Source organism: Stegostoma tigrinum, chromosome 15 (assembly GCF_030684315.1).
Source record: "Stegostoma tigrinum isolate sSteTig4 chromosome 15, sSteTig4.hap1, whole genome shotgun sequence".
Classification (NCBI taxonomy): Eukaryota; Metazoa; Chordata; class Chondrichthyes; order Orectolobiformes; family Stegostomatidae; genus Stegostoma; species Stegostoma tigrinum.
Window position 1 is genome coordinate 40,627,659 of NC_081368.1, and position 282,884 is coordinate 40,910,542.

The following is a 282,884-nucleotide window of genomic DNA, read 5'->3' on the forward strand; positions in this document are numbered from 1 at the left end:
TAATCTTCAAGTGATGAATAAAATTGCAGGTATTCCAGATGTGTTGCTGTTGAAGGCCAATACATTTGTAATCAACCTGTTCAGATGTATATTTCCAGACCTTCTGGCTCAGAGGAAGGGGCACTTCCATTGTGCCGCAATACCGCAAAATTCCAAGCCCCTTATAATAAAAGCCGACACATTGGAAGCAACAACTTCCGAAATGCTAGCACACAGACCAATAACACAAGTCCTTCTGAACATTAATGATGCTCACATCTGGTTAAAAACTATTTGGCATTTCTATTTTTGAAGCTAAAGTGAATGAGCTCACTTTTATACATTACACTAACTGTAACTGTACACCCCATGCACTTAACCTGTCCTATTCCCTTGATGGCCTGTGTCCTCCTCACAGGCTACATTTCATTTATATTAAGTAATTGATGTGGTTTCTAAATACAATGGGCGCAGCATTAATCCTTGAGGCACTTGTCAAGTCACAACCTGCCAACTATTTACTTGTTTTTAAAACTTTCCAAAGATATACTGGGACAGCCAGTGTAAGGGTTCTGATGGAGAGGAATTTGTTAAGTGTGTACAAGAAAATTTTCTGATTCATTGTGTGGATGTACCTACTGCAGAAGGAGCAAAACTTGACCTAGTCCTGGGAAATAAGGCAAGGCAGGTGACTGAGGTGTCAGTGGGGAAGCACTTTACAACCAGTGACCATAATTCTATTAGCTTCAAAATAGAGTTGGGAAAAGATTATCTGGATCTGAAAGTTCTAAGTTGGAGGAAGGCCAATTTTGACAGTATTGGGCAAAAAGTTTCAAAAGTTGACTGGGAGTGGATGGCTGGAAAGTTGAAAGCCTTCAAAATTGAGATAATGAGAGTCCAGAGATCATATGTTCCTGTTAGAGTGAAGGGCAAGGCTGGTAGGTGTAGGGAATGCCAGATGATTGGAGAATTTGAGGTTTCAATCAAGAATAAATAGAAAGCATATATCTGACAGAGACAGAGATCAAGTGAATCCCTAGGAAAGTATGAAGGCAATAGGCGTATAGACAAGGAAATCAAGAGGACAAAAAGGGGAACATGAGATAGCTTTGGCAAATAGGGTTAAGGAGAAACCAAAGGGATTCTATAAATCCATTAAGGACAAAAGGGCAACTAGGGAGTGAATAGGGCTCATTAAAGATCAACAAAGCCACCTAGGTGTGGAACCACAGGAAATGGGCAAGATACTGAATGGAATATTTTGCATCAGTGTTTACTGTGGGAAAGGATATGAAAGCTAGAGAATTTAGGGAAATAAACTGCAACATCTTGAAACAAATGTCCATATTACAGACGTGGTGGTGCTAAATGTCTTAAAATCCATAAAGGTGGATAAATCCCTGGGACCTGATCAGGTGTACCATAGAAATTTGAGAGAAGCTAGGGAGGCAATTGCTGAGATATTTATATCATCAATAGTCACAGGTGAAGTGCCGGATGTTTGGAGGTTGGTTAACATGGTGCTACTATCATAGAAAGGTTGTAAGGAAAAGCCAGGGAACTATAGACTAGTGAGCCTGACAATGGTGGGCAAGTTATTGGAAAGGACCACATGGAAAAGGATTTACATGTATTTGCAAAGACAAGGACTGATTAGGGAGAGTCAACATGGGTTTGTGCATTAACTTAGAGTTTTTTGATGCAGTAACAAAGAGGGTTGGAGGAGGCAGAGTGATGGACATGATCCAAATGGACTTTAGTAAGGCATCCTATGAAGTTTTGCATGGTAGATTGGTTATCAAGGTTTGATCACATGGAAGAGAGGGAGTATTCAGCCATTTGGATGGTGGGTGGCGGGAAGTCTGGGAGTCTGTGACCAGCAGTGTGCCATAAGAATCAATGTTGAGTCCACTGCTTTTTTGGGTGAGACAAGATCAGAAGTCAGACAACATCATGTCCTAGTCCAACAGGTTTATTTGATATCACAAGCTTTTGGAGGTTGGCCCTTTCTCAGGTGAAGTGAGAGAGAAGCATACAGACCCAGAATTTATAGGCAGAGATCAAAATATCATATGAACAGTGTGAGTTCAGTGTCAATGGGCTGAATAATAGTCTCTGCAGGTGATCAAGAATGTCAGACAGTGTGAGTGAAGTGTCAACAGCTGACTGACAAGTGAAGGGATGACCTACGATCCAATTAAAATGAGGTAGGGAGAAAATTACACAAAAAAGGTGGTACTGGAGACAAACCAAATGACTGAAATAACAATAGGTATAAGAGTCATAAGCCAAGGGTCTAACCAAAGTAATACATAATCAAAAAGTATACAAAATAATTAAGAAGGGTCATAATTTATCAAGGTGGTGTCAACACAGGGCAGTAGAGAGGATTTTACAGATGCAGAACAGCGTGATGGGGTCAGGTAGCACCACACAAAACACGATCACAGTTGAAGCCATCTTCATGGGTACAGAACATAGCTATCAGTTTTTGTTCAGTGATTCTGTGTGATTGTGTATCTCAAAGACCGATTTGAAGGATGGTTACCAGAAGATAAACTATGCCATTTACTTAACAGCCTTCAATGGGGTCATTGATGACAATGAGTATCTTGCCAACATAATCCCTATTCCTTCATTTCTTGCCTTCGACCACCAAAACTTTAACAGATCATTGTTTGCAGCCAACTACTGAGCCTTCAGGACTAAAAATTGACTACAACACCACATAACCATGACACAGCAACCTCTGCAAGACATGCCAAATCCCCAACATGGACACTAACATCACTGGGGGGGGGGGGGTGGGGGGGGAGACAACACACTACCTACTACGTAAGCTGACTTGGGCAATATTGTCTACCTCATACACTACAGGCAACGATGCCCCGAGGCATGGTATATTGGCAAGACCCTGCAGACGCTACAACAATGGATGAATGGACACCATTCAGCAATCGCCAGACAGGAATATTCCCTCCCAGTCGAGGACATTCAGCTTCTGATCTTTGGGTAAACATCCTGCAAGGAGGCTTTCAAGATACACAATGCAGAATCACCAAGCAAAATCTGATAGCCAAAAGTTCTGTACTCGTGAAGACAGCGTCAACTGTGATCTTGGGCTCATGTTATGCTATGACCCCCCCCATCACATTGTTCTATCTGTAAAACCTCTCACTGTACTGTTTTCAAACCATCGCCTTGATAAACTAAGATCTCTCTCTATCTTATATAGTTTGTACAATTTTAGATTACTTAGCTTAGACCCTTAGCTTACAACTCCTTAAACCTATTACATCATTCGTCATTTGGTTTATCTTCAGTACCATTTTTTTTGTAATTATCTCTCTGCCTCATTTAAACGGATTGTAAGTCATCCCTTTGCTCTATTCAGCTATCAACACTTTACTCACACTTCCCATTTTATCTATATTAAACTCCATCTGTCACTCCTTGATCCATTTGCCCAAGGTCCTGTTGTACTCTGAGATAATCTTCTTGGCTGTCCGTCATGCCACCAAACATCGGCAAACTTACTAACCATACCTCCTACGTTCACAGCCAAATCATGTGGACATGTAGCTGTTGGACTGGGGCGAACAAGGTCAGAACTCTGATGACACCTGGTTGTAGTCTAGCAAATTTGTTTGAAATCACAAGCTTTTGAAGCATTGCCCTTTCATCAGGTGGTGAGACAGAAGCACACGTGCAGAATTTATCAGCAGAGAGATTATATAGGTGTTCATATAAATGGTGAGACTGGCGTGTCAACATGCTGACTAACAGGTTTCTGTATGTGATCAAGAGTGTCAAGGGCAACATGGTGGCTTAGCGATTAGCACTGCTGATTCACAGCACTAGGGGTCCAGGTTTGCTTCCACCTTGGATGACTACATAGAGTTTGCACATTCTCATTCTGTCTGCATGGGGTTCCTTGTGCTGCTCCAGCTTCCTCCCATGGTCCAAAGATATGCAGCTCAGGTGGACTGGCCATGCTAAATTGCCCACAGTGTTCAGGCATGTGTAGGGTGGGTGGATTAGCCACGGGAAATGGAAGGTTCTAAGGTAGGGGTTGGGTGTGAGTGGAATACTCTTTGGAAGGTCAGTGTGGACTCAATGGGCCAAATGGCCTGCTTCTAAAAAGCACAGAGATTCTTTGAACTATATAACTATGTCTCAGTAACAACAATTAGATCCAAACTGTTTATCTCTGTGTGCGCCACTAGTTCATGCATCTTATTGCAGATTTTTCATGCATTCAGATAGTATCTTTAAATCTTATAATGCAAACTTTTGACTGACATTTCTCACTTCACCTGAATCTTCTCTATCCCATCTCAGTTTTACACAAGAGATTTGGGTTAGCTCAGTCGGCTGGGCAGCTGGTATGTGATGCGGAACGATGGCAAAACTGTGGGTTCAATTCCCACTGTCTTACGTTACTATGAGGGGCTCTGCTTCTCAATCTGTACCCCCATGCGAGGTGTGGCGACACTCAGACTAAACCACTACCAGCCGTCTCTCTCAATGGACAGAAGAACTATGGAGACTTAACCGCCACAATTCAGCAAGAAACTGATTCTTGTCCAGTTTAAGTGATGCATCTCAAAATAACAGCACCTTCTTTACTGAATACAGGTACCAATGGCCCATGAATCAAAAGCCCTGTTTTTCAAGCCATTTTTCAAGTAGCATGTCTCTAATTTGCTTGAGCTTATACTAATTGACAGATAACTCAGGTATAATCTCAATGATTATTGAAGTAACTCCAGAGAGGCTGGTGTTCTGTCACCAAGTCACCCATTTTTTAACACATTGAGTGTCCTTGGCACTGATCCAGCTTCCTCACAGCTAGCTCTCTAAACAGGTGGTCTGACACTCCTGTACTTATCTGTCAGCAAGGCCTCCTCAATCGGACCAGATGAACAGTGCTAATCAGGGCACTCATTCTACAACGTCCACCTGGCTGACCACGTTATAACCACGACAATCATTGTACTTTGAACCTGAACTCCTCAAAGACTCAGCAGCACACCAGTCCTTGTTCCATGCTGTTGGTTCCCAATTAGAGCACAAGTAGATTCACTATTTCCCATTCTCGGTTCATCTCCAGCAGCAAGATGTATTTAACTTGATATTGAGCTGGCAACACAAATCTGGAGCTCCAGGCCATGGCTACAAAGGCAGCAACCACATTCTTTTTTGGCTCCCACCAAGTGATTAGTATTCTGCACCATCCTCTGCTCATCCACTCTGCAGCGTTCCTCTCCATCCACACAGGTAGCAAACACCTCATTATTGTGTCATTCAAAGTAAAACTGAAAGAACTGCAGATGCTGTAAATCAGAAACAAATACAGAATTTGCTTTTTGAGTTCTATAAGTCACTTGTCCCAAAACATTAACTGATTTCTCTTCAAAGATGTTGCCAGGCCTGCTGAGATTTTCAGCAATTTCAGTTTTTAGGTCACATTCAAGGATCAAGGTTCCTTCATCACTACCTGGTGGATGCCCAAATTTTCAGACTCAACCTATTATCCTTGAGCAAGTGTACAGTTCTGCGTAGCCTAAATAGCGTGACTGCCTCCTGGATCAAAGTGTACAGCTTCACCCAATCTGATTGAAGCTCTCACTAGAGTGCTCCCCCCCTCCAACACCTTAAGAGTTCCACCTCTCAGAGGAAGCCACATACAATAACCAGCTCTGAAAACTCTGCCAGACAAACTCAGCAGGTCTGGCAGCATCTGTGAAGAGAAATCAGAGTTAATGTTTTGGGTCCAATGACCCTTCTTCAGAACAGTCACCAGACCAGAAATGTTAACTCTGACTTCTCTTCATAGATGTTGCCAGACTTGTGAGCTTCTCTAGCAACTTCTGTCTTTGTTTGATTTACAGCATCCACATTTCTTTGTTTCTGAAAACTCTGCCCATAGTTTGGCAGCTGGGATACAGTACAGCAGATGTCTCAGCAGCTGAGACAAATCTGTAACACTCAAATCAAACACAATATAAATGTTCCAAAATAAACCCTTTCCCCATCTTTCAAAGCAGATATTCTTCAATAAGATCCATATCTACATCATCTTCAGAGTAATTAGGATCTGAACAAAGGAAAAAACTGTCAAATTTTGTTGAAATCCATCCATTATTTTGATACGTATTCACAACAGAGTAACGGGCACAAACAAAGAAACTGTCAGTTGTGGTGGTGACTAATGTTGCTAGATCACCTCTGTAGTTGATATGATTTATTATCACACATACCTAGGAAGAGTAAAACGTTTCATTTTGTCTGCAGCATAAGAAGTCATGACATACATAGATCATAGCATGAGGAACAGAGCGAAGAATATGAAGTTTTGGCTGCAAAGAGGATGTACAAAAAGCAAGATCAACAATAGATTTGAAAGTTTGAGAGGTCCATTCATAAGTCTGCAGGGAAGAAGCTGTTGTTGAACCTGTTGGTATGTGTGTTTAAGCTTTGTATCTTCCGCTTGACTGAAGAAGTTGGAAGAGATTACAACTGGGGTCAGAGAGGTCTTTGATGATGTTGGCTGCCTTTTTGAGGCAGCAAGAAATGTAAATGGAGTCAATGGAAGGAAGGTTGGCTTGCATGACAGACTGGGCTGTGTTCATTATTCTGTAGTTTCTTACAGTCGTGGGTGCAGCAGCTGCCGTACCAAGTTGTGATGCATCCAGACAGAATGCTTTCTATGATCCACCTATACAAACTGGTGAGAGTCATTATGGACATACTGAATTTCCTTAGCCTCCTGAGGAAGAGGCGGCATTGCTGTGCCTTGACCGTACTGGAATGATATAAAAATATTAATTCTTATTCCCCAGTTAACATCCGTTAACAGGTACGCAAATGCGGGTACAAATGAAAATAAAAAATTTAATCTAATGAAGTTTCTACATGCTCATATTTATAAACTGAGAAACTATAAATTGGGGCGGCATGGTGGTTAGCACTGCTGCCTCACAGCAACAGAGACCCAGGGTCGATCCCAGCCTTGGGTGACTGTCTGTGTGGAGTCTGCACATTCTCCCCTTGTCTGCTTGCGTTTCCTCCCACAGTCCAAAGATGTGCAGGGTAGGTGGACTGGCCATGCAAAATTGCCTGGTGTTCAGGGAGGTGTAGATTAGGTGGGTTATAGGGGGATGGTTCTGGGTGGGATGCTGTGAGGTTCGGTATGGACATGGGCCTGTTTCCACACTGTAGGGATTCTATAAAAACTAACAGCACTGCCATCATGAGAAGCTGTAGAAAATGACAGACATATGAGCAAGATCACAGAACCCTATAGTACACAAGATGTGGCCCATCAAATCCATCCTTGCCAAAGAAATTTCATTTTTAGTGCTACATTTAATCACACATACGAAGAAAACTTTTGGTAAAAAGTGCACCTAATTTTAGCCCCATCCTCAAAAATCTGCTACTCTTGTACAAGTTACCCAGATTTCATATACATCATATAAAATTGAAAGGTCTTTCTTTAAATAAAAATTAATTCCATTAACATGGTGATAAATTTGAAAGTGATATTATATCACTCCCTAGGACATGCGCACTGCAGTTGCAGTGCACATTATAAATTTATGCAATAAACAAATAGATGTTCTTTTCAGATTAACCTAGAAGACTTAATTGGCATAAGTAGCTTTATTAACTAAACATTCAAAGTAACTGATCATATTAAATCAAACACTACTATACTGCCATATGATTATTTTTCTTCCATAAAATTAGAAACAGAAAGCAGTTGAAAATGAAGTTAAACATGGTTCTTTTCATTCATGAACTGGAAAGCTTTCAAACCTGAATGCTGAAACAGATACAAGAGACAGTGCACTTCTGACCAACGAAATTGCTAATATTGAAATAATCTGAGGTTAGTCATTTGTTTTTAAAATAAAACCCAAAAAAGTGCAGATTTCATATCAGGTAATTTTTCACATTTGCCATTTCATTCCTTCCTGTCGTTTTTTTCCAAAAGACATTTTGCCTTGAAATAACAATTTGCCCACCTGTTTAAAAAAAAATTCAAGGCACTGGAGTAACAGATCAAATCAAACCACAATTTATACTGACTACAGGGTTTAGAAACGTGCCACGCTACAATGAGGATCTTCTTTTACAAGGAAGATGCTAAGAAAAGAATAAGTTCACCAGCAAATCAGCTGGTGTAATTTGATGTGCACAGCATCTTAAAAAGAGGTTACCTGTGAGCCCCAATATACTGGGTAGAATAGTATGGGAGAACAAAGATTAAATAAATTCATGGAAAAGGCCCAATTTGTAGTCTGATAGATATCAGATGCAACAGAGGCCATTCAAAACAGCTCAACACAAACACAAGAACACAAGTAGAAGCATCCAGCTGCTTTATAATTGTACACAGAAATACAATAGATTCTCAATCACATATATTTACAACTTCATACTTAAACAGCCCAAAATCCAGACAATGCAAAAAATTGAAGGTCTCAATATCAATTTGAGAATGTTAAAATAGCTGTCATTAGAGGGAAAAAAAATAAATCTTGAGCAAGAGTCACTAATAAAATAATTAACCTCAGATATTGCAAGTTTACCATCATACCCAACAGAATGAAATTCTTTCAGAGCATGCTCACCTGCCTTTGTTGCCGTCTCTCTCAACTTCAGCATAAATCTCAGCACCATCCTTTATTTTATTTATTTTAAATAAAAGAAATCAATATTTTATTAACCCCAATGAACATCATGAGCCAGACATTTATCCCTGCCTCTACTAAAGGCATTAGAATTTTATCAGAAATCAGATCAAATGATCTGAAAATGAGAAAGTTGAACACGAGATTAAATCATCTGGTTTCGTTGTATATAAAACTGAATACATGTGCTTTGTTTACTGAAGTTTTAGGTAAGTGGGCAGGAAAGGGTCAGTTCAGTGTAAATATTTACAATCTACCCACTGGGTGTTCTCAGCAAAACAAATGGTAAGCTGAAGTGATGAGGGTTCAAATTTAAGTGATTCTTGATGCAGACCTGAGAATAATAACTCAAAGCAATTCTGTAATGGTTCTGAGCTAGTAGCTTGAATGACAAAAGTAAATCTTCCAAATATACCCACAAATTGTTTTGTTTTACATATGCCATTACTGGTGCAAGAGGGGTCACCACCACATATTATTGTGGCTAAAAACCACACACACTGATAATTCTACATAATAATAACAATAACTGATGAGATACTTACCTGTGGGCAAAAGAGAGAATCCTTAGCCCTTCACAAAATGATCCTACAAAAATCAAAATGAGTTCATTTAAGTGAGGAACAGCAACCATTCTTCAGACCGGTTTTAAATTTTCCAGAACTGATCTGCAATAGACCAGTCCCCAAAACGTAATTTCAGACCTCAGCGACAGTTGTAGCACTGCTATTCTCTACTATAATTACGTATAATCATGCATCAAAACACATATTACATCGTCACTCAAGCCTGTGTGTGGGCCATGCAAGGAAATACATTCCATTGCACTACTTGAGTTCATATCTGATGCATGTGAAACACATTCTCGAGCCAACGGAGGACAACTGGTATGTGCGTTCTGCTGCATCACTTGAAGAAATGGAGCAAATAAAGAGTACAGACATACCACTGGCCATTTGGCACATGTCCTTTTCAATGTAGGAAGCAGTTTTCAACAAAAGTACAATAACGTAACTAAAATGCCTGACAAGAAAGTGAGCCTCTTATACAGTTTACAGAAATAATTTGACAGGGACACATTAAAACTGAATGATAACTCTTTAAAGAGTTGTCTAAGGCCTGAAATGAACCCATCCAGCAATGTGGCCATCAAACATTCAAAAGGAAGCCAATGCCATGAGTAGTGAACAAATGGTAATATCAGATTTTTATCTTCTAATTATGAGTGTGAAGTTCAAGCTAAATGGCATTACAATATTTTCAGATCCACCCTCCTAAAATGAATAAAGGTACTCAATGTTGATCAAAGATTGCATTACTGCACATGGTGTACTTAATACAACCCATTTCAGTTTGGCTTAACTCCAGATTCAACAATCTTTCAGTAAAGGGATTTCAACTTTTGAACAGTCACTCTGGGCTAGTATGAAAATGCATTATTGCCAGCACCTAGCTGGTCTCAAAAAATTCCAAACCAAAAAAAAAAGTGTGTGATGGGTCATGGAGCCAAGGGTGCAGTTCAGGATACTCATGTCAAAGTCACAATAATCTAGCTATCAAGTAGATTTAAGCAGTTTCATTTGTCTCCATAGCTTTAAGTGGCTTAATCAAATGGTCTGGTTTGTTGCCTGCAGCATAATGATCCCACATCTGTGTGTAGAGGCGCTCCAGATCCATAGTATACTGTTTGGTGTTGAACAAGGGGCTGCTTACTCTCTGTTTCCACACCTTTCCTCGGATTTTCTTCAGACTATATAAGAGAACGATAACCACATTGTTAAAATGCTATCAAATTCAAACATGCAGGAACAGAGCTCTCTACACAACCAATTTCTAAGCACACTATTTTTAAAATCATACCATGCACTTGGTAACTAAATATTCAAAAAATTCATTGGTCTGCCATCCTGGTGCTAAGGCTCCATGTTAGGGCATTGAAAGCCTGCTTCCCAACAGTACTTGCAATTAAAAAAATTAATAAGAATAAAATGTGGCTCATTTCATTTGAAAGGAAGAAATAGCAGGCCTAGCAAATGTCCATGTCATGTCTTTTTCACAGTTTAAAAACAGGCTTTTAGTTACTAGATTAACGTTTTAGTTACTAGATTAGACTTTTGTTCATTTGAATATAAAAATAAGAATATTTGCCAACCATTGCAAAATACTGACATGTGCAATATTATCTAAATATTTCCTTCTCCTGTACACAATTCTAACTGAGCTGAAACATATGAACTGTACTCCTTCAATATTTTAAAAGGTATCAGATATTCTTCAGTTCTCTGCATTTAGATATGTATGGTCAACAAATAAGAGAAAGAAATAAAAAAGGTGCCCAGAAAGCTTTAAGTTCCAACTTCAAATCTTAACATAAACACATAACTGAAAAAAAATTGAAAATTAATCTAGCAGCAATGATTCATCTCCATTCTATCGCAATTAGCTATACACTGATGCAAGTATCTGTATGCACCACTGCATTTCAAAACAACTGACCCTGCCCTCAATTAACCAATCAAGTCAATACTGATCCAAGGGGGTCTTCTTGTGGCAGTGGTAGTATCCCTACCTCTGGATCAGGAGATCCAGGTTCAAGCCCAAACTGCTCCATGCGTGTGTAAAAACATCTCTGAACAAATGAATTTGGAATAATAGGTTAATTTAGAAAAAACTGATCCAAACAATAATACTAAGCTTCTTCTAGTAATAATGGGAGCACAAACAGAAGCACATTGAAGTTTCTGATAAACTAAGGCATGTAGACTCCGATGATGCTTCAACAGAAGTCCTGCTTCCCTCGTGAAATGGTAGTGAGATCATCCAAGTACAAAAAAAGTATCTGCAACATCAGTCCTTAATTACATCACTTTCAGTGCAGTTTACATCATATTCTTGTACTGTTCATCTTCCATACAGCACATAAAAGTCTACAGCATATAATACCAAGCCCAAATGTTTCACTCATTTGGCAATTTAACAATGGCGTCCACATTCAAATAACCAATTTCTGTTTCCCTGTTCCAACCGGTTTCTGTAGTTTTTGTTGTTGAACTCAGATTTTGTACACTTGATCAATATCAAAGAAAACTGAACAAAAATAAAATCAACATCAAAATGGTGCACTCATATGAGCTCGTTAAAAGTTAATGCTACGCAGACTGACAACTTAAAGTTAGTCAGCAAAATAAGCAGTGAAAGTAGAACTTTAGAACATACTATTCCATATCTGTTCCCAATAAAACAGCAATATCCTCATATTCTTGTCTGGTCTTTGCAATCAGTTCTGGACATCCCAAACACATCAGCTGTGAAGCAGCAACACGAGATGCAAGTGTTTCACCTACAACAAGGAACACAAAGCCTGTAATATATGAAAGTGAAAATGTAAACTAAGCATTGATCCATAAGTTACTCAAAATAAACTAACGGCTCCCAAAGTGTGCTTTGTGGCACTTAGTGGGGGCAGTAAGCTCTGTAGTAGTGGCCTTGAAGCTTCAACCGACAATTGTGAGGACCCCTTAAATGCTGGATTTTATTTTTCTGTTTATAGAGATAGATAGAGTGTGAGCGAGAGAAAGAAAGGGTGAGGGGGGGGAAAAAGTAAACAGGGAGGGGGGCATGAAGACAGAGGGATGGAGAGATTTGTCATTGTACACAATGGAGGTCTTTAATTTCCCCTTGTATAATCGATAAACCCAAATATCAGAAAAATCAGAAGTGCTGCTTGACACCCGTTGCACATAAATCCCCATATGCTCAAAACCACGGTGTGTCCAGCAATTAAAGCTATAAACCTAAACTCTTACCTCTATTTGAAGTTACTTGATTTCATCAGTAATTAACAGCTCAATCCAAGACATCACAACCATTCAAAGCTTTGGGGTAAAGCTTCTTTAATCCAGAATATCCAAATAATTTCATATTCCAGTTCCTCATCCTCAAACATAAATACATATTCCCAACATATGCCAATCTTTGTGAATGACACTCAGTGCACTGGTGGATTAATCCACAGCATATAACATACAAGGAAGTACCCATCATATGCAATGATAGCCATCAAATATTCAGACCACAAAAATCATGAGAATGCTTTCTTCTAAAATGAACTGTAGTGGAGTTCCAAATAGAGTGCAAAGAAATACGGGAAATTTTTGAGACATAAGCAGGGCATGTCATTTGGTAAGAAATTTCAAAAAGTGGAATAACTTTTCAGAGTCAGATTATCTCTTCAGCCACACGGCATATGACTGCCCAACTCAAATAATATTAATGGAGTCACTCCCTGGATTGACCTGCTCTGTTTCACTGATAAAACATCTCAGATTTTTTTTTAAATTAAAGTAAGTAGCTAACAGCCCACACCCCTCAGAGACTTTCATCACCTAACAATTAAGATGAGGATCATCAGGAAATTCATTATACAGTGTCTTATAAATAAAAATAAATATCACAGGTCTGTTCAAATGTTCTACAGTGCATAGTGTGATAGCTCTGCTGAATTCTTAGCTACACCTGAATGTGAAAACATCTGCTCGAGAAAGGAAGAAATATTTTTAGAATTGTTAACACGTACACTACCTTTTTCGAACAGTTTTATAAAAATGTTCCAAATCAGAATTGTTTGGCTAAACCACTGATAGGGTTATTAGAAGCTGAGAAAATTTAAGCTCAACTGCACGAAGGTCCCATGAAGAGGATATCAAATTCTCAAAACTGGGAGTCAGGGCCACAACTAAATTAAGTTCTATAAAGGGTAATAGGAGAAAGGAATTCTGTGTGATGAGAATGAAAGGGTGTTTTTAATGATTAATAAGATAACATTTTTAATCTATATTTAAATATGTAGCTTATTTGGTTTATTCTACTTTAGTTCGCTTCCTTTTACATGATAAACTTTCATATTCATTTCATCAAAATCAAGTCTGTATGCTCAGTGGGGCAGTAACATGCCCAAATAGGTTTGTCAGGGAAACCCTTTGTGGGTTTTCAAAACAAAGCAGGAATAGCCTGTATGGGATTCAGGAACAATACTGTATTAAAGACCTCCAGTGGAGATGAGGTCAGTGACAGTCCTGGCTTGAGGTTCAGTAGTGGGATCATGATTGAGGGAGAGACAGCAGTAAGTCTAAGTTGGCTTCCAAGGTGAAGATCAGTGTGCAAAGTAACAACAGCAACACACACTCAGCAGAAAGAGTTAAATCTCAGAGAACAAACTGTGGCAAATTCAAAGAAAGACATGCAAGAGTTTTAGGGGAGAAACTGAGGCAATGTCACGCTGACATTTAAGAATCCTGGCTAATCCTTCAACATCATTTTTGGTTTTGAGATGTGAACTGAAATCTAAGAGCTGAAAGTTACCATTACACTGTAAGCAAGAGCTTATTTTATTCAAAAAAAAGTACAAACAAACCAGTATTTGCTAATGATGTCAGGCCACAAGTTAATTGCAGGTTGATTTTTGTCGAGGGAACCCTCGAGACTTCTCAGTTCAAGGAGACGTATTATGCTCAAACAGATGACAGATGTTGAATATTAACCAAGGCCTCACAAGGAGACAACCGGTCTAATAAAGAGTAATCAATGTTTGAATGGATTTATGACATAATGATTGTACCTGCGAAAGCTACAGAATGGAGTTTTTAATTGCTCCCTCGTTATCCTCCCATTATTAAAAGTTCACAGAGAGTAAAATTTATAAGCATTAAGTGAATGTGTTCCTCAGAGCCTGAAACAAAACAGAAACCGCTGGAGAAACCAACAGCGCCTGCAGAGAACAAGCAAAGTTAACGCTGAGTCCAATGTCTTTTTTGAGAACAGATAGCGCCCGACCTACCAAGTTTCTCTAGCAATTTATGTACTTGTGCCAGATTTCCAGCATTTGCAGTTTTTCAAAAATTCCTTCTTACTGGAAACTAATTGTATGCGCTGTGTCTTCAGGAACTAAAACAATCCCATGTGTCCGTGATGTTATGGATCATGGAGTCCGCTAATGTGAACTGACCAGTCACAATTAATTTATTTTTTTCTTTTGATAGATCCCTTAACTGTGTCCATTTGTTGGTCTGCCTTCGAGGTAGTGGGTGCAAGATACAAAAAATAACTGGGCTTACATCATAGACATTAATGAGATTATCTTTTGGTTCAACTTTGCTCTGCTGATGTATTATTCATGAACTGTTAATTCTTTTAAGCTATAAACTTGGTTAACGGTAATCAATTATTCACAAAGTCTGCATTGGTTATTCAGAAAGTCTGGTTAGGAACCATTTGAGTGCTATTGAGTATTTTCACGTTACAATGTTGCAAAACAGAAATAGGAAGGTTGTTTTGATTGAACTGTTACCACACAGATTTAAGTGCAGGCAAGAGGGGAGAGGGAGAGATCTAGATGGAGGGACAGTATTGAGACAGCTAAAAGGATTCATGGAGTAGGGAAAAGAACTCCTTACCAGAAGTACCTAGCAGAAAGATAAAGGAAGAAGAATTCAATACCATGCTGCACCCAAACTTCATTAAGGCACGGTCTTAGATGCTGAATAAACTGAGCTCAGTTTAGCAGAAGGTTGGAGAATATAGTGAATAGACGACAAGAGGCAGGGTTAGGAAGGGAGATGGGGGTCAGAGGGAACAGCATGGGAGAAAGGTTCTGGAGTGCCGTCTGTCCCCAAGTTGTTGTAGCTACTGTTCCTTAACTAAGAGGAAGTGGCAGCATAGCAGTAACACAGTGATATTACGGAACCCCATGATAATGTTGTGGGAATAAGGGTTTAGGACCCACCATGGTAGCTGGTGAAATCTGAATTCAAAATAAAACACTAGCTTAATGGCAATCATGTAACCATCGTTAATTATGGGGTAAAACAGGCTTCACAAATTTCCTGTGATAATGGGAACTGCAGATGCTGGAGAATCCAAGATAATAAAATGTGAGGCTGGATGAACACAGCAGGCCCAGCAGCATCTCAGGAGCACAGTGCTCCTGAGCTGCTGCTGGGCCTGCTGTGTTCATCCAGCCTCACATTTTATTATCTTTCACAAATGTCCTTTAGGGAAGGAAATCTGCCACCCTTACCTGTGGCCTTTCTGTGCCTCCAGTTCTGCAGCAATGAGACTGACTGCCAAAATCAACCAGCAATAAAAGCCGGTATGGCCAGTAACAGGCAATCACCACAAATGATTACTAACCATACCTGAAGAGAGAAGAATGCTTCTTGCTAATGCGTCAGGCAAGAATTATATTGAACTAGGGTCTGGGACTGATAGGATGAATCAGTGCTGATGGACAAAGAAGTTGTGTACATGTTGACAGTGCAGGTTACTGAGCACGGATCTCAGGATACAACAAAGCAGGAACAAGAGTCCTTCAGTTGGCATCACAGTAAAGCAGTCTGGGAGGTGTGTCCTACAGTCAGTTTGCAACAAGCAGCATGTGAGGAAGGATATAAATTAGGGCACAAGTCAGCTAGACCAGTAAAGTAGTAGCTAGTGCTGGGTTCAACACAGAGTGAAACAATCAACGTGAAATCACAGGGATTTTAAAAAAAAAGAGACAAATCACATTGCATTTTTCTTTTTAAAAATTAGCTGCAGTAGTTGGATTCAACTGAAAAATTTAGTGCCACTTCAGTTTTGAAGATACAGTGAAGAAATTGCGATTGTTCTCCTTGGGAAGAAAAAGGCTAACAGGAGGTTTCAAAATCATGAGATGAAGAGAGTGCATAGGTTTAGAAATGATGTGCAAAAGAAGCAAAGTTGACGGGTAGAAAAAAATGTTTCACCAACCAGTAGTTAGGGTATGGACTGCACTGTCTGGAAATGTTGGGGAGGTATATTCAATTGAGTTGTTCAAGAAAGCATTGGATATTTATTTCCATTTAAATAATCAGTGTGCAAGGATATGGGGGGGAAAAGGAGATTAGCACAAGATAGTTTCTCATTTAAACAACTTGTGCAGGAACAACAGACCAAATGACCTCCCTCTGCACTGTAAAAATTCTTGAGATTCAATGTAAAGTTAATGAAAGTAACACAAGTGAAGTAAAGTTATGATTTAACGCAAGGTTTTCCATAGGAAGGTTGGGAATGAAGTAAGGTCTCTAGCATAATTAGTAGCCTTCAAAAGGAGTAACAAATAAGCTTAAATCTAAAAAGGGAAGTCATGGAGCAGCAAAGTTCATAGTGATTTGCTCCTCCTGTCCCATGTGTGAAGTCAAAGACATCTGCCTGGGAGTCTCATGTGCAGGTGTGTTCAGTTGCACCGACAGGCTAAATACATTTCAGAGCTGGAGCAGCAGGCAGCCTCACTGAATGGGACATCTGTGACAGAGATTGCTGTGGGCAGCACCTTCTGCAAGGTGGTTACACTGCAGGTAAAGACTAAGCAGATGGGTAACCAGAGTGGCAGAAGACAGTAGTGCGGGAATACCCTGTAGCTATCTTTCACAGGTATGCCATACTAGATAAATGGTTTTTTTTTGGCGCGGGGGGGGGGGGGGGGGGGGGGGGAGACGACAGTTTATTGACTCATTAGTACTGAAGAAAATGCTCTTCTACGCATCAAGATTGCCCTGACAAAGGCTACTTGAAAATTTACACTACCACTTACCAACACGTGGCCCAAACCATTTAGATCTTCAAACATTTCAAGTGCTCATTCCAGTACTTTTTTCTAACATAAAGAGGCTGACGCTTTTCCCATTCCCACCTTTACCTCCCTAGATATTTCAGATTCACAGTACTCCCTGGATGAAAACAAGTTTTCCTCCAATCCCCTCAACTTGTTGCCTTTTACGTCAAAATTATACACTGTTATTACTGGCCCTTCAATTAGAGAACCACTGTTTTCTAGCACCCTTCTCAGGGAATATCAGCAACTGCCAAGTCCATGGCACTTTGACAGACAAGAGGCTGAAGAAATTGCAGGATTATAGGGGAGTCAACAGTAAAAAGGGAACAAAATAGTATTTCAGCAGTCACAACAGAAACTCCTGGATTGAGTATGTTACCTACGTCAGGAACAAAGATGTATCAGAGTGGCTGAAAGGCATTCTGAATAATGAGGGTGAACGGACACTGGTCTTGGTACATATTTGTTGCAACTAAGTTAAATAGGGGGATCCTACAAATAAAATATAGGGAGTTTGGACCTCAAAAAAGAGCAATCCTGAGACTACTATCAGTGGCACATTTTGAGAGATAAAATAATAGGATGTTTTAGACAAATACATGGCTAGGAGAATGGGCTGAGGAATGGCAGATGGAGTTTGTAAATTAGATAAATACGAGGTGTTGCATTTTTGGAGGTCAAACCAGGGCAGGACCTAAACAGTCAATAGAAAGGCCCTGGAGTGCGTTATAGAACAAAGATATTTAGAGGTATAGGTTCATAGATCCTTGAAAGTGGAATCACAGGCAGACAGAGTGGTGAAGGCCGCTTTTAGCATGCTTGCTTTCATTGGTCAGCGCACCGAGATGTCATGTTGCAGTTGTATAAGACATTGATAAGGCCACATCTGGAGTGCTGCCTGTAGTTCTGGATGCTCCACTATGGAAAAGATATTGTTAAACTAGTAAGACTGCAGGAAGGATTTACTGGGATACTACCTGAACTGGAAGGTTGAGTTGTAAAGAAGAGGCTGGAACCCTTTTTTTACCCCCCACCCTGGACCAAACTCAACAAAATAGGCTATAGCACTCATTGATTAATTCCTCAGGGCAATGTCTTGACCAATCAGAATGAACTTGTCTGGCTGAAAAGCTGAAACTGTCACTCATCATCTAACTTGGATTTCATGGCAATGCTTTCCAACACTTACCAATCAGAATTCACTAGACCAATTAACAGTACTCTCTGAAATTATACGTGAATTTTCCCTTCACATCAGTATTTCTTGTAAGATAAAAAGCTTCATTAAAAGTCTTTCTACAGCAACAAAAAAATCAATAACATTCAACTCGATAAAATAATCACCTGATAAACTAAACTACTGTATTTTACTAATAGTAATAAAACAAGCACAGGTATCTTATTTAAGCTTGAAGCTCCTTTAGCAACATTTAATTACAAGTGCCAACTTTAAAGTCCTTTTACAAAGACGACAGAAGTTCTGACTCACTGTTGATCATACCTGGCATAGTCACCATTGGCGTCCCTGCCCAGAGTACATCCATTCCTGTAGTGTGTCCATTACAGAGTGGAGTGTCTAAACAGACATCAGCCATCTGTCCCCGCCTTACATGTTCTTCCTTTGGGGCAACAGGTGAAAATATAATGCGGTTGGCAGACAGTCCCATGCTCTGGGCATACTGTTGAATATTGGGCTCTCCCACAGCAGGGAATCGAAGTAGCCACAGCACACTATTAGGTACTCGTTTTAGAATCTGTAAGAAGAATACATTAAGCAGACTTAGTGAACAAACTAATGTCACCACTGGCATTGTGCTTCATGCTTTCCTTTGCCTCGATCACTCGTAAGATTTTCTAAGACTTGGACTTTTTAAAAAACATTACATTACATACAAAAGGCCAGCAATATACATTTCAACCATCTCCCATGGAATTGCTCATAGTTTGGATGATGCACAACTGTGCTGTAACAGTTAAACAATGTTTAAACTTGTTTGAAAAATTATGAACTCTGCTGGATTGAGCATAAAGTTACAGCTGAATTCATGTTCAGTGAAGGAAGTTGAGAGAATGGTTACCAATTTCTGGTTCAAAAATCAGAGAAAGTAGTAACATAATTTAAAAGTAAATATTGAAAATAGAATCTGGCACAAGCTCCGAGCAGAGTACTCAATGAATACTTTGTGTCTGTCTTTGCATTGGAAAATAAAAGGACGACAAGAGGGAAAGCTGAGCAAAACATTTTGGTGCTAGTCTGAAATTTACTGCCTGCAAGGGTGTTTGTGTTAGAAACTCAATACCTTTATGCAGAACTTTAAGCGTTTATTAATTTTCCAGGAACAAATCAAGAAGCTATGAACTTAACATTTGTAGATATTAGAAACTTAATAGAATCAATAATGATAAAAGGGCTTACTGGTGGTGCTGGGTGTGAATTCACAACAAAATAAAAATGTCAATTTCATTTTAAAAACATGGACAGAATAAGGAGATACCCTCTAAAATAATTCACTGAGAGATTATCAACAACACAGAAAGAATAATGATCTTCTAAACAGAAGAGTGGCACTTCATTTTGCTTACATAAAGTGTGAAACAAAAATATCTTAACTAAAACGGCTCAATACACTTGAGAATATACAGTCCCTTGCTGTTCTCCATTTCTTTCCAGAAATACCCCAACATTATTTATCTATCTGGGGTAACAATTTCATTCTCATCTCCTGTGGTGCTTAATCTAGAATTTTCAATCCTTTCCCTACCTTTTATCCCTTCAAATCATTTCCACTCACAAAATAATCAATTTGAATAAGAGCTACATAAAAATACACAATTCATATTTTTACTGAACTTTAGGGCTGATACTTACACTGGCCCACATTTGCAGAGTATTTGGATCAATCTTATACAGCTGGTTAAAGTTGCAATAAACAATAGAATCTTCTGGCAACCCATATTGTGACCGTGTGGTAACAATGATTGTGCGTGGTACCTCCTCACCAGTTGCCGCTTTGTTGTTGATCTGATGGCAGATTGAATGCGTATTGATTAATTTTCAGCTAAGTACGGAGATAGTTTGACCCAGAATATAGCCTGTAGACATAGGTAGCAATCCCAAAGTAAGCATCTCATCGCTCTACACTTTCAAGATCTGTAATTGTTCACAGTTGCCACCTCCTTACATCACCAAGGACAGCAATCCATTTCGGGCCATCAAAATCACCTGAGCTTTACTAAACCTTCTTTCCGACATGTAAACTATGTTTGTATGATCATACTCAAATTCTTTAGAACCATCGCTGTAGAATTTCTTCCAATTCCAGATTTTCTAATTTCCCACCGGCATCAAGCTCAACCATGCTCTTCACTTACTTGTGTTGTTGCCAGCCCATTGCTGACTGTGAAGTTGTTGATTGTGACCTGGATTTGCCCTTGGTTGATCATGTTGATAATTGCTTCAGCTGCAGCATTCATTGGGACAACTGGCATTGAAAGTGCAGAGTTGGTATCTGAGTTGTCTCCACCATCAGGACATTTCAGCTGCAAAGTGCACATAAAAAGCATGAAAATCTCAGGAAGAATGTCTAAAGAAGTACAATTTACCACTTCTAACTGATCAAAACGTCTCAAAAGCATTACAGCTATCCGTATGGAAAAAGTGTTCTGCACAGCTGTGGATGCCACACATGTCAATAGTCAAACTCCACATCAACAATTATAAAGCTGTGTTTCAAGTGAAATAATTTCTTTAGGCTGCAATTTGAACAACGTTTCAGCAAATTATGTAAGTAGCTGTTCCTTCTATTAATGTGACTGACAAGAACCAATAGTGTGACTTTAGTTTTCCAAAGACAGACAATGAAATTGTCCATTGATTTGCTGTGCCGTTGTTAGGCTGTATGTGCGCGGATACTGTGCATTTTCTACTTGCTGCAGATGCAAAAGCTAGGTCAATTCTCAAACCTGACATAACAAAGTGGTCGACAAGTCCTCAGTTTGACACCTAAGGAGTTATCCTTTTTAACAAGGAAGCAAATGTCTTAACCTCAAGAACACAAGTCAATGCTTATTAAAGCAAAAATATAGTGGCAATGACCTAAATTTATAATAAACCAAATAAGTTAACATTTTATTTTCATTTTGACAACAGAGTATAGTTTACACGGGGAGATTTAAAGCCAGGCAAGGTTATGGAACATGAAGATATGATTCTATGCATCTTAATCCAGGGCCCGCAACATATCACTTACAACACAAGCCCAAAGGCAAGGGATCCTTCCTTGTGAGCAACAGTAATCCAACTATAGATAGATCAGCAGGTTACAGCTGTGGAGTTTGCATACAAGCAGCAAATTAGCCTCCAGGAGATTTTCATTTCAGGGCTGAACTATGAAACCTCCAAGCAATAGTAATAATTGAAATGTGGACATATGCTGAAGAAAATGTTTTCTAAAACTAAGGATATGAAAGAAGGCCAGATAAGTAATTCAGAATCAAAGGAAGCTGCAGGACTATTTATATGGACAAATTGGTAAAAACAAAAAGTGAATGCTGGAATTGAGTGACAGGAGAAAGGGAGGTTCGTGAAAGTAGTTTTCCAGAAAAGGTCTGTGATGTGAATGACAGAATATAGCAGTTATGAGCATAAATGGCTATTTAAAAACTGCTTATCATATCTACAATCTAAATTTAACAATGCTCAATGATTTTGTAAACGAATACACAGTGGGAATATATGTACAATTGTGAATACTTTTTAGGTGCATATAAAAAGGAAAAATAAGACAAAAAAAGACAAAAGCAGATTCACCATCAGGCTGTCTAGTGTGAAACAGCTTAAATATGAAGATAGCTTTGAAAATTTGCAACAGTTTTCTTTAGATCAGTGGGCCTTATGGGATGATTAACGGAGGTCTTTAAAGACGGCACAAACAGATGGAAGCAAACAGTATTCACTGGCTTATGGCCTACAATGAGGGGCATGGATAAGAGATATTTAGGACACAGTGTCCTTTTAAAACTGTACTGTGGGTTTGTAAAGTATGGAATTGTTGTAATCAAATTACAGAGTTTGGCAATATTTATGAGTTGGAAAAGCATCAGAGTATTCTAGAATATTAGAACAAGGTTAGAAAGTGGAATTCAGATTACGTGTTGAGAATGTACACTACACAAGCTGGTAAGATGGAATTCCCCAATGCCATGTTACAAATGTTATTAACGGTGACATGTGGTATAAGATAGGAATACTCTGATCTTCAAATGCAACTGCATTTTTGTACCCAATGACGATCACTTGTGTACTAAGTGTTCTGTTCATGAAATTTAAAAGCACAGTTGCACTGTATTCTGTCTCGAGTACGCATTCAAATGTTAACATAGAACATTACAGCACAGTACAGGCCCTTCAGCCCTCGATGTTGTGCCAACCTGTCATACCAATCTGAAGCCCATCTAACCTACACTATTCCATGATGCCACGAAAAACAAAACCACAGAACACGATGCAAACTGCAGAATGCAACACCAACCACAGACACCTCACCCCAGAATGGAATGCTGTAGGGAGTTCTGGTCTGTGTGACTGGTAACCTTGCAGGAACACTCAGGCAGCCTAGATCACCCACCAGGTCCCTGGTTCAGACACTGCACTTAGGTTAGTGAAGGTAGAGTAATAAATCAGGAGGAAGGTGTTTCAGGGCAAAGAATCTCTGCATAGATAGAGTTGATAGCCAGAGACTATTTCCCAGGGCAGAAATGGCTAGCACGAGGGGTCATAGTTTTAAGCTGGTTGGTGGAAAGTATAGAGGGGATGTCAGAGGCAGGTTCTTTACGCAGAGAGTTGTGAGAGCATGGAATGCGTTGCCAGCAGCAGTTGTGGAAGCAAGGTCATTGGGGTCATTTAAGAGACTGCTGGACATGTATATGGTCACAGAAATTTGAGGGTGCATACATGAGGATCAATGGTCGGCACAACATTGTGGGCTGAAGGGCCTGTTCTGTGCTGTACTGTTCTATGTTCTATGTTCTATGTTCTATTTATTAAATACTAAGGTGTGTATCTCAATAAATAAAAAAGGCAGAAGTAATAAACAGGGAAATAATACTAAGGTGAATAAATTGCAAGGGATAAAAAAAGCAAAACAGGGAAACTGACCTACCAGTTATTATTAAGTGGCCAATTACTATTATAAACTAAACAGTAGTTTAAACACAGATGCTTTAATCAGTATTTCTGACCCGAGGGTATCCTGTACTGTCAACAACCCACCTTTCCCTCCCTGCTAGCTAGGTTGGATGTTTTGGGTCTCGAAGAAATAAGCTTAGCACTGAGGATAAATGCATTTTGAATTACAGCTGTCCATTCCTGCTTGTCGTAGCATTTTATTCCTTTCTGCTATTCTATATGCTCATGGTTCTGCAATCTAATTAAGAGCCTCTTGCTCTCAGCTCTTAAAACAAATTATAAATTGCAACACCAAGATACATCCACCAACTAGACAATCAGACAAGGCACGTTAACTGCTTATCATCTGCCTTTGACGGGATTACCCATCTTGCACTACAAAATAGTAGTGATTTGCCAGCAGATTTCTCTGAAAATGGCCAGAGATAACATCATACAAACCAAAGGTTGTTTTGAATCGAAACAAAGGAGCCATTTAACTAAATGTGCTGCAAGCCTTTCCTTAAGGAAACATCATTTTAACACAACAGTGTCGACACACTGAAAATAACAGCCAAACAACCCTTAACAGTGAATTCTAAGTTACCTGACCCATTACTTAAGTTATGAGCAAGCATCTTGTGCCATTTTAATGGCACAGGATTGTTAGAAAGTAATTGACAGCACTTCATTTACATTAATGATAAAGTGAAATAAAAATTAATAAATGTTAATATTTTACCAAATTCCTAATGGCAATAGTAGACTTAAAATTTATTCTGATAGAAGAAACTGTTTCATTTACAGTCTAGAAAGAGGCACAAGTTTTAAGCAGTATCTCTATATCATGAAAGGATACTGCCCAGCCAGTTATGATACCATAGCTGCCACAAATAGTGAACTTAGGACAATTACATGTAAAAAGCTAAGTAACAGTAGCATTGATACATGTTAGCTTTCCCTCATTACCTTCACTACTTTGACATCAGGTAGGCTGTCTAGGAATGCTTTCAGATCAATACCATTCAGAACAATTCTATTATCGTAAATGTGTCCATTTGACTTGAAGTCAATCACAGCCTTCTTCTAAAATAAAAGAAAAGCAATTTTAATTTACAAAGCATCAGACCTGCGAAGATCTCCACCTAATCCTTTACAGAAGTTCAAATGCTTCTCAAGAGGGAAGGTTATTTATTAAACATGCATCACTAACAACTGCCCAAACAGAACCTAATAACATACCCTTTCGCCTAATGCCAGATAATAGCTAAAGGTATTAATTGGTAGAATTTTAGAACAATCGGAAGAGTGCATGCGAAGGCGAGAAGAGACAGTGGAATTAACAGGATGCACTCTGAATGGCCGTGCTGCATGATCTTGTAGGTATTTGTTTCACGTTCCTGCCACTTACTTAAAAGCAAAGCAGCTACAGCGACAGATCCAAATGAGCTATTGCAATACAGCATCAAACGTTTTAGGTAATTAGTAAAATTTAATATACCACTGTGTTTTCTGAGCTTACCAACTTGTGCCAACAGTGGGCTATTAAAACTTGATTATGCAAGTATTTTCTGGTATTTCAGTTGCTTAACTGAAATGTTCAGGACTTAAAAATTTCTAAGACACCGTACATTATACATTTATTTGTAGTTCACGAAGACAATTAAGTCAAGCAACAGCAACATAGCAGAAGGGCTGTGAAATAACTCCAGAAGCCTGTATTTTGTCACCAAGTAATCTTCTGCACATGGGAAGTCCTTGACTATAGTCCTGCCTCATACAGAGTCAGGTACCAGAGTGTCAGTATCTCTGACATTCACACTTTCTGTGCGTCAGCCAGGGCCCTCTGATTGGGCCTGATTAACAGCCCTAAACAGGGGAACTCATTCTGTGGAGGTCCACCTGGTTGACCTTGTTACATTCGCAACAGTCTGAAGTGGCAAAGTCGCCATGACAAATGAAACACAAAGTAGAACTCCTACATTTCTTTCTTATTTATTTCCATTCCAGTAAATATCCAGGATCTGCACAAGATGGGTATTCCAGGAATAATTCTGAAACCAGATTCATGGAACCTGCATTCAAGTATCTCAGACTAAAGGCTTCCCATTGATTAATTTGTTGTCCATTTATGCAACTTTGTATAGTCTCTTTCTTTATTCCTGGTATTTTTAAATGCAGAGTAAAATGAGAAAAGAATGGCTTTAAAAATCAAAGATTGCTGCATATCTTTAAAAGTAACCTGGTAGCACTTAAAAGGTATTGTTTTTACAACTAGTTATTTGAGCAGTGATTGAAGCATGGTTGCAGACAATGGAAGCTGAATAGGTGCTCTGGTTGGCAGACAGCTAATTGATAACTGTTCACCAGTACAGCAATTGTATGACCAGTTGTGTCCAAGGGATATAGTCCCCACTCAGTTCATGAAGCACTTTTACACCTACAATGAGGAAAACACTGCAAGCTATCACATGCGCAACTACTCAGGCATGATGTTCCAAGGACACCTTTTAACGGCCAGGCACAGAAAAGCAAATTTAACACATTACCTTTAAATGTGGGAACATGTTGGCATGATCTCCAATAAAGAAAGTATTGGGCATGTAGGCCAATTTTTCAGAGTATTGCTCTGCTAGGTCAAGCGGTGAAGTTTCCTTGTCAGTTATAATATAATCCATGAATGGGGCTCCACTTGTTCCAGGATAACCTAACCACATTGCCTAGGGAAGTAAAGTTGTACATGAGCTCAACAATAAGAATTCCACACAAAGTCACAGATCAATACAATATGTTCAAAGTTTCAGAGTACCAAGTAGTAAATGAGCAGTTACAATAAACTGCTGTGCCACACAAACCATTATTAAACAGGTGCTAGACATAGCAATGCCTTCACCAAGATGATAAACATATTCATCAGAAGAGATGACAAAACAACTCCAATGCATTCTATCACCATGAACTTGTATTGATAGAGTTTTTAAACACATTAAAATGTTTCAGGGTTTAACAGAAAAGTAATTTGATAAGAGCTTTGCATAAAATATTAGGATACATGCCAAAAGATTTGGTCAGAGGGGTCACTTTCAATAAGCATCTTAAGAAAAAGAGCAAGAAGAGGGAGAGTTTAGGATTGAAAGATCCAGAGTTCTAGGCCCAGCCAATGATGGAGCAATGAAAATATGAAGATGAGAGAGAAACAATAACTAGGAGTGAAGCGAACTTGCACAATTGTGGGTACAGGTAGGTACCAGCAGATTTGGGCAGGGGGGGGGGGGGTGCAGAATTGGAAACAAATGTGAGAACATTAAAACTATGCATCAAGAGACAAGAAGCCAAATGAAGGCAAACAAGCAAAGCAAAAAAAGTGATGAAAGGAACTTGGGGAAAGCTGGAATTGGGCAGCAGAATTTATGATATCAAATTTGGGAGAAATGAACATAGTGGAGGTGAGGTATTGGACAGGAGGGCATTGAAACAATCACGTCCAGAGAGTAACAAAGGTGTCAACGAAGGGGAAATAGAATCAAGCAATGTTATGAAGGAATCATCACGTGATAGCACAGATATGTGGCCAGAAATCCAATTCAGAGTCAAATATAGCACCATGACGGCAAGTTTGATACTGCCTTAAATTGTTGCCAAGAGAAGGAACAGATCTACTGGTTTGGGAAGAATTTGTGATGAGATCAAAGATACAGGAACACAACGAGTAGGAAAAGCTGTGGCTTTTGGCCCATTGAGGCCAGTCCATCGACAAATAAGCTCGTGGAGGATTAGATTGTGGCCTCAACTCTACTCTCAGCCTTTAATATTTTCTATGAAGCAGCCTCTGCTGTTCTTCCCCAAAACACTCAATGAAGTAATCTTCAGTCATAACAAGAGGTACCCAATTCTAAAATGGCCTCTTCCAGTTGCAGACTGCCTCATAAGAGCAGACATCCTTTTTAACAGTTAACCAGTTACAAGCCCTCAAAATCTTATGTTTCACTAAAATCATCTCTCATTTTTCCAAACTCTCATGTGTACATGTCCAACCAGTTCAAATTTTCCTCATCAGTCAACCCTTATCCCAATAAACAATTTATCAAAATGTTCCCTGAACTGCCTTGATAAGTACATCACATTTTAAATAACAAGAGTACAAATACATGCAGTACCCACGGTATAATCTTACTAACACCATATACAGTTGAGGCAAGATGTGCCTACTTTAAAGCTTCATTTTGCTAGCAATAAAAACCAGCTCTGCATTTAAGAGCACAAGACATAGGAGCAGAAATTGGGCCATTCAGCTCATCAAGTCTGCTCCGCAATTCAATCATGGCTGATAAGTTCCTCAACGCCATTCTCCCGCTTTGTCCCCGTAACCCTTCATAATCAAGAACCTATCTATCTCAGTCTCAAACGTACTCAATAACCTAGCCTCCACAGCGTTCTGTGGCAGTGAATTCCTTAGATTCGCCACTCACTGGCTGAAGACATTTCTCCTTATCTCCATTCCCCTTACGTCCTCGACTCTCCCACCAAAGAAAGCATCTTCCCAACATCCACTCTGTCCAGGCCATTCAGTATTCTGTAAGGTTCAATTAGATCCCCAGTCATCCTTCTCAACTCCAATGAGTATAGTTCCAGAGTCCTTATTCCTGGGACTGTTTTCGTGAACCTCCTCTGAACCCGCTCCAGGGCCAGTATATCCTGAGATTTGGGGCCCCAAAACTGCACACAATACTCCAAACATGGCCTGACCAGAGCCTTATAAAGCCTCAGTGGTAAGCCTCCTTATTTACTAGCTTGTATCTCGAGGTTAAATTTTCGGCATGAAGACCAGTCATGACAGATCCCAGAGATAATGGGAACTGCAGATGCTGGAGAATCCAAGATAATAAAGTTTTCCCGCAACACATCCCTCACACCCCACCCCCGCCACAACCGTCCCAAGAGGATCCCCCTTGTTCTCACACACCACCCCACCAACCTCCGGATACAATGCATCATCCTCCGAAACTTCCACCATCTACAATCCGAACCCACCACCCAAGACATTTTTCCATCCCCACCCTTGTCTACCTTCCGGAGAGACCACTCTCTTCGTGACTCCCTTGTTCGCTCCACACTCTCCTCCAACCCCACCACACCCGACACCTACCCCTGCAACCGCAGGAAGTGCTACACTTGCCCCCACGCCTCCTCCCTCACCCCCATCCCAGGCCCACAAGATGACTTTTCATATTAAGCAGAGGTTCACCTGCACATCTGCCAATGTGGTATACTGTATCCATTGTACCCAGTGTGGCTTCCTCTACGTTGGGGAAACCAAGCGGAGGCTTGGGGACCATTCTGCAGAGCACCTCCGCTCGGTTCGCAATAAACAACTGCACCTCCTAGTCGCAAACCATTTCCACTCCCCCTCCCATTCTTTAGATGACATGTCCATCATGGGCCTCCTGCAGTGCCACAATGACGCCACCCGAAGGTTGCAGGAACAGCAACTCATATTCCGCTTGGGAACCCTGCAGCCCAATGGTATCAAGGTGGGCTTCACCAGCTTCAAAATCTCCCCTTCCCCCACCGCATCCCTAAACCAGCCCAGTTCGTCCCCTCCCCCCACTGCATCACACAACCAGCCCAGCTCATCCCCTCCCCCCACTGCATCCCAAAACCAGCACAGCCTGTCTCTGCCTCCCTAACCTGTTCTTCCTCTCACCTCAAGCCACACCTCTATTTCCTACCTACTAACCTCATCCCACCTCCTTGACCTGTCCACCTTCCCAGGACTGACCTATCTCCCCACCTATCTTCTTTTCTCTCCATCTTTGGTCCGCCTCCCCCTCTCTCCCTATTTATTCCAGAACCCTCTCCCCATCCCCCTCTCTGAAGAAGGGTCGAGGCCCGAAACTTCAGCTTTTGTGCTCCTGAGATGCTGCTTGGCCTGCTGTGTTCATCCAGCTTCACACTTTATTATGTCAGATTCCAACTCATTTTACTTCGGAAGAACAGTAATGTTGGACTCAAAACATTAACTGCTTTTCCCTTTACAGATGCTGGCAGACTTTGTGGAGTCACACAGCATGGAAACAGACCCTTCGTTCCAACCAGTCCATGCCAACATAATCCCAAGATTAAACCAGTCCCATCTGCCCGCACTTGGCGATATCCTCTCAAGTATTTCTTATTCATCCTTATCCAAACATCTTTTAAATGTTGTAACTATACCCATTTCCACACCTCCTCTGGAAGTTTAAAAAAAATTGTCCCTCATGTCTTTAAATTTTTCTCATCTTACCTTAAAAATATGCCCTCGTTTTTTAAATCCCCAGGCAAGGGAAAAGACACCAGTTACTTACCTTATCTACACCTCTCATGATCCTATAAGCTTCTATAAAGTTACCCCTCAACCTCCTATGGCCCAGTGTCAAAAGGCCCAGTCTATCCAGTCTCTCTTTACAACTCAAACCCTCCATTCCCAGCAACACCCTGGTAAATCTCTTCTGAACCCTCTCCAACCTCATAATATCCTTCCTATAACAGGTAGGCCAGAACTGAACACAATTCTCCAAGAGGTCTCACCAATGTCATGTACAACCTGAGCACAAGTTTCGCCAGCATTTTCGACTTTGATCCAGATCACTTTGTCCCATCTTTCTGCAGTCTCTCCATTTAGAAGACAAATTCTGTTTTTCTATCCTCGCTGCCAAAGTAGGCAAGCAAACTGCCAAATCTTTGCTCATTCTCAATCTATATCCAATCATCCACAAACTGTTAGTATCATGCTTAAAATTTACTGTCACTTGCAAGTTTTGAGAAGATTTGTAGCTCAGGTTGAGGTTCTGGATGTAAGTTTGACCGCTGAGCTGGAAGGTTCGTTTTCAGATGTTTCGTCACCATTCTCGGTCACATCAGTGAGTTCCAAGCGGAACTCCATCAACAAACACATTGATTTGGAGCCCATCTACCACCCTCTGAGGAAAAAGAACAGGAAATGACATCACCAGCCCAAGGAAACCTAAACACAAATAGAAAGCGGGACATAACACCAGCGCTTCACCGGAGGTTCACTGACAATGTTACCTAGAACGGTGACAAAACGTCAGAAAACGAGCCTTCTAGTTCAGTGAGCAAACCTACGACCATTTATTGTCACCTTGGTTGGCAATCAAATTTGGGCGCAATTCATGCTTGCAGGTCATTTTAGTAGACTGCAAACAGCTGAAGCCCCAGCAGTAATCCCTGTGGAAATTCATGAGGCAGGTGCCAACTTCAAAATGAACCATTTATCCAGAAGACAGGATCAGAAGTAGACAATCTGCCCATCATTTTACTCCACCAACGACACCATGGCTGACTTCATAATCCTCAACTTTACTTTCTTACCTTTATTTTCCTTAACCTTCGATTCCCTAACTGATTATAACAAATCTCAGTTTTGAAGAAATCTAATGTTTAACTCTCTACAGTCTTCTGCAAAAATATTTCAGAGATTCACTATCCTACAAGAGTAGAAATTCCACTTCATCCGAGTAAACAGGCAATGCCTTACACTCCAGGTCTGGATTCTTCCAACAGGGGAAGCCAATTCTCCACATGTACTTGTCAAGCCCGACTAAAATTTCTGCTTCAATGAAGTCACATCAAGTTTCTCAAACTACAATGACTACAGGCCCAACTTGTTCAATTTCTCCTCGCAAGACTAGCCCTTCATACCGAGGATCAACCGAGTGGAACTTCTCTGGGCTGACTCCAATGCCACTGCAGGAATATTTTTTAAAAAAACACAGCCAGCACCTATGGGACCACAGATGGGCTAGGTGATTAAATATTCCCATTAATCAAAGCTTTATACAATTAAAAAAAAACACATTAATTAATAGAAACATAATTTGGGTGTACACATCGCTGTTATACTTTACTTAAACATAAATCAGAATACAGTAACTTTGCCTTAATTAAAAATTTACCGCAGACAGCTTTCAGTCCAAAACTAGAGGGCACAGGTTTAAGCTAAGAAGGAAAGATTTAAAAAGGAATCTAAGGGGCAACTTTTTCCACAGAGAGGGCAGTGCACGTATGGTACAAGCTGCCTGGAGGTAGTGGAGGAGGCTGGTACAACTGCAAATTTAAAAAAAGCACCTGAATGGGTATATGAATGAGAAGGGTATAAGCTAAATGCTAGCAAATGGGACTAGATTATTGGGTATCTGGTCAGCATGGACCAACAGGTCTGTTTCCATGCTGTAATTCTGACTCTGCTTGCTGCAACCGCAGCCATGCCCTTCTGTAGCAGATCATGGACAGAATTTGAGTCACCAAGTCTGAAGGGTATGACTCCTGCCTGGTGTAAATTAACATCACGCCCTGACAGATGCAACACCTACAGCTCAGATTACTGCTTTAAGCCTTGAACTGAAATTTCTCAAGCTTCAAATATTTATATTCAGCTTAGTCTTCAGCAGCACCCACATTACAGTAGCAGCACATCACCTGTCCTACCACCTCTTTCACATTAATTATGCTAGAATCTGGGATCTTTAGACTTGGTAATTTTTTTTTGAAACCATGAGAATCAATTTAACAAGCTATTGAGAGAAAAACTAATGACCTGAACAAACCGAACAGGAAAAAAACTGTGTACTTCTACAAACCAATCAGCTGCTTTCCATATATTTGTATCATGTTGTGATTGCGACATCACTTGACTGCTGGTCTCATTGGTCTTTTGAGACATGACTTCTATCCCCTATCGCTCACATCAATTTGAAGACTAGTTCTTACAGTAAACTTGATTTACTAAATGTGGCCCCCACCATGCACTGACTTCCCACTTTAAAAATAAACTTCCAGATGCTGTCACCTACCCTTTGTATCATTCAGGGTAAGTCTTCATTCACACTGACTATACCGTTCAAAAATCCCTCACTTACATCAAAACTGATATGAGTCCTTTTTTAGCTTCACTTCTTGCTACAATAAATCAACGTCTCCTCTAGGCAAAGTATTTTAAGTGTTTGATTGATAATTTCCACCATCAGGCAGCTACCTTACTAACTTGGCTATTTTAAATTTACTTTAAAGGCGATTAGTTCTAAGTCTGAATCAAACTGCTACTCTTAAATTTGAACCTGGAAAGTACTGATGAGTTGAATTCCGTACTTGAGCCAAATTCCTATATATACGCTCTTTATCTTGTCCCACTAAGGCGAGGTTTTCACTCACACAGACTATCCAATTGTACTTCAATACATAAATCAACACCGCCAGTGAATATAACATTCACATCATGAGTTTTTAATCTTGTGTTTCCCATTTGCATGGTACATTACTGAATGCCTTTTGGGATTCCAAACACAATATCCCTTCCATGAAGTCATTTCATAAAATCTACCTGGTTCTATTCAGATTTGCTAAATGTCATTTTACTACTACTTTCACTAATCAATTCCAAGTGGCTCCATGAGAAGACAATGGCTTCAGAGGATGTGCAGTTAGGTGGACTGGTTGTGATAAATTGCCCATAGTGTCTTGGGTAGGAAGCTCTTCAGAGGGTGAGTGTGGACTCTTGGGCCAAGTGACCCACATACACACTGTAGGAATTCTTTGATTCTGTGAAGTAAATCAGTCAAATTAGGGACAGCAAAGGAGTTCAAATGTGGTGGTGAAGCTGTGACAAGCATTATCAATGACACTGATTTCTTTTTAAATGTTAAGGCATATTAAATATAGCAGAAATAGGGGTGAAAAGAAGGAATATCAGAGATGAAGAAGGCAGTGTAAGTCCAGCAGAGATGAACAAACACAGCAGCTTTGGGAGAGGGGTCTAAGGCACAGGACTAGGTTAAAGCAGATGTTTAGAAGAAAAGTAGTAAAAGAGTACTCTTTTACAAGAAAAAAAAAGAGTACAATTTGGAAACAGGGAAGCGAAGCAGCAGGAAAAGCTAAAGGGATGTGGAGATACAGCATATTTTGAAATCAACACAGTGGGAAAGAAGCTCTTCAGATTAAAATCTGGGTGAAGAGTTTCAGATGAATAAATTTGTGCATCTTAAGATTTCAGGACACAACATTCAGGAGACAAAATTTGGCAGATTGCAGCTGAGGTAGAGAGGGAAAAAGAAATAACTCGCTTAAGTAGGGACAGACAAAGTCAGTGATGATTCAGAGACTCAGCTCAAGAGATCAGTCAAGGCTAAAAGTACATCAGAGTAAATGACAGGGCAAGAAGAAAACATTCAAGGTCAAAGTATTGCAGTGACCAATATTCTGCAAAGTACAATGTAAACAAAGGAAAACAAACTTGTTACATCATAAACAGAAATTATTTTAATGGTTACTGACCTGTATAGGAGCTGGACGAAGAGCAAACAGTTCATTCCGTGCTCCTTTTGTGTATCCGTTCATATTAACAAGAATGTGAATTCCGTCCTGATGAATACGATCAGCAGCTTTGCCATTGCATGGGATCTGCACAAAAGATGCAACAAGAAAATGGATTACCCGGTTCTTAGGGGATTATAGAACACAACCTTTGTGCAACAGAAGGTCAAACATTTAAATTATATAAGTGGTAGTGACTCAATCCTATATTATTTAGGTTGAAGCTGCCTAACAATTTCAAAAGTCATCCAGTCAAGTTGAAGTTAAGAGGACAGGGAACGGCGACTCATCCAATTAACAAATCTGAACAGTTCAAAGAATAAATTAAGACCACCATGTACTAAACATATCTTACGGGACATCCAGGTACATTCACAGGAATAGGGATCTGGCTAAGTTTTAGCGAGGGAATTTGTATCAAGGTATCCTGCACTTTATTTTAATATAAGGAATTTCATCAACTCAATATCTACAGCCCTTTGTAGCGTCTGATGCAGCCTGACTATAGTAGTGCTTGCTGGATAAACATGCATGATACATCCACAGACAATCCTGATACTCTGAACAACATTTATCCTTTACAATCATGACAGGAGGCAGTGAATGAATGGTAACATCACTGGACTTGCAATCCAGAACGCCAGGGTCATGTTCTGGGGATATGGATTCAAATCCCACCACATAGTGAAATGTGAATTTAAGAAAGTCTGGGATAAAAGAGCTGATCTCACCGCAATCACTGTTGATTGTCCCATTAAAATAAAATCCAGTGTACTGTCATTTAGGACAGGAGATCTGCCATTACCTGGTCTGACCTACATGTGACTCCAGACCCACAGCAACATGGTTGACTCTCAACTTGCCTCTGAAATGGATGAGCAAGTCAGTCATTCACTTCAAAGGCAAGTAGGGACGGGCAATAAATGCTGGCTTTGCCAGCAATGCCTACATCATATGTATGAATTAAAACAAAACAAAATATGGAGCCTAAAAAAGTTCTAAGGACATATCGAGCATCCAATGTCATGAAGTTATAGAAAAACTATAGCTGCACATGATCTTCTATTTCTATGGATAACACTAGGAGTAGAGGAGAACAAATACTATTTAAACTCAAAATTTTTATCTCCTAAATGTTAGAGCTAAAGATTAAGATTCCTTTGAGAACACACACATAAATGTGCCTCACTACTGTTGCTCTTAGCAGTAACTGCAACTCCAATAATTTGAGTTTCTGTCAGAATGCAATCTAGCTTTCTGTTTAGTGTCTCAAAATTTTCCTTGATAAAATTATTTTATTCAGCATTGACTTTGACAGCAGTTTTCTCCAAGCCAAATCTTTCTATAACTATTTTGTCTCCAACTGGACATTTTCCTTGCCCATACCATTTTGAATAGCAAGGAGGAATCTACCTGATAGAAGCCTTCAATTTTATCTTCAGCAGTTTAAAAAGGTCAGTAGACAAAATTCTGAACATCTACTGTTTCAAACTGCAGGGTGAGCTTACAATACTTTAAATTACTGGAACAACCTTGGCCTTCATGACCATAGTTGAATAAAAGCTAAATCTAATCAGGACTAAAGGTATGTAGCTGATTATTTTTACATTTAGGTAGTACATTCTCTTGACTTCTAGAATGTTAACTATTCTTTAGGATGATAGGTTTTCTTTGCCATTATACCCAAATTACTCAAATAGTCTCTGAATGGCCTCAAAGTAATAAATGACTGATCAGAATTTAATCTGGATAATTAACTGAGCCATAACACGTTAGCATGAACAGCGGACTGTCATTAGCTAAGATGAAGGGTCTAGGCCCGAAACATCAGCCTTTGTGCTCCTGAGATGCTGCTGGGCCTGCTGTGTTCATCCAGCCTCACATTTTATTATCTTAGCTAAGATTTTGTTGAGATCAACAAAGCAAGGGAACTTTCCACCAGCCCAAGCAGGCCACAAATAGTGTGCGATTTGAGAGGCATGGTACCAACTCAAAAACGCATATTTTGGAATGCCACGGCAGTGAGATTAGCAACCAGATCAGAAAGCATTTACACTTGAAAGTTTAGACTTGTTTTTAAAAACTTAAGTTGATAAATAAACATGATTGATTGAATTAGGAGATAAACAAAACACAAAGATAAAACTTTAAATAAAGAAAAAGTCCACTTAATTAACATGAATAATTTGACAATCCATCAGAATTTAAAATTTGCTTTTATTTATTCTTATCCTTCAAAAAGCAGCACTGGTGTGTTTCTTTAGTCTAAGTTCAATTTAAAATCACTTTTATAATTATTTGGGGTTGGAAAAAGACATACATTTGCATCCAAGAAAGGAAGGGAAAAGGAAAAGAGACATTAAAAATAAAAAAAACAAACAAACAAACAATCAGCTCATCTTATGTACGTAAAGGAATGTTGTCACAGTTCTTTCAGCTAGTTGAACACAAGTTCCTTGCAAAGGAGTCCAATGCTCCAGATGAAGGTGAGGGAGTTGTAAGCTGGGAACTAGCTCACATTGCAAGTGAAACATTTCAGAAATCAGACTTTAGAGATATTATGAACACAGACAGACATTTTGTTGACTTATATATGCTTACTCTTTGGATGTCACAAACACACTGGCAAACAAAAAAGTCAAAAGTTTAATTAAGTGTGGTTGACACAAAAGTAGCAGATTCAATCATGCAGCTGGAGCTTTAGATGGTGACATTCACCATCAAAGCAGTTTTAATGCTTCTTTGTCAGATACCATTGGGTTTTTGTAGTTGATAACTACAAAGGTGTTTGTACCAAGTCAAACCATGACGGATTCTGATGCTCTCATTTGTTCAGCCTGGTTGAAGTAGTATACTATTTCTTTCAATGTTGGCTTGGCTAGAAGGTCATTCAATACTTTGAGTTCGCTATTGACCCAGCAATTGCTGGACATTGAGAGATGGTCAACTTGGTCAGTGCGTTCAATAGCAATCATTTTAAAATGCAGGAGGCATTTCTACGGATTGGAGGGTTGACAATGTAACACCAATATTCTACATAGGACAGAGTTAAAACAAGGAATATGGGAACAGGGATAGGCCTTTCAGTCCCATAAGCCTGTTCCTCCACTTAGCGAGATCATACATGTTCTATGGTCTACTCCACTTACGTAGCCCTCGGCGTATCCCTTACTACCTTTGCCTAACAAAAATTTTTTTATCAGTCTCAGGCTTAAACTAATAATTAATCTAACAACTGCCATTTTTGGAAGAGTGTTCCTAAGCCTCTACCACCCTTTGCATGTAGAGTGCTTCCTAGGATCTAGCCTGATAAGTCGGGGAAAAGATTGACAGACTATGTAGAAAACAGTGACAGAATCAGAGGCAACATGGATTTACCACAAAGGAAATCATGCCTGACAAATCCACTGTATATTTTCAAGGACACATCCTGGACAGCTGATAATGGGAAGCTAGTGAATGTGATTTACTAGGACTTAAAAAAAGGTTTTCAATAAAAAAAAGTCCCATACAAGATACATTAGCATGTAAAATTAAAGCATGTGATTAGGAATTATGTATGGACATCGATCAAAAATGATTGGCAGACAAGAAACTCCAAGAAAATAAAACGCTTTTTAAAGTGGCAGGCAGTGACTAGTGGGTCACTGCTGGTATGGTGAATAGCTGGGGTCCAAACACTGATATTAATTCATAAGTCACATAACTTCACCTGACAAAAGGAGCAGCATTCCGAAAACTTGTGATTTCAAATAAACCTGTTGGACTATAACCTATTGTCATGTGACTTCTGACTTTGTTCCCCCAGTCCAACACTGGAACCTCCATATCATGACTACATTTTAATGATTTAGATGAGGGAACTAATATGTAAAATCTCTAAGTTTGCAGATGAAACAAAAGCTGGGTGGGAAGCTGAACTGAGGGTGATAGACGTTTCAGCGTAAATTTGTACAAGTTGAATGAGTGGACAAATGCATTCCAGGTGAAGTAAAATGTGCACGTAAAGTCATCCACAAGACCTGGGTTTCCTAGTACACCCATCTTTGACAATAACTATGCGGGTGCAGCAGCTGCTAAAAAAAGACATATCATATGTTGGCCTACACAGTGAAAGGATTCAAGCATGGAGCAATAGATGTCTTGCTGCAACAGTACAGCACCTTAATACCAGACCTAAAGTATTATCACAGTTTTTGTCTTTCTCTGATGGAGGATATTTTAGCAATAGAAGGAGGTAAAAACAAAAGATTTGCCAGATTGATTCTGGGATGGTAGGAATGACTTTGAACAGAGGCTGGATCGATTAGGACTTTATTCACTGGAAATTAGAACAATGAGGGAGGATTTCATTAAAAATCTATATAAAGTATAACAAGTCTAGACAGCATAAATTAAGGAAGGATGCTCCTGGTAACCAGGAAGTCCAGAACCAGGAGTCACAATTTAAGGACGGGGGAATGCCATTTAGGACTGAGATGGGGAGAAATCTCTTTACCCATAGTGGTGAGCCTGTGGAATTCTTTTTTGAAACTTGAAACCTTTCAAGGAGATATAGTTTGAGTTAAAGTGATCAAAGGGTATGGGGAAAAAGTGGGAACTGGATTTGGAGTTGGATCACCAGTCGTGATAATATTAAATGGTGGATTAAGGACCACACACACAGTCTACAGTTGTTCCTATTTCCTATGGTAGAGAGCTCTTTCAAACTATTCACTCTGTCAGAGCAGAAGTGAGAGACAGTAGGAAAACAAGTTGATGATTGCCAAGTATTTCTTCTGGTGCCTGTTCAAGCCAGATCAATGACATTCGTCAGGGAAGAGTAACCAGGATACGGTTTCAGGAGACGATCACACCACTAACTTAATCACTTCAAATTTAGCCTGAACTCATCTGTCCTTGCGCTCAAAGATAAACACTGGATTACAATCGCAAATTAAAATCTATACAAGAAGCAAAACTAAGATAAGATTAATTGGTGTTTAAAATTTCTGATCAGCTTTCTGAGTGCGTGAACTCTACATTTCACTAGTTCTTACCTGGGATAGGTCCACAAAATGATTTGCTTCAGCGACCACTTTCACACGAAAATTAGTGCCATCATCAGAGCTCAATGCATAACAAAAAACCTATCAAGAGAAACAGAAAAATGAATTTACAGATACTGAAATTCCACAAGAGTCGAGAATGTATCTCATATTTAGTACTAATTCTACTGAAGTGTCAAAAGTTCAAACTAATTTTGGTGCAGATCTGATGAGATGCTAAAACTGCATATTCAGGAAGTTATTAAGATACATCAGGGTTGAAACTGGAACAAACAAAAACAGAATGCTGGAGACTTTCAGCAGGTCTGGCAGAGTTCTGAAAAACAGTTGCTGGGCTCCAAACATTAACTGCTCACCACAGATGCTGCCAGATCTGCTGAGTTTCTCCAGCAATTTGATTTTTTCTTGGTTTGTTTCAGGTCTCCAGGATTTGCTATTTCTATTTTAGGGCAGAAATTGGCATGCTTCCACTTGTCAGCTAAAACTGGCACAATATGGGAGGATCAAGAAATCATTGGGAGTTTTTAAAATTTCTTCTGTGAATCCTAGGAGGAGTGCTCCTACGGGTTCTGCAGGATGACTGAACTAATCCCAGCCAGCATCCTGTTCTCATTCACTTTCTTCCACTCTATCTTAGGAGTTACCCAAAAATATAGCAGGCTTAAAATTTAATCCCCAACAGGCCATCAGCTGCTCACCACTTGATAAACTTAATGGAGCCTGGGTCTCAGTCTGGCAGACCCAATATCATTGTTTTCATAGTGTCTTTAAAGGTCACATTTCATTCCTTCTGTCTACTAAATGCCTGTAAACAGAACATGTGGGCTTTCCAATCATATCCACCAGAGGAAAAACAAAATTGCTGTGCTAATTTACTAATTCACCTACGTTCTGTATAGGCCCAGTTTAAGACTGGAATGATGGGATAGAAAGCCACATATCCAAAATTGCTGATTACACAAAGTACTTTAAACAGTACAGATAGAACAGTAAAATACAAATAACTTTAGCCAAAAAAATCATCAAATAAATTTTTATATTCATTGAGGTGAATGAGAAGTAATGTACTCTGGACTCAAAAAAAAATGGATTAAAAACAGGATAAATGATAAAAAGCTAGAAAGGCAGGGTTTAGAGGAGAACATTGGTCATTAGAATCAGCTAACAGTTACTGAAAATGGTCAGAAAGATAAATTGAACGATTGCTCCTTATCTTGGAGGGACGGCTGTCATGTTACCTTTGTGCAAAACCATGGTTAGGCCAAATGGTTCTAGGCAACATACATTTAAGAATGTTATATGATCTTAGCAGGCACTCTCAGCTTAACAGAATAATCTCTACAATGGGTATTAACTTTATATAGAGTCCAAGGAGAAATCATACAAACTAAGTGAATTCTCCAGAACTGGACTCTCCCCTAACACTGGCTACCAGTCTAATTAAAGACCAGATTATCTGAACGTTATAGCTGGACGCTCACTGTAAGTAGAGAATTTCTACATAGGAAGGTGTCTAAATTCGTAACCCTCTTCTGCAAGCTGTGGTTGACAATTGTTCATTTTAATGTCAGGTAAAAATGTGTTTATGGGGAAAAAGTCAGGTAAGTCCACTTTCATTTTTAAAAAAAACCAAGCCCAAAAAGGTATATTCCTGTTCTTACATTCCAGGAGACAAATTTACATAGCATAGGCAATGCCTTCTGACATTTATCATATCAAGAAATGTCCATCCTCTGCTGTTTACTTTCCACAAAATTAGTGGGGAACAGAAATGTTCAGAAGATTTAAAAAAAAAAATCACAGACTGTCCTTCTCTCATACTTTTCTTCAACATGAATGGTTTCAGGTAACTGGTGTCTCATGCAGCACTGGTGGCACACAAAAAGATCACACACCCCTAAAACATAAAAGGGCAGTACAGCACACAAAATTTTCCTTTCATTCACTAATTTCCTCATAATCGTGAACTGTGTTACTATACTTTTAGATTGTATTTTGCAAACATGTCCAAACAATTCTTGATATTAAGCTACCTTGACGAACACAGCCATAGTAGGCAGTAAAGAAGGTTTTCCAAGTTTACAAAGGGCTCTTGATCAAATGGGTAAACAGGCTGAAAAATGGCAGACTAAGTTTGATCTGGATCAGTGAGAGGCATTGCATTTTGGTAAAAACAAACAAGGGTAAGGTTTATACAATTAATAGTTGGGCCTTGGGTAGATGTTGTAGAACTGAGGGATCTACAGATGCAGGTACATGATTCTTTGAAGTTTGCATTACATACAGACAGGGTGGTTAAAAAGGCATTTGGCACACCTGCCTTCAATGCTCAGTCCTTTGGAGTACAGGAGTTCTGAAGTCATGCTGAGGTTGTACAGGACATTAGTGAGGCCTCTTCTGGAATACCGTGTCCCATTCTGGACACCCAGTTATAAGAAGGATACTATTAAATTGGAGGGTGTTCAGATCAGATTTACCAGGATGCTGTCAAGTATGGAAGGTTTGAATTATAAGGAAAGGCTAGATCGGCTGAGGCTTTTTCCCACTGGAGCATAGGAGGTTGAGAAGTGACCTGATAGAAGTTTATAAAATAAGAAGTATTGATAAGAGTTAATGATAGTTGTCTTTTCCCTAGAATGGGGGATTTCAAGACTAAGGGGCACATTTTTACGGAGAGAGGAAAGAGATTTTAAAAAAAAGAGACAGTTTTTTTCCTTTTAAAAACACCAGAGGGTGGCTCATGTGTGGAGTGAATTTTGAGAAAGTGGATGCAGGTATAATTACAACATTTAAAAGACATTTGGATAGATACAGGAATATGAAAAATTGGGAGGGATACAGGGCAGAAGCAGGTAGGTGGACTAGTTTAGTTTGGAATTACATCCAGCTTGGACTGAAGGGTTTGTTTCCGTGCTCCATGCATCTATTTGCTCCCCTGATGGATGATTAATTAAATAATACATGACCCTGTTGCACTTGACAATTCAATCCCATACAAATTTGATTAACTATTCATGGCTGAACAGTTTCACAATTCACGACAAAAAAGTCTGTCACTCAGACTACACAGTACCTACGTGAAAAAGTTCCAATTTCACAATTTGAGAAAATCTTTACTACCTGGACATACCTCAAACTTTTCTGAGTTGTGCATCCCAGGGATTGATTGCATTAGATGAGAGGTGGGATGGTTCCCAAAATCTGAACTCACAAAACCAATCTTCAGACGTCCATTACTAGCTTTCAAGTCTTTTGGATGTTCATATGGTGGCTTGTGAAGCACATTAATCTGCAAATTAAAAACATGGCAGTTATCAGAAAGTTAACTTATTGCAATGGGTGCAGGAGTGGATGGTGAACATAATTAGCATCTCTCAAATCTTACCAGAGCATAATTCTAAATGCAACTCTTCCCAGAAGTCTGTCAATTACTGTTAATTTATCTACATAGGCCCATGCAAATTAGCAGCAGCCAGAGGCCATTTGACCCCTCAAGGTTGCTCCACTATTCAACAGGATTACAGGTAATTTGACGACTCCACATACACATCTATTTCCAATAAATGTTCACGTTCACGCTGAGGTGATCTATATATAAGAGTTAAAAAACATTCAAAGACTTTGATTTTACTGCTACGAGGGGGAGTTCCAAACATTCCCCAACTGAGAGAAAATCTCATGTCTTAAAACCAGAAATGTTTTGCAACAGCAACTCCTAGTGCTAGACTCTCTCAAAGACATTCTTTCCGTATGCGACATTTCAAGACCCCACAGGAACTTCAATGTTTCAATCAATCATCTCATTCATTTAAACTCCAGTGGATACAAAACAAAGTTGCCATACTGCTACTAGACCATAAGGCTGATTGTTGACTACAAATAAGCGACTGATGGTGGTTTAACCAGAGGGTAACCACACCTCAAGCAAGGGGAGAGGTTCAGAAGTATGCTACTTCAGTTGGGAATTGAATCCATGCTGTTGGCATCACACTGCATTGCAAACTGGACATCTAGTCAGTATGCTCTAGCCTAGTTAGCTATCAGTTCCTGTAGATAGCTTTTCATTCTAACCAACTAATCAAAAATACCCAAATTTGCTTTTACAAAATGATTGATGTGATGATAAAGAAATCATTTACAAGTTTTAATTTAAAAAATCTGTAATGAATACATGAGTGCAACCTTCACAAACTGTCTGTTTGATTTTGGCTAATCAGGTATTCTGGCAAATGGAAGAAAAATGTACCATGTTGGTACAGTATATATAGACAGGCACATGGAATGTTGGCACCTGTTATTAGCAGGCTGCAATCCAAGAGTAAGGAAGTCTTGAGCAATAGAATAGGGTATTTTCAAGATCATATCTAGAGTAAGATACATGCCATTTTAGTCACTATACTCAAATGGTGTACTTGTCCTGGGAGGGGGTACATTGAAGGATGTCATACTAAACTTAAAATCTGGAGTACTGTGTCCAGTTCTGGCCGCCTCATTACAGGAAAGATGTGAGAGTGTTGGAAAAGGTGAAGAGGAGATTTACCAGAATGCCTGGAATGGAGGGAAGGTCTTACAAAGGAAAGGTTGAGAGAGAGGAGACTTTTCTCTTTAGAATGACGAAGGATGACAGGTGATTTGATGGAGGTGTTCAAACTGTTCAGATGTATATATACAGTGGACAACCAGAAACTTTTTCCTAGGGTGGAGGTAGCTATTATGAGGGTTGCATAGTTTTAAAGATAGTAGAGGTAGATATAGGGGAGACGTCAGAGGTAGGTTCTTTACTCAGCGAGTGGTCGGGGCGTGGAATGCATTGCCAAAGAGGATAGTGGAGTCAGCTTCATTAGGGGCATTTAAGCAGCTATCATACTATCATCCATATGCCAGTCTAAGGTAGTGGTGGTGATGAGATAGACCTTAAGTTTAGGGTAAAAGTTTGGGACAATATCATGGGCCGAAGGGCCTGTACTGTGTTGTGCTGTTCTATGTTCTAAAACGCAAACCTTTTCTCCACAAATGCTGGTCAGGCCTGAGTTTTTCCACCAATGTGTGTTTGATTTCAGAACTCACGCACGCACAGTACTTTGCTTTTGTTCCTTAAACTGATTCTGTGATGTCGACCAATGAGCACACCAGGCAGAAAGGGAAGGATTGTAATATGATGTGTAAAAGAACGAGAGATAATGTTATGGAGGCAAGAAGTTTCTCAGCAGACTCAAAATGGATTCTAAGAAACTGCTTCTCTTGACTGGATAGTAAGGACAGCTATGGGATAAGGTGCAAGGCATTCCAGATTGAACTTATTTCAGCCAAAAGCTATGAATCTTTGAGTTCTCCACTCAAAATATTGCAGCAGATACTCATCTGTTTGGTGCTTTCAAGGCTGAGATCAATAGATTTTTGGATTTTCAGGGAATTGAGGGATAAAATGGAGTGGAGATTAAGGATCGGCCGTGATCTTATTAAAATGATTGAACAGACTCAAGGGGTTGGATGGCCTACTTCTGTTCCCAGCTTTTACTCTTTTGTAGAAAAAGTTAAAAAGTTTATGAAAACAATAAACCAATCCAGTCTCACATGAAAAGCATCACTGTTGACGCTGCAAATATACACATACACCAATCAGATCTTAATTTAAAATCTTCATATTGTTGTCAAAACTACATCCTTCTGCCTAGTGTTAAGAGCTTAACTTTCTTAGAAAGCTTCCACTTAAACAATAAATGCAACTTATGAACTGGAATGAATTTAGCACAGTAAAGCAATGTGGTTCAAGCTCTCTGGCCAATTTTAACTCGAGATGTAGGAGCAGCAGCAAGCCAAACAGCTCAATGAATCTGCTCCATTATTCAATGAAATTGTGGCTGATCTGATAGCCCTCAACTCCACTTTCCAACCCTTTCTCCGTAATCAATTCCCTTATCAGTTAAAAATCTGTCTATATCAGCCTTGATTATTCTGTACAGCCCTCGTGGTAAAGAATTCCACAGGATTACTACTCTGAGGAAATTCCTCAACTGGGTCTCGAGTATGTGACTTCTTATTCAAAGATTATGCTGTCTTGTGTGTTAGACTATCCCACAGGAGTGATCAACCTCTCCTCGCCTACTTTGTACAGTCCACGAAGAAGCCTGTACATTTCAACAAGGTCAGCTTTCTTCTGAACTCCAAGTAAAGGCACAATCTACTCAACTTCTCTTCATAAGGCAGTCCGTCCATAACTCTGATCAATGCAGTCAACCTACTTTGGACAACAATAATGCCAATTTATATTTCCTTAGATTCAGGCACAAAACTGTTGCAGCTATGGTCTGACTAGCGCCTTGTCTAGTTTTGCTATGACTTCCCTATTTTAACATTTCATTCCTTTTGAACTAAGGGCCAACATTCCATTTACCATTCTTATTACCTGCTGAACTTGGATGTTTGCATTTTGTGATTCATGTAAAAGGACTCTCAAATCCATTGGTGCTATAGATTTCTGCAATCTTTCTGTTTTTAAAATAATATTCAGTTATTCTCTCCTTCCTGGCAAAGTGCGTGACATCACATTTTTTCCACATTATATTCCATCTACTAAGTTGTTAACCCACATGCTTGTGGTTATCATCCTCCTCACTTGTTGTCCTGCCTCTTTGTCATTCGCAAACTTGGCTATTGTACATTCATTCTTTTCATCCAAGTCATTAACATTTGTTGTTAGTAACTATGGCCTCAGCAATGTCCCGGAACACTCCACTAGTTACAAAATGTTATCCTGAAATTGCTTCCCTTTGCCCAATTCTTCCATTAGTTGGCTAGTCGTCTCTCTAAACTAAAATACCATTTCTGACACTATGGGCTCTTATCTTAAATAGTGTAAGATGTTCTAAAGCCTTCTGAAAATCCAGATATAATACATACGCTGTTTCCCCTATCCTGTTTGTTAGTTTAAAAGCATTCTAATATGTTGATCAGGTCTGAAATCCTCTTTGAGAAGTCATGCCGACTTTGCTTGATCATATCGCATGTTTCTAAATGCTTGGTATTACATCCCTTATACCGCATTTCAACACATTCCAAAAGCAGATGTTAAGATAATTGGCCTTCACAAATTTTTCCTCCTTCCCTTTTTAAGTAAGGGAATTACATGGGCAGTTTTCCCATCCTCCATCACTTTCCCAGAATACGAGAATTCTTACAAGATTACTACCAGTGTATTTAAGATTGAGAGCAAATATTTTATCCTATTAGTTGAATTTTGAGCTACAAAAATCACCATCTAATTTAGTGATCCGAACTGCTTTAAGCATAGCTGTTATTTAAAAAAAGTACACAAAATTATATAGTAGACTGCATTAAGCAGGAGTTAACTCATCTCTCCCAGTTCTTAGCATGGCCTCCCACTGGAAGGACAAGCAAAGATCAAGTAAATTGTATTTCTGGACAAATAAGAAACATCTACAACATACGAGATAGGAAGTGAGTCATAACATACAATAGTATATAATTTTACTCTACCTTGTCAAGACACAGATTTCCATGACGTTCTGCAATGGCTTTGCGAAAGGTATGGGATAGTGGATACAGCATACTGTGATGTGGATGCACAGATGGCAGCCGATTTTTCTCCAGTTGGTCAGCTACTATACTGACCAATTTTTTCATTCGCTCATCATAATCTGTCCAGTCACACACAATCTAGAGGCAAAAAATGCTGAATTTAAACCAAATTTGTTCACATACAACTCTGCTTTTAAATTTCATTACATTCTATCATTTCACTTAGTAATTCTGAGAACGAATCCATACATACAAAGAAGTTTATTCTCACCACTTCTGCAATAAAGCTGTCTCGATTAATTTAGCAGTTACCAAAATGTTCCTTTGCCTTATTATCAGAAATAAAGTTTTATCCTGCACAAAATTATGACTGCAAGGCCATTTTATGTATGTGCCAAAGTAATAATGAAACTAATGTAACTCATGTGTTGATTCAAAAGGGAGTGAGTGAGAGGTTGGAAGAAAACCAGGTGTTTTTTCAACTCTGCATAACATCAGCCAGGATTGTTGTCATAAGACCTCCCTTCACAGAATTTATCATATTGATGTGGTAGGGAGAGGCAAAACTTAACAGCTTGTACAATAATGTCTTTTCCACAATTGCTAGTCCTTTGCTCAGTGACACAACATCTCAAGTCTATTTGCTGGCTTAGTTTAAATTTTGAAAAAGTAACTGGGATTATAGTTGACAACTCTTTTACAAATAGTTAATAAGAGCTCTCAATCTAATGAAGAGCCACAAAACGTCATGTGGGGTTTTGGAAAATGGCAAACAAACAAACTGCCACTGTTTTGGGGCTGAGTAGAAAAAAAATGTTGACTTAGGCTCAACAATGATAACACCTTAAAAACACAGATGGAGGGCAAGGGGCCAGTTAGGGCAAATGCAACATAGTGCGGAAATTATTGCAAGCTTAAAGGGATGAATAGGATTAGACAGAGTACGTTTAGTGTTAAAGATTATTGTAACTTCTTTCCAAATAAAAGTGGAACTGGTTTGCTTTGATGCCAGCTGTCTTCTTGTGATTTGGCTGCTTCTGTATATTGGGACACCTAGGCAAATACATTCCTAACATTCTAGTCAGAGTTGTCTAGAACTAGACAACAGGGGTCAAACGGAAAATATCACCACAGTATCCCTAGTGTTGAAACAGGCCCTTCGGTCCAACAAGTCCACACACCGACCCTCAGAACATCTCACCCAGACTTATCCCCAATAACCCCCTAATCTACACATCTCTGAACACCACAGGCAATTTTCCATGACCGATCCACCTAGCCTGCACATCTTTGGACCAGAGGTGGATCGGTCATGGAAAATTGCCTGTAGTGTTCAGAGATGTGTAGATTAGGGGGTTATTGGGGATAAGTCTGGGTGAGATGTTCTGAGGGTCGGTGTGTGGACTTGTTGGACCGAAGGGCCTGTTTCAACACTGTAGGGATACTGTGGGGATATTTTCCATTTGACCCCTGTTAGCCCAAATGGTCTGCCTCTGCGCTGTAAATGCTGTTATTATGCACAGTGAGAGATAACTGAAAGTACCATTCAGCCTTACAAGTTATAATTTGGAACGTTAAGTTAATTCCAAGGGCAAACATAAGTGAAAGACATGCTGTTCACTGTTAGCAATGTTTATACCATTCATGTGTGTGGAATTCTAAATATCCTTAAAATCAGTGCTGGGTGAAAGACCAAAGCTGTGTTCCAGTGGACTAAGTGCACCCAATTCATGAGGTATCTTGGTACCTGCAAACAGTGTGCCAGATTGCAGTAAGCATCTGGAAAGTCAGGCTTTAGCTTCAGGGCAGTTCTGTAGGAAGCAATGGCTTCTGGAATATTTCCCGAATCCTACAGAGAGAGAAATAAGACTTGTTTTAATGGTAGGAGAACATTACAACGTCCACCTTCAAATAATCAAACCAGCTATAGGCAACTATGTCTACTTAAATACTTGTCATTACCTGCACACTTAAAAATTCACAAGATTTGCTTCTAAATGGTACAAATTACTTCCTAATGTGCAGATTAGATCACTATAAATGACCAGACATTATGAAGTCTTACCTTATGGATCGATGCTAAGTTGCTGTGAGCATCAGCAAAAGCAGGATTGATCTGAATTGCTCTTGTATAGCACTGCAAGGCACCCTGCACATCTTGCATTTCTTTGAGTGTGTTTCCCATGTTTGAGTAGGCATCAGCAAAGGTTGGACTGATTCTGTCAAAATAAAAATAACATCTGTAAATCAATAAAATGTCAGTCATCATCCTACAAATCAGCCCAAAGCAACTATGGAAAATGACACTGGGAAACCCAAAATAAGACAAAATTAAAAGAAAGACAAAACTATAACTTCTGTGACATGTACTTTCAACATAAACTGGAAATGTGTCAAATACTTGACTTCCTGAGAAAGCTGCTTCTACACAGAAAAAAAATGATGGCAGTGTAATGGTATTAATCACTAGCCTGGTGATCCCAGATACTGCCTAGAACTGGGTTCAAATTGCACCACAGCAGATGGTGGAATTTCAATTCAGTAAAAATCTAGGAGTTAACAGCCTGACGAGGACCATCAAACTGTTGCTGGCTCAGTGATGCCCTTTAAAGGAAGGAACCTGTCATCCTTACCTGGACTCCAGGCCCAAAGCAACAGAGTTGCCATTTAACTTCCCTCCGGGCAATAAATGCTAGCCTAGCCAGCACCACCCACATTCCATGAATGAATAAAGGAAAGCATCTTGGTCATACTGGTGAATAAACCAGCGCAACAGTGTTAGCATTCATACTGCTGGAAGTTGGAGATGAAATACGTATTTTTCTGAAAAAAAAAGCTTTTTTTTAAAAAACCAAATTCATTTCCATAGTTAATTCCTGGCTGAAAGATATTTCACATTACCCAAAGCAAAACAGTGAGAAACCAAAATTCAGAGATGAAAAATTCTTCACTGAGTAATGAATTGCAGTCATCAGATTTATATTCAAGTTGCTGGCACAAACCGGAGTAAGATTCTCTTAAAAATAGGGAAGACACTATTGTTTTTAGGTCCCCACTCCAAACTCCAGTCACTAATAGTTTGATCACAACTTTGATGTATTTAATTCAGAAATGATCTTTCAAATGTTATTGATGCCTTCACAAGGATTCCAGCTCCCCAGCTCCCACCCACCCCCCAACCCCATGTCCCTAACATCGCCTCAAAGGGCCTCTGTCTCAGTTCACTTGCTGGTGAACCAACATGCTGTTCCTGTTCTCTCTATATTGGTGCTCCAGCGAACTCTTCACTGCTCTTCACACTCTACTTCCTAATCTTAAAAAGGTCACTCAAACTACAGTTGCCCATGTCTAACTTGCAGCAATTTCCATCCCTATCACCTTTGAGTTTACTACCTATAATGGCTGGCTGTGAAAATGTTCAAATGTTAAAAAATTCTCACGTGTTTTCAAATCCCTCCATGGTCTTGTTCCTCCTTCAGTCTAGCCTTTTCCAATTCCACTTAATATTTTTATTCCCTTCGAGAGCATTCCCATTATAACTGCTCATTCCATCAGTTGCCATGTCCCCAGGTTCTAGAATTCTTTCCTTAGACTTGTTCACCTGTAGTTCAATGGCTTCTTTTAAGGCCTACCTCTGTGGCCAAGCTTTTGGTCATCTAATTTAATAAGTCATGTTATGGCTTGTTGTCGTACTTCACTTAATTATGCCCCCGCAAGATATCCTGAAACATTTCATCATGATAAAAAAAAGATGTTAAATAAAAGCTATTTTCAGATTCAATTCTAAAAACAGACATCCTAATGACTTACACACTCAAAAAGTTAAGACAACTTCTGCCTGCTCAGGTAATTTATATTACAGAGAACTGTTCTGTGTATCACTGTACTGCTTCGCACCTCTATCCTTTTTCTTATATTACCATATACTACACATTTTGGATAAATGCTCTGCAATGCATTGTAACTCTCTGCAACACAAGATTACACCATTTATAAAAATGAAGAATCAATGACAAACCACAAAAGTCAAATTCTCAATATCTACCATATCACTTGAACAGGAACAGGAGAAATGTTGAATAAATTGCTACATATAGCATGCAAGTTGGCAGTTACCGAATAGCCTCCTTATAATGCATTAATGCGTCCTGCAATTTTCCCTGCTGCTGCAACACACTGGCCAAGTTTGAATGGGCAGCTGCAAATTCTGGAAACACCTACAACACCAAAAAAAGCCTCATGATTATTTCATTCTAATACTGGTCAACATTCTATGAATTACAAACACATGCAATTAGCAAGTGTCTAACTTCCATTCCAGTTTATAATCCATAAAGGAAAAACTGAGAGATCCCTTGAGAGATTCCATGGGAAAAGCATTTTCCTCAACCAATCAATAGATGGCATGTGGTCGGTCACATCACACAAGGAAAGTTCCAGGAGTGTAATCCAGTTTCTGTGGATTTCAATTCTCAAGCAGAACCCTACATGTATTGTCAAAATGGGTCCCACTTCTCCAACGCAAAGCAAGTTATTCCAGCTGAGAAGGGCTCATGAATGTATTTTAAATGATGGCAGTCAAGTTCAGTTATGATAATACTAGCTGTCAAATGCTCATTCACACACTGACTTCACAGATAAACATTTCCTACACTGATATACCATAACAAAGGTTCATCTCCATAATTACAAAATTACAGTCATTATCTAAACCTTTAGGTTACGTTAGCACAGCCTTTATTAGATTTCTTTAAACCTGTGTCATGCTGGCAACTTTTTGAGCAGTACACCATGTTCCCAGCTACCAATTTTCATGTTTTTTTGATAGGCAGTCAATTTTACGTTAACTTACAATAAGTAATCAAAATTCTGAAGTTAGTAGTAGTAATCTCTTACACCATTAGGGTTTCCAAATTTCATGGCAAGTGAATTAAAACTGAGTGGGAAAAGCAAAATCAGAAATACAGTTGTTATTCAGCTACTCATCCAGCAATTACCAAGGTTCTTCCCCCACCATCTCACCTCAAGAGCTTTCCGGTACAGTCGTACAGCCTCTTCAATGTTTCCTTGCTCCCTTTTGATATTAGCCAAGTTATTGAGAGAGTCGGCATGCGTGGGACAGAGTCGTAGTGCCGTATTGTAACATTCCTCCGCTTCAGCAACCTACCAGGGAAAGGATGCACCAATCAGCAACTAACTTCTACTAACACAAGACAACACTTTCCAGCATATGAAATAGAAACTGGTTTATGGACTGAAGCAATTATTTCCCAATGCTTCTCTATGTGGTCATTCATCCCTCGACCGTCATAAAATTTACTTTTCTAAACCAATATAACAGGCCTCTTTTCTCACTCTTCATTCTATTTTGTTTCTCCCCAGCCTCATTCACATCTTTCTACACAAAAGTGACAGGAGTCATTCTTGGCCAAAAAGGATACTGTCCACCTCTTAAATGACAGATGTAGAGTTGTTAAATTTGTTTGCATACAATACACAGCCCGCAACATTATCAGTTTCAAATTCTTACATTTCCTTTCTCCTTCAGTGCATTAGCCAGGTTGCAGTAGGCATCTGGGAAGTGTGGCTGCAGTTCAATGGCTCTTCTGTACGTGTCTATAGCCAGATCAATTAATCCTTGTTCGTAATAAACACAAGCCAGGTTTCCATGAACAACTGCATGATTAGGACTTAGACTTAATGCTCGCAGATATGCTGCCACAGCCCTTGGGAAATACAAACACATGACATAAGCAATAGAAAGAATATAAAGAGTCAATATGGCTCATAATGAAAATGTTCCAATAACATTGACCATAGGGGTGTGGAGGGTGCATACAGTTTCTCTGATAACAATTACATTCTATAAAAATAGTGAACAATCAATCATGCATTAAAAACTTAACCTTTTGTATATCTAAACCATTCGATACAAAGATCTTTCTTACTTCCATTTTACTCTTTTCTCTACAGAATTAACCCTCCAGCATGAGATGTGATATTAGAAAACTCAAGAATGGTTACAATATAAGAGGCTGCCACTTGGTCTTCAGGTGTCCATGCTGGTTCATGGCAAAAGCAATTTACCTGGTGCCACACACCTAACCTTCCCTCTAGTGGAGCACATTGTTCCTCTTGAGAGAAACATCCAATTGCTTCATCATGTAACCATAACTTCTTTCATAATTATCTTAAAACAAAAACTTCCATATCCTCCTCTCAATCCATTCACGAACAGGAATAGTTTCTCTCCGTGTACACTGCTCAATCCTCTTATGAAGATGATACTTCTGCCTATTCACCTTGCTACTATTTCTTTTCAATTTACAAAAGTAGACCGCTTGAATCCATGTAACTTATGTCCTTTATTCCTGGAACAATTCAAGAAACTTTTCTATAATCAACTCTAAAGTCTTCACAGCCTCGCTAATGTGTGGTGCCCAAAACAGGACCCAAAACTTCAGTTAAGGCCAAATCAGTGTTTTATACAAGATTATGGTAACTTTCTTGCATTTATATTCTGGATCAGTTGGATGAGAAGCAGACACTGGTTGAAAAGTAGTTATACATGGATATAGATTTATTTGGATACTGTTCACAAGTATCATCCGTTACAAGTTGGGAGTTGGCACCATTACTCTTCACAATCTTAACTAATGAATCAGATAAGATGTGAAGACATTTCAGTTTAAGACTGCAGGCAATGGTCAAATACTCCAAGTGGATCATTAAACTTTATGAGGCTGGCCAATCACGAGCTCAACTGTGGTTAACTCGAAAAGGAGCAATTGTGTGTGCGCATGCTCAAGATTTAACGGCCTAACAAAGAACCAAATGTTAATTAAACAGTAATACCAGAGGAGAAGGCTTAAAAGACTTCAGAACAAACCACAAAGCAGAAGGTGGTGACAGATGGTCAATGTTCATGGGCTAGTAATCCAGAAACCCAGGTTAATGCTTTGGGACATGGGTTTCAACCCCACCATATCAGATGGCAAAAAACTTAAAATTTCATAAATTTCATCTAGCCTAATGGTTGCCATGTCAGTTGCTACAAAACACCCATCTGGTTCAATAACCTTTAGGACAGGAAATCTGCCATCCTTGCCTTGTCAGGCCTACTTGTGAAGGGTGTCAGCTCAACTGATTGGATGGCCAGTTTGCAACGTAAAACGATGCTAATAGCATAGACTCAAATCTTGTGTCAGCTGAGGTCACCATGAAGGTCCTGACCTTGCCCCTTGGCTGAAGCATACTGAATCTCACATAAAGCAACAACCAATCACCTGTCTCTAAAGAGACAACAGCCCTTTGGCACCACGTCTGCTTCACTTTCACATTCTAGTCCTGTAATGCGATTGGCCCTTGAATGCCCACGAGTCAATTGGAAATGTGCAATATATATGGCACCCGTGATCAAGTTCAAATAAAAGGATTCAAACACACAATATTACTTCTATTGCAGCAATATCCTAATAAAACACTAAGCTCCAGTGAACATTCTCTACCATCTCTAACCTAATGCTTCTCTCTCAGGATGACACAGCTGCAATCTGTTTCCTTGTGGTGAATTCCCATGCACTCTCTGCAGCTGTTATCACTCCCCAAGACAACCAAAAAATAACACCAAATCAAACTATCACTACTACGGCACAACATCGTGGGATAAAGGGCCTGTTCTGTGCTGTACTGTTCCATGTTCTACCTGAGATCACATTCTTTGCAGCTGTAACTTGATTCCTAGCTCTGTTCAATCAGCCTACAATCTCTTGTCAGTTTGATCCACATGTACTGCATGTAAAACAAGGCTTTTCATTGTACTTTATTGTCTATTGTCTATCTTTAACTATTGTGACAATAATAAGATCAACTTTCAAAGTTGAGTGTTCCCACCCACCCACCACAAGGATACTACTTGTTACACAGACAACCAGCCAGTGGACGCGACATATGTGGATTTTCACAAGGTCTGAAACAGATTAGTATATAGAATCAGAACAAATGGGATTAGGAGGAATACCATATTGGGCACAAAACTGGTGAACAAACCAAAGCAAAGCAGAGAGCAGGAATAAACAGATCATGCTCAGGATGGAAGGGCTGTTACTAGTGACATATTGCAAGGATTATTGCTATGTCCACACAATCAATACCACTGATCTGAACATGGGACAAAGAATCAACGTTTCCAAATTTGCTGATGACACCAGAGTAGGTGCGAACATAAGCTGGGAGAAAGCAAGCTAGCTTCGAGACAGCCTGGATAAGGATTAGAGGATAGAAAATGATTAAATGACTGGGCAAAACTGTGGCAAATGGAATTTAATGTGAGATTATGCACTTTGGCAAGAATAGAAAATGCAAATATTATTTAAATGGAGAAAGTCTGCAAAAGCGATGGAACAAAAGGGATTTGGGAGCTCTCATCCACGAATATCAAAAAGCTGGCATCCAAGCTCAGCAGGTAATAGGGAAGGCAAATGAAATGGTGGCATCTACTTCCAAGAGAATTGTCTAAGCAAAAAAAAGTGTTGCTAAAACTCATCAAGACACTAGTCAGACCACAAACCGAATATTGGAAACACTTTTGGCCCTCTTATTGAAGGGAAGATATTCTAGCGTTCGAGGCAACTCAGAGAATGTTCACAAAGCTGCTTCCTAGTGAGGTCAAGGAGGTTGGGGTTGTCCACTCAGAATTTAGTAGAACAAGAAGTAACCTTATTGTGACACTCATTCTTAGAGAATTTCACAGGGTAGATGCACATAGGTTGTTTCTCCTGTAGGAAAGTCTAGGACTAGATGGCATGTATTCAAAGCAGAGACAGACTTTTAAATCAATAAGGAAATCAAATGTTATGAAGAAAACATAGCAAAGTAGAGCTGAGTATTGTCAGCCACAATCGCACTGAATGGCATACTCAATAGGTGAAGGGCTGCTTCTTCTACGGAGACCTAATCAGACACATTATACAGTTCTGGTATCCTTATGTAAGGAAGGATATATGCACCAAAGAGGGAATTCAGCAGATTAAACCCTGGGATAGTGGAACTGCAAGAGGAGGGCAAGTTAAGAAAACTTAATATGTACTCCCCAAGTTTTGAAGAATGAATGGATAGTCTTGTTGAAACTTACAAAATTGATACGGGTAAATGTATGACAGGTTAGGATGTTTCCCTTGGTCAATGACTCGAGAATCTAGGGGAATAACTGCAGGAAAAAGGCAGGCTGTTTAAGGCAGAGAAGGAAGAACTTAAAGCCTTAAGGTGGTGAATCTTTGCAATTTACTATTCCAAAGGGTTAGGGAAGCGCAATCAATCATTAGGGTTCTGAAGACTATAGATATCATGGGCTGGAAAATTACACTGGCAAGCCAAAGACAGAATAGCATGAGAGCCCAACAAGAACACGTCAGTCTTTCAGCCTATTTTCGTATATTGCTGTGCATCCAGCCCATTTGCACTAACTGCCCAACTTACTTCTGTACTTGTCTCTTGCTGTGGCCCCTTGCAATGTAACAATTTTTTCCTACCTTCTTAAATGTACTAAACAACAAATCGGTCTCCTCAATTTAGGAGGCTATAAAACCTCAAAACAAAATCCTGTTTCCACATGATTCTCGACCTCCCATTACTAAGCCCACGAAGACTCAAAGACAAAATGTGAACCACACCTCTCACATTTGAATTGAAAAGGTGGGCAATATAATTTTATATTCTATTGTTTGTAATAAATTCTTAAAAAATATCTAGGTCAAAAAACTGCATGCTTCAACTGTCTTAAACTTTGTTTTAAGCAACAGAAATGCAAGCTGAGAGACAAATCAACGTGCCTCGATTCAGCTTTTCTTCTGACTGAGCAGAATTTTTTTGTTTCTTTCAAATTAGTAGTTTAATCTGGCTACTGAATTCACATCTGAGGTGTACATTTCCTGTGATTTTCTACCAAACAGTATGACATTTTATTTTAAGAAACGTACGCGTAGGCCCTATGTATAAAAACTTGTGCGTTTCTCACATTCGGCCAAATTCTTCCTTCCTTTAGCCTGACGTTTTTTGCTTATTCATTCCACACCTTCAATCATTTCATAGAATGATATAATTCCTACAGTGTGGAAACAAGCCATTTGTCCCAGCAAGTCCACACCAACCCTCTAAAGAGTATCTCACCCAGACCCAGCATGTAACCCTGAATTTCCTATGGCTAAATCACCCATGAGACAATTTAGCATGGCCAATCTACCTAACCTACACATCTGTGGACTGTGGGAGTAAAACAGAGCACCTGGAGAAAACCCACAGAGGCACAGGGAGAATATGTAAACTTCACACAGTCACCCAAGGGTGAAATTGAACCCAGGTCCCTGGTGCTGCGAAGCAGCAGTGCTAGCCAGAGCCACCCTATTGCACTATTTGTAACTAAACCCCTTTGTCACAGCACTATCATTAGGCCTCAACTTAGATTTCACAACTTGTGTCTGTGGAATCTTTTCAGATTCTCCTTCACCCTATTTGGCAAAGCTGTCTCATGTCACCTTTTTACCTTCCTGATTTCTCTTGAACATGTTGCTACTGTCTTTTTACTCCGAGGAATTCACTCAATCCCAGCTGTCTTTACATGACATGTGCCTCCTGCCTCTGAATGTTCGCCACCTCATTTCTGAAGTCTGCCCATTTTCCAATTGTCCCTGTACATGCGAATAGTCTCTTCCAATTTCTGCAAGTTCTTACCTAATACCATCAAAATTGGTGTTGTTAATTTAGAACTTGAACTTTTTGATCAGTTCCACCCTTTCCCATAACTACTTTCAAACTAATAGAATTATGATCACTGGCCTCAAGGTGGCCCCCCCACTGACACCTCTCACTTTCCCCGCCTTATTTCCCCAAGAGTAGGTTAAGTTTTACACGTTCTCCAGTTGCACATACCAAATATGAAAGTTTTCTTGTACACTTAAAATTCTTCCCTGTTTGAGCCCTGTACACCACAGCAGTCCCAGTCCATGTTTGGAAAGTTAAAACTCCCTAGCATTGAACCCTGTTATTCTTAGATATCTGAGGTTTCCTCCCAAATTTGCTTCTCAGTTTCCTGCTAACCGCTTTTCTTTGGGGTGGTGGTGGTGGTGGGAGGCGGTGGCAGCAGAGGAGGAGAGACCTATAGTACAATCTCAATAAAAAGGTGATCATCCTTTACTTCTTAACTCCACCGAAATAATTTCACCGAAATGTACTCTCAGGAACATTCTGCCCAAGTACAGCCATAATGTTAGCCCTAACCAAAAACTACACTCTCCCCACCGACACCCCCCCCCCCAAAAACCCCAGCCAACTTGTCACCCCATCTATCCTTCCTCTTGCATCTATACGTTAAGCCGCCAGTCCAATCTTTCCTTGAGCCATGCCTGACAATAGCTAAGATAGCCCAGTCCCAACCATGCTGCAAGTTTATCTGCCTTATCTATCAGGCCTCTTGTATGAAATGAACGCAGTTTCGTTTAGCAGTCTTACCTCGTTCTTTGCCTTCTCCGGCCTACCTTGATTACTTGATTTGCTCCTTTCCTCAAATGTACCAGCCTCCGACTTATCTCTTTTGTCACAATTTAAAGCCTCCCCCCCACCCCGAGTAGTACGATCTAATTTACCCATCAGGATTTTGGTCCATTTCCAATTCAGGTGCAACCCATCTTCCTTATACAGGTTACCTCTAACCCAGACGAGGTTCCACTGATCCAAAAATGCAAATCCTCGATGGCATTCAATATTGAGGCAATGCTAATAATATACTCAAAATGGACAAAAAGATGGAAAACAGAAAACACAACTTTAACAATCAAAGCTCAATAATCACAAAGTAAACTTTGTAGGGACTCTGGTTAGCTCAGGTTGGCTGGCCAGTAGGATTGCAATGCTGAGTCATGCCAGTGCTGTTTCAATTCCTGCACACTGGCTGAGGTTACCAAAAAGGGTAACACCTTTCAAATCTCACCCAAGGCATGATGGTCCTCAGATTAAACTCACCAGTCAACTACACGAGGACCATGGTAACTTTTACGTTACTTTAAGAAATATGCACTAAACAATTTATATTGTTAGACTACCACACACAGAAGGTTAAAAGATTTAGATTCTTAACACTTCTTTGCTCACCTGTCAAAAATGCGAGCCTCCTTCAGCACATTTCCCAAGTTGATGTAAGCATCCAAGAAATTAGGATCCAAGGTAACAGCCTAAAATTCAATTATAAACCATCATAAAATTCAATCGATAAAGTTGATGCTCTCCAACTTATCTTAAAAAATATTTGAATATTTTATAAAGCCAAGACTAACTTATGAAAAACTGAAGAATTTAAATATACAGTGGATTAAGACAGGACATCAGAACCTTTACAAGACTGACAATACATTGTTCAATAATGGAATTTCAGCTTATGTAAAAAGTTTGTGTAAACAATCCCGCCTCGAGTTTAACCACAGGCTTTGATGCTCAAGTTTTACAACAGAAATTAAATCATGGCAATCTCAGTAATTTCACAATAATTAGTAAACTAAATCATCTGTGATATTTATTGGACATATCAGCAAAGCTACTTCAAACAACTCAAAGGCATGGTTCATGTAATTACCTTCCATTCAGACAAGACACACCAAACCCTACTTGGTTACCCGATATTATAGTCAACATCCTTTGCGATAGCGCTAATTGCGTCTGAGCTGGACTGCTGCAATGGCTGCCACTTTTAATAGCAATTATAATTCATTATGATCATAAGCATCACTTTAGAATTATGTTGAACCTCACATTCCCTGATCTATACCAGTTCTGAAGGAGGGTCTAGGCCCGAAACATCAGCTTTCCTGCTCCTCTGATGCTGCTTGAGCTACTGTGTTCATCCTGCTCTACACCTTGTTAGCTCAGATTCTCCAGCTTCTGCAGTTCCTACTATCTCTATACTGTGTTACTTTGTTTAGGTAAAAACATAGAATTTACAATCAATTTCAGTGGTAGTAACAATGGGGAAGGGAAGAGCAAAGGAAGTGTTCTAAAAAAAAATCTTTTTTAATATTAAAAAAGGTCATTCACAGGCATGAACAAACAACACAGACACTGATCTGGAAACAAGGAGATCAGAACAGTTAAAATACAAACTGAAGAGATTTTTGTTTGAAAAGGAGCCAGACACGAGGTACAAGAAATAATTACAAAAAAAAAAGCAGCGAGATGCCCGAAGTCTTTGCCACCATGTGCAACGCAGAAACCCACGAGTGGCCAGAAAGTTTTAGAGAAAGATAGAGATAAGGAACTAAGTCAAATAAGGATGTACCGAAAAGGATGCGAACCTTGACTTCAGGTTGAGTAGGCAACACATGGTAGCAATCAATGGTCCCATTTGCCATCTGCTGAATGCAGGACAACTGAAGCCTGAATAGCCAGCTATCAGATGACAAATTAACACCAATGCATTCACCATAGCCACAAATCAGGTAAGAAAACTAGCAGGCTAACTTAAAACTCCCCATCACGTGCTACCACTACATTCGCCTGGCCTTCTGTGTTCCTCCAGCTTCACACAGCGTTATTGCTGCTTATTCACACATTACCAGATGTACTGAACTTAATCATGGATTTAAGACGATGCGGTCATGGGGGCAATTGAACAGTGGATCTTGTAGTTGGTGCAAGATTGCTGATTACTGGTGGTGAAGGGAGTGGAAGTGGTGCTAATCAAACTGGTTCTTTAGGCCTGCATGCTGAAAAAAAACCCCACAAGCTTCATGTGCTATCAGAGCTGCAGTCATCTAGACAAGTGATCAATTGGGATGGTTGATTCATAGATCCCTAGTGTGTGGAAACAGGCCCTTTGGCCCAACAAGTCCACACCAACCCTCACAGCATCCCTCCCAGACCCAACCTCACTTAATCTATACACCCCTTACACAATGGGCAATTTAGCATAGCCAATCCACCTAGCCTGCACATCTTTGGATTGTGGGAGGAAACTGGAGCAACCAGAGGAAATCCACGTAGACACGGGTAGAACATGCAAACTTCACACAGACAGTTACCCAAGGGTGGAATCGAACCCAGGTCCTTGGCGCTGTGAGGCAGCAGTGCTAACACTGAGCCACCGCGCTGCCCCTAATGGGAAGTATTCCCTCGCACTCCTGAATTGTGCCTGCAGATGGTAACTAAGCATGGGGAGTCAGATAGTAAGTTACTCACTGCAGAATTCCTAGCTTCTTATCTGCTTTTCCAGGCACAATATCAGTCACAAGTTCAGTATCTTTTGGTCAATGGTATGCCCCAGGGGGCATTCAGTGATGGTAATCTCATTCAATGAGAAAGGTTAGATTCCCTTGTGGGGATGGTTGCTGCCTGATACTTATGTAGCATGAATTTTACTTGCCAATCCTCAGCCCAAGCTTTGATATTTGATATTTTGTCCAGCTCTTTCTGCATTTGGACATTGACAGCTTCTGAATCTGAATCAGGAATGGTACTGAACATTGATTTATAATCAACGAGCATCCCCAATTCTGACCACATGATGGAGCCAAGATCACTGACGATGGAGCTGAAGACAATGGGCCTAGGACCTGAGGAACTCACGCAGGGATGGAGCTGCAATAACTATCCTGTAACAATCTCATCCACCTTCCTTTGAGCTGGGTGCAACTCCAAGCGGAAGAGAACTTTCCACTCTATTCCTATTCAATCAAGTTTTGCAGGGGCAACTTGGTGCCATAGCAGATCAATGGGCAGTCATTCTCCTCAGTTACGCAGCTCAGGTCTTTTGTCGAAGTTTGAACAAAAAGTCTGTAATGAAGGTCAAGAACAGCAAGATCTTGGCAGAACCCAAACTAATAGTCGGTCAGGTTATTGTTAAGTCAGTCTTGCTTGGTAGAGTAATTGAAAGTCTGCTCCATTAATTTATCAATGATCAAGAGTAGACCGATGGATTGGTAACAGGAAGCGTTAGATTTGGGGGAAGAGAGATAATGGGAACTGCAGATGCTGGAGAATTCCAAGATAATAAAATGTGAGGCTGGATGAACACAGCAGGCCAAGCAGCATTTGTGCTCCTGAGATGCTGCTTGGCCTGCTGTGTTCATCCAGCCTCACATTTTATTATCTTAGCATTAGATTTGTCCTGCTTTTATAGTCTACTGGACAATTTAGTCTACTGGACAATTTAGTCTACTGGACAATTTAGTCTACTGGACAATTTAGTCTACTGGACAATTTAGTCTACTGGACAATTTAGTACATTGTTAGATAAATGGAAATATTACAGCCGTGCTGGAACAGCTTGGCTAGACATGCAGTCGGTTCTGGTGCACCAATCATCAATATTATTGATTGCTGAACTGCTTCAGCCTTCCCATTTGCACGGATATGTTGGGACTCCACATCATTGATTATGGGGATATCTGTGGAGCCTCCTCCGCCAATAAAGGTGTTAACTGCCTATCACAATTGACTACTAGGTGTGGCAGGTCTGTCGTACTTGGATCTAATCTGATGGATATCACTTATGCTCCATAATTTGCCGCTTATGCTGACAGGCACACAGGATGTTTGATTTTGCAGCTCTGCCAGGTCAACTTTAGGCATGCCTGGTGCTGCTCCAAGTACACTCTACTGCACCTTCGATGGTACTGGCAGTGAAGTGGACCTTGTGGTTGTAGACTGTGTTGAAGTAAAATTCTTCTACTGCCGATGGCCTCCAAGTAGATGCTGTGGGCTTGGAGTTGCTAAATTATGGATAAAATCTAGTCTACTTAACAACCAACCGAGAAATGCTATACAACACTCAATGCAGTATACCTTCAGTGTGAAGCTAAGTCTTTGTCACCACAAGGAATCAGTGGTGGTGCCTGCAACAACACTATTGTAGACAAACGCCTCTGTAGCTAACGGACCAAGTATGTTTTCCGGCTTGTTGGTTCCCTCACCACTTATCTCAGACCCGGTCTAGCATTGTGTGCTTCAGGATTCAACCACCTCAGTCAGTAATAGTGCTGCCAAGCCACTCTTAGCGATAAATACTGACATCCCACACCCAGAACATATTCTCATCTCTTCCACCCTCACTGTTTCCTCCAAGTGGCGTTCAACATGGAGGAGTACTGATTCATCAGCTGAGAACTGGGGGTGGTGATCACACGGTGTGAGCAACCCTCTCCCAACTCCGTATTGACCTGTGCTGGGCCCATTTGACTGATGGGATAGTACCTACCAAAAGGACAGTAACTGGGGTACCTGGGACACTAGTTTACTCATGGAATCATACTCTGCCAACATTGTCAGTCTATGACACAGCTCTCCAATCTTGGCCCCAGCTCTCAGACATTTAGCAAGCTGGATTATGCAGGGTCAACGAAGTTCAGTGCATATCAAAAGACACTTGGTAGCACTGTGGGATGTAATTAAGCTTGCAAGGCATTTGACTGCAAAGTTCCATTCTTTTACAAAATAGAAGACAGATTATAAAATAAACTTGAATATCACTTTCACCAACTGATATCCTGAGCTGTAACCACCGCAACTTTTATAATTCCTTACCGAAAGAAGTCATTTTTTCTTAAATTTTAGAATGCTTATGAATAGTTTTCAATATATCGAGATACCAAATGAAATTGAGGAGAACTGGCAACCGGTTCTAGCAGTATCAGATTTTACATCAGAAACTTTCAATGTTAAAATGTCAAACTTGCTACTCTGGAACAAGAAAGCAATTCTTTAAAAAACCTACTGACATTAGAGGATTGGTGCAAGAAAAACTGTCAATTTACTGTTGTTATAAAGATGGAAATCATATACCAGAAATTACACCACCATTGCACAGAAAAAGTTGTGCGTTTACTCATGTTTCCAAATTCTGAAACTCATGACCTGTAACCTCATTAAAAACAAAAAAATTCCTCCAAGATACAGGGCCAAATGAATAGCATGGTGTAATTCAAGAACCTCACCACAATAACTTGACGGCTGAACAGAGACCGGATAATTCCCCAATGAAAGTATCCGAGGGATGGTCAGCCTTACACAAGATATACAGTCACAGCAAACAGGTAGCCTATCTAAATGAATCGCAAATTAAAAAAGTGAAAGTGAATGTAGGTCAAAAATAATATTGGTCTGTTTTTCATTCTTAATTAAGAACTTAAAGCTTGACTCAAGGATGTATTTAGACAGGCAAAACATATCCAGGATGGTCTTCTGGAAATTCAGGAAATCTAAACACTCAAGACAGCTGGATATTGAGACAGAAAGCACAGATTTCCACAGAAAGCTAAATGGCAAAAATCAAATACTCAGGTGATCAGATCATGCTATTAAATAAACACTTATTGTGTTTATGCGATCAAAACTGAAGTTACAACATCTCATTTTTGTTGAGAGGGAATATGTAAGTGTGGTGTCGAAAGTGTTGATCACTTGCCTTTTCAAAGTGGTGAATAGCCAGCCAAATCTCTCCTTGGGCATTGAACACACATCCAAGGTTACTCCAGGCAACAGCGAAGTTTGGCTGAGTCTCAATCGCTTTCAGGTAACAAGCCTTAATTAGTTTAATTGAAACAAGAGAGGGAACCAGGAAGAAGGGATGGGAGATTTGTCACACAGATTGAAAGGAAGCAAAAGAAAACTTTATTAGTGCTCCTTCTCACACCAGGCAAAAGTGAACCTGCAGCAAAGGCTAGCGCTGAATTCGCTCGCTGGCCCCATGAGAGCATGCGCAAAAACCTTGACCCACATGCAGCTAGTCATTTTTCAGTTATGAATTCGTGCAATAATACAGATCTCTTTTTTCAACCTTCACCATAATCAGACTACTTAGAACATGATAACATTTCTGCATTGTTTGCTGCAGAACCTGTTAACTTATCCAAAGAGTTTCTGCAGCTGTTTTATCAGATATCATGTCCTCTTCTGCTACAGATTTTATTAGCAATATGACCAGCAATAATTGTACAGAAGGGTAACTGAGTTTACAAAGGGCATTGAATGGCTCAGATTACATATTATCAATTGCCTTCAGATGTTCTTATAACAATGGATGTTTCACTAGCTACGAAAATTTGTGAAAGAGCAAAGTGCACAACCTCAAATGACAGTGCTGGATGAAGATAAAGGTCCCTGTAACGCAAAGCGCTATTGCCAATGCGCCACACACGGCTCTGCAACATGTTGCAGCGGCGTCACCAGCAGTTCGCAGGCGCAGATTTGGGGGAAAAAAAATTTTTAAAAAGAAGGAAAAAAGAAATCGCAGCACAGCGCACGCATGCGCAGATGCAAAACTGCAAAGTAAATAGCCAGCTGAAAAAGTTACCACTGGTAGTCCGCAGCACTTTGTACCTCAGGCACAGCAAAGAAATCACTAGAGATACAGGTGATCAATTGTCCAGGCTGTGAATTGATTACACATTGCCAATTTCACTGTACCCAAGAATAAATATATCACTATTAAAGCCAAATATCAAAACTAAAAATCACTAGTTCAATCAAAAAGATTAAAGATAGTTAGAATTCACAGAAGAACTAGAAAATTAAAAGTGTTACGACAGAGCAGCTGTACAAGGCCATGCTGCAGATATTATTCTTTTGACGCCAGTCAGAATTAACAGGCACCAGTGACAACCTGGACACTTTACTCAGAACTATCTAAGGTAGATGCTCAGCCAGCTATCCACTGAATAACGCTAGCGCTCGCAGGCGCATCGCCGCGCAGCCTATGCGTTACTGCAGGCTCACAGCGCATTATCAGTAGAGCAGAATGCTGCAAACCAAACAAAGAGGAAAGAAATTAACAAAATCAGTAGTTAGAAGCTTTACTGGTACTTTGTAGAGCTATTGCCAATTTTAAAATTTATAAATAATTTTTTCTAAGACAGTGGCTACTTTAAAAACACGCATCAAGTTGAACAATTTTTCTTCCAAATTACAGTTATTTTTCCCATTTTTAAGAAGTAAATAAGAATACTTATTTATTTAGACACTTTTTTTGGAAGCCACGAGACAGAAGAACTCAGGCATGGAGGCAAATTGTTTGTGGCAGTGCTACAAACCCGTTACCATTATTTCATCTCATTTTCAGGGTAGTCGATGATGGGAAGAGCAGACGGTGTCACCCCTAGATCCTGGCCTCGACCTCCGGTCAGCGAGGCACCTACAGGGGAGAGCTTTCACCCGCCTGAAACCTTCTATGTATAATATCAATCATGAAAACGAAAAAGACAAATAAGAAAGACAAAATAGTTAGTAAAGAGTCCAACAACATATTCCTGGATTTGTTCTAAAATGCAATCTTCTGAAAGAAAAAAAATACAGACAATTTCACGCTTATTTTCCAAAGCAGTTAATGTGTTTAGCATCAATTCATGCATTCAAAGTGCTCAAATGTACAACTGCGCCTGACAATGGCATGTTTGGGGTACCAGCTTTAAGAAACAAACTAAAAAGGTGGTGGTCTGCTAAAAAAGCATTGTATCACCGAATAGGAAAAAAGATTCTGTAGACTTAAAACTTTTGTTTCACCTATCTATTTAGAGGGGTTTAAATTTTGCCTATCCAAATTGAAAACACACACAGGCACGAGTCTGGTGGCAAGGGGTGGGCAAGGGAGGTGCGGGAGAGGATGGGATGGAGTGAGGATTGTTATTCTCCAATCTCCTTAACATACCAGACAGCCTCAAATTCAAGGAAGAAAGGGCCTCCATATCTCAAGAAAGTTGTATTTACAAACTAGCCACACTAAATATCTGCTGGTTTTGTCTTTTAAACGTACCGATCAGAGCTTTAAATGAAATCTCATTTTATACTTCATCGAACGAAACATCTAACTATCGCCTTCCACCGCTGAAATAAAGAAGTCAGCATCGAGGAGCAAGCGCCGTCTCACTTTATACAGATTGAAGCCGCAGTGGAATGCACTGAAAGTTAGCTCTCCATTCAACGGCCTGTGGGCTGAGGCACTATTTACCCCATTGATCACTGTCACCACACCTCCCCACAGCCACCCATCCACCCTGCCCTCTCACTCTACCCCATAAGCACACATACACAAAGTCAAATGGACAGCTACGCTGCGCAGACACTCCACTTTGCAAGCGCGCGGGACTCAGAATGTCAGGTTGAGGGACTCTGGATGAGGTCCCCCTCTCCTCCCATTCATTGCCCCTCTGTGGCTTTGCATAAGGTGGCTTTTAACTCTCCAAAAGGGTGTATTTGTATGTGTACATATACACACACACACACACACACACACACACACATGTATACATGTACATACACACACACACACATATATATATGTATATATACACACACACATACACATATCTTAAAATGAGAATTTGAAGTACGGGTGATCAACATCACTTAAATTCCAAGACTAAACTACATCAAAAGAAATTCAGCCGCTAGAAGCCACCTTATTAACTGAGCAAATCTGGTACATCAGTTCGTTTCTCAAGACGAAACCAGCAAGGCAGAGACAAGCTTTGATAACTCAAAATTTGGGATGTTACATGGCAACCACAGCTATTACAAGCGCAACCTTTCTTCCCATTAATGTTGACAGTCTGTGTGAGGAGTGCATACGGTGAAAGTAGCTGACGTGTCTCTGTAACAGAAACAGGATTTAAAAGAGGGAGGACTGTACTATTTCGTACTATTTCAGCCAATCCTTTTCAAAAGGAATCTTTACTTAACCATGGGAGCCTGTATTTCTTACTACACCTGTTCAGTCAGATTCCTCCAGCCATCTCTGACAAGTGGTGTACAGTTTATCATTTTCCGTCCTTACTATCCACTCAATATTACTACTATTCAGGATGATGGGTTGCTAACATGATTGTCTGAGAGTTTCTCTGCACAATGTGATTTCATTAACAACAACATCACTTACCTTGGCTTCTTCTAAGCGACCCAGGGCTTTAAGGAGGTTCCCCAGGTCACTGCGAACACAATACAAATCCTGTCAAAAGAACAGTAATAGGTTAATGATTCATGAAATTCTATCTGAAGAGCTTTTTGATTTTAAAATTGAAAATACAAAATCATACTAAGATCTCAACTGAGATTCTTAATTACATCTCTAAATTCTCCAGTCAATTTGCTGCTGAAACGTGACCCAACTATCTCACTTCATGTGTATTGTTCCTAAGCTATGCACAGAAATCTCAAAGTGCAAATTAAGCTGTTCAGTTGTTCCAGTCTACATACATCACTTCAATAAAAAAAGCAAATCATTTTTCAGACTACAGACCAAGGGGGGGGAAATAAATAACTAGCTGTCACATAAGCCGGTTTACAACAAGACTGGAGCTGTCATTTCTGTACAGCTAAGTATTTTGAAACTGAACAAACCCAAAAGCTATATGAAAAACAGCAAAAGGAAATTTGGTTTACAGGTACAATTAATTGCAACATGAATCTCTTATGGTAATTACAAGCAGGTCTCAGGTGGTGTTGCTTATAACTGACTTTGTAACAGGAAAGATGTTGATACTATAAAGATAATAAATTTAAAGTAACTATTAAGATAACTTATTTTATTGGCACTCAAGATTTTAACTTCAATCAAATTTCAGGACTACTACGTCCAAACGGATAACTGGGAATATCCAGCTCGGGTTCATGAGGGGTAGGTGACGTTTAACTAATTTGGTGGAATTCTTTGAGGGCATTACTTGCATGCTGGATAATGGGGGACCTGTGGATGTGGTGGATCTGGATTTCCAGAAGGCATTTGACAAGGTGCCACACCAAAGGCTGCTACATAAGATAAAGTTGCACGGAATTACAGGTAATGTATTGGCATGGATAGAGGAGTGGTTGACCAGTAGAAAACAGAGTAGGGGTAAATGTGTGTTTTTCTGGTTGCCGGTCATGGCTAGTGGTGTGCCTCAGGCATCAGTGCTGGGACCGCAACTGTTTACAATTTATACAGATGAATTGGAGCTGGGGACTAAGTGTGGTGTGTCAAAATCTGCAGATGACACTAAAGTGAGTGGTAGAGCAAGTGTGCCGAAGACACAGTCTGCAGAGGGATATAGATAGCCTAAGTGAGTGGGAAAAGGTCTGGCAGATGGAGTACAACGTTGATAAGTGTGAGGTCATCCATTTTGGTTGGAATAACAGCAAAATGGACGATGTTTTAAATGGTAAAAAAAACTGCAGCACACTGCTGTGCAGAGAATCTTGGGTGTCCTTGGGCATGAATCGCCAGAAGCAGGATTGCAGATGCAGCAAATAATTAAAAAGGCAAATGGAATTTTGTCTGTCATTGCTAGAGTGATGGAGTTTAAAAACAGGGAGGCTATGCTGCAGCTGTGTAGGATCCTGGTGAGGCCAAACCTGGAGTACTGTGTGCAGTTTTGGTCTCCTTACCTGAGAAGAGAGACGCATTTTGGTCTTGGGTGATCAACAATAGAGGGCAAGACAGCACAAAGGGGCATAATCATGAGCAAATCCAGCCTTGCACATACCAGATCTAGATCAAGAGCTCCGATTTAAATCATCCACTGCTACAGGCTACCATGTGTTTCCATCTCTGCAGCTGCAAGCCTGATCTAGCTCTCTGTTGCTCAGCATTCAAAGAGCCTGAGAGGTGGAATGCTTCACAAATTTGCACATCATTCTTGCGCAGGGATCACATTAATCATCTTTGTATTGTTCAGATTTTACTACATACTGCCGAAGTTAGTATCTATCCTGGTGAGATTAGACATGTCAGCTAACTCTACGCCCAAGGGTCACATTTAGCATTATTTTTCCCCCCTTATCTTGTAGCCAAACCAGGTTATCAAGCACAAGTCTAAATCTTCATAAAATGGGCAGATAGATAGTTTTAAGAATCACTATTACTGTAGAGGTTCCATAATTTATAGCAGTAGAATCACCACTAAATATAGATTTCACATTTGTGTGTTTGGTTATGGGCTTAGTGATATTCAATTAACAGCACTCTGTACAGCTAACTATGCACGTCTTGAGGGTCCACGCTTCTCCTGCTCCTCCAGAGAAGCCTGGAACCTACATTTACCTATTTCCACATCCATGAACCAAGAGGAAAAACGATGTAAGTGGAATCTATTTAGTGCTGAGTGCAGGTTGACAAAACTTCAAAATGACCTAACTGCTGATGGAAGACAGGACCTTTGTAAATTTGCAAGGAGTTTTAACTATGTGCCTACACATAGCAAGTACCTCTTGAGCGTTGCTGTTGGCAATCCAAGATCAACAAATGGACTACTAAATAGGATTCTCCTCAATCAGTCCTGAAAGATCCATTCAGCAACTGGACTGCAGATAGTCCTAACTGGGTATGCTTTGGGAGGTTTATCAATTTTGTGTTCACCTCACCAATTGGAGTCATTTCAACTGCAAATGACATCAAAAAGACTGAAAAATAAAAAAGTATGCCCTACATGAAATTAAAAAAAGCAAACAAAATTTCAGTTAGAAAACAAAACAGAACTATTCAAAGTGGAACTGCAGCTTAAATTTATATGGTCAGGTCAAATGGTAGTGAATAACCAACAATCCTTATACCAGAAAATGAAGTTTAAAAAATCTGACCAAAATTGCTTCCTTACTTACAGGATTGTACTGTAGGGCAGATACATAGGCTTGCACTGCACCCTCCATGTCTCCTGCTGCAACGAGTGCTGCTGCCAAGTTGATGTATCCATCTATAAAGTCTGGTTTGAGCCGAAGAGCATGTCGATAATGTTCAATAGCCTCCTGAAGTTGTCCACGCTCTTTATAGACATTTCCCAAGTTTGAATAGGCCTCAGCCAACATGGGGTTCTGTTTGATAGCCAGAGTGCTGAAGTGAGCAGACCTAAAGACAAAATGTTACGAACTTCTTACAAATTTATTCCTGATTTTCACTTCCTCACATTAAATAGTAACATGCAGTCAGTCTTCGCAATCAGACTAATTATTTTGTAAGAAGGTCAGTGAAATATCCATGCTCCTTTTAAATATATTACATTGACCCAATTGACCATGTAAAAAAGGCAGTTTGCTAAAAATTTTTCAATGAAAAAATTTTCATTCACTTAAGAGTCAGAGATGTACAGCACAGAAACAGACCATTCGATCCAACTCATTTATGTTAACCAGATATCCTAAATTAAATTAGTCCCATTTGCCAGCATTAGGCCCATTTCTCTCTAAATCCTTCCTATTCATGTACATTCTAGATGCCTTCTAAATATTGTAATTGTACCAGCCTCCACCACTCTCTGGGTGAAAAAGTTACCCCTTAGATCCCTTTTAAGTCTTCCCCCTCTCAGCTTATACTCAAGCCCTCTAGTTCTGGACTCTGCTACTCTTGGGGGGAAAAAAAAAGACCTAAATATTCAACCTATCCATGCCCTTCATGATTAGGAGGTCACGTTGCAGCTTACAGACCATGAGTTAGGCTGCTTTTGGAATGCTGCAATCCATTCTGGTCTCCATGCTATAGGAAAGATGTTGTTAAACTTGAATGGGCTAGAAAAGATTTACAACAATGTTGCCTGGGTGTGAGAGGCTGAATAGGCTGGGGCTATTTTCCCTGGAACAGTAGATGTCAAGGGTTGGTCTTATATGAAATGGATTGGCTTTCTGCGCATTACCTGTCCAACCTGCGACACTGGAAATGTATGGAGGAGAGAAGCAGAAGAACACCAGTGTTATCAGGTTCTTGTCTCCAAAGTTGCATGCAGTGCCTCTCAGCTGCCTCAAAATCTCCTGCTTGATATTCACGATGTGCCAGTTCTGCTAACCCTAGAATGAAAGCATGCATGTCACTGTTCTTATTTTCACCAGAACCAGGAGATGAAAAAAAATTGCTTCAAATCACAGTTTTTTAAAAAAAAAGAAAAAAAACACCAGTGAAACAACGGCACACAGGTCAACCACTCAAACACTTTTCACGAATATAGCGACTGCTGCAATGTTCTGTAAAACTGGACAACCAAAGCAGGAATTTATTTAATACAGCAAAACATGTCAAGGTCTCCTCATAGGAGCAAACAAGGATCCTACTTTAAAATTGAAGTGCTGCCTGACTGGGATCCAACGAGCACAAGGGTGATGGTTGAAACAGAAAAAAAAGGAAGATGGCAGGAAAGCAACAAAGGCATGAATGAAGATTTCAACAGCAAATGAGTGAGGCAGAGATGGGATCTGGTGAACATAGCTAATCTTCACAATGGGGTGGATATTGAAAGAAGCACACACTAGATTTAAGATGCACAAACAATGTCTTGAAAATAACATTCTTCCTCCTAAGTTACCAGTTTTGTAAGGTAAAATACTTTTCACAATACTGTCAATAAGATAGGCTAGGAGCATTGCACAAGCTTTAAATTTCAGCAACTCTGCCGACCATTACTCAATACAGAATTAAAAATTCAACGACATTTCTGCTCATCAGTCAAGAAGTGGTGTATTTTGTCTATTATCATGGAATACCAATATCATTTTAGTCCTGGAAAAAAAAATGCTGCAGGGCTTCATGACTTCTACCCTCCAATGAGGCAGCAGGCCATATTTTACCAAGTCTCAATACAGCTTGAGCCAACCTTCAAGCAACCATAGGGAACGAGCATGATTGTTGTACTTTCATACACTGACAAACATTTGGGCAAGTGAAGTAACTAAACCCACGTTAAAAAAATCAGTGAAATTCATTACTAGATAATGCTGCAATTATGTAGGTTAACTAACTAAAGTCATTAAATCCATGTCCCTTTTGTAACATTCATTTATCCCAAGGAGCAAGAATCCTGTCCATTGGGCAAGAGTGGAATCCATTCATGTCAGTTTCAGCAGATAGCCCATTTTTGATGGTGCTGGCTCAAATCCGTGAAACCACTGAACCATGAAGGCCAATTAAACTGTCCACTCAGGAGACAAATGTCAGTTGGGTAGATTTGCTGAAAGCCAAATAATATTCTTCGCGAAAATAAAAGCATTTGATGAACTGTACTCAGCTTCCCACAAGACATTTGATAAGGTACAGAAAATAAAATTCCATGGTGTAAGATTAACATATTGGCATGACTTTAGCTAACAGAACACAGACGGACAAATTTCTATCCGCCTCCCCTTCCCCTCCCCCATTTCAGTAGAAGGGCCTCGACCCAAAACGTCAGCCTCCTGCCCCTATGATGCTGCTTGGGCTGATGTGTTCATCCAGCTCTACACCTTGTTATCTCAGATTCTCCTGCATCGACAGTTCCTCCTAGCTCTCCCACAGACATAAATTGGTTGGTTTCTATCTGAAAAGATATGAGTAGAAGAGTTTCAACTTTTTACAACTTCCTATAAAATGCCCTGGGTTAAAAGGCACGGCTGCCAAATTTGCAAACACGAAGACAGATAGGAAAGAAACCTGTGCAGAGAACATAAGGGGGCTTCAAACATACGTATAGGTTAAATGAGTTGATAAAGATTTGATTTGATGTGCATGAATCACAAGAGATTAGTATCCAGATAATTAGGAAAGCTAACAGAATGCTATTCTTTATTAAGAGCTGAACTAAAAAGAAACGTAGGCAGGCATTGCTTCAATTACACAGGGGATTAGTGAGATCAAATCTTGATTAGTGTGTACAGCATGTCTTATTTAAGGAAAAATTCTAACACATTGGAAGAAGTTCAGACAGGGTTTAGGTTGTTTTAGAATGGTTGGACAGGCTTCCTTGGAGTTAGCAGTAACAATGTGACAAAAACAGACAAAGATTCTGAGAGGTCTTAGCAAGATGCATAGTAAAGATGTTTCCTCTGCTATGAAAATCCAGAAATAGGGATCACTTTAAAAATAAGCGGTAACCAATTTAAGAAGATGATGAGAATTTTAAAAAAACTCTAAAGGGTCACAAGTCTTTGAAATGGTCTTCCTGAAAAGGCACTGCAAGTGGGAGAGTCTTTTTTTTAAAAAAATCATAAGGTAGAGAGATTATTGGTAAACGTGGGGTGAAAGATCATCAGGGTTAGGGAGATGCAGAATAATCAGATCAACTATCCCATTCTCTTAAGTCAACACACCTATTCCAGGTATTATTCTCATAAAGATATGAGTTATTGCAGTCTCTGAGCATCAGAGGGATACTCTTGCATTACAGAGGGACAACTAATGTTGTGTTTAACCGGAGGGTCACACATCTCAGATGAGGGGGTGAGGTTCAAAAGGCAGGACTTCCATGGTGACCTGTCAGCGCAGGAATTGAACCCCTGTGCTGTTGACAACATTCTGAATTGCATCTGTGTTCAGCCAACTGAGCTCACCAACCCCTTTATAAATCAAGTAAGCCTGCATTGAAGCATATCAATTCTTAAATTAAAAAAGATCAAAGCTGCATACATTATTCAAGATGTGGTCTCACCAACGTAACTGGAGCATAACATCCATACGTTTGTTCGACTTCTCTCATGAAGGATAGCACCCCATCTTGATTACACACTGAACATGCAGGTAACTTTTGCAATACAAAACAGAACACACAAATCCCTTTGTATATAAGAATTCGGTCAGTATTCTCTAATATCTGTATTGTTTATTTTCCGCCACTAAATTTAACAGCTTCACTTTTCCATGCATGATACCCATCTGCCAAATTTTTGCTACTTAACCCATCTCCATCTTCCTCAAAACATATTTTTCTGCCTATCTTGATGTCATCAGCAAATGTAGCTATCATTCCTTTGAAATTATACATACCGTAATCTTTTATTTCACATTATTTTTGATTGTGGAATGAATTGGGAAATAGGTAGAGGAAGGACTTGCTGTATTTGTAAAAGTGGGTTACTGATATCTATTGAGGGTCACTTTACACTGTTGCTTTGCAAGCAGTGGAAGAAGCAGTAAGAGGTGACAGCACAGTAACAGGGTTTATACAAAGTGAGATGTGATTGACAAGTATTCGATTGGATTGCGTAAATGGGACCAGTTACAGATACCAAATGTCATCAGTCTTTACAACAATTCTGATTGGTTCATGAGTTATTTAATAGCTGTGGGTGTGAATGATACAGTAAGAATGCTCAGACCTCCCAAAGGGAACTGGTATGCCCTCCCCCATCCTTTCCTCCCTCTCTGTAGTAAAATATCTGAAGCTAAAGAAAGCTAGTAGTTTTCTTCCACCATTTGCTGTAAAGTTGTTGCTTTTAATCAACGTCATAATTTGTGAAGTGCTGCTTTGTGCTTCCTGAAGGGAACTGAAACAGAAAACTGAAGGGCTGGAGAAACAAAAGGAAAATCCTAGTGAACCTGCACCTGCAGGACTTGCGCTACTGAAGTCAATCGCTGAATTTTTCTTCCCCCTTCCTCCCAACGTATGTTTTTTTTTGCTGTGTGATTTAAGGGCTTTAGAAGAGGGTTAAGATATTTATATTAATATTAATATTAATGAGATTCCATTTCTACAGGTCTGGAGCATTTAAGACACTGCAATCCATGTGGCATACATGCACCAGTGGTCTTCAGAAAGAGTTCCAGGATTTTGACCCAGTTACAGAGAGGAACAGCAAAGTAGTCCCCATTCTGGTAACCCTATTATAAGAAGGATGTTATTAAACTGGAAAGGGTACAAGGACGATTTACAGAAGGATGTTACCAAGGCTGGGAGTTTCGAATTATAAGGAGGCGCTGGTTAGGCTAGGACTTCTGGACTCCCGGTGCACAGGACCTTGAAGAGTGGCCTCATAGAGGTTTATAAAATTGTGAGCAGCACAGTCAAGGTGAATTGCTAAGGTTTCCCCCCGCCCCCCTGCTTAGGGAAACTACAGGGAGGGGAAAGACTTAAAAGGAATCTGATGAACAACTTTTTCAGAGAGTGGTGTGTACGTGAAGCTGGTAGAGGCAGGTACAATGACAACATTTAAAAAGATACCTGGGCAGGGAATCGAATGAGCAAGGGTTTGAGTGATATCGGCCAAGTGCAAGGCAAATGGGACTAGTGCAGTTAAGGAAACCTGGGCCAAAGGGCCGATATCCATGCTGAATGGCCATGACTCTACACAGATGAAGGGAGATCTTAGAAAGGGTTTGCAAGTGGGGGCAATCATTTGTTGTTTGTGTGTCTTATGTGGTATAGGTCATGGCTTTGGGAGGTTCAAAGGAAGGCCAGCTACTGCAATAAATCTTACATCTCGCCCACAATTCTATCACTGTTCGCCAGTGATGGCAAGTGAAAGTTGAAGGTGGTGCCAAACAAGCAGACAGCTTTATTCTGACTATTACACTCCCAGAATCATTTTAGATCCACACTTAACAATAAGCAGGGTTTTCAGTCGCAGTCCTAATTGTGTCTCAAATGATAAACAGCATTTGAGGGGGAAAACTAGTAGCATGTAACTGAGAATTCAAGCTCCTGACCTACTTTTGTAGTTAGTGTATTAAAATCTCAGTCAATAGTAACACGCAGGATGTCAATGGTGATGGGTTCAGTGATAGCAATGCATTGAATGTAATGGGTGGTAGCTAGAATCACTCGTTAGTGACAATCTTGGTCTGGCACAGTTGCCAATGTTACTTGTCATTTCAGCCTACCCCAAAATGTTATCCAGATCTTTCTGAATATGGGCACAGACAGATCAGAGAAATTAAGAATGATATTGAATATTGTACAAATCACCACGCATCCCAAAACTCCTTACACTGACAGGAAGATCACTGCGGAATCAACTAAAAACGACTAGGCCTGGAACACTACATTGGAAGGACTCCAGCATCAATGTCATCAAACAACCTAATCATCTTCACTGTACTCAGAAAGACTCCAACAAACAGCTTCCCTTGCAGCACATTGACATTTTGCAATCAGACGTCTATATATCCAAAGTCTGTTGCAACACTTTGATCAAACTTCACCACGACTTGAATCGCCAGTTAAATATGACTTGCCTTGAACAAATTCAGACTGGCTCTCCTCACTTGATGAATGCCTTTCCAACGAAATGCTCATTTCAGCTCCAATAATTATTACCTATAACGTCCCCGCTGCGTATAACAGACTAACAGACGTGTACTTTGATGTTTGATATGGAGTGGGGGGAGAAGACAATGTCATCTCACATTCACCAGGGCAGAATCACAAGAATATCAAATCTCAAAACGGGGCTATAATTTACATACATGAAGTAAGAATGCTGACGGCTGGCCAGTGGACTCATTGTTTTAGAGAATGCACCAGGGAAAAAAGTTAAGAATCAAAATATTGTTTAAATTCAAACCAGACAAGTTTACTGACTGGTCGGGACAATGCCAGGAGCAACGCATCAGGGAATGGCTTCGAATGAAAAGCAATGTGTAGACATGCTCTGTTTGCAAACATGGCACTACATGAAAATACAGTCAGATTAAGACCAATGCCTGCAACAGTTCTACTTTTGTTTGTTTCAGAATTCTTATGTGCATTAGATCTATATTTAGCTGACTGAAATTATTGTCATTATTGAGAAGTGATGAAGCAGGTCTTCTCCATCCAGTAACCTAACCCAAATTTTCACTTAGCCCCTTGTTGTTCAACCTTTGCCTCACTCACTCACTCCTGTTGTGAAGATTAAGTGAAAAGTACACATTTAACATTTCACAAGTCCTCCACCCCAGCAGAGATTTCCCTTCAGATCCTAAATACCAAACAAAAGTTGGATCTAAATCATTGACACAGTTGTCAGATGATTTCTACTAAGGTTTTCTTGTGACCTCCCATGTTAAACACAATTCCTCCAGCACATGCAGGATCCAAGAAGCTTGTGGCATTTGACAAATGGCATTCACCGCTTTGTGTTTTAGTTTATTTTTTATTTTCATTATTACCCAGAGAACATCAAGTTTGATTATTCTTTCCCTTCAGTGAAAACTACTTGCTTTTACTCGAGCACTTTATTCCCTGCATTGATCCTTTACAGCTCCACCCATACAATAGCTTTTGACCCCCAATTTAGCTGGCCTTTCATACTTCTCACTAAAATTCCCCATTTCCCAGTGGAGCACTTTTACTCCTGCAGGGCAGCTGAATGTTCCTCCTGCAGAACGTGGGAGGTAAGGGGCACCACTAGTGTCCTTGCTGACTACATCTGCGGGAAGTGCACCCAACTCTAGCTCCATGAAAACCGCGTTAGGGAACTGGAGCTGGATGAACTTCAGATCATTCGGGAGGCAGAAGGGGTTATTGAGAGGAGTTACAGGGAGGTAGTCACTTCTCAGGTACAAGAAAAAGGCAGATGGGTTACGGTCAGGGGACGGAAAGGGAACCGGCAGGCAGTACAGGGATCCCCTGTGGCCATTCCCCTCAACAATAAGTATACCGTTTTGGATACTGTTTGGGGGGGGGGGGGGGGTACTTACCAGGGGAAAGCAGTGGGGCACAGGTCTCTGGCACAGAGTCTGTCCCTGCTGCTCAGAAGGGAAGGGGGAAGAGGTGCAGAGCAGTAGTCATTGGGGACTCCATAGTTAAGGGGACAGATAGGAGGTTCTGTGGGGACGAGAGACACTCACGGTGGCGTGTTGCCTCCCAGGTGCCAGGGTGTGTGATGTCGCTGATCGTGTTTTTGGGATCCTTAAGGGGGAGGGGGAGCAGCCCCAAGTCGTGGTCCACATTGGCACCAACAACATAGGAAGAGAGATGGGGATTTAAGGCAGAAATTCAGGGAGCTAGGATGGAAGCGGAGAGCTAGGACGAACAGAGTTGTTGTCTCTGGTTTGTTGCCCATGCCACGTGCTAGTGAGGCGAGGAATAGAGTGAGAGAGTTGAACACGTGGCTACAGGGATGGTGCAGGAGGGTGGGTTTTGGATTCTTGGATAATTGGGGCTCTTTCTGGGGTAGTTGGGACCTCTACAAGCAAGATGGTGTTCACCTGAACCAGAGGGGTACCGATATCCTGGGGGGGGAATATGCTAAGGCTATTCGGGTGGGTTTAAAGTAATTCAGCAGGGGGATGGGCACCAAAATTGTAGTTTGACTATAGAAAAGGTTGAGAGTAGGGTGGTCCGAAATAAAGTTTCAGGGATGCAAGATGGCACCGGCAAGCAAGAATTTGGTTTGAAGTGTGTCTACTTCAATGCCAGGCGCGTCCGGAATAAGGTGGGTGAACTTGCAGCATGGGTTAGTACCTGGGACTTCGATGTTGTGGCCATTTCGGAGACATGGATAGAGCAGGGACAGGAATGGTTGTTGCAGGTTCCAGGATTTAGATGTTTCAGTAAGAACGGGGGGAGGTGTGGCATTGTTGGTCAAGGACAGTATTACAGTTGCAGAAAGGATGTTTGGGGACTCGTCAACTGAGGTAGTATGGGCTGAGGTTAGAAACAGGAAAGGAGAGGTCACCCTGTTGGGAGTTTTCTATAGGCCTCCGAATAGTTCCAGAGATGTAGAAGAAAGGATAGCAAAGATGATTCTCGATAGGAGTGAGAGAGACAGGGTAGTGGTCATGAAAGACTTCAACTTTCCAAATATTGACTGGGAACACTATAGTTCGAGTACTATAGATGGGTCAGTTTTTGTCCAGTGTGCGCAGGAGGGCTTCCTGACACAGTATGTAGATAGGCCAACAAGGGGCGAAGCCACATTAGATTTGGTACTGGGTAATGAGCCTGGCCAGGTGTTAGATTTGGAAGTAGGTGAGCACTTTGGTGATAGCGATCACAATTCTATTATGTTTACTTTAGTGATGGGAAGGGATAAGTGTATACCACTGGGCAAGAGTATTAGCTGGGGGAAAGGCAATTACAATGAGATTCGGCAAGATTTAGGGAGCATAGGATGGGGAAGGAAACTGCAGGGGATGGGCACAGTAGAAATGTGGAGCTTATTCAAGAAAAAGCTCCTGTGTGTCCTAGATAAGTATGTACCGGTCAGGCAGGGAGGAAGCTGTAGAGGGCGGGAGCCGTGGTTTACGAAGGAATTGGAATCTCTGGTCAAGAGGAAGAAGGCGGCTTATGTTAGGATGAGATGTGAAGGCTCAGTTAGGGCGCTGAGAGCTACAAAGTAGCCAGGAAAGGCCTAAAGAGAGAGCTCAGAGGAGCCAGGAGGAGACATGAGGAGTTGTTGGCGGATAGGATCAGGGTAAACCCTAAGGCTTTCTATAGGTATTTAAGGAATAAAAGAATGACGAAAGTAAGATTAGGGCCAATCAAGGATAGTAGTGGGAAGTTGTGTGTGGAGTCAGATGAGATAGGGGAAGCGCTAAATGAATATTTTTCAACAGTATTCACTCTAGAAAATGACAATGTTGTCAAGGAGAATACTGAGATACAGGCTACTAGACTAGGTGGGATGGAGGTTCACAAGGAAGAGGTATTAGAAATCCTACAAAGCGTGAAGATAGATAAGTCCCGTGGGCCGGATGGGATTTATCCTCGGATCCTCTGGGAAGCCAGGGAGGAGACTGCCGAGCCTTTGGCATTGATCTTTAACTCGTCATTGTCTACAGGAATAGTGCCAGACGACTGGAGGATAGCAAAAGTGGTTCCCCTGTTCAAGAAGGGGAGTAGAAACAACACTGATAATTATAAACCAGTGAGCCTTACCTCAGTTGTTGGTAAAGCGTTGGAAAAGGTTATAAGGGATAGGATTTATAATCATCTAGAAAAGAATAAATTAATTCGGGATAGTCAGCACGGTTTTGTGAAGGGAAGGTCGTGCCTCACAAACCTTATTGAGTTCTTTGAGAAGGTGACCAAACAGGTGGATGAGAGTAAACCAGTTGATGTGGTGTATATGGATTTCAGCAAGGCGTTCCTGAAGGTGCCGCACAGTAGGCTATCGTACAAAATGCGGAGGAATGGAATTGTGGGAGATATAGCAGTTTGGATCGGAAATTGGCTTGCTGAAAGAAGACAGAGGGTGGTGGTTGATGGGAAATGTTCATCCTGGAGACCAGTTACTAGTGGTGTACCGCAAGGATCGGTGTTGGGTCCATTGCTGTTTGTCATTTTTATAAATGACCTGGATGAGGGCGTAGAAGGATGGGTTAGTAAATTTGCAGACGACACTAAGGTCAGTGGAGTTGTGGATAGTGACGAAGGATGCTGTAGGTTACAGAGAGACATAGATATGCTGCAGAGCTGGGCCGAGAGGTGGCAAATGGAGTTTAATGCAGACAAGTGTGAGGTGATGCACTTTGGTAGGAGTAACCGGAATGCAAAGTACTGGGCTAATGGTAAGATTCTTAGTAGTGTAGATGAGCAGAGAGATCTCGGCGTCCACGTACACAGATCCTTGAAAGTTGCCACCCAGGTTGACAGGGCTGTTAAGAAGGCATACAGTGTTTTAGCTTTTATTAAGCGGGATCGAGTTCCGGAACCAAGAGGTTATGGTGAAGCTGTACAAAACTCTGGTGCGGCCGCACTTGGAGTATTGTGTACAGTTCTGGTCACCGCATTATAAGAAGGATGTGGAAGCTTTGGAAAGGGTGCACAGGAGATTTACTCGGATGTTGCCTGGTATGGAGGGAAGGTCTAATGAGGAAAGGCTGAGGGACTGGAGGCTGTTTTCATTAGAGAGAAGAAAGTTGAGAGGTGACTTAATTGAAACATTTAAAATAATCAGAGGGTTAGATAGGGTTGATAGGGAGAGCCTTTTTCCTAGGATGGTGACGGCAAGCACGAGGGGGCTTAGCTTTAAATTGAGGGGTGTAAGATATAGGACAGATGTCAGAGGTAGTTTCTTTACTCAGAGAATAGTAAGGGAATGGAACGCTTTGCCTGCAACGGTAGTAGATTCGCCAACTTTAGGTACATTTAAGTTGTCATTGGATAAGCATATGGAATAGTGTAGGTTAGATGGGCTGGAGATCAGTATGACAGGTCGGCACAACATCGAGGGCCGAAGGGCCTGTACTGTGCTGTAATGTTCTATGTTCTAAGTACTGTAAACCAAATAAAGCTGAGATTAATGCTACCTACACAAGCTAAAGCTGTATGTAACAGTCGTGCAGATCTAAAGTTCCTTCTTTCCTTGTTAGAACGGATACAAGAGAAATTTTCATAAACGCAAAAGAAATTCCACAACTTTCATAATTTTCACACTATTATCCAACATTAGAGTGGTTGAAGTCCCAGTTAAGTGTTTGTTTTTGCAACATAATTTTGAAGCTTGGTGATCTATTGTTCATCTCGTTCCATGTTGCTTGATTTAAAAAAACTTCAAAGTAACATCCCTCTACTTCTTCAAGCCAAACGGAATCAGTTTGAGAACAATCCTTGCAGCTTGTTTCCATTTGGATGTCATCATTCTCAAAGTCACTACTAGCTATTTTCTCCCGTTCCCTATCATTTTTGACTAGTGGGTAACCAGAATATTACGATCTCATTCCATCAGACCACAAGACATAGGAGCAGAAATTAGACCATTCAGCCTATCGAGTCCACTCTGCCATTCAATCATTGCTGGTGAGTTCCTCAACCCCATTCTCCTCTTTTCTCCCCATAACCCTTGATCCTCTTGATAACGAAGAACATATCTATCTCAGTCTTAAATGTACTCAATGACCTGGCCTCCACAGTCTTCTGTGGTAGTGAATTCCAGAGAATCATCACTCTGTGACTGAAGACGTTTCGGCTTATCTCCTCTCTAAAAGGGTCTTCCCTTCACTCCACGGCTGTGACCCTGGGTCCAAGACTCTCCTACCAATGGAAGCATCTGCCCAACATCTATTTTGTCCAGGCCATTCAGTATTCTGAAAAATTCAATTAAATCCCCCTCATCCTTCTCAACTCCAATGAGCATAGTTCCAGGGTCCTTATTCCAGAGATCATTTTCATGAACCTCCTCTGAACCTGCTCCAGGGCACAGCACATCCTTCTTGAGATATGGGGCCCAAAACGGCATACAATACTCCAAATATAGCCTGACCAGAGCTTTATAAAGCCTCTCGTAGTACATTCCTGCCTTTATATTCAAGTCCTCCCAAAATAAATGCCAACATTGCATTTGCCTTCCTGACTACTGACTCAATCTGCAAGTTTACCTTGACAGAATCCTGGACATGAACTCCCAAGACTCTTTGCACTTCAGACTTTCTGAATTTTCTCATTTCATCCAGCTCCACAGTGTGTTAGCTCTGACTCCAGCATCTGTAGTTCTCACTATCTCCGATTCCACAAACACATCCTTGTCAAAGGCAAATTCAGTAAAATAGATTGTCTCTCAGGCAATTCTCCAGTCCATGTGGAAAAACATAAAAAGGCAGAGTGCACATGAGACAGCATGTGACAGTAAAGCAGAGAGAGATATGTTGCAGCTTCCAAACTCAGTTTCAAGCTCCCAGCAACTGCTAATGAAAAAATAAAACTAAAATTCCTTGATCTGGGGGAGCCTGACCCCTCCCATTCAGGCTGCTTCTATTGTTCCAATATTTCAAAAAAAACCCAAGATCTCACAAGCTGGTTACTTCACTGGATTCAAATATACAGCTTGGTACATCTGTCTTAAAACTACACTTCAAAACAAAACAAGGTAAAACACACCTAAAAGCCACAATACCAAGATCTCCCAAACTTCACTTGATACTCTACACATATTGATGCATTTACAACTTAATATGCTGTCACTAGTTATTCGCAATTTGGGCCCTGCCATTTCAGGCATATTTTCTATTTGCTCATGGAATTTGGAAGTCTACATTGCACAACCCAAACTGCCCTCACAAGATGTTGGTTAATCGCCTTCTTGAAATGCTGCAGTCTACGGGTGTGCTAAGGGGACCCCTGGTGCTGTTAGGAAGAAGGCTCTAAAGATTTTGACCCAGTGTAGACGTGGCAATATTACTCCACATTAGATGATATGTAGTCTCAATGTGTTTCTGCAGGTAGTCTGCGCTTCTGCAGCAATCTTCAGCCAGAAGTACCCAGTTGGTGATCCATCTCAGCCTTCTCCAGAGGTTTCCAGTATTACAAATACCAGTCCTCAGCCAATATGATTCACTCCACGTGACATCAAGAAGCGGTTGCAGACACTGGATATTGCAAAGGCTATGGGCCCTGATAATGCTGCAGCAATAGCACTGACGACTTGTGCTCCAGAACTTGCTGTTCCCCTAGTAAGCTGTCCCAACATGGTTACAATTATAGTATCCACCTGACAAGGTGGAAAAAATTGTCCAGGTATGTCCAATACATAAAAAGCAGGACAAATCCAACCTAGCCAATGACCACGCCATCAGTCTACTCTCAATCATCAGTAAAGGGATGCAAGGGATCATCAGTGCTATCAAGCAGCATCTGCTAGGCAATAAGCTGCTCAAATGACGTCCAATTTGGATTCTGCCAGAGCCACTCAGCTCCTGACCTCATTACAGCTTTGGCCCAAATGTGGACAAAGAGCTGAACTCCAGAGGTGAAGTGAGAGTGACAGCCTTTAACTTCAAGGCCACATTAGACCAAATGTGGCATCAAGGAACTCAAGCAAAATTGGAGTTAATGGTTGGATTCATATGTGCTGCATAGGAAAACAGACATGGTTACTGGAGGTCATTCATCTCAACTCCAACACACCTCCAGGATAGTGCCCTAAACCCAACAATCTTCAGCTGCTTCAACGGTCTTCCTCCACCTTAAGGTCACAAGTGGGGATTTCACTAATGACAGCACACCGTTCAGCACCATTTGTAACTCCTCAGATACTGAACCAGTCCATCTTCAAATGCAACAAGATCTGGGCAATATCCAGGCTTGGGCTGACAAGTAACATTCACACCACACAAATAAGAGACAATCTAACCACTGTTATTTGGCATGAAATGGTGCTGCCATCACTGAATCCCCCACTATCAGCATCCTGGGGGATATCACTGACCAGAAACTCAAACAGATTCAACACAAACAGTGGCTACAAAGGCAGCTCAGAAGCAAGGAATACTGTGGCAAGTAACTTATGTTCTGACTCCTTCAAGTCTGTCTACCATTTATAAAACACAAGCCAAGAGCAAGATGGAATACACCCCACTTGCCTGGATGAGTGCAGCTGCAACAACACTCAAGAAGCTTGATGCCATCCAGGGCACAGCAGCCCACTTGCTTAGCGCTGTATCCAAAAAACAACCACTCCCTTCACTACCTATGCTCAGTAGCAGCCTATCTACAAGATGTCCTGCAGAAATTCAAAAATCCTCAAACAGCATCTTCCAAACCCATCACCACTTCCATCTAGAAGGGCAAGGGCAGCAGATATAAGGGCAAATCACCACCTTCAAGTTTCCCTCCAAACCACGCAGGAGCCTGATCTGGAAATATATTGGCACTCCTTCAATGTCGCTGGGTCAAAAATCCTGGAATTCCCTTCCTAATGGCATGGTGGGTAAACCCACAGCAGGCACACTGCAGTAGTTCAGATGGGACAGCTCACCACCACCTCCTCAAAGGCAACTAGGGACAGGCAATAAATACTGAACAGCCAAAGACACCCACATCTCAAATTAATTTTAAAAATGCACCAGCTGCCTTTGTTTTCTAGGTGTTACAGACCTTAATCTTGGAAGATACCGCTCAAGGAGCCTTAGTGAGTTGCTCTAATACAGCTTCTAGATGCTACATGCATTGCTGTAGCTATGTATCAATGGAAGAGCAAGGGAAAGTGCTGGATGAAAATTTTAAATACAGCCCACCCAACAGTTTCTCTTTATCTATAGCTGATTACTTCTTCAAAAGAACTCTCAAATATTTGTTTGACAATTGCTCTTTCAAACAAAAAAAAATCCATGAAGACTGCTGATATCCTGACCTTTCATAAGTGATATTGGGCAGGTAACAGCCATCAGAACTCTTACTGGGGAGATGACAGCCTAGTGGTATTATAACTGGACTGTTAATCAAGAGGCCTGGAATCAAAATTTCCCATGGGCAGATGGTGAAATTTGAATTAACAAGATGATGATTATGAGTCCCTTATCAATTGCTGGAAAAACCCATGTAGCTCATTAATGTCCTTTAATAAAGGAGACTACCATTCTTACCTGGACTGGCCTGTGAGAGACTCTAAACACACAGCAATGTGGGTGACTCTTAACTGCCCTCTGGGCAATAACATGCTACCTAGCCAGTGATGCCACCATCCTGTGAATGAATAAACATTTTGTTGCAGAAAACAGTATCATTCTTTCTGTTTATGCTACGTTCCCCATATTGTTATGGCAAATGTGTGGGAAGCCACTGCCAGTTTGCACACCCATTCAGTACTGAGATGAGGGGAAATTTCTTCAAAATTGAGAGCCTGGGGAATTCTCTGTTGCAGAAAGCAGTTGAGACTGGAACATTAAAAGTTTTCACTAGGGAGTTAGATACAGTTCTCAGAGATAATGAAATCAAAGAATGAGGAGAAAACGGAGTATAGTGGTGAAGTGGACGATCAATCATGGCCACATTGAATGAAGGCGATGTTTAAAGGGCCTACAACTGCTATTATTTTCTATTTCTGCAATACAACTATTGCACCTCAAGACACAGCTAGAAAGACTTTGTGGGCAATTTCAAGATAATTGTTAAAAAGATAGCAGGGTGAGGTACCCAAAGAATGATAATAGTAAATAATGCTCTATGAAAGACCCCTGGTGCTTTAAGATATCAATATATTCTGTCATACTGAATGTTCTTCTTCGATTCAGGCATACTTCTAGATAAAAACTGCCAAAGCTTTTCATCTTTAACTCACATGACAATCTGTCAAGATTACCAAAACAATATTTTTTCTGAGTGTGATGAATGATTAACAGAGGACTAATTCACCAATGGCACCATCCCCAATAATCAAAGTTCACTTCCAATTAATCAGTACTCTCCTCTCATTCAGCAAGTGATGTTCTGGGGGTTGTTGCAGTGAAATAGTGGTGTCCCCATGCCCAGGCCAGGAAATGGGTTCAAGTCCCACCTTCTCCAGATGTCTGTAATAACCCCTCTGTACAAGCTGATTTTCTTTTACTTTTGGTTAACCTTAAAATTGTCCTGGGTGCAAAATGAAAGCTTCATTAAATTTTTTTTTAAACAGCAAGACATTTAGACATGTCTTCAATCTGCACCCAATGACATGTAACTGATACTAGTTATCATGCATAATGACGATGTTGAACACCCTGGCTTTCCAAATGTAACAAGAGTACTACTGTTCTACTTCCCTTCAAAATACTGTACTCTGATACATAAAGGAAAAGCATAGTTGCAAGCACCCAGATAAAAATGGCATTTAGACTAATTATGTGATTGGGGCCAACAAGCAATCAGGTTAATAGAACAAGAAGAAGTTTGGCATTGAAGCACTTTAATTAAGTGCCAAATGTTATCCCTGGTCCCTGTCCAATTTAGAAACCCCTCAAGTAAGGAAAGGAAAATTGATGAGAGCTGGAACCTCAAACACTAATCAATTTGCACTAGAAGTACCAGTATATGGGTGCCAGGAAAGGTTCAGCAAATTCAAGTACAATGCACTCATATCTAAATACGTAGACAGCCATTTTTCATCCATGTGTTCTGAATTTAGCTATCAGAAAAATAGCAGCATAAGGCATTAACCACTAAACCATGCTTTGGCAAACAGCAAAAACATTCCGGGGAGATAAAGACCTGATTGCAAGTTTAGACGCAAGTACATTCTGCAATCCTAATCCTAAAATTTAAGAATGCTGAATGGCCTGGATAGAGTGGACGTTGGGAACATGCTTTCATTGGTAGGGGTGACTAGGATCCAAGGGCACAGCCTTGGAGTAAACGGAAAACCTTTTAGAACAGAGATAAGGAGAAACTTCTTCAGCCAGAGAGTGGTGAACCTCTGGAATTCACTGCCACGGAAGGCTGTGGAGGCCAAATCACTGAGTACATTTAAGGCTGCAATAGGCAGGTTCTTGATTATCAAGAGGATCAAGGGTTACAGGGAGAAAACAGGAGATTGGGGTGAGGAATTTATCCGCCATGGTTGAATGGCAGAGCAGACTCGATAGGCTGAACGGCCTAAATTCTCTTCCTCTGTCTTATGGTTTTAATCTCTGGAGCGGAAAATCCTAAACATGACATTTTTGTATCTACATGACTACCTTGCTGTCTAAAAATACACTGTCAGGAAATGTTGCCTCTACATTAAGAGTGATAGAATATCCACAATGTGGAAAGTGGCCATTCAGTCCAATAAGTCTGCATCAACCCTCTGAACAGCACCCCACCCTGTGCTCATAATCCCACATTTACCACACCTGAGCCACCTAGCCTGCATATCTGTGGACTGTGGGGCCTGACAGAAACCCATGCAGACATGGGAGAACATGCAAATTCAACATTCAGTCATCCAAGGCTGAAATCAAACCCAGGTTTCTGGTACAGTGAGGTAAAGTGTTTACCCACTGAGCCCCATGATGCTGAATTACATTTACCAATAGATACTAATCCCATTTAACCCTGTGTACAGCTGAATAATGCTGACGGTAGCAAACTCTCCCTTTTCCACCCCATTTGTGCACTCACACCACGATCATTTATTTATCTGACCATATGCTCAGCTATTAGTGAAGTTAGATAATGTGGGATTCAGGGTGAGCTTGCCAATTGGATACAAAATTCGTTTAACATCAGACAGAGGGACATTTCACGGATGGGAGACCTATGACCAGCCCTTTTCCGTAGGGATTGATGCTTGGTCCACTTCTGTTTGTTAATGATTAAATGAGAATATAGGAAGCAGCCTACTACATTAGCAGATGACACCCAGATTGGTATTGTAGTGGTCACTTGCTATCTAAGTCACGAAGAGCTCTTAGTCACTTAGGACAATGGGATGAAGAATGACAGCTGGAGTTTAAGCGGGATAAATGTGAGACTTTGCATCTTGCTAAAACAAACAAGGGCAGTGCTTATACAATTCAAAGTAGGGCCAAGTAGCAGCATTGCAGAACAGAGACACCTAGGGGTTCAGGTACATAATTCTTTGAAGTTTGCATCACATAAATAAAGTGATTGGGAAGATATATAGCATGGTTGCTTTCATCACTCAGACCTTTCACATATAGGTATTGGGATGTCATGTTGAGATTGTACAGGATGTTGGTGAGGCCTCTTCTGGAGTACTGTGCCAGTTCTGGTCTCCCCATTCTCGGAAGGATATTATTAAGCTGGAGTTGGTTCAGAAGAGATTTACCAGTGCATTCCCAGGAACAGAGGTTTAAGTTATTGGAGAGGCTGAATAAGCTATGATTTTTTACCTTTTTACCATTTTACCACAGGTGGTGAGGGGGGGGGGGAACCATACAGAAGTTTATAAAATCATGAGGGCACAGAGGAAGTGAATTGCAACTTGTCTTTTCCCTAAGCCAGGGGATTTCAAGACTGGGGGGGGTCACATTTTTAAGACGAGAGGAGAAAGGTTAAAAATAAAAGACATGAAGGGCTATTTCTCCCCCTTCCCCTCCCCCAGATTGGTTCATGCATGAATGACCTTTTAGAAGAAGTAGATGGATGCAGATACAGTTAGTGTTTAAAAGCCACCTGGGTCAGTACATGAATACGAAATGTTTGGAAGAATACGGACCAAGCACACACAGTGACTAAGATAACAAAGCATGACGCTGGATGAACACCGCAGGCCAAGCAGCATCTCAGGAGCACAAAAGCTGACGTTTCGGGCCTAAACCCTTCATCCGGATGATGTGTGATTTTACAGACTCTATGCTTATTGATAAAGTAAGTCAAATTTTAATTAAAATCATTTATGCTTAAAAGTTAGCAAATAACAAGAGACTGTTCAAAAGTGCCAAAGTATATTGAAACTTGATTGGCCGCTTCAAAAATCCTTAGGCCAATAGGCCAACATACCCAGTTGTACTGATCCATGTTACGATTTCTGCGCTGGATTAATTACGCTTTCATGACACTGATCTCACCGAAACTCACCAGCCAGGTTTTTTTCCTTCCTCCATTGACTTGGTTTCTTTACGCATGAATACCTTTGTGTATGCATCATTGTGATAAACAATATCCAAAGGAACACTAATCTGACCGGTTCTCATACACAATAATAGCAGTACTCTCAACTAAGTAATCTGGGTCGTAACATCCCACACAGGACAGCGGGGGGAAAAATGCAAGTCGGCCTCATGCTTTTCCTACGCGTTTCCTTCTCTTCCGGGGATTCAACCGGATTTGTACTGACGGAACTGCTCCACTCTACTTCAAATCTCGGGTTTCATTTCATAACAATCAAATGGTACCAGCCGAATCTGCATCGATACTCCCCTTCTATGTTTCTCACCTGTGCTGTCTGTTACACCCCCAACCGACGCCGCCATGCTCTCGTTCGGGGTGCAGCTCAATCCAAGCCGCTTCCTCTTTCGGGGCAGGTTTTAACTGGGTTTCGCTTGTGTCACTGTCCCAGTCAATCGATGGCTGAGTGCCGAGGCCTGAATATTCTAACGCAGTCGATCGCGGCAACCTCACGTCAATTTGCCTTCGTCACCACAGTTTGTGTGAAATTTCACAAAAAGAAATATTTACTGCTGCTAATGAACATCGCGCGTTTGTCGGCCGTCAACTCAGTTTCTCTTCTCTCTGGTGTGCAGATGGCGCCCGGAATGAGAATTCTAATCGGGACTACTTTCGCGTCAAAGAGTCTCTCTACTCATAAAAACCCGATCACAATTCCAGAAACGACATAATTCGCAAGTCTTATCGGAAGAGCTTTGTAACTTTATTGAGTTGTCATTACGCATATTCCTTTAGATATTTCAAATTCGGACAGCTTTCCAAATTCATAGGACTCTCGCGGAAGGACCAGACATTAAAACGTGTACTGCACTCATCAATGAATCACAATAGGGTATCACTGCGCATCAGCATTGCGGCGGCTGTGGGGATGGAAGCGCATGCGCTTAAAAACCATTCTGTGGAAAAGTCGAGAATGTTCACGTGAGTTCCTGGAACGATGATCGTGACTATCTTAAGAATTAGTGATAGTTAACTAAGAGCCACGTGGCCTTAAAGGGTGTGATGAAACATAAAAGTGTTTTATTTTAAAATTAAGCAGTTATAGTATGTCGCTCGTCGCTCTTGTTCAGCGTATGAGTATAAATGCAACGTCAAGGCCTGAAGCGATGCGAAGCATGTTATAAAAAAGATTGTTATTTGAGTGGATGTGACAAATTATTTTGCCCACTAATTCCTATATTTATATTGCCTTATAATGTTAAAAGCAGGGTCTTAACATAAGTGATTTTGGTACGAAATTTCTTGTGATCGCTGATAATTTATAATGAAATAATAAGTTTTCTTAAATCATGTTGGTATTATTTTATCTTACACGTGACTAAATGTGGTGGGGGCGTGGGTGGGGTGGGGGTGGGGGTGTGGGTCCAGCCAACTGGTGGTGATAGATGGGCAGTAGTAGTAGGTGTGACCTAGTTTGTTAATGGGAGGGTTCAAAGCAGTTAGTGGTTGGAAGAGAGGTGGCAGGAGATGGGTGGGAGGGTTACTTGAAATTAGAGAACCGTGTTCAGTCCTCTAGGTTGTAGGTGCCCTGGCAGAAGATAAAATGGTGTTCCTCAGATTTGCTTTCTGAATTGTGACACCAAAGGAGGTAGAGAAAGCACGTCAGAGTAGGACAGGAGTGGGCAGTTGAAGTGGATGGTGACTGGCTGGTTAGGTTGACCGTTATAGGCTAGGTCAAGATGCTCGGTGAAACAGTCACCTAGGCTACATTTAGTCTTATCGATTTAAAGAAGACGACATTGGGAGCACCGGATGCAGTAGACTAGGTTGGAAGAGACTGTTTAGGGCTCTGGCTGGAGGTGAAGGAGGTGGTGTTTACAGGTGTTGCATCTTTTACAGTCATAGGTGAAGGTACTGGGGCAGGGTTTGGGGTGGTTAGTGAGCAGTGTGGTGTGAACTAAGGAGCGGCAAAGGGAATGGTCCTTGCGGAAGGCAGAGAGGGGTGAGGAATGTAAGATTTTTTGGATGGTGGGATCTAATTGGAGTTGACGGAAGTGTTTCAGCATGATATGTTGGATGCAGAGGCTCTTGGGGTGGAAAGTGAGGACATGGGAAACCCTATTTTTATGATGTTTTGGGAGGTGGTGGTTTAAAGCTGTGGAGCGGCGAATGGAGGCAACAAGGTGGAGGGCTATCTGGATGAGAGTGGGGAAAAGAACATTACTTGAAAAAAGACAACATCCTGGATGCTTGGGAATGGAACATCTCATCAAAGCACATAAAATGGAGACAGAGGAATTGGGCAAACGGGATGGAGTTTTTGCAGGATACAGATAGGAGATGGTGCAGTCGAGGTAGCTGTGAGAGTCTGTGGATTTATAGTCAATGTCAGTCCGTAAACATGCCAGAAATGGAAACTGAGAGGTTGAGAAATGGGAGGGAGGTATCTGAGATGGACCAAGTGAATTTAAGGGCTGGGTGGAAGTTGTTTGCGAAGTCAATGAACTGCTCCAGTTCACCAAGTGCAGGACGTAGCACCGATGCAGTCATTGATGTAGCAGTGGAAGAATTGGGGAACAGTACCGGTGTATGTACTGAAGAGGGACTGTTCAACATAACCGACAAAGAGGCAGCAGCAGCTGAGGCCTATGCAACACTCCTGTGGATTTGGAGAAAGTGTGAAGAATTGAAGGAAAAGTTATTTAGGTTAAGAACTAGTTCGGCTAGGCAGAGGAGGGGTCTGGATGGGTCTGTTTGAGAGGAAAAAAACTGAGGCCTTGTAGGCTGTCATTATGGGATACAGACATATGTAGGAATTGCATGTTACACGCTGTGATAACAGGTTATCATTCTCATACACTGACTCTCTCTCCCTACTACTCCCAAATCTGCCAAGTATTCAGAGAATGCTGTCATTTGACCCATCAATTAAGTACAAAGCAAATCAGTGATTTATTTTCACTCTATCTTCAATTCTTTGAACCTGAATCAACCTTCTTGCATTCAATTTGCTAAGTCCAAACCAGGCTCACGACATTTAACTATGTACTTGGACTTTGTGAAATCCATGACAAATAATGACATTTTCTGAGGGAACATATTTTGATGCATCTGCAAGGGCAGCACAAATTGAGTATGGTCAACAAGTAAAATATGTTGAATTTTAAATTAAACACTGACTGATCAGCTCTGTATGTAATCGAGTAGCTGCAGGTGGAGTCTGGACAGTGTTTACTAGCATTTACCCTCTCTTTAACTTATCCCTACTGCTGTGCTTGCTTATGGTCCCTCACTCTTTCCTGCTGGTACAGACAAAACAACAGTGAACGGCAGCGAAGAGTTTAGTGTAGGAGTAACAGAGATAGCAAGAACCGCAGATGATGGAGTCAGAGATAACACAGTGTGGAGTTGAGGGAACACAGCAGGCCAGGCAGCAGAGGAGCAGGAAAGTTGATGTTTTCTTCAGAAATGGGGAGGGGGAAGGGAGCTGGGAAATAGATAGAGAGGACGATTGGGCTGGGGAAGGTAGGTGGGATGGTGATAGGTGAGTGTAGGTAGGGAGTGGTGGCTAGGTGGGAGAGAAGGTGGACAGGTTGTGTCAGGTCAAGGCAGCAGGGATGAGAGGGAGGGTCAGACATGGCTTGAAGCCTGGGGTGGGGAGATTTTAAAACTGGTGAATTCTGTGTTTAGGCCATTGGGCTGTAAGGCTCCCAAGGTGAAATGAGGTGTTGCTCCTCCAGTTTGTGGATAGTGTCATTGTGACACTGGAGGTGGTTCAGGATGGACATTTCAGTGGGAAGGGGAGTTAAAATGGTTGGTGACTGGAAGGTGTTGTCATTTGTCACGTACAGCGTGCAGATGCTCTACGAAATGGTCTGTGACGTACAGAAGGCCACAGCGGGAGCCATGGATACATTAGACCAAGTTGACAGAAGTACAGGTGAACCTCTGTCTGATATGAAAGGTTTGTTTTGGGCCTTGAATGGAGGTTTAGGGCAGGTGCAGGAGTTCCTGCAGTTGCAGGGAAAGGTGCCAGGTGTGTGGGGTTAGTGGGTAATGTGGAGTAGACGAGTGAGCTGCAGTGAGCGATCCTCACAAAAAGCAGATGGGGTGGGGAGGGAAATATCTCTTTGGTTGTGGAGTCAGATTGTAGGTGGCAGAAGTGGTGGAACGTGATACACTGGATGTGGAGGTTGGTGGGCTGATAGGTGAGGAGAAGGGGGAATTCTGTATTTTTGTTGGGAGAGGGGGGAGGGGTTTTGAGGGCAGAAGTCCAGGAAATGTGAGAGATGCAGTTGATGGCATTTTTGATCACGGGGGGTGGGGGGGCCTGGGGTGGAGATGTTGCGGGCCTTGAAATTGGAAGACATCTGGGATGTTTGGGAGTGGAACACTCCATCTTGGGAGTAGATGCAGAGGAATTGGGAGTAGGGTTTGCACTCTTGCAGGAGGGTGGGTGAGAGGTGGTGTAGTCTAGATAGCCATGGGATTCATTGGGCTTGAAATACATGTCAATTTCGAGGCAGAAATGGAGACAGAGGGGTCCAGGATGGAGAGGGAAGATGGACCAGGTAAATTTGAGGTTCAGGTGAAAGGTGTGAATAAATTTTCTGAACTACTTGTGGGAGCATGAGGCAGCACAATACAGTCACCTATGTAGCAGAGGAAGGGGGTGGGATAGTGCCAATGTAACAGTGGAAAAGGGACTGTTCCATGTATCCTATGAAAAAGCAGGCATAGCTTGGGCCCATGAGGGGGACTAGTTGGGCCTGCGGGAGATGAAGAAGCAGAGGACTTTTAGGTCATCTGTGTGGGGGATAAAAGTGTATAGGGACTGGATGACCACACCGAAGATGAGGTGTTTTTTTTGGGGGGGGGGGGGGTCGGGAGGACAGATTCAAGGTAAGCAGAGATGAATTCAGCATAGCAGTAATTCTTCTTTGCACCACTCCTACGGTGTATTATTAGTTGCAGGCTGAAGCAAAATTGTATATTAGATTTCTGAGTGAAACCTCAGCATCAGTGCCAAATGTTTGTGCTGAAATTTTGAAGGGATGCACTAATCCCAATATAAGCATTTTCCAAATGTCATATGGACAAAAAAACCTGTCATTTATGTTAACAATGAAACGCAACAAACTTTCATTGTTTGCAGGGTTAAGGACACAGACAACAGATATCACAGATACAACTTTATTTAACTGTCCTGTATACCAAGATGGCCAGACAGGGTGAATCAGAGAGAAAAAAGAGAAACAAAAACAGAAAGGAGGGTCACTGGGCTTAAAACGTTCACTCTGCTTTCTCTCCTAAGATGCTGCCAGACCTGCTGAATTTCTCCAACAAATTCTGTAATTGTTTTTGATCTTCAGCATTTGCAGTTCTTTGTTTTATTTAAGATGATGATGGGGTTTGGGACCAACTTCATGTGTACACAGATTTGAGAGTAGCATATAACTAAGGATGAGTGTAATCATTATTTCTCTAAACTGTTCAGCCACACTGCTGTCACTGGTGCTACCCAGGTATACAAGTATGAAGATAAACAAAAAGGTAATAAAGTATATGGAAAGCCCACAACCTCCAAGTTATCCTTCAAGTCACTCCATCATCCTGAATTGGAGATACATCACTATTTCTTCAGTGCTGCTTTAAAAAAATCCTGCCTGTCCCTCCCTAACAGTGTTATTGAATATTATTTCAAGAGAGCAACTCACCACCACCTTTTCAAGGGCAATTAGAGATGGACAATAAATGCTGTCCAGTGATGCCAACATTCCATGAATGTGTTTTAAGATCAAACACACTAGACCCTAGAATCTACAGTGGAGTGACAATATAAAATATCCAAGAAGAACAGGAATTGAAATAAATAATATTGTGATGTAACTTAAAGAGGTTATATCCAGATAAAAGCTGCATTCCGAGTCCATACTTTCTTTACATTTGTTGTCAATGAACAATTTAGAGACATTTTAGCCAATACCAGAAATCTGAAAAATGCATTTCTAGAAATACAGGCCAATTACGATCTGACAGAAAAATGGTTTAATGTTTCAGACAAGATCTTGTCAATCAGCAGTCTTAAAAAAGGTCAACTTTGATGATCAGCATGGAATCAAAATTTTACAGTGCAAGAGGTAAACATTCAAGGTGGTATACAGTACCTTGACATCATGGATGATAGTCTTTGGATTGCTCTCTGCACACTACAGACTGGAAGGTTAGAAGAGAAGATTAGAAAAAATACGTGGCTGTAGTGCGAATGATGTAGAAGGATCCACCTGAAGAAGAAGCAGCGCTTTGAAAGCTTGTGATTTCAAATAAACCTATTGGACTATAACCTGGTATTGTGTGACTTCTGACTATGTAGAGGATTGAGTGCTTGCACTATTGAACCAAACTGTGAAGCAAATGAAAGTTGTACACAGGGAACAGTCATCACTTGAACTAAAACTCCATCAAAGTCCTGAAACAACAGCCAAAAGGAGCATCTAATACAGTAGGATCTGGGGTAACCTGATTTAGAACTAAAGAGGATGATTGATTATTAAAGCTTTTGAAATGAAAGGCATGACTTAATTAAATGTAAATGGGGTCAGAGTAGAAAGAGAAGCAATCAATTGTACTGATATATAAAACTTAACACAGCAGAAAAATACACAAGGCTGAAGATTCCAGTAATTCAAGAGCCAAAACTGAATTATACACATGTGAATGCAAAACACAGTAAGTCAGAAATTACAGTATCTATGGAGAGACATGATATAGTATCCATAACAGGGATGTGACTTAAGGTTGAACCAATTTATAACCTTAATACTGTATTGCTTAAAACATTCTTAGGAGAGCTGGAAATGAAGCAAGTGAGGTAAGATGGCAGTTTAATAAAACATTCTGGAACAGCACTGAAATACACAGTTGTTCTAAGACAGAGTTCAGAAAATATGTAGGGAAATTGTACATTGTTAATGATCCAAACACATACCATAGAATAAAGTTTGGAAGATTTAGTTATGCTCAAGCAATAAAGATAACGTAGATTGTAATGAGGAAAATATTTTAGAATGAATATATGACTGTTGCTTGATCAGTATGTATTTATTTCAATTCAGTTTTGGAGAATTTCAGGGGAAAAACTAATTGACATGACAGTAGGAGAACTGTGGTTTAATAATCATAACGTAGTTCCATTCAAAAGGATAATACACACTCAAAGATTACAGCATATTTGAAGAAAGGCAAAGTTTAATATGATAGGAAGGGGTCTTTTCAAATTAATGGGCAGAAAAATTAGCGATGGCCCAGTGGTTCAGAGTAGAAATCTTTCAAGTGGATCATGGAGAGCACAAATTAATATCAAAAGGGTAAAAGTAAAAATCAAAATTGAATTAATTGCATAAATAGGTTGATTAAAATTAAACAATCCTAACAGGCATGCAACAAGTTAAGGATAACATGGAAGATATTAAACATCTAAAAATTCACATAGCTAGTTTTCTTAACAACACAATGATAAAAGCATTAAATAATGAGGATACATTCTAAACTGAGTCTTATATTCTAGAATGAAAGTGATGATCTGCTTGGTGATTACTAGTTGATAAAATACTTATTCAGGTGGAGGATGTCCAAGGGGTATAGTCTTAAAATGAGTGATAGGCTGTTGAGAAATTATGTCCAAAAGCACTGTCACGGGATGGAAAACTGGAATACTCCTTGTAAACGATTCCCTCCAGTCTTTTCAAATGCATCTATGAACTACATGATTCCTGATGAAGGAGGAGGTGATGTACATAAATACAAATAATTGACAAAGAAGCAAATGCCTGAAGAAGAGCAGCATAAGGAAAATGCAACATACTGAATCTGTACTTATAAATTTGGAATTCCTATCAACTTGTAACAATGAGCACACAGCTTGTTTGCGGTAATCAAAGTTCAACTGAACTTACTCAGATCTTACTTCCAAGCCTGTAACATGAAGAATGTGGTATGACTGCTATTTTTAAAGGAACTGAAAAATAAAAAAGCTGCAAGATGTTGCTTTAGATACGAATAAATATTGATAAGGTTAAAGTTATTGATGAATTAGTAACAAAAGTGCCTCATGGGCTGGTGCCTCGAAACCAAATAGTTGGCAGAGATGAGATTATTGTCTTGTTAATCTTGCGAGGGATGGACAAGACAGAAATGACCCCAAATTTCCAGCTCTTTGTCAGTTTAACACAGCACAGTGTTCCCATACTAACATTTTGGTCTCAGCCTGTTGCAGTGCTCTAGAGAAGCTCAATGCAAGCTACAGGAACACACCTTATTCTGCTGAGGTACCTTAAGCCCTAAGGACTCAATGTCAAGTTTAATAATTTCAGAGTGAGAATACCTTCGTCCATGTTCATTATCCACCCTTTACACCCCCTAGTGCTGTTCTGTCTTGGTTGCACCCAGAACAGCCACCATTTTCAGCCATTCATATTTGCCATTGGCACCCATTCAGTATTTCTGTATTTTCCAACATCAGTAATTCTTTTGACTCCCTTTATTTCCCTCTCTCTACTATCTGGTTGACTCACTCTCAGTTCTCCCTTTGCCTCCTCCCCCCACACACCAAATCGGCACAAATACCATCACTGAAGGTGGGGAGAGCACTGGGGTGGGTCTCGGCCCGAAATGTCAGCTTTCCTGCTCCTCTGATGCTGCTTGACCTGCTGAGTTCATCCAGCTCTACACCTTGTTATCTCAGATTCTCCAGCATCTGCAGTTCCTACTATCTCTGAAACTCTCTTCTCTCCTGAGATACTGCCAGACTTGGAGTTTTTCCAGCACTGTTTTTGCTACAGATATCCAGCATCTGCAATTCTTTTATTATATACCTAGCTCTGTCAGATGATGATGATGATTATGTAAAACCTTGATTCACCTACCACGAGAACTGAGTTTTGAGATGAAACTTTGGACTCTTATCCCATCCCCTCTCTGTCTTGTTTACTATTTGTGTTATTCATTACATATCTAATTACTTTATATCTTGTGATCTAAATACATTCTAATTGTTGACATGCCCTTGCGTGTTCCAGAACAAAAACAGGCCATTCTCCTCCTCAACCTTATTCTTTCCATCAATGAAAACACAGTTGATTGAAATCTTAATTCTATCCATCCAAATAAATGAACCTGTATAAAAATGCTAAATAACAATTTATCAGTTATCTAATTTTCTATTGGCTTTTCCTTGCCAGAACTTTGGGGGTATAATTTTCTAAATGAACACATTTAGTAAGGATGGGATAAGAGTCCAAAGTTGAAACTTAAGCTTATCATTTGGGTAGCAAGCATTGAGCAGGGTGTAAGAAATTTTGCCCTCAACCTGATAACTCAGGCCAAAGTAGGTTTATTAACTCTTGAGAATGGAAGGAGAAAACTGATCATTCCTTCTATTCAGAGTCTTAGACAAGCCCAGGCAACCTTATACATGAGGGAGTGTGAATAAGTCCAGAGTGTAAGTTTCTTTTTGAGTACTGAATAAACATGTTGTACACAAACACTACTTTGGGAGTCTCAAGTTATTGATACCCAGAGCAAGCCTCTGAAACCAAATGAGGTTAATATCTTAACAAAATAAAAACTGAAAGGACTGCAGATGCTATAAATCAGGGACAAAAACAGGAATTGCTGGAAATGTTTAGCAGGTCTGGCAGCATCTGTGAAGGAAAATCAGAGCTAACTTTTCGGGTCCTATGACCTCTTCTCCATTCTGAGGGAGGGGTCACCAGACCCAAAATGTTAACACTGATTTTTCTTCACAGATGCTGCTAGACCTGCTTAGCTTTTCCAGCATCTCCTGTTTTTATTAACAACTTACTCAATGTGTTCATTTAGTAAATTATACCCCCAAAGTTCTGGCAAGGAAAAGCCAATAGAAAATTAGATAACTGATAAATTGTTATTTAGCATTTTTATACAGGTTCATTTATATGGATGGATAGAATTAAGATTTCAATCAACTGTGTTTTCATTGATGGAAAGAATAAGGTTGAGGAGGAAAATGGCTTGTTTTTGTTCTGGAACACGCAAGGGCATGTCAACAATTAGAATATAATTAGATCACAAGATATAAAATAATTAAATATGTAATGAATAACACAGAAATAGTAAACAAGACAGAGGGGATGGGATAAGAGTCCAAAGTTGAAATCTAGAAATCACCAGAACAATGAAGTTAGTGTATAAATACGGTAAAGTCACACTGCAGCTTTAACAGATGTCCTGGTTCTAAAACAGCTCTGTTGTGGAAATGAATCCAGGAGCAGATTTAGGGCCATCCTCCAAGGGATGCATTGCTGGATGAAAGGAGGCAGTATGGATAGTTGACAATGAGTTAATACATATATTGCACGAGAAGTAAGGAAAGATGAGAGATGTATTCAAAATAGTGATGCCCACCAGCAAATCCAATGTACCCATTACAGACTGAATAAAAACAGCAAACATTTGGAGGCTGTGATGTAGAATCCAGAGCTGGATGGAATCCAGAAATAGATCAGAGTCTGGTCAGTGTAATAGAAAATTCCCAAAGATGGGCAGAAAGCTAAGGTCATCAGAAAATAACAGGTTGAGAATAGCCCAGCAAGGAATATTGCCTTTGCAGAATACAGCAGTGACTGTTAAGGCCCCCCAAAAACTTAAATCTCTGGAAAATTTGACTTTCTTTACTAAAGTAATCGAATACGTCATTGCATCAAATCAATATCCATTTTCACAACTTTGTCTTTTAATCCTTCTAATCAGATTTCTTCCCTGCTGTAACACTGAAGTGCTGTTAAATGAAGTTAAGAGTTTTCAAACGTCTTTGTCTGTGGTACAGTTTCCCTGCAGTGTTTGACACAGTTCATCAAATTATTTCTTCCAATACCTTTCCCCTGTTATGTACCCTTGCTTGGTTCCAAATCTCAATATATCATAGCTGATTCTTCAGTTCAGACAAAGAATTTTTAAAACTTTTATTCTATCCTGAACTATGTCCCAACTCCTGTCCTTGGTGAAGTATATCACCATAAATTTAAAACTCTCAATTCTTCTACCTCTGGCTGCTTACAAAACCGGCCCAAAGTTCTTCTTGTAGGTACTCTTTTAATCACCTTTGAACTCTATTCCTCCATTACCCATTTGTATCAACCTACTTGAAAGGTTTGCATGCTGAAGAACTGTGATTTCTCCAAAGGTTGCACTAATAGTCTCTCTCTCTCTCTCTCTCTCTCACTCAGCAGCCATAAGCCTTGTCTTCACTAAACCACACAGGCTCTTGATCTCATGAATTTCTTGAACGAAATCTTAAAATCTATTGTGTCATACCATTTTGTCTCTGCTTTCTTTTCTAACATTTCCTCTTCTTTAATCTTCTGTGTAAAGTTTTGTTCTTTAATAAAAAAATTTCATTCACTAACTGAAGAAGCCAAAAATCAGCACAAAACAATGCTCGAGGAACAGCTTTGAAACCAGAAAGATCAACTCCCAAAAAATATTTGTACAAACATTGCGGACATTTAGTATGTGTCATTTGCTTCTAAAAGCCAAATAAAAACTAAGCCACAAACACTACATCGATATTACCTTTACCTGAGATTTGCAACAATTTTCACAACAGATAAATGCATTAACAATTTTACAGCAATTTAAATTTTGGGTTTCCAAAATTCTGACATTCTGAACTGTTTTAATTGATCATTTACAACTGGCATAAGATGTTATAAATTTGCAACACACATCACAATATGTAACAAAAATCAAATTCTATTCCTTATCCATAATCATCAAAACACTAATCATGATTTTGTTTTGCCAAAATTCCCCTCCATCAAAAGTTTATCAACTAGTAGAGTTTTATGGGCATCCTATATTCCATTCCTCAACGAAATGGTAATTTGCTAATGCAAGTAGACTGTAGACTTGCTAGGAATATATCTGACTGTACACTATCATTTTCAAGCCAGTCCTCAACTAGTCATTGCACACTTGGTCCCCATTGGTTTTCACTGGTGATTAGGATTGGGAATTCCTATCTCGTGATATTGAAATCAGCTATATATAAATTGGAAAAGATGGGCCCACCTAGTAGGTAGCAGGAACACGAAACAAGATAGTGCCCTTGCTCACCAAACCATTGGGGTGCTGTCATGATACAGAAACAAATCAAGTTAAGGTCACACTTTAAAAAAACAATCAACACATTTTCAGAAGACAAATAACAAAAGTCAAAGTTCAATAGAGAGCTGTCTATCCAAAACCAGTGCAAATAGAAATCACCAGTCAAGATGTTTCATTGTTTATGGTGATAGATTACCAAAGTGTACAGTAATTTCTTTAAATTACTTCTGGTCTAAGGTTTTTATTTCTTGCATCTTCCACGATGTGAATCTGGGAGCAGGAGATTTTCTCTAGTTGTTTTTTCAGTTTTCATGCTGAACATATCACCAATTTCACATAAAATTGGGTAAATAAATATTTATCATTCCCATCTGATGGGAATGATAATTCATCTACTGGTTCAGCAATATTCAGGCTGAAATTTGGCAAAGGTCTGTACTGTTGTCACAGTGTTAAGCAGGACTTTATGACAATTTATTTTTAAAAGCCAGATCATCTGAATTGCTACAGCACTTTGAAAAAAGCTGTGATCATGTGGAAACCTCGAGGCATTAAAGTTAAAAAGAATATCAGGACCTCTATTTGACATCTCTGCCTCTTCAAAAATATGTTTTCTTTCCCTGGACAAGTAACAATTAATATTTGTTTTGAATCTGTTCACGGCAGTTTTTACAACAGTGACATTAAAGTTTATGATGCACCAACACTGGTAGTGAATGTGCTTTACAAACAGAAAAAAAAATCAAACTCCCACTTACACACATTCCTTGTCGGCCTTCCAGGAACAGGATTATACAGAGCATCAATACAGGATGTATTTTGGTATGAAGCACAATTTTTTCCTGGGCTTTGCAGTGACTCTATTTCTGTACAAGCATATTAACCATCTATGTAATTCAAGTGTATTGAGGCAAAAGAGCAAAAAATATATGTTTTGCTTAGATAATCCAATGTGATGTCACAATGGTACATTGGTCAATGAAATCTACCTTCATCGTGGCGATTATCTACACCGAAGTCATTCATCTCACTCTTTCCAACCATAAAAGATTGTTATGGTCATCTGCACATCCCATTCTGTACTGTACCACAATGTGTTCAGGTTTCTATGTCTGAGTCTATATCAGTGTCCCCCTCAATGGAGTGGAATTCCTCACTGTCTTCCTCATCCTCACTCAGGTGTACCTCATTAAGAACACATGGTCCATGCCTTTGTTCCTCATCATCTTCTTCCTCAGACAGCTCATAGTCACATCCTCCACTGCTAAAGGTGGTATCACGAGTATTTGATTTGAGCTCAGTTTCTTCATAGCTCTCATAGCTTGGTGGTGGATGGGACGGAGAAAGAGAGAGAGAAAAATATTGCGTTACTGTTTGATGAGATATGATTTAGCTGAATCATGAAAGATCCAGACTGACACCAGTCTCAAATAAACCACAGAATATTTGCACTTTATGTTTCATCTTGATAGGAGCTTTATGAGTAATTTATAAAATAAATTTGCTTTCAAGTTCAATAATCTGCTTCACATTCCAGTTAAGCAATAGTCATTAGTCCAGTGCCTTAATGATTACCTTTGATATACCCCAAAATTCCTATCCTTGGAACTTTCCTATTCAATACCAATGATCAGTATTTATTAAAAATTATATCTGCAGTTCCAAGACCAAGATGGTGACTTTCAAGAACTCTTACAACGGACGATCTGATAGAACCATTAACTCCCTGGTCTGCCCTGCAGAAAAAGTCTAGCTGATCATGAAATTGGCTGCACCCAGTTTGCATTTTGCTGCTTTGAGTTTGTTCCAGTCATGGGCTGGGCAGCAAGGTCAGGGAGCCAGAGACAAATGGCAAGGAACTGAGAGGAGGAGGTAGGCAAAAAAACTTCCATTCTCACTTGCTGACTATAGGCAAATTTCAGAGCCTTCAAAATGGTATTTAATTCACCTTAGCCTCCCCATTCTCACTGTGTGGTCACATCAATTTAACTTGCATTAAAATGGGTTGGACAGCAGAAAATGATTCAGAGCAGTGGTGTATTCGCTACTCCTTAACAAGTTAGTCAGTTTCAATCAGACTACGATGACACATCACCACCAGTGGACTTTATTCGATGTTGTCTTAGTTCACTGCATCCCTAACAACAAATTACGTTGAAAACTGACATTTATCAGAAAAGCACACAGTCCGGTGAAAGAAATGAGAGTTTGCCAAATGAACCAGCATTAACTGCTTCAAATTTCACTACATACTTAAAGGCAGCCCTTGACGCTCGTGACCTGAGAAGATGATGGGTCAGGAGCAAAGAAGTGAGTGGAATACTTTTCTAAACAACCAAATTGAAACCGAAAGATTCACTCTAGTGGTAGATAAATTCTGATGATTGGTATTGGTACTTTTGAAGTATATATTCAAAGTCATGGGGCAACACTGGTATACATTGATTAGGGCCTTTTAACCATTGTGGAAAATTTCAAAAATAAGAAAGCTAGACTATTTCAATGGAGCTTACTATTATAGCTCTTTCAATGAAAAAGAATTCTAGACTGCAGGAGGAAAAAAAACATAATTGCTGTAGCTTTATCTAAAATTTAACTTTGCTTTGAATTATGAGTACCAAAGATGATAGTGGGCATAACTGTGTGCTTATATTTAAGAGTGAATGCGAGTTAAGTGCAAAAGATTTTTTTTTAACATTGAAAATTGTGCAATCTCATTTCTCCAAGGGTAGAATGATACGAAGATGCTTTTTTGAGGCATCATGTCTAAAGCATTGTGGGCAATGGTTCATTTCACAGTGAAGAAGAAATACATGGACTTTTTACAAAAGCACTATTGATAAGGACAACAAATTGTGAGGCTGGATGAACACAGCAGGCCAAGCAGCATCTCAGGGGCACAAAAGTTGACGTTTCGGGCCTAGATCCTTCATCAGAGGATTGATAAGGACACTGTGCTTCTTAAAAAGAAAGTTATTTATTGCAAGTAACTTTGCTTAAGCAAACTGCTTGAATTTGTTTGCTAGAAATCATAACCATAGATTCGTGGCTACATCATTATTTTTGTTATTTCTTAAAGAAATAACAGGCATTTCTTTGAGCATTTAATGTATCCTTGACGATGATAAAGTCAAGTAGTATTTGGGGCCATATGACTGCTCTCTAATTCAAAAGAGGTGACTGGTCGTAGTTAAACCAGTGGATTGCCATGCTTCAGGCAAGGGGTGGTTGAGAGGAGAATCCTTCATGATAATATCAACCAGAACAATGGTAAACTCATTTGAAAGGGCTTGGATCAGTTTCAGTTAGTTGTTTTAAAGTTTTAAGTCCTATTGTAAGTGCAATTGGGATTCACAGATGTGCAGAGACAGACCAGGAGTACAGGAGGTGCGCTATCAGTAATATAAATCTAGCCTTGGGTGAAATACAAACAATACCTGTGAAAATTAGAAATAACAACAGAAAATATAATATCACTCAGACAGCAAGAACTGCAGATGCTGGAGTCAGAGATAACAAAGTGTGGAGCTGGAGGAACACAGCAGGCCAGGCAGCATCTGAGGAGCAGGAAAGTTGATGTTTCTGTTGGGACGCTTCTTCAGGAAATATAGTATGTATTTTGTAATGACGTATATAAAGCTTGGAGATTTTAACTCAAGAGTTGGTTCTACATTTTGTGGTGCATTGCACATGCATGAAATAAAGGATTGTTAACCTGATTTCCTTAAATGAAATGTAAGTGAAAAAAGAGGTACTGGAACATGTTGAGAGTTGTTTACACAACCCTGCCTTATTCAAGCCAAGGGGTGAAGGGTAGGCACATTAACACAGGGCAGTTGTTCAGGGCAGTTTTGGCCAGAGACAAGTTTTCTGATTGCTTTTACAATCAAGAAAGGCGAAAGAATGTTAAGCATAGTAACAACTTATAGAGTACAACACAGAACAGACCCTTCGGTCCAACCAGTCCATGTCAACCACAATCCCAATCTAAACTAATCCCACCTGCCTGCACTTGGCTCATATCCCTCCAAACATTTCTTATTCATGGCTTTTAAAACTCAATTATTTATATCCACCACTTTCCCTGCAAGTCCATCCCACACATGAATCATTCTCTGCAAACAAAAAACTGCCCTTGTCTTTTTCAAATATTTCTCCTATCATCCTAAAAATGTGCCCCATTGTCTTGAAATCTCCTAGCCTGGGGAAAAAACACCTGCAATTTACTTTAGAGATAATGGGAACTGCAGATGCTGGAGAGTCCAAGATAACAAAATGTGTAGCTGGATGAACACAGCAGGCCAAGCAGCATCTCAGAAGCACAAAAGCTGACGTTTTGGGCCTAGACCCTTCATCAGAGAGGGGGATGGGGAGAGGGTTCTGAAATAGATAGGGAGAGAGGGGGAGGCGGACCGAAGATGGATAGAGGAGAAGATAGGTGGAGAGGAGAGTATAGGTGGGGCGCAGATAGGTCAGTCAGGGGAGGACAGACAGGTCAAGGAGGCGGGATGAGGCTGGTAGGTGGGAACTGGAGGTGCGACGAGGTGGGAGGAGGGAATAGGTGAGAGGAAGAACAGGTTAGGGAGGCGGGGACGAGCTGAGCTGGTTTAGTGATGCAATACCCACTGTACCCAGTGTGGCTTCCTCTACATTGCGGAAACCAAGTGGAGGCTTGGGGACTGCTTTTCAGAACACCTCCGCTCGGTTCGCAATAAACAACTGCACCTCCCAGTTGCGAACCATTTTAACTCCCCCTCCCATTCTTTAGACGACATGTCCATCATGGGCCTCCTGCAGTGCCACAGTGATACCACCCGAAGGTTGTAGCAACAGCAACTCATATTCCGCTTGGGAACCCTGCAGCCCAATGGTATCAATGTGGACTTCACAAGCTTCAAAATCTCCCCCTCCCCCACTGCATCCCAAAACCAGCCCAGCTCGTCCCCTCTCCCCACTGCGTCATTAAACCAGCCCAGCTCGTCCCCGCTTCCCTAACCTGTTCTTCCTCTCACCTATCCCCTCCTCCCACCTCAAGCCGCACCTCCATTTCCCACCTACCAGCCTCATCCCACCTCCTTGACCTGTCCGTCCTCCCCCGACTGACCTATCCCAGCCTTACCCACCTATACTCTCCTCTCCACCTATCTTCTCCTCTATTCATCTTCGGTCCGCCTCCCCCTCTCTCCCTATTTATTTCAGAACCCTCTCCCCATCCCTCTCTCTAATGAAGGGTCTAGGCCCAAAACGTCAGCTTTTGTGCTCCTGAGATGCTGCTTGGCCTGCTGTGTTCATCCAGCTACACACATTGTTATCTTGCAATTTACCTTTATCTACCTTTATAAACTTCTTTAAGGTCACCCCTCCACCTCCCACATTCCACTGGAGAAAAGTTTTAGTCTCTCCTTATAAGTCAAACCCTCTATTCCTGGAAACATCCTGGTAAATCTCTTCTAACACACTTCCCTTAATGATAGCCTTCCTACAATAGAGACTAGAACTGCACATAGTACTCAAAAAAAGCAACGAAGGCAACCGTGTTAAATACCTTCTTAACCACCCTATTTAGGTGCAATGCAAATTTCAAAGAATTTTGTACCTGAACCCCTCGGCCTCTCTCATCTACAACACCACCCAAGGCCCTACTTTTAACTGCAGAAGTCATCCTGTTGTTTGCTTTACCAAAATGCAGTGCATTTATTCAGATTAAACTCTGTCTGCCATCTTCAGCCTATTGGCCCAACTGATCAAGAGCTCTTTGTAATGTTAGATCACATTGTTCACTGTTCACTATACCACTAATTTTCGTGTCATCTGTAAATTTACTACTACTATTTACTGTTAACAGGATCAGGGAGATGACTGCCACTGTTCAGCCTCCTGTTATACACTCAGGATATGAAGAAATTCTAGAGATCAAAAACTGCAGGGAGACAGACTTGGGAAAGGGGGGGAAAATCAAGGAAGAAGCAGTTTACAAGGTGGGGAATAAAGGACAGAATCTGATGGGAGATGTGTGAATGGGCGAAACAGACTTCTTTATTATATCATAACCATGTGATTTCAGTTTTAGTTTAGACAGTAGAGGAGAAGCCTCTTGCCTACAAACAGAAACAGAAAGCATCCACATCACTTTTCATCCTGTATGGAGAAAAAACAGAAAATCTGGTAGCTGTTCTTCTCACCATTTTCCTGTAAACTGCTCTATCTGCAAAATTCGTTGAAGATGAAAGACACCGTCAGAGGCAGTGAAAGGCAAATCCTCAACCAGTAAAGGAAAGACTGAGAATCAGCATATCAACAAATTTACATCATCAGCAAAGAATTGGAAGGAGTCAAAAGGAAGCTAAAAGAAAACAACTTATGGAAAACTACGATCAAGACTTAAGCCAGAACTGTGCTTCCCTGACACTTTGCCCCTTCCATAATATTTGTTCTTGCCTATTTATGTTGTTGCCTCTTTGTGTGTTGTTGTGCACATGTATGGAATTTCAGGAAAGGGGTAGGAGTTTAAGTTACAGTTATACATTAGCAATTCAGCTTGTCCATTTTCTGCCATTGGTTAGAAGCGGTTTGATTACAATAAATAATTATTTTCTTGTTATGGCTTTCCTATTCTGCTAACCTGAATAAACTGCAGAATTGGGCTGAAAGCAGGCAAATGGAGTTCAATGCGGATAAGTGTGAGGTGATTCACTTCGGGAAGAATAATAGGAAGGCAGAATACTGGGCCAATGGCAAGATTCCTGGTAGTGTGAATGTGCAGAGGGATCTTGGTGTCCATGTACATAGATCCCTGAAAGTTGCCACCCAGGTTGATAGTGCTGTTAAGAAGGCTTACGGTGTGTTAGGTTTTATTGGTAGAGGGACTGAGTTCCGGGGCCGTGATGTCATGCTACAACTGTACAAAATGCTAGTGCGACCTCATTTGGAATATTGCGTGCAGTTCTGGTCACCCCATTACAGGAAGGACATGGAAACATTAGAAAAGGTGCAGAGGAAATTTACCAGGATGTTGCCTGGTCTGGAGCAAAGGCCCTATGAAGAAAGGCTGAGGGACTTGGGTCTGTTCTCATTGGAGAGAAGGAGGCTAAGAGGGGTTTAGTAGAGACATACAAGATGATCAGAGGATTAGATAGGGTGGACAGTGAGAGTCTTTTTCCAAGGATGATGACGTCAGCTTGTACGAGGGGGCATAGCTACAAATTGAGGGTGATAGATTTAAGACAGATGTCAGAGGCAGGTTCTTTACTCAGAGTGAAAGTTGAAATACAGCACATCCACTGGGTCTCATTGTCAACTCTACTTGAAAAATTCCACTAGATTTGTCAAGCATGGTTTCTCTTTTGCAAATCCATTTTGACTCTATCGAATCCTGTCACTTTCAAGTGTTTTGGTATTACATCTGTTATAATGAACACTAGCACTTTTTCCACTACCGATGTCAGACTAACCAGTTGATAATTCTGTTTTCTCTCTCCCTCCTCACATTAGCAAACCTACAATCTATAGGAAGTGTTCCAGAGTCTACAGTTTACGGACAGGTAGACTGACAGAGTCATACAGCATGGAAACAGACCCATCGGTCCAATTTGTCTGTGCCGACCAGACATCCTAATCTGACCCTGTCCCATATCCCTCTAAATTCTTCCTATTCATATACCCATCCAGATGCCTTTTAAATGTTGTAATTGTACCCTCCTCCACCACTTCCAGTTACCCACTAATGTATGAGTCATTTATAGGGCCAGTTCCTTTCATACTCTATTATGGTGATCTTTCCCTAAAAGGTATCATACTGCTAGAATGCAATTACGTCTTTTTCAGTACAAACAATATCCATTCTCAAACAGCATGCTTTCTCATTGTTTCTTAAAGGATTGTTCCAGAGTATCATCTCATACAAAATACAGCAATCTGTCCTCTCTGGTACTGTTCCTGATTTGATTTGCTCAAACTGTATGCAGATTAATGTGAATGACAGAATAAGATACTGGCAATAAAAGAACAAAAGGAAAGAAACATATCAGCATGATGAAATTGAACAGAAAGTAAAGGCAGTAAGGTAAAGAGAAATAGTATAATGAGATGGGAGTGCTGAAACATTGGAGCTGGGTGATAAAAATAATCACAAGAAGGGAACTGTGCACCAGAAGAACAAATCATTGACAAATCAAAAGGGACAACAACAGAAAGGATGCATAAAAGACAAAGGTGGTAAACCATTGTTAGAAAGGGATGCAGTAGCGAAATGATGGACACATCATATGTGGAGTCTATGATAATTAAAATCAAGAGAATCCTCAAGGTATAGAGGCAAACAATGGTTGAAACACAGGTAAATAATGCTTTCAAGTTGATGAGTACAGGAAAATGTCTAAAAATCAGAACAAAAAAAATCAAATGAACAATTGGTAAAAATCTCAAAATGACCCTGGAGTAGAAACCAAGGAGAGAATATTTAACCTAAGAATATTTGTCAATAAATATCCAGAAGTAAACAATAACATTTTTAAGAGTCGTGAGATCTTGTTGCAGCTCTATAAAACTTTGGTTAGACCGCACTTGGAATACTGCGTCCAGTTCTGGGCGCCCTATTATAGGAAAGATGTGGATGCTTTGGAGAGGGTTCAGAGGAGGTTTACCAGGATGCTGCCTGGACTGGAGGGCTTATCTTATGAAGAGAGGTTGACTGAGCTCGGTCTCTTTTCATTGGAGAAAAGGAGGAGGAGAGGTGACCTAATTGAGGTATACAAGATAATGAGAGGCATGGATAGAGTTGATAGCCAGAGACTATTTCCCAGGGCAGAAATGGCTAGCACGAGGGGTCATAGTTTTAAGCTGGTTGGTGGAAAGTATAGAGGGGATGTCAGAGGCAGGTTCTTTACGCAGAGAGTTGTGAGAGCATGGAATGCGTTGCCAGCAGCAGTTGTGGAAGCAAGGTCATTGGGGTCATTTAAGAGACTGCTGGACATGCATATGGTCACAGAAATTTGAGGGTGCATACATGAGGATCAATGGTCGGCACAACATTGTGGGCTGAAGGGCCTGTTCTGTGCTGTACTGTTCTATGTTCTATGTTCTATTTACACAGGTTTCACAGAATATTAAAAGTGTCCAATCGTGTTTATCCTGAAAGGTTAATAGACATATTGCTCACATGTTAACACGGGCAGTAAAGATGAGAGATTTATTTAATGCCTATACTGGAACTAGTGAGCATCAGGTTTGAAGAAGCAAAGTCAGATTTGTTTCAAGTGCAGAGATGGTAGGGCAGGGATAAAATATTCAGTCTAGACTCAGAACAAATGTTCAAAGAAAGGCCACGTAACTATTGAGAAAATAAGTCATCCAAATATTCAAGGTCACTGGCAATAACTAAAATAGGTAAATCGTCATATAAACAAAGAGAATGGAACTACTTGTGTGTAACAGCATCAAAGCAAGAGTAACAAATTGTTTTAACAGCACTATCAAGTGTCTGCATTCCTTTGTACATCTGTTAACACTTCTTTCTGCTTTGAAAACTTGGTCCCTGCTGGTTCGAAGGAACATGCTTTTTAAATAAGTGATAAACCCGTCCTGCTCAATTAATTTTACCTTACATTACTGTCCTCCATCATCTGAGAGGTCTCACCACCATCTCCTTCATAGGACATCATGCTCTCCTCATTCTCCATTCCCATGCGTGTATTCTCACGTATTAGATGAGGTCTTTTTGGTCGAATGGCAGGCATTTCAACATCAGAGTCACTCCCGCTCTCACTGAGCTGAATGGCTATTTGAAACAATGAAAGTACTCAAATTAACTGGCAAAGTTACCATTGTCACTCACTAAGAACCTCAAAACAGTGTTTGTTTCATACTCAAGTTAGGAAACAATTGCTCTTTATGTATCAAAATGGTATATGCAGCAACTCTCATTCTCAGAGATAGTAAGAACTGCAGATGCTGGAGTCAGAGATAACACAGTATGGAGCTGGAAAAATACAGCAGGCCAGGCAGCATCAGAGGAGCAGGAAGATTGATGTTTTGGGTGGGGACCCTTCTTCTGAAATGAAGGATCTTTCCAAATATTTAAAGCAGCAAAACAAAGTCAAGTGCACCTTAAAGTACAATCCTTATTCATCTTCAAATAATAAGACATTGTTCAGTGTCAACACTTAACCATGTACAATGGATTTTAATATGTACTTAAATCTCTATTCTCTCATTTACAGGAAAAACATCCATCGAAATCCTTTTAGTTTCTTACAATATGAGTGAATTTCCAATCTCCATTTGCAGAAAAGGAGATTCTGCTACGGAAATATGAGGAACTAAGCTAAATTGAAAAGCATAACCTCAAAAGATAATAATCTCCCAACTACTACCTATACATATTGGTGTAGTTCAAATATGATTAAGGAGTTAAAAGATTGGTGTAGAAGAAATGGGTTTAGATTCATGGCACGCTGGAACTAATATTAGGCAAAGTTAGAGCTGGGATGGTGTTCACCAGAATTGCAATGGAAACAGTAGTTTGACAAGTTGTATTCTTGGGTATGTACAGAAGGCTTGAAAGTGAATACAGCAGACAATTGATTCGGTAACACTAATGAAAACGGTGCTTCAAGTATGGCAGGAAGGGACAAAATATACACTCTAAGAAGGTATGAGCAGATAAGGCCAGAGGTTACAAAAACAGTAAAAAGACTAAACTGCAGATGGTGTCTGAATACATATAGCATTTACAGGATCACGAGTAGGCCATTCAGCTCCTGAAGGCTTTCCATCACAAAACAGATGAGCTGACAGCACAAACAGAAATAAATATGCATGCTCTGGTCGTCATTACAGAGACAGAGATGACTTTATTTCCAGACAGTCAGTTTGGGTAGAGATGAGATACAGAAAAGCTAAGGAGCTATTCCATAACAGTAACCAGACTGTACAATGGGTATATAGGAAGAAATAATGAGGGCTTGTGAGCCAGGTGCAGCAATAATCCAAACAAAATAAACAAATTTAAATAAAATAAGGGCAATTATGAGGACATGACTCAGCTCTTAACCAAGCTGGCTAAAATGACCTGAGAAATAAAATTTCAAGATAGGTCAGTAGAAAAGCAATGGCAGACATTTAAAGAAATACTTCAGAATACTCAAAAAAGGTACATACCAATGAGGAAGAGAGACTCCAAGAGAAGGATGCACCATATTGGTTAACTAGGAAGTTAAGACAATATCAAATTTAAAGAAAAAGCTTAAAATGAAGCAAAAACGAGTGGCAAGCCAGAAGATTGGACAGAATATTGTTACTCTCCTGGAGCAAAGTTTTGAATTGGTTATGGTCCAGTCAGAGACCTGTAATCTTTTGCTTAATGTTGAAGGAGGAATCCCAAGTATTTAACAAATGTATAATGCCACAAAGATCCACAAAGTTTGAACAACCAAGCATTCACTTTAACTGACCAGTAAGGTAAAATTGCTTAAAAATGTCAATCTTACACTTTACAATCAGATGCTCTTTTGGCATAGTGCTAATAAACCTACCTCTGAACCAGAAGGCCCAGATTTAAGTCTCACCTGTTCCAAAGGTGTAATGTTACACATCTGAACAGGTTGATTAAAACTATCTATACACTAACATAAATAATCAACCTAAGGAATACCTAAATTAGCCAGAAAAGTACAGTGAAACACAATATGCTGCAGATTCAATTTCTTTGTAATGGCACATTCTGTGTCCTGGATTGTTTTTGGCATTTAGTGGTGCACTTCTGACCAGATGATCATATCCTTTAAATATTTAAAAATGACTGCTGGTTTGAGCTACAAGGCCTCCACACATGAACTGGGACTCCCAGCTTACTGGGGGTTGGAGTTCTCAGTCTCCACACAGTATTATAAAAAGAGCCTCAGACACCGAAGCAACCTTGCAATTATGTCACAGACTTACACATCAGTGAGCATAAAGAGTAATGTGCGAAGAGCTAGAACTCACAACACTATACCACACTAGACGAGAACTTCAGAGTCTTGAGAGAACACAGACAGCAACAAACAAAGGGTTAAGGATAAATTCGTATATAATATAATTGAAGAATCAGAGCATGGTATATCTCAGATTACCATGTACAGCAGCATTTAATACTGAAGTACAATAAACAGTGTTATTGTGAAGTGTAACCTTGAAAACAGTTCCCGGCTTGCCTTTTCCTTGACAAATCTTTTTGGAGCACAGTCTCAGCATGGCAACAAACCGCATGACAAAATATTCAGAAACAAGATCAAGTCAGTTTCATAACAAAACAAAGAATAGCAAAGAATGACTGAAAGCTTAATCAGAGACAAAGTACAAGAGAAAGCCAGCTAGAAATATAAAAACAAACAATAAGAATTTCTACACATTTTAAAAAGGACAAGGGCAAGTAAATGAATGTTAATCCTGTGGAGACCAAATCTGGGAAATTAGTGATGGAAAATAAGGTAATAGTGAATAAACCAAACAGATAGGTTTGTCACTAATCTACGGGATAAAAATAATAATCCTCGATATAAATGTCAAATCAGGAAATTAAACACAAGGAGGAACTTAAAACGAGTGCATTCAACGGGAAAAGCCAGAAACAACTGGCCCGTCAGCTTACTGTTGGTCACTGAGAAAATTCTGAAATACTCTGGGCAGTTAGAAAATCTCAATGCAATCAAGCACAGTCAGCAAGGTTTTGTAAAAGGATGCTTATTTCCTCAAAGAGCTCCAATGTGGATTGAGGGAAACCAGTCACTGTGTTACAATATTTTCAGAAGGCATCTGACAAAGGGCCAGATCAAAGATGCAAACTATGCAAGATAAGAGCTCATGGCATGGATGGCGTTTTGGTAAAGTGATAGTTTGGATGGAGAATTATTTCACTAAGACACAATACACAAAGGGCATAGATGGCAATATGTAACAAGTCATGTACTACTGGACACTGCTGAAACCTCAACTGTTTATAATATGTTCCTTAATTTAAGTTATTAATAAATTTTCTGATAACACAAGGATATGCACAAAAACAAATTGGAGACGAAATTATGAGTCTGCAAAAGGATATAGATAGGTTAAATGAGCGGACAAAAATTTAGCAGATGGAGCATTATGTAAGAAAATTTGAACTTGTCCACTTTGATGTGGAAAATTAAGAAAAAGCAGCAAATTATTCAAAGAGAGGGAACAAAATTCTGAGGTGCAGAGTGATGAGTGTCCTGGTACATGAATCTCAAAGTTTAAATGCAGGTGTAGCAAGTAATTAGAAATGGATGAGGAAGACAAATGGAATATGGTTATGGGTGGCACCGTATTCAGTGGTTAGCACTGCTGCCTCACAGCACCAGGGACCCGGGTTCAATTCCACTTTGGGTGACACTGTTTGGCGTTTGCACATTCTCCTTGTGTCTGTGTGGACTTGCTCTGGAAGCTCCAGTTTCCTCCCACAGTCCAAAGATGTGCAAGTTAGGTGAACTGGCTATGCTAAGTTGCCCATTAGTGTCCAGAGATGTGCAGGATAAGTGCGTTAGCCAAGGGAAATGCAGAGTTACAGGGGTGTATCAGGGTGGGATGCTCTATGGAGTGTTGGGACTTGAGTGCTGAATGGTTTGATTCCTACATTGTAGGGATTCTATGATTCCTTTTGCAAAGGAATTGCAATATAAAAGACGGGTGCTTCACTACAGCTTGTCACATTAATATAACATGAATAATTTATTTTTTTAAACAATTTTGTCCGATTTTATACCTGAGACTTAGATGGAGCAAAATGGTTTATAAAGGAACCAAAAACATTGAACATAGCAATTGCTTGACAGGACAAATGATCAGTTTTCATGAAATTAATGTGATTTAGACAAAAACAACCTGAAATGAGATTAACATTTCACCCAAAAGGAAATAAAACCAGTTGACCACCTACTACAACCCCTCCCTCTCTACCCCACCATGCCACACCAAGAGACATGATAAGGTTGTTATACTGTACCTAATTTGTAATATGACAAGAATTTTTCACGTTAGCAATGGAGCATCACCCGAAGTCAGGAAATTCACAAACAAGCTGGTATTTCAAGGATGTGATAATGGGAACTGCAGATGCTGGAGAATCCAAGATACCAAAGTGTTGAGCCTCTCTGATGAAGGGTCTAGGCCCGAAACATCAGCTTTTGTGCTCCTGAGATGCTGCTTGGCCTGCTGTGTTCATCCAGCTCCACACTTTGTTATCTTGGTATTTCAAAGAGCTGCTTTTGGCAGAGAAAAATGACATTGATTTTTTTGTCACAGAAGTGAAACAAGCTAGAAATACCACCCTCCCTCGCTGCCTTTCAAGAAAAGCCATTCGGCACTGACTGAAAAGAAACTCCAGAAAACTGAGAATTTAAGGCTTTGGCGACCTTCACAACTGCTGACGGTTCCAGAAACCGACTAACCAACCAAGAACTCAGGTGTAATGATGTCTTAACACAATCATACAATTCAATACCGCAGAAGACTAGGCCCTTTGGCCCACCGGCCCACCAAGCCTGCACCGATTCCTATTCCTCACTTAGATACAGCACTTATTGCACATGCATGGTTTTTATATCTCTGTTCACCTCCTGTTCATGTTTCTATCAAGATATGCCTTAAATGTTACTAGCGTGCCTGCTTCCACCGCCTCCACTGGCAGTGCTTTCCAGGCACCCACCGCCTGTGTGTGAAAATGTTTCCCTGCACTTCTCCCCTGAACTTTCCCCCTCCTTAAATCTGTGTCCTCTTGTACTTGACCTTTCTATCCTGGGAAAAAGACTCTGACTGTCCAATCTATCTGTGCCTCTCACAATTTTGTAAACCTCTATCAGGTCATTCCTCAGCCTCTGTCTTTCTTGTGAAAACAGTCTGATTTTATCCAACTTATCTCAAAACAAAAATCATCCAGACCATTCTGGTAAACCTTTTCAGCACCCTCTCCAAAGCATCCACACAGTAGTGTGGTGACCAGAACTGTATGCAATATTCCAGATGTGACCTAAAGAAAGTTTTGTACAGCTGTAACATAACTTGCCAACTTTTACATTCACTGCTTTGGCCAATGAAGGCAAGCATGCTGTTTTGTGTATTTTGGACCACCTTATCCACCTGTATTGCGACTTTCAGAGGTCTAAGGACCTGCACGCATCTAGCTTCCTCTGTATGCCAGTGCTCCTAAGGAATCTACCATTTATTGTACAATTTACACCCGAATTTTATCTTCCAAAATGCATCATCTCGCATTTGTCCGAATTAAACTCCATCTGCCGTTTCTCTGCCCAAACCTACAATCTGTTCATAGCTCATTCTATTGTTTGACAGTCCTCATTACAATCTGCAACTCTGCCAATTTTGGTGTCATCCACAAACTTCGACCACAAAGCAGACCACCTACATTTTCCTCCAGATCATTTATATACATAATACAACCAACAAACATCCCAGCACAGATCCCTGTGGAACACCGCTAGTTACTGATCTTCAGTCCAAAAAGCACCCTTCCACCAGTACTCCGTCTTTTACACCCAAACCAGATTTATATCCATCTAGCCAACCCACCCCAGATCCCATGAGACTGTGCCTTCTGTACCAACCTGCCATGAGTTACCTTATCAAAAGCCTTACTGAAGTCCATGTAAACAACATACACTGCCCTTCCCTCATCAATTATTCTTGTCACTTCCTCCAGAAACTCAAAATTCATGAGAGATGACCTTCCTTGCACAAACTCATGCTGCCTATAACTAAGAAGTACATTAGTTTCCAAATGTGAATAAATCCTGTCACTCATCATCTTTTCCAACAGCTTCCCCAATGCGGATGTCAGGCTCAGCAGCCTGAAATTATCTGGAGTATCTCTGTATCCGTTCTTAAACAAAGGAACAACATTGGCAATTCTCCAGTCCTCTGGAACTTTGCATGAGGCCAAACAGGACACAAAGTTATGTGTTAAGGCCCCATCTATTTCCTCCATTACCTCCTGTAGTGTCCTAGGATAGATCCCATCTGACCCTGGGGCTTGACCACTTTAACGTATTTCAAGACACCCAACACTTCCTCCTTCATGTTGACCTGACCGACAGAATTCACACATCTTTCCCTAATGTCAGCATCCCTCATGTCCTTCTCTTTGGTGAATACTAATGTAAAGTACTCATTAAGGATCTCCCCTTTTCCTCTGACTCCACATAAAACCTTCCTTCTATATCCTTGAGTAGGACCACTCTTCCCTTAGGTACCCATTATTCCTAATACAGGCATAAAATGTCTTGGGATTCTCCTTAATCCTGCTGGCCAAGGACATGTCATAGCTGCTTTTAGCACCAACTCTCCATTTGTACTCCTTCCTAATTTTTCTATATCCTTCAAGGACTTAGTACGTTTTTAGTTGCCTAAACCTAAGCTTTGTTTACCATTTTTTGACTAAGCTAATAATTTCCCCTGTCATCCAAGGTTCCCGAATCCTGCCATTCCTGTCCTTCATTTTCACAGGAATATGTCTGGTCTGCAATCTAATCAACTTGTCCTTAAAAGACTCCCACATGTCAGAAATGGATTTACCCACAAACAGCTGTTCCCAATGCACATTGTCCACTTGTCGCTTAATTCGGTTACAGCTGGCCTTTCCCCAATTTAACACCTTCATTCAAGGTCCACTCTTGTCCTTATCCGTAAGTGTTTGAAAAATTACAGAATTATGGTCACTATTCCCAAAATGCTCCCCCACTGAAACTTTCATCACCTGGCTACGTTCAATTCCCAACACCAGTTCCAGTACAGACCCATCTCTTGTTGGACTATTCACATACTGTTGCAAAAAAAACACTCTCCTAGACACACCTAACAAATTGCTCCTCACCCAAATTCTCAGCAGTAAGGGAATTCCAACTCTCTCTGTCTGTGTGTGTGTGTGTGTGTGTGTGTGTGTGTGTGTGTGTGTGTGTGGGAGAGAGAGAGAGAGAGAGAGAGAGCGCGAGCGAGAGAGCGCGAGACAGAGAGAGAGCGAGCGAGAGATTGGGTCTGTGTGCATGTGTCTGTCTGTAAATGTCTGTGTGCATGTTGGTGTCTGTGTGCGCGCATGCACGTGGATCCTTGTGTGTGACTGTGTGCATGGTATCTGTGCATCTCTGCAGGTGTCTTTCTTTTTGGAGAAGGTGGACAAACATCACTTTCCCACTAAGAATTGATGTCTCTCCTTCCATTGGGGTTCGGGATGTGGAGTCATTTATTATCAGCCAGGAGGGCTCTGCAGAGATATGCACCTCTCACTCTGTGCAGTAATGGTAGCCACAATGTGAAGGTGCTGGTGTTGGGACTGGGGTGGACAAAGTCAGAACTCACACAACACCAGACTATAGTCTAACAGATTTATCTGAGATCACAAACTTTTAGAGCTCTGCTTCGAAGTTTTCACCTGACAAAGGAACAATGCTCCAAACGTTTGTAATTTTGAATGGACCTGTTGGACTATACCCTGGTGTTGTGTGACTTCTGACTCTGTGGAATGAACGAGAGAGATTACTGAAGCTAGATCTTTCTCCCTGGGGAAAAAAGCTGCGGGATGACCCATAGAGATTTTTAAAATCTCAAAAGGCTTTCCCAGATTGGATACAGATATTGTTTCTTTTTGTTGGAAATAACATTACTGGAGACCAAAAATGTAAGATAGTCATCACTAATCCAATAGGGTAATTAAGAACGACGATCTTACCCAAGGAATGCTAAGAATGTGGAACTCAGTAGTGCATGGAGTGGCTGAAAAAATAAATACAAATGCATTTCAGAGTAAGTTAGGCAAGCATAGAAAAGGGAAGAGACTAGCAGGTAACAATAATTGGTTTAGGAGAGGAAAAACTGGAGAAGAATCAAGAGGAGAATAAATGCATTGTATGGACCGTTTGGCCACCTAGGCTATTTCAAACCCATATATCCCATTCAATCCTATGAACAGCAAACCCTGCAAACATATTTCAGTTTTAAGCAGCACTAACCACATCACTGTTATTTTTTACCTACGCTTGTTCCAAGATAAAATATTTTTGTAATTCTGCCTCAAAGGCTTATTGGAACATTGTGGTATTGAGACATACAGAGTAGAGATGATAGTTTCGAAACTGAGTTTGTACTGAGCTAACTGGTCTCAGCTTGGGCTTGATAATTAAGTTCAAAAGAGAGGTACAAAGAAGAATTATCAGCTAGGTTTTATGTTACCAATCATTTTTATTGAGTTCTGCTACAAAGAGTGTATATATGAATATCAGGTGAGCATAGGGCCATTACTTTTGGGGAAGCCACCTCAGACTGTGCAACTCACCGGCAATTGGGCTATGTAGATGAGAACTGGAAACAACTATACTCCAAATCAGGATAAAGCTGTTGAAGGGGCAAGTTGTAAGAAGTATTTCTTGCATTGTATTCAACAGTCATTGCTTGATGCCCTATCTCACTAACTGACCTTGTGGTGGAATCGGGCTCAAATTCCATTTTGAGGGACAGTCAATTGTTATTTTAAACATCAACACTCAATCTACTTAATGACAGCAGCCTCAATATTTTCTTTTATAACAGGAATGTAGACAGTCTTGAATCATTATGTTTTCAGCGCTACCTTCACAGCTCATATGCCCTGTCATTTTCAAAAGTTTCCTCCTTCTGGATTTTCAATGTGATCACCTCCTGTAATTTCATTCCTGTTTCCGTCTCAATGTTCTCCAATCCCTTATAAAGCATATGGACTAGATTTTATACACAAAATATAACATTTAAGTACACAATGTTGCAAGAATTTCACCTACAGGACTTGGTTGATTCTACTTATCTTTTATCTGTTATTGAATATTACTTGGAAGAAGTCAAACTCACAATGCAATCTAGAATAGCAGCAAACATGCTACTCACAAGAAAATGGATTGTCTCCTTCTTCCTCTTCGCTATGATCTTCATCCTCTCCATCTGACATCAGCAAGTCTTCATACAACACACTTGCCTGACGCTGTGGTACATTTATCTCATCCTCATCTTCCATTTCACACTCTCCCTCAGTTGTTTCCTGGTAAAGATAACACAGCAAAGTATTTAATGATGTGTTTCATAAATTAAAACAGAAATACATGAACAGGTTAATGAAACATTCAAAGGCTCCAATAAGTTATTACATGCAGAGCATGGTAAAAGTCAGTTGCTGGGGCGGGTGTCTTCGGTTTACCATCATCATCTTCCTCAAAACCCTCCACGTCCACATCAGATTCCTCCTCACCTGTCCTTATGCGTCCCTCACGGCAATGACCCTGAGAAACAAATATACTCAATGAGATTTGCAAAGTAAAACAATCATTAAAGAGGAACATGCTTTCTTTCGAAGGAATTTCAAAGCCAGTTAAGTTCTAGGGTCAATTCTTGCTCCATGTTGAGTAAGCTAAACTCAACTCAGCTGTAGTGATAATGGCAATGCTACGTTTAACTTCAGTCTGTGAAAAATTATCTTCTGATTTCTATTCAGACTATTGCCAGACAGCATGCGTGTTCAAATATGTGGTAATGATAGGAGTGTGCGTATGATAAAATTGCTTACGTACGCTCCATAAATGTACTTAGAACTGAGGTACACCAAAATGCACAATAATCTGGGAACAATTTTAGTATCTAACAGGTGAATTATATTGTTGGTATTTTATACAGCTACATTCATACCTTTGTGATCTGTGAAAATGTGCTTCAGAACAAGTCAGTAGGTTCAGAAAAAGCAGAAAGTCAGTCATACCAGGATCTAGTGCAGACGTTCAGTTTAAGAGGGCTGTCTATCACTACCTCCATTGCCACATAAAGGAGATGTACACAGATATAACATAAGACAGCCTCAACAAATTATACATCAGGATGTTCCATGAATAAAGAGAGTCCCTCCCAATGCCAAGGAAGAACACTACTGAGCCATTTTTTTACTGCCTTTCATAGAATTGTAGAATCCCTACAGTGTGGAAACTGACCCTTTGGCCCAACAAGTCTACACCGACCCCTGGAGCATCCCAACCAAACCCATCTTCCTATAACCCACCTAATCTACACATCCCCGAATACTACCAGCAATTTAGCATCACCAATCCACCTAGCCTGCACATCTTTGGACTGTGGGAGGAAACCCACACAGGCGCGGGGAGAATTTGCAAACTCCACACAGACAGTCGTCCGAGGGTGGATTCAAATCCAGGTCTCTGGCACTGTGAGGCCGCTAACCAGTGAGCCACAGTGCCGCCCACCTGAACCAACCTGAGGTGCATTTTCTCTGATGTTGTTGTTGACGTGGCACTGTCAGACATTCTACCTTCCCCTTGAAACAAAGAATGGTCTCAAGAGGAAAGAAGTGGCATGTTTCCATTTTCAAATTCTTGTGGCTGAAACATCCGTCAAAGTAAGAGAGGCAACTTTTTTTGCATAACTTCTTAAAGCATTCAATTTTCCTTTTTCAGGGCTATGTGAATTGTAAAAAGAGATATATTGCCATATACATATCACCAGAGTAAACTAGTTAATATTCTCCAGTGATCTGATCAGCACATCAAGCATACAAACCCTCAGTGTACTTTAATACATATGCCAGAAAAACAGAGGCTGTGTTCAATACAGAAGAGGACTATCAAGTGACAGTGTGATCTGCGGACAAAATATGAAGACCTCCAGATAAAGCACAAGTAACTTTTCCTCAGTTATTAATTTTCCACATTCAATGAAGACTTGTGCAATGACAGAACAATTTTCCCAAGCAACCAAGTTGGAATCAATGAAAACATTTTCTAACTTCCTTCAGAACAGAATGTGGCAGGAAAATTATTATTGATGAATTATTATGCAGATCCTGGGGTGACAGGACTGAAGTCTGAAGTAGAGATAACAAGGTGTAGAGCTGGATGAACACAGCAGGCCAAGCAGCAGAGGAGCAGGAAGGCTAAGATTTCGGGCCTAGGCCCTTCTCAGATTCTCCAGCATCTGCAGTTCCTGCTAGCTCTGAAGTATGAACAGGTCTGGATTGGTCAGGAGTTATTCAATGGAGTTTAGACAACCGAGGTAGGATCTCATAGAAACCTATAAAATTCTAACAGAACATGACAGGGTACACACAAGCAAGATGTTGCCAATGAGTAGGGAATCCAGAACCAGGAGTCACATTCTAAGGATATGGAATAGACCATTTAAGACCGAGATAAGTGAAATTTATTTATCCAAAGAGTATTAAGCCTCTGGAATTCCCTGCCACAGAAAGCGGTTGAGGCCAAAACATTGAGATAGGTTTCGTTCTTAGAGCTTAAGGAATCAAAGGGTATGGGGTGAAAGGAAGAACAGGGTACTGAATTGGTTGATCAGCTGTGATCATACAGATTGGCAAAGTGGGTTTGAAGGGCCAAATGACCTGCTACTTTTCTGTGTTTGAAACATTAACCATTACCTGTGCATAATGGTTTTAGTTTGAAAGTTCCAGAACTTAAATGTTTGGTTAGAAACCCAAGTACAAACCTAGTTCTCTACGAAGCTAACACAATTTAAGCCCTGTTGTGTACAAAATCGAGAAAGAGTCTATCGAATTCTCAAGGCCACAGATTCAAAGAAACAATTAAGTGATACCTATATGTGTGATTGAGAAGGCAACTCACTCTATGGTATTTGAGTACTATAAAACAATGGGGTTGTGATAGATAGGATTTCATTCTGCCATGAACTTCAAAATCTTCCAAATTCTTTTCTGTATAAATAGTTTGATTTGTTCTACTTTATCTTTCTTTCGTATGCAATAAACTTGTTTTATTGTTAAAACCAAATTTGCAGCATTGAATCAGTAAAGGCCAGCACAGTAAACTGAGAGAATTGATCTACAAGCAAGCTTTCTGTCTGGGGTATCTCACTCGGCCAGAGTAACATCAGCTGGAGCTATCATTGCAATAAATACCCAATTATCTAACAAGACATTTAAATTATCAGTTCTTAGAGACTGTACTAATTTTTTAAAAATTTATACTTACAATTCGTCCAGTTTCATACATCAGAAAGGACTGTTGAACATATTAGGTGATTCTCACCACTTTAAACATACTATGATATAGCAGTTTAAATAATACTTTTAACAGTACTTATTATGTTTAAGTCTGCCCAAGATAGTGGCAGATATGCTGCAAATAAAATAAAAACATTTTAACTATGTTGTCACTTAAATACAGCTGTTTTACTGGCACAATGAGTGGTCGTTATTCCTGAAAACAGCTCGTCAGGACATCAAAATCCAGACAATACAGAATAGTGCATTTCAACAATTTACAACATCTACTTCAGAATCCAGTTCAGTTCTGATGAAAAGGCACTGATCTGAAGTGTCAGCTCTATATTTTTCTGCACAAATGTTGTCTGATCCAGAATGGCCAGTCTTTTCCTTTTAATATCAGTTCAATCCTATTGAATGTTCTCCTTTAAAAATCCCAAACAAGGGTCAAAACTGATGCAGGGTTTATATTTTCATGCCTTAGACTTTGACCAAAGTAAAAGAATTACAAAAAGAGAGCAAGTGACAACTGTAAGACCAGCTTGGAATATGAAAACACTACAACGTTCACTAATTTAACTGTACACATAAATATTGTCGAAGTATAAAGGCAGAGTTGAGAGAGATGTCTTATATTCTGACAACAGAAAGAATAGAAACTATGTAATGAAACAAGTATTAGAATAACCAAATTGCTTTAGCACCTACCTGAGGAGAATGAGGCCCTGGGGTCAGGGGATCAATACTGTCAAACTCTGCAGCATCAAGAGCAGCCTCCTTGGCAGATGCAATATCTTTTTCAAGTTGAGTCAAATGTTCATCGTACTTATTTTTTAAGAAAAGAGAAAATCACATTTACTTAATCAAAATAATTGTAAAGATTATAAGCTGCATCAAATATTTCCACATAGGGCTTCCACTTTAGGGTACAAAATATTTTTTCTTTTTTTGAGAGGTCCTTTTGAAATGTTCTTGAGGTCACTTTATGATGGCTACATTTTTATTCTTGTCAACTCACTTGTTAGATGATGCTGTCACATAACAAGACTACTTTCTGAATGTGTGTTGAAATGCGAGGTATTTGGAGTTTCATAAGCCAAATTAGAATAATTCATCAATAATAATTATGACCAGCTCTTAGAACATAGAACAATACAGCGCAGAACAGGCCCTTCGGCCCTTGATGTTGCGCCGACCTATGAACTAATCTAAGCCCCTCCCCCTACACTATCCCATCATTATCCATATGCTTATCCAAGGACTGTTTAAATGCCCCTAATGTGGCTGAGTTAACTACATTGGCAGCAGGGCGTTCCACGCCCTTACCACTCTGAGTAAAGAACCTGCCTCTGACATCTGTCTTAAACCTATCACCCCTCAATTTGTAGCTATGCCCCCTTGTACAAGCTGACATCATCATCCTCAGAAAAAGACTCTCACTGTCCACCCTACCTAATCCTCTGATCATCTTGTATGTCTCCATTAAATCTCCTCTTAGCCTCCTTCTCTCCAATGAGAACAGACTCAAGTCCCTCAGCCTTTCTTCATAGGGCCTGCGCTCCAGACCAGGCAACATCCTGGTAAATCTCCTCTGCACTTTTTCCAATGCTTCCACATCCTTCCTGTAATGGGACGACCAGAGCTGCACGCAATATTCCAAATGAGGCCGCACTAGCATTTTGTACAGTTGCAGCATGACATCACGGCTCCGGAACTCAATCCCTCTACCAATAAAACACACCATAAGCCTGAACAGCACTATAAACCTGGGTGGCAACTTTCAGGGATCTACGTACATGGACACCAAGATTCCTCTGTCCATCCACACTAACAAGAATCTTTCCATTGACTCGGTATTCTGCCTTCTGATTATTCCTCCTAAAGTGAATCACCTCACATTTATCCGTATTAAACTCCATCTGTCACCTTTCCACCCAATTCTGCAATTTATCCAAGTCTCCCTGCAACATTCTTCCACACTGTTCAGCACTCCACCGACTTCAGTGTCATCTGCAAACTTACTAACCCATCCACCTATGCCTGCGTCCAAGTTTTATAAAAATGACAAACAGCAGTGATCCCAAAACAGATCCTTGAGGCACACCTCTAGTGACCTGACTCCAGGCTGAATATTTTCCATCAATCACCACTCGTTGCCTTCTTACTGAAAGCCAGTTTCTAATCCAAAATGATAAATCTCCCTCAATCCCATGCCTCTGTATTTTCTCCAATAGCCTACCATGAGGAACCTTATCAAAGGCTTCACTGAAGTCCATGTACACCACGTCAACTGCCCTTCCCTCATCCACATGCTTAGTCACCTTCTCAAAAAACTCTGAGGTTTGTGAGACACGACCTGCCCTTGATGAATCCGTGCTGACTATCTCCAATCAAATTGTTGCTTGCTAGATGATTATATATCTCTTATAATCTTTTCCTACAACAGACGTAAGGCTCACTGGTCTATAATTACCTGGGTCATCTCTACTGCCCTCTTGAACAAGGGCACAACATTGGCAATCCTCCAGTCCTCTGGTACTAAACCTGTAGACAACGAGGACTCAAAGATCAAGGCCAAAGGCGTCCCTAGCGTCCCAGACAATCCTCGGAAAACACCCATCTGGCCCAGGGGATTTATCTACCTTCACACCTTCTAGAATTGATAACACCTCTTCCTTACTAACCTCAATCCTTTCAATTCTAGTAGCCCGTAACTCAGTCATCTCCTCTACAATATTCTCCTGTTCCTCAGTGAAAACAGATGAGAAATAATCATTTAGCACCTCTCCAATCTCCACAGGGTCCAGACACAACTTCCCACTTCTGTCTTTGACTGGCCCTATCCCTACCCTAGTTATCCTCTTATTCCTCGCAGACCTATAGAAAGCTCTAGGGGTCTCCCTTATTCTACCTGCCAATGTCTGCTGATATCCCCTCCTTGCTCTTCTTAACTCTCTCTTTAAATCTTTCCTAGCTAATCTGTAACTCTCCATCACCTCATCTGAACCATCTCGTCTCATCGTCACGTAAGCCTCCCTCTTCCGCTTAACAAGAGATACAATTTCTTTAGTAAACCATGGTTCCTTTACCTTTTCGCTTCCTCCCTGCCTGACAGGGACACGCAATATCTGCTCCTTAAACCACCTCCACATTTCAATTGTCCCCATCTCTGCATTTTGCTAACCCATTCTATGCCTCCTAAGTCTTGCCTAATCGCATTATAATTGCCCTTCCCCCATCTATAATTCTTGCCCTGTGGCATGCTCCTATCCCTTTCCATTGCTAAAGTAAACATAACCAAAGTATGGTCACTCTCTCCAAAGTGCTCACCTACCACTAAATCAAACACCCGGCCTGGTTCATTACCAAGTACCAGATCCAGTGTGGCCTCCCCTCTTGTCCACCCTCTGACATAATGAGTCAAGAAACCCTCCTGCGCACATTGGACAAAAACTGATCTATCCGACGTACTGGAGTTATAGCATTTCCAGTCAATGTTAGGGAAGTTAAAGTCTCCCATAATGACCACCCTGTTCCTTTCACTCCTGCCCAGAATAGTTTTGCCGATCCTCTCCTCCACATCTCTGGAACTTTGCGGAGGCCTATAAAAAACTCCCAGCAGTATTACCTCTCCTTCCTGTTTCTGACCTCTGCCCATACCATCTCAGTAGACAAGTCCTCATCAAAAGTTCTTTTAGCCACCGTTATACTGTCCTTGGCTAACAAAGCCACACCTCCCCCTCTTTTACCACGTTCCCTGACCTTAATGAAAGATCTAAACCCGGGAACCTGCAAGGTCTTAATAACAATAACCCATAATAATGGCCAACTCTCCATTAAACCTTAGCAGAACACAGAAATAAAGCATTCATTTCCGAGACACTACTTGCTTAAATTGGTACATGATAAAAGACATAAATTAACAAAAGTTATTTTTCAAAATAACTGTTAAATACCTCTATAGGAACTATGAAAAGTCATCATTATAAACACACCTTCCCTAGACTTGAGGTGATGACAGCTAGTGTTTTCATAATACATGTATAAAGCTGAAACATTTTAACCAGGAAGTTACAAGGTATTTACTGCATATCAGAAATAAATTCAATAATTAAGAGCATTCATTACGACAGGAGTCACTATGTTTCCCCCAAAAATTTAGTGGCTCCTCAACTTGACATTCCACATTCAGTTGCAAGGAATTCATTATCTCAGTGCCGTGAGGTTCTTAGTATTGCTGTTCTGAATTCCACATTAAATTATACTTTCATAATCAGGTCACGAGCTTGCAACCTACAAGCAGAAAATTTTGGGCGGCATGGTGGCTCCGTGGTTAGCACTGCAGCCTCACAGCGCCAGGGACCCGGGTTCGATTCCAGCCTCAGGTAACTGACTGTGTGGCGTTTGCACATCCTCCCCGTGTCTGCGTGGGTTTCCTCCGGATTCTCCAGTTTCCTCCCACAGTCCAAAAATGTGTGGACTAGGTGGATTGGCCATGTTAAATTGCCCGTAGTGTTCAGGGGCGTGTAAGGGTGATGGGCCTGGGTCGGATGCTGCAAGGGGCGGTGTGGACTTGTTGGGCCGAAGGGCCTGTTTCCACACTGTAGAGGATCGGATCGGATCTGATCTGATCTGATCGGATCGGATCAGATTGGATCGGATCTGGTCACTTCTCTCTCTGGGACAAATGAAAAGATGATCAGGCTCAGGGAAAATCTGGTTACCAATCATTCCCATATTCATTAAAACAAAAAAAAATTGAGTTAATTTGTCAGCTTTCCCCCCCACCCCAACACCTTTCAGTTCCTTATCATTTCCTTCTATTCTATTTAGCGGTCGGGTTTCTTCTCTGGTTGGTTTCTCGAGTGAATTTTGCTCGGTCACTGGGGATTTACAGGGTGAATCCATCCACCATCCTGTGTATTCCAAGTATTGTTACACTTACTACCCACAAACACTCCACTTAGTCATACAGACTTCGTTCATAGATGAATTACACCAAAAGCGCAAACCAAAAATGCTATTGAATAATAAGGTGTTAAGTGAACCATGGGCAGGTTTTTTCAAAGCTAGGATAAATATATTGTCGCTTGAATAAAATTCACATATATTTATTTCATATTCATCATATCAAACCATGAGTTTTAACCATTATGACTTTTGAAATTATATAACCCATGAAACTGAATTAAGGCTGAATGTTTCTGGAATACACAATTAAAATAAAAAGTTAAATATCAACAGACTAAGATTAAGAGATCGCATATCAAGTCATCGACTTCATGTCTGAAATAAAACCATCTCAAATCTCTATTCCACCTTTACTAAAAGATCAGGGAGATTGTTTCAAATACAAAGATTAACCATAAAATCACTGCTAAATAACGAGCATTCCACAATCATGGAGAATATATTTAACAAACAATACTCTTGTAAATTCCTCAGCGCCCAGTGCAGTGGCGAGCAATACAGACTGGGAAAATGGATCTGTATGGATACTGGATCAGAACAAACTAGTCTCAGTTGAATTACTTGCTGACATTATCTCAACATAAATATCAGGAATGCCATTTGGGAGAAGTACAAAAGACAAGTGCCCACATGACTTTGCCTTAGCTGATGCCAGTTCGATATAGAAAACTGAAGTAAATAAAACTCCAGGTCACCATCAAATACTCAATTATACGAAAAATGCAACTTGCACAGCAAAATAGAAAACAAGGAGACATGAATTTCTCATACATGCCAGAAAATAACCACAAATCTGCAATACTTTGCAGCAACATGTCTATTTTAAAACTGAGTCAGTAAATGTTCTCACATTTATCACACTCATTTAAAAGTTGTGAATACAAGTACGAATTTAATACAAAGCCGACAAAATATATTTCTACCTCAGCCAGAGTTTGATGACAGACATTCACAATTTCCTGAGCAGTTTTCGTGTATAAACTATCTGTACCTGCAAGTAAAATAAATAGTTAAGTCAAATACAGATACAGCACATTCCGTTAACTCACACAGAAGCATTTCCTACTATAGAATGGTTTTCCTTATTGTATTAATTCTGTTAAACTCAAACAAACAGTTTGTATTGATTAAATGATGGACACCATTAGGTCAGTGTCCCACTAGAGATATCATGCCTAAATATTTTTCATGCTTTAGGTGTAATTTTAGTATTGTTGTTCTGAATTCCACACTGAATTATGCTTTCATAATCAGATCACAGAGCTTGCAACTACAAGCAGAATAATAACCTTTCTCTGTGAATAATGAGCAAAGTGATCACACTCAGGGAAGATCTGGTTTCCAAGAAATTTTTTAATTGATTGTTCCCATTTTCAGTAAAACAAGAATTTTAAGTGAGCTTGTATGCACAATCATCTACTTCTTTTTATTTCTATATTCAAGATAGAGTGACAAAATCTACATTTTATTCATTCTTGGAACGTGACATTTTTGGCAAATCCAAACTTATTGACCATCTGTAATTGCCCTTAAAATATAACTTAGTAGCTTTCCAGGGCATTTCTGAAACCAATTCAGGTCACTACATGGCTGACAGCTTTGAATCACAAAGTCTAAACCAAGTAAAAATATTAGTTTTACTTCACTAAAGGACACTGATGACTAAGATGGACTTTGCGACAATCCTCAAGTCTCATCACGATCATTAATACTAGCTGTTTCCTTTCCAGATTTTATTCAATTATTGAAAATGCATTCCCCAACTGCAATGGCGGAATTTGAACTCGTCCCTTGATCATTAGCACAGGCCTCTAATTCAGTGATTTAAACACTGTGCTACCAAACATAATAATCACTAGATCATAAGAATTTATCCACTTTAGGATAATAGAGTAATTTTGGTCGAATATGCATTGTGCGTTCACCCTTCCTTAGTGCCTCTGTTCTACTTAAATGAACGTGAGACAAAAATCCTCCTTGACTTTCAAGCACAATTCTGAGCATCCTCTTAGGCTGACTTTATGTTGATTTCAGTAGTACAGCAGAACTTCTAGCTATTAGAGGTATTTTAAACTCAACATGTTTGAATCTCTAGACAGAATTTGAGAAAAAACGTGCTAAGTTGATGAATGCAACATGACACTAGGCTTTAGATTTCTGTAGCCAACCTGATTATCAGGGCAAAACCATATCCCTTTAAAACCGAACTCATAAATAAACAGAATGAGATGACAGAGCTCCACAGAGCTATTGAGTTTAGAAATAAAAGGTACCACCCATGAAGGTCAAGCAGAAGACAGAATAGGTTGAATTCACATTGTTTCTCTAATTTCCTGTCAACAAGATCAGATTGCTATCAATCGCAAAACAAGACAAGATTCTGAGTTTGGGTAGCAGGCTGGTTAGGCGTAGACTTTACAATCGAGTTAAGAGTTCAGCTTATATGGAGATCAGACCTGTGATTCTGAGACCTTTCTCCAACTCTCATGAAATATTTCACTGATATATATCTTCAACTGGTTGTCTTTAGGCTTCTGATTCTGAGACAGAAATAGAGACACATTTTTCCTTTTACCGCATTATTCCACCTGCTTGTTCCAAATGCTCACAGCCTCCTAGTCTGTGTCAAAAACAATAGCCAAAACTTCAGAGCTGTTGCAAGGCAACCTTGAGCACTAAGACCCAAAACTACGGTCAGAAAGCAATCTGTTACTCCTCTCTTGAAAACTTTTCACCCAAGGTCACAACTTTTTTTGTAAACAGTGGACCATTTTTGGAGCATACAGTAGTCATGGCCAAGAGGTTAAAGCGATAGATTTCAACTGGGCAGGTTTGAACCCCACTAACCTACATTTCTGGGTGACACGGTTACTCAGTGGTTAGCACTGCTGCCTCAGAGCGCCAGAGACCTGTGTTTGATTCTACCTTGGATGACTGTCTTTGTGGAGTTTGCACATTCTCCCCATGTTTGCATGGGTTGCGTCCAGGTGCTCCAGTTTCCTCCCAATGTACAAAGATGTGCAGTTTAGGTGGATTGTCCATGCTAAATTGCCCATATTGTCCAGCAATGTGCTGACTAGGTAGCTTAGCCATGGGAAATAGAGTTTAAGGGAAGGGGGTGGGGGGATGCTCCCTGGGCCTTCAGTGTGAACTCAATGGACTGAATGGCCTACTTCCACACTGGAGGGATTCTACGATTATGCTCCAAAAGGCAAATCCTTTACAACCCAGGAAATGTTCAAATTCTCATTTTATAATTCTCATAATCCATAAAAATATATACGTTCTCAACAATTGTAATCTAACCAAAATGCTGTCACCATTGATATTCTTTGTGCTTAAGGAACCTATTTTGATTCGTGCCTATCACCCTGATCTCAATGGCAATAATCCTGCCTGAGAAACTGAAGGTTGTGGGGTCAGATATAGAAACCCAGAAGTAGCAGTAAAGCACGTGGCCTTCAAGCCTGCACCCCTATTTAATATGATTATAGCTGCTCATCCAACTCTGTATCCTAGTTCTCTGATCCCTTTAGTTCTAAGAACGTCTTCCTTGAAAGTCTTCAATGTTTTGGCCTCAACAGTTTCTGCTGCCAGAGCATTTCACAGGCTCTGTTTATAAGAAGGAATTCCTCTTCATTGCTGTCCTAAAAGGTCTACCCCTGTATTTTTAGACTGTGGCCCCAGATTCTTAACACCCCATTCATCAAGAACACGTTTCCTGCATCTACCCTATCTGATTCTGAGAGAATTTTATAGGTTTATATGATCCCCACTGCCCCTATTCTTCTAAACTACTATAAAAAAAGTCCTAACTGATTCAACCTCTCCTCATATATCAGTCCTGCTATCCTCGGAATCAGTATGATAAAGCTTTTTTTTGCACTCCCTCCTTCGTCAGAATATCCTTCCTCAGATAACGAGACCAAAACTGTACATGATAGTCCAGGTATGGTCTTACAAATGCATCAAATTAGTTGCAGTAAGGCATCCCTTCCTCTCGCAAGGAAGGCCAAGGTACAATTTGCATGCAGCACCTGCACGCTTACTTTTAGTGACTAGTGTGGAAGGACACCCAAGATCTCTTTGCATCTTGCTACTTCCCAATCTATTACAATTCAGATAAAAGTTTTTTGTTGATTTGTTATCAATTTGGCTAACCTCATATTTATCCACATTATACTGAATCTGCTATGCATTTTCCAACTCATTCAACTTGTCCAAATTGCACTGAAGCTTCTTCGCATCCTCCTCACATCCTAGCCAGCTTTGTGTCACCTACAAATGTGCAGCATAACAGTTTCCTCATCAAAATCATTCATAAAAGTTATGAATGGTGAGGGACCAAGCACTGACCCTGGGATGCTATCTGTGCAAGACCTCTTGGGGAACAGCGACCATAACATAATACAACTTTTTCATCAAGATGGGGAGTGAGGTTGTTGATTTCGAGACTAGGGTGCTGAACCTTAATGAAGGAAACTACGAGAATATGAGGCATAAGTTGGCCTTGATATATTGAGGAGAGTTACTTAAAGGGATGACATGGATAGGCAATGATAAACATTCAAGGAACGCATGGGGAACTGCAACAACTGTTTATTCCTGTCTGTCACAAAAGCAAAATGGATGAAGGTCAACCCATGGCTTACAAAGGAAATAAGAGATCATATCCAACCCAAGGAAGAAGCATACAGATTGACCAAGAAAAATAATAAATCTGAGGATTGGGAATAGTTTAGAATTCAAAAAAGGACCAAGGGATTGATTAACGAGGGGAAAATAGAATACGAAACTAAGCTTGCAGGGAACATAAAGAATAAGCTAAGGTACGTGAAGAGAAAAAGGTTGGTAAAGACAAACGTGGGTCCCCTATAGACAGAAACAGGGGAATCTATAACAAGGGACAAAGAAGTGGCTGAGGAACTGAACACATTTTGATTCGGTCTTCACAAAAAAGGACACAAATCAGATACCAGAATTGTTGGAGGATGCAAGAATTTGTGAGAGAAGAACTGAGTGAGATCAATATTAGTAGAGAAATGGTGCTGCGAAGATTGTTGGGATTGAAGACCGAAAAATCCCCAGAGCCTGATAATCTGCATCCTAGAGTATTTAAGGAAGTAGCTCTAGAAATAGTGGATGCATTGATGGTCATCTTTCAGGACTCTGTAGACTCTGGATCAGTCCCTGCAGATTGGAGGGTGCCTAATGTCAGTCAGTATTCAAGAAGGGAGGTGGAGAGAAAACAAGAAATTATAGACTGGTAAGCCTAACATTGGTAGTGGGGAAAATGCTTGAATCCATTGTGAAGGATTTTACAGCAGAGCATTTAGAAAGCAGTGGCAGGATCAGACAGAGTCAACATGGATTTATGAAGGGAAAATTATGCTTGACAAATCTGTTGTAATTCTACGAAGATGTTACTAGTAGCGATGACGAGGGGGAACCAGTCGTTGTAGTATATTTGGACTTTCATAAAGCATTTGACAAAGTCCCACAGAAGAGATTAACGTGCAAGATTAAAGAACATGGGATTGGGGGACATGTATTGAGACGGACAGGAAAATGGTTGGCATAGAGGAAAGAAAGAGAAGGAATTAATGGGTCCTTTTCAAATTGGCAAGCAGCAACTAGTGAGGTGGCATTGGGATTGGTGCTGGGACCCCAGATATTCATAATATATATTAACAATTTGGATGAGAGAACAAAATATAACATCTCCAAGTTTGCAGATGATACCAAGTTGGGTGGGAGGGTGAACCATGACAACAATGCAGAGATCCTTCAGCATGATCTCAACAGGTTGGGTGAGTGGGCAAATCAATGGCAGATGCAGTATAATTTGGATAGACGCGAGGTTATTCACTTTGGACGCAAAAACAAGAAGGCAGATTACTACCTGAATGGTCGTAAATTGGGAGAGGGGAGTGTGCTGCGGGACCTGGGCGTTCTTGTGCATCAGTTGCTGAAGGTAAGCATGCAAACAGTAAAGAAGGCAAATGGTATGTTGGCCTTCATCGCCACAGATTTTGAGTACAAGAGCAGGGATATGTTGTTGCAGTTGTACAGGACATTGGTAAGACCACACCTGGAATATTTGGTGCAGCTTTGCTATCGTTTTCTGAGGAAGGATGCTCTTGCTGTTGAAGAAGTGCAGCTAAGGTTTACCGGGCTGATTCTGGAAATGGTGGGTCTGACGTATGAGGAGAGATTGACTAGGCTGGAATTGTTTTCACTAGAGTCCAAACGAATGAGGAGGGATCTCACAGAAACTTATAAAATTCTAACAGGACTGGACAGGGTAGATGCAGGGGAGAATATTCCCAATGGTGGATGTGTCCAGAACCAGCAGTCACAGCATGAGGTTTCGGGATAGACAATTTAGGATAGAGAGGGGGATATTTCTTCACCCAAAGAGCGGTGAGACACTGGAATTCATTACCACAAGAAGAAGTAGTTGATGCCAAAACAGTGAATGTATTCAAGGTGCGACTAAATATCGCACTTGGGGCAAATAGGATCAAAAGTTATGGGGAGACAGCAGGATTAGGCTATTGAGTTGGATGATCAGCCATGCTCATCAAGAATGGTGGAGCAGGTCAAAGGGCCTCCTTCTGCTCCTATCTTCTATGTTTCTATGATAGTCACTATCTGCCACTCAGAGGGAAAAAAAAACATTTATTCCTATGCGATAACATTGTGTAAAGCTGGATGAACGCAGCAGGCCAAGCAGCATCAGAGGAGCAGGAGAGCTGACGTTTTGGGTCTGCACCCTTCTTCTGAAACGGAACTTCTTCACTCAGAGGGTGGTGAATGTTTGGAGTTTTCTGCCCTTGAAACAAGATTAGAAATTTCTGGAAAAACTCAGCACGTCACGTAGCATCCGTGGAGAGAAAGCAGAGTTAACGTTTTGGCTCCAGTGACCCTTCTCCAGAACTGAATCACTGCCTAACCTACCTAGTTTTTCCAGCAATTTCTGAATTTGTTTCTGATTTCCAGCATCCCAGTTCTTTGATTATTTTTTGTTAGCAATGTGGAAACTCACTGTGCATGTTCATGAAAAAAAAACAGATTTCTAGAGGCCAATAATATCAAGGGATAAGGAGAAAGTCAGGCTAAATGGTATTAAGGTAGATAATTAACTATGATCTAACTGAATGGTACTGCAGGTTCAACATCCTACTCCTATTCCTCTGCTCAGTCAACAGCAAGTTTAGTAACATTACCAGTAAAATCCATTTCTAGACAAATTATGACTAGATTAAACTAATGGGGACATACTATAAATTAACATGAAGAACAAATCAAATATAACTTCTCTCAATCTGTGACACCACTTTAGTTCTTTCAATATTTTATTTTAAAAGACTGTAATTGTTCTAGACAAACATGAGGCTTCTCAATTAATTGTGATCATTTATGAGTCTGTATAAATTTTTGTGTGTATGAATTGTTAATAAGCCAAAAGAAGAGTTCTCCCTTTGCAAAGCAAGCTAGTTTGAAAATACCAAATTTTCTTTCCAAAGTGGTGTTTAATTTTAAATCATTTGTGGGTCCCATTCATTATGGGAGAGAACTATGAGGAACATTTGACAGAAATTATCAAGAAAGTTTGAGAAACATTCCATTGTTTCTCCTTTCTACGTCCACATTTCTGTTCTTATTCACATTTCCTACATATCAATAACATTTTTTTCCCCCTGGCTGGTATCCTTCAAATTTCCTGGTAAGCAGAAAATAATAAAGATCATACTTGAACACTATTTTCTACTGACATTCTTTATAACTGACGTTTACATTTCTCTTTCTTCTCACTGCCTCCTCTCAGTCTAAAACATTTTCAATCATTCCAGGGCCCAACTACCTGTAGTCTGATTTATACACGGGAGTGTAAGGGCTGCATTCAACTGCATTCATTAAATTAAAAGAAAACACTGATCACTTATTACAAATGCTGTGATGGAATTGTGGTAAGAAGGCAAGTTATGGGTTTACCATTGTACTTGATGCTGTTCGAGAGAATAAGTTCCACATCCTGTAGGAAGACTTCACGATTATGGTATTTGTGTTTGGAAATATTCTGCAATACCAGAGAAATGTGCAATTTTAGTGATCTATGATAGAATTGACAAGTAAATACAGAAACTCCACATACCTACTTGTTGGGTCTTTAGGTTCATTTTCATACCTTCCTCACAGTTTCAAGATCCATGGGGTTTGTGATTACTTTGTAATAATCAGGAACAAACTTCTTATTCACTGGGTGATGGAAAGGCCAAGACTGACAGAAAGAAGGAAGGGAGAGTGTTAAGAAGAGGCATCCAAACATATTCCTCAATTTAGTTTGCATTAGAAATTTACAGAAGACAGACAGATCGAATCCAACTTACATCTTGCACAGCCATCATCTTTTGAGTGACTATATTATCAAGTATAAATGAGAAGGCAACTTGATCGTCATCATCCAGAAGAGGATTAATGGCTTTCTCCAAGCGGACCAATTTGTCTTCTTTCTAATAAAAGCAAATAAAATCTTGAAACTTATTATAGTTAAAATGAACCCTACACTACAAAATCAATCATTTATAAATCCATGAAATAAAATCTTAAACCATAAGATTGATGGTTTTTCCTTCATTGACTGAAGCCACAATGCAAGTTGAAATGAGGGCCATGAAACAGACTCACCCAATGTTAATTAATGACAGGTGCTGGTCTCAGAATCCAGCATAAAACATAGACTGACAATGGGAAAATAACTAGTAGACGTACCATCATTTAAATGCAAAGTTAAACAAGCTTGCCCTCACAAGTTGGCAATGCACGAAAAGTTTCTCCAGTGTCCAGGTCAATATTTATTCCCAACCAATACCTGAACAAGAGATTATCTGAGTGTAACTGATTGCATTTATGGGATCTTGCTGTGCACAACTTAGCAACAGGTGTTTGGTAGAGTGTGCAAAAGAGGACTGTTTAATTTTCTCAGTATCTGAGTATATTTTGACCAGTTCAACTCATCCATTGTAAAGGGCAGATTTTACAATGGCTTCCATATGCTCACAAACTTCTCATGGCACATCAAAACATCTTCAAGTGATAATGACTATGCAATAAACAAAAACAAACCTGCACAAAACAGATCAACAAACAGTTTTTATTTTACAAATATTTAGTTAAGATTTTACTGTATCTTACTATATGATTCTGTTGTTTTAAACACAAATATGAGAAAGTAGAGATAATAGACTGCAACGGGAAGCAGACAGCCAGTTGATACAGAATGAGTTCTTATTCACCTCTCTGAACTTTTGGTCACAGAGTTCCACCATACTTTGAGCAATTTGAGTCAGAGGATGCTTCGTACCTGGAAAGAGGCAAACAGGTACTCAATACAGTCACCTACATATTACATCAGTGACATTACGTCTACCTGCTTCCAACATGTGACTATGCTTTTATTATTCTCTCACACAATCACCAGTTCACAATTTCCGGCTTCCAAATTATTCCAAACTCCTTTTGTTCAACCAGATGGAGCTCAGAGATCAAACTGCTACAGCACAGAAACTGGCCATTTTTTGCTCCACACAAGTAATGTAGCCTCAACACATTCTGCTTCTTGTGACTCGTGTCATTTAAGTTTCCTTCCTTTCGAATAACTATTTGAACATCCGTTTAAAAATCATGGACTACATTTTAGTACTTGTGCAATAAAAACACTCTGCTACAAAAGACATGCACCCTCACATTACTAAAATATTATTTTCTTGAAATAAATCATCCTGATTTGCATTTCAGAACCAGATCAGAAAGAGGAAAAGGAAAACCAATTATTTTTAACTTTAGAATCTTCATAATCTTTAAGATTTAACTTTATTCTAATAAAGAATGCCCAAATTGCATGAAACTATAAATTTCTCTAACTAATTTTTTGCCCATACAACGCCCTTGGAAATCTAAGCTGCAGCCTTTCTATAGCTTTTGTAACTTTCTGAAATCAAGTGTTCAAAAATAAGGCAATTAATTCCAATAACACCTAATGAAAGACCACATTTTTATTTCCATGCTTCTGGACACAAAGTCAAGACCTCAATTTGTCAGTTTATCTTACCTTCTCATGTTGTTACTTATACTAACTTGTTTATCTTTCAGCAAAGTATGAGCACACAATGCTGCAGGTTTGAATTTAACACTAAAACAGAAGTTTAAAATGCAAAATTCATGAAGATAAATAAATCAAACTATTTACATACAGCAAACTTTTTATATAAACACATGGTAAAAATATCTCATTTGCAGCAGCAACAATAAAAATTCTCAGCTTCTATGTTTTATTAGCCAGAGTCGTTTTCCCAGGGCAAGGATGGCTATTACGAGAGATCATAATTTTAAGGTGATTGGAAGAAGGTATAGGGGAGATGTCAGAGGTAGATTCCTTATACAGAGTGTGGTGGGTACGTGGAATGCTCTGCCAGTGGTGGTAGTGGAGTCAGATACATGAGGGACATTAAAGCGATTCTTGGATAAGCACTTGGATGATAATAAAATGTAGGGTATGCTGGGTAATTTGATCTTGGAGTAGGATAATAGATCAGCACAACATCATGGGCCAAAGGGCCTGTATTGAGCTGTACCGTTCTATGTTTAACAACATTCCATTATAGTACTGAAACAGAGAGGATACCCTTCTCTATCCCACACAGGGTTTGACTTTGTTGTGACTTCAATTCTCCACCATGATGTCCTCATAGCCTCTTTCTTGCTTTATCATATAACCAAAGATTAAACATTCTCAGCTTCAAATAACTCTTTCAGGGTATTAACCAAATTTTTCACGACTGAAACTTTTACAAAACCCATTGTTGAGTTAACTTATTTTTAACAATTCTAAACTATTTCTTCTTTCCTCAAGAAAAAATGCTTTAGACATCCAACTACAGCCACAACTTCTGCAGAACTGTCTTAATTGAAACTTACAAAATACCACCTTATTTCCGCAGAATGGGTGTATCGACCAAGTTCTGAAGAATTCTAGAATCTTCCACCTCAAAGGTTAATGCACTGTGCAATTTACTTTTTTCACTCAAGCTATCCTAAAGTAAACATATTCCCATTAGCCTTCAAAACAACTTTTCTTACTTATAAGACAGCACTTTGGCTACAGAAATACTTGCAAATTCATAACTCACTAGTTCAAAATTCAAAAACATAAACTAAAGAACAAATCAAATTAAAATATATATAAATCACACCTTAAGTCACAAAATAAATATCAACGATCACAAAGAAATAACTTGCAGCACATTACCATTGTAGGTGGCACAGTTTTTAACAATAAGTTCAACTTGCTCTCGGAATTCTTCTCGCGAATGGCACATCCGTTTCCGGACATTCTCTCTTAAAGTCTGCAAATCCATTGGTTTAGTAATAATTTTATAATAATCCTTCACAACTTTCCCATTTACTGGAGTGTGGAATGGATAGGTCTAGAGAGAAAAGAGAAGTTAAAATGGAAGGTCAATTCTTCACATAGTAAACGAGGTAGTAGAAAAATGGAACTGAATTATAGGAAATAACAGGAATAAGAATAATAAAAATGCATGTATTTCCATCACACTTACCAATGAACATAATCCCTACAGAATCAAAAGGTTCTACTTAAAAGTGAATGTGCATTATTCAAATTGAATGACTATTTGGTGCTATGAGCACACATTAATAAACAACTAGATAGCGATTTCCCCTTTTTTGAAAATCACACCAAAAAAGCGACAAAAGAGTTTAATCCACTTATTTCAACATGGGTTCAAGAGGAAATAAATGAACATGCTAACCTGCCGGCTCACTCAGTCTCACACTTCACTTTTCCAATTGTTGCTACTAACTTCTCCAAGGCCTTACTATCAAATGAAATCTATGAACTCTTACATTTACAAGGTCTCGCATGTCATTAATGATTCCTTCCAATATGGATGACAAGGTAACCATCGGGTCTGTCCGTCGCCTATGAATGGATTTGTGAGGTTTCTATTCGGAGAGAAAGAAAACTGAAGTGAACAATTTTTAATATCAAGAGTTCTGACCACCAAAATAACCTTACCACTTTTTCTACACAACCATTTGATCTTAACTGAATTACTGCCTCCATCTATAAAAACACCTTCCAAAAAGCTGATAGTGGATGAGTGTAATGAACTTCAGCATTTATTACACTACCACACTGTTCTTCAAACTGATATTAGTATCATTTTGATTTTATGCTTTTTGCAAAAACCTTTATCCTACCACCAAAATCACCTCTTTCCATCTGAGCAAAATTGCCTGACTTGATCTAAATCTCACCGCCATATTTTTACCAGCTTTGAGTTCAAATTCTCAAACTATGATCAGTGGTCTTTCATGTAAGAAGTCTCTTAACTTATTATGCTTCAATACAGTTTCAAAGATCTCTTGTTCCTTTGACATCAACTATTTTAAAGGCTTTACCTGTTCTTGTTTTAGAAAAAAACAAGCTAACCCTTTGTGACACTGGAGGCACACTGCAGGCCAGGGAGCATCAGAAGAACAGGAAAGTTGACGTTTTGGCTCAGGACCCTTCTTCAGAAATGGATCCCAGCTCAAAACATCAACTTTCCTACTCCTCTGAGGCTGCCTGGCCTGATGTGTTCCTCCAGCTCCCCACTGTGTTATCACTGACTCCAGCATCTGCAGTTCTTGCTATCTCTGATGCTAACCATTTGCTAGGTATATTCATATTTAATAACGTCATTTCCTGCACTTTTATTTAAAGAGTTCAACATATAAATTGTGAAGAACAATAGGATATTGATGAAATATTATTCAATTTCTGAACTGGAATTTGAAATCATACCAGTAATTGTTCTCAGCCTGCTGCAAGTGTTAATAATTCAGTCTGCTGTTTCTGATTTAGTTGAGCTAGCAATAGGCAGTACTTCAGGAAATTGTATAATTAACATATTTCATATTTCTACCCTCCTTTATTCAAGTCAAAACACTAACTTTGTTTCTCTTTCCAGAAATGCTGTCAGAACTGCTGAGTACTTCTGGCATTTTATATATTTTTAAAAAATTAAAACAAAAAGCTTACATTTAGGTAATCACAATGGACTGTGGTTCCAACTCGTCTTCGACGTTTTGGAGGAAGCTGCTGTTTAGGAAATTTGAGGACCAAAGATTTCCTGCGTACTTCATCTGCACTAAAATACCAAAAATCATAACATTTAGTGTAAAAAAAAATTAAAAATCACAGAAAAGTTACAGGCAGAGTATACATTAGCAATTCAATCCATAAATTGCTATGGCATATTTGAGATACCAGAAGTGATTTTCGTAATGCACAGTGAAAAGGGGAGTCTGAAATGAATGGTCCTGTAAGGCGTCATCTCCTTCGTTACTTTTCCTGTGTTACTTTAGTTTTATACAAGCAGTTAAGGAGGTGACTCTATGAAGAGAGATCATCAAAAGGCAAGAGAACAATTGTATAAAATTGACTTTTTTTTGTAATTAAGGAATGGGTATAGAATGGTTGATTCTCAAATTAGCAAGGTCAGTGCATTGCAATCAGGGACTTGATTGTTTGAAGTGAAAAGTGCCAGTTAAAAGAAAGTTAAGTCAGAATCTGTAAAATAATGCAGTGCAACTTTTGAAAGCTTGAATCATGTTACATTTTATATTTCTGAATTGATGTTGTCATTCATTGCTTGCTAATTGAATAATGTTTATAGTTTATGTATTCTAATCCCTCATGTCTAAGCATGTTCCTAGAGCTTTGCTGCAGCCCATGACCATTCCCAACCAATTTTCCAGCAAAATGCAAGATTCCTTCATTCAGTACAGAACGGGGAGTGTACGTTCATACCATTCCTCTTGAATGTTTTGTGTTTTTAAATTGGTGTCTATTATAAGAAATGTAGAGATAATTTGCAAAAAATTAGCACAATTGCTCGGTTTCCTGGAGGGTCTGAGAATTAGCAATAAAACCAACGATATTCTGAGTTTCTGGTACCAATAAAAGACAATATCCTGTTGGGTCAGCTGGTTACAGTAGTGAAAAGTTGTGTTGAACACTCCCAGCCCTTGGTAAATGAGATGGTATTAGTGACAGCACTGTATTCCAGTTAGGTAAAGGAAAATTGAGAGGTTAAGTAGTGTTAAACAAATCTAAAACCTGTACTGACTTGTGCGATGCAGCTTTTAAAAAGGTACATCAACCAAACACATTTTAACATTTGTGCTGCAATATAATGAATTGTCTAAAAGTGTTTCAGTTATTTAAAGTGTATTTGGTCATTCTGCAGTTACCAATCAAATGATAACTTTATTGAGTTATAAACTTGTCTTAGGTGGCAGAGATATCGAATAGCCACCTTTTTCACACTGAGTTTCTTCACCACTGAGCCCAATAAGTGTATAATGGATAACCATTTGTCATCCCTCATTTTGCAGCATTGGGCAAGACAAATTTGCAGCCTATAGTTTTCAAAAAGAAACATGCAACAAAAAAATTAGAAGTATTTGTTATCTTTGCCATGTGTTTATTTTAAACTGTAATTGTCGTCCCTGGAATACATACAACATAGAACAGTACAGCACAGTACACGCCCTTTGGCCCACGATGTGTGCCAACCTATTATCCTACTCTAAGATCAAAACTAACCTGCATACCCTTCATTTTACTGTCAACCATGTGCCTATCCAAGAGTCGCTTAAATGTCCCTCATGTATCTGACTCTACTACCACCACCAGCAGTGCATTCCATGCACCCACCATTCTCTGTGTAAAGAAACTACCTCTGGGCATTGGATGAACTCTCTAGACTTAAAACTCAACTCTCCAAATGAAGGAGAGAAGTCAGTTGGAAAATTTCAGAATCACTATTCACAACTTTCCCATCCTTCTTAGACTGGTGGTATCTGAAAAGTGGAAATTTGCAAATATTTTTCCTCTGTTCAAAGAAAACAGCTCAGGTCAGGATTATCTGTACGTTCAAAAACAGAAAAGACCTAAAACTGAAGGCCTTTTCAAAAGCAGAACAAAACGGACCCGTGGAGGTGCGGAGTTCTGGTAAATCATGTATAACTAATACATGGGGTTAATAAGAGGAATGCTGTTGGTGTGGTATACAGTGACATCCAAAAGCCACATAACAGAATTGCGAGAAAAGTTCGAATTTGTGGAATAAAAGAGACACTGGCAATACTGATACAATATTGACAGTCATTGGGGACTCAATAGTTAGAGGGACTGGCAGAAGGTTTGCCGGGAATGAAAGAGATTCACGATTGGTGTGGTGCCTCCCAGGTGCCAGGGTCCATGATGTCTCGGATCGTGTCTTTGGGGTCCTGAGGGGAGAGGGTGGCCAGCCCCAAGTCGTGGTCCACGTAGGCACCAACGACATAGGTAGAAAGAGGGATAAGGATGTCAGCAGGATTTCAGGGAGCTAGGGTGGAAGTTGAGGGCTAGAACAAACAGAGTGGTCATCTCTGGGTTGTTACCCGTGCCTTGTGATAGCGAGGCAAAGAACAGGGAGAGATTTCAGCTGAACACGTGGCTGCAGGGATGGTGCAGGAGGGAGGGCTTCAGGTACATGGACAATTGGGGCTCATTCTGGGGAAGGTGGGACCTCTACTAACAGGACGGTCTCCACTTGAACCAGAGGGGCACTAATATCCTGGGTGGGAAATTTGCTAGTGCTATTCGGGTGGATTTAAACAAGCTCAGAAGGGGGATGGGAAACTGACGTGTAGTCCTAGAACACAGGAGGAGGAGCGTAGGGAGGACATGGTCAGGGCCTCACTGTCACAGGAGTGTGCTGGCAGACAGCAAGCTGGATTGAAGCGTGTCTACTTTAATGCCGGGAGTATCCGGAATAAGGTAGGTAAGCTTGCAGCTTGGATAGGTACCTGGGACTTCGATGTTGTGGCCATTTCGGAGACATGGATAGAGCAGGGTCAGGAATGGATGTTGCAGGTTCCAGGGTTTAGATCTTTCATTAAGGTCAGGGAAGGTGGTAAAAGAGGGGGAGGTGTGGCTTTGTTGGTCAAGGACAGCATAATGGCAGCTGAAAGAACCTTTGATGAGGACTCGTCTACTGAGGTGGTATGGGCCGAGGTTGCCGAGGAAGGCTTGTCAACCGAGTCAGTATGGGTGGAAGTTAGGAACAGCAAGGGAGCAGTCACCTCACTGGGGGTTTTCTACAGACCCCCAAATAGCAGGAGGGAGATCGAAGAACTCATTGGCAGATTGTTGAAAAGTGCAAACGTAGCAGGGTTGTTGTTATGGGTGACTTCAACTTTCCCAATATAGATTGGAACCTCCTTAGTGCAGATGGTTTGGATGGAGCCGTTTTTGTCAGGTGTGTTCAGGAGGGTTTCCTTACTCAGTATGTGGACAGGCCAACGAGGGGGGAGGCCATTTTGGATTTGGTGCTCGGCAATGAGCCAGGACAGGTGTCAGATCTCGTGGTGGGAGAACACTTTGGCGACAGTGACCACAACAGCCTCACATTTACCATAGCCATGGAAAGGGAAAGGAGCAGTTACCAGGGGAAGACATTTAACTGGCGTAAAGGAAACTGTAACGCTATCAGACAGGAGTTGGCAAGTACAGATTGGGAGCAATTGTTCCACAGAAAGGGCACAACAGACATGTGGAGGCTGATTAAGGAGCAGTTGTTGCGAGTGATGTATAAATTTGTTCCTCTGAGACAGGTAAGAAGGGGTAAGATTAAGGAGCCTTGGATGACGGCTACAAGAGGTGCTTCTTGTCAAAAAGAAAAAGGCAGCTTACGTAAGGTGGAGGAAGCAAGGGTCTAGCACAGCTTTAGAGCATTAAAGGCTTGCTCGGAAGGAGCTCAAGAGTGGACTGAGGAAGGCCAGGATGGGGCATGAAAAAGGCTTGGCAGGAAGGATTAGGGAGAACCCGAAGGCATTTTACTCATACGTGAGGTATAAGAGAATGATCAGGGAGAAGGTAGGGCCAATCAGGGATAGCATAGGGAACTTGTGCGTAGAGTCTGAGCAGATAGGGGAAGCCCTAAATGAGTTTTTTGCTTCGGTTTTCACTAAGGTAAGGGACCTTGTTGAGAATGAGAACTTTGAGGAGCAGGAAAACAGGATTGAACGGATCAAGATTGAGGAAGTTGATGAGCTGGAAATTTTGACAAACATTAAGATTGATAAGTCCCCAGGGACAGACCAGATTTATCCTAGGTTGCTCCGGGAAGTGAGAAAGGAGGTTGCTAATCCGCTGGCGAAGATCTTTGCTTCCTCACTCTCCACGGGAGTTGTACCGGAAGATTGGAGGGAGGCAAATGTTGTTCCTCTTTTCAAGAAAGCGAATAGGGAAATCCCTGGAAATTACAGACCAGTCAGTCTTACGTCGGTGTGTCAGCAAGGTTTTGGAAAGAATTCTGAGGGATAGGATTTATGACTATTTGGAAAAGCACAGCATGATTAAAGGGAGTCAGCATGGCTTTGAGAGGGGCAGGTCATGCCTTACAAATATTATTGAGTTCTTTGAGGAAGTCACGAGACAGGTTGACGAGGGTCCAGCAGCGGATGTGGTGTACATGGACTTCAGCAAGGCATTTGATAATGTTCCCCACAGCAGGCTCATTCATAAAGTGAGGAGGTATGGGATACAGGGTGATTTGGCTGTCTGGATTCAGAATTGGTTGGCTGACAGGAGGCAGAGAGTGGTTGTAGATGGTAAGTATTCTGCCTGGAGGTCAGTGCCGAGTGGTGTCCCGCAGGGCTCTGTTCTTGGGCCTCTGCTCTTTGAAGTTTTTATAAATGACTTGGATGAGGAGGTTGAGGGGTGGGTTAGTATGTTTGCTGATGACACAAAGGTTGGAGGTGCCGTTGATAGTATCGAGGGCTATTGCAGGCTTCAGCGAGACATTGACAGAATGCAGTGCTGGGCTAAGAAATGGCACATGGAGTTCAACCTGGATAAATGAGAGGTGGTGCATTTTGGAAGGTCGAATTTACATGCTGAATATAGGATTAAAGGCAGGATTCTCGGGAGTGGGGAGGAACAGTGGGATCTTGGTGTTCAAGTGCATAGCTCCCTCAAAGTTGCCACCCAGGTGGATAAGGTTGTTAAGAGAGTATATGGTGTTTTGGCTTTCATTAACAGGGGGATCGAGTTTAAGAGCCGCGAGGTTATGCTGCAGCTCTACAAAACCCTGGTGAGGCCACACTTGGAATATTGTGTCCAGTTCTGGTCGCCCTATTATAGGAAAGATGTGGAGGCTATGGAGAGGGTGCAAAGGAGGTTTACCAGGATGCTCCCTGGACTGGAGGGCTTGTCTTACGAGGAGAGGTTGACTGACCTCGGACTTTTCTCTCTGGAGAGAAGGAGGAAGAGAGGTGACCTGGTCGAGGTGTGCAAGGTAATGAGAGGCATGGATAGAGTCGATAGCCAGAGACTTTTCCCCAGGGCAGGATTGACTGCCACGAGGGGTCATAGTTTTAAGGTGTTAGGAAGAAGATATAAAGGAGACGTCAGAGGGAGGTTCTTCACCCAGAGAGTTGTGAGCGCATGGAATAGTTTACCAGTGGTAGCCGTGGAAGCGGAGTCATTAGTAGCATTTAAGCGACTGCTGGACATGCACATGGACAGCAGTGAATTGAGGGGAATGTAGGTTAGGTTATTTAATTTTTGGATTAGGATTATTCCATGGCACAGCATCGTGGGCTGAAGGGCCTGTACTGTGCTGTACTTTTCTAATGTTCTATGTTTTAAAATTGGCTGATTGATAGGAAATTTAGAAGTGACTCACTGTGGTTTTTCAGACTGGAGGGAAGACTTATGGTGGAGTCCCGCAGGAATCTGCATTAGGGCTCCTACTCTTCCAGGTACACATCAATTCTAGATCATGGTATGCAAAGCACAATGTCAAGGTTTGCATAATGGGCAGGCAAATGGATAAATTTTAATGTAGAAAAATGTGAAATAATTGGCTCTGTAGAAAAAAAGCAGAGGCAATATTAAGTAAAGGTTACAATTCTAAAAGGGGGGGTGATTGCAGGATCAGTGGGTTTTGAATGTCATTGAAGATGTATAACTTGGGAAAGCAGTTAATAAAGAATATGATAACTTGGCCTTTAGTAATAGGGTATGGAACAAAAGCAAGGAAATTAAGTTAAACTGTGTTTAAAGCATCCGGCTGGCATATTAGATTTGGTTCTGGTGTGGGCACCACAGTTTAGGAAGGATGTGAACGCATAAGAGGTAATTCAGAAAAGTATTACAAGAATGGTTCAAGAAATGAGAAACATCAGTCAACAATAGCAGAGTTCAGATATAGTTTAGCTTGCTGGCTCAGCGGAAAGCCATGAAGTGCTACAGTTTAGGAAAATAAGGTGGGGGAAAAAAAGTTGATCCAGAAACAGGAGCAACAAAGGTGATAGCAGAGACTGGAAGGCAACAAGGACAGCCAAGTTCAACACGAGGAGAGGGATGAACAAGCCAAAGTAGGAGATAGCAAAGTGGAGACCAAGGAACACAGCTGGAGGCTAGACAGAGACTCTTTCTCTTTTTCTCCTCTACAAGTTAGAAGAGTACAACTATCTTTAATGACATTGCAGCGAAGTGTCATTGGGGCATTACCACAACTATTTAAACATCACAATCACTGAAATATTTCCATAAGATATTTGAATGGAATCACAATATTTTGAAAATGTGTGTAGCTAATCTCTAAACTGAATAGCAAATAAACTTGAAACAAACAAATCTAATATACATTTTACAAATGGATCTTGAAGTTCCAAAAGGATACAGATGCACGTTGGTATCAATAGACTACTGTATTTTTATCAATATGTTCTGTCCTCAAAAGTAATGCAGAGTCCAATGTATTAGGGCAACAGCACGTTGCATTTGCTTATGATAAAAATGCTACATCTGTTTCACATTTTTTATTCAAGAACTCTCAGCCCTACTATAAAAATATGATCAAAGATTCACTTGGAGCATACATAAAAAAGCTCCAAGTAAGGAAATGAACAGTCTTTTAATTGGCATTAAACAACCACAATTAAAGTAGTACAAATAAAGCAAAGAAACTAATCTACAGCTGCAATTGCAATTAAACTCTTGAACGAAAGACATCTGGTCATTGATTGCTCTTGCTATATATTTTGTGCCTGCGTGGTTCACTCTCACTTCATCTGACCAAGGGGCAATACTCCAAAAGCTTGTGATTTCAAATAAACTTGTTGGATTATAATCGGGTTTCACTTGACTTCTGACACTGTCCTCCCCAGTCCACAGCGTTACCTCCACATCATAACTAGAAGGGTGGTTGGCATATATTCAGAGGATTTAGCAATGCCAAACACATAGTTTAGGGAGTACAGCAGTGAGGAGATTGATTCTGGGAGTATCTCAGAGGTCAAGAAATAACGGTAATGGAACTATGGTCCTGCGATTTTTTTTTGAGGAATGAGAGTGCATTGCAGAAGTCCAGGAATGCAAATGAATTGGGTTTTATTCAATACATAGAACAGGTCAAACGTTAGCAAAGATCTGACAGAATTAAAAAAGGTACTCATGTTTACACACCTCAAATGTCCAAAACTATTTGAAGATAGTGGAGGAGGGAATAAAGATGCCAGATTGCATCTAGTACCATTTGAGAAGAAACAGGCTGAGACCCAAATGTACTGAGAGGAATGAAGCCAGGAAATCCTGGGGAAATTCCTTTAAATCTCTTTTCCTGGTCATTGATCCATCAAATGGAAATAGGTTCCACCTATAACTGTATCTCAGCCTCATAATTTTACACATCTACACAGAACATAGAACATTACAGCACAGTACAGGCCCTTCGGCCCTCAATGTTGTGACAATGTGTCATATTGATCTCATGCCCATCTAACCTACACTATTCCATGTATGTCCATATGCTTATCCAATGATGACTTAAACGTACCTAAAGTTGGCGAATCTACTACCGTTGCAGGCAAAGCGTTCCATTCCCTTACTCAGAGAGTAGTAAAGAAACTACCTCTGACATCTGTCCTATATCTTACACCCCTCAATTTAAAGCTATTACTCCTCGTGCTCGCCGTCACCATCCTAGGAAAAAGGCTCTCCCTATCCACCCTATCTAACCCTCTGATTATTTTATATGTCTCAATTAAGTCACCTCTCAACCTTCTTCTCTCTAACGAAAACAGCCTCAAGTGCCTCAGCCTTTCCTCGTAAGGCCTTCCCTCCATACTAGGCAACATCCTAGTAAATTTCCTCTGCACCCTTTCCAAAGCTTCCACATCCTTCTTATAATGCAGTGACCAGAACTGTACACAATACTCCAAGTGTGGCCACACCAGAGTTTTGTACAGCTGCAGCATAATCTCGTGGTTCTGAAACTCGATCCCTCTATTAATAAAAGCTAAAACACCGTATGCCCTCTTAACAACCCTGTCAACCTGGGTGGCAACTTTCAAGGATCTGTGTACCAAGATCTCTCTGCTCATCTACACTACCAAGAATCTTACCATTAGCCCAGTACTTTGCATTCCGGTTACTCCTACCAAAGTGCATCACCTCACACTTGTCCGCATTAAACTTCATTTGCCACCTCTCAGCCCAGCTCTGCAGCTTATCTGTGTCTCTCTGTAACTTACAGCATCCTTCGTCACTATCCACAACTCCACTGACCTTAGTGTCGTCTGCAAATTTACTAACCCATCCTTCTACGCCCTCATCCAGGTCATTTATAAAAATGACAAACAGCAGTGGACCCAACACTGACCCCTGCGGTACACCACTAGTAACTGGTCTCGATGAACATTTCCCATCAACCACCACCCTCTGTCTTCTTTCAGCAAGCCAATTTCTGATCCAAACTGCTATATCTCCCACAATTCCATTCCTCTGCATTTTGTACAATAGCCTATTGTGGGGAACCTTATCGAACGCCTTGCTGAAATCCATATACACCACATCAACTGGTTTACTCTCATCCACCTGTTTGGTCACCTTCTCAAAGAACTCAATAAGGTTTGTGAGGCACAACCTTCCCTTCACAAAACCGTGCTGGCTATCCCGAATCAATTTATTCTTTTCTAGATGATTATAAATCCTATCCCTTATAACCTTTTCCAACACTTTACTAACAACTGAAGTAAGGCTCACTGGTCTATAATTACCAGGGTTGTCTCTACTCCCCTTCTTGAACAGGGGAACCACATTTACTATCCTCCAGTCGTCTGGCATTATTCCTGTAGACAATGACGAGTTAAAGATCAATGCCAAAGGCTCGGCAATCTCCTCCCTGGCTTCACAGAGGATCCGAGGATAAATCTCATCCGGCCCAGGGGACTTATCTATCTTCATACTTTGTAGGACTTCTAATACCTCTTCCTTGTGAACCTCAATCCCACCTAGTCTAGTAGCCTGTATCTCAGTATTCTCATCGACAACATTGTCGTTTTCTAGAGTGAACACTGTCGAAAAATATTCATTTAGCGTTTCCTCTGACTCCACACACAACTTCCCACTACTATCCTTGATTGGCCCTAATCCTACTCTCGTCATTCTTTTATTCCTTAAATACCTATAGAAAGCCTAGGGGTTTACCCTGATCCTATCCGCCAACAACTTCTCATGTCTCCTCCTGGCTCTTCTGAGCTCTCTCTTTAGGTCTTTCCTGGCTACCTCGTAACCCTCAAGCGCCCTAACTGAGCCTTCACATCTCATCCTAACATAAGCCTTCTTCTTCCTCTTGACCAGAGATTCCAATTCCTTCGTAAACCACGGCTCCCGTGCTCTACAGCTTCCTCCATGCCTGGCAGGTACATACTTATCTCGGACACATAGGAGCTTTTCCTTGAATAAGCTCTACATTTCTAGTGTGCCCATCCCCTGCAGTCTCCCCTTTTTTTAATTTGAACAATGGCTAATCAATCTTTAAAGAAAGAGTTATACAGTAGAGATGGAGGCCATTTAGCCCACAGTCTATCCTGTGTCATTACAGAGCAGTCCTACAAGAATCATTCCTCCATGCTCTCTCCACAGCCTTCTAAGTTTATCACCCTGAAGTAACCATCCAATTTTCTTTTGAAATCATTCACCATCTTCCATTCAACCAACCTTGCCAGCAAAAATCCACTCACTGCACAAATTATTCTTCACAATTCCCCTGAACCTCATCAAAAACCATAAATCTGTATGCTCTACTCCTTGCATCAACTAATGAGAATACCTTGTGATCTTATAATCATAAGATTATGACTTAGTATATAAGGAGAACAACCTGAGCATCAAGCACAAGTTTAACAAGTGGGAAAGGACATGATGGCATGGATGGCAGACAATTTATAACATAGGAATCATATTTGTCAGTAACTCAAAATTCTCTCATAGCTCCGTTCTTGGCACAATGTCCTGTATTTCAAGCATTACCCCAGTTACTTGTAAATTGAAGGCTTTTTGAAACAAGCAATTCCAGTATTTCAGGAACACTGAACTTTAAAGAAATTTCCCAGAATCCCTTTCATTAAAAGTTTTGAATTGATGGCTCGTCATAAACCCTATTCAAACAAGAAAACAAACCTTTGACAAAATATGCTTTCTTTTCGGCAATATCGAGTAAGAAGAAACATAGGTTATGAGAGATTTAAAAACAAGAATTCTTCAGTGGAAACTGTAACAGTTGGGGAAGAGGTGGGATTGTAGAAGGAAGAGATTTAGTTATTGTTTAGGAGCCCACAAAGCCCACTGTTTATAACACTGCAGGAGCCAATCTTGAAGGTGGTCAATAAGGCCATATCCATAATTTGAAATGAGGATTTAAAACTGTCTCACAACTGCTCACTCATGCAGAGTTCAATGACAGTCATTAGTGCCTCAGGCCTTGGAAACCCACAGGTTAGTCTCATGGCCATCACTTTGGAACACCCTAAATTAAAGAGGTTCTGTTTCATCGCAACCCGTGAAGAGTTCTCTCTTTTCCCAAACCCCCACCCTCTCCAACACTAACTCTAAACTGATTCCAATTAATTTCAATTTTGCTGACATTCCTTGAGACTGCGTTTGGTCAGATAGCCTCTTCACTTTGAACCAAAATTCTAATAAAGTCAGAGTTAACTGGCCCTGCTGAAACCCAAAATGAACATTAGTGAGCAAGATATTGCTATGAAAGTACAAATATATAGCATGTCATCAATATCTTACATTACTTTTCTCATAATCAAGAAAACACTGACATAGCAGAAACTGGCTGGATTGAATTTGCCCTGCCTTCGTAGACAGTACATCCTCTGCAATTTTTTTCATTGTTCGGTAGATGTCAATGTTTTAGCTGTGGTGGAACATGTTAACTAGAGACATGTCTAGTTCTGGAACATAAATCTTCAACATTACTATCAGGACACTGTCAGAGCCTGGACACCTTTGCTGTATCCAGTGCTTTCAGCTACTTCCTGATATCATGTGGTGAATCAAATTTGTTGAAATCATCTGTGATGTTGAGGGCCTCAGGAGGAGGAGGTAAAATGGACTGTCCACTCAATACTTCCAGATTATCATTCATCGAGTATGGACTATGTAGAGAACTTGCTTCTCTAATCATTTGCTGAATTAACAACTATCTTGAAGTTAACAACAATTAACAACAATCACCATTAACAACTGGATATGGCAGAACTGCCAAATTTTGATCTGATCTTTTTGGTTGTGGGATCATTTACTTCTGTCAATAATAGAATGCTGCTTTCATATTCTCGCATAATTATAGTCTTATGTTCAACATCACCCTTGTCTGAAATATTATAACAGAGGTGTTTTTATAAGGAAATCTAAACCTATAGGTTCTACAGTTTCAGTTTCCATCTTGGAAACTGCTTCTTCACAAAAGCAACTTTTATCTGTATTGTCTCCTGTATCATCAAGTCCTACAATATCAACAGCTTTAATTTACATCATACTTTCAAAAGAAAAAAAAGCAAATGACCCAAGGGATGTGGTGCCATTTATACTTGCCCAACAAAGTAATCCAGACTGATAGCATCTGTTCAAATTTATAGCATGCACTACAATGTTGCCACCACATCATATTTCATTAAGATCACCCTGGTTAACAGGCTATCATAGAGTGTAATGTAAAACCTTTCAATACAGGTTTGGACTGGCCAAAGCATTAACACTGAATTTAAACAAAAACACACCATAGATGTAGATAATTAGTATCAAGGTGCTTATAAAATACGTGAAAGAATCCATTTCCCTTCCAATCTTTACAATGCAGTTGTTCGCTGTTTTCTTCAATATTTGCTTGCACAGATTAACTGAGCCAAATTCTTTTTTTCCACTGATTTCTAGCTACAATTTCCTACTTACCTTTCAATCAGCTGCTTGCCCAATACAATTTTTGTTCCTTCCACTTTGATAAGTTCTTCATTGTCGTTAGGTATAACAGTCTTTTCAAGCTCCTCTTCTTGCTCCTCTGTCATTGCAACTGGGTTACTTGGTGGTGCATTCGTTTGGTAATACAGAGGACAAAATTTATTGGTCCTCATGTGGCCAATGGCACCACAGGCACCACATTTTAGCTGCAAATACAGAAAAGAAACTGTCCCAAAACATTCAGTTACAAGACTTTTTTAAAACTACATTGTCTAGCTAAGGATAAACCACTTACTACAGATTGACAATAAAACAAAAAATCCTGGATAAACAGGAGCACATCCTGATAGCTATTTCATTCTCTCTGCTAGCAACTGAAAAATAGAATACTCTTTTAAAAAAAAGTCTGGGAAGTGGTCAAGAAAGGCAATTAGGATGACACTGAGCCTCAATAAAATAGAATTGCAAATAATTTCAATATGGAGGGCTTTTCAAGTCATCTCAGTGCCCTTACTCCTGCAATCTTTGGAAATTATATCAAATTACAAGATTGGCTCAGGGTATTTTTACAAGTCCTTCCACTTTGATGTGAAGGCAATTTTTCTTCAAAGTAAACAAATCTAACAGTTCATCTGAACCTAGCCTTCATCTGAAGTCAATCTGATGAATGAGGTCATCTAATTAAGTAGCTACCTCTTATCAGTGAGAATAAAGTTACGTACAAAACAACAAGAATGAAATGAATCATAATTCATTAGGTTTAAAAGCGACTAATAAACTGGTTTCAGCCCTAGAGATAACAAGGTGTAGAGCTGGATGAACACAGCAGGCAAAGCAGCAGAGCAGCAGGAAGGCTGATGTTTCAGGCCTAGACCCTTCCTCAGAAAATGAACTTTCTGCCCTCTCAAAATGAATGCCTGTTCAGGTTGATTACCTTTAGGTCGGGCCTTTCTTTGACCTTTTTGGGTTTTTTCTCTGGTGGTCCTTTCAATTTTTCCTTCTCCTGATTCCGTTTGAGTCGCCGAAGTTGTTCCTGAATTCTGCGTCGTTCTCTTCTCATTTCCTCACGATGTTGCTCATCAAATAGAGCAAATTTGCGGCTAAGGAACATAAAAGAATGAGTCATAAGAATTAAAACTTTTTTCATACAGACTTCTGCTTTTCGTGATCTTTACTCAATACCTGTTCAATTGTAATTTGATACATTTTTGATTATTCCATCTAAGTAAAGGTAAGGTCATTATAGTCTTACCAGACCATTTGGCTGCTCTCTCATTAGAAAGAGACAACTGGCAATTGTGGGCTAACTACGTCTCAGGCAAGGGGAGAGGTTGAGGAGGAGAATCCTTCAAGGAGTCTCTATGTAATAATGAATACAGTTATACATCCTTTGAAGATTGCCCCAGTAGAAAGCTGTCTACTACGGCCCACATTCACCTGAACCGAATTTTGTCACAAACCCCTTTGCACACTCATTACATGCTTCATTATTTGGAAACAGTGACATTTTATCAATTGCTTCCACAAAAGGAACCTTTGGTTTATCGGCTCAAACATTTCACTCATAACACCTTCAGTCTTGAAGTGTTCACTTAATACTATAATTGGACATCAGGCTGAATTACGTGCTTAAAGACTTGCGATGTTTTTAAAAGCTTTCGTCTCAAAAATGACAGCGCTATGCTGAGTCCTGGCTGATGGAGAGGTTGAGGGATCATTTCATTTCAAAGGACTCCTTTGGCTGTGATGTGCTGCTTACAACAAACACATCCAATGAATTAAGTATTTTCACAAAACCAACATATTGCAAGCCAGGTATAATTCACATTTCAATGTAAATTCTAGCATTTTAGTAAAAATAACAAAAGTTGGCAGTGCAACTAAAAGACAGCAAACCTTCCACTCACATGAAATCTTCATCTTTTGTTGTGCGTATTCTAACATATGCATCAATAACCGCAGCCTTCCTGACAGTTTCACATCTTACATACTCCTTTCCATCTTCATCTCGGAACGTACGATAAATCTTAAGGCGTCGTCCTGTTGCTGAGGAGTTAAGACTGGTGACGGAGGCAGTGTCATCATCTTTGTGAAACACTCCAGGTGTAGGAGTGCTGCAAGCTGGAAGATTTTTTTTTAAATGTCAGATTGTTTCATCTCAAATCTTACAGCCATATAGTGTTTAAAGTAAAGATGGAGGAAACAGATTAAAGTGCACAAGCAGCCTAGTCATTTTGTTTCAAATGAGATCTGAGTGCCAATCCAACTCAGACTAATATGATAAAAGTCTATTCTTCTCCTGGCTGTCAGGGTCCTACGTAAGTATGGGCACAGCACTAAAATTGTACCTACTTTAATTGTAGGCCACGTCTCAGTAAAGAAGGCCGATAGATGGCTGGTGAGAGTATTCAAGATGACAATGTTAGAAACATGTTGAGGCAGTTTTATTCTGTAACTGTCAATATTACAAATGTCTGAAAACTCCATGTCAACATTGTGGGCCTGAAATAGGAAAGATTCATTCTTTGGCTCTCATGGACACAAGAGTTTAAAAAAAACCTCCCTTGAAATAACTATTTTGTGAGTGAGAAGCAGCACAAGCAAGGTATGGTGGTGGTTTAGAATCTAATGTAGTTTGGAGAATCCAGCTACTGTTCACTCTCATCTATGCTGCAGAAGATAGGGGTACAATTCCATGCTACTGGCTGGCCTTGTGCCCAATTTTTTAATCTAAAATTAGGCATAGCATGCCAGCTACTTAACTATTTTATTGCTGTTAAGCCCATTCTTGTCCTCATCTCAACTTTACTGACATAGCTCCAGCAGAAGTCACTCATCTAGATTTCTGCAATCGTACCGACAAATAAATTGTGTTTTAATGCAATCTACCTTGACCAAGCAATTCAAGGTTTGAACACATTTAATTTTCAAGTGTTTTTAATGAAGAAGTACTCTCAAAATTGCTCAATTTTGCTTGTAGTAGTCAATCATTTAATATATTCATTTCCATTGCAAGTAAAATAACATCAAACGCAAACTGCTTTGAAACAAAGCTCCCCAATGCTCTAGTTTGTAAAGATAGAGAATAGCTGTGTAACAGAGATGAAAATGTCTCAGACGTGATCAAAAATTCTACTGAATTAGATTAGTTCATCCAGAATGGAAACAAAATTTTGATGTTACGCTTGAGGTTGGATCTTGTTTTGACTCTAGGATACTAGAGACTCCCGATCCTCATCACAACCTTATGACCTCAGCTATATGGATGCCAATTACAGGTAAGAGTGATCCTGGATTTGATGCATTCCAACACTCAACGTCCACTCCAAGGCATGAAGATAACAAGAATCATAGGTTCATTGAGGCCCATGAAATTGTATCTGTACAAGAGGGAAAGCTGATGGGTGAATCAACGGAACATCATTGATTAAAACTTCAAAAGAGACTTCATTGTCTGCTGTCTTTTCTATTTCTGTGATGCATCTTCAATCTCATTACAGTCAACAATATAGTCATTCCAGTTTAACCAATTCCAAAGTACAACACATAGCATTTGCACAACAGCAAGCACTTCTATTATACCAAACTTTACTGCAGTAAATGGTTAAAACAAAATTGAGCAATTTTAAAATGTGTATTCTACAGCAAATTAAATCCTAGTTGTAGTAACTTCACAATTGGTTCTCAGTTCTGCTCAGCTGTGTCTAATGTTTAACAATTTCAGTGCATATCAGGTAATCATTTTGATTATCACAGTTATACATTATTGTAGGTTTCCTGGCTGCAAACAGACTCAAATCAATATTTATAATTTGACGCCTTTGAATGTTAATTTGCCATTATCAGTTTAATCGCTTAAGCTACAACTGACATTCTGTAACACCCATCTTCATTCCTATTTCCTGCAGCACAGAGTTTCAGATGCTTTTCCTGGAGCACCTGCCCACATAAAGCTGCAGCTAAATCTTACTTAACAGCCACTAAAATGAAGCCTCTCCTGCAGCAATAATGAGCCAGTTTCACTTACATGAACCTTTCCTGTCTTTCTTCTCCTTTTTGTCACGGTCCTTATCATTCCCAATTTCCTCTCCCATCAACATCCTCTGCAGTTCCTTACGCTCCTGCTCCTCACGTTCACGCGAAAGTTGCGAGCTTGTTTTCTTATTCTGTAACATGTTTTCAATATTTTTTCCCATTTCTTCAAAATCACTGTCTTCTGCTGAACTGCTGTCTGTGTCTGTAGAAAGAACCTCTGTTGAAGACAGGACCCTGAAAGTGAACAAAGGAATTTGGTACTTTCTGTAATTACGATTATCATTTTTTTGAAAAATAATCTTGTCAGCTGCAAATGAAATATTAAATAATGCTTTCACCAACGTCTTGAAATTCAGCTCAGTGATGATACCGACATGCAAGTTCAGCCCATATTCCTCCTTTGGTTTCAGGAAGAATGTACATCATAACACATTTCAGATAATGAACTGACTAATCAGTTCTGCCAGTTTAAAAAAAATGTTGGTGAGATTTTTTAAGGGGTATATGCTGATGTCAAACTGCACCATCCCACAGGGCACAAGTCTACTTCCATTTTACATTAAATATTCAGACATGCAATGGAGCAGCAGTTCATAAAATGGACAAACAACATAATTCTTCACACCTGGAGTTTAGTAAACTTAGTAGCCAATGAAGAAAATTCACAATTAACTCAGATAAAAAATGCATGCAGAAGGGCCTGATAGAAATATGCATTTTATGGTCAAATGTTTCTTTCAATGCACGTTGATAAACATCTATCACATCATTGTGTCTGAGGGACCATGCAAAAAGACAGAATGAATTCACACACAGTAAAGTCTCCTTATCTCTGTTTGGAAACAAGATATATTTAGACTTTGTTACTCTACATAACAAATAGCTCAGGTTACTGACAAAACAATGTAGCATTTTCTTAAAACTAAAACATAAAGCTATATTTACATTCATAAAGTGGAAGCAAAGTTCTAGTTCAACTTCTAGGCCAATTGCCCTTGAGACAAGTGGTAAGCTGTCTTCTTGAACCACTGCAATCCACCTTTGTAACTGTACTCCCACAGAAACTGGGACCGAGTTACAGGATAACAGACCAGTGGTAATGAGAGATCGGCAATGTAACCAGGATGGGGTGTGACTTGGAGGCAAACTTGCAGCAGTGACGCTCCTATGTCCCAGCTGCCCTCATCCTTCTAAGTGATAGTGCTGTCTGAAGAGGCTTGTTGAACTCCCACAGTGCTTTCATACAGACACACAACATTCCACTCCATTACACGGTTATCTAAAGGCACAGGAAAGTGTGGAGCAAAAATCTCCAGCACTACTGTGAAGATGTTGTTAGGATTCATAGCCTTTGCTATATTCACTGCTTTTAACTGTTTCTTGATAAAAAGGCAGAGTAATTAATTGAATGAGCTGGAGATAAGCTTCCATGATTGGCATCTTAAGAGGCCTCCAGGACAGATCATACATTTGGCAATTCTGATTATTAAAAGGCAAGGCATTGAGGACAATGATGAAGAGGAACCCCTTCACTTACAGGATAGTGAATCTTTGGAATTCTCTAACCTGAGGATTTGTGGAAGCTCAATCATTAAAAAAGATCCATGTAGAGATTCATTGATTTCTGGTTACTATGGATACCAAGGGAGGAGAATAATGCGGGAATATGGCTTTGAGTAGATAATCAACGATAATCTAGAACAATCGAGCAAGCTTGAGGGTTTTTTTTCTTTTTTACTCATTCATGTGACATGACTGGCCAGAATTAAAAGCCTGTCCCTTGTTGCCCTTGAGAAGGTTTTAGGGTGCTGCCTTCTTGAAACTCCGCAGTCCATGTGCTGTGGATTGACCCACAATGCTGGGTGGGTGGGTGGGTGGGGGTGGGGGGTAGTAGGTAGTAGGTGGGTGGATTCCAGGATTCTGACCCAGCGACCGTGAGGATCTGCAATATATTTCCAAGTCAGGACAGTGAGTGGCTTGGAGGTGCGGTGTTCCCATGTATCTGCTGCTCTTGTCGTTCTAAATGGAAATGGTCGAGGGTTAGAAAGGTGCTTTGGTGAATTTCTGCACTGCATCTTGTCGATAATGCACACTGCTGCACGAAGCACTGGAGGTGGAAGAAGCGAATGATTGTAGAAGTGGAACCATTCAAGCAGATTGCTCCGTTCAAGCTTCTCGAGTGTTGTCAGAGCTGCACCTATCCAGTCAAGGGGAACAGCATTCCATCACATCCTGACTTATGCCTTATTGAAGATGGATAGACTCAAGGGAGTTAGGTGGTGAGTTACTCACCACAGTAATCCTAGCCTCTGATCTGCTCTTTTTACCACTGTGTTTATGTGGTGAGTCCAGCTGAGTTTCCAATCAATGGTAAACCCAAGGATGTTGCTAGTGGGGGATTCAGTGACGGTAACACCATTGAACATCAAGGGACAGAGGTCTGACTATCTCTGATTGCAGATGGTCGTTGCCTGGTATTTGTGTGGCACAAATGTTACTTGACAGTCCAAGCCTTGATATTTTCCAGATCTTGTTGCAAATCAACATGGTCTCCTTCAATATCTGAAGAGACACGAATGACTGTATACCATACAATTCTCAGTATACATCTCAACTTCTGATCTTACGATGGAAGGAAGAAGAATAATGAAGCAGCTGAAAATGGTTAGGCATAGATCTGAGGAAATTGTGCAGAGGTGTCCTGGAATTGAGATGACTGATTTCCGGCAACCACAACAATCTTCTACCCTGCCAGGTATGACTCCAACCAGTGAAGAGCTTGCCCTGATACTCACTGATTACAGTTTAGCTAGGGTTCCTTCATGCCACACACAGTCAAATGCGACCTTGATGTCGAGGGCTATTACGCTCACCCCGCCTCTGGAATTCAGCTCTTTTGTCCATGTTTGAACCAAGTTTGTAAGAAGTCAAGAGCTGAGTGGCTCATGCAGAACCCAAATTGGGCCTCACTGAGTGGGTTATGCTGAGCAAGTGCTGCTTTATAGCAATATTGATGACACTTTCCATTGCTTTACTGGTGATCAAGAGTAGACATATTGGGGGCGGGGGGGGGAGAGAAGAGAAGGGGTAGTAATTGGCTGGGTTGCATTTGTCCTTTTTATTTGTATGCAAGACATACATGGGCAATTTTCCACATTGCTACTGTTCAGGGCGATGTTTGGCTAGGAGTGTGGCAAGTTCTGGAGCAAAAGTCTTCAGTCCTATTGCCAGAATGTTGTCAGGGCCCATAACTTTTGCATTATCCAACATCTCCAGCCATTCTTGATATCATGTGGATTGAACCGAATTGGCGGAGACAAAATCTGTTCCTTCATCAATCTAAGCTGTTCACCCACCTAGGAAATAATGAGTCGATTGTTATCAAGCTGATGACCTCTGACGTTGACAACTGGACACAACTGCATAATCAACAATCTGTTGCTGGACAGATCTCTCACTGTGCACACCCCAGTACCATGGTATCTTATCTCTCCTCCCCTCCTTTGGCAAAGCACCAATGGAAACACGACTCACAATGAGCTCCAGTAACTTGCTTTTAAAAGTGCAGCAATTCCTTCTACAGCCGTTAGTTTTAGAAGTGTTTTTCCAAATTTAGTCCACAATCAAAAAAAAATAAAGAAGTTCGGTCTATACACAATGCCATTTCAAAGCAGTGGCTTTGGTTGACTATGAAATAAAACAATGTGTTGAGAAATTCAGCAGGTCTAGCAGCATCTGAACAAACAGAACCACAGTTAATGCTTCAAGTCCAATGCGATTCAATTTTTGGAACAAAGATCTCTTTGGACTCAATTAAAGGACTATAGTGAAATGTTAACTTTAGTTTTCTCCACAGATGTTGCTAAAGGAACATTTCAAGTCCAGTTTGGCTCTTCAGAAGAGTCCAAAGATGTTTTCATTTTGATAAGTCATATTGGACTTGAGACTGGCTACTTTGTTTCTCTCCCCAGAGGTGTTGCTAGACCAGCTGAGATTTTTCAGCACTTTCTGTTCTTATTCCAGTTTTTGATCATCCATAGCACTTTGCTTTTATTCTGGTAGACAGTGATACCAGTGACCCCATGTTTGATGCAAATTCACAGTGAAGTTGTAATCATTGGAAAATCTTACTTGTTCTGAAGATCAAAGATTCGCTGACACTCTTCTTTGTACCTTTCCTGATGTTCAGCAACTGAAAAACGGGAACCACGAGCAAATTTACTCATGGGAGTATCTCCAGACCGGGCCTGTTCTGTTGACATCGTACGTACAACATCAATAACTTCCCATCGAGATAGCTTTTTAATCTGTTATCAATAGAATTTTAAAAATCAAACAGAATATGCCAACTTCAATATCTAAATCTGAACAGGATTTTACAATACCGCAAGAACTTATAAATGAAACAAACAGACATTAACAAATAAATCTTAATGATTTGTTTGTATTAAAAATCAAAGTCAAGCCTACCTTCTGCTCCAGAATAGATAAGTAAAAGGATTTATTGCATTTATTGGGAAACTGAATAACTTGCCTCTTCCTCTGGCACTCCAAACTTGCGAAGGAGTTGTTTGGCATTTTTCAGAGATAGACGTCGCAGATCAGCATCTGTTCCTGTCACTGTCTTCTTAACAGGTTGGGGTTGGTTGTCATCCTGCAAAGTGAGTCGAGAATTGGTTCACTAGTTTTTTTTTATTTAAAGAGACAACCTACTTCAACTTACAAGGGCAGAGACAAGTGTATGGTCACCACTTAGTTTCCACGGGCAGCTTATAAAATTCCAAGGGAAATTTTTTGAAACTTGAGAAAACATTTTTGCTGTTTACAGTTTCAAATATAAAAACAGAGTTCTTGAATCCTCGAAAACTACCACAGAACCCTTCAGCATTTAAAATCTTTAGCAAAATTAACCCTTTTTGTCAGATCAATCATTAGACTTTATTGCTACTCTTGTGTCCACAGTGATAAACTGCACAGAGATTCTAACATCAATGTTTAATTTGGCATTCCTTTTGCTTGCTTGTTCATTCACGTACTAAAGCATAGAGATGTGTGCTTCGAAATCTTTACTTGATGCCCTGCATCTGAGACTGCCTTAATGCCAAGCAGATGCTAGCTGAAAAAACATCTCATCTTCCAAGCAGTCAAACTGTCTCCTGTCAAAATATAGAAAGTGCTCCATACAATCTCATCATCAAGATGACTTCTTGGGAGTCACTTAACTTCAAGTTGGGTGAACTGGTGTAAAATGGGGGACTATCACGAGAGGCTGGATGAACACAGCAGGCCAAGCAGCATCTCAGGAGCACAAAAGCTGACGTTTCGGGCCTAGACCCTTCATCAGAGAGGGGGATGGGGGGAGGGAACTGGAATAAATAGGGAGATTCCCTGAGGTTGGTCCGGAGGGAGGAGGGTAACTTCTTCAGGTTAGGCATCCCTGGAAGAGGCTTCGCAGTGACGTTAAAATAGTATCAGAGATAATGGGAACTGCAGATGCTGGAGATTCCAAGATAACAAAATGTGAGGCTGGATGAACACAGCAGGCCAAGCAGCATCTCAGGAGCACAAAAGCTGACGTTTCGGGCCTAGACCTCCAGCATCTGCAGTTCCCATTATCTCTGATACTATTTTAACCTCACTGCGAAGCCTCTTCCAGGGATGCCTAACCTGAAGAAGTTACCCTCCTCCCTCCGGACCAACCTCAGGGAATCTCCCTATTTATTCCAGTTCCCTCCCCCCATCCCCCTCTCTGATGAAGGGTCTAGACCCGAAACGTCAGCTTTTGTGCTCCTGAGATGCTGCTTGGCCTGCTGTGTTCATCCAGCCTCACATTTTGTTATCTTGGAATCTCCAGCATCTGCAGTTCCCATTATCTCTGATACTATTTTAACCTCACTGAGAAGCCTCTTCCAGGGATGCCTAACCTGAAGAAGTTACCCTCCTCCCTCCGGACCAACCTCAGGGAATCTCCCTATTTATTCCAGTTCCCTCCCCCCATCCCCCTCTCTGATGAAGGGTCTAGGCCCGAAACGTCAGCTTTTGTGCTCCCGAGATGCTGCTTGGCCTGCTGTGTTCATCCAGCCTCACATTTTGTTATCTTGGAATCTCCAGCATCTGCAGTTCCCATTATCTCTGATACTATTTTAACCTCACTGCGAAGCCTCTTCCAGGGATGCCTAACCTGAAGAAGTTACCCTCCTCCCTCCGGACCAACCTCAGGGAATCTCCCTATTTATTCCAGTTCCCTCCCCCCATCCCCCTCTCTGATGAAGGGTCTAGGCCCGAAACGTCAGCTTTTGTGCTCCTGAGATGCTGCTTGGCCTGCTGTGTTCATCCAGCCTCACAGTTTGTTATCTTGGAATCTCCAGCATCTGCAGTTCCCATTATCTCTGATACTATCACGAGAGTCTTTGTTGTTGCAATGGTTCCAGGAGTAGTAAGCTACTAATCACACGTGTTTTGAAACTATGAATAGTTGACCTCCAAACTGTGGACCAGTAGATCTTTCCATTTTCTTTCTAGTCCACAAGTTCTATGTCTTTAGTGCACATTCACTATGGTGTTTATAATTTAGTGAGTAAAGTTTGAAAGTAAGGAGAGAAGCATTAAATTCATAAGGTAAATTGATTTATGCTGGCTGCCAGCTTGAAGATTTGAATTAAATAGGTAACAGTAGATTTAGTTTCCAATGTTATAGCAAGATATCAAAAGTACGAGGTAATCATTCAAATTCTTAAAGGGTACCTTTTGCTGCTGTGGTTTGTTGGGAACCTTGACGTAGGAAAACCCTTCGCCACAGCCAGTAGGATCAGCAACCCCAGTTACCTCTAGGAGACATTTGCCTTTCATTGCGGCAATGAACGCTCGGGTGGTATTCCAGGGTGCTGTTCTGACCTATAAAAAAAGAGATTAAGGCAAATTAATGAACCATGAACTTGGTCATGTGCGAGCACTGATAACAATTCCAGAGCTAACAGCCATAAAACTCTTCTAACATAAGCAACCACCCGTGAAAATTCTAGTTTGACCAAGAATCCACTGATAACCAGATTAAATCTAACTGTGGCTTTAAAGCTTTCAAATTCAAATGTTAGATAATGGAAAACCATACTTGCGGGTCTAGTGAAATTAAACTGTTTCAAAAACATCACTTCAGATTAAGAGATAGTAGGAACTGCCGTTGCTGGAGAATCTGGTAGAGCTGGATGAATACAGCAGGCCAAGCAGCATCAGAGGAGCAGGAAACCTGACGTTTGGGTCTGGACTCTTCTTCAGAAATGGGGGAAGGGAAGGGGATTCTGAAATAAAAAGGAGCAGATAGATGGAGAGGAGACGACTTCAGGATGTGGTTGAGCAGTTTCAGGACCGAAGAGATTACCAGAGGGCTGCAGTGGGAGAGATCCACTGAGGTCTTTCTGGACAGAGGAGGGTAACTTCTTCAAAGTTGGCATTTTCACTCATGTTTCCCGCAACTCATCCCTCACACCACCTCCCTGCAATAACAACAAAAACAGAATGCCCCTCGTCCTCACGTCCCACCCCACCAACCTCCAGATCCAACACATCATCTGGCGACACAGCAACCTGACCCCACTACCAAGGACATTTTTCCCTCCCCACCTTTATGTGCCTTCCAGAGGGACTGCTCTCTCCGTGACTTTCTTGTCCACTCCACACTCCCTACCAGCCCCACCACCCCCGGCACTTTTCCCTGCAGGAAGTGCTTGCCCCTACACAGCCCCCCTCACCCCCATCCCAGGACCCAAGTACACCTTCTGCATTGAACAGATGTTCACCTGCACATCTGTCAATGTGGTATACTGTACCCACTGTTCCCCATGTGGCCTCCTCTATATCGGGGAAACCAAGCGGATGCTTGGAGACTGCTTCGTGGAACTACTATGCTTTGTTCGCGACAAACAACTGTACCTCCCATACGAACCACTTCAACTCCCCCTCCCACTCCTTGGACGACATGTCCATCCTGGGTCTCCTCCAGTGCCACAACAATGCCACCCGAACAGTAAAGGAACAGCACCTCATATTGCGCTTAGGAACCCTGCAGCCCTACGGTATCACTGTGGGCTTCCCAAGCTTTAAAACCTCCCTGACCTCGCCCCAAAACCACCCAGCTCGTCCCTGCCTCCTTGACCTGTCCACCTTTTCTCCCAACTGTTCGCTCCTCTCACTCAAACCCCATCCCCACCTCCTAATGACCAGCCTCATCCCTGCGCCCTCAACCTGTCCGTCTTCCCTTGACTGACCAACCCCCATCCTAACTCCCTATCTATACTCAACTTTACTGGCTCCATCCCTGCCTCCTTGACCTGTCCATCTCCTCTCCACCTATCTACTCCTTCATCCACCTTCCATCTGCCTCCCCCCTCCTTATTTATTTCAGAATCCCCATTCCCTCCCCCATTTCTGAAGAAGGGTCCAGACCCGAAACGTCAGCTTTCCTGCTCCTTTGATGCTGCTTGGCCTATGTTCATCCAGCTCCACACCTTGTTACTTCAGAATAGGAGACTCCATTTAGATGGACATGAGGAGAATTTTGTCTCTCAGAGCTGTGAATGTTTGAGATTCTTTACCACAGCGTGTTGTGGAAACTGAGCCAAATATATTCAAGGCTGAGGGACACAAATACTTGAACTTTAGGCGAGTGAAAGATTATAGTAGATCAACCAAGATGCTATTGAATGGCAAATCAAGGTCAAGGCACAATTTAGCCTCCTGTTTTGAAGATCCTTCATTTGTAATATTTTATTTGAGAACATAGGTTTTAAAGGATTGCAAACAAAGGTAATTTTCCCCCAAGTTTTGTAGAAATACCAGATGTGGCTTTTTGGGTAATTGAAAAAGGTAAAATTGATATCGGTGGTTTTTAAACAAGGGTTTCTAGAATTCACTTGCCTGGTGATAACTGCTTATTCTATTGTAGTTCCCTGTTGGACTGTTTGGACAGTAACTGGATAGACAGTACTTTGATATCTGACCAGTTGATGGACAAGACGCCTATAAAGGAATGGATGCCCAGCTGACATCTCCTTTTCTGCAAAACCCTTTTGTTCAGTTCAGTGTGAGGCATATTTCTTCTTCTGCAAGTGTGACTGAAACAACTTCTCAACATTGTATTTCCTTAGCAAGCTGCGGCTTTCAAGACTCCTGAGACAAACTACAAATGCATTGAGACTTCACCTCTCAGATAAGACAATCACAGCACTAAACTTTGAAAAACTGCACTTGTTATCCTTTACACCTTGAAGCAAACTCTAAATGCCACAAAACCTTTTCTTCTTTTGTTTATAAAGGGGATTATTTGAAGACAGGAATCCATCTGGGGAGAGTGCGGGTAAGTGGAGTTGAAATGGAGGCAGGAAGGTTCTTTACTCAGAGTGGTAAGGGCGTGGAACACCCCGCTTGCCAATGTAGTTAACTCAGCCACATGAAGGGCATTTAAACAGACCTTGGAGAAGCATATGGATAATGATGGGATAGTGTAGGGGGAGGGGCTTAGATTAGTTCACAGGTCGGCACAACATCAAGGGCCAAAGAGCCTGTTCTGCGCTGTATTGTTCTATGTTCTATGAAATGCCCATCAGCCATGATTAAATGGTGGAGTGGACTCCATGGGCCAAATGGCCTTACTTCCACTCCTGTGTCTTATGGTCTTATTTTAATTTTCTTTTCCTCAAGTGTGTTTGCACATTGTTTTTTTGTCATTATGCAATATTTATAGGAAAAACATTGCAATAGGACTAACAATGTATGCTTACCAACTCTTGTATCTTCATTGGGTAAGTTCTGTTTGATAATAAAACATGCATTTTGTGCTCATAAAGAAAAATGATTGCCAGATCCTTTCACTTCAAAACTTGCTACAGGTAAGGTATTTCATTGATCATCTCAGAAACAGGAAAATATTTTATGATGTCACCTGTGGAGTAGAGAGACAAAAAAAAACAGTACACTCCCTTCTGGAGGAGGGTCATTGGACCTGAAACAGTAACTCTGCTTTCTCTCCAAAGACACTGCCAGAGCTGCTGAGTTTTTCCAGCAATTTCTATTGTTTCTGATTTCCATCATCCACAGTTTTTTTCTGTTTCTTTTTGTTTAGTGCACTCCCCCAGCCTTTGTCACAGCACTATTCATGCTCCTATCTCTTTTGCTCTTGTACACACTGACAATGAGAAGAATAATAAGTTTTCACTCAGGACAAAAGAGAAAATTTCCATCTTATTACCTCATCATCGATCTTCATCTGAAATTCTTCTTCATTCTCCTCCTCTGGTGCAAAGAATGATTTTTCACCATACCCAGCATCCTGCAAGTAGTGAAAATAAGTCATTTTGCACTGAAGCATCAACTCCTAATGATATCTATTTTGATAGCTACAATCTAATGGCTACTTCCAAACAGAAATCTGTGTTAAAACTAACATCAAGAACCGTTTCATCGAAGTAAAGTGTTATGTCTGGGTGATCTGGCCTATACATGTCAAAATTTATGTTACAGCTAACTGAAATTCAGTTATTAAGGAAATGTAAGCATTCCTGAAAAAACAAAACCCATCTCACCCAAATCAGCATACATCCCACATAGCCGTACCAACATGGCTAGAAGCAGTTTGTGTAAGTAGCAAAAATCTTCAGTTCATTTGAATCACAGCAAATTGTGCAGACCCATCACTGTGTCTAGTAGGTGTAGAGTAAAATATAATTGTACCAGATTTAAAATTTTCTAAATGTAAACAAATTGCAAACAACCTGAATGCGTTTGTAGAATAAATTAGTGCTGACTTCAACCAGTCGCAAGTCTTTTTACTATCTTACTCATATCGTGAAATAAATATCTCCAATAAGACCATCCATCCATCTTTGACAATTAATGACATTATTATCACTGAACTGAATCATACGATCAACATCCTCGTGGTTACCAGAAACAGAAATGAGCTGGCTGTATGGATACTGTGGCTGCAAGAACAAGCTAGAAGGTGAGAATTTAGGTGAGTTACATACTTGCCAATTTCTAAAACGTGTCCACCACGTAAAAGGCACAAGTCAGGAGTGTGATAGAGTATTTGCCATTTCTTGGGTGAGTACAGCTCTAATGAAAATCAAGAAGCTTAACACCATCGAAAGCCACCTTGCGATTGCCATACACCATCCAAAACCCTAAATGCTCACTCCCTCCACCACTGACATTGGCAAGATGCATGGCTGCTAATCACTAAGGCTTCTTTGAAGGCAGCTTCCAAATGCCAACCCATACCATTTAGAAGGACAAGGCCAGCAAACGCATGGGAACACCAATATCAGCAAAATCCCTTTCAATCAAGCATCATCCTTACTTGGAACTATACTGTAGTGCCAACAGCACCATTCAAATTCCTTTCTAACACCACTCTAAGTATGGCTACACATCATGGACCACAGAGGTTCAAGAAGTTGGCTTACCACCACCTTCTCAAGGGCAATTAGGGATAGATGAAAAATGCTGACCTTGCTAGCAATGCACACATACCATGAAAGAAGATATTTCTGAAAAGAAAAGAAAACTTTCCTGCTGTACTGCCTTTGGAGATGAACTGATACAAAAGCTGGGTCTAGGGCCAGAAAATGAAATAACAAAGACTAAACTCCAGCTAAATGAATCAAACTACTTCAGTAACACTAAATTTTGCAATGACAAATCCACAGCTGAATCATAGATTTCTGTGCTGTTGCAACGACAAGCACTCATTAAGCTTGAGCACAAACCAGGACTGGAATATTCAGCTTGGCAAAAATCCTCGACACATCACTTTGACACACACAGTTTACAGCATTGTTCAATTAAAATGGTGATTTGGACACCAACCGAGGCATCAAACCGTAGGACCAGTTTTCAATAAATTCAGAAACCCAACGCATATATCCAATCTCAATTTCAAAAATCAATTTTTTCAAAATGCAGCCCTCATAGCAGTTGGTCCTCCAAATAGAATGAATGTTTTTTGAAGTGTTAGCAACAGAGTTTGTTCTGATTCAACACAGCAACTAGAAGTACACAAAAAGCAGGAACTTAATAAACATAAACGTACAACAGCATGACTCAATATTTTCCTTATATTCATTTTGGTGTAATGTTAAATGAACGAAGCCAGTGCAAACTTTCATCACTGCACAAATGGAATCTTAACACAAGTTAACGCAAGTAATGTAAAAGGTATCATTTAATTTGCCTTAGGATATTTTTGAATTTTATTCAACAAATAATGCACAAAACCTTGCGAACACTATAATCTGGCAATGCTTAACTTTCAAAGGCATCCACACCTGGACTTTGCTAAGAATATAATATTTACCTTTAAACGCTGTTCTGCCGCTAACATACTATAATATGCACAGCACTGCTCTGGAGAAACCATGGCTCGAATTTCTTCCTCTGTGGGCAATCTGAAGTCTGGTTTAAGCACCCACCAGTTTGAGTCCATTCCTTTAGAGGCAGGTTAAACATATAAAATTAGCACGCACAAGCAAAGGTGTATGTTGTATGTTCCTGTGTTGATATAACAAAGCCTTATACATCTTACATGAAGTTACAGGACACTGCAGTAATATTCACAAGATAACGCATGGCTTAGAAAGGGTGGACGCTGGGAAGTTGTTTCTGTTAGGCAATGACTAGGACCCATGGGCACAGCCTTAGAATCAGAGGGGGTCAATTTAGAATGGAAATGAGGAGACATTTTTTCAGCCAGAGAGTGGTGGGCCTGTGGAATTCATTGCCACGGAGTGCAGTGGAGGCCGGGATGTCAAATGTCTTCAGGGCGGAGATTGACAAATTCCTGATCTCACAAGGAATTAAGGGCTACAGGGAGAGTGCAGGTAAGTGGAGTTGAAATGTCCATCAGCCATGATTAAATGGCGGGTAAACTCGATGGGCCAAATGGCCTTACTTCCACCCCTATGTCTTATGGTCTTATGGACAGAAAGACTCACATTTCTGAAAAATATGACAAATTTGCATTGTTTTACTGCAATAATACAACACTGAAGTCGTACAAAATGCAGTGTTCATCACCATCCTGTAAGTATGTGCATATTAAAGAGTGTACCTGTTCGCTTGAAATCTGCACACAGTTTCAATCGCTTTCTAATGCTGCTCTCAGAGTGGGAAGGAAATGCCTTCTTTATGTCCTCCATACGAATTCTGCGTGGACGATCCTTACTTTTCCAGAAAAGGCGGTAAATAAACACCTTCAGAAAAATAAACAGTGTCATGCATATTGTATATAGAATGAGCAAGTATGAGTTGAGTATGTGAGAAGATTTTTAACTGTCAATGTCTTTCTAACATTGTAGTCTGCAGTTCATATTTAACTGGAATTTACTGCGAAAATAAAGTATAGTTAATAAATCTAATAAAATAAAGTCAATAAATTTCCTCCCAGGATTAAACAGGGATAAACAAACTCTGTTGGTAAAACTGCTGATAAATTCCTCAGCTGACCAATCTAATTTAGCTTCTGCAGCTTTGACTTCCAAGAGACTAGCTGAAGCTACCATTTGGAAGTCTGATTACAAACAAGGTGAAAAAATATGATTTGGTGAGTGGGAAGTTTCGTGACGTGGAGAAAAGAAGATTTTCTTTTTCACCCTCCAGTATTTGGTTCTTCCTTTGGTGCAGCAACAGGAGTTGGTTAGCGAGGGGAACTGAACGATTGAACATATGGTAACAGAACTGAGGTAGGATGGAAGGTAGCAGATTTTTGAGGCATTGAAAGCATTGTTCAAGTAGATGGGACCAACAAGATGAACAAACTGCATCTTAAAAGCACAGGAACTAATGTCCCCTCAGAAAGATTTGCTATTTCCTCTAGCTAAGGTTTAAACTAGATTGGATTGGGGATGGGAGGCTGACAGGAATCTCAGAGATAAAACCGGTAATAGAAAATAAAAAAAAGGTAATTGAAATCAAAAGACATATTAAACAAAGACAAGCAAGACACAGGAAAAGAATGTAGAATCGTATTTAAAAGGCAGAATTAAAGGCATTCCATCTGAATACAGGCAGCTTTTGCACAGCAATTTGAAGGCACAAGTTGAGGTACCTGGGTGTCTGCCATTACAGAAACATGGCTACAGCATTATCAAGATTCAGAACTGAATATTCAAGGATATTCAAGCAAAAATGGCTGAACAAGTAAAGAGGTGGGACATTGTTCTTAATAAGGGATCAGATCAATACATTAATGGGCAAGGACTTTGAATTGAAGGATAAGGTCACAGAAGTAGTTTGAGTGGAACTATGAAATGAGGGGCAGAAAACATTGGTGGGAGTTGTTTGCAAGCCACCAAACTTTAGTGGCGATTTTGGGTACAGTAAAACCTGGAAATTAAAGATGAACGTGTCATACAATAATAACAGACTTCAATTTATATTTAGACTGGGTAAACCTAATCAGTAGTAATGCTATGAAAGATAAACTCATGAAATGTTCACAAGATGAGTTTCTGCAGCAGCACATTGAAAACCAACCAAACACTGTGCTATTTTAGATTTTGTTTTAAATATACAATGAGAAAGAGTGTTGGCATAGTGGTAATACCTACTAATACAGAACCCTAGGCTAAAACTGTGAAGACATGAGCTTCAACCTCACAATATGAACCAAAAGAACTGTGGATGCTGTACCTCAGGAACAAAAACAGAAGTTGCTGGAAAAGCTCAGCAGGTCTGGCAGCACCTGTGAAGAAAAGACCAGAATTAAGTTTTCGGGTCTGGTGACCCTTCCTCAGAACTGTTCTACCCGAAATGTTAACTCTGATTTTTTTTCTTCACAAATGCTGCCAGGCCTGCTGAGCTTTCCCGCAACTTCTGTTTTTGCTTCAATCTCATCATGAGAGGTGGTGAGATGTGAGTTTAGTATAAATCTGCGATAAGGAGTTAGCCTAATGACAATCATGTAACCACTGTTGATGGCTGTTGAAAATCAGTCTGGTTCACTAATGCCCTTTTCAGAATCTACCATCTCTACTTAGTCAGGCCTACATTTGACTCCAGATTCTCAGCAATATAAAAACAAAGTACCACAGATGCTGGAGATGTGAAACAGAAGCAAACTGGAGAACTCAGTGGGTCTAGCGGCATCTATGGTGAGGATAACATATATGACTTTTCTGTGAAACTCTTTAGTTCTATGCAGTAACAATTCTGCGGTGTGGTGTTGCTAGATTTACAGCAGGTATGTGGTAAGGTTCCACACAGGAGGTTAGTAAACAAAAATTACAGCACACAAGATTTGTTGTTCTCTACTATTGCGGTTTGTGAATTGGTTGACAACTGAAAGCAAATTAGGAATAAACCACTCATTCTTAGAATGGAAGGCTGTTACTTGTGAGGTACCACAGGGATCAATGCTAGGGCACAGCTGCTTAGAATGCATACATATATATGATTCGGATGTGGAGGCCAATTGTGATATTTCTAAATTTGTTGATGACACCAAACTAAGTGGGAATGCAAACTGAGAGAAAGATGCAAGGAGGCTTCAAACAGATTTTAACAGGCTAAGTGAATGGGCAAGAACATGCAAATGGAATACCTTACAGACTTTGAAACAAAATACTTTTATACTTTGATAGAAAAAACTGAAAGCCAGATTATTTATTTAAAAGGTCCAAAGAGACCTGGTACTTGGTCATGAGCACTAAAAGCTTGTATGTAGGTTCAGCATGCAATTAAGAAGGCAAATGGTTATTGGCCTTCATTGCAAGGGGTGTTCAGCATAGAACTAAAGATGCCTTGTTAGAGTTATATAAAGCCTTAAAAGGCAAAACAACACCTGGACTGCTGTGTACAGTTTGGGTGTCCTTATCTATGGAAGGATATACTTGCCATTGATGATGTGCAACAAAGGCTCACCAGAATAATCCTTGCGATAGCAGGGCTGTTTCATGAATGAAGAGTAAGTAAACTGGATCTTTATGGTCCAGAATTCTGAAGAATGAGAGATAACGTTATTGAAACCTACAAAATTTTCAAAGGGCATGACAGGATAGATGTGAATAGGACGATTCCCACGGCTGGGGAGTCAAGAACCACAGGATATCATCTCAGAGTAAGGTACAGGTCATTTAAGGCCAAGGTGAAGAGAAATTCTTTCACTCAGAGGGTGGTGAATCTTTGGAATATTCTATCCCACACAGATGTGGAAGCTCGATAATTAAGCAGGTTCAAGACAGATATCAATAGATTTCTGGAGACATGGAACATCAAGGAATATGGAGATTGTGCGATAAAGTGGCATTAAAGTAGATAATCAGCCATTATTTAATTAAATGGTAGAGACTACTCCTGTTTCTACAGTTCTAACAAGGACATAGGTAACAAACTGAATAAAGTGTGTTAACTTAAAATTAACCTAGCCATTAACAGTACACATACCTGAAGAAAGTCTCGTACATGTGTGTTAGCACGCTTTGAGTTTGGACCAGGCACTTCATAGAGTGGACATTGCTGGCCTACGACAAAAATATCAACCAATTCTCTGACATGGTATGCTTGACGAGTTCGGATTATCAGAAAATCTGTTTCTGGCATCTTATGGAGGTATATTGGACAGCGAAAGAGGTTGTTTTCAAATGCCTGTTAAAAAAGGAAACACTTCAACAAAAGCTCAAATTCTTTCTTCTATTTAGATTTCAGAGATTCTTCCTTCTTAAGACTTGTTTAATTTGAAGCCAAAATAAAAAGCTTCAAAATACAGGATGTCTTCAAGGTTAAATGAATAAAACAGACAGAGATAAGTCAGGTAGTCGAGGTACCAGATTTAAGATTTTAAAAATATTTCACAGCAGGAAAACTTGCATTAACAATGGATTGCAATTGTTCAAGGAAACAACTCATTATCATTTTCACTGCATTATCATTATCATGGCAACTGCGGCAGTCAATAAATGTTGACCTAAGGCAATAACATCCACAAGGAAGAAACAAGTGTTAAAGAGTTCACAACATTACTCGAAAGTGCAGGGATGTCATTCGGAACTAGGACTTACATAAAACTAAAGCCTGGTTATGCACAACATCACAGAAAGCAAAGTTTAGAGGGGCACTGTCTCACAATGCCTTCACTTTGGTGACATCATATTCATCTTATAATAGGATGAACAAGTGAGAAAAACATAGATATTAAAAGCGAAGGAAACAACAAACTAAAGCCAACATCTTTTGTCCCTTCAGAGCGATTATTTTATTTCAAACATTAACATTTACTGCATCATTGAAAACAATTCTGCCTTCCTGATCATTGACTCTTACTGTTTTAAATGTAGTTTTCATCTATTCACTGCTCTTCACAGTTTTCACACTTTTTTCCTAAAACCTTTTTTTTAAAACTTAATATAGAAAAACCGTTGATTTGACCAATTTGCATTGAATTTGGGCAGATATATTAACCAAAAGGAATTAACTAACTTCTTCCTAATACACAAAACTGCAGCACAGGCAATTTTTCCCAAATCCTCAAAAAGTGGCTTCCAAATTTAGTGTACACCCTGCCAATGAAAACAGACTAATAAGAAAGATTATCAGCACTGACCTGTCTATATAAATGGAGGCAAACCTATGAGCTAAAAACTGAAGATAAAGGAAAAACTTTCTAAAAACAAAACTATCAGTATGCTTCCACATTGTCAGGTCTTCTTTTACGTGCCTGCCTATTTCCATAACATGGATCCTACCTGCAACAACTGTCCTGGATGCAAGGATCCAAGGAATGGAGATGTGTGGCAATAAACAGTCTCACCATATTTACAGTCCGGTGCGCCGGGATCCTTGCCTGGTTTCTGTAATAGAATATTTGAAGACCAAATGAATGAACTTGCCCCTAGACGCATGATTTCAAACTCTCAAATATTTCAATTTATATTTAAGTATAAGCTGTCACATTTAATCAAGGATCAGCTTGCTGTACACTGGTTTGTATCAAGGTTATTTGTCATTTGTACAATCGATCAGCTTAATACTTAATTGTAATCCAAAAAATCTTTACTGTAAAATATTTGTTTAAAATAAGTTTAACTCACCCTCTTGTAATAGTTTTTGATTTTGGTTGCCATGCCAACTTGCATCATGAGTGGTGGATATTCTTCACTGTACTCAGCAAGAATAAGGTCACCATCTTTACCTGTCAGATCCTGAGGAGTTCGCATAAAGAACATCTCTCCACCACCAGAAGCTTGACGTTCCTGTTCACGCATCTAAGAATAAAAATGCATGTAGGTCATCACCTAAACAACTCTGTACAACAAGCAGAGTACTGGACAAATACTCAAAATATACAAGAGCACAGTACTGTGTAGAATGTTAAAAAAAACTTTAGACATTTCTACTAATGAATTAATACTAAAAGCTCCCTTCACCATCTACTGTCTACATCCCTCTCTGAAGAAGGGTCTCGGCCCAAAACGTCAGCTTTTGTGCTCCTGAGATGCTGCTTGGCCTGCTGTGTTCATCCAGCTTCACACTTTGTTATCTTGGATTCTCCAGCATCTGCAGTTCCCATTATCTCTGTTCACCATCTACTGCTGGCTCCAATACCTCTTCCAACAAAAAGTCAGACTAATTCCATCTTTTGCATGATGTATGTGTTTATTCCTCAACATATCTAACAATAAATATCCATCCAAACATGAGAAATCTTGTGGGTTAAGGAGGCATTCCATGAGGTAATTGTGACATTTACTACATTCATCAACTCAAATTTCATCCCTATACAATTCTCAGCACTACAATTTATGAAGATTCAGAAAGGATTTACAAAAGGCTAAGGGATGATGGACTTTGGTTACTTGGATAGGTTACAAAAGCTATGTTTTTATGCCTCAGAGGAAGTCGAAAAGAGATCTTATGTAGGTATTCAAACGATGAGATGTCTGGACAGTGTAGAAAAAGAGAAATTACTCTGATTGGCAGAAAAACTGACAACCAGATTAACAAAAAAAATGAAGGATAAACATACCAAAGAAGGAATGAGAAAAAAAATTAGGCTGTGAATGGTTAAATTTTGTAATGCATAGAGTGCGGTATCAGCAGATTGGATCTGTTTTCAAAACAGACTAGATAATTCACTGAAACAAAACTAAACTGCAGCATGCTGGTGAAAGTGAGAGGGACTGGGGACTTCCTGAATTGCTCCTGCAGAGAAATCCACTGACTCAACTGGAAACAAAATGACCCTGTTTTACATTGTAGCCATTCCACGATTCTACAGAAAGACAGTCAAGGGTGGTCAGCTGGAACAAGATTAATAAAAGTTAAATACAACTAGATCGGACACTAGTGGCAGAGTTTTGCTAATGTTAAAATTTGTGTATGATCAATCTTTGCAAAATTTTGGTTGGAGAGATCGAGTTTTCAGGCAGTAAATGCATAGATGAATAATTCAGGAGCAGAGGCACACAAGTAAGAATATTGATCGGTGACAGTAGAACATAGATAGGATACATATTTCTCGTTCGGCTAAATTTCAAACAACACACCAATGTTCCTCCATCACTGGAACGAGCTTGAATAAAAAGCTAAGGATTGATCTAGAATTGAAGGCAGCCCCATTTTACTTCCAATGAAGAACAGAGTGGCTACAGTTTTACCAGCATTAAACTGGAACAAAGTTCTTGCTTGTCCACTGTTTGATATCAGATAAGCATTTAAAGGATGTCAAAATCAAAACTGAGAAATGAAAGATAAAATTAGCCATAATGTACAAGATTACAGATGGGTGTCATGAAGGCAAGGAATAAAGAGCATGCCAGAGGTAACCATGACAGAGAACAGAGAGTGAGGTAATTTCAGGCCGTGTTCTGGCTACGTTAGGACTAGTATGAGTAGAGCTTGCAAATTGCAATCTCTAAACAGTGGATCACAGAGGAACACAGATGCTGAACAGCTATCTGTACTCACAGAAATGATGGCATCATAAGTCCAGCCAAGGCCAGACTTGGATCGAAACAGACAAGCAGAGGAGGCCTGAAGCACTTTTAGATTTCTCCTAACTCTTCAATATGAACCTGGAGTAGATCTGGCTGCTGAGAAAGGAGATGCTATTTTAGTTGACTAGGTGAACTAGTCAAACCCGACTGTGGCATGTGCTTAAACCTGCAATTTCTGAGTAAGCATGCAGAGGTGGGAAATGCACAAGGCAGTTGGTATGGATTACAAAATTAAAAGATGAACTCAAGAAAGCTACTGAGCTAGAATTAAAAAGTCAAAAATATCTCTGGAACGAAAACAAAGATGCTGGAAAAGGTCAGCAGGTTTGGCAGCATCTGTGAAATGAAAAACAGAATTAACATTTTGGATCCAGTGACCCTTCCTCAGGATATCTCGAGTTGAGAAGTAACTGGGAAAAAGTTAAAGGTTAGAAAGTTGCAAGCGCAGTAGCTACATTCAAGCAAGACAAGGGCAAGTACCTGTACCTGTCGCAGATGATGTCTTTTGACTATTGATAATCTAATAAATAGTCAAAACCTCAGGTTTGGAAACATGCGATAGTCACTGCACTATGACAATGAGTGGGAACTAGATATTACAAGTTGAAATAACAAAACATGAATTCACTTTGCAAAGCTGCCAAAGCAATAGAAAAGAAGATTTTCCGAAGAATCCATTCATTTCTTGCTGACACCCCAAGCTGAGGTATCTGCTGGGTGAGCCTATGACTTTCTTCTGCTCCAAATTAGGTATTTGCTGCCATGTCAGTTTTAGTACTCATGGTTTTATTGAAGCAGCAGTAAGCAACTGCTTAATCCCAAGTACTAACATGAATTCCAAACCATCCATGCTCCAGCTGCTGTTCACTTCAGACCTTTGCCCCTCCAAGAGCAAATCAGTTCAGATTGCCCTGTCAACGTTATCGGCCAGAAACGTCAGTTTTCCTGCTCCTCTGATGCTGCTGGGCCTGCTGTGCTCATCCAGCTTTCCACCATGTTATCTCAGATTCTCCAGCATTGGAAGTTTCTACTATCTCATAAAAATAGAACTCTATTGTTTACTACCCTTTGAGTCTCAAGTGAAAATTTAGAAGGACAGAATGTGGTAGTGCAAGACAGAGAGACTCAAATGAAGGAAGCAAGGAGAAATACTAGAATTGGCAGAGATAGAAACAAAGCTGAGAATTACATCATTGTCCTGGCAGTTTGGACAAAGAATATGAAGAAACCAGAAGGTGAACATAACAGGTCCAATGGAAGGAAAACAGTCAACATCACTTGAACAGATTTCAATCAGGCAGAGTTATCATCAGATTCTCTGAAAAGTGAATGATAGAGAAGTTCTTGATTACAAGGCAAAGACATTTGGTTGGCAGGGCAATCTGAACTGATTTGCTGTTGGACAGGCAAAGGTCTGAAGTGAACAGCAGCTGGAGCATGGATGGTTTGAAATTCATGTTAGTATTTGGGATTAAGCAGTTGCTATTGCTGCTCCAATAAAACCACGAGTACTAAAACTGACATGGCAGCAAATACCTAATTTGGAGCAGAAGAAAGTCGTAGGCTCACCCAGCAGATACCTCAGCTTGGGGTGTCAGCAAGAAATGAATGGATTCAAAGACTGAGTGAAATATTGCACAAAGTGTTATTACTAGCGATGATGTGGTAAGAAAGAAGGGAATTGAAAGAAGTCCCTGAAACCACAGAGAAAGGATAGATGGGAGACAAAGTCAAGGAGAACAACCCAACAGAACTGCTGGGAAAAACACAGAGAATGCCGAGAAATCACCTCTGGAGAATTTTCAAACCAGACTCCAAATTTTAAATTTTTCTTTCATCACAAATGCTACCAGACCTGCTGAGTTTCTCCAGCATTGTCTGCATTTGTTTCAGATTTCCAGCTTAGGATTACAAGAAATAGGTACAGGAGTAGGTTGATTAGCCCCTCAAGCCGGCTCTGCCATCAACAGGATCATAGCTAATCTGACATTTCTCATGTCCACATTCCTACATTTTTCCCATAACCCTTGATTTCTCTATCGAGCAGGCATCTCTCGATTGCAGCCTTCAATATATCCAAGGATTCTGCTCCTACACATCTCTGCAGCAGGGAGTTCCAAAGCGCCTCAACTCTCACAGAAGAAATTCCGCCTCATCTCAGTCTTAAAGTAATGGCTATTTATCCTGGGACTATGCCCTCCGCTCTTAGACTCCTAGGAGGGGCAACGTCCTCTTAGGACTTGCCCTGTGAAGTCACTTAAGAATTCTATATGTTTTAATGTGATCGCCTCTTACTCTTCTGAACTCTAATGTGTTGAGTACCAACCTGTTTAGGCTTTATTCCTGAGATAACCACTCCATACCAGGGATCATCCAAGTGAACCTCCACTGAACTGCCTTCAATGAAATGATATCTTTCCTTAAATAAGGGGACCAAAACTGTTCACAGTATTCAAATGCGGTTTCATTTTGTACAGTTGCAGTACGAGTTGCCTACACTTGTACATCAAACCCCTTGAAATAAGGGCCATAATTCCATGAGCCTTCCCAATTACCAGTGTGCTAGATTTTCTGTGTTCCATGTATAAGTACTCTGACATCCTTTTCAAGTTTGTGTATTTAAATACGTTGTTCTTCTGTTCTACCTCCAAAATGAATATCTTCACATTTTCCTACATTATACTTCATTTGCCAACTTATTGCCCATTTACTTAACCAATCAATATCTCTCTGTGAAGTATTTGTATTCCTCCTGTATTGTGCCTTTCCACCTACCTGCACCTGCAGTATTTTGCCTTTGTAAGACACGTAGGGGTACCTGTATCCAGAACTGCAATGAATATGCGTGTAAATAGATAGAGAACCAATCTTAACATATGTTCTCAACAGGAGACCATGAGGAGGTTTTTAAGGACATTGGTTACATTTTCAAATTGCTCATAATATGATTTAATGTTGATTTTCTTATCACTTTATATCTAATGATGACTGGGGATACAGATTATCTTTCTTGAACAACTGAAGGATTTAGCAGAGTTAGGTCAAAGGTTCACTCTCATTTTGGTATATGTTTGGAGGCATTTGTTCAGAGACAGCCAGCTGCCATAGTGAATGAAAGATGGCGCATTGCTGGTCCAGCCACTGCTCAGTTTTTCAGCACTTCATAATACTGAGATGCAGATTTCCTGAAGTAGTGAATGTTGCTCTCGCAAACAGCTTGTTTATTTCTAATGACTATTTTTGCAAAACATTGTTTTGTTTTGAAATGCTAGTTCAATGATCAATGAAGAATTTGCTAGTCAGTTCCTATAATGCAGTAATGGGATGCCTGGAACTAAATACAGTTGCACAGGTGAATTGAATTCAGGCAGTCATTCTGAGAGACAGCAGAAGGGTGCCCTTGTGGTGCAGTGATATTGTTCCCTACCTGTGGGCCGAGACATTCCGGTTCAAGACCCACCTGCTTCAGAGTTGTCTAATACATCGCTGCATAGATAAATAGGTGACAGTAGACGGGCTTTTGGAGCTCAGTGGTAGTGTCCCCACCTCAGTGAGAAGATCTGTGGTCAAGACCCACCTACTGCACAGCTGTGTAATTACATCTCTGCAAAGGTTGATTAGAAAGCAGACATGAGTGTGGAATCCATTTGCTACCTAGCGTTGCAGTTGAAGTAAAAATCTGCTTCACCTGAAATAAGGACACTACATTTATGGACACCAGGAACACTGATTTATGATTGTATGAGCAGCAAATATGCCTCGACTGGCCAACCCTGCTTTCGCATCATCCAGTTAATGTACAACAAAATTCAAGTTGAACAACTCAACTGGTTTGGTGTTTCAGCAAGATTTCAAAGGCAAAAAGCAGGACTCCACTTTAAAACTGAGACACTGCAAATAATGGATATTTAATTACTTGTCTAATTAGTAAAGATGATTTGATAATCATGTGAAAGCCACTGACAACTTTACCATCACATATTACTTATTCACATAACTTCCCTATTTATCACAGCAGCAATGGTACTTATAAATTTACAAATAACAAAAGAATTCATTTGAAAATAGTTGCTTGCTTTCCACGTCTTCAGTGAATAAATGCAATAATTCAGAATCCTGCAAAACACATCAAAAACATTTGTTTCTAATAGATGTTCAAGACAAATTCATGAAACCATAAAGATCCTGAATACATTTAAATACTGGTAATAGATCAATTCATCCTACTCAAAGTATCTGCCAAAGTTAGCAAGCCTTAGCATAAATCATAAAATATTTGGAAATAAACTCTCTTAAAAGAACTATCCCTGAGTGGAGAACCCCAGAAGCAACAAGACTGACAACAAGAATTCCAAGAACTAAATATACACTATGCATGACTAAAGGAGATCTTTACCTTGGCTTTTTTCTTGATATGTTTCAGCAGTGGGTACACAGAATGAGGTCCTGGCTGTGACAATGCTCCGAAAGAATATTTCTTCAGTGTTGGCCGGTGGAATTGCCTGAGTTTCATTGGTCCCATATGAGTTGGAAAAAATGGTTGTCGAAGTTCCACAGCAGGAATAGAATGCTGCAACAGAAATACTGTTCAATGTGGCTAAAAATAAACACAGTTCAAAGTTACACTCAACACACAGCACTCAGCAATAACAGACTGACATAGAAATAAAACAGAACTTAAAAATACCAATCATCAATGTCTATCTATTCTTCCTAAAAGGTAAAGGCTCCTAAATAGGCAGGTCTTAGGTACTTACCTCCCATCTCAAGCAGCTACTACATATCTCTCCCCAAGATCCTTGCTTCATCTTTTATTTCCTCTATCACTGGGATACTTATGGAAATAAAGAATGAAATGAAGACAGTGCCTCTCAATTCCTGCGTTAAGCAACCTTTCATGTTCAGTGTTTTAATCTTCACTCAGTTTCCCTTGATGTCTGCTGTATTCATCATTCATCTGCATTCCCCCAAACCTCTCCCTCCACAAGAACTCCTGCACTTGTGCACAGCCACCTCCCAACCTCACCATTCTGAAATTTTGCAGAGAAAGCCAGTTCTGATGACACAAATTTAACAATTCGTTTCCAACACCATCACCTGTTTGTTTTGATGATGATTCATGCAAGACTTGAAATATCAACTTTGTTTCTCTCCCCACAGGTGTTGTCTGTGGAGAAACTGTTTCTCTCAGCAGTTATATTTCAGATTTCCATAAATCACAATATTTTGCTTTTTCCTGCCAGCTTCTTCAGAAACCCTGGGAAGATTTTCCCTAATTCACTTAAAACTGACATTTTCAATATTTCATCTGCTCGACTTTTAGCATATCATTGGCTGCAGAAATTCTGGAAGCACTGATCTGCAGATCCCTTCTCTTAATCTCCACCAAAATGAACTTGTCTGAAGCAAACTTTCCTCTCAGCATGAGTTTCACACTTGCTCCCTCAAGTCCAAGGAGATTAAATTTGAATGTGTTTGATATAAATCTGGTTTGACCATCCATCATTAGAGCTAACTGGGACCCATAAACTATATTTCACTCTTTTCACTGAAACACTCCACTACTCCAGAGTCATTGGAAGTAAAAATAATATCCAGCACTTCTTGTGGCTCGACAGTTCTCACCTCCGTTCTTCCATATCTCCTTCACCCTAACCACCAGCATTCATGGATATCGTCGTCACCAGACTCCGACCATTCAGTTGGCTGTCTTTGCCACATTCTTCTCTGATTCACTCTGTCTTTGCAAATTGACGCCTCATCTCTGATGTCTCTTTCTTCCTCAAACAGCCTTGAGAAATGTCCCACATCTGCAGACATCATTCCCACAACTCATTAACTAAATCTCTGCAATCAGATTTCCATCTGTCACAACATCATTACTTACAAACAGTCCTCAAGGATCCAGCCACCCCTTTCTCAACTACATTTGTCATTAGGCAATCCTGAGACATGGGGCCAGCTTCCAACTCTACATATATGATTCCCACATTAATCATTTCTCTCAACTTGTGTTTAAATTCCTCCTTATTGCTGTAATCTTTTCAATCCCAAAAAACACCAATGACTACCCAGTGTCCCACCATGGAATGCTAATAATTTGTGATAAATGCTGTAATTTGCTGAGGTCTCCTGTTCTAGGATTCTCTTCAAAAGCCCTCAGCACTCCTTAAAACTAACTTCTTTGACAAAACATTAGTCCCCATTCATTGTACCTTCTTCTCTTATTCAACATTTCTTTCTTTTTGATCATGCACATCTTGGGACATCTTTCTATGTTAAAGGTGCTAAATATATGCACATTCTTATTCTTGTTGGATGTAAACTGACCTGTCCCAGTGCCTTAAGGGCTTCCTCCCTCTCTTCAAATGTTTTAGTTTTCCACATAGTCCCATACTATTACCCAGATATCTTGTTTGTTGGATAAACAATAATCCCACATTCTTCTTTTGTGACGAGTGATGAACTCATTTGAAGATTCTCCTTTAGCTGATCTTCTACAAACTCTTGGTGTGGAGAAAATAGAAATCATAGAAGTTACAGCACAAAAGGAGACCATTCAGTCCATTAAACCCATGTCAATGCTAGTTCTTCAACCAGAACTATCTACTCTAATCTCATTTTGCTATTCTTCTCCCATATCACATTGTTCCTTTTTAAATACTTAGAAAATTTGCTTTTTTAAACTTGCATGCTTCACAAGTCCATTATTGTTCAAAGTCTGAAGAAAGACAAAACTGTTTTATATTTAGGGATCTCTCTTCCCCACAAAAATAAATATTCCTGCCTCTTTGCCTCATTGTGAACTGCTGAAGCCATGTGCAATGTGTAACAATGGCAAATTTTATCTTCCCTTAATTTTCTGTCTTATGTTCCTCTCAAAGCATCACACGTTCTGCAATTCATCCTTCTCAATTCCCCGCTTACAGTCCTTTGTGTTTACCATTGCTGAGATTTCTTCTCATCCCTCTTCCCATGGTCTCTGGATTATGACTCTTCATCCTTGTCGATTTTGACTTGTGTAAAATGCCTTGTCTCCTCAGATTTTCTATCACCTGAATGTTCCAAGTCACATTCTCTCCATTCATCTTACTACCTTACACAACCTCTATATCTCAGAGATCTTAATCATTGATGAAGTTCTCTCACCACTTCTTCATTTCTATTCCCACTTTCATTCCCCTGCATCTCTCCAGTCCAATTAGCATTGCTCTCTATTCTTGGGAAAATGTCTCTTCTAGCTCTCTCACAAGTTTACTCAAACTCTCAATTTTCTCTTATCTGAACCTTCATATATCAGGGCACTTCTGCTCCTGTTCCCTAGGATCTGTTTTAAATGTCTCTAACCTCGGCAAATCACTCACCATTTTCCATTCCTGCCACTTTCTCTAGTAGAGTAACTGGTTGACTACCTAGATTGAAAGGCTATAAATTCAAAGACAAAGGCACATGACTAATTTTTGGTATTCATTACTCAAATTAACTTGAATAACTCTTCTCAGGTTAGGGTTAAGTGATGACCTGCGGGCTTTTTGCTGGACAATAATTCAGAGACCCAAGTAACGTTCTAGGGTTCAAATCCCACCATGGCAGATGATGGAATTTGCTTTTTAATTCAACAGAATTTAGGAATTAACATTTTAATAATGACTTTGAAGCCACTGTCATAAACACTGATCTAGTTTATAAATTTCCTTTAAGAAAGGAAAGTGCCACGGTTATCTGGTATAGCCTACATGTGACTCCAAACACTCAGCAATGTGGGTAATTCTTAGCCACCCTGTAAAATGGTCTAGCAAATCATTCCTAACCCTAATCCTTTCACAGCTTGTAGCTACTCCAGTAGGTTTTCACAAGGCTATGGTACAATTTTGTAAAGCATGACAAACATGCCATTCCATGGGAAAGCTGCAACATTCGACAGAACCAGCACGCCTAGTTCCTATACAAATTTTGAGGAACCCTTTTGTAAAATGTTAGTGGATTGCGAAGGATCTTTACTGTAAAGAAAAGAGGGGTACCAGCAATATCCTTTCTATCACAGCTGTGGCTCCTTGGTTCGTAGAGGAATCCTTACCTTTAAGAATAAACACGGTTAAGGTAATGGTAGAAGAACCCAGTTCTTCACTCAATATGCACTGGAGGTGGTTCACAGCAAGTTTACCAGACATGGGGTAAATTGTTTTATAAGATAAGGTTGGACCGTCTAGGCTTGTATCTGATGGGAGTTTGACTGAGTAAGAGAAGACTTTGTTGGAACATACAAGATCCGTGGATCTTGACAGGGTAAGTTTGGAGAGATGCTTCCTCTTATGGGAGAATCTAGAAAGAGGTATAAATCTTTAATTGGATCATTCATTTGGTATAGAGGAGGCAAAATTTTATTTCACAGAGTCTGGAGCCTTTGGAACTCTCTTCCTCAAAAGGAGTTAGAAGTAAAGTCTTTGAATATAGTTGAAGGAAAGAAATTAAGCAAGTGGATGAAAAGGTTACCGGGACTGGTGGGAATGTGGATTTGTGATTACAGTCAGATCAACCATGATCTTATATAAAGACAGAACAGGCTTGAGGGACTGAAAGGCCTACACCAGCTCATTATTCATTTATGCTTGCAATATCTCATCTATATTAAGTTTTAAACAAATATATCAAGGGTAAACAGGCTAAGATAGATTGAAAAATTGGATTAAATGACATAACAACACATGAGCAACAGCAAACGTATAAATATATATTTCACAATACTTAAAAAGTCTAAAATCCACTGAGAAATTAAAAAACTTGAAGGGAAAATGTGCGCACAACTCAAGAGCTGAAGAATAGCATATTAAAGCATATTTATTTTGTTGCCAAAAACAATAGGATCTTGACAAGCTGGAGGATTTTAGATAACAACAAAAGGCGACCAAATAAAAAACTGGTCAGGAAAGGTAAAACTATGATGTGACTGAGGCTGGAGAAATGCATCGCTGATCCAATGCCACAATTCTATAGTTTTCAACATAAAATAAAAATAATTTTTCCAGTTAAAGTGACCAAATGAATACCTGACCACACAATGAGGGATGTTCAGGAGATCCATTTAGAATAAACAAAACTGTCAGCAATTAATTTATCATTTCATCCAAGGACATAAGTTCAGCAACTGAGTAAACATGAAGAAATTCACATATCCTATTTTAACGTACATTTTATGACTGTTTCACATTGGACACAAAAGATTGTTTGTGGAATATCCAACTTGGACAGAAAATGGGGCAAGACTCAGAGAGCCACAGAATGAATGCTATTTCAACAGGTGCTTTTTGAGCATCAGGATTAAAAAAAATTGTAAGCAAGAACTAGAAGACTTCTTCTCTCCCTCCCATAGTTCTTTCACCAACCCAAAAGCAGCATCCAGTGAAAAACAAATTGCGAAAATTGTTAACGAGGAATTTAAAAACACACTTTGCCACTTTTAAGGATATGGGTCACCAATTAAACATCTCAGAGAAGAACGCTTAGGCCTCTTAAATGCATAGCCAATTTGGCTTTTTATCTGCACCAGGCACACTCCATTTTTTGTTTTATTCATTCTTGGGATGAGGGCATCACTGGCTAGCATTTACTGCCTATCCCTAAGTGCCCAGAGAACTGTTAAGAGTTAACCACACTGCTGTGGATCTGGAGTCACATGTAGGCCAAACCAGGTAGGGATGGCAGTTTCTTTCTTAAAAGGACCTTAGTGAATCAGCTGGGTTTTTCAACATTCAACAATGGATTCATGATCATCATTAGACTCTTAATTCCAGACTTTTTTTTAAGTGAATTCAAATTCCATCATCTGCCATTGCGGGACTCAAACCCGGGTCCCCAGAACATCACCAGGATCGCTGGATGAACAGAGCAATAATACTACTAGGTCATCGCCTCCTTCAGCCTTATTAGCTGCGTTGACATTGCATTTTATATTTTTCTGAGGGCTAGTAGATAGTAAAAATCCCTTTTTGCATTCACGACAACCTTGTAATTGACTCCTTTATCTTGTTTGAGTTAAGTGCATCTTAAATTGATATGTGAAATAGTTGCATGCAGAAGAAAACTATTTGCTGAGAAGAGGTTAGAAAGTTGGAAGCCAATTCAACCTAACTCACTTAGCCTTAAGAGTTCAGAGCAATTGACCACATCCCATTGATCGCACCCTGTCTGTCCCATAACCATCTCTGTGCCATCAAACTGCTTACCGCTAGCATTATACCAGGTTTATAAAATCATGAGGAGTATAGATAGGGCTAACGGTAGGTGTTTGTTTCCAAGGATAGAGGATGTTTAGACTAGGGAGCATAATTTTAAGATGAGAGGAAGAGATTTTAAAAAAGTATGTGTGACAAAAATTATATAGTGTGGTTCGTGTGTGAAATGCAATTCCTAAAGTAGTGGTGGATAGGGACACGGTGACAATTACAAGACACTCAGACAATTACATGAATAGGAAAGATTTTCAGGGTTATGGGCCAGGAGCAGACAAGTGGGACTTAGTTCAGTTTGGGATTATGTTCTGCATGGACTGACTGGACTGAAGGGTCTGTTTCTGTATTGTATGACTCCATGGCTCTATTTAAATCATGAACATTCAAAATCTTCTACAGGTGAAGAAACAAAGTTATCTTTTTCAGTTTCCCATCTAAACTTTACTTTCTTGCATTGACAAAAAGGCAACTTTCCTGCAAAGCAAAATTTCCCAGTTTAATTCACCCATGGTTCTATCTTCTTGTCTGATTTAACCTCACATACTATCCACCACCAAAATGATTCACTTTGATACTCGCAACATTCACTACCTACACTCATATCAATGAAGCTTCCACAATAACCCACTCTAACTTTTGTCCCCTTGACTTGGATTTCTTCAGAGATTTCCTAATTGATTTGTGAATGAAATCTAATACTCTACACTCACGAACAAAAGTAGAAATTGCTGGAAAAGCTGAGCAGGTCTAGCAGCATCTGTGAAGAAAAACCAGAGTCAATGTTTTGGGTCAAGTGAACCTTCCTCAGAACTGTATCTACACTATTGCCCTGTTAAGACATGGCAGCATAGTCATTCCGGATTAACTGTCCAAAAGTGGAAAAAACAAAATATTGCAGGTGGTGCAAATGCTCAACGGGCTTTGCAGCATCTGTCAAGGAAAAAAAGACTAACATTTCACATCTGTGATTTCACCTCAGAACTAATGGAAGGTTACAGTAGCCATCGATTTCTGATGAAATATCATAGTCCTGAAACATTTATTTCTGCCAGAGATGCTGTCAAGACCAAGCGGCATTTCCAACATTTTCTGCTTATGTTTCAAATTTCCAGCATCAAGGATATTTTGCTTCAATAAATATAAAGCACATAACTAACTTGCGAAGAAATCATTAGTACTAGTTTTCCATGTATTTCCAGCAATTTCTGTTTTTCCTCTCACTTGGTCCTTCCTTCTAATTAAGGCAGCAGATGAATCAGACTGGTCCATATACAAAAATTCAGTGGCCAATCTAAAGAAGTATGCCATCACCATCATGGACTTCATTAGCAAATGTGTAGAGGACTACAAGCCAAAAATGTGAACCCGTATGTTCCCTAACCAAACACCATGGATGAACCAGCAAATCCATTGCCTATTGAAAACTAGGTGCATGGCATTCAAGTCAGATGACCCTGACCTTTACAGGAAATCTACCTGTCAGGTAATGAAAGACCAAGATGCTATACTGCACTAAGTTACAGACCCATACCAACTACACAGACACCGGCCATCTATGGCAAGGACTACGTGACATAATGAGCTACAAAATGAAGCAGAACAGAGCCACAAACAAAAATACATTGTTCCTTGATGCGCTCAATGAATTTTATGCTCAGTTCAAACTGAAGGTCAGTGAAAACGGTGTCACTTGCTTTTACAGCCTTGGGTGCACCTGCTTCCTCAGTCACTGCTGCAGACATCACAACGGCCTTCTTCAGAATAAACCCACGGAAAGCAACTGGCACAGATGGAGTTCTCAGCTGTGCCCTCAGATCCTGTATGGACAGCTAGCAGGAGTATTTGTTGAAATTTTTAACCTCTCCTTGTTATAACCTGAAGTCCCCACCTGTTTCAAGGAGGCCACCATCATCCCAGTACCAAAGAAAACACATGCAATGTGCCTCAAAGACTGTGCCTAGTGGCTCTAATCTCCATTAACTATGAGGTTAGTCATGCCTCATATCAATCCTCACCAGCCAGCCTCACTTGATCCCTTACACAAACACCTCTATTTTGCTGAACTCAAATTCCACTATGTGCCTGAACATTAGCTGAGTTTCTGGATTAATAGTCTAGTGATAATACCACTAGGCCATCGCCTCCCCACTTCTCACCACTTATAAACCAAAGCTGTTGTCCAGTTATTATTGCATGTGACCTCAAACTGTTTCAGTATCTGTGGAATACAAATGATTTGCTATCTACTGTATTGTACAGACATAATTCAATGACTGCACAACTCTGGAGGTGTTACTAAATAAAACCCAAACGTATGGAGAAGTGCAAGTCACCAGGTCTACTCACTTGGATAATGTTCCCTCCAAATGTCCCTCGCAGTCCTTGCTGTTTGGGATAGTAAAACTCATCATTCGAGAGGTTCCAAGGGTCCTTTACTTCTGGCTGTGACATATTCTGTCAAAAACAAGACAGGAGATTGAGTCCAATGGTCCAGATGATAACCAATTCTGACAGGAAAGGATAAATGCAGTATTGGAATGTTTAACCTGAATTGCTATTTGATCAAACTGCTAAAGCTATGAGCATGTACTACAAACAAGATCAGAACATGTCTAAAATGTACATGCAATTCACTGCTATTGGCACACAAATAGGTCGCTGTATTTGCATATTACCAGATCAGAGACTCTTGTAAGAAAACCAGGGAATGGAGTACCAAAATAGACAAATCTTGCTAAAGCTATACAAGACTCAAGTTACATCACACCGGAGAATATTATGAACAGTTTTTGTCCCCTTATCTAATGAAAGATATTCTGGTACTTGAGGCAGCGCTGAGATGTTCACTAGGTTGACCCTAGTTATGGAGGGACTTTCTTATGACAATAGATCAAGTAGGTTAGATTTATACTCATTGGAGTTTAGAAAAGGCAACCTTATTTAAACATGCAAGATTCTTCAATGAATTAGCAGGATACATGCTGAGAGGTTGTTTCCTTTTGTGGGAGAATTTATATCAGTCGGCGTAATCTTAAGACACAGGCAAGGGGGAATTTCTTCCCTCAGAGGATAGTGAATCTGTGGAATTCTTTATCTCAAGGCTGTAGAAGTTCAATCATTAAATATGTTTGAGGTTGAGATATGTTTCCTTAATCGGGAAGGGATATGGGGATATGGAGAGAAAGGGGAGATGAGATTATCAGATTTAACTATGATCTCAATGAATAGTGGAGCAGACACAACAGGCCAAAGGCCCTACAGCTGCTCTTACATGTTACAGTTTTATAACACCCATGCACAAAGTAAGTCTGGGGAGGGGGGAAATCCAGTCTACGAGGCAACCACTAATTTTATAGAATTATAGAGGCCAACAGCACAGGAAAAAAGCCCTTTGCCCCATTGATTCTATGCTTGTCAAAAACACCCACCTAACAATTTTAATCCCATTTTCCAGCATTTGGTCGATTGCCTTGTATGTCCTGCCATCACAAACGTACATCTAAATACTACTTAAATGTGTTGAGGGTTTCTTATGGATGATAGTATAAGGCAGGGGTGGAGGTTAGATAGACCTTAGGATTAGGGTAAAAGTTCAGCACAACATCATGGGCCAAAGGGCCTGTACTGTGCTATACTGTTCTATGTTCTTTGCCTTCACCAGGCTTACGGTTAGAGAGTTCCAGATTCCCATCACTCTTTATGAGTAGAAAATGTATTTCTTCATATCCTTGACACCACCTGCCTCCAATCATTGATGCCTCCACAAAGGGGAATAAGTTTCTGCCTGCCAACCCTGTAAATATGCCCCTCAATTTATACATTTCAATCATATCTCCTCCTCAGTCACCTCTGCTCCAAGGAAAATCACCCTAACCTATCCAATCTCTTCATAAGCAGAATTCTCTGGGCCAGGCAACATTCTGACAAATATCCTTTGTACCCTCTCCACATCCCTCCTAGAATGTGGATTCCACAGCTGCACACAATACTCTAGCTGTGGCCTAACCAAGTTTTTATAAAGCTCTTCTATACTTTTTGAATTTTGTATAGTTTTTATATTTCACAACTATTTACATTTCAAAATAATTCCACCAAGGCCAGCTCGAAGTCTCCTCCACGGGTGACAAACCAATTGGTGTTTTTTTTTAAAAGTGATCTCCTCAATCAGACCCAGTACCTCGTCAACTTTCCTGGTGATCAAGCCGAGTGTTATTCTCTTCCACTTCTGCCCGTTTGCCAAAAAGGCAAAAAAAAGTTTTATTAGCTTTGCCATTTACCAGTTTTAACAGTCACGTTCCTTAATTAAACAACCAACTTATTTTTTCAGAATAGTTTCTTTTCTGAAAGTCATATTTGTGATCATGGAAAATCTTATCCACGTGAAATTTATTTAGCAGCCCACAAGTGACAGAAAAATTGATATGTAGCTGCTCCAGCACCTCTAACCCTTGTGCAGAGAGGATGGATAATCCTGGGTTAATCACCAAAAATCAGGAGTGGATGTAACTGTAATGCATAGCTTTGATTTGATGAGTTGCTTGCTGTGTTGCCTAGCTCTGTCATTTGCACACAGTCTATGCATCTTTGTAGAATGAAAATCCCAATACACAACATCAAAAAGGCATGTGATAAGGGGCCACAAGAGTGCATTGGCATAAAATTAGTGTTCATGGGAATGGGAGTAATATATCTGCATGGTCTAATGTTTGGCTAAAGGAAAGAAATTTGGTAGGGTGTAATATTGAAGATATATTACTTCCATTCCCATGAACACTAATTTTATGCCAAGGCACTCTTGTGGCCCCTTATCACATGCCTTTTTGATGTTGTGTATTGGGATTTTCATTCTACAAAGATGCATAGACTGTGTGCAAATGACAGAGCTAGGCAACAGATGCTTAGACATCTGCAATCTGCAACCAATACTCAGGTTGGGATGAGGAGACTGAGTACAACCCATCTAAGTTTGTAGAAATATTTTTAAAAGGGAAATAAAGCTGTGAGGAAGTCACAATAAGGCTGCAAAAGAATTTAGACAGATCGTCTTTTTGACTCATGGAACGTGGGCATTGTTGATTGAGCTAGCATTTATCACAGTTTCCCTTGAGAAGCTGGTAGTGCTGGAAAATACATAGTAGATTGAATCTATCTGGTAATATGTGACATTGTCCACATTTACAAGACAAAAAGAAAGAACACTTTTCATATCATGAAAAAAATCAGATGTATTTGTATTACCTAAGTATCTTTGCATATATATCACTTTAGACAAAAACGTCTTACTGCAATTCCATAGAACCTTGGTGAGATCACATATGGAGGCTGGTGTACAGATTTGGAGGATGGAGATTGCTTTCTGTGTAAACATTCATTGCCCATTGTTAGTTGTATTCGAGAAGATGGTCGTGAGCTGCATTCTTGAACCACAGTAGTCCAAGTGGTGTACGTAGACCCACAACGTGTTAGGGAGGGAGTTCCAGGATTCTGTCCTAATAACACGAAGCAATAGCAATATATTTACAAGTCAAGATCAGGAGTTGCTTGGAGGGGAGCTTGCAGGTGGTGATTTACTGTTGTATCTGCTGCTTGTGTCCTCTTAGGTGGTAGTGGTCGAGGGTTGAGAGAGTGCTGTCTAAGAACTCCGGTGAATTTGTGCAGGGCATCTTGCAGAGGGTACATGAACTGCTGCTAATGTTATAATTAACATATAATACTATAGATAAAACAGTGGTGGGAGGACTGAGTGTTTGTGGATGTGGTGCCTAAAAAGCAGGTTTGTCCGTCAAGTTTGAGTGTTGCAGTAGCTGCATCCATGCAGGCAAGTGAGAACAATTCCATCACACTCCTGACTTGTAATTTGTTAATGGCAGACAGGGACTGTAGGCTCCAACAAGAGCTACTTAATTTAAGGATTTCCAAACTCAAATCAGCTCTTGTTGCCATAATATTTGTAAGGCGAGTTAGGTTCAGTTTCTGATCAACAGTAACCACAGGATGTTGACAGTGTGAGATTCCGCAATAGTAATATTATTGAAAGTCATGGGGTTAGATAACTTCCTGTTGGAAATGTTTGTTGTCTGGGACATCTGTGGTGAGAAAGTTACTCGTCACTGGTCAGCATAAGCTTGAACATTGTCCAGGTTTTGCTGTATTTGGATATGCACTGCTTCAGTACCTGAGCATCGTGAATGCTGCTGAACATTGTGTAATCATCAGTACTGACCTTATGATGGAGGGAAGTCATTGATGAAGCAACTGAAGGTATTTGGGCCCAGGACACTGCTCTGAGGAACTCCTGCAGAGACTTCTTGAAGCTGAAATGACTGATCTCCAACAACCACAACAAACTTGTTTCGCACAAGATATGACTCCAACCAGGTTGAGGTTATTTCCATGATCCCACTGACTCAAATTTTGCTACAGCTTCTGATGCTACACCATGCCAAATGTGGCATTAATGTTAAGGATCTTGAGAAAAAGTTTATAAAATTATGCGGGGTAAAGATAGGGTTAATGGAAGCTGTTATTTTTCCCTAAAATGGGAGATTTCAAAACTCACAGGCATACTTTTGAAGTGAGAGCAGAGAGGTGTCAAAAAAGACATGAGAGTAGTTCACATGTAGAATGAACTTCCTGAGGAAGTGGTGGATGTGGGCACAATTACAAGATTTAAAAAGATATTTGGATAAGTATTCGGTAGGGAAGCTTTGGAGGGATATGGGCCAAGAGCTGGCAGATGGAACTAGTATAGTTTGGGATTATTTTTGCATGGATTGGATCGACCAAAAGGTCTGATTTTGTGCTGTATTACTCTGTGAGTTCGAGTTTAGCTCTTTGGTACAGATTTGAACTGAGGATGTAATGAGGTCAGGAGGTAAGTGGCCTTGGCAAAACCCAAACTGAGCATCAGAGAAGAGGAATGCTTGGTAGCACATTTGATTAAACGTCCATCATCACATTGATGATCGACAGTAGATTTATGGAGCAGGGGCTGCGTAGTTTGGATCTGTCCTGCTTTTTGTGTAGAGAATAACTGAACCTCTTCCCATATTGCTAGTTGTAGCTCTACTGGAATAGATTAAATAGTGATGAAGCAAGTTCTGGAGCACGAGTTTTCAGACTATTGCCAAAAAAGTTGTCAGGGCCTTTGTAGTATCAGTGCCTTCAGTGTTTTTTGACATCACATGAAGCGAGTCAAATTAACCAAAGACTGGCATCTGGAGACCTCAGAGAAGAATGCGAATCATGAATCAATTACATTGCTGTGGGCCTAGAGTGACATGTAGGTCAGATTTCCTTTTTGATATGGCATTAGCAAACCAGGTGAGTTTTTATGTCAATCAACAATAGTTTTCATGGTCATCATTACATTTGCAATCCCACACTTTTCACTGAATTCAAATTCCACCATCTGCCATCGTAGGATTCAATCCTTATCCCTACAGCATTACATGGCTGCTGGATTAATACTGCCAGTATGCTATCATCTCCCCTTAAATAGTGCTATGAGATCTTTTATGTCCAACTTAGGGGCTGACAGCAGGTCAGTTTAATGCTTCACCCAAAAGGCCTCCAACAGTACAACACTCCATCAGTGCTGAAATGGAACAAGAACCCACAAACTGAGTCAGGGAAAAAGTGCTACTAAATGAGCCTTAGGTGAGAAGTCCCAGACATTTTGGCCACTTCAACCAGAGAGAGCGATATCTATCAATCACCAGTCCATTGAAAAGTCATTGCATTTTTAGATAATAAAGGAATCGAGGGGGATGTACTCTAAGTGGAATTGTGTAACTAAGATATAAATCAACCACAATCTTCACAGATATCACAGAAAGGTCAAATGGACTTATTGCCTCTTCTGCTCCCATTTGTTGTACCCTTATTGGGATGGAAAGGTGGAGAGAAGAAAAGGAAAAGAAATATATTTGATCTAGTATAAGACGACGTAGCTCAAGCACTGGTTGAACTAGCCTCCTTTCGAGGTATCCACTGGATGGGTGCCAGCTTGCAGACCAAAAAGCATCTGAGTGAAATTAGAAGTTAGAATGATGTGCAGTCACTGTATAACCCTGAACTAATGTCTAGGTAGCACAATTGCAAAAGGCTGCTGCCTCACCTGATAAAAGGAAATTAGAAGGCATTTTAGAATTTGCTTGACATTATCTTGCAAATAAGTTGTGTTACATAAAAGACTTTGAAAAGCAGCAGCAACAGAAATAATTACTTCATGACATAATCCCTTGTCTCTCGTCACCTTTATCTATTCTATTCAAACCCCTCTACCCTACTGACCTGCTGTGGCTCATCCTTAATGACACCAGTCTTTCCTAAAAGGATGCGACTCTTGCGAGCTGATGATTCTTTTTTATTCTCTTTGGAAGGAGAGTTCGACGTCATCTCTTCTTTCTCATCAGGAATTTCTAGAATTAAGCATAGGATGCATGTTTACTTTTCTGCATTTCAATTAATTTTTTTGAGTAAATAATACAAAATAATACCACTTAACAAAACGGAATGCTTTATGTTGTTCACTGCCAATCCCGGGTTTTGTACAAGAGAGAAAGTCAGGACTATCATTATTCCAAACATGTTTTCAGTTCTTAAATCAACCATTAAGTTGAACTATTAAATAAACCTGTGCTTTTGTATGCTATTCTTGTAACTCAGAAATAATTATTTTGCACTTATATTTGCCTCAAGATGCCACAAAACTTCACAACTGATGAAATATGTTTGAAGTGCAGTCATTGCTCCAATATAGGTAAATAAAGAAATCAGTGTGCACATCAAAGTTCCACAAACAGCTCAGAGATAAATTATGAATTAAGCATTGAAGTATTGCTCATTAAGAGACGACTACTACTACTGAGACACTGGAAAAACTCAGTTACTATTGCTTTAGTAGTGCAATGTGATGTTTTTACATTCACCTGAGACTTACTCAAACATATTAAATCAGTGGTTAGCAATTGTTGGTGTGTTAAGAATCAAGGCAATCCCTCGAGTTGTCCTAGAGTAATGTTCAACCAATTGCCAAATTTCTTTGAACTTCTTGTACCTGCAAGTCTTCCAAAAGCGCTTTCCTCCCAAATCAAATCAATCTACATTCTCTAAATAGGATTTTATGGAGCTCTTTGGGTCAGTACTGTCAAACCTACCAGCATCAGAGCAGCAGGTAACAGCTAGTAGCTTATATTATCCAAGTTCACAGGCCTGAATGAATATTTTCCCTCTAGTTTTCACCTTTGCTAATGTTTTCAGTGTTTCCTGCAGCTGCTTTTACATGCCAATATCCAATTCCTTGTGCACTAATTTAAATAGTAAATGCTAAAAATTTCAACAAGAATTACAGATATTCTGCATCCATAGGAATTTGCTGTTTTCTTACACTCAATGATGGGTTCAATGGTTGTGGAAGGGGTAAAGGGTGACTGACGAACCACCATTGCTCACAACTTCATGTGCTAAGACTCAAGAGCTCACTAAGTAATCCCTCAGTCCACAATCCCTCAGATCTTAGAATTACCAACAGTCTGTCTGTCACTCTGAACTAGAGCACTTGGGCTCTACATTCATAGTCAATTTAAATTTTCTTTGAAATTGCACTTTTTAGAATAAATAATGTAGGAAGTGTTGTGCATTTCTTGATACGATTTCATTTTCTCCAATTATTCTGTTCCCCTGTATCACTCCATCTCCAAATGAGAACACACAGGCATTCCAACCTTCTTCCAATGTGATCTTAAAGCAGCAACTGCTAAGTGTGTAATGATGGCTGATGTCAGTGCATCTTGAAAAATACCTCAACTCATTACAGCTTTCCAGAATGTTGCAGCTTGGACAAGGGGATCATTTTTTAATTTTGAACCAGTCACAAATGAAGGAGCAGTAATACAGTTTTAAGTTAGGGAAACTTAGCAGGGGCACTTACAGGAAGCGGTCTTCCATTATATTCACTGGTCTTGTCCTCGATGTTAGAGGTTGCAGGGTTGGAATGTGGCGTCAGAGAAACCTTGGTAAATTAGCTGCATCTTTGGGTGACACACACTGCTGCCACTGTACATCAGTGATGAAAGGAGTTTATGTGGAAGGTGACAGATCATGTGCAATCATGCAGGCTGCTGTGTCCTGGATGGTGTCAAACATCTTGAGTGTTATTGGAGCTAGACCCATCCAGCCAAGTGGCAGGTAAATCATTACACTCCTGAGTTATGTCTTATCAATTGGGGTCAGGCTTTGTGAAGTCAGGAGATGGGCTACCCACCACAGAAATTCTGAACTTTAATATTCTCTTATAGCCACAGTACATACATGACTGGTCCAGTTCAGTTTCTGGTCAATGGTAATCCCCACAATGTTTAGAGAGGGGAATTCAGCGATAGTAATGCTAGTGAACGTCAAGACACACTGGTTAGATTCTCTCTTAACTTGGACGGCCATTGCTTGGCATTTGTGTAACAAATGTAACTTGCCACTTGTCAGCCCAAATGAGGACTGTCCAGGTCTTGCCACATATGAATACAAGAGTTCTGGAAGTTGCTACCATGCACGGACAGAGGACCATACAGTTAGAAAGAAAATTCCAGGAAACGCTGGCCTGGAGTAACGAAGACTGCTGAGCAGTGTGCAATCGTTATTAAACATTTCCACATGGAACAACGGGTGTTGTAAGATAGAATAATAATAATAATCCATCACACTTTTAATATCTCAACTGTCACTTCAAAATCTATCAAAGTTTCACTCTCTCTACTCCAAAAGGCTACTTTGTAACATAATTGTATGTAGTTCAGTTCTGAATTGCCGTACCTTTTCAACTACATGAAACCTGCATCATTGCTAACCATAGAGACAACAAGGTGCAGAGCTGGATGAACACAGCAGGCCAAGCAGTCTGAGGAGCAGGAAGGCTGACGTTTCGGACCCAGACCTTACTTTTTCTGAAGAAAGGTCTAGGCCCAAAATGTGAGCCTTCCTGCTCCTCTGCTGCTGCTTGGCCTGCTCTGTTCATCCAGCTCTACAACATGTTATCTCAGATTCTCCAGTATCTGCAGTTCCTACTATCATTGCTAACCATGACTGGTTAAACTAATAGAGGGATTGAGTTCAAGAGCTGTGAAGTTATGCTCCAGTTATACAAAAGCCTGGTCGGCCACATCTGGAGTATTGTGTCCAGTTCTGGTCGCCTCATTACAGGAAAGACGTGGAAGCATTGGAAAGGTGCAGAGGAGATTCACCAGGATGGTGCCTGGAATGGAGGGAGGGTCTTATGAGGAAAGGTTGAGAAAGTCAGGGCTTTTCTCCTTACAATGGGAAAGGATGAGAGGTGACTTGGTAGAGGTGTACAAAATGATCAAAGGTATAGATCGAGTGGACAGCCAGAGACTTTTTCCTAGGTTGGAGGTAGCTATTACAAGGGGGCATAGTTTTAAAGTCAGCGGAGGTAGATATAGAGAAGAAATCAGAGGTAGGTTCTTTACTCAGAGTGTGGTCAGGGCATGGAATGCATTGCTGGAGCGGGTCGTGGAGTTGGCCTCATTAAGTGGTTATTAGATAGGCATATGGATGATAGTATATGGTAGGAGTAGAGGTTAGATAGTCCTTAGGATTCAGGTAAAAGTTTGGCGCAACATTGTGGGCCGAAGGGCCTGTACTGTGCTGTACTGTTCTATGTTCTATGACTGACTACTACCTCCAATAGAAACTGGAAACAATCATCCACCACCTGGCTTCCCAACATTTCACAGCTGCACCGAGTTTACATTTCAGGTTCTATCTGTACTAACTGAAGTCATCATGAATCTCTAAATTTGAACAATATTCAGTGTTAGACTTTCTTGTTCAGTGGTAAAGCGCCTGTAGTAAAACATACCAAGAATTATGTTTTCATCATTCGGGTCAAGCGTCAACACAGGTGGTTCCAGAATTTTATCCATGGCTTGATCATCCCAGATGATGTTATCTTCCCATCTTCCATACACCAATTCCTCATTATCAATAGGGAAGATGGAATACCAAGTTTTATCATCCTCTTGCGAAACTAGTAAAGGAAAGCAACAGAACACAAGGAATTTTACCAAACTGACTGAGCTTTTGTGCTCCTAAGATGCTACTTGGCCTGCTGTGTTCATCCAGCTCCACACTTTGTTATCTCGGATTCTCCAGCATCTGCAGTTCCTATTATTTCTGACTTTGAGGTCCCATTTATTAATAACAATAGTTTATTATGACCTATCTTAATTCTACTAAAGTGGACCAAAGGGCTTCAGAGAAGCTTTATGAAACAGAATTTGACAAGGAGTCACATATGATGATACAGGACAGTTTGTCAAAGACTTGGTCAAAGAGTCAGGTTTTAAGCAGCATCTCAAATGAGGATTGAGAGTTGAAAAGTTGAACTCTCCATACAATTGTTAGTTTGTGGAATGCAAAATCTAAGAGACCTTCCAGGACAGCACTGGATTAATTTATTCTCAAATGAACAAAGGTTTGGACGATGAGCATAGCTGATGGGTTGAAAGATAGAGATGGTGATCATGATGGAGTTGGAGCAAGAGAACAGAATTTGTGAAGAGGACTGAAGACAATGGTTTTAATCCACAATGGGAGCATATATCTGCTACCAGAATTCTACCAGCAGTTCAGGCTAAGGATACACTGGTATGAAACTGCAACTGAATACCAACAATGCACTTAGCAATCACATTAACAGTGTTTAAAGACTTTAACAGAATATTCATATAGCACACAACCTTTTTAATGCATGTTTTTGCTAATCTCAATGAAAGAATCTATATTTGTTTCATTTTAACCTACACAGAGATACCTTGTTGCACAATTTTGCCCAGTGAATTTTGTTTTTCCTCACTTTGGTGATGGAAGCATTGCTGACAAGATCAACATTTGTTACCCAATTCTACCTACCACAACAGGATTGTGATGAACCAATTTTATGGCCACTGCAATCTTTGTAATCAAAGTGCTCTCACACTGATGCTTGGTAGGGTTTACACAATTTTCATTCAGCAACAATCAAGGAATAATTATATACATCCACACAACTGTCCTGGATTTAGCCACATATCAGTGCTTTCGCAACTGGGTCTCATCCAAGAAAGTTAAAAATATTCCACTCTTGTGCCTAAAGTTTTGGGACTCAAAAAGAGGGCCACTTATCACAAAATATACAGCCAGTTATCAGACATTGCATTTATGAGACTGGTTCAATTGAATTTATTGATGGTGATGTTACTTAGTAATGGTAATGCCAAGTGGAAAACAGATGGCATTTCTCATCAGAGTGATCATTGCCAGGCACTTGTGTCCGGCAACTATTACCTGTCATTTACCAGATCACTTTTCAAGTGTTATTCTATTGCCTAACCTCCTTAGTAAGTCTAAATGGAGTTAAGCACAGACTGGACATCATCATTAGCCCACTTCTGACCTTATAAGGGACAGGCACTGATAAAGTAGCTTAAGATAGCTGAACTAAGCAAAACTACACTGGAATTTCTGCAATTTCATTAAAAGTAGATTATTTTTGTAACCTAAAAAAATGAAAATCTTCATAGCACACCCATTCCCAGTCTTTCATTCCTTCATTAATACAAATAAAACATGTGCTATTTGATGTGGCGTCATACCGTGCTGCTCTGGTGCATGTTTATCCTTCCCTTTTGCTGGGATTGGAGGACCAGGCATTGTGGTTTTCTGAACAGGTGTGGGAGGCAAAGGATTCGACAACCAAGAGGTGCCACGGTTTAGCCCTTTACAGAAAAGAGATGAACATGCATAAAATGATTTTGGAAAGAAAACTGTTATCAGAGATGGGGATAGCAACAACAAGATGATTAACAATTAACCAAGAATAGTTAGCACATGCAAATTGCAAGCTTTTCTGTTGCGTGTTAGTAACTGACTGGTGAATATTTACTTTTGGGCTTCTGTCCATTTTAAATGCAGAATGTGACAGCTATGAGAAGGGAACAGAAGCACTTCTTTTGGTCAATCCAACCTGTAAAACTGTGTCTTTCTCCTTATAAAGAGCTCTTATCCAGAAGAAAAAGCAGAATACAGCAAACAATTTATACCTTGTTGTGCATTGTAAGCTGTGGCATTTCGAGTCATGCTAGAAGGCAACCACCCTGCTAGGCTAGCTCGCTGGGATTTTGTAGTCTTATGTTTGACATCCTCTCCATTCCAAATAATGTCTTCTTCCCAGGGCAGCTGAGTGACCATGAGGAAATGCTCATCTAGAAGAGCCTCCATTTCACTCTGCAATTCCTTTTCATCAGCTGACTTCTCAATTTCCTCAGAAGGCTCCTAAAATTATGCGCACAGGTATTGACAATTAATGATACCTTTAATAAAGATAAAGATATCGAACTGGCGCTTTACTTCAAGAGCACTGCTACAACAAAATGGAGCAAAAAAGAACAAACTAGTTTCACACAACGTTATTATAGTGTTCAGATCATCCTAATGAATTACTTTAACACAGCAAAGTATCACTAACAAAGAAGACATAAATGGCCAGTCAACCTGTATTTGCATTAGCTGAGCAATGCACATCTGCTGGCCAACCTGAACATCCCTGATCTTCCCTGAACATAGGCAGTTTTCTTCAATGTTCAAAATATAGCACCTCCCAGTGCTGCTCCGGTACTCTAAACTGCATGTCCAAATCTGGAATATGGCTAAAATTTATAATTGAAATGTTACCACTGAATAAAGGTGACATTATCCAAAATTTTTTTTTAAAAATATCTTCTTTAATGTATACAAACATACAAATCAGCAGAACAGGTACTCAGCCACTCGAGTCTGCTCTGCCATTACATAAGATCATGGCTGATCTGGGCAATTTACAATTCAACCTATTCCATAATAGATTCTGGATGAGAAGTGAAACAATCTGTCACTATCACAAAAATTTTTAAATGATTATATACAAATTAGCAACTGAGTGTATATTTACTGCAAACTTCATCATCTCTGGATTGAGTGGATAGCCAAAGTCTTTTTGTAAGGTGGGAAAAGTTTAAAAAAAAACTAGAGGGCAGAGGTTGAAGGTGAGAGGGGACAAGATTTAAAAAGGATCAGAAGGGAACTTTTTCACCGAAAGGGTGATGCTTGTATAGAACAAACTGCCAGAGAAAGCGGCGTAGGCGGGCATAAGTACAAGATTTAAAAAGCATATGGATGGGTCTATGAATAGGAAGGGTTTAGAGATAGTAGGTCAGATTGGGAAGTCTGGTCAGTGTGGACAAGTTGAGCCAAAGGGTCTGTATCCATGCTTATAACTAAGATTCTGGCATTGAGATTGTTCATTCCAATGGCAGGTTACAAACCTTTCTGTGTAGTATTACTGCTACTGCAGTTTTTAAAACGTTGAATATTACTGAAAAGAGAGGTATATTGTGACAACTGTTAATCTTGCACTCATCAGGACAAATCCATTGTGCCAAATTTCAAACAATCACAAAATTGATACTACAGGATAAAAAGGCTGCTGACTGGTCATTAAGTTGTCCATAAATGATCAAGGCACTGCCATGATAAAAACAATGGGGACATTTAAGTCTCCAGGTAACAGAAAATAGGCAGTGTGATATAAGATGTATGATTCATAATATATATAGTCATTTATTTTGGAGTTTCAATTTTGAACATATGGCAGGAATTGTGGTCTGAATGTATGCAAGGTTTACTTAAACTGCCTGGGGCCATGATTCATTTTTAAAAGTATGGGAGGGTGAGTTTCTGGGATAATAATGGAACCACTGGAAGAGTTTTATGAGCACACAGACTAAACATTGAGAAGTATTAGTTCACTTTCAGTTCATAAGGATCAGAAATTATTTCTTCCTTGTTCAGGAGAAAAATCTATAGCCTGGAAAGCTTTCATTTTCTGTTTGCAACAGTCCTGGTAGAAGTTAAATAGATGAAACAATTTCACCTGAAGAAAGGAGATAGTTTAAAACAGTTAGGAAATAGGTTAGAAACTGAAAAAACTGCAGATACTGTAAATCAAAAGCAAAAAGAGAAGTTGCTGGAAAAGCTCAGCAGGTCTGGCAGCATCTGTGAAGTAAAAATCAGAATTAATGTTTCAGATCCGGTAGTTCAAAGGAAGGCTTAACTAGGAAATAGGTTACCTCAATGCAGACCTCCTAGTGTGAAAATTCCAAACAGAGAAGTGATTATAAATTCAAGCTGCATTCAAATTTCCCATTGAAATGAAGAAATCAAATGAGCTCCCCTTCGCCAATTTATGAGGTGGGAAGTTGGATAATGGGTGCATAATTATTATTCACCCAATGTCAATGCTTACCAGTCAATATGCATTTTGGGATTCCTAAAATTCCACATGAGAGATCAATCTTTTGGCAACATCGCGAATTGGGCTTAGCCACCTGTCCACCCTGTATGCTTTATGCTGAAATAGGGTATATCAAATCTACCTTCTGTGATACTGGATACCGTGATCAAACCACCACTTCTTATATCTTACAAAAACTCACGAAAGGACACATGTTCACCACCTGAAGGCCATTAAGCGGTGCCCAGTCTACCTCTAAAAGTGGCCTCATGAATGTCCATTACAGTGCACATGACATCCCAACACCTATACTCAAATGTTCTCACCAAGGAAGACAAGCATGCCAAACGCCTTCTTCACCACCCTGTCTACCTGCAATTCCAATTTAAAAGAACTATGCACCTGCACCCGTGGATCTCTGTTCGGCAGCACTTCCCACAGCTCATACCTTTTTCAAGAAAGGGGTAATGGAGAGAGCCAAACTTTACTGCATTTCTATGACAACACACTGACGATCAGAATCTATCTGCTAAGTCTGAAAATTAAGATTGATGATTAACCGTCCTTGATTCATCTCAATGTCAATTATGGCCTAATCAATCAGGGTGTGCAAAATAAAAAGCTTCAACTTATCTTCTTTTAGAGAGGAAAGTATGCTTCTTGAATTTACTGGAATTCTCGGCATATATAAGCATGAATATGGATAAAGGTGACCCAGCCAATGCAGTGAACTTGGATTTCCACAGGCCATTCAATAAGAAGCACATGAAAGATTACTGCACAAGATAACAGCTCATGATGTTGGGGATAAAATATCATCACAGATGAAGGATTAGCTGACACAAAATACAGTGGTGATAGCTGGGTCATTTTTAGGTTGTCAAACTGAAACTAATATAGCATCACAGGGATCAATGCTGAGTCCTGAACTATTTATAATCTATATTAATAACTTGAAATTAAAGGGCTGTGTGTCTTGTCATTGTATTTACTGATAATACAACTCAAGTGGGAAGACAAGCTTTGAATAGGATTGCAACGGAAGCAGAGAAGTAGGAGGGAATAAAAACAGGCGAATGAAGGATAATATGGGGAACTTGCTCACTTCAGCAAGAAGAATAAAACAGCAAAATATTACTTAAAAGCAGAGAAACAATACAATACCATGGTAGGGTGATTTTGGTGTGCTCATCCAGGAAGTGCAAAATCAAAGCAAACTGGTACAACACGCAATTAGAAAAGCAAATGGAATGCTAGCCTTTACAGCAAGGAGAATAGTTTGTATATCAGGTCCAGTTCAATGTGTTTGCTGATGGAGTTCCAGTTGCAATGCCAAGCCTCCAGGAATTCCCTGGTATTTCTCTGTTTGGCTTGTGCTATCATGGATCTGTTGTCCCAATCAAATTCATATCCTTCTTTGTCTGTGTATTGAGACGAGTGAGAATTGGTAGTGTCTCTTGGTGGCTAGCTGTTGTTCATATATCTTTATTGTCAGTTTTCTTCCAGTTTGGCCTATGTAATGTTTCTTACAATCCTTGCATGGTATTTTGTATCTTACATTAGTTTTATTGGTTGCAGATATGGGACCCTTTATGTTCATCAGTAGCTGTCACAGAGTGGTTGATGGTTTGTGGACTACCCTGATACCTAGGAGTCCGAGTGGTCTTGTGGTCATCTCTGATATGTCTCTGAAGTACGATAGGGTGACTAGTGCATCTGGTTATGTTGTGTCTTGCTGTTGTGGTCTATCATGAATGTAATGGTGGATTGTGCTTTTTGATTATCCATTCCTTTTAAAAACTCCGTGTAAGTGCTCATGTTCTGCTTTGCACAATTCCGGGTTGCTGCAGTGTGTTGCAATACATTTGAATCCTGATGCAGCTCCAACTGTGTGTGTTGGGGTGGTTGCTAATATATTTAAGTAGCTGTCTGTATGTGTGGTCTTTATGTCTACGCTAGTCTGGAGTTCCCCATTGTTCCTGCGTTCCACTATTATGTCTAGGAAGGGTATTCGGTTATTGTTCTCTTCTTCCTCTGTGAATTTTATTCCAGTGAAGATGTTGTTTGTATTGGTGGGTTTCTTCTAGTCTTGTATGTTTGATAATCATGAAGGTGTCATCTACTTAGATTGACCAGAACAAAGAAAAACTAACCAAACTCACACACAATGACACAAACAACACAGAAACATGGATCAAGAACATCTCAAAAGAGACACAAGACACTGCTGCAACGCTGAATTGTGCAAAAAAGAACAGATGCACTTATATCGAGTTATAAAAGGAACGGATACCCAAAAAGCACAATCCATCGTTACCTCCACAACAGACCACAACAGGAAGAAACAACACGACCAGACACGCTCGTCATCCTATCATACTTCAGAGACATATCAGAGATGACCACGAGACTACTCAGACCGCTAGGTATCAGGGTAGCTCACAAACAATCAACAACCCAGCAGACAGCTACTGATAAATGTAAAGGATCCCATACGAATAACTAATAAAACTAATTTATGTAATAGTGTAATATACGCAAGGACTGTGAGAAATCATTCAAAATAATTACACAGAAAACCTACATTTAGTTTAAAGGAAAGTGCAAACAAGGGCAACCAACACATTATAACTAATCCACAGAAATTTTTCAAATAATTTAGCTTTACTCACCTGGATCTCCACCAGGCAAGTTACTTCTTCCTCTAGCATCTGCTCTTCCTCCCTCGATGCTTTGAGTTTGAAACCATAATCAAATCCCTCGCCATCCTCTGGCACTCCCAGCATATCATACCAAAGCTGTGCAGGCCCATAGCGCCATTCTGCAACTTTTGGTCTCATATCCGTTATATTATCAGCATCACCCGTGGATTGAGAGAACTTGGACTCCACAGGAGCCATCATTGTAATCTGATGGTAGTAAGGACAGATAATGGCAAAATAGCTTATTTTGTACGTAAATAATACATTTCTACCTAAGTATTCCTTAATTCTGTTGGGGGGGGGGGGGTGCAGTGGCGTCCCACACTCAGGACCTCAATTTATGGTCAAGTAATGCACCTTGATCCGTTTTCCTGCATATTTTATCAGTGGTTGTTTGACCTTGACACCTGTCCTCAGGACTTGGGTAACAAGGCAGGTATCAAGTCCATTTCATCTGATAACACTCAAATTAGATGAGAAAATTCAGATAATCAGTATTAGATTCTTCAAGCATGCAACTCATCTTTTTCCTTTTAAATCCTCAAGTCTACAGTTGCACGAGGCTGCTCACTAACGTATCCAATAGACCTTAAGATAGGCAAATTAAGCAATTTGCGTCTCCTCCACCATTCAATCATGGCTAATATGATTCTCAATCCCATTTCTCTGCCTTCTCCCTGTACCCCTTGATCTCCAAATGCAAGAAGAACCTATCTATGTTTGTCTTAAAAATACTCAGTGGTTTAACCTCCACAGCCCTCTGCAGCATTCAATCCCATAGCGTCACTATCCTCTGACTGAAGAAATTCCTCCTCATTTCAGTTCCTTAAATCCTGATGCTGTGCTCTTGGGTACTGGTCTCTCCTAATAGTCGAAACAACTTCTCCACATCCACTCCATCCAGGCCTCTCAGTATTTTAAAAGTTTCAATCAGACTCCTAGCGCATCCCCCACCCCATCCTCTAAATATCATCAAGTACAGACCTAGAGTCCTCAACCACTCCTCATATGATAAAAGCCCTTGATCCCCAGCACCATTCTTGTAAACATCATCTGGACCACTTCCAATGCTAGCACAGCTTTTTTTTGGTATGGGACACAAACTTGCTCACAATATTCCAAATGCAGTCTGGCTAGAGCCTTAAACAGGACTTAGCACTACTCTTGTATTCTAGCCCTGAAATGAATACCAACATTTCATGTGCCTTTCTAACCGCCAAACGAACGTTCTTGTTAACCTTAAGGGAATCCTGAACTAGGACTCACAAGACCCTTTGTGCTTCAGATTTCCAAAGCCTTTCCCAATTCAGAAAAAGTCCACACTTCTATTCTTCCTATCAAAATATATAACATACTTTGCCACATTGTATTCCCTCTGCTACTTCTTTGCCCAGTATCCTAGCAAGTCCTTCTGCAACCTTCCCGCTTCCTCAACGTTACCTGGCTCTGCACCTATCTTTGTGTCATCTGCAAACTGAGCAACAATGTTCTCAGTTCCTTAGATCTCCAGATCGCTAATGTATAACATGAATAGTTGTGGCCCCAACACTGACACTACATAACCCCAGTAGCCAGTAGCTACCATCCTGAAAAAGACCCGATTATACCTACTGTCTACATTCTGCCACTCAGTCAATGCCTTGCCCCTAACACCATCGACTCTTACTTTATTTAGCAGACTCCTGTGCAGCACCTTGTTAAAGGCATTCCAGATCACACCACTGGCTCTCCTTTGTCTAACTTACTTGTTACCTCCTCAAAGAATTCTAACAGATTTCTCAGGTATGACCTCCTCTTTATGAAGCCGTACTGACTCTACTTTACTCTACCATGCACTTGTAAGTACTCCGCAATCCCATCCTTACTAACACACTCTAAAATTTCTTTCCACAGTCTTGTGAATTTAATCTCCATCCATTGCCCCTTTCAACCTGTTTGCTGCTGAAACCGAAACTTGGACTTTGTAAACTCAATATTTTTAATAGTCTTTGGATTAAACTACTATCCTCTGTAACTTGGAGGCCACAGAAAATTCTAGTACCTGACCTTGCACCAAGGCCCACTTAAAAAGTCACCCCAGCCAAGAAATCATCTCATTCTCACCGTTACAATGATATGACTCCCTGATGCCTCTTTTGTAATGTATGTTACTTTATATTTAAATTATCTGAAACATGTATTTAAGTATTTCAAGTTAGTTAGAAAGTGCAAGAATAATGCAATTGTCATTAGTGGAACTGAAAACAAAACCTTGCACTGCGCTTTATGATTCATAATATGGTGGTTTTTCCTTTGTGTAGGAAAAACATTGCACCCAAGGACTCATAAATTTGTGTTCTTACATTCCTGAGTCACTGGAAACTACAATTTCATTCTTTTCTGTTTTCATTGGACTCTGGGACATTTAGTGGTCTCTCTCACAGAACAGAGAGAAAAAGAAAATAAGTCACTGACTGCACAGCTATTGCAGACTAAGTGTTCGTTGCCATTTTAACCAGCTTGTTGGTTTAAGTGTAGTAGGCTCAACACTATGAAGAAATGGATTCAGACCCTACAGTGGGGAAAATAGCTGGAGCTGATGCATCAATGCAGTGCAGAGTGAATGCCACATCAAAGAATCATAGAATCCCTACAGTGTAGAAACAGGCCATTCGACACAACAAGGCTACACCGACTCTCCGAACAGCATCTCACCCAGACCCATCCCCTTACCCTATCCCTGTAATCCTGCATTTCCCATAGCTAACCCGCCTAGCCTGTACATCCCTGAGCACTATGAGCAATTTAGCATGGCAAATCCACCTAACTTGCACGTTTGGACCGTGGGAAGAAACCAGAGCACCTGGCGGAAACCCACACATACATGGGGAGAATGTACAAGCCCCAAACAGACAGCTGCCTGAGGGTGAAACTGAACCCGGGTACCTGGTTCTGTGGGCCAGCAGTGCTAATCACTTAACCACAATGCTGCCCAATCAAAATAGTATTTGCCCATTCAGACGGCTGCAAGTGCTACTAGGGTATTAGTCAAAGAGGAGCAAGTGAGCTCTCCTGGTAACCTAGCCAACATTGTTATCTCAGCCAAGGACACTGAAGCATGTCACATGGTACATTATCTCCCTGTATTTCTAGCATGCTGGTGACATTTTCCTAAATTACAACACTTCAAAGGTATAAGTTTATAAATTTCCGTTTCTTCATATGTTGTTTAGATTCCAACTGGAGAAGTTGCCAGATCAACAATGCTGTGATAGCCACATAAAACTGAGGCATATCATAGGGAGAGATGTGCTGCATAACATGTTTCTCTGTGCTTCCACCATGGTGTTGCGTGAGATGCTCTGCAAATGAACATCAGCTTAGTTTAGGTTTATACTTGGGAGATTGATTATATAATACTACTGTCAGTCCCTGGATTGTGAATACGTTCTATCCTTGTGTCTGTTGATAAGTCGATTTGTATGCAAGTTAGGACACAATGCAGGACAACATAAAATAGCAGTTAAGTACAGGAAGCATTCACGTGATGGATCTTTAAAATTACAATCAAATTTGTAAGTGTGAGCTTTTGAAAATCAGAGACCTTTGTACATGGGTATAGTCCTTCACACATTTTTCTCCTCCTATACTTGACCCAATACATACCTCATCATCAGAGAGGCATTGTTCAGGTGGTGGTGGCGCAGCATAATGATAGTCCCAGCCAGATTTTTGTTCTTTCATTTCTTCTCCCTCTCCTTCTTGAGCAGAAGCCTCAGGTTGTGGATCCCGATGTTTCTTTTTTCTTTTCCTTCTTGCACTTCGCCAAACCGATGGAATGTTCTTTCCAGGTCCGAAGAGACGCAAAAAACGCAGTACCTGCAAGATAAGGGAATTAAATTAATTAATTGTCTGTTGAGACTTGACTCAACCATCACAACCAGGACTCCAAAGAATGGGAGATCAGATGATACTCCCCAAATATTTGGTAACATGGCAAAGAAACTGCACATATTAAAGCTATACAACATAATCCAAAGCACATGATAATGCATAGTATTCACAATCAACAAACTAAGGATTTTCAGAAAACTATGAGCTAAAATACTTGACCTATGTCATCCAACAATAGGCCTTAGTTGTGACTTAAGGCAGAAAAAAGTGAAAAACAAACAGAAGCTGCAAAGCCACTAGTCACAGTGATCTGTAAGCTATGATTTACAACACAGCATTTTGCTTAATAATAATAGCAGATTAAAAATGTAATTGTATTTGAGAAGTGCCACTTCTCTATTTAATAGATTATAGCTATTATGTCAATGGATTAAAACTCCAAAAAAATTAAAAGACATTTTAACTTTTAAGTCTATAATGTGTTCTTTTTAAAAAGGACAGCTACAGACACCTGTGAATATAAATTCAATGGCCGCCAAAGTCCTGTGCGAAATCGAACTTCAATCAGCCCTCAAAAACATGAATCTCAAAAAGCTGTTCAACTGCCAACATCAATACTAATGATACAACTTAATATTGCCCAAATCATCATCTTATCTGGTTTTCATAAATAATTTAGCAATTGATTACCTAAGATTTTAACTTAAATACTTTTCTCTTTTGGGACTCATCTCTTATTTCTAATCTGTGTGTGTTTTTATGTGCTATCAATTCTTCTCACACTAAATAATTAAATATCATATGTTTTGTTAATTCAAGAAAGTCATTTGAATTGGCTCCTTTTAAAATATCAGTTAACTTCGGTCTGGGAGAACAGTATCCACAAGGATAGATCCTTTTCAAATTAATAGTGTGGCAACCAACTGAGGGAATGGGTGAGTAAATAAGGAAAGCCTGTGCATCCCTTCACACCCCAGATTCAGCATTTTGGGTATCCTGCCTGGAACCTCGCATAGAATATGTTGGTAACATAGCAAAAAACAGATCTCTCATGGCATTAAGCTATATGTTGTTTGATAAGTAACAAAAAAAAAGCATCACTGATGGAGATCAAGCAAAACTTCATTTTTATTGACAAGTAGCTTTGGTCAGTTGTCGGTTCAAATTATGATTATGCTCATTATTTTCAAAAATTGTATTTCTGCAACGATAACGTTTACAGCTTTCTATTACCATTATTTTTGGTCTGTTGATCAAAATTAGAACAATACTAATTTCAACCGGGAGACTTTTAAGAAAATGGCTGAAGTTTTAAAAATGGAGTTCATTGAAGCTGTTCACACCTTGAAAGGAAATAAGGCTTAACAGGAGCATCAGAAACTATGTCATCGCAGGTTCAAAGAACAATACAGCACTGGAACAGGCCCTTCTGGTCTCCAAGCTTGGGCCGACATATCATGCTCTTCTAAACCTGAACTGTCTTACAGGATCCATACTCCTCCATTCCCTTCCTATTCATGTATTTGTCCAGGTAAATCTTGAATGTTGCTATTGTGTCTGCTTCCACCACCATCTCTGGCAGCGTGTTCCAGGCACTCACCATCCAATGTGAAAAACTTACTCAAACATCTCTTTTAAACTCTTCCACACTTTGAACCTGTGCCCTCTTGTAATTTACTCCTCCAGCCTGGGAAAAAGCCTCACACTTTCCACTACATCCATGCCATTCACAGTTTTATAACTTTCTATCAGGTCGCCCTTCAACTTCGCAGTGAAACAAAGTCAGTCTATCCACCTTTCCTTCTTCACAGCTAAATCTCAAAATGTGGGCAACTGCATGGTAAATCTTTTCTGTACCTTTTCCAAAGCATCCACATTCTTCTGGTAGTGTGGTGATCAAAACTATATGCAATATTCCAAGTGTGGCCTAACTAAAGTTCTATAAAGCTGCAGTATAACTTGCCTATCTTTACAGTCAATGCCCCTTCCAATGAAGGCAAGCATACTATAGGCATTTTTTTACTCCCCTATCTATCTGCACTGCCACCTTCAGTAATCTGGGACCTGCACAGCCAGATCCCTCTGCACAACATTATTCCTAAGGGTCCTGCCTTTAACTATATAATTTCCACCTGCACTTAACCATCCAAAATTCATCACCTCACATTTGTCCGGGCTAAACTCTGTCTGCCAGATTACTGCCCATACCTCCAACTGACCAACATCCGTCTGTATCCCGACAATCCTTCTCACTATCCACAAATCTTTGTATTGTCCACAAACTAACTAATTAGACCTGCCATATCTTCCTCCAAATCATTTACGCAGACCATGAACAGCAGAGGTTCCTGCACGGATCCCTGGGGAACACTGCTAGTCACAATCCTCCATTCCGAAAATTACCCTTCAACTGCTACCCTCTGTCTCCTATGACTACGGCAGTCTTGCATCCACCTTGCCAGTTCACCCTGAAACGATGTGACTTTTGTACCAGTCTGCCATGAGAGACCTTCCCAGATGCTTTAGTGAAGCCCACGTAGACCAACATCAATTGCTTTTCCCTCAATCATCTTCGTCACCTCAAAAACCTGGATCAAGTTAGTGAGGCACATCCTCCTCTGCAGAAAACCGTGCTACCTATTGCTAATTAGTCCGTTTGCTTCTAAACTCTTACAGATCTTGCCCTGAGAATCTTTTCCAATAATTTCGCTACCATCAATGTGAGGCTCACAGGCCTGTAACTTCCAGGATTTATTCCAACTACCCTTCTAAACAATGGAACAACACTGGCCATTTTCCAGTCCTCTGGGACCTCACCTGATAAAGAAATAATGCTTCAGCAATTTGTTTTGTTTCCTCCCTCAATATTCTGGGAAAGATCCCATCAGGACCGAGGGACTTATCTAGTTTCATAAAAACCTGGGCAATTTCCCCAAGTGGCAATGGGTTGGTGAGCTTTTCCATTGGCAAGTTAGTGTGGGTGCAAGAAAGCTCCACTTTATCAGCATTTGAATCAACCTCCAACCATGTGATGGGATTTTGTGTATGAGCAGTGCAGGTGAAGGAACCTAACCTCTGAAGAGAAAGCATCAAAATATAGCTCTTGCGCTCTCCCCGCTATATATGACATGTACTAGCAAAGCCAGCTCCTGCTACCTGTTCCCCCTCATTGTTCCTAATAATTGCTGTCTTCACATTCCCCTGCTGAAGAAAGGAGGGAAGAAAAGCCTTCAAGGGTATTGAAATATTCAATTCTTCCCCTGTGACCAGAAGTTTGAACACTGATGCAAACAAACTTGCATCGTCAGCAAAGAAATGAAAAGGGATCAAAGAAAATCAGAAGGCAATAAAACAAATCAACTCATCCAATTGCTGTGCTCCAAATTGGCACCACTAAACTTCATTATACTTATCAGAAACAAAAACAAAAATTTCTGGAAAAACCCTGCTGGTCTGGCAGCATCTGTGGAGAGAAACCAGAGTTAATGTTAACTTTGACTTCTAACCACAGATTTTTGCTATTTAGAAGGATCACTGGACTCAAAACATGAACTCTGATTTCTCTGCACAGATGCTGCCAGGCCTGATGAGTTTTTTCTAGCAATTTCTGGTTTTGTTTCTGATTAAACATCTGAAGTTCTTTTAGTTTTGCACTATCATGTGTTTTTCCCACCTTCAAATTCTCATCCTTGTCAGTGTCTGTTCATGTATATGTGTGGTCAGTTACAAAGGAGAGTTTAAGTTAGTAATTTACATTTCTTTGCTACCCTTAGTTAAAAATATTGGTTTTGTAATCAACACTTTTTTCTGGCTAAGTGAAAAGGTAAAAGTGAAGTCCCAGAGGGCCATGGGCCTGATCCCTCATTAGAGGGAGACAATGGCGGTGAGTATAATCTAAGGCTCACCATGCCTCATCAGACAAGGGACAAGATTGAGAAGGTGGGATGTTCTTGGTGACGTCAGCCAGCGTGGGAACTGAACCCACTCTGCTGACGTCTCTATCAGAAACCAGACATATGAGCCTACAAAAATCTACTGCATGATTACTTTCAATCTGAGATTCAGGTAGAATTGGGGCATTTATCATAATCAAACATTTTCACATTTGTGATGACTCTGGGAAAGCAGACCTTGATTTTCAGCACACACCACTGGGTTGTAACCATGATTTTCAACCATTACATACTTGTTAGCTACATACTTAATTTTATGCTTCAGCTGACTCGATGTCTTTTTCAGGGTTCAACTGACCTTCATGCAGCAAATACAGATGCTCTCAATCCTCAAAATAGAGCTAAAATAATAATTAATGCACTTATATATACAGCTAAATATGCCACAACAATCTCAGTGTTAAAATCCCTCTCTTTTCAGCTCCCCCAACAAACTGACAGCTCCTTAGTGATCTCAGACAACATTTTTAGTGACATTCCCCAATTTGGCTCACTACACTGAATCCAAATGAACCCAGTTTCTCACCTGTCCTGGTCGAAATTCCGGGAAGAGTTCTGTAACATTCGGTAGTTGCTTAGTTGAATCTCGTTGCATAATACCTGCCAGTGGCAATGTGAGTTTGTCTTCCTTCTGAGATTCATTCTGCCTTGATCGTGGAATGTGCCGGTCTGTCTCAGATTCTGAATCAGAGGAACTGCTAAATTCAACCTTCTCCGAGGAGGATGAAGGTGCTATTATGGAAGGTAAAATGATTCCGTCATTCTCATTAGAGACAGAACAAGGGAAAAGGCCATCAGCAGCACGCGATCCTCCAGTAGTACTCAGCACTGCTGTATTTACTCCATTTACTGAGGGAAGAATAAGTGAATAATAATATATTACTTGCTTTACATCACACAATTGTGTAGTTAAAAATACACATTGTAATATCACACTAAAATTTGCTCTTGTTCATGAAAAAAATTTCTACCATGCACAGTGCTCTTGCGGCATGACTACTGTTCAGACCTCTGTTATTTTAGTTTTTGGGTGGAACAGAGGGTTGTGAGTTGAAGCTGACTTTTGGACTCGGGCCAATAGCTTGTATTTTTTAAAGAAAGCAAAGAACAAGCTTATATTTGTTCAAGGGACATGACCTGCAAAGTTAATTGATTGTTCAAAAAGGACTGTAGACATTTCGATACTGAAGGTACATAACAGTCAAAGGCTGGCAAATGTTTTGATGTTAGAAGGAGCCATCCCTGGGAGAATGGTGGCAGTCTACCAAAGAGAATGTTGGCAGAAAACAGAAAGAGAAGTTTAAAAAAGAGTTTGTATTGCACTTTTAGACAGAAAGACCGTGGCTATGAAAGCTACTGGAAGGAGTTCTTGGTTGCTCTCCAGTTATCCTCCAATTATCAACTCATTCAAAGTTGGAGAATAGAATCCCAGTTATGAGAAATGTGTGAATATTTCTCAGAGCCTACCTGAAGCTGTTTGCATTGTCTGATGTCTTCAGAAATCAAGAATGATACAATCCCATGTGATATTACACATCATTTAAACTGAAGTGAACTGGCCCTGGTTATATCTCTTTTGCTTTTCTTCTAATTTATCCCATAAATGTGTCTGCATGCACGTGAGCAGGGACAATGCTGAAAGAAGATTAGGTTTAAATTATACAGACATTAATTAGATTACCTTGTATTTAGTTTTGTTCTGCCAAAGTTACAGTATTAGTAATAAATTGTTGATTCTTGTTTGAGCTATAAACCTGGTGTCTGATATCTATTATTCTTAAGATCAGTTTAGGAACCACTAGGGCAATTTTAAAGTCAATGAATGTTTTCATTTTACTGTGTTGTGAACACAGGCATAGAAAACCTGATTTGACAATGCTTGCTTTTTGCATGTCGGACAACTATTTTAAATTTATGCCTGTATTGATGAAGGAAGATTTTTCCCGTAATGGGAATTAATAAAAATTGATTGTCTTAACCTGATGATAAACTTGCTTACACAGCTTACAATTCATAATTTGGGCTCTTGTAGTGCAGCTGTAGTGTCCCTATCTCTGATCTTGGAAGCTAAGTTCAAGTTCCATCTGATCAAGATGCATAAAATCATCTCTGAACAGGTCAGTTACAAAATAACTTCAATTCATTATTACCCAAGAAATACAAAACAGAATCAGGCCATTTGGCTCAACCAGTGCATACAAATACTCACCTTCTATTCGGGGCTAGTCCTGTATTGCCTCATTTGTCAGCCTTGTTTTCTGTTGCCTTCTCCCTCAAATTCATAACTAGCTTCTTCTTAAATGTATCAATACTACTCCCTGTTATACTCAGTTCCCCATTCTCATGATTTTTGTGGTAAGTAAGTGTTTTTTCTGTGTTGCCTGTTGGATTCGTTGCTGATGAGCTCTTGAACAAAGAAGAACAAAGAACAACACAGCACAGGAACAGGCCCTTCGGCCCTCCAAGCCTGCACCGCCACATTTTGACCTTTCATAGTAAAACTGTCTTTACTTACAGGATCTATATTCTTCTACTGCCTTTCTATTCATGTATTTGTCCAGGTGGTTCTTGAATGCTGCTACTGTGTCTGCTTCAACCACCTCCTCTGGCAACACACTCACCTCCCTACTTTTCATCTCTATAAGTGATCACGTTCATTCTATATCCACCATATCAAAACATTTTCTTATTAATAAGATTCCTATTAGCTCACTCATAAGCCTACTTTTTATCCCTCAAAGACAGACTTTCTTTCCTTCTAAACCCTCTCTTTAATCTCTGCAGTGCCTCTATATTTTTTTATAACAATATGCAGTATTCCAACAGTGGTCTAATCAAGGTACAGAAGAGGCTTCGTAAAACTGCCTTTCTCTATTTTCCAAGCCTGCTTTAGAGAACTCTACTTCATATTTCTATTTTGGTCCTTATTTAAGTTGAAAACACCAGTCTGAGATGGAGCTGTTATCCCTGAAAATAAAGTTGAAATTCTGCCATATTGTGATCACTACTTCTACAGAATCTTTAACCGAAACATCTCTTATTAATCCTATGTTATTACGTGACTAGATCCAAAATAGTATATTCCTGGGTAGATTCTGCAATGTGCTGATCTAAGAAACAATTCAAGGAATATTCTATGAATCTGTCTTCCATACTGCCCTTGCCCATCTGATCTGTTCAGTTAACAGGCTGACTAAAATCACCCGTGACAACTTTGTGCTCTTCTTACATGAAGAATTGCAATTAGATGCCTTTTACTGATTATAAAATTTAAAATAGCGTAATGATCACTGTACTGAAGCACCTTGGGCTCTGTGCGTTGCAGGTAAGATTGCACTGAGGCAAGATTATAGTGACCAAGTATGATAAATTGGTCACAGGATAATACATTCCCACTTACAACTCTGTATCACTCTTGGTGATGGACACTGAAAACCCCAGCTAGAGTACATGTGGTTCTCCTGCCATCCTCAGTGCTTCCTCAGTGGAGTTCAACATGAAGGAGCACATAGAACATTACAGCACAGTACAGGCCCTTTGGCCCTCGATGTTGTGCCAACCTGTCATACCAATCTGAAGCTCATCTAACCTACACTATTCCATGTACGTCCATTTTGGGAAAGGTGGCGGGGGGGGGCGGGCGGCAGGGAGAATGATTCAGTGTGAGGTCTCCTTGCCTATGTTTGACCTGATAACTTGAGATTTCATCGGGTACAGAGTTAGTTTTGGAGACTCCCAGGCCAACTCCCTCCAAAACTGTGTACCATTTTCCTGCCACCTCTTCTAGATCTGGCCTGCTGGTGCAAAATAACATTTACAGAGACGTTAGAGATAATGGGAACTGCAGATGCTGGAGATTCCAAGATAATAAAATGTGAGGCTGGATGAACACAGCAGGCCAAGCAGCATCTCAGGAGCACAAAAGCTGACGTTTCGGACAGAGACGTTGATGGTGTTGACTGTGATATAGTCTGTAAAGTACAATTCCATGAGTATGTCAGGCTGTTGTTTGACTAGTCTGTATGACAGCCCTTCCACATTTGGCACCAGCTCCTAGATCTTGTGAGGAGGACTTTGTAGGGTGACAGGGCTGAGTTTACCATTTGCATTTCTGGTGTCTAGATCGATGTTAGTTGGTCCATCCACTTTCACTCTCTTTTTTGAAAATTTTTAGCAATAACTGAGTGGCTTGCCAGGCCATCTCAGCTGACAGTAGTGAGTCGACTGCATTGCTGTGGGCTTGGAGTCACATATAGGTCAGACAAGGAAACGATGGCAGTTTACCTTCACTCAAGGACATCAGCAAACCAGATGTCTTTGTACAACAATCAACAGTGGTTTCATGTTCATCATTTGACATTTAATTCCAGATTTTTCCTTTTCAAATGAAATCCCACCATATGCTAGGGTGAGATTTGAACCCAAGTCTCTGAATTACCAGCAACATTGCCCCCATGCCACCACCTCCTCTCAGTCCCAGCTGCCAGATGTGAGATCTCCAACACACATTAGTGTCATAAAGCCTCTGCTTTCTCTTGCCTAAGTTATTTTCAGAATCCATTGTTGTAATTCATCTGCCCCAGAGATTTTATCTTGAGTTTGACTTGTTTATTTCACATGTTTAATTTTAAATATCGACTATTCTTGATAATATAAAAGATTTAATCAGAACTTCAGTTCCTGAACATGGAATTCATTTATAATTATTTGATCCTGACACATGAACTAACATGGTGTGAAAAATTCCCCCGTGCAGGAAAGGCCCAGACATGAAGCTCTCCTCCAGCCACAAGGGCAGTAAGTACTTCAAGATTCTCATTTTTAGCGCAAACTTTAGCTATCTCTTACCCCCACCACCGCCACGCGGCTAATATTCTGTTCAGGATGCCTTGGTCAGAAGTGTTTCAAGTTCCTGTCAACTGAATGAAATTATGGTGCCTAACTGAATTGTTATATCAGTACAGCCCAGCACTACTACAATTACTGGCCCATAATCTGATTCCATTTGAATAAGTCAAAAATCAACATAAGAGTATTCAACAAGCTGTTCTTTCTCACTTTAATTAACAGACAATTATTTTGAACTCACCAATTATTTCCTGTGAATTTGACTCCTCCTTATTCAGTGGAGGCGGTGGAGGAGGGGGAGGCATGAGCTTTGAGTCCACGTCTTCACTGTCTGCATCATAGTCATCATCATCATCGCTTTCTGAAGTCAGCATGACAGGTTAAAAGGTTATTACAACTTCTAAATTAAACCAACTGGCAATTTCCAATTAATATCAGCATTTTAAACAATTTTAGAAATGTAATTTCTGTAACAACATTGGCAATTCTCCTAAAATACCAAAGCCCAAGTGTGGAATCTATTTCCAAGAGCATGGCAATAACTAGGGAAAATCAGAATGAAGCTGAAAAATCAAAATGTTTGAAATATTACATATCATATACACCTGTATTCCTACATAAACTCTCTAGGTACTTTTTTCTTACCCCAGCCCTTTCTCTCATACCTGCAGCCTTAACACAAACAACTGATCCTAGCTTTTGCACATTAAATCTATTACTTATCACAGATATGTTGTAACAGAGGCATGTTTTCAGTCTTTACCTTTACTTCACTGCCAAACAATAAAAAGACAGGTTTCACTACTCAGTGTATTAGTTAGTAGAGTTAGCTAGTTAATGTATTTAGAATAATTTGTTTACCCAGTTTTCTTAGTGGCTGAAGATTCCCCATCACCTGACGATACCTGCGTGTCTCATCCTCTGCTACCTCGTTGATATCAGAGTAATCAATGGCATCATCTTTACTTTGAATCCAACCTACGTGCATAAGAACAATCATTAAACATATCAGCTAAATGCGCTGCTTTGGGCCAAGGAATAACATACAGTAGCTCTGGACTTGCTTGCAGATTTTCAGGAGAATGGCGTTTAGTCTTGCATTTGCATGCTCCCTAAGTATTTCACAGAAAAGTTTCACATCTGTCATACGGAAAATGTTAGAAGCTATTAAAAACGTTATTACAGAGGACTTGAACTAGGTCTTGCTAATCAGGTAAAGCAAACATGCTTTTGTGAAAAGGACATCATGTTTGACTAATTTATCGGAGTTCTTTGAAGATCTAACTTGTGCTATAAATAATAGGAAACCAAAGGATGTATCGTACACAGATTTCCAGAAGTCATTTGACAAAGTGTTATTTGATAAAAGGTAATTGTGGAAAATATATCCTTATGGTTTTGGGGATAACATAGTGGCATGGGTAGAAGATTGGCTGGCTAAGAGAAAGGATAGTAGGAATAAATGGGTCTTTTTCAGACTGGCAGATGTCAGTAGCGTACCACAGGGTTTGTTGGTGGGGCCTCAACTATTTACAATTTATATAAATGATGTAGGCGAAGGGATGCACTAAATTTGCTGACGATACAAACTTAGGTTGGAAACTGATTTGTGAAGAGAACATAAGAAGCCTAAAAGGGATATAGATAGATCTTTGTTCATTCATTTAACCTAACAGAAGGAGCACAATATAGCAAAGTGTGGAACTGTCCATTTTGGCAGGAAGAAGAGAAAAACACTATCTAAAAGGTGAGAGGTTACAGAGCTCTGAGATGCAGTGAAATCTGGGTGCCCCAAAGAATGAATCACAGACAGTTAGTTTACAGGTATGCTAAGTAATCAGAAAAACTAAAAGAATGTTGTGTTTTATTGTGAAGGGAATTGATGTGCAAGCGTAGAGAGGTTACACTTCAGTTATAGAGCACTGGTGAGACCACATCTGGAGTACTGTTTGCAGTATTCGTCAACATAATGACAGAAGGATGATAATGCATTGAAAGCAGCTCAGGGAAGGTTTACCGGACTAAAATCTCAAGAGAAAAGGCTTGACAGGGTAGGTCTGTAACCCCTGCAGCTCAGAAACATCGGGGTGACTTAAAAGAAATACAAGATTCTCAGGGGACTTGATCAGGTGGATCCTGAAAGGATGTCTCCCCTTTTGGGAGAAACTAAAACTAGGGGACACCGGTTAAAAATAAAATGGTAGCCCATTAAAGACAGAGATGTGGAAACATTTTTTCTCTCCGATTAAACATATTAAACATTTCTCTCAAATTTATGAGATTCTTTGGAATTCTCTTCCTCAAACGGGAGCAGATGCAGAATCTTTAAATATTTTTTAGACGGATATAGACAGAATCTTGATTACCAAAGGGATGTAATATTAGTAGGGGTATAGAGGAATGTAGAGTTAAGGTTAAAGTCAGATCAGCCTTAATTTTAATGAATGGTGAAGCAGGCTTGAACAGCCAAATTATTTATTCTTGATCCTTGTTCATATACTTGTAAGAAAAATGGATGCCAAATCAAAGGAAGAGAGATTAGGAGGGAAGGCCACAAGAGGTAATTTTAAGAACAATATTAAAAACAGGAGAGAGAATTAGATGCACAAATATTACCAACTTGAAAGAAATCTGCAGGGAATGGATCAGGCCAGAATCAAAAGAAACAGCAATCAGCTAGGACAGTATTACAATTGAATCTGCAGATTTCAAAGGGGTACCTTCAACTTCAACAGCAAATGGGCTGATGGAGAGTAACTGGACTAAGTAAGGGTGAGATTATAGCTGAAGGAGGAAAGGTCATTAAATATTTATAATTATTAAATGATTTACAGGAATTTAACTCCAAGTAAATGAATAGTCGCTGAATATATGTCTGGTAGATAATAAAAAAGGTGACAAGACTGGCAGATTTAATAAGGAGATCCACAATGCAAAGGTATGATATCTAAAGATCAGTCCATCTGTGGTACAGCCCTAGAGCTGAAAGTATGAAGAGAACAAATTAGAATGGAAGGCTGAAAATTCTTTCAACAGAAGAGAAACGCAAATTCCTAGTGAAAATGAGGATTAAGGTTTCAAGTTGACACAAGCTGACAGGCTATGAATTGCAGAATTCTGAAATTTATGTAGGGCACACCAAAAGGCCCACAAGGAGTGCAACATTCAAAATATATTCCAATAATCTCCATGGTGTTTGGCACATGCAGGGAATGAGGAATAAGGGTTACACGGATCTTAGAATCCCTACAGTGCAGAAAAAGGCCATTCAGGTCCATCTAGTCTGCACTGACCCCTACACTATACCTGTAATTCCACATTTAGCATGGCATATCCAGCTAAACTACACATCTTTGACTGACAGTTATAGGAGAAATACCTGTGATGGCTGACAGAACATGGATCATTGCTGCCAGAAGATGAACATGAGTTTTAAAAACAAGCAGTCAGGAACAGTCATGAATACACTCTGAGATTTTGATCAAAAGGAGAGAGTGAGGGAGAAAGAGAAACATGACCGAATAATTAGTTCCTGGCGTGAGAAAACTTGCTTCGGTCCCGATAAATCAATCGCTGTGCCTTGGTAAAGTTTCAGGAGGTGATAATGCTGATTTTCCCTTTTGAATCCCAGACTGTTATACTATGGAAAAACATTTGTGTGAAATCTGAACAACTTTCTGATCGCCAGTTCCATCAGAATTCCTGATGTTTGGGTACTGGATAAATATGACTTTACTGTATACCTTTTGAAATCATTTTATGGAAAGTCATTGCTTACCCTCCGCATTGCTGCTCCTTTCATCAGACTCCACTGCATCATCGTCATTGGCTGTGATTTCTTTGATGAGAGTCCCAAGACCCAGTGTCCCCAAACCATCCAAATGCTTTTTTGACTCCTGTGTAAAGACAGTGAACACATTATAACTCACGAAAAGTGGCATGGATTAGTCAGAAATGAACAAGTCACAGCAATGAAATGACAATTTTTCTGATCAAATAGATGAGTCAGTGAAAATAACGTCACATGGAGAGGAGTGATTACACTGAAACTGCAAATAAATTTGGAAAACATTTTATCTTGCTCTCTCCCTCTCAATTATATATTCATTTCTTTATTGTAAAGTGAAGTGTGCTTTCAATATTGGTCCCAATAAACACGGAAAAATAGTATGGTGTTCAAGGCCAGTCAAGGATGTGTTTCTGCTTGGAGATAGGGTTGATCTGCTTTGGCTTTTCATTGTCAAAATAGTGTTCCATTACCACAGAGTTCTATCCAGTAATCCAGTTGCTTATTCTTCTACAGAGCTTTTCAGGTAGAGAAAGGCTCTAAATGAAGAATGAAGTGGGAGCTCACAACTGACCAGAATGTGGGATGGCCATATAAATATGATGACTACAAGAATGTGTCAGAGGTTAGGAATTCTGTGGTAATCAACTCATCTCCAGAGCCTCCAAATCAATTCCACAAACTACAAGTCAGCTGTGTGGCAGAATACCGTCCACTTGCTATGATGATTGTTACTGCAGCTACACTCAAGAAGCACTACACCATCCAGGACAAAGCAGCCGTACAGATCACCATTCTATCCACTATATTCAAATGTCCCCACTTCCAACCCAATGGATGTACAGTTGGCACAATTGTCTACAATCTATAAGATGCACTGCAACAACTTGCCAAGCTTTCTTTCACAGTACCTGCCAAATCCATCTACCACCTAGAAAGACAGCACACATAGGGAAACACTATCATTTACAAGCTCCTTGCCCAGGCCACATACAACCCTGAACAGTTAAACTGTATTCTAAAGTATTACCCGTTACTGGAACTACTTGTATTGCAGGGTAAAATCACTCCACATGGACTGCAGTCATTCAAGAAGGCAGCTCACCACCACCTTCTCAAGCGCAGTTAGGGATGGGCAACAAATGGTGGCCAGGCCAATGGCACAGACACACTTGGATTTTGATTCAAATGCAGAGGACACAGAGGATCTGAAAGAAAATCCAAACTCTTAAAATAATTTCACTGGGGCATAAGCAACTTATGAAGTTTAACAAAGACAGAGTAACAGAAGTGTTGGGTAAAGTCTTCTGAATGACAATGTGAGAAATACCACTTAATTGGTTAAACTACTAAAGCAGAGCTGAATTCCAGACACACAAATGTGTAAAATGGGTGTATGTCAGTGACAACTCAAAATAATCCAGCAGTCCTATACTGCTGTGGTGAACGGGTTTTGTCAACTGCAGTGGTACTCCAAAGTGATAAAATAAAATTTTAAGCAGTAGGTTTCTATGAGGAGATTTGTAGAAGAGAATTATACTCTGCAGACTGTAGAAATTGTGTTACATTGAGGCTGCGATAAACTATACATTGAAAGCAACTCTGGCAACTTCTTTTTACAAATCAGGATTATATAATTTTTTTTACTAGAACTTACGTCTCTGAAAAAACTTTTTAGGCTGTTACACAATGAAATCTAAGCCATTGGACATTAACTGCTTGCAACTTACACAATAGTTTATACAATGCTCTTTCAGTTTGAGGATGTAATGATCAAAAAATAGCTTGGACAGCCATAGTGAAATTATATGCCTGTTAAGAAAATTAATTTTGCTCTCTAAAGTACATTCTTAGCAACTTCCTATGCTGTTGCAATGTTAACGAAAATACACATTACCTTGTCAAGAACACTATCATCCTCCAACTGTCCATCCTCATTGATGTTCCCAAACAGAAAGCCAGTGAGAGAGAATGGTTGCTCATGATCCTCGTCACTGTCTGAGTCAGACATCTTCAGACACTACCAATCCACTTTCTAAAAATAAGAGCAAAAGTAAGTCCCCCTGTCGGGGAATTTAAATGATCTCATTGTTTCATGCTCTTAATAGTTCTGCAATGCAAAATATTTTTCAGTCTGTCTGTTAGGGAAGGAAATCCGTTGACTTCACCTGGTCTGGCCTGCTTGTATCTCCAGACCAGGAGCAATGGAGCTAACTCTTAACTAGCCTCCGAAATGTCTTAGAGATGCTATCAGCTCAAGGGCAAAAAATGTCAGGTTTCACATCAAATGCTCACATCTTGTAAAAAATTTTAGAAGTCTCAATAATTGCTGTTGTTTCCTTGAATATCAGAATTGGTGGAGCAGTAGACCAAATTGATCAATTTCATGGAATGATAGGATGGTGAAACCTACTAGATTGGAGAAAGAAAGGTTGTGTGGGTGAAATATGAACCAATTTTGAAGAATTCAAGATTCACCTACCACTCTCTTTCATGCACTGCCTCCGCAAGATCTGTTATAGAAACTACCACAACCATTCTGTTCTGCAGAAATCTGAAGCTATTTCCATTTACCTCAAAAGAAATGGCAGATTTCTAAACTGTGTTGAAAACGCTCCAACTTGAGATGGACGGACAATTTGAAGTGATAGAAATTCAACCAAAATGCAAATATCCACATGGTCAAAAACAAGGTGGAGATATTCCCAACATGTGGAAGAATGCCTCCCAGACTGTGCAGCATTATAGAAACTCTAGAAAACATTAATACAAAAAGTAATTCTTTTGAACAAGAAAATAACTCAATCTCACAGGAAACCCTATATTTAACCACTTCACTGTCTCCTGAAGCACATAAACTTCTAGACATGTCAAAATAAAACAAACCCATTTCTCTTAGAAGTTCAGATCTAAGGGAGGACACTCAGAGAGCTTCATGGAGCAAACATTTGAGAAATTATGATAATAAAAGTCAACTCATTATTTCAGAAATGCTAATCTGCCGAATAGTGGAGGAAATCAAAATTCCACACTGATAAGATTCACCCATTTTGATCTCATTAATGTCAGATCCTCGAACCTTGGAAGCAATAAAAAAAAGGGAATGCCTGTGGAGTACCAGTCCTACAGGTCAACAAAACATCCAAAATTTGATTAATTGATGAAACAATGTTTAGTTTTATTTGGGTGAAATGCAGGCTCACCCTGCCAAAGTTAACTCTATTTGGCATTTGCCAAAAAACTCAGCCAATAGATTTCTATACACTATTGCTAAATTAATTTCAAACCTGAGCAACTGCTGTTTTTTCAGTCCAGGTCGAGATCCTCATGTATCTTCTCTTCCAGCTCCTCTTCCATCCAGATCCCAAAGAAAATCAATTTAAATGATGTTCCTATTTAGTTCAGAAAACAAGTTCTCTCAATAAATGGGATTTCTTCACTAGGCCCTGTTCTGGTTACATGGGCAAAGCCCACTTCTATTCCAGGATCATTCTCAGGCTCTGACAAAATCAATGTTCAACTCTCATTAAATCTTTACAACAGGGTCAAGATTGTGTCTTGCAACTGGAGTCTCAGGATTTAACAAGGTGGGCTCTGCAGTTTCTACCTTTTATAAATCATTTAAAAAGTGAACGTTAATTATAATGTGTGCGACTAAAAAAATGTAGATTTAGTCATTATTAACACTAAACAATGTCTAGTAATTTAAAAGACAGCACAACAGATATAAATGGGCATAGAGATACCAAAACAAAATTCAACATAAATGTAATTTTTTGATTTGGTTAAAGAATCAAGAATGCAGCATATCTATAGCAATAATAACTGTATTTTTTGTGAATCCAAACTGCTTTGTTCTGTCAGGCATAACTGCGGTTTTATTTGGTAGGCTATGTGGCGCCCGCAAGGAGACAGATTGATGTGGGGAAGATTAGACCAGGTGGCAAATATGTAACCACCAGCAGGTGATATGTCACTGACTACATTAAAAGATGGAAGGAGGGAATGAGAAAGACAGAGAAAGAGGTGTTGTAGATTCTCCCAGATAGATATGAAAAATAGTTCTTATTTGTTAATAGTTGAGGGAAATTAGCAAGAAATCCCAAGTTTCATCTTGCTGCCTCCAGTGATGGCAATGGACAGTAGCTGGGAAACAAGTACATGCAAGAGTTACCAAGAAAAATCTCAGCAATGAGTGTGTTTTCAGTTGGCAGCTAAAACAGCAGCAAAAGCAGCCTGGAAGTACATGCTGTATCCCTCTCAGCCCTCTGTATTAAGGAGTAATTTGGGATCTTGTTCTACTTTGTAAGTGCTGCTTAACACTTAGGTCAAACAGAATTGATCCTATTGAATATTAACTGCATAGCCTGAAGTGGTGCTTGGGGTCAGAGTAAAGACGGAAATGTGGCAGAAAGGAGATGACATGAGCGAGTTCCAATGGGAAAACTGAAATGGCATGGGATAAGGATGACACAGGAAGGGATGTGACGTAGGATGATATAGAAGGGAGAATGATATGAGAAGTTGGGGATGAGAGGCATGACCCTGAAAGGACAGACTGAGATGGCACAGGAGGTAGAGGTGGCAGGGGAGTGATGAACGAGATAATAGAATTGGTTAATTATGTCAGAATCCAAAGTCAATTATTTGAATCAATTTATCAGAAGTTATTCTTCAAGCTAAAAATGAACATTTACTAGATTGAAATGAACATGTTTTTGAAAAGCTGTCAAGTGAACTAAAAAATGTTAACATTGATTCAATAGAAGACAATCATAATAATCTATACTATCCAGAGTTTCTACACAATCTAACTCCAGTGGGAATCTTTCTTCATTACTAAGCACTCCCATCAATGCTTCCAAATTCAATAAACACAACTGCAATGAGTTCCTAAATTTGTGTCACTCTGATTATTCCCTCACCTGTACCATCTCTTATCTTTGTTGTCTGAGCTTTGTTCTAGTGGACTCACTTCACGCTACAGTTTGTTATGTGCAACCTCTGAATTAGTCTGTTAATTCCCCACTATCAACAACATGGAATTTATCATTGACCAGAAACTGAATTATCTAACCATATAATACTGTGGCCACAACAGTCAGAGACTATGAATCCTACAACAAGCAATTCACTTTCTGATTTCATAAAGCCTGTCCACTATCAACAATTCAGAGGTGAGATGGAATACTCCCAATTGCCTGGATGAGTGAGTTCCAATTTTACTTAAGGCACTTAACAGCATCAGGACAAAGTATCCTGTTTGACTGTCACCATATCCACAAACGTTCATTTTGTCTACCTCAGGCATTAAGTAGCAGCGTCCCATCTACTGGATGCACGACAAAAATTCACCAAGGCTCTTTCAAACCCATGACCACTAACATGGAGTACAAAAGTAGTAAATACCCATCACTCACAACTTCCATTCTAAACCATTCACCAAGTCACTCTGACTTGGAAATATTTTGCTGATGCTTCAGTGTTGCTGGGTGAAAATCCTGGAACTTGCTCTTTAATAATATTGAGAGTCAATCTCTACCAAATGGATTTGAGTAGTTCATGAAGACAGTTCACCAACAACTTCTTAAATGACAACCAGGACTGTCAATAAACACTGACCAAACCAGCAATGCCCATATCCCATGACCGAACTGAAAAAAAAATTATTGCCCTCACTTTTTTCCAAGTTACAAGACCTACCTCCTTTTCTCTTGACTCTATTCTCAATATGCTCTCAACCAACCAAATTCTCTTAGAGGGTCTAGGCCCAAAACAACAGCTTTCCTGCTCCTATGATTCTACTTGGCCTGCTGTGTTCATCCACCTTGTTAAGCATGATTAGTTACCTTGCCATGGATAGTTTATCCAAACTTTTAAACGCACCATCTCCCTGAATTTTTTACACTCACCCTTCACTCTATACTTGCAAACCTTTACCCCATCCTCAACCTATTTTTCTTAAAATCTCCACACATGTTGTCACCTTCTAATGCACTGCCATCCTTCTCACAACTCTACACCAGGTTTCTGGCATCTTCCTATAACATTCACAAATGCTACTGTTCCATAGTTGAGGCCATAGTCATTGTTTCAAACCTGTCTGATACACAGAAAACTAGAACATCCTCGAACACCTTACCTCCACTGCGCAGGTGAGTTGGTCTGTCTTTCTCTAATTCCATTCTTACCTATACAGTTGCAGTCAAAGAATGATCTCCGGCATTAGATCCAATGCAAAACACTGGATTAAATTATTTGCCATTTCTCCGTTCCTCGTTATTAATTCCGCAACTGCATCCTCCAAGAGCCCTACAATCGCTTTAACAACTCTTCATTGGAACATATCCATCTTCTTTGCAGTTATTGCCATTATTTGCGCAATTCCATTAAAACTCTGCTGACCCCAATCTAGGCCATAGGTATCAGAAAGCCTATCAGAAACCCCATGCCCATTTCCCCTCTTTTAAGATATTCGATCAAACCTCCTTCTTCAATCAAACTTTGACTACCTATTCCAATATTGCCTCTTTTGCCTCAATGCCAATATTCTAATGTCAATCATCTAATTACACTAAGCACTTTGAAATGATTTAAAGTACTAAAAGTGTTAAATAAATACAAGTTGCCATTGTACTTATCAAACACTGCCCTAAACCTCTGATCCGAATCTTGTAAACAAAATCGTTCAACAAAAATAATGAAAGCTTCAAAAGAGATTCCACTGAATTGGAATATTTGAAAAGCCTGCCTGTCCAAAGAGGTAGAAATACCTTGAGATGGAGCATACGGATATGGAAACTCCACAAGACATTCTGCCCTCGGACTAACAGGTGATAATGGGGAGTAATTGTATCAGTGATAATGGGAACTGCAGATGCTGGAGAATCCAAGATAATGAAATGTGGGGCTGGATGAACACAGCAGGCCCGGCAGCATCTCAGGAGCACAAAAGCTGACGTTTCGGACCTAGACCCTTCATCAGAGAAGGGGATGGGGTGAGGGTACTGGAATAAATAGGGAGAGAGGGGGAGGCGGACCGAAGATGGAGAGAAAAGAAGATAGGTGGAGAGGAGAGTATAGGTGGAGAGGTAGGGAGGGGATAGGTCAGTCCAGGGAAGACGGACAGGTCAAGGAGGTGGGATGAGGTTAGTAGGCAGGAGATGGAGGTGCGGCTTGGGGTGGGAAGAAGGGATGGGTGAGAGGAAGAACAGGTTAGGGAGGCAGAGGCAGGTTGGACTGGTTTTGGGATGCAGTGGGTAGAGGGGAAGAGCTGGGCTGGTTGTGTGGTGCAGTGGGGGGAGGGGACGAACTGGGTTGGTTTTGGGATGCGGTGGGGGAAGGGGAGATTTTGAAGCTGGTGAAGTCCACATTGATACCGTTGGGCTGCAGGGTTCCCAAGCGGAATAGGAGTTGCTGTTCCTGCAACCTTCGGGTGGCATCATTGTGGCACTGCAGGAGGCCCATGATGGACATGTTATCTAAAGAATGGGAGGGGGAGTGGAAATGGTTTGCGACTGGGAGGTGCAGTTGTTTGTTGCGAACCGAGCGGAGGTGTTCTGCAAAGCGGTCCCCAAGCCTCCGCTTGGTTTCCCCAATGTAGAGGAAGCCACACCGGGTACAGTGGATGCAGTATACCACATTGGCAGATGTGCAGGGGGATCCTCTTTGGGCGGTTGTGGCGGGGGCGGGGTGTGAGGGATGTGTTGCGGGAAATGCGGTCAAGGGCGTTCTCTGATGGAATTTTTGCAGAAGGGTGGGTGGGAGGTGTATTCTAGGTAGCTGTGGGAGTCGGTGGGCTTGAAATGGACATCAGTTATAAGCTGGTTGCCTGAGATGGAGACTGAGAGGTCCAGGAAGGTGAGGGATGTGCTGGAGATCGGGACCTCTCAGTCTCCATCCCCTATTCCCAATTCCTCCGCCTCTGCCGCATCTGCTCCCACAATGAGACATTCCACTCCCACACATCCCGGATGTCCAAGTTCTTCAAGGACCGCAACTTTCCCCCCACAGTGGTCGAGAACGCCCTTGACCGCGTCTCCCGCATTTCCCGCAACACATCCCTCACACCCCGCCCCAACAGGATCCCCCTCGTTCTCACACACCACCCCACCAACCTCCAGATACAACGCATCATCCTCTGACACTTCCGCCATCTACAATCCGACCCCACCACCCAAGACATTTTTCCATCCCCACCCCTGTCTGCTTTCCGGAGAGACCACACTCTCCGTGACTCCCTTGTTCGCTCCACACTGCCCTCCAACCCCACCACACCCGGCACCTTCCCCTGCAACCGCAGGAAATGCTACAATTGCCCCCACACCTCCTCCCTCACCCCTATCCCAGGCCCCAAGATGACTTTCCACATTATGCAGAGGTTCACCTGCACATCTGCCAATGTGGTATACTGCATTCATTGTACCCAGTGTGGCTTCCTCTACATTGGGGAAACCAAGCGGAGGCTTGGGGACCGCTTTGCAGAACACCTCCGCTCGGTTTGCAATAAACAACTGCACCTCCCAGTCGCAAACCATTTCCACTCCCCCTCCCATTCTTTAGATGACATGTCCATCACGGGCCTCCTGCAGTGCCACAATGATGCCACCCGAAGGTTGCAGGAACAGCAACTCCTATTCCGCTTGGGAACCCTGCAGCCCAACGGTATCAATGTGGACTTCACAAGCTTCAAAACCTCCCCTTCCCCCACCGCATCCCAAAACCAGCCCAGTTCATCCCCTCCCCCCACTGCACCACACAACCAGCCCAGCTCTTCCCCTCCACCCACTGCATCCCAAAACCAGTCCAACCTGTCTCTGCCACCCTAACCTGTTCTTCCTCTCACCCATCCCTTCTTCCCAACCCAAGCCGCACCTCCATCTCCTACCTACTAACCTCATCCCACCTCCTTGACCTGTCTGTCTTCCCTGGACTGACCTACCCCCTCCCTACCTCCCCACCTATACTCTCCTCTCCACCTATCTTCTTTTCTCTCCATCTCCGGTCCGCCTCCCCCTCTCTGCCTATTTATTCCAGAACCCTCACCCCATCCTCCTCTCTGATGAAGGGTCTAGGCCCGAAACGTCAGCCTTTGAGTTCCTGAGATGCTGCTGGGCCTGTGTTCATCCAGCCTCACATTTCATTATAATGGGGAGTAACCTATTTACTTGGAAATAAAAACAGTCCAGTTTTGTAAACAGTGAAACATGAGATTCCGCCAAATGCAGTAAAGCTTAATGGCCCTGATCCAACTATAAACACCGTCCAACAAGTTCCAAACAAGCAACTGACGTTTTTACTGGAATATTAACCTTCCTTTTGGAGTTTTTTTTCATCAAACTAAAACCTGGCCTATTTCTCGCACCATCTCCTGTTCCACCGACTCAGCTCTCCGGCCTCTTTCAGATCTTAGCACCAGCTGAATCCAGCCTTTCTTGTGACGAAGACAAGCTGCCAGTCAGCCCACATCACAACAACTATTCCCACGATATCCTTCCACTCCACCCGCCGCCCACATACACACCCCGGCACACACTTACCGAACGTCCGCCGCTGCTTTTCCAGCACGATAGACAAATCCGGCAGACCTCCAAGGACAGCGCCACCACCGGCCCGGGAGAAGCCACGGCGCCAGCCGCTGTCCGGGAGGAACCACAGCGACCCCATCTGATCAGGACGATGACAGATAACGCTGACTGTTGCGGAGAACCACAAAAACGAAGCTAAAAGGCAAACTGTGGCTCGTGTACCGCAGTGGTAATGTTCCCAGAGGGAGCCAGTGTCATCACCCACTGCCATATTTATTTCAAAGGAAATGGTGTATAAAAGTAGCGAGTTATAGACGATAAGGACTGCAGATGCTGGAATTCGACGTTTATAGGTGTGAAGCTGGAAAGGGTCAAAAATCACAGGACACCAGATTGTAGTCCCACGGTTTTATGGGAATACCTCTGGCTTTTTAAGCGTTGCTCCTTGCTCAGGTGTGACGAGAGAGGAAACACAGAATTTATATGTGAAAGATCAAAGGAATGTACAATTGATCTGAACGTATTGAGTAAACCTACAATGGCTGGCTGACTGCCCCCTGACAAATCTTCAATCAGTTAGAAAGGAGATGCTGGTTCTAATTGATTAAAGTGCAAATACCAGGATTTCTTTCAAATCACTGCCCTGTGATAACTAAAAGTTTTTTCAGTGGGTACAAGAGGTGACATCTCTGGTCAGGTAATGCATTTGTGGTGTGGGGCTTTGAGTAAATTTGTGTTTTAACCTGGAGTCAAACTGGTTTTATTTCCGGAGCACGCATTTATAAAATGGCCCATTGACTCTGCCGGCAACTTGTGTGTTTTCTGAGCAAAATTGACTGTACCTACAAATGATTGATTGATGGATGGATGGACGGACGGACGGACGTGTGTGTACGCGCGCACACGAGAGAGATTGTGTGAAAGAGAGGGATTCTGTACGTGTTAGAGAGAGATTGTAGGATTGTGTGAGTGTGCGAGAGAGAGCGTGCATGTGCGTGTGTGAGAGAGATTGTGTGTATGTGAGCGTGCGTGCGTGCGTGTGTGTGTGTGTGTGTGTGCGCATGTCAGAGAGAGAGAAAGTTTGTGTGCCTGTGTGAGAAAGAGAGTGTATCCGCGTGTGCGTGCTTGAAAGAGAGTGTAAGGGAGTATTTTTGTGTGAGACGGTGTTTGTGTGTGTGTGTGTGTATATATATATATGCTTGTGTGAGATTGTATAGTGTGTTGAAGTTGTTCTCATTGATACCAAACTTGACTATCAGCCTCTACTCAGCGACTCTGCGCTGTTGTGATGTGGCGGTCGATGTTGCCCTGATGGCTGGGTAGTTTGCTACAAACAACGGTCTGTTTAAGGTTTGGTTGTCGTTTGAAAGCGAGAAGTGGAGACGTGGGAAAGATTTTGGCGAAATGTTAATCACCATCAATAATGTGTTGAAGGCTGTGAAGACCATGGAGTGGTTTCTCTGCTTCAGGGAAGTACTGGATGACAAAATGTACCCTATCAATCGTATCCTGTGTCTGTCTTCTGAGCAGGTCATTACAGTTTTTCGCTGTGGCTCATTGGAACTGGTGATCAAGGATTTGAGCTTTATTTTCAGTTCTTATGAGGGCATCCTTCAACACCTTCAGATGTCTGTCTAATTCCTGCTCATCTAAGCAGATTTTGTGTATGTGTAGGAGATGGCTTTTTTTAAAATATGTTTAGGGTGGAAGCTAGAGAAGTGCAGCATCATGAGGTTATCCGTAGGCTTGTGGTAGAGTGAGGTATTAAGGTGTCTGTCATGACAACGGGTTTCAGCCCAAAATTTTGACTTACCTGCTGCGCCTTTCCAGCCTCACACCTATGGACTGTAAAAGTAGCAAGGTTGTGCTAAAACTATACGACATTCTAGTCAGACAACAGCTGTGAAGAGTTTTGGATACCTTTTCTAAAGGAAAGATTGTCTGAAATACAGTCTATATACAGAAGGTTCAGAGAAGAGGTTGAGCAGATTGGGTTTGTACTCATCAGAATATAGAAGAATGTAAAGCGATCTTATTGAAACATATGTAGCATCAGGCAGCATGGAAACACAGTCTCTTTGGTCCAACCAGTCCATGCTGACTATAAACCCAAACCAATCTAGTCCCATCTGCCTGCTCTTGGCCCATATCACTCTAAGTACTACTTAATGTATTTATCCAAATGTATTTTAAACATTGTAACTGTATCCACCACTTCCTCTGGAAATTCATTCCACACATGAACCACTCGCTGTGTAAAAGAATTGCCCCTCATGTCTTTTTTAAAATCTCTCTCCTCACACCTAAAATTATGTCCCCTAATCTTGAAACCACCCACCTGAGGGAAAGGACACTACCATTCACTTTATCTATGGCCCTCATTATTTTATAAACATCTGTAAGGTCACCGCTTAACCTATGATCTAGTGATAGAAGTCCCAGCCTATTTAGCCTTTCCTTATAACTCAAATCTTATCCTGGGAAAATCTTGGGAAACCTTTCTAAATCCTCTCTAGCTTACTAATATCCTTTCTATAACAGGGCAACCAGAACTGGACACAAAGTTCCAGAAGACATCTCACTAATATCCTGTACAACACCAACATGACATTCCAACTCCTATACTCAAAGGTCTGAGCAGCGAAGGCAAGCATGCTAAACATTTTGTTAACTACCCTGTCTACATGTGATGCAAATTTCAAGGAATTATATACCTGAGCTCCTCAATCCATCTGTTCTACAACACAACCCAAAGCCCCACCTGTAACTGTATAAGTCTTGCCCTTGTTTGTTTTACCAAAATTTATCCAAGTTAAACTTCATTTGCCACTCATCAACCGGTTGACCCAGTTGATCAAGATCTTTTGAAATCTGAGATAACCCCTTCACTCTCCACTATAATCACCAATTTTGGTGTCATCTGTAAACTTACTAACCTTTGATATTAGCTAGTTTTGAGAAGATTTGAGAGAACCTTTGATATTCTTACTAACTTTTTGTTTTCTCATCTAAACCATTTATATAAATGACAACCAAAAGTGGATACAGCACTGATCCCTGTGGAACACCACTGGTTTCAGGCCTCCTGTCATAGATCACAGAATCCGTACAGTGTGGAAGCAGGCCATTCGGCCCATTGTGTCCACAACAACCCTCCAAACAGCATCCGAGCCAATCCCTGTTACTGTGTATTTCCCACAGCTAATCCACCTATAGACTGCATGTCCCCAAACACTATGGGCTATTATCGCACAGTCAGTCCACTAATCTGCACATCTTTAGACTGTGGGAGGAAACCAGAGCACCCAGAGGAAACCCACTCAGACATGGGGAGAATGTGCAAACTCCACACAGACAGTTGTCTGAGGCTGGAATCGAACATGGGTCCTTGGTGCGGTGAGTTGGCAGTGCTAACCACTGCGCCTTTGGGCCACCCCAGCCTGAAAAGACTCCTCCATCACTCTCTATGTCCTGCCATTAAGCCAGTTTTGATTATAATTGGTAAACTCATCCTGAATCCCATGTGATCTAAATTTACTAATCAGTCTATCATGCAGAACCTTGTCAAAGGCTTCACTGAAGTCCAAGTAAACAATGTCTATCACTCTGCCCTCAATTTTATTGGTTCTTCCTCAAGAAACTCATTCAAGTTTGTGAAACATGATTTCCCAGGCACAAAACCATGTTGACTATCCCTGATCATTCCTTGCCTCTCCATATGCATATAAATTCTATCCTTCAGAATCACCTCTAGTAACTCAGCTACCACCAAAATCAAACTCATTGGTCTGCAGTTCCCTGGCTTTTCCTTACATCCCTTCTTAAACAAAGGCACAGTATTAGCCACTCTCCAGTCATCCCATACCTCATCCATAATTGTAGATGATACAAATATTTCTGCAAGGGCCCTGCAATTTTGTCCCTAATTTCCCACAATGTCCTGGGACATTGCTAGATCAGATCGTAGAGATTTATCCACTTTTATATTTTGTAAGACCTCCAGCACCACCTCTTCTGTAATGTGAAATGTTTTCAAAGCATTCATATTTGTTTCCCTGAGTTCTTTAGCCTCCATTTCTTTCTCCACAGTAAAAACTGACAAAATAATCATTTAATATTCTTCCCATCTCCTGAGGCTCAACACAATGATTACCTCTTTGATCTTGGGGGAGGGGGGGGAGGGGCTTACTCTATCTCTACTTTCTCTCTCACTCTTAATATACTTGTAGAATCCTTATTTGCCAAGGCTGTGTTGTATGCCCTCTTTAGAATGCCCCTACACTCCTCCTGTTGTTCAAAAGAACATAGAACACTACAGCGCAGTACAGGCCCTTCGGCCCTCAATGTTGCACCGACCATCTAACCAATACTATTCCATTATTATCCATATGTTTATCCAATGACCATTTAAATGCCCTTAAACTTGGCAAGTCTACTACTGTTGCAGGCAGGGCATTCCATGCCCTTACTACTCTGAGTAAAAAACCTTTGACATCTGTCCTATATCTATCACCCCTCAATTAAAATCTATGTCCCTTCGTGTTAGCCAGTTCCATCTGAGGAAAAAGGCGCTCACTCTATCTAATCCTCTGATCATCTTGTATGTCTCTGTTAGGTCACCTCTCAATCTTGTTCTCTCTAACGAAAACAACCTCAAGTCCCTCAGCCTTTCCTCTTAAGACCTTCCCTCCATACCAGGCAACATCCTGGTAAATCTCCTCTGCAGCCTTTCCAATACTTCCACATCCTTCCTATAATGCGGCGACCAGAATTGTACGCAATACTCCAAGTGCGGCCACACCCGAGTTTTGTACAGCTGCAACATGACCTCATGGCTCCGAAACTCAAACCCTCTACCAATAAAACCTAACACACCGTATGCCTTCTTAACAACCCTATCAACCTGGGTGACAACTTTCAGGGATCTATGTAGGTTTATTTAAAATGTTCATTTAAACCCGGTTATCTGTTTCTAATGTATGACTCTTTATTCTTGGCTAGAGCCTCAATATCTTTATTCATCCATTGTTCTCTAATTCTACCAGCCTTACCTTTCACTCTAATAGGAACATAATGACTCTGAACTCTCATTATCACACTTGAAGCCTCCCATTTATCAGACATCCCTTTACCTCCGAACTGACTACTCCAAACAACATTTCAAAGTTCTTGTCTCATACCATTAAATTTGCCTTACTCAATTAAAAGCTTCAACTTTTATGGAAGGTGTATCCTTTTCCATAATGTATTTGTTTTAAAATACATATGATTACTGGATCCAGAGTATTCCCTTACTATCACTGAAGTCTCGTCCTGTCTTACCACCCAAGAGAAGGTCAAGTTTTGCTCCTTCTCTAGTCGAAACATTTACATATTAATAAAGAAAATGTTCTTGAATACATTTAACAAATTCTTCACCATCCAAATCTTTAACACTCTGGTTGTCTCAATCCATGTTGGAAAATTAAAATCACATATTATTACAACCTTATTATTCTTATATTTGTCTAAGATATCTCTACATATTTGTTCCTCCACTTCTGTCTGACTACTGGGGAGTCTATAATACAATCCCATCAAGGTGATCATTCCTTTCTTAGTTGTAACTTCAACCCATAGATTTTCACTTGACAATTTTTTTAGAAATATCTTCTCTACTTACAGCAGTAATGCTTTCCTTCCAAATCAAAAATATCATTTCTCCTCCTCTTTTGCCTCCCTTTCTATCCTTCCAGTAGCATCTGAAACCAGAAATATTGACCTGCCAGTCCTGTCCAGCCCTCAGCCAAGTTTCTCTATTAGCAGTGACATCCCAATCCCACGTTCCCAAATATGCCATGAGTTCATCAGTCTTACTTGTAATACCCGTTGCATTGAAATAAATGTAGTTTAATTCTTCAGTTACTTCTGCCATTACTTAGTACAATCTACCATTACCTCCATGACAGACCACAACAAGACGACATGACCAGACACACTAGTCACTGTACCACACTTCAGAGACACAGATGACCACAAGATGACTCAGACCCCTAATTATCAGAGTAGCCCACAAACCAATAACCACCTTGCGATGGCTACTGATGAACATAAAGGATGCAATATCCACAACCAATAAAATAAACATAATATACAAAATAACAAGGTGTAGAGCTGGATGAACACAGCAGGCCAAGCAGCATCAGAGGAGCAGGAAGGCTGATGTTCCGGGCCTAGACCCTTCATCAGAATACCAAGCAAGGACTGTGAGAAACATTACATAGGCCAAACTGGAAGAAAACTGGCAATATGGATATACGAACACCAACTAGCCACTAAGAGACATGACCAATTCTCACTGGTCTAAATGCACACAGACAAAGAAGAACACAAATTCAACTTGGACAACACATCCATAACAGCATGAGTCAAACAGAGACATGCCATGGAATTCCTGGAGGCCTGGCATTCCTACCAGAACTCCATCAACAAACATATTGAGCTGGAACGGATATACAAACCACTGAAAAACAGAACTTGAAGTATTGCCAACCACCCCAGCAAACTGAAGCATATAAATAACAAGCGGGATAGAACACTAACGCTTCAATGGAGGTGCACTGACGATGTTACCTAGCAGGGCAATGAAACATCTGCAACCAAATACATTGGCTCGGCGAGCAAATCTACAACCTCATCCACAACCAGGCTACAAAGCTTCTCAAAATCCTTTGTTACTTTGTTCTCTGACTGCCTCTTGTCTGTCTTTTCTAATTAATTTGATTTTTTACAGTTTCAAAAACAACTTCATCTATCTTTCTAGTCACTCTGCATCTAGATCTCTTCTAGATCCGTCCATCCCTCCTCTCAAATAGTTTACAGTCTCCCTCAATAGAATTAGCAAATTTCCTCACGAGGACATTGGTCCGTTACAATACCCGTGAAATGTATCCTTTTTGAGCAGATCTTCTCTGCCCCAGAAGAGATCCCAATGATTAAAGAACCCAAATCCCTGAACGTTTCAATAGCTAACAGGTAGTGTTTTATTACCTTTATCCTTTTATTCCTTCCCTCATTTGAGCTTGGCATGGGGACTAAACCAGAGATTACTACTTTTGAGGTTCTGCTCTTTAATCTGCTACCTAAGCTCTTATATTCGCTCTGTAAAGCCTTAATCTTCTCAGTAACTGTCATTCCTACCAATCCATACAATAACTTACGGTTCTCACTCTCCCCTTTAGCAATGTACTTCAAACGTTTTCAGATATCCTTAATCCTGGCACCAAGAAAATAACATACTATCCTACATTCATATTCACTCCCATAGAATCTCCTGCCAGTCAGTGCTCTCGACGGGAGAGTCCCCTACAACAATTATTCTTTTAAATTTTGTCAAACACTGCCTAACGAGAGATTCATTCTTTGTGCCCAAGATCTGACTGCCTCTTCTATTTTCTTCTGAGAAACTATCCCTTTCAAGAGTAACCAAAACCGAGCATCTGTTTGAGAGATAAATAGCCATAGGAGACTTCTAAACTACCTTCTCACCTGCCCGGACAGACACCCATCTATGTAACTGATCCTGCTGTGTAAACACTTCTCTAAATCTACTCGCCATCTAACTCTGTCTTGTATGGCCTCAATGATGTTAAGTCAAAAAAAAATCAGCTTTCAATAGCACCTTATACATAAAATATATTACCTTTCCTCACCCAACGAATTAATATTAAGCATGCTAAAAAAATCAAACACATAAATCTTAAATAAAACCAACCACGTAGCTGAACAATTGAATTAAAAACAATTCCTCAAAGGAATTCAGCAGACAGCTTGCAATCTTCTGATTGCAAAAATCTCACTCCAAAGCTGTCCACACATATGCCTCTCCAAAAGCTCCGTAAACAATGTTTAAAGAAACTCTCCTCTACAATTTAAAAAAATCTCATTAGTGATGTTGAAAAACTTTCCCTTTAAGCATATTATTATTTTTAGCATATTAAAAAACCTAAGCTATCCGCAAGTAGCCCTGTCCAAAAGCTATGTTAACATGATGCTGTTTGAAAAAAAAAACCAGGTGTTTTTTTTGGTAGTCTTATTTCACTTTTTATTTGTGTTTGCATTATTGACTACAAGTGAATCAAAAAATGAATCAAAATAAAGATCTTATAATACTGAAATTATAGTATTACAGTAATAAATCTGGAAGATAGATATGTGTAGGCCTTTCCAAAAGTTCTGTTAACACAAATCTGTTTGGAAAAAACCACATGCTTTTTTTCCTTTGTGTTTTTGGTGATTAAAAAAGCCAAAATGAATCAAAATAAAAATCAAATTAAAATATCAAAATAACATACAAGATTTTTAAAAGACTTGACAGGGTAGATGGAGATAGATTACTTCTGCTTGTGGGAGACTCTAGATTGTATATTTCCACAATAAATGGTCTACATATTTAAGACAAAGATGATAACGAATTTCTTCTCTAAGAAAAACCCACAAAATTCTTTAGAAAGGAGGCCTGTTGAGGCCAGGTCACTATATTCAAAGCTGAGATAGATAGATTTTTAATCAGTAAGGGAATAAAGGGTTATGGCGAAAGGCAGAAAAATGAAGTTCAGGATGATCAGATCAACTGTAATCTCATCAAATGGCAGAGCAGACTCAATTGGCTTGAATGGCCTACTGTCATCGTACATCTTATAAACAGTGTTACTTATATTGCTTCGTGTGGAGACCCAATTACATTGTGCAATTTTCTCTGATTATATTCATTTCTACAGCGGTGCTTCTGATCTGTCTGCCTCTTTCCCCAAAGACTTTCCACCGTAATATTGTTAGCTGGGTCATCTGCCGTGTCCTACTCATTTCCTGCATTTTCCCTCCATCCCTTCCCCACGTTCATTGTAGAATTCTAGTTGTACTTACATTCCATGCTATCAGTCTCCATATTCATAAGACCACCCTCCATCATTTCAACCCGTAGCAACATGATGCCCTAGCTAAACGCATGTTCCCCTCTCCTATCAGCATTCCATAGGGACCATTCCCTCCTAAAAAAGTCTGGTCTCTCCCTCTATCATGCCCCACACTTTAACTGGTGCCACCCACCACCACCACAGCATCCTCTCATGCAACTGCAGAAAGGATAAACTTGACCATTTTCCACCTCTCTCCTCACAGTCCAAAGTCCCAAACATACACTTTAAAACAGCAATTTATTTGAACCTCTTCAGTCTATTCTACTGCATCCAGTACCCACAATGAAGTCACCTCTATATTGGAGAGCCCAAATGCAAACTGGGTGACTACTTTGTGGAACACTACGGCTCAGTCTGCAAGCATGATCCTTACCTTCCAGGCACTTGCTGTATCAATGCTTCATCCTGCTGTCATGATTACATTTCTGTCCTGGATTTGCTGCAGTGTTCTAATGCAAACTGGAGCTGTATTTTGTAGTTTTACTTTCAGTCAGAGCTCATATTTATTCTGTTAATGACAATAAGTCTGGATCTAAGTCCCATTTTCTCCACAACTGTTACTTCCTCAACTGTCTTTCGTTCGACAGTAGCTTTGATCTCCAATCTGTTTTGATCTTTCCTTGAACTGCCCTCTGTCCACTTGACCCTCTGCCTTTAGCAATCACATAAAACATGACATTATCATTTCTCTTCAGTTACGAATTAGTATTGTATTGGAGTCAAAACATTAACTCTGCTTTCCTTTCCACAGATATTCCCAGACTTGATAGCTTTCTCCAGCTCTTTCTGTTTTTATGTCAGCTAACGTACCGTGTAAAGCATTTCAGAATTTGGTTTAGAGATAGTAGATTCTCCAGCATCTGCAGATCCTCAGATAACAAGGTGTAGAGCTGGATGAATGCAGCAGGCCAAGCAGTATCAGAGGAGCCAGAAAGCTGACGTTTCGGGCCTAGACCCTTCTATGCCCAAAATGTCAGCTTTCCTGCTCCTCTGATGCTGCTTGGCCTGCTGTGTTCATCCAGCTCTACACCTTGTTATCTCAGAATTTGGTATTCTTTGTCCCTAGGAGTTACAGAGGAAGGTGCCCAAAAATAATCACCAATCTGCTGAAAAAGATACCAGCTTTCAAGAGATCAGCACAACCAGTAAGGAAAAAGGGCCTTCAACTTGCTTTCTGAAACTGCTGAACCATCCAATAAAGGCAACCGGACTGTTCCAAGGAGAAGCCAATAAAACTGCTGAATACAGCACTCAATCTTTCACTCCAGATAAACAATATTTCAGCTGCCCTTCATGATATCTCAAGAACTGAACTGAATTTCAAATCTCAGTAATTTTATCCTTATCTGCATTTAATCATTGTAAATATTTCATTAATAATATTATTTCAATTAACCATTTTTATTTGCTTATGGGACATGGACATTGCTGACAAGATCAGAATATTTCCTGCTTATTCAAATGAAACAGGACCTGGATGTGAGTTTGCTCGCTGAGCTGGAAGGTTAGTTTTCAGACGTTTCGTCACCATTCTAGGTAACATCATCAGTGAGCCTCCGACGAGGCGCTGGTGTTATGTCCCGCTTTCTATTTATCTGGTTAGGTTTCCTTGGGTTGGTGATGTCATTTCCTGTTCTTTTTCTCAGAGGATGGTAGATGGGCTCCAAATCAATGTGTTTGTTGATGGAGTTCCGGTTGGAATGCCATGCTTCTAGGAATTCTCATGCATGTCTCTGTTTGGCTTGTCCTAGGATGGATGTGTTGTCCCAATCATCAACTAGCCACAAAACGACATGACCCACTATCACTCGTATCCTTACATACAGATAAGGAAGGACACCACTTTGATTGGGACTACACATCCATCCTAGGACAAGCCAAACAGAGACATGCACGAGAATTCCTAGAAGCATGGCATTCCAACCGGAATTCCATCAACAAACACATTGGCTCCAAGTCAATCTACCATCCTCTGAGAAAAAGAACAGGAAATGACATCACCAACCCAAGGAAACCTAACCAGATAAATAGAAAGCGGGACATAACACCAGCGCTTCGTTGGAGGCTCACCGATGATGTTACCTAGAATGGTGACAAAACGTCTGAAAACTAACCTTCCAGCTCAGCGAGCAAACTCATGTCCAGAACCTCAACCTGAGTTACAAATCTTCTCAAAACTCGCTAGAAACAGGACCTCTAACAGCAGCTGGGAATGGTGATTAAGGGCACTGAGCAGTTCTCTGGGGCTTCCACTAACAGGTGGGGACAGTGAAGGAAAATCGGAACAATTGAATGGAATCTTGGTAAAAATAGTGTCTCCTTAGTGTGGACAGGACTGATGGAAGACAATCATGAAATCATTTAACGTGGAATTAGACCCTCTGACCCAAACAGTCCATGCTGACCATAATCCCAAACTACCTAGTCCTGCCTGTCTGCTCCTGGCCCATTACCTTCCAAAAGTTACCTTTCCTATTCGTGTACTTATCCAAATGTCTTTTAAATGTTCTAATGGTACTCCCATCCACAGTTCATTTCACATGTAAACTACCTTCTACATAAAAAAAGTCCCTCATGTCTTTTTTAAATCTCTTCTTATCATCTTAAAAATGCGCCCCCAGTTTTGAAATCCCTCAGACACAATTACCAGTAACTTTATCTATACCCCTCTATTTTATAAACATCTATAAGGTCACCTCTTAACCTCCTGCACTCCAGTCAAAACGATTCCAGCCTATCCAGCCTTTCTTTGTAACTCAAACCTTCCATACCTAGCAACATCCTCGTAAATCTTTTCTAAACCCTTTCCAACTTAATAATATCCTTGCTATATAAAAACCAAAAGAACTGCGGATGCTATAAGTCAGGAACAAAAACAAATTTGCTGTAAAAGATCGGAGATAATGGGAACTGCAAATGCTGGAGAATCCAAGATAACAAAGTGTGGAGCTGGATGAATACTCAGCAGGTCTGGCAGCATCTGTGGAGGAGAAAACAGAGTTAACGTTTCAGGTCTGGTCACCCTTCCTCAGAAGTTCCGAAGGTGGCATGGTGGCTCAGTGGTTAGCACTACAGCCTCACAGCGCCAGGGACCCGGGTTGGATTCCAGCCTCAGGCGACTGTCTGTGTGGAGTTTGCACATTCTCCCTGTGTCTGTGTGGGTTTCCTCTGGGTGTTCCGGTTTCTTCCCACAGTCCAAAGATGTGCAGGCTAGGTGGATTGGCCATGCTTAGTTACCCATAGCGCTCAGGGGTGTGGGGGTTATAGGGGGAAGGGGTCTGGGTGGGATGCTTCAAGGGATGGTGTGGACTTGTTGGGCTGAAGGGCCTGTTTCCACACTGTAGGTAATCTAATCTAAAATGCTGCCAGACCTGCTGAGCTTTTCCAGCAACTTTGTTTTTAATATCCTTGCTACAACTGGTTGATAAGAAGTGGACACAGTACTCCAGAAGAGGTCTCAGCAACATTCTGTACAACCTCAAAATGACTTCCCAACTCCTATACTCAAAAGGACTGAGCAAAGAGAATTCTGGGTAATCTAAGACAGAGGACAGGAAAAGAATTGTGGCTCCAAGACCTGCTCCTTTCTGGAGGTATTTTCAGTGTTAGAGTTGATTTCCTAGAATTCTAGGAGCAATAATTGCTGTTTTATATAAGCTATTGCATTGTTTTAGAACGTCATGGAAAAAAAGGAGCAAAACAACAGCACTTTAAAAAGGAAAGCGACAAAGATGGCGATTACATGCGCAGTGATTCAAATGGAGAAAGAAACCTACATTGCTGCCGGACCAAGCAGTAACCTGCACAGCTGCTGCCTGGTTTCAAGTATTGCTGGACATTGGAGTTTGTTCTCAGAAAAAAAAACAGCTGAAGTTCACTGCTGACTGTGTGTGTTATAGCTCACAGGATGGAGAGCAGCTAAGTAGCTTTTTAAAAGGACAACCTTACTGTTTTACTTTTGTATGTCTACAATAGTGAGTAGTGTTTTTTTTAAATTATATGTTGTTATTGAAGTCTGTCTTTTGATTAAACTTTAAAAATATAAAAACATAGGTACTAAGATTGCCTGGAACATCATTTTTACAGCAGTAAGACCATGCTGTTCCCTGTATCTACAGATCGCTAAGGTGTAAAGATGCCTTTCAGTAGAGTGATGTGCTCTTCCAGTTAGGTGTAGGATGTTAGGGAGAGTTTCCATGTTACTGTTGTTAAGTTTGCAGGAGGTGCATTTGGTTGTGAATGGTTAAGGAGAATCCAAGAGGATTCTATAAATAAATTAAGGACAAAAGTGTAACTAGGAAGAGAATAGGCCCCTTAAAGATCACCAAGGCTGCCTGTGTGTGGAACCACATGAGATGAAGGAGATACTAAACGAGTATGTTGCATCTGTGCTTACTATGGAGAAGGATATGGAAGATATGGAATGAGGAAATAAATAGCTACCTCTTGAAAAATATCCACATCACAGAGGTGGAGGTACTGGATGTCTTGAAATGCGTAAAGGCGGATAAATCACTGGGATCTGAACAGGGTGCCCTGGACCTGAGGGAAGCTAGGGAAGTCATTACTGGGCCCCTTACTAGGATATTTGTATCATCGGTAGCCACAGGTGAGATGCCAGAAGACCAGACATTGTCTAACATGGTAGCACTATTTAAAAAAGAAGTGATAAGGAAAAGCCAGGGAACTATAGACCGGCGAGCCTGACATTAGTGGGAAAGCTGTTGGAGGGGATCCTGAGGGACAGGATTTACATGTATTTGGAAAGACAAGGACTGATTAGGGATAGTAAACACATCTTTCTATGAGGAAAATCATGTCTCAAACTTAATTGAGATTTTTGAAGTAACAAAGAGGATTGATGAGGGAAAAGTGGTGAATGTGATCTATATGAACTTTAATAAGGCATTTGACAAAGTTCCTCAAGCTAGACTGGTTAATAAGGTTAGATCACACGGAATTGTGGAAGAACTAGCTATCTGGATATAGAACTGGCTCAAAGGTAGAAGACAGAGGGTGGTGGTTGAAGAAACAAAAACAGAAGTTGCTGAAAAAGCTCAGCAGGTCTGGCAGCATCTAAAGAAAAATCAGAATTAACGTTTTGGGGCCACTGAACCTTCCTCACATGGTGCTCAGTGTTGCCTTTCAGATGGAAGTTCTGTGACCAGTGATGTGCCACAAGGAATTGGGCTGGGTCCATTGCTTCTTGTCATTTACAAATATGATTTGGATTTGGATTTGAATTTGGGAGGTAATAGTTAGTAAGCTTGCTGCTGACAAAGTAGGTGGTGTAGCAGACAGCAAAAAAGGTGCCTCAGAGTACAACAGGTTTGTGATTAGATGGGTCAATGGGTTAAGGACATTTCTTTAGATAAATGTGAGGTGCTGCATTTTGGAAAGGCAGATCAGGGCAGGACTTATACACTTAATGGTAAGGTCCTGGGGAGTGTTGTTGAACAAAGAGACCTTGGAGAGCAGGTTCATAGTTTCTTGAAAGTGGAATATCAGGTAGACAAGTAAGCGATGGCGATGTTTGGTATGCTTGCCTTTATTGGTCAGTGCATCAAGTATGGGGGATCATGTTGACTATACTGGACATAGTATTCCAATAGTAGCCTAACCAGAGTTCAAGTCTGGTCTCCCTGTCTAGGAGGGATGTTGTGAAACATGAAAGGGTTCAGGAAAGATTTGCAAGGATGTTGCCAAGGCTGGAGGGTTTGAGCTATAGGGAGAGGCTTAAGAGGCTGGGCCTATTTTCCCTGGAACATTGGAGGCTGAGGGATGACCTTATAGACATTTATAAAATCATGAGGACATGGATAGGGTAAACAGACAAGAATTTGCATGGATAGGGTAAATAGGCAAGAATTTTTCCCCAGGGTGGGTGAGACCAAAATTAGAGAGCATATGTTTAAGGTGAGAGGGGACAGATTTAAGAGAGACCTAAGGGGCAATCTTTTCAGACAGAGGGTGGTGCATGTATGGCATGAACTGCCAAAGTGGTGGAGGATGATACAATTACAGCATTGGCAGCCAAATGGGTATATGAAGAGGGCTATGGGCCAATTGGGACTAGATTTATTTAGGATATCTGGTTGGTGTGGACAAGTTGGACCCAAGGGTCTATTTCTCTGCTGTATATCTCTAGGACTCATGAAGACGAGTATGCCAAATGCTTTTTAACCACCCTGTCTACACGTAATACGAACAAAGAATTACATACCCGAACCCCTCGGTCCATCTGTTCTCCAACACTACCCAAGGCCCTACCATTAATTGTGTAATTGCTATCATTGTTTGTTGTACCACATGCAACACCTCACATTTATCCAGATGGAATGCCAGCTGCTATTTTTCAGCTCCTTGATCAAGATCCCTTTGTAATCTTAGAAAATCATCTTCATTGTGTACTATGCCACCAATTTTGATGTCATCTGTAAACTTACTAACCATGCCTTCACATTCCCATCCAAATCATTTATATAAAAATGACAAAAGCAGACCCAAAAATTGATCCCTGCGGAAGGCTGCTGGTGGCAAGCCTCCAGTCTGAAAAGCAATCTTCCACCACCACTCTGTCTTCTGCCATTAAGCCAAAGATGTATTCAACTGCAACAAAAACAGAAGTTTCTGGAAAAGCTGAGCAGGTCAGGCAGTATCTGGGAAGAAAAGATCAGAGTTAACATTTCAGCTCCAATGACTGTGGTCCTTTTTTCAAAACAAAAAAAAACATAGGACTGGAGTCAACCCCTCAAGCCTGTTCCACCGAGGTCATGGCTGACCTGTGACCTAACTCCATATACCCACCTTTGGCCTACATCTCGTAATACCTTAGCTTAAACTGTCATTTAAAAATAGCAGATCCAATTGTTTCCAGATTTGATTCTTAAAAAGGTTTGCAAGAACTTCAAAGATACCTTATATGATCCCACAATGCAACAAAGGTTAAAAGAGGTCAAATTTTCCTCCGTATATAGCCATTAACCATTTGACAGCTAATCACTATGTATGCTATCTTCCTCAAAAACAGCCACAAGAATCTTGGAGTAGCTCAAACTATGAACTTAGATGATGCAAGAACTGCAGGTAGAGTCGATACAGCATGAAGCTGGGGGAACACAACAGGTCAGGCAGCATCAGAAGAGCAGGGAAGCCAACGTTTCAGGTCAGAACCCTTCGTTAGGACTGGGGAGGTGGAAGGAAGCTCAAATAAAAGAGGGAGGGGGTTGTGGAGATTATTCAATGTGAGAAGTGAGAAGGAGGACAGACAGGATGTGGGCAGTGTCGCGAACATAGGTGGGGAGTTCCTGCACCCGGGGGGGGGGGGGGGGGGGCCAGTGGGCAAAGAGAAGGGAAGAGATGGAGTCAAAGTAAGTAGAGAGGAGTTCAGTGGGGTGGGATGAGAAAGCAGCAGGCAGAGACAGACACAAACAATGGGTCAACTAGGCCAGTTAGTTGAGAATTTTGAGCAAGACAGAAGTGGGCAGCACAGGGTTGGAGAATGATCAGGTTGGAGGCTGTGGACAGGACATCTCCTCTCCATGCTCGCAGCCATGCGCCAACATCTTCTCTTACTACAGTCAGCCCTACCCCCGCTCACAGCCTTCTTTTCCCAGTTCTGCAAAAGGACCCATGCTGTATTTCATTCTGTGCAAGATCCACACCCTGAATAAGTGGTTTTTCTTCACCTTATCAGACAAAGATCTTAAGTTCACCAAATTCGCTCATGGTTACCTCAAAACAGACTCCCTTCAATAACCCTAGACCCCAATCCCCATCCCCGACCTTCTCCTAATTTCATCAAATGCCATAAACCACACAGTTGCCTTGGCCACTGACGCTGCCAACAGTGCAGCTTCCACTAACAATACAGCCTCCAACAGCATTGCTTCTGCTGACACCCCTGACCAAATCACTATTTCCGCCCATATGACTGATCCCATACACACTGCCACTCCCAGGTCCAGCCTAACATTAAGCCCCAGCACAAAGCCCTGCTGAGTATTTACCATCCCCACAAACATCCCCCTCAAAAGAGGACTCACCTTCATTCCTCTATGCCCACACATCAACAAATTCTGTATATCCCTCTAAGTTGAGCTCTTTTCCACCACCTCCGCGCCTATTTCTTTGAGCAGGAATCCAAAACCCCCGCTACAGACCCTTTCTGCCTCCAAGCCTCATCACCCCCCCCCCCCCCCCCGCTTACCATTTACCCTCCCTCAAATGATTTTGTCTCCAAGTACCATTGCAACATCAATTGCCTTCATCTCTCCATTCCCCTCACCTACTCCAACCTCTCCCCAGTGGAACACAGCACTCTGCTCAGATTCCAACTTCACCTTAAACCTGCTGACAAGGTGGTAGTATGGTGTACAGACATATCACAGAGGCCAGTAGCCTACTCTCCCACACCACCTCCTACCGTCTCCTCAATTATGACCCCAACCCTGTTTGGCAAACCATCATCTTCCAGACCATAAATAACCTCATCACATCAGGAGGCCTCTCATTCATAGCCTCCAACTTGATCATTCCCCAACCCCACAGCCCCCATTTCTATCTTCTACCTAAAATCAACAAACCTGACTGCCCTGGTTGACCCATTGTCTCTGCCTGCTCCTGCCCCATTGAACTCCACCTACCTCAACTGTTTCTTCCCATCCTAGTCCAGGAACTCCCCACCTCAGTTTAGAACACTACCCACTCCTTCCACCTGAGACTTTCAATTGGCTAGCCCTCTGCACCTTATCTTCACCATGGACATTCAGTCTCTCTACACTGGTATCCACAACCCTCACCCCCCCCCCCCCCCCCAAAATCCGGGCAGCCTAAAAGCCCTCCACTTGCTCTCCCGCAGGCCAAACCAGTCCCCCTCCACCAACACAAAACTGCTTGATGCAACTGGTCCTCATTCTCAACTTTTCCTTTAACTCCTCCCACTTCCACTACAAACCAAAAGGAATGGCTATGGGCACCCATGAGTCCCAACTATGGCTTCCTCCGCACAGAATATGTGGAATATTCCCTATTCCACAGGGAAACTGGCACCATCCCTTGCCTCTTCCTCCACTACATGGATTCTGTACTGGTGCGGCCTTGTGCTGCCAAGAGGAGCTCGAACAGTTGATCTACTTCAGCACTTTTCATCCCAAGCTCAAATTCAACTTGACCATCTTAGACACCTTCCTGAGCCTCATCATCTCCATCTCTGGCAACTGACTCAGCACCAACATCTATTTCAAACCCACCAACTCCCCTACCTACCTTGACTGCACCTCCTCTCACCCACCATTTGGCAAAAATGCAATCCCTCACCTCCCAATTCCTCCACATCTGGTCCTGGGATGAAGCATTCCACTCCTAAAAATCTTCCTACTTCAAGGACTGTACCTTTCCCTCCCATGATTTATAATGCCCAGAACTGCATCTCCTGCCCTCAAAACCCCTACCTCATCTCTCCCCACCCACACCAATAGTTGCCCTGGCTCTTATATCACCCCACCCCAACCTCTGAATCCAGCACATCATCCTCCACCACTTGAACTATTTGCAATCAGACCCCACCACCAGAGATTTTCCCCTCCCCACTCCCATCTACCTTATGTAGGAACCACTCACTCTCCACCACTTTTCCTTGCAACCGCAGAAAAGCACTACACCTGCCCTGTCACTTCTGTCCAAGGCCCCCCACAATCATTCCGCATCCAAACAGGGATTTGCCTGTACGTCTTGGAACCTGACTTACTGCATCTGTTGCTGCCGCTGTAGTCTCCCCTACATCAGAGGCCAAGTGCAACCTCAGTGACTGATTTACAGACCATCTGCACTTTGGACACTCCAAAACACCACTACCTTCCCGTTGCTAGCCATTTCAAACACCTCTTCCCATCCTTTGGCGACATGTCCATCCTGGGCCTCCTCCAATATCACAATGAGACCACACTAAAATTGAAGTAACACTATCTTTTATTCCCTCAGGAGCTTACAGTGCCATTGGCCTCAACATAGATCAAGGAGGCAGGGATGAGAGGGAGGGTTGGGGAGATTTTGAGGCTAGTGAATTCTGAGGCAATCTGCCCCAACCTTCCTATTGAAGGATCACCACCCCCACCTACTTCACTCCAGTCCCACCCTCCTTTTCTTCTGAGCTCCCTTCCCCCCATCTCTTGAATCCAACCAAAAACAGCAACTTACCTGTTTCTCTGATGCTGCCGGACCTGCTGTGTTCCTCCAGCCTCACACTGCAATCGACTATAAACTCAGATGAAATTTGCAGGTAGTCTACAAGTTACCCACACCATTAAATGAAAGCTTCAGCATAGCTCTGTGGTTGTAGCAAAACATTAGAAATATGATGACTATTTCACATTAAGTTATATGAATGGTCTGCAATTTAACAAAACATCAATTACAGGTCTAGCTTGTGGTATTTTTTGCTGGGAATAAAAGATCCAAGTAAGAACAATTGTAGACAACTGCTATGCAATCTTTTGCATACACAGAGTCAGGAGAACAATATGTCTTACTATTGCAATGTATTCATTTCACAAGTACTGTAGTGCTGTGGGCAATGTTTTAACAACATGTAGTTAAATGTCTGAGTAAGACCGAAACAACAAAATGATCCCTGTGACCACATTTGACAGAAGTTTAGTCATGAATTCAAAAGTATATGAATTACAATTGAGGAACCTAAGCACAACAATTACTTTTTGTTGACCTACATTTAAGTACCCACATTCTCAGGAAAATAAACCAGCATCCACTGTTAAAATGGCATCAGTTCACAATATTGGATTAAAATCTCCCATACCATTTCTATATAAAGTGCTCTGTTATAAATATTTTTATTCTCGTAACTTTGAAAATTAGCCACTGTCCAGGAAGTTGACACTTCACTGATAAACAATTGAGACAATTTTATTTCAGCAGTACAATTTTTTTTATGAATCATTTCAAAGTATTGCAGTCCTAACTTAACATTGTTTATTTAAAACATAATTCAGGTTTCTAGTGCACGGATTTAGCACTGACCATGGTTACAGTGTGGTGAAAAACATGATAAATAACAAGACAGAGTGATGCTTCAGTCCTCTTTCACCTTTTTAAAAACTGCAGCATTTTCGTCCACGGCAGCGTAACAGCCACCACTTTACCAACTGCAATAGCTGGTAGGTACAAACTGGATTACAAATGAGATATTGAAATTAAATTTAGATAGAACACTTACTGAAAAGGCCTATTTGTATACATGTTACCAACAAATTGATTAGTTTAGTATGTAGAACCTGCAAATTTTGCTTTGAGAGAGATGAGAAACTGTTCCAAAACTGCACTGAAAAGTTGAAATATTTTTAAAATGCCTTAGGAGAAATAAGGTCTCTTACTGATAATTAGCTTAATGCTCCAAGCCTCCTCCCAAACAAGAGAGGCCATCAACTGGTTATCAGACACCAATCACTTGTACCCAGTCCAGGCTGGCTAACTGCTGGCATTTTTCTTTGCAGCACATTCTCCCACCAGGCTACTATCAATAACTCTCATGCTTATCCAAAGACAAAAAAGTTCTTAAATTGTTTGATGTTAATACGGAAGTAATTCTCAAAGGGAGAGGACTGAGTTTAACCATCAAAAAAAAGCACTAGATCAAGATGTAAAAGATTTTATGGTTCAAATTTGTGGGACTTTTTAAAAAGTTAAAGCAAGTACACATTTATCCATGTTTGAGGTGGAATTGAAATATGTATTTGGGCTTTTTCCCAATTATAAGTGGTTGGGCCCTCTGTGAAACAGCAGCATCAAGGTTCATTTTAAATGGTCCTGTCAAAAATCATTTAATATAGTTGCGCACAGATCTGCACCTACTCCATGAAAATAAAATCTTAATTGAAGAGACTTATTAGAAATAGACACATGATGCAAACAATTCAGACCTCGATCCATAACAGTTCAAACAGCTTAGCTGTTATGGAGTGGCAAATGTCAGTTTGTTTTTGCTTAACTTCCCTTTGTCCTATGTCAGTACCATCAGCAATTTACTTACATACTTGCAAGCAAGTCTAAACAGAACAAAATGACCCCTGAATCCGTACCTTGTCAGACCTTGCAGCTGTGCAATTTATGATTATGACTGGCATTCAATGATGGATATGTTGCCAGGGAATATGTTCAAACATGTGGAACCCATTTTAGTGATTGCAGCTATAAACTTGAAACTCTAAAAAAAATTGTCACCAAGTGAACAAAATACTTGATTAATACAAAAAAAAAACAAACAAACCTGGTTTACAGCAAAACCCAGTGAACTTTACCACTGCTTTTTTATGTACCAACGTATATGGGGCTATTGAGGATTCAATTATCTAAGTAAACAATTTCATAAATACACTACAGGAGAGCCATCTGAGATTTTCAGACAATTTAAATTTGACAATTTTTAAGTGAACACTGTCACTTTTAGGTTTTTGTGCAAAATAGCTATTTTGCTAGAACTATATTGACAGTCCCAATACATATGGCACTAGCAGGACTTGCATTTTATTATTTGCTATGGATTAAAACTAACATATACTAGTTCAGGATTTTAAATAGAAATCGTTTGCTGTGCCAATTTATCCTCTCGCAGAGCTAATGGGCGAAATCTCAACTGCACTGTTACCCAATGATTAAATATCTGTAAAAGCAAATATTAACTTGAAACCTGAGTAGTGGAAGAAAAGCAGTCGGCATTTGTTACACAAAACACTGAGCAGAATGTGTAAATGTCTGTTAATTGCAAAGCAGCCAAATCAGGGCCTCCAAAATCACCAAAAGCCAATTGTGGGAAACAAAGCACAAGGAAGATCCTTACAAGAAAAGGGGATCCTTAAAGTGGCTTCTAAAAGGCAAGCTTTCAGACCAGCTCAGAGATTGCAAGCTAGAGTCCAGTGCCATTATTCAGATTAATCTCATTGAGGGTCTGCACTTCTGTAAAAACACCCAGCAAATAAAGCAGCATTTTGACAGTTTCCAGTTTCAGTCATACAAACTTATTTGTGCAAGATTCTTGCGTTACACCACAATGCATTCTGAAGCACAGCTGATGCACTGGCTTTGAAGTATGCTTCCAATCTACGTGCAACCAAGATGTTCACACCTTCAGGTTACAACAGTACACAATTTTTACTTTTCTTCTTCTTATGAGGGTACAGGACTGCTCTCACAGCCTCCACAAATACTTCTCGGATCCCATCCTGATTGAGTGCTGAACATTCCAGATACTTAACAGCTCTGATCTGTTTGGCTAAGGTCACTCCCTGGTGCATCGTTGTTGGAGAGAGGCTTTGCTCCTTGAGCTTTTTAACGGTTTCAGAATCATTCCTTAAATCCTTCTTCGTACCAACCAAAAGTATAGGAACATTTGGACAATGATGCAAAACCTCTGGTTGCCACTTATGACGGACATTGGCATAGGAGGAAGGGCTAGCAACGGAAAAACAGATAATGAAAACATTACTTTGTGGATAGGATAGCGTGCGGAGACGATCATACTCTTCCTGCCCTGCAGTATCCCAAAGGTTCAGGCTTACAGTTCGTCCATCCACTGTCATCTGTGCACTGTAGTTGTCAAACACAGTGGGGACATATTCTCCAGGAAACGCATTTGTTGTGTAACTAATGAGAAGGCAGGTCTTTCCAACTGCACCATCGCCCACAACCACACATTTTATAGTCTGCATTATTCATATGGCACGAAGGTCAAGCTTCACACTGTAAATTTAAAAAATGACATTAAAGACAAAACATTTCAGTGACTAGTCACCTCACTACACCATACAACCAACCTTGGAGTAGTAGTAAGGAATTATGTATCAAAACTGCAGGTCACTGAACCTGCCAGAACATGCAACCTTTACTAACACAGGAATATGGAAATGTTTCCACAGAATCACAAAGTAGAAATATGTTGCTATTGGATACATCAGAAGCTCTCCTTTCTTCTTCTGATATTTAAGGTAATTTGGATTCTATTCCACTAATTGAGGGGGAGCAGAAAATTCTTACAGTTCTTATGCAACATTCCTCCCTCAATTATGGTCACCAGAAAGATTCATCTTTCATTTCCTACTATTTTCTAAACAGCTTAAATGTTTGCAAAGGACCGCTGGTCTTATCCACCCAACAGTCACTGCAAAGTAATTAGCTGCATACAAAATAGGAAAGTTTTGAGACATGTACTATTTTGGAAGTCTTGCATTTAGTGTCTATTGGTAATTCTTTTCCACCAAAACAAATAAATTTCTTCCATTCTGTTACAGTGTAGTGTAAAGAGAAGTACAGAACAGAAACAGGCCCATTAGTCCGACTTGTCCATGACGAACAAATGTTCTAAATAAGTTCAGTCCTGTTTTACAGCATTTGACCCATATCCCACGAAACCCTTCCTATTCATGTACCCATCCAGATGCCTTTAAGTGTAATTGTACCAGCCTCCACCAGCTGCTCAGGCAGCTCATTCCATAGACATAACACCCTCTCCTAGAAAAAGTTGTGCCTTAAATCCTTTTTAAATCTTTCCCCTCTCACCTTAAACCTATGCCCCCTAGTCTTGGACTCTCCCACCCCAGGGAAGTGACCTTGTCTATTTACCCTATCCATGCCCCTCATGATTTTATAAACTTTTACAAGGTCACCCCTCTGGCTCCAATGTTCCAGGGAAAATAGCCCCAGCCTATTCAGCATCGTCCAATAACTCAAACCCTGACAACTTCCTTGTAAATCTTTTCTAAGCCCTTTCAAGTCTCACAACATCCTTCCTATAGTAGAGAAATCAGACTTGAACACAGCATTCCAAAAGTGGCCTAACCAAGGCATCTTACATCAGCAACATTCCCCAGGACATTACCATTAAGTATATAAATCCTGCCCCAATTTGTCTTTCCAAAAATGCAGCACCTCATTTGTCTAAATGAAACACCATCTGCCACTCCTCAGCCCATCTGATCAAGATCTTGTTGAACTGTGAGGTAACTTTTGTTGTCCACTACACCTCCAAATTCAGTGTCACGTGCAAACTTACTAACCATACTGACATTCACAATCAAATCATCCACATTAAGAAAATCAGTGGACCCGGCACCGACCCCTGTGGCACACCACTGGTCACAGGGCTCCAGTCTGAAAAGCAACCCTGTACCACCACCCTTCAAGCCAGTTCTGTACCCAAATGGCTAATTCTGCCTGCATACCATGTGATCTAACCTTGCTAACCAGTACCATGATGAATCTTGTTGAACACCTTACTGAAGTCCACACAGATCACATCCACCACTCAGTCCTCAATCAATCCGGAGTATTTTTTTTTTAAAAGTAGCAGTAACAATCAAGTTAGTGAGAAAATTTCTCTTGCAACTAAAAATAAACCATGTTGACTATCCCTAATCAATCCTTGCCTTTACAAATACATGTAATCCTGTCCCTCAAGATTCCCTCCAACAACTTGCCCACCACCAATGTCAGGCTCATCAGTCTATTGTTCCCTGGTTTTTTTGATGCATTTCTTGTACCTTAAAATAGGATGAGATCATTCAAGTTGAATGAATTCAAGTTGACACTGTTTCTGTTGGGGAAAAAAAATGAAATTAGACTCTGTCATGAACTGGTCTACTCCACAAATTAACATAGTTTAATAGAATTTGTATGTTACTCGCTTCAAACAGCTGAAAATACTCTGGGGCATCAATATACACACTATGAGCAAAATCTTTCAAAACTTTATTATAATTAGGTAATGATAACTGAAGCTCAAAAATTGATTGTTTGAGGATGAGGACTCTGCTCCACATGTGCAGAAACTAAAAGGGGCACTTTTCATTCTCTCCATAGCCTCTTTTCCTTCCCCATATACTTGAAACCCCAGGCAGCTCTCACCTCCCACTCATGTCTCCCTCATTTCTTCTCCTTCCCCCTTCATTGCCACCTCATCCATCCTTCCATTATCTCTTCTTTGTATCCCTCATCCCCAACTCAGGAGTAGGCTTTGCTCGATCCCCACTTATCTCTCCTCCTTTCACATCCATCCCTTCTCCTTTTGCCCTGGTTCAACTACCAACTCACTTCCCATGCTCCACATTTGGCCTCCTTCACTTGCCCATCTGCTTCTTTCTCAAATCGCAAATACACCTCACACCTTCATCACACCACAACCCCTCCCTTCCTCACTATCCATTCCTCCCTCCCACACACTTCCCCTGCCCAAACTCCTTCCATTCCCCTCAGTGCTTGCCCTCAGCCCCCTCACATGGGGGGGGGGGGGGTGGGGGGAAGAAGAGAACACAGGACAGGGCAGGGCACGGGGTGGCGATAGCAGTGGAGGTGGAAAGGCAAGGCAGCGGGGGGGGGGGGGCGAGGGGAAAGTAGCACCCCCCCATTCCCCTAACTCCCTCCCCTTTACCCCTTAGTCCCCTATTCTTTAAAAACTTAACTCCCAAAATACCTTCCCCTCCCATCGTCTCGTCTCTCCCCAACCCCTCCCTTTACGTCCCTTCTCTCCCTCCCCCACCGACTCCCTACACTTGCCTTTTCTCTCCCGAACACCAGCCTCCCCCTTCAACCCACCATTTCCAACTCCTTATACTTTTCTTTCACTTCAAACTTTCGACTTCAATACACCTAACCCCTTCCCGGAAACGACGCATTCTCATTGTCTTCGTTCCAAACGTGACTAAATGTAACATGGCCAAAGCCTCACGAACTAACCTTCAGTAAATGAACATGCCCAAGTTTATTGACGACGGGACACTCCCCGGGCCTCTAAAAGACCCAAATCCGACCGCCACTTACCTCAACCTTCCCTGGCCACGGCTCATCCGGGTCCTGTGCGCAATGTCCTCTGGGGAATGTAGTGTGGCCCGGGCCGTTGATGACTTGCGCAATAAAATGGCGGTTATGACCAACGGAGGCGGACGTCGCGCATGTGCACAGAGCGCAGGTGGTGCCCACTTCTGGGAGAAAGAATGATTCAGTTTGTGGCTGTTTCCGTCTATTAGCAATAATAACAAGTTCAGAGAGATGGCTGATCAGAAGTGTAAAGGTTGAATTTAAACAACCAAGTGGACTTTAATGGAGCATTAGTTAAATTGATTCCTGAAAGGAAGTCTGTGGAATAAATAAGAATGCTATTTTAAGATTAACTCGTTGGAGTTCACAGTGAGAAGCCCGTCTTGAAATTTTCTAAAGTCGACAGAGCCCAATTTTTGGGAAAATTCAGCCCTCAGCTTTTAGAAAATGTGTTTCTTATTACTTTATACATTAAACTGTATTGTTTAGATCAATGGAATTTGGTTTAACAATTTCAGTTTCAATTACTCCACCCTTTTTTTAATCCAGTCTCTAACTTGGCCAGGTTGAAACAAGTCAGTTATGCATTTTTTAAAAATCCTGTGAAGACTGTCTGGCTCGTGAGACGTAATCTTAAAAAATGCACAAATGTGTCAAGTTTGCACTCTTTCTTGATTCAGCGCAAAATTGGCTGCGTGGAAAACTGGGATTTTACTCAATAAAAATATGTTGTGTGTGCATTTCAACACAATAATTTCAGGTATTTAAGAAACCTACCTTGCATACTTAATGATTCGAAGGCATTTGGAAGCAGATGCTGTATTTGTTTGTACTTGAAATAATTGAGAAACACACCCTATATAATTGTACAACAAAAAATAATCAAACATGATATCTTAGAAATATATGTCACCTGTCTTCCTTTAATCACTGTTTTTCTTCAAATTACAACATTCCAGGGAAGTGCTAGTTAGCTCTGCTCATGCCCATAGTAGTCTTAACATTAGACTATCAATTCAAGTTTAAGTTTATATTTTTACTGTTTCTCTATTTTTATGGTGACATTCACTCATTCGGCTACATCACCACCTTAACAATGATGATCCTTAACAGTTTTTGGACTGAGAAGTGTAAGCAGTATTTGAGATGACTGTGCACAATATCAATAATGACAGGTTGTAAAATGTGCAGTGTTAATTACATTTATGGTAAACGATCACTGGGTGAAGGCAGTGCCTTTAGACATAACTGTATCTGTTGTCTCACTCTTTAAACATCTCAATGATGGAGATTTAAACCAATCACTAAAGTGATTCAGGAGTTATGTTTGCAAAGTGTGTGCACTTGTTTTACCACTTCCTTTGCCAGACATTGAGATATGTCTTAATTTTTATTAATTCAAGATTATGTGCATCATTGGCTAAGTTAGCATCTATTACCCATTCTTAATTGCCTTTGAGAAAATGGTGGTGAACTGCTTTCTTGAATTTTTGCTTCCTTAATTTGCTGATACAGAATGAGATTCTGTTTGGAAGGCCGTGCCAGGACTTCTTCCCAGTGAAGGAATAGTGACACAGTTCCAAGACAAAATGGAGTGTGACTTGGAGGGAGTCTTGCAGGTGATGGTGTTTTCATGCAACTGCTGCCCTTGTCTTTCTAGATGGTAGTGTTAGGATAGTGGGTTTTGGGGGCATTCCTTAAGGATCATGGGTATATTGCTGATGTTTCCAACTGAATATTGTAACTGAACTAACTGGAGAAATCTTAAGACAAAAATTTTCCCCTTGTTGCTTGTCAGTGCGAACTTCTTGGTTGAGTGGCCCTATCACTAGACTTCTAAGAAATGTCCGCTGATCAGAGAATCTCACTGTCATGAATCTTTATCAGCGAGCACCTATTGAGGCATGTCACAATCATCCTTCTTCTCTCAGGACATTGGCTTACTCAGTGTCTTTCAACAACCGCACTACTTTGGAGCATTAGGCTGTGTAAATGATAACAATGTGGGATACCCTAGAAGATGCATATTTAAGGATTTCTGTGATCTGTCAATACATTTAAACATCATAAGGCCAAAAACCTTGCAGAAATGAAACAGCACTTGTAAATTTGAGAAAAGGTCACTGGACCTGAAATGTTAACTCTAATTTTTCTTCACAGATCCTTTCAGACCTGCTGAGCTTTAACAGCAATTTCTGTTTTTGTTTCTGATTTACAACATCTGCAGTTCTTTTAGTTTTGTTTTAGTAAGTCTTCTGTACTTGAGTTTTGTATTGTGTACGGGGCGTTACGACACCTATAGAGATCAATAACATTTGAAACCAGAGGATATCCTAAACAATAGGAATAACCAAAGAATAAACTTTAACATCTTAACACTCTCACTATAGCAAATAAACTAAAATCAACAATCATACATTACTTAATAGACCACCAATACATCAAATTCTCATTTCCTCATCAAATGAAACAAAATAGTACTTTTTCCATAACCAACTAATGCAAACTAGATATCTTTCAATGCATTGCACTATGCACAACATTCCTGCAGCAGATGTTAAGCTTTATTTGAAGAAGTCCAATGTCATTCCTGGCAGTCCAGCAGGTTCACTTCTCCCAGCCGTCCTTGGTCAAAACTTTTGAGTGTCCATTCAAAAATAATTTCACTCAGCTTGAGTCTTCCAATATCAACCTATCAGCAAGCCCTGCCTCAGTCACTGTTTGTCCTGTCTGCTGTGTTTTTTTTAAAATTTTGAATAGAAAACAAGCTCTCAGCAGTATCTTTCTTAGAGTCATAGAGTCATACAGCATGGAAACAGACCCTTCGGTCAACCAGTCTATGCCAGCCATAATCCCAAACGAAACTAGTCCCACCTGCCTGTGCTTGGCCCATATCCCTCTAAATATCTTTTAAATGTTGTAAATGTACCTGCATCCACCACTTTCTCAGAAAGTTCATTCAACAACAAACCAAACTCCATAAAAAATTGCTTCTTATGTCTTTTTTAAATCTTTCTCCTCCTACCTTAAAAATGTGCTCCCTGGTCTTGAAATCGCCCACGTGAGGGAAAAGACACCTGCCACTCACCTTATATATACCCCTCATAATTTTTAAATCGCTGTAAGGTCACCTCTCAACTTCCTATGCTGCAGTGTAGAAAGTCCCAGCCTATCCAGCCTCTCCTTATAAATCAGACCCTCCATTCCCAGCAACATCCTGCTAAATCTCTTCTGAACCCTCTCCAATTTAATAATAACCTTCTTATAACAGTGTGACCAGAACTAGAAACAGAATTCTAGACGAGGCCTCACCAACGTTCTGTACAACCTCAATATAACATCCCAACTATTATATTCAAAGGTGTCACCAATGAAGGCAGGTGTGCTAAATACATTCTTAACCACCATGTCTACCTGTGATGCAAACTTCAAAGAATTATGTGTCTGAACACCTAGTTGCTTTGTCCCTCAACAGTATATGACTTCTCTCTCCAACCATGCTTTACAAAATGTGTGTTCCTTTCATAGAATTATAGAATCCTGACAGTGAAGAAAGAGGCCATTTGGCCCGTCGAGTATCACTGACCCTCCGAAGGCCATCCCATTCAGACCCAGACCCCCACCCTGTCGCCATATATACCGTGGCTAATCCATCTAACCTGCATATCTTTGGACTGTGGGGGGAACCTGGAGCACCTATTGGAAACTCACACAGGGAGGATGCGCAAACTCCAACCAGGTCGCTGGCACTTTGAGGCAACAGTGTTAACCATGTACTGCCCCAAATACACAGAATACAATGTTATCATATTTTAATCTGCACATTTTTGTTTGCTTAATGTATGGGCTAATGTTGATTACCATTCGACCAGGTTTTCCTTTCTATTGCTTTTAAATTTCACCATTCGCCACGGTGGGATTTAAACCCAAAGCTCCAGGCAATTGCAGGATTACTACATCAGTCACATTATCATGACTCTATCTCCTTCCCTCACTAGGCGTCATTATGGAAAGATATTGAAACTACTGCTTTGAACTTCAAAATGTTTATTTTAACCTTCTTTCCCATGGCCGTTAGATGGGCTGAATGACCTACTTCTGCTCCTATGTCTCATGGTCTTATGGTGACCAGCTGTATCATTTTTCATGGATTTTTTTATTCATTCACAGGTTGTGGACATTGCGGTTAAGGTCAACGTTTATTGCCCACCTCTAATTGTCTTTGAGAAGATGGCAGTGGGCTGCTTTCCTGAACTGCTGCATACTATATGGTAATGGTACACTCTACAATGTTATTTCAGAGGAAGTTGCAGACTTTTGTTCCAAAAATACTGATGGAACAGTGTACCTTTCCAAATCAGAGTGCTGAGTGAATACAAAGAGAACTTGCAAGTGGTGTCCCCATGTATCTGATGCCCCTGACCTTTGGATGTCAGAATTGTGGGTTTGAAAGGTGCTATCTAAAGAGCCTTCGTTCATTGTTGCATTGCATCTTGTAGATGCTCCACATTCTTGCTATTGAGTGTCATGCTTATTTTGAAGGAAGTAATTGTTGCAGCTGTTAGATGTGCTACCAGTCATGCAGACTACTCTGTTCTGGATGGTGTCACACTGCACTCATCCAAGTGAGTGGCAAGTATTCCATTATGTTCCTGACTTTTCCTTGTAGATGGAGGACAGACACTATGCAGACAGGAGTTGAGTTCCTTGCTGCAGGATCCCTAATCTTTGATTTGCTGTTCCAGCCACTGTATTTAATAGATGGTCCAATTCAGTTTCTTGTCAGTGGTGATCCATTGGATATTGACAATGGGGGATTCAGTGGTGGTAATTATATTGTATGTCAAAGGACAATGATTGAATTCTCTCTTGTTGGGGAATGATCATTACCTAGTGCTTGTGTGGCATGAATTTTATTTGTCATTTATCCACCCAGGTCTGGATGTTGTCCAGGTTTTGTGGCATTTGGATCTGAACTGCTTCAGTAACTGAGGAATCATGAATGATGCTAACTATTGTGAAATTCATTTTCAATGCCAATGAATCAGAATGCACTCCATGTTTAAAAACAAGCTTTATACATTTTTAGTTCTGTAATTTATTATGTACCTTTAACACTGAGGTACAGACTGCCTAAAATACATCCCATATGGCTAGGTGTGGCTTAATGCGTATTTTTGCATTGTGAGCATCTCTTTCTGTCTCTGTTTATGTCTATGTTTTTTGTGCAATGTTTTGACTGATCTTTAAAGCCCATCTGCTTTTGAAAGAGTCTATGGACAGTACTTACTTCCTCCAACAATCTGTCAAATAACAAAGTGATATTCTGCTAAAATATCTAACATCTAACCTGTTCTTCAACCAAACAGTCACGGGTGACAAACAACTCCCTTTAAGGGTAGTTGTTTGTTTCATTATTTCTATGCTTATTTTGGAACAGCTTTGTTCTTTCTGATATGCCTGAATGTAAGACTGAATATCTGAGATACTTTTGAGGACATTTGTAGACATTGCATTCAAACTGGCTCAAACTGCATCACTGTACGTCATACTTATTTTTGGAAATAATTTGATAGACAATATCTTTTGAAATATCTTCTCCCATTTGTAAATTCACCACCATATTTCTTGGCAGAATGGAAGTAAACATTGGGTAGAGTCTCTAATAATGACTGCTGTGAACGCAGCTGACTTAAATCTCACAAGGAGGACAGCAAAACTAGTTGGTGCTCTTAATGGCATTCTATGTAAGTGTCAATTTTACACTTGGGTGTTTCAACTGGTGGTAGTCACTAGTTTTAAAACAAAAGTTGGAAGATTCTGTCTTGGTGCAGATGAAGTTTCCCTACTCCTGGACTGAGAGACCTAGGTTCAAGTCCCACCTGCTCCAGAAGTGCGCAATAACATCTCTGAACTGGTTGATTAGTAAAACACATTAAATTAAAAAGAAAACAAGACTAATTGGCACTGTATGTCAATTGGATGCACAAGTATTTTTACCAGTTGTGGTTACTAGTTTAAAAACACCAAGACTAGTTGGACGGCCCTCTTTACGTCGCAGTGGCAGTGCCCATACTCTTGCACCATGATGCTGGGGTTCAAGTCCCACCTGCTCCAAAGATGTGTAATCACACCTCTGAACAAGTTAGTTTGAAAAATAGGTTAAATTAAGAAAAGAACAAGACTAGTTGGTGCTGTTAACAGGCATTGTATGTAAATTATCAATTACATACACAGGTGTTTCTTCTGGTAGTGGTTACTACTTTTTAAAAATCTACACTATTCAGAGGGATCTTTTGTGATGCAGTAGTAGTGTCCCTCCTCCTGGACTGGGAATTCTGGGTTCAGGCCCCACCTGCACCAGAGGTGTGTGATAACATCTCTGAAGGGATTGATTATGTAAAGTAGGTTAAACTTTTAAAAAAAGTCCAGTTGGTAGCTTGTTGGTAGTTGGAAATATCCAATTGTATACTCAAGTGTTTATACTGGTGGTGGTTAATAGTTGATGAAAAACAAGATTATTTGGACAGTACCCTTGTGGCACAGCACTAGTGTTCTTACCACTGGATTAGGAGGCCTGAATTCAAGTTCCCACCTGCTCCAAAGATGTGTAATCATATCTCTGAGCAGGTTGATTAGAAAAATAAATAATGAAAAGCTTGGGGCAATGAATAGGCATTGTATGTAAACAGTCAGTTAGATACACAGATGAAAAGGTGTAGAGCTGGATGAACACAGCAGGCCAAGCAGCGTCAGAAGAGCAGGAAGGCTGACATTCTTTTTTCTGAAGAAGGGTCTAGGCCCGAACCGCCAGCCTTCCTGCTGCTCTGATGCTGCTTGGCCTGCTGTGTTCATCCAGCTCTACACCTTGTGATCTCAGATTCTCTAGCATCTGCAGTTTCTGCTATCAGTTGGATGTTCAGGTATTTTTTACTGGCGAAGGTTACTAGATTAAGAAAAACAAGACAATTCGGAGGGCCCTGTTGTGGTGCAGCGTTCCTTCCCCTCGACCTAGAAGCCTGGGTTCAAATCCTACCGGCTGTAGAAGTATGTAATAATATATCCAAGCAGTTTGTTTAGAAAAAATATATCATAAAGAAAGACTAGTTTAGGGCTCTCTTGTGGCACATTGGAAGTGCTGAGTGTGATAACTCTTCCAAATGTAAGGAAAAAAAAACAAGGCTGTTTGGGGGTTCTTCTTGTGCAGTGGTAGAATCCCTACCTTTGAATCAGGCTTAAAGTCCCACCTGTGTAATAACATTTCTGTACAGGTTGATTAGAAAATAAGTTAAGAAAAACAGTAGTTGGGAGGCACTTCTGGTACAGTGGCAGTGTTCCTACCCCTGAGCCAGCAGTTGTGTCATAGCTTCTCTGAATAGGTTGATCAGAAAATAAGCTTTAAAAAAAGGGGAAAAATGAAAAACAAAATAAAAGTCATGGAAATTTTGGTGGTGGAAAAGTTGTTCAGTTGTGCATAATAGCCCTTCTGGGTGTGGCAATAAGAAAAAAAAACAAGACTAGTTGGGCTTTTGATGGTTTGCATTGCCCATAATTGTTTTGATTGCAGTACTTAACTGGCTATGTTGGTGGTTAGGAATTTGTTAAAAAAACTAGGCAAGACTAATTCACTGCTTTTCATAATTCATATAAAAGACGTGGATGTGAGCAAAGAAGGCAAATGACACCAAAATTGGACATGCAGTGGACAGCAATTAAGGTTACTTCAGAGTATGATGTAATCTTAATGAGACTAATTGGTGCTGTTAACAGGCACTGTATGTCATTTGGATACACAAATATTTTGACCAGTTGTGGTTACTAGTCTAAAAACAACGAGACTAGTTGGATGGCCCTGTTTATGTCATAGTAGTAGTGTCTGTACTCCTGGATCAAGATGCTGGGGTTCAAGTCCCACCTGCTCCAAAGGTGGGAGGAGTGGCAGGTGGAGTTTCATTTAGTTTCCTGTGTAATGAGACAGGGATAATTAATGATCTCACAGTTAGGGATCCCCTGGAAAGGAGTGATCATTGTACGGTTGAATTTAGAATATAGATGGAATGTCAGAAGATAATATCCAATACTAGGGTCCTGTATGAAACAAAAGAGACTACAATAGGATGAGGGAGGAGTTGGCTAAAGTAAACTGGAAACAAAAACTCTATGGTGGGACAATTGAGGACAGTGGAGGACTTTCAAAGCAATTTTTCAAAGTGTTCAGCAAAAGTATATACTGGTGAAAAGGAAGGACTGTAGAAAAGGGGTAATCTGCCAAGGGTGTCTAAGGAAATAAAGGAAGCTATCAAATTGAAAGATAAGGCGTACAAAGTGGCAAAGACAGTGGGAAACTAGAAGATTGGGAAAACTTTAAAGTTCAGCAGAAAGCCACAAAAAGACTTTAAGTAAGACAGGTTATGAGAATAAATGAATTCAGAATATAAAGACAGACAGCAAAAGTTTCTACAAATATATAAAACAAGAAAGACTGGCTGAGGTAAACATTGGCCCTTTACTGGATGAGATGGGGGATTTAATAACAGGAAAAGAGGAAATAGCTGAGGTATTGAACAGGTGTTTTGCTTTGGTCTTCACAGTGGAGGACACAAATAACTTACCAGTAATTGATGACAAAGAGACTGAGGTAGGTGAGGACCTTGACATGATCATTATCACAAAAGAGTTAGTGTTGGGCAAGCTATTGGAGGTAGAGATAGAAAGGTCTCCTGGCCTTGATGGAATGCTCCCCAGGGTACCAAAAGAGATGACCTGAGTAATAGCAAATACATTTATGGTAATTTTCTAAAATTCACTGGGCTCTGGGACAGTTCCAGCAGATTGGAAAACAGCTGATGTGACTCCACTCTTCAAGAAAGGAGGTCGACAAAAATAGGGAAATTATAGGCTGGTTAGCTTAACTTCTGTAGCAGGGAAATGCTTGAATCTATTTTCAAGGAAGAAATAGCAAGACATCTAATAGAAATTGTCCCATTGCGTGGACGCAGCATGGGTTCACGAAAGCCAGTCATGCTTGACTAACTTGCTGGAATTCTATGAAGACATCACAAGCATGGTGGACAACAGGGACCCAGTTGATGTGGTATTTCTGGATTTCCAAAAGGCATTTGACAAGGTGCCACACAAAAGGCTGCTGCATAAGATAAAGGTGTACAGCATTATAGGCAATGTATTGGCATGGTTTGAGGTTTGATTAACTAACAGGAAGCAAAAAGTGGGATAAATGAGTGCTTTTCTGGTTGGTGAACAGTGACAGTGGTGTTCCTCAGGGGTCAGTGTTGGGACTGCAATTTTTTACAATTTACATAGATCCTTTGGAGTTGGGGATCATGTGTAGTGTGTCAAAGTTTGCTGATGACACTAAGATCAATGGTAGAGCAATGTGTGCAGAGGACTCTGAAAGTTTGCAGAGGGATATAGATAGTTTAAGTGACTGGGCAAAGGTCTGGCAAATGCAATTCAATGTTGACAAATGTGAAGCCATCCATTTTGGTAGGAATAACAGTAAAAGGAATTATTACTTGAATGGCAAAAAATTGTAACATGCTGCCGTGCAGAGGGACCTGGTGTCCTTGGGCATGAATTGCAGAACTTTGGTTTGTAGGTACAGCCGATAATTAAGAAGGCAAATGGAATTTTGTTCTTCATTGCTAGAGGGATTGAGTTTAAAAGCAGGGAAGTTATGTTACAGCTGGTGCTGGTGAGGTCTCACCTGGAGTATTGCATTCAGTTTTGTTCCCTTGAGAAAGGATGCACTGGCACCGGAGAGGGTGCAGAGGACATTCACTGGGGTGAGAAGGTTGGCTTATGAGGAGAGACTGAGTAGACTGCGATTATATTAATTGGAATTTAGAAGAATGAGGGAATGGGGGATCTTATAGAAACATATAAGCTTAGGAGGGGAATAGATAAGATAGAAGCAGGGAGGTTGTTTCCACAGGTGAGTGAAACTGGAATAAGAGGGCATGGCCTCAACATTAGGTGGAGCAGATTTAAGACTGAATTTGGGAGGAACGTCTTCACCCAAAAGGTTGTGAATCTGTGGAGTTCCCCACCCAGTGAAGCAGTTGAGGCTTCCTCACTTAGGGGTTATGGTAAGAGGTTGGGTAAGTGGAACTGAGGCCAAGAAATGATCAACCATGATCTTATTGAATGGTGGAAAAAGGCTTGAATGGCCAGATGGTCTACTCCTGTTCCTGGTTCTTATGTTTTTATGATTGCCCTTAATAGGATTTGCACATAAATTGATCACTTGAAAAATATGAGTGATATACCAGTGATGGTTAATAGGTGGAACAAATGCGATGGGTACCTGGTGATGGGGAAACAAACTGTTCACTTGTGTAAGAGAACTTCTGGATACAAAAAAACAAACTAGTTGGAGGACTGGTGCAGTGATAGTGTCCCTACCTCTTGGCCAGGAGACCTGTGTTCATGTCCTACCTGCTTCAGAGATGTATCATGACATCTCTGATACAGGTTGCGAAAAAGACATGACTTGTTGAATACAAAAGTACAAGACTACTTGGGACCAAATCTACATTGGTTGTGGGCAATTGCATTCCCCCTTTAATCATTTGAAAAAATCTTTTGTGGTGCTTTTCATTGTACTTCAGACCCATGCTCCTGATTTTTGCGTATCCAATGTGGAGGGATGTAGCCAGGCCAGAGAACCTCCTTGTGGGACTGCTCCTGGCCCTAACCAGGTTGGTTATTAACGGGTCCATGCAGTGGGCTGTGGACAAGTTCATATCTGCTGACCCTTTGCTCTCTTCTACAAGAATAACAAAGTGTGAAGCTGGATGAACACAGCAGGCCAAGCAACATCTCAGGAGCACAAAAGCTGACGTTTCAGGCCTAGATCCTTCATCAGAGAGGGGGATGGGGAGAGGGAACTGGAATAAATAGGGGGGCGGACCGAAGATGGAGAGAAAACAAGATAGGTAGAGAGGAGATTATAGTTGAGGAGGTAGGGAGGGGATAGGTCAGTCCAGGGAAGATGGACAGATCAAGGAGGCGGGATGAGGTGGTAGGTAGGAAATGGAGGTGTGGCTTGAGGTGGGAGGAAGGGATGGGTGAGAGGAAGAACAGGTTAGGGAAGCAGAGACAGGCTGGGCTGGTTTTGGGATGCAGTGGGGGGAGGGGACAAGTTGGGCTGGTTTTGTGATGCATTGGGGGAAGGGGAGATTTTGAAGCTTGTGAAGTCCACATTGATACCATTGGGCTGCAGGGTTCCCAAGCGGAATATGAGTTGCTGTTCTTGCAACCTTCGGGTGGCATCATTGTGGCACTGCAGGAGGCCCATGATGGATATGTTGTCTGAGGAATGGGAGGGGGAGCTGAAATGGTTAGCCCAGCTCGTCCCCTCCCCCCACTGCACCCAAAACCAGCCCAGGCTGTCTCTGCTTCCCTAACCTGTTCTTCCTCTCACCCATCCCTTCCTTCCACCTCAAGCTGCGCCTCCATTTCCTACCTACCACCTCATCCCGCCTCCTTGACCTGGACTGAGCTATCCCCTCCCTACCTCCCCACCTATACTCTCCTCTCCACCTATCTTCTTTTCTCTCCATCTTCGGTCCGCATCCCCCTCTCTCCCTATTTATTCCAGTTCCCTCACCCCATCCCCCTCTCTGATGAAGGGTCTAGGCCCGAAAAGTCAGCTTTTGTGCTCCTGAGATGCTGCTTGGCCTGCTGTGTTCATCCAGCTTCACACTTTGTTATCTTGAACTCTCCAGCATCTGCAGTTCCCATTATCGCTGTCTTCTACAGTTATGTTTGTACCCAACTGTCACCGGAGTAGGAGCTGCAGAGTACTTGATGCCTTTAGACAGAAGTGGGCACAGCAAGGGATACAGTGCTTTATTTCCCCCTCTAATTCCATTTTGATTGAGCATCCCCCCCCCCCCTCCCCCACCGCCAACCACCGTCACCCTTGCCTTTGATGGTTTGCAATGTCCTTATTGGGCTTTGCATACAAATTTATCATTTGGACAAGACAGGTGATATCCTGATGGCAGTTATTAGAGGAAAAAATATCATGGATGATGGGAAATAAAAATTCAGTTCCCTGTAAGAGCACTTCTGGATGTTGAAAAATAAATCAAAAAAAGAGAAAAAAATGGATTTCACCCCTTTCAACTCTTTTTTGATTTAACAATCCCCCTGTCTCCCTACCTCTCCCTCACCTTTGACGTTATAGCATTGCCATGAATGGGGTCTATATATAAACTGATCAATTTGAAATATAGATGATTTAGTGGTGGTGGTTAATAGATGGAAAATACCATGAGTGATTTAATGATGGAAAAGCCATTTGATATTGTGTGATAGCACTTCCAGATATTACCAATGAATCAGGATGCGCTCCATATTTTAAAATATACTTTGCACAAAAAAGGGGTTTCACCTCTTCCAATCCCTTTTGAATTAGCCCCCTCCCACCTCTCTTTCTCTTTCTCCCTTTTCCTCTCCCTCACCTTTGATGTCTGCTTTGCGCTTAACAAGCTTAGCATATAAATTAATAAACTGGAAAAACATGGGTGGTTCATGTTGTGGTTAATAGCACAAACTTTCCACAGGTGACTTGGCAGTAAGCAACAAAATCATTCAAAAGCAAAAACAGAAATTGCAAGAATAGCTCAACAGTTCTCCCAGCTGGTAATGTTCTGAGGAAGAGTCACTTAAAACTGAAACGTCAATTCTGATTTCTCTCTGCGGATGCTGCCAGACCTGCTGCGCCTTTCCAGCAATTTCGGTTTTTGTTTTTGATTTACAGCATCCACAGTTCTTTCAGTTGTTATTCAGAAGAAAACCATTCAGTTGTTTGTAATAGCACCTCTGGATATATATTTAAAAAACTAGTTGACCCCAAAGAGGCTTTGCATGGAAATGAACTCATTGGAAAATACCAGTGACTTAATGGCATGGCTTATAGATGAAAATTGCTACAGACGATTTGGTAATGGGAAAAGCTGTTTGGTTTTGTCTGATAGCACTTCCATATGTAAAAAAAAAGAGCAAGGCTAGTTGAGCAGCTGTTAGGATGCATTGGTAGTGTCCCTACCTCTCAGCCAGGGGGCCTGGGTACAAGTCACACCTGCTCTGGAGGTGCTTAATGACATCTCTGATAAGGCATATGTAAAAGAAATAAGAATAGTTGAACACACAGCCCTCACAGTAATGTAGTAGAGTTTAGCTATTAGAACAGAGATTCCTAGAATGTAGGAACAACAGCAGGTTATTCAGCCCTTTGAGCCCGGTCAGCTATTCAGTATGATCCTCACTGATCATACAACTCAGTATCCAGTTGTATCAGAGATAATGGGAACTGCAGATGCTGTAGAATCCAAGATAATAAAGTGTGAAGCTGGATGAACACAGCAGGCCCACAAGATGACCTTCCATATCAAGCAGATATTCACCTGCACATCTGCCAATGCGGTATATTGTATCCATTGTACCCGGTGTGGCTTCCTCTACATTGGGGAAACCAAGCGGAGGCTTGGGGACTGCTTTGCAGAACACCTCCGCTCGGTTTGCAACAAACAACTGCACCTCCCAGTCGTGAACCATTTCAACTCCCCCTCCCATTCCTCAGACAACATATCCATCATGGGCCTCCTGCAGTGCCACAATGATGCCACCCGAAGGTTGCAAGAACAGCAACTCATATTCCGCTTGGGAACCCTGCAGCCCAATGGTATCAATGAGGACTTCACAAGCTTCAAAATCTCCCCTTCCCCCACTGCATCCCAAAACCAGCCCAGCCTGTCTCTGCTTCCCTAACCTGTTCTTCCTCTCACCCATCCCTTCTTCCCACCTCAAGCCGCACCTCCATTTCCTTTCTACCACCTCATCCCGCCTCCTTGACCTGTCCATCTTCCCTGGACTGACCTATCCCCTTCCTACCTCCTCAACTATACTCTCCTCTCTACCTATCTTGTTTTCTCTCCATCTTCGGTCCGCCTCCCCCTCTCTCCCTATTTATTCCAGTTCCCTCTCCCCATTCCCCTCTCTGATCAAGGATCTAGGCCCGAAACGTCAGCTTTTGTGCTCCTGAGATGTTGCTTAGCCTGCTGTGTTCATCCAGCTCCACACTTTGTTATCTCAGTACCCAGTTCCTGCTCTCCCCCTCCCCCATATCCTTCTGTTCTTTTAGGCCTAAGAACTTTATTCATATATGCAATGCTCCACTACTGCTTCCTGCCCCTTGTATTTTCTAAACTCAATGTGTACAGATGCCAGCGATAACACGGTGTGAAGGTGGATGAACACAGCAGGCCAAGCAGCATCAGAGGAGCAGGAAAGCTTCATGTTTTGGTTCAGGACCCTTCTTCATTTTCTTCATTTCCAGCATCAGCAGTTTCTACTGTTTCTGCATACAGATGCTACTTCACCTGAGCTAATACCCTTCCTCATTGTTGTGTTAATTTTCCCTTTAACCAATAATTTCATCCCTTCTCTCTTTCCTTTTTGAGTGTCCTTTCTAAAAATGAAATACCTTGGAAATTCAGTTCCCTTTCCTGGTCACCCGGCAACCACGTCTCTGTAATCCCAAATATATCGTACTCATTTATTTCTATTTGCATGACGAATTTATCCACTCCATTGTGAATGCTCCACACATTAAGGTATAAGACTTTATCTTTTTTAACATTTTTAGTTCAGTTCACGTCATCTCACACAATGGCTCAGTTTGATTCATGCCCTTGAATTCTCTCCCTGCCATTTTTCTTTTTTCTCATTCTATCTTTTGTTCTTGGCCTTCTTTCCCTAACTTCTCTTTTCCTGTATCGGTTTCCATTCACTTGCCATTTTAGGATCAACCCTTCCAACCTTACTGAGAAATATTCCCCAAGGATATCAGTTCTGGTCCTGCCCAAATGCAACCTGTCCAGTTTATACTGGTCCGACCTCACCCAGAATCTGAAACCCTCTCCCTTGCACCAACTTTCCAGAAGGTATTCATCTGATGTATCCTATTATTTTTACCCTGACTTGTATGTGGCACTGAGATCACTACCTTTGAGGTCCTACTTTTTAACTTGCTTTCTAACTTATTATGTTCTCTTTTTAGGTCCTCATTCCTTTTTGCACCTTTGTTGTTGGTAACAATGTGTACTACAATCCTGGCTCTTCAGCCTCCTCTTTGAGAATGTCCTTTAGCCAGTCTGAGACATCTTTGACCCTGGCAACAAGGAAGCATCATACCAACCTGGGATCTCATTTGCAGCCACAGAAACATCTATTCCCATTACGATTGAATCCCCTATTACCGTAGCTTTCTCACAGTTACTCCTGCATTCCCCTGCCGCAGTGCCAACAGTCGTGCAGTGGATTTGGCTATTGCTCCTTTTGCCTGAGCAGTGACTTTCCAACAGTATCCAAAGTAATATACTTGTTTTGCAGGGGAATGGCTGCGGGGGATTCCTGCACTGACCACATTGTCTATTTTCTCTGTCTGGAGTCTTAGCTTGTGGAGAGACCACCTCTCTGTAGGCTCTATCCATGATACTCTCAGCCTCACAGATGCTCCATAGTGTCCCCAGCCAGTGCTTGAGCATCTAGGGCTTGCAGCAGGAGACACTTACTGCAAACATTCTGATCCAGGATATTAGAACTGTGCTCGATGTCCCACATAAAGCAGGGGGAGACCAGCACATCCTTGAGCACTTCTTCCATCACTTACCCTTTAAATTAAACCATTAGACTGCCCTTAAAATGTTAATTACTCATGGGCCCTTCTTCTCTGGACCTCTGGACTATTGACCTCACAGTCTCTAAAGCCAAAATAAAAAAACTTACAAATTATAAGCGATAAAAATGGTTTACACACTCACCTGACATTATTCACACAATTAGCTACCTCACTTTCTCACCTTCACCTTTTGAATCCAGACATCAAAGGAGACCCACCTCTGAATTCACTGACAATCAGGTGGAGGTAGGCCGTTTCTACGCACAGGTCTTTTCTTAACAACTCATACAATCATTATTCTGGAAAACAAATCACAATCACATTGCCCATTGAAGAGTGGAACTGAGATCTATTCTCTGTTTATCCTATTTATCAACACTTTGGCGTTTTTTGTACTCTATGGAGGGAGAAATCTGTCCTGTTCCAACAAAATAGTTTGAGGTTCTTCTGACATAGTAGGAACTGCAGAAGCTGGAGAATCTGAGATAACAAGGTGTAGAGCTGGATGAAAAAGGAAGGCCAAGCAGCATCAGAGGAACAGGAAGTCTGATGTTTTGGGCCTGAAACATCAGCCTTCCTGTTCCTCTGATGCTGCTTGGCCTTCCTTTTTCATTCAGCTCTACACCTTGTTATCTTGAGGTACTCCTGTATCTCTTAACATAGATATGAGTTTAGCTGCACCATTTGAAGGGAAAAGGGTTATCTTTCCTTTTGAGAAAATGTCTTTATATCTTTCATCAAACTTATTCACATTTCCTGTCCCCACAGAAGTGTTTACTTTGGATTTCATAGTTCTAGTTAAAGCCACAATTTAATTAATGGTATTTTCCTCCTGAATTCTCTTTTCAGACTCACTGTTATAAATCCTAGTAGGGCCCATGAGTTTCCCTCATAACTTCTATCATTCTGAATGAATGTGTCCACCTTATTGCAATGGAAACACTTAGGCCCTTGATTTTCACCCAGCACTCTCCGTACCTGCATTTCTGCTCTGCAGAATACCTAGCTGTGCTTTCTTCATCCAGGCTATTCACTTTCCATTCTCCAACCCATCCTCTACCCTTCTCAATATTACGACATGTGCGCTTGTGGAGGGGTGGTGGTGATGATGTGACAGAAAATAGGTTTAGTTTAATGTATTGATTCATGATGATCACCATGTCTGCTTTTTGTTCTGAAGTTGAAACACTTTGGCCGTCAAATGCCTTTTAGTTACAAAAGTTTTTTCAGGATGCTTTCTCAAAGTTTGGAACTTCTGCCTGTATGCTTCCGGAATTAACTCATACATACCCAGGATAGCAACAAAATCCCCCCTGACAGTAAAGTATAAGTTTCATGTTCTGTACCTACCAACCTGCTTTGCATGGGCAATGTCCAGTTTTCCTTCAGCCCTTTCATTTGGCCTTCTATTTTCCAAAAATGGCATAAAGAAGCCCTCCACGTCCTTTTCCTCAAATTTTAATAGGGTCTGTGCAAGCTTAAGCAATTCTTTATTGCATTTTAGGTAATGATTGTATTTTCCTCAACAGAACTACCCTGATGCGGACGGTGGCATTTTTTTTCATTTGTGGGATGTTAGCATCTCTGAATGGCCAGCATTTATTGCCCTTCCCTTTGCTTTGTTCTGGATGGTGTCAAGTTTCTTGAGTGTTGTTGGAGATACACACATCCAGGAAAGTGGGATGTATTCCACCACACTCCCGACTTGTGCCCTGTAGATGATGGACAGGCTTTGGGAAATCAGGAGGTGAGTTACTAGCTGCAGTATCCCTAGCCTCTGACCTGCTCTTGTAGCCATTGTGTTTATGTGGCAAGTCATTGTTTATGGTCATTGATAACCCCCAGGATGTTGATAGTGGGGCCTTCAGTGATGACAACACCATTGAGTATCAAAGGGCAATGGTTAGATTCACTTTGATTGGTGATGTTCAAGGCCTGGCATTTTTGTGGCATAAATGTTATTTGCCACTTATCAGTGCAAGCCTAGATATTGTCCAAATCGAGTCATAAATGGTGCTGCATATTGTCCAATCATTGGCGAACATCCACACTTCTGGCCTTATGATGGAAGCAATTGAAGATTGTTGGGCCTAGGACACTACTCTGAGCAACTCCTTCAGAGATGTCCTGGAGTTGAGGTGATGGACCTCCAACAACCACAGCGATCTTCCTGTGTGCCAGGCATGAGTCCGACCACTGGAGAGTTTGCCCCCTGATACCCATTGATTCCACTCTTACTTGATTGAATGTGGCCTTGATGTCAAGAGCTGTCACTCTCATCTTACTTCTGGAATTTAGCTGTTGTGTCCATATTTGAATGAAGACTATAATGAGGTCAGGGACAGACTGGCCCTGATGGAACCCAAACTGGGTGTCACATAGCAGGCTACGCTGAGCAAGTTTTGCTTGATAACACCGTTGATGATGCCTTTCATCATGGTACTGATGGGGCAGGAATTGGCTGATTTGGATTTGTGTTACTTTTCACATACAGGATATGCCTGGACAATTTCCACATTGTCAGGTAGATGCCAATGTACTAGCTGTACTCAAAGAGATTGGCTAGGGAAGTGGCAAGTTCCAGAGCACAGGTCTTCAGTACTATTGCCTGAATGTTGTCAGGGGCCATATCCAGTGCCTCCAAACATCTTTAGATATAACATAGACTGAATTGAGTTGGTAGAAGACTGGTTTCTGTAATTCTGGGGACTATGGTCGAGGCTGAGTTGGATTAACTACTTAGTGCTTCTGGCTGAAGATTTCCGCAAATGCTTCAGCGTTATCTTTTGCACTGATGTGCTGGGCTCTTCTATCATTGATGATGGGAATATCTATGGAGTCTCTTCTTGCAGTGACTTGTTTAATAGTCCACCACCAATTCTGACTGGATATGACAGGACTGCACAGTTTAGATCTAATCCATTGGTTGTGGGATCACTTAGCTCTATCACTTCCTGCTTATGCTGTTTGGCACGCGAGTATTCCTTTTTGGTAGCTTCACCAGATTGACATGTCATTTTTAGGTAAGCCTGGTTTGCTCCTGGCATTCCCTTCTGCAATCTTCATTGTGGTGGACATTGAAAAAGCCATCGCAGAATACATTTTACACCTTGTCACCCTCTCAGTGCTTCCTCCAAGTATTGTTCAACATGGAGGAGTACTGATTCATTAGACAAGGGAGTATGGTACATGGTAACCAGCAGCAGGTTTCCTTGCCCATGTTTAACTTGAATCCATGAGACTTTTTAGGGTCCAGGCTCAATGTTGAGGTCTCCCTGGGCAACTCCCTCCTGAGTGTATACCACTAATCCACCATCTCCATTATGTCTGTCTTGCTGCTAGAACGGGACCTATCCAGGGATGGTGATGGTAGTATCCGGGGGATGGTGGTATCTTTAAGGTATGATTCTGTAAGTATGACTATATCAGGCTGTTGCTTGACTAGTCTGTGAGACAGCACTCCCAATTTTGACAGACATCCCCAGATATTAGGAAGGAGAGCTTTGCAGGATCAACAGTGCTGTTTCTACCATTGTCTTTTCTGGTGCCCAGGTGAATGCCAGCTGGTACCTTGGGTTTCATTTCTTTGTTGAGACTTAATAGGGTTTTATACAACTGAGTGGCTTATTAAGCCATTTCAGAGGGCAGTTGAGAGTCAAACACAAGGTTGTTGATCTTCTGCAGTCACATTTAAGGCAGACCAGGTGAGGATGGCAGATATCCTTCCCTGAAGGACATTTGTGGGCCAGATGTGTTTTTTTCCTGATAATCAGCAGTAATTTCATGGGTTATCAGTAGATTCTTAACTCCATATTTTTAAAATTGAATTCAACCACATCAGGACTCAAACCTCGGCAGAATGTTACCCAAGTTTCTGGATTAATAGACTAGCGATAAAACGATTAGGTCATTGCCTCACACCAATATCTTTTTAAAATTGCATAATTGTTACTCGGTATTCTCTAACTTTCTCCACTTTTCCTAACCCTTTCTCTCTGCTTGAATCTAGTTGTATCCTCTTATCCTGGGGAAGACAATGGCCAAATCATATTATTGCTGCACTGTTAGTCTGGAGACCCAGGTTTAAATCCTGCCATGGTGGATGGTAGAATTTAAATTTAAATTTAACAAAAACAATCTGTAATTAAGAGTCTAATGATGACCACAAATCAATTGTCAAGAAAAACCCATCGGGTTCATCAAAGTCCTTTAGGGAAGGAAACTGTCACTCTAACTTGGTCTGGTCGACCAGACTCCAGACTCTTAGCTGCCCCCTCTGGCCAATTAGGGATCAGTAATAAATGCTGGCCTCGCCAAAAAAACCTATATCCTATGAATGAATTTTTAATAATTATCTTTCTCATCCCTTTTGCTCTCTTGGATGCTTGCTTTCTCTCCTTTTTTTTCTTTCAGTTCAAACTTTTTAAGGTCTTTCTCATATTCAAACTACTTTAACTGTATTTAAATCCTTTCCAACTCAAATGAGTCACCACCCTGCATATCTTGTCTTTACACTTGTCACAAATATTTCACATATAATGCAATTCCACCTCTGATATAGTAACAACTCTATCAGGTCAGTTTTCATTCATTTCTGTAAACCCATTAGGAACAACCCTACCATCTATTATGTTGGGCCTTCCAAACATGACATGCATCTCTGGGTTAATAGTCTATTCACCACCTCATACTAGGCCAGCTCACAAAGTTTCTCTTGATTTTTAGCATGATGGTGTGCTGTCAGCTGTAATAAGTTGGTTGCTCTACAGTTTGATAGTTGATTTGCTAGACCTAGACTACATTTGTAAGAATTCTTTACTTTAAACTTTCTTGGTTTTACTATCTTTATGGGAGAGAGGGATGAAAGAAGTGTTCAGTTTGGAAGCAGTGCGTATTTTTGCTGTGCTTGCACATACAGCTTAACAGAAAACTGCACACAATTAATCAGAGATAACAAAGTGTGTAGCTGGATGAACACAGCAGGCCAAGCGGCATCTCAGGATGTGCTCATTAATCTGTGGAAGAGTTTAAACATGGACTTGTGGCTTTGGATCGAGGATATACACAGCAGAGATTAGGCTATGTTAAAGTGGAGAATAGTAGGCTGATCAGGAAAACACTTGAAATAATCATGTCTATGGGTAGCAAAGAAATGAATATATTTGTGGATGCTGGATACATTTTTTCATGTCAATGGTGTGGCCTTGGGTACTTGTATTTGTCCCAGTTGTGCCTGTCTCTTTGTGGGGTAAATGGTTCGTTCCTTGTCCAGTCCTATTTGGGCTCCCACCTACAACTCTTTCTACAGTATATGTTGTGAAGTTGGGTAGAGTACTTGTGAATTGGAAGACAGGATGTTAGAATTTGGTGTTTGAAAAATGTTTGTGGTTATGAAATACTATGAGGAAAGCAGTATGTGGTCCCTTTAAAAGATGATGTGATTTTTCGATACTTAGAGATTCAAAAAGGATGTCTGTGGGTTTTTGGATTTACAGAGCACCAGAATTGAAACATTTGCATCAAAAGGCAGGCAAAGCAGCATTTTTACCAAGACAACAGGTTTTTGAATGTAGTCAATTATTTTAAACCAGGCTCTTAGATACCAAAAACCGATTAAATTTAAATCTGATGGTTCATAGGGCCAATCTTATTGTAAGAAATTGATATGTCATCAAGGGTATAAAATATGTGGGCATTTGGAAAATCAGGAGGGAGCCAACTGTCATCTGCCAAGAGAAGAGCTCTCAGCTCTAAAAGAATCACTGGTTCTAACAAGAATTCTTTAAGCCTTAGAGTACGCTCTGACTAAGGTACTTACAACACAAATAGTTAATGTTTCAGACAAAAGAATTCAATGAAAGTGGTGTTCCTGACAGAAGGATTCACCAAGAAGGCATTCCTGACAGAAGAATTTGTTGGAGAAGACACAGAACGTTCCAGAAGATGTAACCTGGCTGTAATTTGGAGATACTAAATTCCAGTTATTTAAAAAATATATTTTATGTAAATGAGACTTGTATTTATTGGAGCAGCATACCATTCTTTTATTCCAGAATAGTTGGGAGTTAGAAGGGGTTTATTCAGTTTGTTAATAGTTTAGTTAGTTTGTTTATTATTAGTTAGGTAAATAAATTGTTCCTAGTTGATTATAAAGAGAATGTCTGAGGTTTATTTTTTATTTAACCATTCCTTTTTAACAAGTTGGGGCCTCTTATAATAGATTGTAGGTCATGGCATGCCTCTCTGGGTGTTTCGGTTTTAGTTTAGAGGGGTGGGAATCGACCTCCACTTTATAATAGATAAAAATGACATCATCAGCACTCCTTTTTCATCAGAATTGGAAATTTTTTTATCTCTTTTGCTTCCAATTTCCATCCTGCTCTCATCTCAACCTGGACCATTTCTGACTTCTCCCTCCCCTTCCTTGACATCTCTGTTTCCTTTTCTGGGGATAGGCTGGCCCCTAATATCCAGTACAAAACCACTGACTCCCACAGTTAACTTGACTATAGATCCTTTCATCCTGCTTCCTGTAAAGACTCTATTTCATTCTCTCATTTCTCCTTCTCTGTTGCATATGTTCTAATGATGGCAACTTTGACAAGAGAGCCTCCAAATTGTCCACTTTCTTCCTCAACTGAGGATTCCCCAGCACCATGGTTGACAGGGCCCTCAGCTAGACTGACCCATCTCTCACACTTTGACCCTCATACTCTCTCTTCCCTCCCACCAGCGTCCACATCCAAAGGATCATTAGTTGGATATCAACCTTTAGTGGGATGTCACCACCAGACACACATTCCCCTCCTCTTCTCTGTCAGCCTTCCGCAGGGACCGTTCCTTCTGGGTCACCCTGGTCCAGTTTCCTTCACTCCCAACACAACCCCACACCCCACAACACCTTCCCCTGCAATTGCTGAGGTTTAACACTGCCTGTTTACTTCCTTCCTCTTCAAAATTCAAGGCAACAAATATACCTTCCAGGTGAAGCAGCACTTTGCCTGCACTTCACACAATCTAATTGATTGTATTCACTGCTCATAATGTGGTCTCCTCTACATCAGGGAAACAAAATGCTGTCTGGTTGACCACTTAGTAGAATACCTACATTTTGACTCCAAAAATGACCTTGAGCTTCCAGTTGCATGCCACATCAACACACCATTGTGTTCTCTGGCAAGCATCTCTGACTCAAGTTTCTTGCAGTGCTCCAGCAAAACTCAGTGCAAGCTGGAAGAACAGTGCTTTAATTTCCACTTGGGTATCCCGCAACTGTCAGGACTCAATATTGAACCAAATAATTTTAGGGCCCGAGAATCTCCTCCCAAGTTCTTACCTCAACATCCAGACACCAGACCTTGTCATCATATCGGCTGCTACCAAACAGAACCTATTGTCAGCTACTAATAGTCCACATTAGCAGCTATTCATTGTCCCAGGCTGACATTTACCCATTCCTTTGCCTTTGCCAACTATTTTTCTCTCTCTGTGGGCTCTATCTCCACCAATTGTTTACTACTCCACCTACCCTTTCTTCTGCATAAAAAAAATTTTCCTAGTTACCACCAGTTCTGAAGAAGATTCAATGGACAAGACATGTTAATTCTGTTTTCTCTCCACAGATACTGCCAGACTTACTGAGCTTTACCAGCAATTTTTGTTTTTCTTCTGATATCCAATATCTGCAGTTCTTTCTGTCTTTTTAAATACATTTTTATATTGGCTGAAATGTAATAGAGATGAGTAGCATTATGGAGATGGGATCAGCTGGGAAAGCCCAGCAGGTCTGGCAGGATCTGTGAAGGAAAAAAGCGTTAATATTTCGGGTCTGGTGACCCTTCCTCAGAACGCAGGTAATGATGGGGTCAAGAAAAGTGATGGTTTGTTGCAGTTGACTATCGCTTGTATACATGTTGAGCTCATCATTGTCTGTGGATCAAGTTGCCAAGGGCCAATATGTAACACTGGAAATGAATTGGCTAAGGGTCAATCCTTAGGACTCTGGAATTAATAGTGTAGGAATCCGAAGAGAAGTCAGATGCCCTAGTTTCTATCAGATAGATAAAAGTGGAACCAAGTAAGGGTAGCCCCTATGGAGTTGGTCAAAAAAAAGAGGCATTGGAAGATAATGGTGTGTTAATCATGTTAAATGTTGTTGAAAAGTCAAGAGGATTGATATGGTACCTTTGATTACTGCAACAGAGAATAGTATCAGAGATAATGGGAACTGCAGATGCTGGAGATTCCAAGATAATAA

General features: G+C 40.5%; 3 protein-coding genes, 1 long non-coding RNA gene and 1 other non-coding gene across 13 annotated transcripts; 1 reads left to right on the top strand and 4 right to left on the bottom strand.

Moving 5' to 3' along the window:
- Window positions 1–8,352: 8,352 nt before the first annotated feature.
- LOC125459054 (UDP-N-acetylglucosamine--peptide N-acetylglucosaminyltransferase 110 kDa subunit) lies at window positions 8,353–90,038 on the bottom strand. Of its 2 annotated transcripts, none has more exons than XM_048544978.2 (22): window positions 89,662–90,038; window positions 71,061–71,211; window positions 70,036–70,279; window positions 67,340–67,408; window positions 63,875–63,991; window positions 58,576–58,655; window positions 51,962–52,157; window positions 51,454–51,594; window positions 50,548–50,648; window positions 48,497–48,650; window positions 48,179–48,280; window positions 46,390–46,569; window positions 42,023–42,181; window positions 38,884–38,973; window positions 33,806–33,931; window positions 26,026–26,196; window positions 24,446–24,562; window positions 20,683–20,850; window positions 20,180–20,332; window positions 18,812–19,064; window positions 11,898–12,042; window positions 8,353–10,431 (listed from the first exon to the last, which is right to left on the bottom strand). In XM_048544978.2, the coding sequence occupies exons 1-22, from the start codon at window positions 89,696–89,698 to the stop codon at window positions 10,248–10,250; spliced, it is 3,138 nt and encodes a 1,045-aa protein (XP_048400935.1). In that variant the 5' UTR covers window positions 89,699–90,038; the 3' UTR covers window positions 8,353–10,247. The 2 variants fall into 2 exon arrangements, with proteins under 2 accessions (XP_048400935.1, XP_048400936.1); XM_048544979.2 differs by having other exon boundaries at window positions 11,898–12,021; window positions 89,662–90,023.
- On the bottom strand, window positions 69,038–69,140 carry LOC125459083 (U6 spliceosomal RNA). Its single transcript, XR_007248955.1, has one exon. It is a non-coding gene; the product is annotated as a U6 spliceosomal RNA (small nuclear RNA).
- Window positions 89,673–95,676, top strand: LOC125459055 (uncharacterized). Its single transcript, XR_007248947.2, has 2 exons — window positions 89,673–90,314; window positions 95,394–95,676. It is a non-coding gene; the product is annotated as an uncharacterized LOC125459055 (long non-coding RNA).
- A 5,255-nt stretch (window positions 95,677–100,931) lies between these two features.
- On the bottom strand, window positions 100,932–233,194 carry taf1 (TAF1 RNA polymerase II, TATA box binding protein (TBP)-associated factor). Of its 6 annotated transcripts, none has more exons than XM_048544209.2 (41): window positions 233,153–233,194; window positions 226,901–227,005; window positions 225,511–225,648; window positions 223,605–223,722; window positions 220,688–220,804; window positions 220,068–220,187; window positions 215,505–215,827; window positions 210,798–211,010; window positions 207,123–207,359; window positions 202,223–202,454; window positions 201,776–201,898; window positions 200,002–200,169; window positions 196,422–196,549; window positions 190,473–190,580; window positions 182,294–182,467; window positions 175,993–176,166; window positions 175,648–175,752; window positions 174,350–174,550; window positions 171,018–171,159; window positions 170,265–170,395; window positions 168,159–168,239; window positions 164,660–164,809; window positions 162,450–162,569; window positions 162,047–162,222; window positions 157,908–158,149; window positions 155,788–156,001; window positions 154,815–154,980; window positions 153,875–154,086; window positions 141,608–141,716; window positions 140,428–140,526; window positions 139,808–139,985; window positions 137,796–137,863; window positions 136,890–137,012; window positions 136,688–136,780; window positions 136,495–136,579; window positions 129,420–129,487; window positions 124,234–124,350; window positions 120,656–120,787; window positions 120,399–120,549; window positions 111,075–111,252; window positions 100,932–102,798 (listed from the first exon to the last, which is right to left on the bottom strand). In XM_048544209.2, the coding sequence occupies exons 3-41, from the start codon at window positions 225,622–225,624 to the stop codon at window positions 102,576–102,578; spliced, it is 5,913 nt and encodes a 1,970-aa protein (XP_048400166.1). In that variant the 5' UTR covers window positions 225,625–225,648; window positions 226,901–227,005; window positions 233,153–233,194; the 3' UTR covers window positions 100,932–102,575. The 6 variants fall into 6 exon arrangements, with proteins under 6 accessions (XP_048400166.1, XP_048400165.1, XP_048400164.1 ...); XM_048544208.2 differs by lacking the exon at window positions 233,153–233,194 and adding an exon at window positions 232,978–233,130; XM_048544207.2 differs by lacking the exon at window positions 233,153–233,194 and adding an exon at window positions 232,925–233,130.
- Window positions 233,195–253,004: 19,810 nt separating this feature from the next.
- Window positions 253,005–259,007, bottom strand: LOC125458884 (rho-related GTP-binding protein RhoG-like). Of its 3 annotated transcripts, none has more exons than XM_048544680.2 (3): window positions 258,922–259,002; window positions 257,646–257,698; window positions 253,005–255,849 (listed from the first exon to the last, which is right to left on the bottom strand). In XM_048544680.2, exon 3 carries the CDS (start codon window positions 255,816–255,818, stop codon window positions 255,243–255,245), a length of 576 nt encoding a protein of 191 aa, XP_048400637.1. In that variant the 5' UTR covers window positions 255,819–255,849; window positions 257,646–257,698; window positions 258,922–259,002; the 3' UTR covers window positions 253,005–255,242. The 3 variants fall into 3 exon arrangements, with proteins under 3 accessions (XP_048400637.1, XP_048400638.1, XP_048400639.1); XM_048544681.2 differs by having other exon boundaries at window positions 258,838–258,932; XM_048544682.2 differs by lacking the exon at window positions 257,646–257,698 and having other exon boundaries at window positions 258,922–259,007.
- Window positions 259,008–282,884: the final 23,877 nt, after the last annotated feature.

Excerpts from the sequence above, each read along its gene's own strand:
- taf1 (XM_048544209.2), bottom strand. The coding sequence starts at position 225,624 with ATGTCTGACTCAGACAGTGACGAGGATCATGAGCAACCATTCTCTCTC. Across the intron at positions 207,360-210,797 it reads AATGCCTCTCTGATGATGAG|ATTACAATGATGGCTCCTGT; the intron begins GTATGTATTGGG and ends TACTACCATCAG. Across the intron at positions 120,788-124,233 it reads CAGGGCCTCATTCTCCTCAG|GGTCATTGCCGTGAGGGACG; the intron begins GTAGGTGCTAAA and ends TTTGTTTCTCAG.
- LOC125459054 (XM_048544978.2), bottom strand. The coding sequence starts at position 89,698 with ATGGCGGCGTCGGTTGGGGGTGTAACAGACAGCACAG. Across the intron at positions 58,656-63,874 it reads CTATTCACCACTTTGAAAAG|GCTGTTACCTTGGATCCTAA; the intron begins GCAAGTGATCAA and ends ATTGAATTTTAG. Across the intron at positions 42,182-46,389 it reads GAAATCTGTGTCTTGACAAG|ATTAATGTGCTTCACAAGCC; the intron begins GTAGAGTAAAAT and ends TTTAATTTGCAG.
- LOC125458884 (XM_048544682.2), bottom strand. The coding sequence starts at position 255,818 with ATGCAGACTATAAAATGTGTGGTTGTGGGCGATGGTGCAGTTGGAAAG.